We start from the raw sequence: 288,358 nt of genomic DNA, 5'->3' as shown, positions 1-288,358 counted from the left end.
GTACATGTGGCAAGTACTTGATTATACTCAGGAGGAAATGATCCCCTTCCACAGGTGATACCAAAAGCTTTGGGTCTCTTGGGGGTCCCCAAAGGTGTATCATTCAGTATAAAGGACTCACACTACTCTGAGGGAAGCCATGTGTGCTGAGTTGTATAGCTACAAGACACTGAAGAGAGTAGAAGAGTTGGCTCTGCTTGGCAATGTGTGTTTTGAGGTGGTAAAGCTTGTTCATATTTCATTTCAGATGTAAGTGATTAAGGGAGTAAGACTTAATAACAATTAAGAAAGCAAGTAAGACTGGAGGGTAGATGGGAAGAGATTATTCAGTGCCTGCTGGCTTCTGGGCTAAGTAGTTTTATGCTCATTATTTGTTAACAATTTCAGGTGGATGATGGGAGATGTCATTCTGTAAATTTCTCATACTGGTTAATGAATAAAGCACTGTTGGCCAATAGGAAAGCAAGATAGGCGGGACTAGGAGACAATGAGAGAGGAAGTAGTAGGGAGGAGATTCAAGATGGAAGACAGAAGGAGTAGAATGCTGGACCCTCTCTCTGGTAAAATGAGACCACGTGGAAATATTTAGATTAGTAGAAATGGGTTAATATTTAAGACAAATTTAGCCGATAAGAAACTAGTAACTGGCCAACAGAATTATATCTAATACAGCATCTCTGTTTGTTATATGGGGCTGGCATGGCAGAGGGACAAGACCAGAGGGAAAAACTACTCCTAAGAGGTGGAGATTCAAATTTCTACCAGATGACACCTGGAATTCAAAGTCTTGGCAGTGAGCTTCAGACTGGGACAAGAACTCATCTTTTTGTTACTGCTGTCGAGGAGCTGTGAATGATATTAGTGTCTGATTTTTCCTTCTAACAAAAGCAAGAGATAGGATTTTTGCCCAGCAAGATTTTGAGTTAACGCAAAGCAACTGGGTATTTCCCCCTTCTTTATTGTGACAAGAACGGAGGAGATGAGTCATTATAAACCACATCTGTACAGCATTCTTACCTGGCCAGAGGTGCAATTGCAGTCACGTCTCCAGTTTAACGTATTAGTCAACTATTGTTAAAGTAGGCATGAGCTTTTACTCTCATAAATATCAATGTTCTGAGAAGTTTAATCCTTCCATTGAATACTGAAAACAATCAACATTGATAGTGCTTATGTGTTTTAAATTAGACTTATGTAAGTCATCAGTGATTAGCATGTTTAAACATGTGAGTGTCTGATTTACAGTTACCAAGTTCAGAATCAGGAATTTAGAAACTATAATCAAGAATTCAAGCTTATAAAAATAAATCTCAAATAGCAAAATCAACATAGGTGTTATAAATATAACCCTACACGTGGATGAATGACTAGAATATTGGTGCTTGAGTTAGCTTATTAAATATGGAAGTATTCACGATCTGATTTTACTATAAAGATCTAGTTTCTCTTCATGTATAATCTATTCATTGGGAGTCAAGGGCACATGGATATACTGTTTCCTGCATTCACTTCTCTCTTTGTCAAACATTCCCCATGAGCCCTCAAACTGTTACAAGGGGTCTGCGAGTGTTTAGAAAGAATGGGTTTTGCTTTATTTTTTATTTTCAGAAATGCTGTGTGGCATACCTTGGATACTTTGTAGCTCGTGATTCCAGGATCATCACTTTTAATGGGCCAAGTCAAGCCAGAAGCAGTCTATCTCTTATTCAGAACAGTGCGGCATGCTGTTGGAAGTCATAAAACCCGGTTCTCCGCATATATTCCATAGGAAGACTTGAGGCACAAGGATCTAAGAGATATTTTCTAGAATTGTTCGTCGAGGCAGAACAACCTCTTGCTATCCCCCAGTTTCCCTTGCAGCAAGAGCCGGGGCACGTGGCATTCTACACGCTCCGTTAGTTCCGGTATCATTAGACTGCCGCAACTCTGCTGTGGCACAACATGCTACTATGGCACCGGGAAATTGGCTTAGGAAGAAAACACTCTAGAAAGGAAAATGGACTAGGGCTGCTGGTGTTCATGAGTCAGCGTCCTTCTGCCCTGAATCAGTGTTGCCATTGGCTCTGATTCGTCTTTGCCCCTGCTGTATAACCTCCTGTTTTCCTTCATACCTAGAAAATCCTCAGGCTGGCTGTCTGGCTGTGTTGGACACATTCTTCCTTTCAAATCCAACTTTGCTGAGGACCCTGTTTGGAGCAGATCCTGTTCAGCAGCAGGGAAAACCTTAATGAATAATCCATTAAGTTTCTGCTGAGTATTGATTTCTAAAAGGCTACACCACTTCCTTTAGATGATAAGAATGTGAATAAGTGATTAAAGCTAATGCAACACGAGCTTGCTTGTACATGTTTATAAATGAACCATTACGCTACAAATTGCCTTGCAAACACCATGGCACCAGGTCAGGGTGTTAGTATCTCTGTGGAGGCTGTCACCAATTACCTGTACAGATTACAGACTGGACAAAGATCACTCCTGCTCACCAATTCTGCTAGATTACTGTCAGGCAGGAGAGATACTTTCAAATGCAGACTAGTCGAAGAAAAGGACATTCTCTTAGGGATTCATTCATCTCTGAGGTGGGAACTATTTGCATTAACGTATTTATTTATTCATGGCTTTTCCAAAGAGCTGAGAAAGTGATTGAAATTCTCCTTCTTAAGAATGCATGAATTTAGCTTTATTAGTCATTATCTGCACTTCAATTTTTAGTTGGAATAACCCAGACAGTCTTGATAACTTGGTCTGAGGAAACAGGTTTTGGAGTTATCTGCCAAAGGCAATTAATTAACTGCCTTTGAGGCGTTTGGAGGCAGAAGGTCAGGGTACCAATTCTCACCACAGCATCGCTCTGCTGATATCATCTCTACCTTCAGTGATGGAATTGTATTTATAGCTCTTCATAAATTAAGTTATTTGTTAAAATTAACTTGGATGAGGGAGGAAGTCATTATACAGGAGAACAACACTGAGGAAAAATAATAACAGAAACAAAGAACTGTCTCTTAAGGTCAGGATGGTAGGCGATGCTCAGTTCTAGATGAGGATGTAGGAATTTGTTTGGTTGTAGAGGACACAAGATACATTATTGCAGGCAATGTCAGAGCACTGAGCTTAGATATGGAGGTCTCCTTGGCGACCCTGAGAGAAGGAATGAGCCAGATGTTTTGGTCTGAACAGATAAAGAACCTTGTACTTCCAAAGAAAGAATCAGCCAGCTGAGGCAGAAAACAGTTTGGGTTAAGAGGGTGGTTTCTCAACAGCCTTGAGTGGATTGGAGGAGTCAGGCATAGCTAGGACATACATATCTTAGAAGACTCAGGAAGAAGTGACCCTTCAAGGTGAAGACAAAACCTGCAGAGTCAAAGAAATCGCTGCAGTCAGAAAACGCTGAGATCTGGAGGTACGCTGCCTACTTTTATTACAATCTTGAGAAGCAGGGTACCTAAGTGCTATGGTTCCTGGATTCTTCCTTAGGAGTACTGCTATGCTGTGTTTATTTGTCATGTGAGGCTAACTGAACATGGAAAGAGGGGGGATTTTTGTTTGTTTGTTTGTTTTCCTTTTTAAATGTACATTTGAAACATGGCTGTTTTACATGTCCATCCCAGTTCCCTCACCCTCCCATCCTCTCCTAATACCCCAACCAACCAGACCTCATCCCATACCCTTTCTGCTCCCGGAGGGGGGAGGTGTTGTTAAGGAAGAACTCTCTTATTTTCTTTCTTTTGTTCCAAAAGTTTTTAAGCAAAAGAAAACTAGGGACTCCTCTTTTCAAAATGGCCTAAGGCTGGATGGATAATTTTGGTGCTGGTCTGAGCAGCTGCTGGCTTCACAAGCATGAGTAAGAGCCTCCTGTCCATTGCAGATGCTAGGAGCAACTAAGAGGCTATGTGCTTCTGAGCATATGACAGCTATGCCAGTACCCTGTGGGCTTTGTAGAGACCACTAAAAGGGAGGGCAGTGACTCGAATTTCTCTCACATGCTTCAGTTCTAACTTCTGAATTACTTCCCTTTTCACAGAGCCTAGTGTTTGAGGTCTGGACGTTTCAAGTCCTGTCCCTGTGTGACTCTGAGGATTGTGTAAATACTTGTCTATTCATGAAGTGATGTGCTCAGCACATCCTTGAATCAGACGATACTTTGTCATTATGAAAGTGTGTCATCATTGACTGAAACCTAGTCAGATGAAGCATCAACACAAAGGCATTCTACATCTATTTCATTATTACAAAGTAAGGATAATTCTAATTCACAATTTAGTTTCTGAGCAGAATGAATTTGAGTTTTGGATTTAGTGTCAGCCACACAGTCTGCACTGAGTCAGGTTTGCCTCATATTTTAGTGTTCAGAAACAAATTCCCAAATGGCATCATGTTCTTTTTCTTCCTTCCTTCCTTCCTTCCTTCCTTCCTTCCTTTCTTCCTTCCTTCTTTCCTTCCTTCCTTCCTTCCTTCTTCCTCCCTCTTTCTCTTTTTACTTTCCTTTCTTCCTTTCTTTGTTTCTCTATTTCTACCTTTCTTTTGTTCTCTCTCACCCCCCACCTCTCTCTCCTTTCAATTAAACGGATCTATAGGGAAAGATATGACTATTTTCCATCTCCCTTGGTTTCTCCAGTTTGGCATAGAGACACTGATTCTTACTGCTGTATAGATTAGAGGAATTCAGCCTGTACCTGTTTTCTGGAGGTGGAAACAGTTTTGAAGAGGAAGTGTGTCCTATTTCCCAGAAGTCCTCAGGATCGCATGATCACGGGCTTAAAGGAAGTGTGGGTAGATATATCGGAGAAAGACTGAAACAGAAGGAAATACTACTAAAAGGACATGAGCACTAAAGAGCCCAAAGACAAAGAAAACAGATAGGAGCTTCTGAAATTATTCAGGAGAGAGTTCCGGAGGCCCCACTTAGAAGACACAGAGTAGAGATGAAAACAGGAGGAATAGTTGAGAAGTGTATTAAAGGCAGCTTCCCAACAGTCATGCCCATTAAAAGTTGTACTTTGTATTCTTTTTTAGTTGGGGCATCCTTTGGGATGATAGTGAGAAGACTCCAGATGGATGCCCAAGAATGAAGGCAACCATTTCTAGTCACACAGCTTGTAGGTGACAATCCCTACCTTGACTGCCACCAGCACAGTTATTTCTCCCAGATGTTCATATTCATCTATCTTCTGCTATGATCTCTTCAGTCCCACATTCCCAAGTAAGTCTTGTGTCCCAGTTTGAACCATCAAACTTTATAAACAAGTGTGATTCACTGGATCATGGTGTGATTAATTTCTTTTCTTCTTTCCTTTTTGTTTGGCATTTGAATCAACTCCTCTCCCCCTAGGAGTTACAGCAATGGCAGAAAACAAATGAAACCTGTGTTTATTACAACTCACTCTACATAAATCATCTTGCCCTTGGTGAATAGATAAGCCACTATTTGTGAAGCTGTAAATGGAATGTGCTCAGCATATACAGGAACAGATGCCAGTGAGTATGGAATCGAGTAGCATTTCATGAAAGCTTGCTCTTACAAAGTGTAAGGCCCCCTGCCAATTGCTCCAAAATCGTGTGGAGCTGAATATGAACATTCAACTTGTCTAGGAACAAGGAAGGATAGCTTCCACAGACTGAATGTGAACCCGCCATCTATCAGAAGGATGTTCAGTGGACCCTGAGCGTATTCCTCAGGACCAAGGGAAATGTGCTGATGGTCATTCCAGGCTGAACCTGAGTGGAGAAAAGGAGGGGAAACATCTCTAGAGGGAATCGTTTCCCTTAGAAGCTCATAGGAAGTTTCCATTAGGACATGACCATGTTCCCCAGGATTCTGAGAATAATCTCAGGAGTCATGCCCGGGAATTTACATATTAAGTAGACAGAGTTTATGGTTGACTGTGACATTAGTATAAGGATTCCAAAGTCTTTCTTCCCCAGAAATCCTTCCATACCAACTTGATCTAGGAGTCAGACATTTCTTCTTTATGGGAGAAGGTTATGGTGAGAGCTCTTCAGTGGCAAATAGATCCCTATTAAAAGTTGTTAAGCTACATAGCAAATTAATGGTTTTAAATAAATAAATCATATTTATATTTTAGCATTTTAAATCCCCTTTCTGGGCCAGGTGTTGGTGGCACACACCTTTAATCCCAGCACTCAGGAGGCAGAGGCAAGCAGATCTCTGTGAGTTCGGGGCCAGCCTGGTCTACAGAGTGAATGCCAGGACAGGCTCCAAAACAATACAGAGAAACCCTGTCTTGAAAAACCAAAAAGAAAAAAAAAATCCCTTTCTTTTATAATATCTGTGAGCAGTTATGTCCAAATATACCTCTCCTTTGCATAACTATTATTAAGGAAATTACAAAGCATAACCCTAAATATACTTATTCATGTTCCTAGGAAAGGATCCCAGAATTCAAGCAGTCAGATTGAAATTATTAGTACAATAACATCTTCAAGTTTACTAAAAATAAAAGTATACTTAAGTTTCCAAATTTATTTGAGTAAGATATTCATTATGGGGAGTTTCCTGGTTGTGATTTTATTATCATTCTAGGTTATAACAAGATACTACAAACTGACTATGTTTAAAAAACAAAATAAAACATAAATGAATTGCCTCACATGTTGGAAGCTAGGGAGTTTGAAATCAAGATGTTGGCAGAGTTTGTTCCCAAGACATTGAGTGAAGAACTGGTTCCATTCTTCTTTCTTTGACATATGGATGACTGGCTTCTTTTGTTTATTAACATTGTCTCTACACAAATAGATTTGTATTTTTGTTTAGATTTCCTATTTTCATAAGAATATATCATATTCTGTTAGTGTCTTCTCTAATGACCTCATGTTAACACAATCATCTACAAAGACTTATTTCCAAATAAGTTACAGGTGTTGAAAGCTAGGACTTAATTGCTTTTGAGGAGAACCCTTTAGCCTATTATGGTGAGCCTCCATGCTGGAATGCAGTGGAGAATAACCAGTGAATCCAGTGAATTAATTCAATAGGTGGGTCATGGTATTACTTTTAGAAAATTAATTAAATGTTAGTTTTGTTTTTTTTTTTTTTTTTTTGTTTTGCATAAGTAGGAAAGACAGAAGAGTCAGCAAGAAGGGCCAAGGCAGGACTGTCTCAAACTAAAAGAACTTGCGCTACCAACACAAGTAGTTGGTAGTGAGTGACTTGAAGAAGTGTAGCTACAAAGACATTAGATGCCAACTTAGCCTTCTTTATCAGATGGCAGGATATTGATCCCACAGGTAAGTGTCTGGTAGATAAGGTTATTAGAGATGATTTTGGAGTGAGAGCTTTTTTGTATCTGTTCTTCTGAGATTTTGGTAATGAAAATACCATTATTTATTTATTTCAATGTAATAAAAATATAATTAAATCATTTACCACATCCTCTTGTACTTGTTAACCTTACAACTATCAGCCTTCCTCAATTTACAATCTCCTCTTTAGCCATTGCTGTTATGTGTGCATATAGATGAATAAACTTACAAATGCAAGTTGTTGAGTCTGTTTAGTGTTGCCTGCATGTATGTTTCTAGAGATGACCACTTGTCAATAGATAATCAATCAAGGTACTCAACCTTGGGCGAGATTAAATAACTTGATTGCTTTATAATTAAAATATCAGTAACATGAGTACTTTATTACAAACTTGGTAGTTTTCTATTGGTAAATATTTATGTTGTATACTTTTATAAATGTATAGAATGTTTGTTGTATGCTGTTGTACATATTGAAATTAAATCAGGAAATTCATTGGAATATAGTCATGTTTGGTAATAAAAATTAGTATGGCTAAGAAAAAAATTCTGGAGCCTGCCTTCTAACAAAGGCAAAAACAAGAAAGAATTGTGTTCTCTGCCTCTTAACTCCATGATTTATGCTGGTATCATAGAATTAGTCATGGTGAGAGACATATGACAATTGGCCAACAATGCAAATGGAATTATTAGGTTATTTTTTTGTTGTTGTTTTGTTTTGGAGTTCTGGCTCTGACAAGTTCAGTGCATCTCGAGAGCACTGCAGATACATAACACTTGTTAACGAATTGATGTACTTTGATTTGGGGACCGTTTACAAGAAAAATTGTCCCCCTTGATGAACAGAAAAAGCTGAATTTTTAGTGTCATACTTCAGAATAGTTTATGATGATAAACTGTAGAGCCAGCTTGGGAAACAGATGACAGGAATCTGAACTGCAATTTGCTAACAGCTTCTAAAGCTGTGGGGTAAATTGCTGAGGTAATTTTGAAGGGTGAAATACATTTGTTCAGAAGAATTAAAATTCAACCACCCTTCTTCCCTGACAGCAGGATGATTAATGGCAGGGCCAGAAGGATCAGCAAAGCCATGGGAAACTCTGAAAATCATGAGTCCCCAAGCTGTCATTTGTGGAGCTTTAACATTTTAAAGGGGGAGAAACAATGGCTAATGAAACAGTTGTTGATTCAAGCTGCATGCTTTATGCGTTGTGCTGTATGACTTAAGAAAGTAAATCAAGCCCAGGAGATCTGTCTTCTGTGCAGCAACCTCCGCAAAGTGATTTGAGTTTTCCTACTTGAAATGCCAGAGTACTACAGATTTCATTGTGTTTATGGATTTACTGGGAGTCTACAGCCATACCACCCTGAATGTGCTGGATCTTGTCTGATTTCAGAAGCTAAGTTGGGTTAAGCCTGGTTAGTACTTGGATGGGAGACAGATTTACCTTGAAAGCGTTTTGAGGGCTTATTTCTCATTCAGTAATGGATGCTGTTAGTGTAGATAAGGAGGTTGGGGACAACATTGAATAGAAAGGACCTAAAAGTCCTTCAGAAGAAACAGGGATGGAGATATCCCATGATTCTCTTCCATTTTCCATGTTCATCTAAATAGAAATAATAACGAACATAACAATTGAAAATAGCTTCCTTTCAATACACTTTCAATTTGTTTCTTTAGTGGTTGTGGCAAATTCCTCATCTGTCACTGCTTCTTAACGTTTAAACCTGCTTTGTTATTTATATATTTATACATTTTGTTTTGATTTTCTCCTTCCCTAACTCATTACCTGAGATCTCTGTAATTCTGTGGAACTTCCAGTAGAGGTCATTGCCTTGTTACAGAAATAACTTTTCTTTCCTTTGCTGAGAGAGGGCTCTGTGTCTGGGGTGACTGCACTATGGAAGGAGTAATGTCAAGGGACCACTCATCTCCAGCTGTGCTGATTTGTACAATAGCATCCTCATTACAAAGTAGGAGGTCTCTTACTTTCTTACAATGAGTTAATTCTGCAGCTTTTCAACTATTCACATACAGTAGGCTTTTCCACTCACCGTGAATGGGTGAAGCTGACTGAAGCATGGATGATATACCACTAAGATGTTGGGTAGCATGCTAGAGGACCATCAAAAATTGCCACACGGATGGAATGGATCAAATAGTGGATATTGCTGTTTTACAATTATGGAGCCTAGAAGATTAAGACAAGAGCAAGTTGGATTAATTCAGGGGTCTTAGGGAAGTCCTTACCAGGCCTCCTTTGGCTTGTATTTGTTGTTTCCTGTGTTTTCACATTTGTTTTCCTCTTGAAGGGGCCTTAATGTCACTCTATAATCACACCAGTTAGTGGACTATGACCTACCCTAAAATCTCTTTTCTGTTTAACTACTTTTTGGAAGACCCATTTGTTAAATACAATTATATTTAAGGTATGGCAGGTTAGGGCTCTCACTAACAGATTCTGAAGGAATATAATTGAGCCCATTGCATGTAATCAACAAATTATATCAAATTATATATCAAGACTTTGTTGATGAATTTACCTAATATATATCAGACTTTGATGATGAATTTAGCTACAACTTGTAAATGAGAGCAAATGTTTTAACTTTACCTCCTTGAACTGAATTCAAGTTCAAACAAAAAAATGAATTTCTTTCACTTTAGCAATTGCTGTTTCTAGCCTGAGCTGATCTCAGATCGAAGACATACAGGCAGAAGGCTCTGCAGGCATATGCAAAATTTTCCTCTTCTGCTCTAGACTATGGTATTTTTTTTCTTTTTCCTCCCACACCATGTGTTCTGTCACAAATACTTTTTTCAGGTTTGCTGAGTTTGCCTTTTCCTTGAAATATTTCTGGGTCACATAAACTGAAAGTTCCCGTTCTCTGAGTTCATTAACTCATTCCAAAAATATGTACCAAAGCACCCAGTATATTTGGAATGCCCTGGGAATACTGTTTGTGATATCTATGTCAGTGTCTTCTCTCTGCTAACTTAGTGTAGTGGAATAGAAATGTCGGTCAGCAATGTGTGGCCTCCTGCTTTTGCAGAACAGCTTGAGGAGAGATTCCCTGGAGGATGAGAGGGTGTTTGATATCTTGTTCATTTTATATTTATGCACACATGCTGGTAACTCTCATGAATTATTGAACTGTTATCTCTGTGTGTTTCATAAATCAGTGCCTGTTGAATGGATGCTGTCCTTTGCAGACGTGGGTTGGGGGGCTGTTTTATAAGGTGGGACTCCATGTATAAATTGCCTGTGGTCCAACAGGGTTCACACAGCTCTATCCTGGTGGGTTCATGTGACAACACAAAGATCTGCAAATGGCTGAACTCAAGTTATAGCCTTCAGAAATATACAGAATTTGCTTGTTATTTTAAAATACAGCAAATAAACAATAGAGTACGTGTTTCAAATTAACATTTTAGCCACCTCTTTCTAAGAAAATAGTATAAACCTTGGCCAGTTCTGACTAAGAATTCCTGTTCTACTATTTTTTCAGATGTTGGGAATTTTTTACTGATTTTCTTCCAATTCTTCTCACCTGTTTTATACCACCATTAATTGACGTTAAAATGGTCCCTTACAGTAGAGTCCTTCCTAACTTTGCTTGGGTCTGTTCTAAACGTAATATCTTCATTAGTTTAAGCCAGAAGGCTACCATCCTAAGAGCTTTTCTTTTTAATTCGATTATAAGATCTTGCAGTTTTACTTTTTTCCCCTTGAACATTTTGGTAGCTACATTAACAGAATTCAGTTTACTTTAGTGGTTGAAGAGTCTTTCAATTTGATCCAAAATCAATATTGCCCTCACAGTGAAGAACCATGAATATTATAAGATCTCATCTGACTTTTGTCATTTGAGGAAATTATTATTTAACTACACATTGAAGTGGCTAAATAAATCTATAAGTCCTTCCCCCCTGCCCCCCGTTATTGACTTAATTTGTTTTTTAGAGTAGTTGTCAAATTTTGAATGAAGGCGAATGAAAAGAGAGACTTTAGGCTCCTCTCCATCCGTGTTCTGCTGTCCTTCATGGCTGGCTGTCTTCCTTTTCTTAACTGACTCCCACTGAGGTAAATGGGCTTATTTGCCTGCTCTGATTCTTTTCATTGTGTCCTCTCAGCTTTGAGATGGTGTGACAAAGTGAATGTCATATCTGAAAGCAGCTGTCAAACAGAATATAGTGCAAGCAAAACAAAACAGCCCAATCAGTTCCAGGCATCCTTTCCTTACAAGCTAGTTGGCATTGCATTTAATGTTTGTGCAAACCAACTCTTGCACATACTCCTTAATCTAAAGTATTAGAAACCTATGTGAGGGACTCCAGTCACTGGATTCTCTCTCTGCACGGTTTGTGTTGTGTTCTGGAAGTTGTCATTTGCACAAGGTAAAAGTTTGGATAAAAATGGGTGCTCTGTGTAGGAGCTGCTCATGAAGTATATTTGCCAGTTTAATACAAACTGCATCTTGTCTCCTTAGGGACAATACATTCTCTGTTTCCTTTAATCTTTTTTTTTTTGTAAGAGATGACAGTATATATTAATGGAGGGCAAGAATAAATCATTGGGTTTAAGTGTTAATGATCATCTAATAATAAGATGTGATAGGATTATATTAGAATTGCAGAATTGGGCTATTTATTAAGAGTGGCATGCTATCAAATTATACGCCCCAGAGGATGTAGGGATAATTATAGCCATCCAGATATGAAAGAAGTTAAAATCTTTTTGAAAGTCTACTTTATTATTTTGCTGTAAGTTATATCCAAATAAGGTTAACTTAGAAAATGTCTGCTGTGTGAGAAAAATAGTGTTTATTAGCATTTAATTGAAATCCCTTCTTCTAATAGTTTCTGGTAACTTTTAGAGGAATTTTACATTTGATGTCTTTGTTATGTATAAAATACTAAAGTCTGGTTGATAACAGAAAGTAATGTGCTTTTGGCGTAGAAGATTACTAGCTGCAATTACAGTTCCTTTCCTAATAGCTCACTACAAAGCATGTTGTGAAGTAAGTTCTCTAAAGAAGTTTGTATTTAGTACATTACCTGCAGGGTGATCAACAGACTGAATATAGGAACTCAAAAGTGAGTTCAAATTCAAATCTTACCTCAGCCTTTTGGCTGACTCCCTACAGAAGTTCCTTTACCAACAGAAACAATCACTTGGACAATCATATTAAGTAGCTTATTTTCTTTGAGCCTTTTCACTGACCTTGATCTACTTCATCGCCTTCTGTCACCTCCAATTTTGCCCAGTCTTCCATTGCTCCAGTGTTTTCGATTTCTTTTTTTTTTTTTTTTTTTTTTTGGCTTCTTTATCAGAGTGCCTCATTCCTTCCTTAAAAAAATTCTCAAGGCTTATTCAGCCCTAATTAGTCTAATTCATTTGTAATCTTTCCAACTCATTGCATCTTGGCATTAGTTCCTACCTTTGAAGCAAAATTGTCCTTAATTACTAAATGCAGAAGTCATTTGTCTTCCTGTCATTGTCTTTGTAGATATGTGGATGTGATGCAGTGAATACCTGTTTTTGCTAAAATGCTGTTGCATTCTGATCTGTGGTATTAATTATTAGGGGTATTCCATGTCTTACTTTAGATTGCAGGGTGACACTTCCTTTGCTTTAGTCACAGTTCTAGGACCACAGAGGAATGCCTATGATGTATACAAATATTTATGTATGTTTTCCAAATTTATAATTATTGTTACTAGTCTGTTTTCTTTTTTCTTTTATTGAAAATAGTTTTTTTCCCCACATACTATATTCTCCTTATGGCTTCCCCTCCCTCCCAGTTCCTCCCCAACTCCCCTTCTGTCTGGATCCATTTCCTTTCATTCTCCACTTAGAAAATAAACAGGCATCGGAGGGATTATAATATGATCTAATCTAATCTAATATGACAAACAAAATTGGAATTAAAGAAAACAAACAAACAGAAGGGAAGAGCTCAAGAAAAGACATAAGAGGCGGAGACCCACTCATTCATACATTCGGGAATGCCCCCACCCTGCCCCAATACTAACTAGAAGCCATAATACATATGTAAAAGACCTGGAGCAGATCTGTGAAGGTTCTGTGCCTGGGGTAAGTCTCTGTGAGTTCATGTGAGCTGTCATCATGTCGATTTAGAAAGCCTTGTTTTCTTAGAGTCTTCCCTTATCTCTCATGCTCTTTAACAATGAATGTCCAAGGCTCTCTCATTCTCTGCATAATATTGGTGGTGGGTCTTTGTATTTGTTCCTACTTTCTGCGGGAAGAAATTCTGTGATGATAACTGAACAAGCAGAATGTCATTAGGAGTCATTTTATTGCTCCTTTCCCTACAGTGACAGCTGTAGTGAGGTAGTCCTTCTGTAGCACTGACCACGCCCATTGGGGGTGGAGCGATGGGCGGAGGTGACCTGAGGAAGGAGATCGGAGGGGGCCAGGAAGGCGCTCTCTTTCTGGTGTGACTCGGACAGGAGAGGATCGGGTTGAATTTTCTGGTGTTCATCTGTCTAGGTTGTAAGTTATTTCTCCCTGATTAAACATCTATTCGGCCTATTTGTTTATCCTGATCCTTATTTACTGCAATAGACAGCTTTGCTTCCCTCTCAGGTAAAATATATTATTTGAATCAAAGATTACAAGGCACATGTATGTTGGTTGTAAGAACGTTGTGCCAAACCTACAGCTCTGATGAACTATGACAAACTCTGTATGTGTTTCAGGATGGAAGAAGTACTAGTTACATAACTGTTATTCTCTCTCTCTCTCTCTCTCTCTCTCTCTCTCTCTTTCTCTGTCTCTCTCTCTCTCTCCTCTCTCTTATGAGAGTATAATGTTATAATTGTTAAATACTGAAAACACTACAGAAATCATATTTGAGTATGCTGATGGGAGAGTAAACACTGATTGATGTTTTTGTAGGGACAGCCCTATTTTTATGATCATGGTGGAGTATGCTCAAAGTGCTTTTCTGAGCCTTAGGAACTCTAAGAATATGACACATGGTTTTAAAATAGGTATCATTTGATGTGGCTTTTCTGAATCTTGGGTGTGGATGTGAGCATATAATAGTGTCAGATGGATGAAGATACTTGATCTTTGGAGTGTCTTAGGTAACAAGGCCCTAAAGAGAATCTTAAGAGAAGTGGAAAAAAAAAAAAAAAAAAAAAAAGAATACAGATGTTCATCACTCTCCTGTCTAGTCTGGTAAGGGTATTTGAAGACATTGTATCTCTGGGGCTTGGCATGGGAAAGACCTGTGGAGAATCCCTGGGATGGTGTCTCTCAGAGCTGGAAGGTCTTTGTGGAGCATCAAGAGGGAGAAAGTAAAGAAAGAGACAAGATTCCTAAAGGATGAATGCACAAAAAGAGTCCACAGTGGCCCTCTCAGAAAAGCTACTTCAGCATGGGTAACTATGGTAGGCCTGAGGAAGTGAGGTTTAGAAATAAACTTTGTTGGAAAACTTATTGCATATATTGACACCAATTTTTATTCATTCCTGATTAACATACAAAAATAAGACTTTATTACTGAAGATGACAGAAAATTGATGAATTTGGGCTAAGCTATCACTAAAGAAACTTACATAATGGGGGGAAATGATCCTATCAGAGAACATCTGGTGTCAGTGATTGGAAAAATACCTGGTAAACGTTTACTCCTTAAAATCCTTAGATGCCTTAGTAAACCCATTTGAAGCATCTTGATTCTTTTAAAAGCTACACTTGTTCCTATTATTGACTGTAATACTAGCTGCATAGCTTCCTTTCCCTATCTAAAATAATATTATCTTGGTTTTTAGGAGATTTGGGCTTTAAGTTGTCTATAGGTAGACTTAGGTAGTCACTAGACATATAAAATATTAATACATTTTGACATTTCCACTTGTCAGTTAAAAGTTGGATAAATGGAAATGTTAGCTTTGAGAAAACCATACAAGTGGAGAAATCACACATATAACATTAACATAAATACTACATAGCAATGCCCAGGACCTCAAGAATGTAGGGGTATAAAACCTTTATTTAGAAGCAAAAACTGTTCAGCTGACCTTCATTTTCAAGCATCTGTCTTTCTTGCTGCTCTCAATGAAGTAAAGAACCAACAGCTTGAATTATGGATCCCTGTTCCTTCCACTACCAAGTATCAGTCTCCACCGATTGATTGATTTTCTGAGGTGGAAATGAATTGAACAGGCCTTCTCTTTAGGGCACTCCTGTAAGTTGGTATCCTGCTTATGTGGTTACTGGTTTTGTTTGAAATCTTGTAATATCCTTGTTATTAATGAGATTTTCAGATATAGAAAAATGCCATCTGGGGTAACTGGGGCTCTGGAGAGAAATCTTTTGTCCTTGACCTCTTAGGTAAATTTCTTTTCCTCTATTTTACTAACCAAAGGGGGTTATACAATGGGTCTGTACTTGCCTTTTAAAGCTCCCCTGAAACTCTATGCTATGCCTACAATGAGCCCTTTATTGAATATACTATAATCAAACATATTTCCCATTTGCAATTTACAAACTAGAAAATATTAGGAAGATTGTTTTTAGAATTTTGAGAGAATCCTGGTGTTAGTTAATAATATTGGGTCAATATCATTTTTTTTTGATAAGTGTACCCGGGAGGTATGATAATAGTAAAGGTAAAATATTTTTACAAGGGTTATAGAAACTCTGTCTGATTTCTGTAACTGTGTTCAATATAAATCTAAAATTTCTGCAAATAAGAACTTCAAAAAACATTCTAAGGAGGTTTCCAGTCAGTCAAGCTATAAAATAAGTATGGAGAAAGTGAATATAATTTAAGGGTTCACTCATGCATTGATCAAGATTTCCTGAGTATCTGTAACAATGTTCAAGTAGTGTGGTAACCAGTATGATGCTGGTGGCTAAACAAAAGCTCCTGATCTCACAGCACTGAAACTCTAGTGTAAGAATTGTGTCGGGGGGTTGGGGGGATGGAAACAGAAACAAAAGATATAGCATGGCAGAAGTGCTGTGGAAGAAAACAAAGCAGGATCGGGATGTTAGTGGGTTACAGCTGTTATATGGAAGATTGTTTGTGTTTAATTAAGTTGACATTTCATAACGACAATAAGAGAAGACAATAGGAGAACTCTGCAGCTATTTGGGGAAAAGAATCCCAGGCAAGAAGAACAGTTAGTCCAAGTGCACTGAGATCACAACTGTGTTTGGAGTATTCAAGAAGGAGCATATGCCAAAGTGGCTAAGGAGAATGAGATATGTAGAAAAGACAAAATCATGGAGACAACGTTGAAAGAAATTCACTTAGGGTCTCATGATTCTCTGTAAGGATTTTGACTTTCATTTTGAAGTATAAGTCCTTGACACAATGCCGAAGGATGAGTTATAGGAGGGAAAATTGGTAAGTTCGACCTTATCAAAATTACTCCCTCATCCTAGACACGGGGGAGGACCTGGCCCTGCTACATATGATATGACAGACTTTGACGTCTCCCCATGGAAGCTTCACCCTCCCTGGATAGGAGGAAGGGGATGGGATGGGGGTTGGTGGGAGGAACAGGGGAGGACTGGAGGGTGTGGCAACTGGGACTTATTTCTAGTTTAAATAAAAAAAATATTTAAAAAAAAAGAACTTCTGACCCTAACTGACAAGTTAATAGATTGCTATAATGGCTCAATAAAGGACCATAGATTTGCAAATCATATATGTAATGGTGAATTTGTACTCATAATTTATAATGAACTCTAGAATTTCAATAATAACAAAAACAAACTACACAGTAAAGCATAACACTTCAGCAGATACCACTACATACCCATAAAAGTGCATCAAACTGGAAAAGACAGACTGAAGTGTTTAAAACCTTATACCATTGGAGTTCTCATACACCTTCTGAGACCGTAAGGGAGAACAAATAGGAAGGACTATGGAGAGGAACAATAACACTAAAGAACATTAGAAAAACTGCATAGAAACCTGCTACCGTGTCATAAATTCCTTAAACATATAGATGTATGAAAGGAGTCTAAGAGGACACCAAATAATGAAGGAGGCAAAGGCCCATACTACACATTTTGTACCAGAAACAGGACCTCCGAAACATCACAGGCTATTGCTGTTGGTTGCTTTCCATAATCTTATGGTAAGGCCCCATCGCTGAAGACAATACTTACTTATATCATCAAACTCGGAGAAGTCAAACTAGTGCCTAACTAGAATTTTCACCCCTACTGAAAGGTACCCTTCATACCATTGGAGGAGAAAGTTATTATCAATATCAGCTAGCTACAAACTCTCTGATCTACAGCAGTGACCTGCTTGAAAGGTATATTGGTGTCATAGTGGTACAAATGTGGCGGTTATCAATCACTCTCTGGTTGACCCTGAGACCAGATAGTTTATGGACCTAAAGGAAAACCTAATTCTATGATTCTGTTAAGGTTCATAGCAATAAACTAACTCCTAATGGCATACTGCTACACCCATAGATTAGTGCTTCACTCCATCCTCATCAGAGAGAAGCTTCTTTTTGCAGTAGATTGGAACATGGAGACCTATAACGCAACGTCCAGAGAGTGAGAGACTTGGAGCACTCAGTCCTAAATGTCCTCCTCTCAAGGCCCAGGGATCTACGTGAAGAGGAAGTAGGAAGACTGTAAAGGCAGAGGTAATGGATGACTCAAAGGAAAACATTGTCCTCCAGACACAGCAAGAACGGTGCACATATGAACTCATAGACTGGAAGCACAGGCAAGACCTGTACAGTTTCAAGCCAGAGGGAGTCAGTCCTTGCACTGAGGGCAGGAAGGAGACACAGGGTCCCACCCTTAATGAAGAAGTTATCTGCAATCCGTACTGACTAGCAAAGGGAAAATCTACCTCCTCTAATGGAGCGTTACTGGGTACATCCAGGGAGGACCTCATACCCAGGAGTACCTGGCCAACACAAAGTGAACTCAATGGTATTTTTGTGGTCCTTTTCTTGACATTTTTGTCTTACTTGTTTTGATTTTCATTTTTGTGGTGTTTTTGTTGTTGTTGCTTGTTTGTTTCTTTTTTATGTTTTGTTTCTAAAGAGAGAAAAGAATAAGGAGGGAGAGAGAACATAAATTTGAATAGGTAGGGCAGTAAGGATGATCAGGGAAGGGTTGGAGGAGGGAACAACATGATCAGAATACATTGTATGGAAATTTTTAAATCACAAAATAATTAGCAAAACAATTTGTCATTGCTGCCGAGAGTCACTCAGACAAGACAAGCTTTACAGAAAAGCACAGCCCAACGAAGCAGAGATTAGAAGAGCTACCTGGAGGAGGCAAAGTCCAACCGAGCCACGCGGAAAGGATGCTCTCCACTGCCTGCAGGCTGTGCAGTGCGCTACAGGTTCCCAACTTTGGTGTACCGTCAACCGTGCCAGGGTGGACTTTGGTGATCCAGCTGTCTTTGTCTGTCATTTCTGCTTCTGTAAATAACCCCGCATCCTTATTCCTGTTTGTTCACCAAGTTGGACTTTTGTGGTGTTCTTACTTTGGTCTGGCCATTGTTTCCTGTCTGGGGTAAGTAGAAGTTTATTTATATCCCTCCAGGAATAGTGTCTGGCAACAACTTTAAAGCTGTAAAGTTGTGTCCAGACACAAGAAGAATGATGTTTGGAACAGAATCGAGTGAGGGCTGTTGAGGCAGTTACACTCTATTTTCGTTCTTTTATCATTGCTGCAGTGTCTATTATTCTGAGCAATAGAGAAGACACCACACTTCATTAAATTCTTGGTAATTAGCTCTTAAGTAGGTTTAAATGACCTACTGTTAATCTCCCTTGGGCACTTTTGCACTGTCCACTTTTGGTACCTTTAGCATAGTATTTTTTAAAGTCAGGTTCTAACCTCCTTCTGTGGCGGTAACTGGGGCTCCATTCAGAATTGAGTTTGCATTATTCATCTCATTTTCTCAGGTAAACATTTCCCCTGAACCCATTTCCCCTCAGGCATAAACCAGTCACTAGGAGATTTTCCCGATTGCCTCCCCAGTCACAGCTGTTGAAGGCATCACAGGGCCACACAGAGCTAACTTGGTTTCTGCAAGGCAAAATCAGAGGGAATAGAATTTGGTATAGGTGGGATAGTGCTGGATCTGCGCAACAAATCTTGGCTACTTGTCAATTTATGATTGGTAAATGGCAGGAAAATGGAATTGTAGCGTTGTAGATGTTTTTCCCCCTTATCATTGGGTATGTAATTCTTAAAACCAACAACGGACTGCTCGGGTCCAGTTGTTTTTCTAGCTCTTTATTTCAGAATCCTCAGAATCCTTGTGTGTATGTGTGTGTGTGTGTGTGTGTGTGTGTGTGTGTGTGTGTGTGAGAGTGTTCCTCTCTGTTTTGTTATTACTTTTCTTTTGAATACAACTCTCTGCAGTTTCTCTTAGAATGCTTCTCATATCTGCTGCACACTGGTGTGCCATGGTGCCTAAGGCGGTTTTCATTTGCATGGCTCACCTCCTGGGAGTAAGATGTCCTATATTTTCTCAGGGTGTTCTGTAAATCTTTGATCACTCTTGGCCACCTTTGCTTACAGGCAATAGTCGGTAGGTTTTTTCTTTGTGTTTTTTTTTTTTTGTTTGTTTGTTTTTTTAACTTCAATACTTTTTATATTTTCTTTATTTCCAAATCTTCTAACTCCATGGCATTTCAATTATATATCAATTATATATGGTGACTGTAGATCAATTCCTTTGATGTCATTTCTTTCTAGTTCAAAGATTTTAGCATTACCCGCCCTGGCCCATATCTAGCTAGATTTCTATGTTTGCTATATAAATTGGAAATAAATATCATTTTTATCAGCTTAAGATAACTCTTGCCTTTTCCTACTTCTTTTTCTCCTTCCTTCCTTCTTTCCTTCCTTTCTTCCTTCTCCCCCCCCCTCTCTCTCTCTTTCTCTCCCCAACTGGATTGCTGATGTATTTCTGGCTGGCTTATCTTCATTTTGCTTGATTTTGAAGCTGTGTTGAGTTTGCCTTCAGTTTGTCTATTTTCAAACTTTATTTTTATTCGTCTGCTTGTTTGTCTCTCAGCCTTCACTTGCCTGTTGGTATATAGTTATGAAAGCCTTGTAAATAATTTCAGAAATCAGATTCTTAGTTTTCTATTTTCCATTAACTTATTTTACTATATCTGGATCTAGAGTTTTTCTTTGTGAAAGTTCAAGAGGTTCCTATTTCTCCTTTGGCCAGTTTTTGAAAGTTAAAAAATTGTTCTGTTTTTTTTTTTCTTAAGTTTATTCTTTATCTAAATTTTGCTTTATTGTAAAGATCCCTTTAAGAATTTTATTTTATAATTTGCCACCATTTTGTTTTACAATGTACTGATATACGCTTTACTCTTTTTCTTGATGTACCTTATCAGTTTAATCCATTATTAGTTTTTTATAGTACTAATACTCACCCTTAAAAGATCTCTCTTTATATATCTTTGTTTCTTTAATTAATGATTTTTTATTTAAATTAGAAACAACCTTATTTTACATATCAATCCAAGTTCCCTCTCCCTCCCGTCCTCCCACGCCCCCCACTGATACCCCCATCACATCCCCCAGGGAGGGTGAGGCCTTCCGTGAGGGATCATCAAAATCTGTCAAGTCATTTGGAGTATGGCCTAGGCCCAACCCTGTACTCTAAGCTAAGGGAGTATCCCTCCATGGGAAATGGGCTCCTGGAGTTTGTCCCTGCACTGGGGATACATCCTGGTTCCACTGCCAGAGGCCCCATAGACTGCCCAGTCATCTTAGCTGACATCCACATATAGGGGGCCTGGGTTTGGTCCTATGTTGGTTGGTTCCCCAGCAGTCAGATTGGGGTCCATGAGCTCCCTCTTGCTCAGGGCAGCTGTTTCTGTGGTTTTCCCAGCATGGTCTAGACCCCTTTGCTCATCACTTCTCCCTCTCTACAACTGGATTCCAGGAGTTTGGCTCAGTGGTTAGTAGTGGATCTCTGCTTCTGTTTCCATCAGCTACTGGATGAAGGCTCTAGGATGGCAGTTAAGGTAGTCATCAGTTTCATTATTGGGGAAGGGTGTTTAAGGTAGCCTCTCCCATATTGCTTAGATTGTTAGTTGGGGTCTTCCTTGTGGATCTGTTTACATTTCCCTAGTGCCAGATTTCTCTTTAAACCTATAATGGCTCCCTCTACTGATGTGTCTCTTTTCTTGCTCTCCTCTATTCATCTCCCCATTCAGTCTTCCTGATCCCTCATGTTCTCCTCCCCCTCCATCTTTGTTTTATATTATAATAATAGTAATTTTGTTTGTTATTATTTTTGCAGTACATTTTAAAACTTGTCCTTTCATTATTTTCACACCACTGCACCTATTTGCTTATCATTTATGTCTACCTTTACTTAAATTTTAAGTCTATTGGCTTTTGTTTGCTCATTTTTCACACTCTGTTTTCTCCTACTTGCCCTGCTTTTCCTAGTGGATTCCTTGCTATTTAGTTTTTGCTTCCAAAATGATCCTCCCCCCCTTTGTTTGTTTAGTTTTAGTTTGTTTCCTATGTAAAAGGTTTTACCTTTTCACATTAATGTTTCCCAGTGCTATAGCGGTCTTGTCAACCTCACAAGTCAATTTTGTTGTTTTATTTTTTTTTCCTTGAGTACAAATATTTTTTCTTTAAAGGTGATTTTGCTTTTTTTCAACATTCACATCTGTGTCAAACCACACCTAATTTTGTGTTCAAATAAACTTTTGATTTCAGAATTGCTTTTGATTCATTAAAAAGCATCAAAGACAGTACAGACATGTTTGTGCATCTTGTACCTGTTTCCCTGATTCTTGCTATCCTTCATTATTCTGTATAGTATGGTTAATCAACCAATCATAAGGCATCGTCAGTAAATAAACCCTATTTCATGTAGATTTATTTCATTTTTTCTAGTACTTTTCTTTCCAAGAATCCTATCTAGAGTGCCATACTTTGTCCAGTCAGCATGTCTGTGTAGGCTCTTCTGGACTAAGACAGTTTCTCATTGTAATGGTAGTTTCCTGTGCCTATTTTTCATGTTATATCTGATTAGTAATTACTAATGTGATTAACATATACAATTATTATTATACTTGATATAACAAAACGTTTTTCAAACACAGAATAGACTAAAAAGGGGGCATGGATGGACATTGTGTAACTCCATGTAGTAATGGAAGTACTTCAAACGCTGAAATAAGTCATGCTTTTTTAAAAATAATATTTATTTATTTAATGTGTTTGTGTGTGAATCTGAGTATGTGTATATGCACCATGGGCTTGCAGGAACCCACAGAGGTTTAGGAACGTGTTGGGCCCTCTTGGAGCTGGAGTTACAGGTGGTTGTGAACCACCTCCTCTGAAAGTGCTCTTAATCCCTGGGCCATCTTTCCAGCCCCTGGCTCTCTTTACTTTTTTTTTTCCTTATACTATGCTGAGAATCAAACCCAGAATGTTGTATACACTAGACAAGTGCTCCACCACCGAGGTCCATTTCCAGCTCTTTGCTGTCTGTGAATGAGTACATTAAGTAAGATAGTGGTTTTCCTGGGCTGAAACAGGCTAGGGTAGTGACAGACAAGGAGATTAAAAGTAGCTTCTGGAATGATGTGACATTCTGTTTCCTGTTTTCTCTGATATATACTTGAGTTGATTTTGTTTTAAAAATTCATGAACTGGTGCTAATAATAACATGTGTACTTTATTATGGTAGTCTCTGTAAAAACTTCCCAACAATATTTTGTATTACTCCACAGCAATATCTGTTGCTTGAATCAGGTAGGCTTTTCAAACCATCTCCTCTGCTGTATCACCAAAATGTGCACCTCACTGTATGTCCCACTTCCCATGTTTCCTCAATATAGGGTGTGCATAAACCACTGACTTAGGCACATGATCACACATCAGAGAATGCTGGAGAATTTTAATGAAATATGGATTTACACTCTTTGGCACAACCCAGGAATCTATACATTAACACATTTCTCTGAATAAATTTCATAGACAGACAGGTTTGAGAACTTTCAGATTAAATGACTCAAAAGTCCCAGAGACATTCATTAGGCAAAATGTTAATTTATAATTACACGATTAAAGTCAGTTTTTATAAAAGTCTGACCTTGGTTATTTATGCTTTTGTACTGATTGGATTGAGTAGAATCCATACTAAGTAGATAAAACAGCTTGTTTTGATGGCATGATGCTAATGACTCAGAACCTTCTTTTAGAAAATTGTTCAAATTGCAATCAAATTAAATTGCTAAATCTCTTTAAATCATGGCTCCCACACATGTAATTGGAAGATAATACTTGTCACATATGGTTGTTTTAAGATTTAAATGCATGCTATCGTAAAGTACTTACCACAGTGTAATGTCAGATGCAGAGACAATTTGATGAATGAATTTCAAAGCTCTCTGCAAGAGGAAAAGTGTTATTTTCTAGTATATTTGGGAGTTTGCTCTTTTAGAACAGGACTGTGATTGGAATTCCAAGGTGATACAATTCCTCACTGGCATCAGACAGTTTTTGGGCGGTGAATTTCAGCAATGGTAGTGGCTTTGCACACACCAGCCATGATCTCTCCAAGTTCCCAGCTTTTATTATTACTGTTCTATTGTAAAAACACTGGGCAGAGTTTGGAGAGAATCTAGAGCACTCTGTGACCACAAGTAAACTAGCTCTTTAAGTACAGCATAAAATCTCTTCTGTTTTCTTAGCATCATGATTTAGCCAATGAGCCAACCAACCACAGGTAATTGAACAAAAACTAGGTAATTGACATGAAATGCTCTACTACCTTAGAAGACCAATTTGGTCACATCTCTTTAATTTTTCAATTAATCAGTTTGGTGCCCAACTTCCTTATGCATCAGAAAGCTTCTTGAGATTTCTCTTATCCTCAGTTGGTCCAAGAACATTAGCATCTCACACAGTCCCATAGAAGTTTCCATTTTCAAACCAATGAGAAAGAATTATGGGCTGGACTACTCTATTTTCTTTTCTTTTTCATTATTTAAAAATACTTTTTTGGTTTTATTTATTATGTTTTTGCCTTTTTAATTTAAATTTGAAACAAGGTTGTTTTTCTTGTCAATCCCAGTTCCCTCACCCTCCCATCCTCCCCTATCACCCCTACCAAGCCAAGCCCATCCCCTTTCTGCTCCCCAGAGAGGGTGAGGCCTTCCATGGGGAGTCTTCAAAGTCTGTCGTATCATTTGGGGCAGGGCCTAGGCTCCCCCATGTGTCTAGGCTGAGAGAGTATCCCTCTATGTGGGATGGGCTGCCCAAGTCCATTCATATACTAGGGATACTGATCCATTACTAGAGGCCCCATAAACTGCCCAGTCCTCCTAAATAACACCCACATTTAGGGGCTTTGGGTAAGTCCTATGCTGGTTCCCAATTATGAGACTAGGGTTCATGAGCTCCCTTGTTCAGGTCAGTTGATTCTGTGGGTTTCTCCAGCCTTGTCTTGACCCCTTTGCTCATCACTCCTCCCTCTCTATAACTGGATTCCAGGAGTTTGGCTCAGTGTTTAGCTGTGGGTGTCGGCTTCTGCTTCATCAGCTACTGGATGAAGGCTCTAGGATGGCATATAAGGTAATTAATAATCTCATTATCATGGAAGGGCATTAAAGGTAGCCTCTGTCTATTTTCACATCTATCATCACATGCCATGACTTTTGGGTTTTGCTGTTGCCTTTTATTATTTCTCTTTTGTCAACTTGATATAAGTTATGGTGATTTAAGAAGAGGGAGCCACAGTTGAGAAAATATCTCTATGAGATTAGTTTGTACTCAAGCCTGTGCAATATTTTCTTATTTTATGATTGATATAAATGAACTCAGGCCATAAAGAGCAGTGCCACCTTCGGCCTGGCGGTCCTAAGGTGTCTGAAAAAGCAGGCCAAACAAGCCATGAGAAACAAGCCAGTAAGTAGCATTCCTCCACGGCTTCCACTGCAGTTCCTGCTTCCAGGATCCTGCCTTGTGTTCTTGTCCTGACTTACCTTGACGATGAACTGCAAACTGTAGAGTGAAACAAACCCTTCCTTTCCAAGTTGCTTTCTGGTCATGGTGTTTTATCACAGCATAGTTACACATGATTTAATTCTATTATGTCAGAGAAGTAGGATTGAATCACCTGTGTTATGAGGTCAAGATGACACAGAAAATCAATTGTGTTTGTATTGTGTGTATATGTGAAGTGATGCGTCTGTGTGTGTGTGTGTGTGTGTGGGTGTGTGTGGGTGTGTGTGTGTGAGTGTGTGTGTTTGTGTGTGGTGTAGGCCAGAAGTTGACATCAGGATGCCTTTCTCAATGGCTTATTTTTGAGACAGTGTCTTTCATTGAACTGAGATTCTGTCATTTCTGCCAGATTGGCTGGTCAATGAGTCCCATGTTCCATCTGTCTCTATCTACGGGTGTGCCAAGTCCTACCTGTTTTTACATGGTGTTAAAGATTCAGGGAGGGGAGGGTGGTCCGGTTGCATGTGAGGGGGCAGAGAGGGTAAGAAGGAGGGAGGAAGGAAGGGAGGGAGAGGGAACTGGGATCCACATGTGAAATAATAATAATAATAATAAAACCTGAAGAAAAATAAAAAAGATCCAGATTCAAGTCTTCATACTTGCCCAGCAAGTACTTTACCTACGGCACCATCTTCTCGGTCTCACTGTGATTCTTTTAGTGAAGAGACTCTGCCAATGCTAGGGCTGGTTTATAGGAGTTTTAGTGTCCAAGTATTTTGGTGTCTTTATATTGGTACATCCCATAGTTCCAGGTAACTGATGAGTGCTGAGGCAAAATCAGTCATGGAAAACCTGGTCTCATTTTTAGATCCAAACCATTGTCATCTTTTCCTGTTTATGGATCTAACTCCAGGATATCCCTTTCCTTGGGAGATTGTGCTATTCAACTTTCTATAAGGGACAAAGTTCCATGGCAGTGGGAGTTCATCTGTGTACTTCCTGCCTAACCCAGGGAACCTAAGGGGAACTGTCACCACATTTCAGCACACTTAGTGCTTGTCTGCTCTGTGTCCATTTGCTGCTCTCAAATGTACCTGGAAACATGATAGACATGGGGATTCTGCACGCTGTCTCCTCTTTCCAGGTAAGTCACAATGTTCTCAAGGATCATGCGTCTCTCTGTAGTACAACAGATAGAATTCACCATTATCATTACATTAATGCCTGAGATTTTAGGTTGAAATTAGACCACCTGTGGGACAAAATCAGTATCATACTTAGGATGACAATTATGTGGTTTCGACAGGAGTGTATTACATGTTTCTATACATGTTCTCTGAGGAAGTTTTACATGACTGCATAAGTCTATGAGACAGAGATACAAACCAAACATTCACTGAAAGTAAATATTAAATAAATTTGTTTAAAAACAAATCCTTGTTTTTATATATGTATGCATATATAAGCTTATGATTTGTTAAAGGCAGAAACAATTTTATACTAATGAGATGGATGTGTCTTTTATTTTTATATAGAAGTTGAATCTTGGCTGGGTATTTGATACTGCAGAGTATGGAGCATCTTCAACGTTTTACAGAGTTGATGAATATTTTGATTTTTATGATTTTCATAAATATGTAGCACAAAATGACCACATCGTATTTTAGTACTGTTTTTATAAATATTGTTAAGTTCTGTCCTAATTCCAACCTAAAATTTATTGCATGACTTTAAAAAAAGTAAAACTTAAAGGATTCAAGAAGTAAATTTTATGATGAAACATTAAAATCAATTCAATCCAACCCTATCCAGTGATATACAGTATTAAATACATATTCAATGAATTCGGAGGAGTGACAGCTGCGAAAAACTAAAAGACTTTGTTTTCCATTCTTAGCTATGGAGAAATTCAAACTAAAGCTGCTGTGAGCATCATCTCACCCCAGATGTAATATTGTCACACACACAGAAAGACGGAAAGAATGGCAGCAAATGCGGACAATGGGGAACTGGGAACTCTTATTTACTGCTGGTGAAAATATAAATTTGTGCAGCCTGTGTGGAAATCAGCAGGGAGGTTCCTCACAAAACTGAAAATAGGACTAGAGCTTGAGCCAGCTCTGGTATTCATAAGCACCTACCCAGAGAACTATGTCTCGCAGACATACTCACACAGCTGTGTTTATACCTTAATTGTCCACAGCAGCTGAGTACTGAACCAACCAAGATGATTATCAACAGGTGAATGGGTAAAGGGAAACGTGGAACATGTCTTTGGAGATGCCTCAGTGGTTAAGTACTTTCCATGCAAAGCCGAGAAGCAGAGTGTGGATCTCTGGAACCTGTGAAAGTGTTTATTGGTTGTCGTGGCCCCTTGTGGGAACAGAGCCAGCTGGCTAATGAGACTAGCATGTCAGTGAACTTTGGGTTTTATTAGAAGGTCCAGACTCATCCAGTAAGATGCAAGAGTGATTGAGGATGATTCTTAACATTAATATCAGGGGCTATCACATGCATCCATACACATGTACATGCTCAAGTATGTAAACATGAATACACACATAAGTGTTCATCAGGCACATGGGGAAATGGGAAAAGAAAAAAAATGCGGCCCATATACACAGAGGAATTTTATACAGTCATAAAGAAAAATGAAATCATGGCCTTTACTGTGAAAATGATGGAAGAAGAAATCACTATGCTAAGTAAAATAAGGCACATACAGTAAAACAAATACTATGTGTTCTCTCTCACATCTGGAACCTAGATTAACAGTTTACCATTTCTGGCTGGTGCAATAGTTCAGTACCTAAAAGTGCTCATGGGCAAGCCCAAGGGATGGAGTGAGAGCACCGGGACCCACAAGTGAAGGAGAAATTGCAAGTTGTCCTTTGGCTTCCCCATATTTGCCATAGCATGTGCTTACTCAAGTATACAACTGTGCTCACAATGCTTAAACACACACACACACACACACACACACACACACACACACGCACGCACGCACGCACACACACTTTAAAAATGAAATGGCATGTGTTTATTTACATGCATAGGTGAAGAGATCATGGAACCAGAAGGAGAACTCTGAGAGGTGAGAAAGATCGTAAGTGTAGTGTGACTTAGGGTAATAAAATACATGTGACAAGAAAGCAGAAGAGACGACTAACTTAAAGGAACCAGCTAGAGTAGGGAGGGGACATGGGAGAGGGCAGTATGAGTATGAGTGATCAAAATGAGAACAAAATTCAGTGGTCCACATATGAAGATACCATGATAAAATAACTACATTGTATGCTAACCTAAAAGTAAAGAAAAAAGGAAAATATAACTTATTAAATACACTGTAGAGTGATGTGTTAAATACTGCAAAAACTTTAGGAGTCAATGATAGAAGAGGTCTTTGTTTTCTGTAATTAGTCTAGCGTGTTTCTCTAAAAGCAGCCCGTTTTTGCAAGCACAGTAAGAGCACCACAGCTCTTGCAGTCCCAGTGTATTCCAGGCAGTAACTCTTTGCTGAGATGAAGACAGGTGCAGTCTAAAGTGCTTACATGGTGTTTGCACAGCCAAGGGTGAAGTGGAGTTACACAGTGCAGCACAGGCCAGTGCGTCACCAAGTTTGTCACAGGTTCCGTTCCAGATCTGCTGAATTAACTGTGTGAAGGTGGATCTGAATTTTAGAAGGTGGATCCCAACAGTCTTTACATGGGTCCGCTGGAGAGTGTGTTCTTTATTTATTTATTTATTTTTTTCTGTAAATTTTGCAATCACTGTTCTTGACAGGAACATACCAAGTGTTTCTGCAGTGGGAGAATAGAGGACATGTCCATCCTTGCAGCTGCCATCTAAATGCCAGTAACTCTTCAAGTACACACACACACACACACACACACACACACACACACACACACGAGGCATGTGCACGTGCACACTCACACTTGTACTCCCACATGCACGCATGCATGCATGCACGTACAAAGATACTCACAGATACACACTTACAGACACACACGCACACACACACACACACGTCTCATTTATAATAAACAACAGTTTGTGGGAAACCAGTGTTTTCCTGGGCTTTTCTTATTTGTGCCTCCTGGCTGTTCTGAGTGAGAGGTTCTGAGTGTCCTGCCTGAAAGCATGTAGGGGCGGAAAGGTACTGGGAGAGCTCCAGGTTGTCCTGGCTTCTTCATTCCCTGGGCATCTTCTTAGGCTTGTTTCTTTTGTTATGCATGAGGTCTGCTTTTGTTGCAGCAGTCCTGATAGGAATGGAGCTTCTGCATCTGCCTTTAGAAGTGGGAGTCACAGTCACGTCAATCTCTTTATTACCAGGTTCCCACAAATTTGTGCAATTTGCTATTGCAGTTTGTTTTTGTATTAGATGTATTCTTGTTAAGAAAAAAAAATAATGGAATTAGAAATGGAAACCTGACCCAGATAGAGTTGGCAATATTACTGAGCAGTGAAAGTATTACATTGAGAACTGTTACTACTCTCTGCATGACCTATTGTCAAAGAATACAGCACTCCTGCAGAGACAAGTCCTGGGTGTAGGAGGGAAGAGACAGCAACATTGTATCACTTCATTTCCTCATAGCGAGGTTACACTGTATGTCCCTATTTATCACAGAACAGGATAGTGAGTCCTGGGGAGCCCCTGCAGTCTGTTTACTACATTTTTTTCATAAAATGGTGGAGGAAGTCCTTGTGCACATCCCTGCTCCCAGGTCTCTGTCTCACCATAACTGCATAGTTAGCTCCCATAACTGCATAGTTAGCTCTAGCTTGCATTCCGTGAGCAAGAGATTTACCTGCAAGTGAGCACTACCAAAAATAATACCAGTCGCTTTCAGCTACTATGCTAAAGTTTCATGGGTAATTATAATTTTGCTGTCCACCCATCACATTTTAGGTAGTAGCAGATATGTGGACAATAAAAATTTGTCATGACTAGTTTGATCTTTATTTATAAGTAAAGAAAGACCCAGGGTCTGGGAAGATGGCTCTGTGGTTCACAACATTTGTTCATCTTTCCGAACCTGGGCGTGGTTCCAGCACGCCTGTGATGGCTTCTGACTTCCATAATGCTACATGTACACTCAAAATACAAAATAAAATATTTTTAGAAAGGGAAAAAACCTGCATACAGTTTTCATTTTACAGGGGTGTTTTACAATGCTGATTTGCAATACCTTTTAAAGAAGGAGCAGCAGCTATAATTACTATCAATTAGTACCTTAGCTTACCCTCCTCCCTTCCTTCTTTTCTCCTTCTTCCCTCCTCCTTCTCCTACTTTGAAAGGGTTTTCTTGCTTCCACTTTCCAAGTTCTTGGTTTACAGAAGTCTTGGCTCCTATGTATTTAATGTCATTAAAGTCTTTATAGTATTATAGTTGACATTTCTAAGATCGTTCACTGATTTATTTAGAAGTACTTGCATAACTCAGAAAAGCTGTAGTGTTCATGAGTTATTATATTCAGGGTTTATTATGCTAAAAGGGTGCTATTATATAAGTAATAGGAAAGTGATATTTAGGGCATAGTCAAAGAGGTACCAACTACAGGTTTCCAATTATTGTATCCCATTGAAAGCATACAGACAACACGTAATTTTTCCAGCTATGAAGTTGGGTAAAATTCACAAAATATTGCCAGCCAATAATGCTTAGCTCAGGCTTTTTATACAGGTTTCTATGGAAGCAAGTAGCATAGCTAAGGTTGACTATACCTACAAAATGCTCCTGTGCTCAGCCTTTTCAGAACTCATATGGACATTGTACAATCCAAAACCTCATCATAATCACATCGCTAGTATATGTTGTCTGACCTCAATGTCCTCAGGTAAATTGAAATAGTGAATGCATAAAATTTTCAACCCTTATCTGTTTCATCAAGGAGCACTTGTAGTACAATTTAATTATATATGTTAATATTAAATTTTCTGTGGCAAGATTTTAAAATAATAGTAATGATCACAATATCACTTCATATTACTTTTAAGTTTTAAAATTTATTGCCACAGAAAATAAGCTCCAATTACTAATAAAGATGATAGTCATTAAGAAAATATTTTCATGCATCATTATAAGAATTAAATTCTTAGATTGTTAGTTGGGGTTATCCTTGTAGATAATCTGGACATTTCCCTAATGCCAGATTTCTCTTTAAACCTATGATATCTTCCTCTATTATAGCATGTCCTTTCTTGCTCTTCTCTATTCTTTCCCTGACTCAATCCTCCTGCTCCCTCATGTCCACCTCTTCCCTCCTCTTCCTCCTAACTCCCTCTACTCTCCCCCCCCCATTTGCTTGGGAGATCTTGTTCCTTTCCTCTTCTCCAGGTAACCACATATGTCTCTCTTAGGGTTCTCCTTGTTTCCTAGCTTTCCTGGCAGGTGGATTGTAGGCTGGTAATTCTTTGGTCTATGTCTAAAAACCATATATGAGTGAGTGCATAACATGTTTGTCTTTTTGTGACTGGATTAACTCACTCAGGAAGGTTTCTTCTAGTTCCATCCATTTGCCTGAGAATCTCAAGATTCCAATTTTTTTTCCTGCTGAGTAGTACTCCATTGTGTAAATGTACCACATTTTCTCCATCCATTCTTCAGTTGATGGGTATTTAGGTTGTTTCCAGGTTCTGGCTATTACAAATAATGCTGCTATGAACTTGGTTGAACAGGTGTCCTTGTTGTATGAATGTGCATCTTTTGGGATGTGCCTAAGAGTGGAATTACTGGATCTTGAGGTAGGCTGATTTCCATTTTCCTGAGGAACCACCATACTGATTTCCAAAGCAGCTATACGAGTTTGCACTCCCACCAGCAGTGGAGGAGTGTTCCCCTTTCTCCACATCCTCTCTAACATAAATTGTCTTTGGTGTTTTTTATTTTAGCCATTCTGACAGGAGTAAGATGGTATTTCAGAGTTGTTTTGATGTGCATTTCCCAGATGGCTAAAGATGTTGAGCACTTTCTTAAGTGTCTTTCAGCCATTTTATTTATTGAGAATTCTCTATTTAATTCTATACCCTGCTTTTTATTGGATTATTTGTTGTTTTGGTAACTAGCTTCTTGAGTTCTTTGTATATTTTGGAAATCAGCCCTCTGTCAGATGTGGGGTTAGTGAATATCTTTTCCCATTCTGTGGGCTGCCATTTTGTCTTGTTGAGTATGTCCTTTGCCTTACAGAAGCTTTTCAATAGTAAGAGGCTATCTTAAATGTCCTTCCCTAATAATGAGATTGATAACTATCTTATATGCCATTCCTAGAGCCTTCATCTAGTTGATTATGGAAACAGAGGCAGACACCCACAGCTAAACACTGAGCCAAACTTCTGGAAACCAGTTTCAGACAGGGAGGAGTGATGAGCAAAGGAGTCAAGACCAGACTTGAGAAACCCACAGAAACTGCTGACCAGAACAAAGGGGAACTCATGGACTCCAGTCTGATAGCTGGGAAACTAGCATAGACCAACACATTTTCCCTGAATGTGGGTGTTAGTTAGGAGGCCTGGACAGTTTTTGGGGCCTCTGGTAGTGGGTCAGTATTTACCTCCAGTATATGAATGGACTTTGAGAGCCCATTCCACATAGAAGGATACTCTCCCAGCCTAGACACATGGGGGAGGTCTTGGTCCAAATGATATGACAGGCTTTGAAGACTCCCCATGGAAGGTCTCACCCTCCTTGGGGAGCAGAAAGAGGATGGGAATGGGGGTTTGTGGGGGGGAACAGGGGAGGACAGGAGTGTTTGAGAACTAGGTTTGACTTGTAAAACAAGCTTGTTTCAAATTTAAATTTAAAAAATTATAAAAAAGGAATTAAATTCTATGTTGGATGCAAATACTTATTCAAGAAAGAGAACCCTAAGAGAGATATAACATGGTCACCTGGAGAAGAGGAAATGGAGAACAGTGGATGCTATTCATATAGTTTTGAATGAGTCCTAGTAGGTATTAAATTCCAATGATTTTTTACTTAGATGCATTTACAAGGCATAAGACACATTTAACTTTAAATATAAACAGTTAAGATATTCTTTATACAACAGCCTAGATGCTAGCCCATATAAACATATAGGCCTTATTAGCCAGCTGCCTATCTGTTTTTAGAAATGTTTTCACTTTTGCAGCTAGTTGGCCTCAGCATGATGGAGACAGTCTATTCTCTTAAGAGAATATTTGCCCACCTTTCTGGCATTGAATCCATCCTCCTTTGCCTAGAGAGATTTTTTTTATATATTTCAGGATAATGGAGACAAGTGCCCTTTTACAGAGGAATGTGTGAGGTAGAGTCTTCAGTTGCCTTTATGGAAGATCAGAAATTCTTCAGCAGGGTTACTCTAAATTGTGTGTGGAGTCAAGGCAGCCTTCTCTGAATCACCCTCAGGACTTGGTCATCAGAACCATGGTGGTATTAATGCTGAAACTTAAAGCTGTCTAAATCCATTTGCACTTACCCTCTCCTTATCAAATGAACCCACAGAAGGATGGCTTTGGAGATGCTAAGTGTGCAGCTTGGGTTCCATTTTACACAAACACACACACACACATACACACACACACACACACACACACACACACACACACCCCTCTTACATTTTTTAAATATATGAAACAATTTAAATGTGAATTTAAAAAAACCCAGAACAAATATATTTCTCTATATTTTTAGTACTTAAAATGTCATCTGGAAGATGTTAGTAATTAACAGATATTTGTTTAAAGATAAATGGCAGAATAAATGATTGGAGTATGGACATGAGTTTTACAATCCATTTTTTGCTACTAGACTTCTATAGACTAAGTAGCATACTAAACAGATTGATTGCATCTTATAGAACGAGGGAATTTAAGAATGGAGATCAACTCACTTATTTATTCCTTTAAAACATTTATTAAATATCTGCTCTATATTGATTATTTACTATGGAAAATAGTCCACAGAAGTAGTTGTTTCCTTCAAGAAGCCCAATAGAACATGCACACCTATGAAGGAACAGTAATTCTCAAAATGGAAAAAGATGCAGACTGTTGGTGATCACAATGTCCCCTGTGCCTGAGGGACTAACGAAAGTCTCCTGGAGTGGCTCTCATTTTCCATTCGTGACTATGCCAGAGTGTGAATGTTGGTGACACAGAGAAAAGGCACAGACATTGTGAGTTATAAATAAGATACAGCATAGTATTATTAAGTCAATTTTAAATAGATCATCTTCAATGCATGCAAGTAACTGACAGCTCCCATCACCATCATCATGATTAAAATATGATAAAAATTGACTTAAGTCTTCAATTTTCAAACTTAGACTTTTCCAGTAGCTAATTTTAAAAACAAACCATCAAAGAGATCAGCTTTCAGATTTGATGTCTAATGTTTCACAAACTGGACATGTTAATGGGATTCCAATTGTCACTTTTTTTTGCCTCTGGTGAACTGCTGTAGGGATCTTCACTAGAAAGAGCTTATAGTTAGCAAAAGCAATCAAGGGGAATATGTAACGAGTACAGGTTTTTCCGCCTGCCGCCGCCTGGTCTTGTCCCGCTGCCGTGCCAGCCCCAAATAACATACAGAGACTCTGTATTTGATATTATGTTATTGGCCAGGTACTAGTTTCTTATCGGCTAGCTCTGCCTTAGTTATTAACCCATTTGTGCTAATCTATGTATGTCCACGTGTTCTTCTTACCGGGAGCCGGCTGCTGCATATTGCTCTCTCCAGACCCTCCATCTTGACTCCTCCTTCCTATTTTCTCTTTCCTCCTTGTCTCCTAGTCCTTCCTATCTTCCTTTCCTATTGTCTAACAGTGCTTTATTATTAACCAGTATGAGAAACATATATACATAATGGCATCTCCCATCAGGAATACACAAGCCAGAGCCAGATATTGGGTAAGGCCAAAGTAGGGGAGGAGCTGTAAGCTAAATGGTCACTGCTGCCAGTCTACTCAGATCCTCACACTATCCCTTTGAGCTGTTTTGACTCTGAAGAACCAGTGTAAGTCAGGCTTTTAACTCCATGGAAATTGTTTAAGTACAGAAAACTCTAGAGTCAAGAAATATATTCCATTGTTTATTTGTTAAAGTAGTTCACATTTTCTCTCACATAAAGCCTGGCAGTAAAGAGAGTTATCTTTGGTGAGGATACCCAATGATGGTTTCTTAGTAAAACATTAGAATTTTACTGTACTTTATTGACTTTGAGACTCTGGATGGGGTTGTATTTTGTCAGAAAGCCATATTTTCGTAACAGTTTTAAAATGTTAATGCCAGTTTGTCTACATTTAACTCTAATTTTTCCACAAAGAATTTAAAGTTACCCCCCAAAAATATGTTTATATGTTTAGCCCAATAGTTAAGTTGCATTCTATATCCAGACACTTAAAGAAACATGGTATTTCATTATATTTCAGGTATGTAAGTGATGTGTTCTTTAATACATTTTGTTCAAGGGATGACTTGTTACAGGGACAAAAGCTAGCTAGAGCTCAGATCCCCTAATCTCTAATATCCTCCTTCTCAAATACACTAGGTCTGTCTCAAGAGAGAAGGCTTCTATTTCTGGGCATCTGATATAATTCTGTATGCTGTTAGACACGGTAGGGGCAAAAATAAACCACTTACTGTGCAAGAACAGACTAGTCAGCTAGGAGTAACTTCATCCGGTCCCTTCGTTTCCCTTACTTTTTCCTCCTCACATGTGCTTCTTATGGCCGCTTCCATTTTTGACCCATGCAGGTCATCTTCATGGTGTGCTCTGTCACTTCATCTATCATACCATGTCCTGAAATAGCCACAAACATTTTACAGGCAGGGTTCCCGGCTTTGCTAGCTATACGCTTTGTGGAAAAAACAAAAACAAAAAAATGGTTCTGCCTTCTATATTTTCTTTCCTCTCTGGCTCTGAATAGAGTTTTCAGCACATGCATTTTAGTTTGATGAAGTAGGCACTAGGGAAATGCCCAGAAATCTACAAGGACGACCTCAACAAAGAATCTAAGCAACAGTGGAGAGGCTACCTTAAATGCCCTTCCCAAATAATGAGTTTGATGACTACCTTATATGTCACCCTAGAACCTCCATCCAGCAGCTGATGGAAGCAGAAGCAGACACCCACAGATAAACACTGAGCCGAACCTTTGGAATCCAGTGGCATTGTGGGAGGAGTGATGAGCAAAGGAGTCAAGACCAGGCTGGAGAAACCCACAGTGACAGCTGATCTGAACAAGGGGGAGCTCATGGACCCCAGTCTGACAGCTGGGAAACCAGCATAGGACCAGCCCACGTTCCCTGAACATGGTGTTAGTTGGGAGGATCGGGATGTGTCAATTTCTTTTCATCAGTTCTTTGTGGCAGCAGTTTTCAGTTCTGAACTTTTCTTTCCCTTCCTTTCTCCCTCCCTCCCTTCCTCCCTCCCTTCCTTTTTTCCCTCTCCCCTCCCTCCCTTCCTCCCTCCATTCCTTCCTTCCTTCCCTCTCACCCTTCTCTGTCATTGAAAGTGCTAGGCAAGTGTTCTACCACTGAACCATATCCTCAACTCCTCAGTGCTTAATTGTTTTGTTTTTCCTTTTGAGCCAGGGTATTGCTGTGTAGCATAGGCTGACCTTGAGACTGCTATGTAGCCTAGGCTGTCTTCAAACAGGCTACACAACAGTCCTAGGGCCAGCCCAAATGTTGGGATTTAAGAGATGTTCATCCATAAGGGGCTAGACCCACCCCTCCCCATCTCTGTCCAGCTGTTCTGTGACTATTTGTTGAAGACTACAATCTTTATTTTGAACTGCATTTGTTCTTTGTTATATGTCAACTGACAACATCTGTGTGGATCTATTCTTGGGCTCTCTATCTCTTTTTTTATTATATACTTTTTAAAATTTAAATTAGAAACAAACTTGTTTTACATATCAATCCCAGTTTCTGCACCTTCTGTCTGCCCCTGTTCCCCCTACCAACCACCATCCCATCCCCTTTCTGCTCCCCAGGGAGGGTGAGGCCTTCCATGGGGAGTCTTCAAAGTGTCACATCATTTGGAGCAGGGCCCAGGACCCCCCCCCTCATGCATCTAGGCTGAGAGAGTGTCCCTCTATGTGGGATGGGCTCCCAAAGTTCATTCCTATACTAAAGATAAATACTGATCCATTACTAGAGGCCCCATAGACTGCCCAGTCCTCCCAACTAACACCACAATCAGGGAATCTGGGTCAGTCCTATGGTGGCTTCCCAGCTATCAGACTGGAGTCTGTGGGGCTATTTCTTGACCTGTCCCTTGGCTATAACTTATTTTGGTTATTACTAGAGCTTTATAGCAATATTGAAGTCAAGCAGAGCTAATTCTTCTATTTAGATATCATGGCCATTTTTCTGGTTTTTTTTTTTTTTTTTTTTTTTTTTTTTTTTTTTGCCTTTCATATAAGCCTAAGAGTTAGCTTGTTGATGTTCTAAAATGATTTACTGGGATTTTGTCTGATACTGTCTTGATCCTGCAGATCAAGTTAGTAAGATCTGATATCTTAACATATCATGTTTTTTTGACCTCAATTATGGAATGCCTTAATTTTCTTTGTTTTCTTTCTTCAAAAATTTGAAATAGATCTTGTACATATCTTTTAAAAAAGATTTACACATCTCTTTATTGATGACAATATAAGTGATTTGTTGTAAATTTTAATTATTCCTTGCTGGCATATAGGGAAATAATTACTGAATTCATTTTTGTAAAAATTAACTATATTTTCTACATATTTGGTGCCCAAAAATTATTGATTTTTTTCTAACCAGAACATGAATACCCAGTATTCAAAGATTTAAAGGTAACTGAAACACAAATTGACTACTTGTGAGTATCTTAAAAAAATTCTACATCTGGTAGCTCTAAGTCAGGCCAGCTTTTCATATCTCTATTATCTGCCCTGATAATAAAAATCTTATTATAAACTCCAAACTAAGCCTGACTGGGTTCTGCTTATAATATATTCCAATTAATTCTTGACAATTCAGTTATTTAATTATGCTTTTGAAAACCACCAAGTTAGTGACAGTGCATTTCTGAAGGCCACTCAGCCAGAAAGACTGCTTAACTTAAGCGACTCGAGCACAGATAAGTTAGAGATGCTTCCAGGTCTAGGTCATGCCCATCTCTGAACCCTATGTTTTCCAAATCCCTGTACGATGGTAGTAATTGTTAAAGATCAATTCTATTCCACTGTCACAGTCCACGGGGGCTGCTATAACAGAATTTGTGGAGCCCGATTGCCAGATTCAGTTGCCTCATTCTATCTTTTGGGTCTCAGGGATCAAATTCAGGGGATGAGGCTTATCGGAAAATTCCTTTCCCTGCTGAGCCATTTCTCCAGCCCTGAACTGGACAGTTTTTGGGAAGCTGTTTCTTTGTTGTTGTTGTTGTTGTTTTTGTTTGGTTTTTTTTCTCCTTACAGTTCTACAGGTTAAAATTTCAAGAACAAGATAAGCTATCAGGAAGTTTTGTGTGTAATGATTGCTCCCTGTTCTGCTCATTGATTGTATACTCTTCTGTGTCCTCCAATGGAAGAAGGCACCTAAATTCCCCTAGGACTCCTTTCCTTGGCCACTGATGCCTCCACTCACAACCCAGTCTCCTCACAAAGTTACCCTTTTATATTGGGGACTATGTCTAAATATGTGAAGACACACACACCCTTAATGCTCAGATGCTCTGGTGATACAGCAGGTGTCTCATGCGTTCAAGCAATCTATTCAGGCTTTTGTTTCAAACACTGAGTGGTGGCCGCTCTGAGAGCTTTTACTCCTCTCATCGACTTGGTCATCAGAAATAGCACATATAGGTTGTTATCCCAGCAAAGAAATGAAAGAAATGTGACTTTGTCATTACCATGCATTTCTTGTTGCTATAGATATGTAAAGATCCCAAACATGTGAATGTAGTTTCTGTCTTAATTTGTTGTTCAATAGCTAGTGAAATTATGTATGTATGTATGTATGTATGTATGTATGTATGTATGAATTCTTCTTAGAATTAAGTGTTATGAAATATTGTTCTTCCCAAGAAAATGTTTTTTTTTTCCATTTACTGTAATAAATCTCAGTGCTGTATCTTATATTGTTTCAGTATTTATTTTAACTTTAAGGTATACATTTAGCTGCCATGCCACATAAGTTTCATTTAATTTCCAGTGATTTGTTATTATAATCCATATTTTGAAGGTTTCATTAGATATGACTTTTGTTTAATCTGCCATAAAATCCATTTTGTGGACTAGGTATGAAAATAATTTATGAGAAACATCAGGTATAGTTCCTTGGTATCTGCATGCTTATTAATCTTTCTAGTCATTTTAAACTTTAAAAATAAAATATTTTCATTTTTTCCATAAGCCCTGGAATTTGCCAGCCAGCTATGTTTTAATAAAACCAATAGGTATTTTCATAAATAATTTGTAACATTGTTCTATTTGGGGTAATACAATGTGTGATCACACTAATTATCAGTATAACTGGTAGGAGGTCAAGATACGCACAGCAGTTAATTGGCCAACTCTACAGTCACGTTTGATGATATCACAATTTTAATAGTAATATTGTACACAATGAAAGAAAGCATGCCTGCCACTAGCTGAAGGAATCAAAACAGGTTTCTAATGATTTTTTCACCTCTATCCAAAACAATACCAAATTAACCAACGTTATTGTCATTCTTGCATGGAAAAATAATTTCACTACATGTATGATGAGTAGCATATTCTAAATCTTAGGCTCATTCTGAATCTAGTATAAAACAAGTTTCATTTATTTCTAATGTAAACTATCTAGCTATCTATCTGTCTATAAACTGTGCATTGGGAGAGCTTGAGCTAATTAGTTTGTCTTGAATTATACTTGTGGATGTAATTATGAATTGTCTTTTCCTTCCCGTTACCAATGCTGGACCTATTAAGAGGCAGGGTAAGTAGTAGTCCCTAAGGTAGTTTGAAGAGGTGATGAGAAGGGCTCCTTTTAATTTAGACTCCTTCCCCAGATGCCATTGTGTTTGATATTCTATTCTTAGAGTGGCTGTGGAGAGGAATGCAATGGAAGGAATATTTGGACTCATTCTTCTAAATACTAATTAAATAGAATAAGAGATGAGGCCAAACCTACATCATTAAGGCCAATTACCTTTTATCCAGGGGGCTTAGTAGATATTCTTGGGAGAGATAACTTAATAAATTCTTATTTCTGAGGATGAATAGATTTAATAGATCTTCTCTGAATCGCAAGATGAGTAACCTGGGTGCTTAATGGTGAGGGGGCCATTACATTTCGGTCTTAGGAGATCTGCCGTCAGGGGCATGGCCAGAAACAAAACAGCACGAAGAAGCAGGAAGATCCAGGTGTGGCAATGCACACCTGTATTCTTAGCACTGGGTAAGTGGAGGCGAGAGGGTCAGGAGTTCAAGATAGGCCTTAGCTATATAGTGACTTCAAAGCTACCTTGGGCCTCATGAGAACAGAAAGAAAAGAAGACAGCAATGTTGACAGCACATGCTAGCCCTGGCTTGCTCTCATTTAGTAGTGACTGATGCCTTTTGTAGTTCCAACAACTTGAAATCTCAGGCAGCAAGGAGAGAAGTAGGATATGTGTGTGTGTGTGTGTGTGTGTGTGTGTGTGTGAATATATATATATATATATATATATATATGTGTGTGTGTGTGTGTGTGTGTATGTGTATATATATATATATGTAAATATATATATATATATATATATATATATTGCATAATTCCCAATTCTAGTCTCAAGTGACATTGCTTTAAAGAATATAAAGTTCCAGTCTTTAATTTGCCATTGTGACAAGAAATAAAATGCTGGAGGAGAAACCAGTTTTCAAGGAGAGGAAAGTTATTATAGAGTAAGTTGGCTCTGACATTCAGTAATGGTTCCATCTATCCCTGAAGCCACTGAACCATGGGGTTGGAGGCATGTGTGTTAGTTTTGTATTCTCTATTGATTCTTGTAGTTCAGGACACATTATACATGCTCTTTACATCTCATATCCAGAGGTCATCTTAGGATAAGTTCACAAATGGCCAACATCCCAGGCTTGCTTTAGAGAGCTCAAACAAGCATCATGGAAGCTACCACAGATATTGCAGTGACTAGACTAGTTTCAAGATGCCCCAAACTGTTATTGTAGCTTAAAAAATATCAATTAAATTATAAATTAAAGAAAAGAAAATATAACAAATGCCAAATAAAATTCATTGCTGTTTTATGGGACTGCATTGACTCTACAGATCCATGTGGGGGAATTACCATCATAATTCCTAGACTCTGATCACAAGTGTGAATCTATTCTTCCTTTGCTCATGCCTAGTTTCTATCGGTAATGTTATAATTTCTTAAGTATGAGTCTCAGTTCTTTTGTGAAAATTTTAAATATCTGGTTTTGGTTTTGTAAAAAAAATGTCTATACAATCTATTCATCTTCCTAATGAAAAACTCAGGTAAGCCAGGCAATGTTCTTACTCATCCAAGAAGATCCATTTCTGTCTTCTGGTGGTTTATTTTCTTATCTAAACAATTCCTAATCATATTATTACCTGAAATACACAGGCACTCAAACCCATAGTGTATCTAATGACATTCATTGAAGACAAGCAATGAGCCACTTGACCCAAGTTATCACAGTATCATCACCAGCAATGATAGCACTGACAGCAGCAACCAATTCATTCAATAATATGCATTGGGCCCAAGGCTGAAGGCATTAACTAATTTTATTCCATTCAACCATTAAACAGCCTATGATGAGCAATGCTCTCCTTGTTTCACAGGTTAGGAAGAACAAGCAGACAGTCTTAATAACCTTTACTCTGTAACACAAGTGACAAGAATGCAATCATGTCATGTCATGACAGTTTACAAATTAAAGCCACCAAGGTCAAGAAAGGCCAGAAACGAGTTTACCCACTTAGTGACAAATTTGAAGCCAAGACCATCTGACTTCTCAACACATGTTGCTTTTATATTTGGCACTGTTTCTCTACCCCTTCTAAAGCAGAGGAAAAGAAAATAAGGTTTGTGGATAAAGGGTTTTGAATGATTATGGAAGATTCCTATTTTGTAGACATAATTGTATCAAATCACATTTTTAGGAGAGTCTTGGATGTGCTGCTGATTTGGCCAAAACATTCACTTAAGTCGCGGTGATGAGGTGAGTCACTGGCACACAAGCCAGCATAAAGCTCCTCTCACTTAGGTAGGACAGAGGCAGCTAACCGAAGCCTGTCTTCGCAATCAATGTTATTGACAAAATGAGAAACTGAAATGTGTTTCAATGGGAAGTGTCGAAGGGGCTCTCTTTGGCTATCTCCTAAGCTCATATTGGAGCCAAGTCCTAGAGGTTTTGGAAAGAACACAAAGGAAAATGGTAGACAGTGGGAAGGCTACTTTACTTCTGTTGCTTTCAGCCCAAACCAGGCTAGTGTCTACCCAAGTAAAGGCTGTGCACAGAGCTGTGCCCAAGGCTGTGCCAGAGCCCGAGTACAATTATGTTCTGCAGTGTGGCCTTGCAGGTTTGCATGCTTTCCCCTCAATGGCTTTCATATCTAAGCTGCTTTGTTTTCAATTTCACGTAATGGGACTTCAACCTAATTCTTTGCCAAGCTCTCATTGACCCTTGGTGTGGAATAAATGTTAACACTGCCTCATTAATCCTCTCTATGGTCCTTGGAGGGATGTGCCAAGCAATAGCCCATCATTTTGAAGTGGAAGAAAGGTAAATTGCTCAGTCTGCATCTGGACTTCTGCTTCTGGACATTTCCATCTGGATATCCTGCTGGTCTGTCAGTCAACTTATCCCAAATGGAATCCATTTTCTACTTACTTTCAAAATGCACACCTCTTTTGGGGGGATATACCTGTGTTAATGGTGCTACTGTTTTTTTTTTTTTTAAATCATTTCCAGTGTTTAATCTATTATGAAGTGTATTTCCCTTTTCCTCTGAAACAGTTCTTTAACTCATTCTTGCCTTTAACTTCCAATCTCACTTCTTTCTCCATGTTTGTTCGTTTCATCCCTCTGTCAGAGTAGTATAAACTAAATGTCTTTGGTACCCCATATTTGGTTCTCCATTTGTCTTTTAGCCTTTCACACTAAGTACATCCTCCTGAAATTGAAGTATGTTATTTTCCCACTGCTCAAAAACACTGATTACCTCCCATGACCAACAAAATATCATCTCAGCTCAGTGTCAGCAAGATCATTCCTGTTGTTAATAAATAACCTCAGACTCAAGATGCTCCCTGCATCCCACAATGTAGCCACACAGCTGTTAACTTTTTCTAAAGTGGTTTCTTTCTCTGTCCAGTTTATTCTGTTCACCTTTATCTCAGATTATTTGTTACATAAATTTCTCATATGTGTTCAGAGTATAAATTCAATGTTTGTTCATTTTTTGACTCATTAATCAAATTCCCCTCTTTGGAGCTTTCATAGAAATTTGCTATCATTTTTATATTCTTTGTAGTTAGTCACCAGTTTTCCCTAGAATAACCTGTAAATTCATTGAGACCAAAATAAATATTTTATTCATCTTTGAACTATCAGCAACATGCTGTATTGGCTGCTCCCCCCCCTTGTTATGAATAACCAAAAGAAACAATTTCTGGGAAACTGATTTATTTTGTATCATAGTTTAAAGAGACACAGTCTATCATAACAGGGAAGGCATTGCATCTGAGGCTCTGTATCAGTTACTTTTCTGATGCTGTGATAAACTAGAACAACCAAAGCAAGTCAAAGAAGAAAGAGTTCATTCTGCTTTATGGTTCTGGAGGGGTAAGAACTCATCATGGTGGGGGCAGGCAAGTAGGCATGGCAACTGGCATGGAGCAAGTTTGGCATGTGTGTCCTCAACCACACGAAACATGAAACACACACACACACACACACACACACACACACACACACACACAGAGAGAGAGAGAGAGAGAGAGAGAGAGAGAGAGAGAGAGAGAGAGAACAAAATGGAAGAGGCATTTAGTCTCAATGTCCACCTCCAGTGATGTATTTCCTCTAGCAAGGGTGCAACACCCTAAGATCCCCAGATAGTGCTACTGTCTGAGGAGCAAGTGTTCAAATGTCCAAGACTATAGGAAACATCTTGTTTTTAATTTAAACCTCAACAGGCTCCATCTGTGGAGGTGAAAACCAGGCATGTGGCTTGTTACAAGATGCTGACTAGGAAAGAGAGAGTCTGAGCTGACAACAGAAAAGAGCATCACTTTCAAGGCTTTCCCTTACTTCAAAAGTGACTCATTCTTTCTGCTAGCCCTCATCTCCCACAGGTTTCATAACTCTCAAAATAGCTCAGCTAATAATCAAATATTGAAACACATGAGCGTATAGTAGACATCTCACCTTGAAACCATAGTACACAATATGGGCTTTGGAGTATATATGTGTTGCTAAACAAATGACATTTGTTTTTCTAGCCTACATTAAATGCCCTTCCCTGATAATAGATTGATGACTATCTTATATGCTATGCTAAAGCCTTCATCTAGTAGCTGATGGAAGCAGAAGCTGACACACACTGAACAGAACTGGAATCCAGTTACAGAGAGGGAGGAATGATGAGCAAAGGGGTCAAGACCAGGCTGGAGAAACCAACAGAGACAGCTGATATGAACAAGGGGGACCTCAGGGACCACAGTCTGAAAACAGAAATGTTAAAAAGATTGTACTTTCATTTTTAATGCTCATAATAATCCTATAAGGTAAATATTATTACTGACCCCTGAACCCTAAAGAAGTTACCATGACTTCACAGCAAACCAGAACTAAGCTTAGAATTATTTACTGTAACCCAAATGTTATCTCACTGTATATAAACAACAGCAAGTCTGAAACCTGACCCTCAAACAGTACTGATTTTCATAAAGCAAATGCTTTTGGTTAGTAAAACAAGAAGGGCATGTTCATGGTGAGGCATTGTTGATATTCACCTATTGTCCCTACTATTTTCTGTACCTGCAGGTAAGAACACAAGCTCTCATGGGCAAGGGATCCATCATGTTCACATTTGGAGTAACTGTAGCCTGTGTTTGTTTTGATAGTAAAAGATAATCATGAATTTATTGTCTACATCAGATAAACCAATCAAAAGAATTTCAGAATTCTTGAGCATTTGATCTTCTGTCTCAACCTTCACACTATATTGACAAATTCTTACCACAAACACATACAGTGTTTTGATTCCCAGATTAATCTGTCCATCCTGTGATTGAAGGATGCCTCTCTTCAGATTCTCTTTCCCGTTGGTCAGAAATCCCTCACAGTCACTAACTTCAGACTACAAACATGCATATCTTTCAGGAAGTTAAAAAGTAGACTTCTTTGCATGGTTCATATTTGCTTTTTCAGTCTCAGTATCTCTGTTCTAGATGCAGCTAGTTCAGGCTGTTTTTCTAATTATTCACTCTGGATTAACCTAGATCAGTTAGAGACTATTTGCAGCTTCATTGTTTTCTGAATACTTTGCATTCTGAGTCTAGGTACTCAGAAGGATAATGGACATGTTGGCAAGTTAGAACTCCTCTCTAATTTGGTAAAGATGCTTAAAGACCTCTCAAGCAAATAGATCCTATTTAAGGCCATGTTTAGCTTTCCCCCTGTTTATTTTTAACTGTATCATCCAGGAGTGCCACTGGACAATAGTCAACCTTCCTAATTAATCACTCAATCCAAATTTTCCATGTTTTTCACTTCCAATGCCCTCTTACAAAACTTTGTCTCATATGATTTCAAGAGCTCTGGTTCATATGCATTCTATGATTTACTTGGTTCATACTTGCTGAAATTTGAGGAGAAAATGATCAACATATTACTTTATATTCTTTCAGATTTATTTATTTGAGACAGAATTTCAGGGTTTCTATGAGGCTATGGAGGCTGTCCTGGAACTAGCTCTTGTAGATCAGGGTGGTCTTGAACTCACAAAGATCTGCCTGCCTCTGCCACCACACAGTGCTGGGATTAAAAGCATGTGCCACTACTGCCCAGCTCAGATTTAATTTATTTTACTTCAAAGTGTGTGTGTGTGTGTGTGTGTGTGTGTGTGTGTGTGTGTGTGTGTGTACAGATGTACATTTGAGTGCAGGTACCTGTGCAGGAAAGAAGAGGGAGTTGAATATTCTAGAGTTGGAGTTAACAGTTTAAGTTGCCTGACATTGAGCTCTCTGAAAGAACAGTATATACTCAGCTGCTATGCCATATCTCTAGCCCCTTAATTTCTTTAAAGAATGTAGCAGTTCAGTTGAAGGAGAAGAATAAGAAGAAAAAAAGAAGCCTTCTTTCTTAATGCTTGCCTCCTTACTCAACCTCTCCAAGGACCAACACACATTCATGAACCAAGCAGTAAAGTTTATTTAGCATCCTTTGAGTACAAACGGAACACATGTTTTACTCTGATCAATGTAATGTGGGGAAGCTGCTAGCTTTGTGTTAAGAGCACTTGCATGCCTTTGCTGCCTATCTTGGAATTCCTACATTGTGGTGTTAAGTCTTCTAGAGGATAAAATATATTTGGGAGAGGGGCGATTTGTCTTTGAGACACTATAGCTAGTCTATAGTAGCTGACCTCCAAATGTTCATGATGGTTGCTTATTCAGTTTATAATTGGTTTAAGGTACAAGAGTAGAATGACATGAGACAAAAACTCAAACCCCCACACCCTACAGGTTGATACAGTAACAGGTAGTTACTGTTTTAAGCCATTATATTTATGTGGTTTAATTCAAAACAGTAATTAACTCATACAATATGTTACTTCATTTAAACCCTTTTAAACAACAATATAAACATCAACAATATACTTACTTCATGACTAAAGGTATTTAGGATTAGCAAGATTAGATTATTCAGGTTTCTGTAATGAAAAAGTAATAGGGCCCCAAAATTTGAGCCTAGATGTTTTAACTACAGAATTTAAATGTATAATTATTATGGTTTATAGTTCTCCTTCAGGCGCATATAATTAGTAGACTAAATTTTTAGAATATTTAAGTATACAAGAGAAATAATTTAGCTTACTCATCTTGGTTTTTGCCTCAAGAGATGGAGACCCAGAGTTTATGGACATCTCATGACTATGAAGTGACACATCAAGGAGCTATGGTTGACTCTTAGGACTCTGTACTTCATTGTCTGAGTCAAGAGCTTTTAGTTCTCCATGATATGACTGTAAGTTTATTGTAGGTATTGGGGCTTAGTATCACCTCTCCGTATTCTTTGAAGGCTAGCACAGGGCTTAGTGTTTGAAGAGGTTAGCCTGTATTTGCTAATGAGTTATTTGTTGCTGGAATCTGTTTATTGTTGAAGTCATGTTCACTCAGGCAGAAGGCCAGGTTAGCCATACTAGCAACGACACAATGGAAGTCTGCCAGAAAGACTTCAGAGCCAAGTGAGATCTAGCACCTCAGGTCTAGGCCAAGATGGAAATCCCTCCTGGAAATAGCGTGTCACAGAATGATTCAGTAGTGACTTTTGTTTGCCGTTTGATGAAGGAAACAAGAGACTTACTTGCAAGAAGACAAAACTTTTCTGTCTATGAGAAAAGACCTATGTTATAAACTTTGCTTTCATACAGTCTGCTGCCAGATTGCTATGTAAGTACTGGAACAAATTTGAGGCCAACAATGATTTGAGCAAGGGCTGGCAAGCAGCATCAAATTCAATGTGGACTCTTAAATTTTGGCTGGTTTGGAGGGTATAGCTCAGTGGTAGATCATTTGACTGCAACTTTTGGCTGATTTTGAACGTTTTGTAAGGCAGGGGACTCAGATTTACAACAGGATCAGTTAAACTCATGACACAAGAGGGAGATGTGCTCTGGGGAAACGAACCTTTCCTCTTTCATTTCCATATTTTTTTTATGGGAAGCGTATAGCAATGCAAGGTTCATGCTTTTCCCCATTATTCAACACAGCCTCTCTGAAGGCACTTTTAATCATTGCCATAACACAACTGAAGATTTTTGTAGTGATACAAAAGAAAGAGCAAAAGAAATTGTTCTTCTTTCATGTTGGCTTCTTTCTCTTGGCTTGCCTCTTTTTGATCCTGTGTGAAACAATTGGCTTATGGTTAACTTTCTAGGGATTAGAGACTGGGTTTGAGTCATGCCATGATTTTGAGCATCAAAAATACACATATTGTATTTAATTTGTGTATAGGAAGATTTTAGCAGCCTCAAAATTCCCTCAATTGTCAGGAAATCTATATTCACTTTTGAAAAACAAAGCAGTGTTGAATCATTGAAATGTCCAATTTCTAAGTTTTATATTGATAATGTTTCATAACTGGCTAAAAGAAAGGATGAGCTAAACATTGAGGACAATAAATTATTTTCTTCTCTCATCTTTTTCTTTCCCTAAAATCTTGTGCCTTCTAAGATGGGCAGCCCTCTCTCTCTTGTGTTACAGTCTTGCCAAGGTTCAGGCCATGGCAGTGATTAGCAATCACATACTTGCTGACATCAAGAAACAAAACAGAAGCCTTTAAAAATTGTTCTCAGTAAAGAACAAATAGTCTGGGTGTGGTGCCACTGTCACTGTTTGGGTAAATAAATAAGAAAGTGCTACAAGCAATTCTTTTAAAGGTAAAAAGGGGATTATGATATAGATATGAATCCTCTGTTTTGGAATGGATTTTCATTTATTGATACAAATTTAAGGTCAATTTTGTGATATGTATATTTCTCCTCTTGTTTAAGTATTGTGTTCATTTAGCTCACTTAAAAATATGATGCTTGGAATGTATTTAGGACAGTCAATGGTGTTGTGTCAGGTGAGGTGGAAACTGTGCATGCTGGGTGCAAAACCAATCATGCAGCATTTTTGTGTGCTGCAACATGGGCGGATTGTCCTGAATCAGCTCCTATTCACTTAAAACCTGATTTGGAATTAATTTTTGGTCTCTTTGTTTCCCCAAAGTTGTCAAGACTACTGTATGCAGTTACTGTATGAGACCAATAGTCTATCCCAAGTCTACAAAGTTACATGAGGGAGTAGTGCTTTGTAGGATGAGAGGGGTGGATCTTCAGATGTTCTGATGTAATTTTGAAGATTTAGTTATTTATGTGTTTTTTCTTAATGTATGAGTACTTTGCATGTACCATGGCCCATCAGAAGAAAGCACTGGATCCCATTGTAGATGGCTGCGAGTCACCGTGTGGTTTCTGGAATTTGAACTCAGAAACCCTGGGAGAGCAACCAGTGCTCTTAACCACAGAACCATCTCTCCATCCCTCATGGGTCTATAGGATTTAAAACTGTATCCATGTGAAAGTGTCTCTAAATAAAACTTCGTGTAGATTAAAAAAATGTGATGCTTAATTTAGTACAGGCTATATTTATCTATAATAGTCAAAACTTGCAGTCAGTTTTTCTAGATATACAGAGATATATTTCAAATAGATAGGCATTTTTCAAACCTTTCAAAGGCCTACAAAATATGGCATTTTAAATGGTTTAAGTTTTTTTTTTTTTTAACAGTGAGGCACAACTGCTCCTGGAAATACCACTTGCATCAGAAAGGAAGATGGACATCGAAGAACCTCATTATGGAGTTTGCCTCCAATATGGCAAGACTAGCCATTTGGGCAAGGTACTGCTCTTGTCTGAACTTTTGACTTTATGCTGTAAAACTGGACATGCAAGACCCACAGGAAAGTGACTGCTGATACGAGGTGGATATTGCTACAGGGTTCCTGCTTCTTGGAAGAGTCTGCCAGACATTCTACAGGACACAGAGAAAAGTGACTGACAAACTCCCAACACATGTGGACAGTTTAAAGTTTCTTGCTTTGTTGAGGAGTCTGCCAGACACACTATGGCCTACAGGCTGAAGATAGAATATTACAGAAAAAACTTCGGATGATTGACCAGGCAGTGAATGTCTCTGTCATTTCTAGAGTATATATATTATCCTTCTGTGGACTTTGATGGAGTTAAAGACAGATAGTTATGGTTATACTTTTCCTTAGGATTAAAAATAAGTTACATATAAGACTTTAGACTCACAAAGATAGGATAGATGATAAAATATTTTCTTTAATCTTGCTAAATGTTAATGAACTAAATATTGTTAAGTATAGTTCTTATTTGATAACTGTTTTGTTATATACTTTAATATGTTAAAGTTAAAACCCTTCTTTTTATTAAGACAGAAAAACGGAGATGATAGAAAATATCATTCTGTAAATATGTTTCTCTTATTAGCTAATGAATGAAGCACTGTTGGCAAATAGGAAGGGAAGATTTAGGTAGGAATAAGAGACAAGAGGATTCTGGGAGATGTAGTAGGAGATTCAACATGTAGATACTTGAGGGAGAAGAAGGTCCAGACCCTTTCTCCGGTTAGGTAAGGCCACATGGAAATACTTCGAGGAATAGAAATGGGTTAATATTTAAGACAAAGATAGCCAATAAGAAACACTAGTAACAGGCCAACAGCTTTATATCTAATACAGCATCTCTGTGTCTTATTTGGTGCTGACATGGCACTGGGACCAGGCTGGAGGTAAAACAACTCATAACAGGTAATCTCCAGACCCTACCCCTTTATGAAGAGACCTTGGCAATAGATCGCTCCCAAGGTGGTGGAGAAAATCATTTTTTTTTTTTTAACGGATGTGGCACATGGTTTAATACTCATGTAATATGTGGGCAGAACAAACCAGGATGAGGCTTAATGGTTTGTCAAAATGAAACAAAACCAAATATACAAACATACAAACAAAATATAGCCATGATATTGGAGAGGACATGTTAGGAAGATAAAGTGGAATTTGGAGGTAGGAAATGGATTGGAGTAGCTATAATCATATTTGAGTATACATATATGTAAAATTCTCAAAAAATAAAGAATAAAATTAAAGATATTCAAGTAGATTTCAAAGGCAACATAGAAAACAATCAAGTAAGTGAGAACAATGGGTTGAACCAAACTGGTCTAGAAAGAGAAAACAAGCTGAATGCCAGCATCATTCTCTCTCTGGACTTCATGCTTAACATGACTGCTACATCAGGCTCCTATCAACACGCCTGTCCACAAATATTCTACATTCACCCTTAGGTAACTATACTCATTCTCTTCCCCACCCCAGAACATCTGTTGCATATACCTAATGAAAAATGTGTATGTTATAATAAAATATTGGAAATCCACAAGTCTTCACTGACTATTGTCTAGAGACAAATTAAGCAGAGACATTCCACATATGGATATCTTCTTTTAGATGGAGGAAAGACAGGATGAGAAAGCCAAACACTCAAGTTGCCAGAACTCTTTATGACCCAAATTTTGTATATATATAATTAGTATACTCTAATATATTTATTTCTTTCACATCTAAATAAATATTTGTCAAGGAGAAAAATAACTTGATTGAATAAAAAAATATATATGCATATGTATATATAATGATAAACTGTCATGAGGAAAGTACAACTTCTTTCGATATTATATATATATATATATATATATATATATATATATATATAATATAATTCTGATCAGCCTGAAAATATAGTTTAATTTTGGAACAGGATAAATTTAAAGTTTTAATTGGAATAACAATATTTAATGATAGCTAAGAATATTGTTAATAATTAGACTAATTAATATAGATTGGTTTTACGAAACATTAAGATAGAATACCAAGACACTAAAATAAAACAGTATGCTTTAGGTACAGAATTAATTAGAAAAATAAGCTATAGGCAAAAATTAAAAGTAAGTTAAAGAATATTTGGCACTTTAATCCAAAATAGTGACATCCCCTCAATAAAGCAAAATCATAAAAATTTATTTAACAGGTGGTAAACACAAACTTTGCTATTCATCAAGGAGAGATTAAATTTGAATCACTACTGCTTATCATTTATAGACACATGTCACACCAGCTTAAATTTCTAAATATAAAATAAGAAAATTAAAGTATAATTGAGTAGCTTGTTTTTAAAATCATGGGTAGAAAAGACCCACAGCTAGAAAGTCAAGATGAAGATTTTTCACAGTGTAAACATTTGAAAAATTTGTATGATGCAAAATGCAGCAAGGGAGTAAAACTGAAAATGTTAGGCAGTTAGATGAAAGAATAATGTTTGTATTCCTAATATATAATGTGGTTCTCTCATTGATAAAGTCAAATGAGAAATAGAACTAGAAAATAGATAAAAGTTCCACAGAATCAGAAACTCATAAATAGCCAAACATTGACTTATGAGTGATTGCCAAATAAATTTCTAACAAACATGGTCCCATATAAGTCCAAAAAATGAAAAGCTCTATGTATTATTGTGTAGGAAAAGGATTCCAGTGACCTTTTGTTGACAGGAGCATGAGTCTTTTGTGAATGCTATAGAATTACTGACACAATATCTACTATATGTCATCTTTCCATTTGTCACAGAGCTTTAAGTAGTATAGGAAAATAGCAGAAAATACTAATGAATGCTAGGTTGCTATTAAAAGCATTGAATGAGTTATGGATTGATCTCATATGATGACTGTAATATAACATGAAGGAGAGCTTTAACAATGAAGAGATCTTGCCTATGTTGTACATAACTTTATTTCCATTGTCTGAAACACACAAGGAAATTAGTTAATAATTTCTTAATGAGTTTGTTGAATTATATGCTTGGTTATCATTTTTTCACTCAGCTTAGAGAAAAGGAGAAATTGTGTGTGATGTATGGTGTGTTTATGTGTGTGCATGTGAATGTGTATATTACATTCAATTAAATATCTGTAAATTAACAAAGATCAATTCATGAAAGTGATAGCCAATATGGTTAAGCTGAGGAAGACTGTTACATTTTTATTATATTTAATCACAGTTTTTATTTTCCTACAAGATAAGAATATTTTGTTTTCGTAGTTTCTAATCACAGATACAACGTAAAGAATAATTATTAATAATTTTTGAGACAGGTATCTGCTACATAACCTTGGTTAACCTGGGACTTAGTTTGTAAAATACATCTTGAACTTGCAGTGATCTCTGACCTCTGCAGCTTGAGTGTAGCCACTGCAGGCAGATACCACGACACTCAGCCCAAACAAATTCTAGTGATATGAGAAAATACTTAATATATACAATTTCTGGTGGAATGAGTCCTGTCTTATAAGAGAAAATATATCATCTTGAATGAGAAATGACTAAAATATTGGCAATAATTACTATGAGGCATCCTTGTCCTGCCTAATGTTTCTTACTTTGCTTATTTTTGAAATTATAATATAATCATGTCGTTTCCCCCTCCATTTCCTTCTCCATACCCTCACATATAACCCTTCTTTGCTCTCTTTCTGATTCATGGAATCTTAATAAACTTGTCAACAGCCATACTCTTTTCTTCCCCAGAGAAAGTCATTATTGTTCAGGATTATTATTATAATATGTATACTTAATTTCACCATGTATATCTAAATGTATCACACTTTCATGTGTATCAAAGACAATATTTTATATGTGTCAGTCAAATTGCATTTATAATCAGAAGGTGACACAACTGAACTACCAGCCATTGTTTCAGCAGGTTTCTTTCCTGACATTTAGGCATGCTGTCCTTCGTTTTGACTGATCCCATTTGTAAGTGATTGCTAGAGCGTCTATGATTGTGGTGACTAGTAATTAGGCTGCACAGTCAGATAGATGTCTTTGTAGTATTAAGTTTTGAATAAAGGTTGAGATCTACTAAGAATTTCTGTCACCATACTATTTGACATCTGCTTTATGTCCTTAAAGTCATTATCCAAAGATATGCATGTAAGTTTTTCTCCCAAAATATGTGGAGCAGTTCATAAGAGATACCATCAGTCATCAGCAAATGTTCGTTCTTTAACACAAATGGAAAGGCATTCTAGTTGTCTATCTCTTCTCTAAGGAGTGGTATGTGCTATTAGAATCCACAAATAGAGGTAACATAATTATTCTCCAGACAGACAACAGAGGATCTGAGATCGTAGACTTTTCATCTTCCCAAATGTTAGCTCCTAGCTTTAGGCATGTGGCATTGAGCTTGGTTGTGAACTCTTTGTAAGTGACAATCACACAGGGTTACAAGGACTCCATTTGTGCTTCTCTGTCCCACATTCTCACGATATCCTCTAGCTTTTGCCTAAACAGCTTTAATAAAAGAAACTCATTATGTCCTAAGACTGCTTGTTCTGTTTCAGGACAGCTCATTTTATTATAGGATAAAAGGATCACCAGGTATATTTCCAAGGGTTATAAGAACAAAATGACTTTTGGGTGGGGAGTGAGCATTGGTATTGGAGTACAGATTTAGGATTACTGATTTAGTTATAGGACACATGATCCAATGGAAAATTATGTGTTATTGTGGGTGATATGCAAGGTCAAGTATTATAACATTCACCACAGGGCTGAAGCCAAAAACAATTTTCCACTAAGATCCCACTGCATAATAATTTATAATGTTCTAGGTTCTGTCAGATTGTGTTGGAGAGAATAACTGCGATGAAAGATGACAACAAATACTATTTCAAAGAAATGTTTTAATAGTGTTTGTTTGGATCTAGATAAACATCAAAGGGAAGCAATGATGGTGTTTTGGTTAGGTTCAGAACTTTTTAATCATGTCTCTCCCTAAAGTACTGAAGAAAAAAATTACAAGTTTTCTGTAGCTCATTTAGTAGCAAAACTCTAACTGGAACTCAGCCCAACTGTTTTACTGCAGAAATACTAATGTATTTTATTATAGAGTGATTCTCTAGAACCTGTGGGAAGCATTGGGTAATATAAACTATACATGTTGAAACTGATCATTCCTCAAGGATTACAGATATAGTCAATCATTTCTATATCTGGTCTTTGTGAGTACAATCGTCTATCTACTACATCCCCTTACTTTTAAAACATACATTTGAAATATGTTGCAAATGGTAATTGTTAAAGCAAACAGCAATCAGAAATTCACAGGGAAATGAAGATAGTACCCAAATGAGAAAAAGATCATTTACTTCCACAAATAAATCAAGAAGCAACTGCATGGGAATAAAGGAAACAAGGGCTTGGTGGGGTATTTCCAAAGCGGTAATTCTTTTAAAAGAACCACTTTTTAGATTTTTGTACAGAATTATGTGGTTTGGTTATTACAGTTTCATATATATTATGTCTTGTATTGTCCATATTTACCTATCTGTTTCCTTTTTTTAGATATCCTTACTCAAAAAGCCCTCATTCTTTTTCCAATAATGTCCTTTCTACTTTTATCTCATGTATCCATTTGATAGATATATTTTGATAATCCTATATCTATCTATCCATCAATCTTTTTGTCTATTAACTAATCTATCAATGCATTTATTATCTACATCTTCCTATCTATCTATCTATCTATCTATCTATCTATCTATCTATCTAAAATCTGTAACAGTGGAATATTTGCTTTGTTGTTTTTTGAAACAATCATGTTGTCTAGACTTCTTGTAAATTTACTGTATAGCCAAGAGTGACCTTGCATTCCAGATCCTCTTGTATTTACCTTTCAAGTGCTATGATATAGACATGAACCTTCACATTCACCAGAACGGGAGTTCTTACCCAGTGCTGGTCAATGAAAGTGATCCTATGGCTTGTTTTAAGAAAACATATAAATTGATGTAATATTATACATACACATTCATAATACATTCAGGGATTGCATAAATTTTCTCTAATTGCAGATGTATGGTATAGACTGTGGATGGATATAGGCTCAATAAAAGAAAACTTAAATGTCCAGTGGTGTTCTGGGGATAAAGTCATGAAAGAGAGAATGCAGAGCACTAAGTAGAGCTCCTTCCGTGATCTTAACCAATACATACTGTGATTTTCATGTCTATGAGCACCAGTGAGGATTGGTCCCATTTTTTTTGCAGAGTAAAATCCTTCCTGTGTATGCAAACATGAGAAATGGGATGAATTATCGATAATAACAGAGCACGTGGCCATTTTTGAGTTTCAGCCCAGGATAGCCATAGCCAGCCAGCAAAGCACAACACACTGAAGAGCATAGCACACTACAATGTTTACACACTAAACATTTAAATTGAGGCTGTGGGTCTTACAGGCCGGAGGAAGAGGAGAGCGTCTTGTAAAATGCTACTTGCCAACTGTGGGTAGGTAAGAATTATATTAGACTAAAAGTCAGAGAGATGTGATGTTTGGACTTTGGTTTCTCATTTCCCACAGGGTCTGTTGTTACCTTACAGGAGTTAGAAGGAGATGTGATGTTTGGACTTTATTTCTCTTTTCCCACAGGGTCTGTGGTTACCTTACAGGAATTGGAAAGAATTTCAGCAAAGGCCTTCAAGCATTCATTTGTTTTGTATGGAATGAATGAAGACTACCTCCAAAGAGCTGCAGGCAGCCTAAATTCCATCAGTTTCAACTAAGGGACAAGCTGGAAGCTACATGTTTGGTTTCTCTTGTATTTTTAAATCTGTTACTTACATTTCCATGTTTTATTCCCCATAAAAGCTTCCATAAATAAGGTTTAACTGCATGATTTGTATTCTGTAACCAATTCCAAGTTCATATAATTGTTGAAAGTTTCTAGTGCTGTGTATCACTTATTTGTAAGCTGGTGATATATTTTTACAAACACTTATACAGACGGATTCCAACACTCAAAACATATAGTGATCCCTTAAGTCACTTAGTACCTGTCATTCCTTTACTGATTGTTACCCACTTTGTGGTAGGGTGTGACTACAACTAATTTATTTCTGGATATTAACATAGTTTCCAGCAATTTTGCATCAATAACCTGTGTTTTATACACAGGTATATTCTCTGTGAGTTAGCACTCTTTTTCCTTAGGATTATGGAAATTAAATTTCTAGATTCAAAGGCTATGCTATCTCTTTGTTACTATTTATGGTTTTTTAATTATATTTGTAAATGATTTATGTTGCTATTAACATAAAGCTTAATTATAAATGCCTTCATAAATATTTGTATAGGAAAACATACTGAAAATGCGATTGATCTGCCCCTTTCCTATTTTGATACTTGGTTTAGTTTGGTGATATTAACATCTTTAGCAACCAATTTCTTCTCATCTATATCTTCGGGCATGTTCCTTCTCTGGCCAAATTACATATTTTTCTAGTCATCCTGATTTGCTTTTTATAAAAAATTTTGTGCAATACATTGAAGAGCAAGCAATATCCATGCCCCTGTCTGGACTTGTGCTACTTTCAGAATTATGTTGCTAGACAAATTAGCCCATTTCTTTTCATTTCAGCCTCACCCAAAATTGCAGGTTATTGACAAGCTCTGGATAAAATGCAAGGTGAAGAACTTCTAATCCCGTTCTCAACACGTGTGATCACAGTTGCTGCTGTGGCATCCTGGACTTTTGAGTCCATACCAGCTTTTCTTACATAGTTCTGCTTGTGTCTTTCCACAATATTTCTGTTTGTGGATTCAAACTTTTCCAAATTCTTTTTAAAACCCAATTCTAACCACCTTTCAACACACCATCAGGTGTATTATAGCAATAGCCTCATTTCTTAGTACCAGTTTCCTCCTGTTAGTGACTTTGACCGCTGTGACAAAATATCTGAGGAATCAACTCAAAAGGGGAAAGACTTATTTGGATCATAATTTTAGAGGTTTAAGTTTATGGTTGCTCTGGGACTCATGGTAAGTCAGAACAGCATGGTGGAGGGAATTTGGTGGGAAGTTAATTTTCTTGATGGCAGAAACTCGGGAAGGAGGAAGGAGACACAAGGAGTTTTAAATGAGATAAAACTCCCCAATGGAAAATTCGTAAGAATTCACTTTCATTAACTAGGTCGCACTTCCTAATAATTCTAATAGTCCAACAAATTATGACTGTACCTATGTATTAATCCATTGACAAAATTCAAATGCTCATCTTGTCATCTTCCAAAGTCCCCACCTCTGAACACTGTATATTGAGGCTATGTGAAGCCTTTAACAAACTAGCTTTGAGGGGAACACTTAACATATAACTCAGCAATTACTTAACATTTCTAAGTACTTATTGTCTTTTTATAAATAGGACCAGGATGTTCCACACATACTTTTTGGCAAAACTTAAGCGATATAAAATAAGTAGAATGTCTCCTACATACAAACCATTCAAAAATCGTCTTTGTTGTGAAAATAAAACACATTTGAGAGTGAATAAAGTATATATACTCTTAAAACTATTATTTATATTTTAGGTATCAAATTGAAAAGTATACAACAGTGGCCACGTTAGTTATTATTTTCATTGCGTTGTTGACCCCAGAATCAAGGTCAAATGGCAGGACTTAGACACAGCAACACCTCCTTTCCTTGACAGTGGTCACACTGACTACAGATTGCGTCTATAGTTTGGGCTCTGTGTGAATGCTTTTCAGCCTCCATCCTGCCACAGAAAAACACATAAAAAATAGAATCTTTTATATACTGTGTGGCTTTGCAGAGTTCATGTTCAAGAATGACAGAAAGATGGTTTGCACGTATATATTGCACATGCACTTTGTCAGTGGCCACATTCAGCTGTAAAAGTAAACCTCTGTCCCCACAAGCATGGCATTAGTGATCGCTCACTGACGGGGAATACTGCTTACTTTGTGTTATAGCTACAGTATCGGTGAAAATCAAACTCATCGCTTTTTTGTGTTTTCTGTCTGTACTTTGTACCCATTAATATTGTGTTGTAGGACTACCTTGTCAGTGGGATAACTTAAATGTGTATTTTGAGAGTGGATACAGCTTTGAATGATAACTTAAATGTGTATTTTGAGAGTGGATACAGCTTTGAATGATAACTTAAATGTGTATTTTGAGAGTGGATACAGCTTTGAATGATGCTTCTGTTTTTCCAGCCATTTTATGTTTGTCACAAAATTAATGAATTTGATCTTGGTAACGTTTTTACTGTCTTGGAAATGAGCGATTTGCTGACTAGGGAGGGCACTGGATTTTGTCTTGAAATGGTATCTAAACTTCAGTGGCTCATGCAGCTGCGTGGTGATGCTTCATATAGACATAGTCAAATTGAAAGAGTGAAAGATGGATTCCTTATCTAAACTCAGGCTTTCTGACGTCCATCACTTCAGTTTTATAACTGCACTATCTCCTTTTCCCTGTTTTTGAAGCTTTCTGGAAAAAAATGAAACAATAACACCATGAGTTACGGTATATTTGCATATTTAAATTTATTTATTTATCTCTGACCAATAGTAACAATGCTAAAGACTTAGTCTTGTAAAGTTTTGGAGTATAATATCATGGAATGGTAAGAGTGGAGCATGTGAGTCAAAGAACAAAGTAATTGACATGCAGCTTATATGGAAATATGTTTTAGGCAAGTGGAATCTCAGCTCTGTACATCCTGCCACACCTGGCGAAGTGCTCAGATGTGAACATTACTGTAAATGGAGTCCTTAATTGGCCTAAATAATAGAAACCTAGAGCCCGAGATAGAGGAAAAAGCTGAGAGATCAGAGGGAAGAAGGAGCAAACCAAAGCCCAGTCTACCTCATTTGCTCCCCAGTGGAAAAGAGAGCGAGTTCCTGTTTCCTCCAGCTTATGTCCTCTTTCCGCTCAGCCATCTCACTTCCTGTCTGTCTGTAAAACCCTCCAGACCTCTATAGCTAGTGGCAAGCTCCATCCTCTGATTTTCAGAAAAGCATCATTTGTACAAGCAAGATGTTACCATACATTACAAATAACTTAGTGTGCTTACTGTAAAAAAAAAAATATGCTTATTGAAAGGAGCTTTTTTTCCTCTGCCCCCCTTCATTTAAAAAAATCCCCATTCTACCTAAGGATTCCTTGATAGCACAGAGTTCATGATCTCATCTGGGGAACATGGTCCCATGGTAGTGTTTAATAGCCAAATGCTAGGAGAGAACTCTGTGATAGTTCCTACCTTGTAATTTATGATGAGTAATTAGGAAATATATTAATGGCTGCTGCCTTTTACACATTCTTTTTCATTTCCGTTAAATTGGGGCTTGTTTTTTAATAGCTTTCTTGAGAGTATACACTTACTCTTTATGTATGCATGAACTAAGAAATCATTAAAAGGGAAAAGATAAAAATTAAAGTTAATGTATAGAGCTACATATGACAAATCTACAAACCTACTATACGTAAACACACACACATGTGTATAAAATCAAGAAATGTTTAAAATGCCATCATCTGACTCGTGATGTTGGGACTCTTGTCCCTTGTATGAGAAAATAGGAATACACAAACCACTTCTTAATTCCTCACTATTATACTATATAGACATTTTAACTGTACTAGTGAAAAGCATTTATTACAGTCTCCACGTATAAGTCACTCAGTTATTTTAGCCCATCTTCTATTCCTTTTCCACAATAAGTAATTTCCGTGGCACTTGTTTCTTCCAGGGAAGCCATCATTTTTTGGATGGATTTGTATTATTTCTTTTCTTTCCTGACTTCATCTCCTCTTTGTGTGCTATTATGTCTTTGAGTTAGTGACTCTACTTGGAAGCCCACCTACTTATGTTTGCCAGAAGAACTTCATTACCATGCCAGTTGCTTTCTGGGTGTTTTTATTGTTCATTCTTACTTAATGTTTGCAAGGACTTATTTATTAAAGAAAGGCATTTCACTATTAAAATGTCATTTTTAATTGATAAAAGTATAAAGAAATACAGCTTCTGTCAGTCAGTAGGCAAACGTCTTATTACCAAGGCACCCAGGGTCATTACTTAGTAGTACTCCTCAGAACAGACCTACTGAGTGGAAAAGAGAAGACGAACTTCCCAAGTTTCTCATTTAATCTTCCATTCTATCCATCTGTTTAAGTTATTCTTCAGAGTTCCTCTGCATTGAAATACATGGATGTGTCTATATAGAGGCAAGAGTGTCACCTATTCCAAACAGAGAAATTCAGGAGCAGAGGGGAAATGCTTCCTCCTTCCAAGCACAACGATTGACAGCTCTTCTTCATTCTGTTCCCTCATGGGTTTTTATAAAATTACACTTCTTTCTCTATTTGTTGCTTGTCATTGAATGAGGAGAGTTGTTTCTGAGACTAGCCATTTGATAGCAGAGACAGTGAGGAGAAGATAAGCATAGGACTAAGAGAAATCTCTCTGGCCCACTAGGACGCACCCTGGCGAGCGTCTTGTCATTGCTGTTTCTACTATCAAATTAGTCTCTTTCCTCATGTTAATGTAGTTGTTTACTTTAGGATCGCTTTTGGTTTCTACTTCTATTATTTTGTTGAAGGGACATCATATCAACCTGCTTTCTTAATACTTAGCCCTTTATCCAGAGATTGGCGCTGTTCTCAGGGCTCATCAGAGAAGATTCTTCACACAATCAAAAGCAGTTAATACAGCTGGTCCGAATGGAGTGAAGAACTGCTCAGTGACAACCTGAACATCTGTATTACATCCTCTCTCCCAAAAGGCCCAGAGAGCATCATTGTAAGAGCCAGAAGTCAGGGAAGACTGATACAAAATATTATCATTGGACATGATAGGGCTGTTACTTTCATGAATTCAGAGCATCTGGGTTTCCTGTCGAAGACAGGCACAAGATCGAGCCAGTCAACACTACAACATGGGTTGGGAGTGCTTTTAAGTCCCTGCCCCTGTGATGGAGTTTTGGCAGGTAATAACTATAGAAAGAGAGTCATTTTTCTTCCTCGGTGTGACCGGTATTCCATGCATGCCCTATACTCTTACAGATATGGGAAGAATTTATTGGACTCATTGGGTTATAATGATGGTCATGATGATAACGGGGATTAAACAAAAATGAAACTGGAGGGAGGATGGAGTGGGGCTTCAGGAGGCCATAGTAGGGAGGAGGGTAAACATGACCTGACTACATTGTATAAATATATGAAATTACCCAACTCTACTACTATTCTACTGCTACTATTGCTATTGCTGCTGCTACTACTATTAGTAAAGATTACCTCTCATTCTGATTCTCCTCTGCCTGTTTAATGATTATAAATGTTCTGTGTGACCTCCTGTGGCATTTGGTCTTGTTTTACAATAAGCGGAAAGATTCTACAGCAGACTTTATGCTCTGATTTGGTTATAGATAAGGGCCATTTAATTAGTCAGTTCTGGATTTCATCTCACACTTTGTCAACACCTAGTTCTAGAAGTTCAGCAGGGCAGCTCCAGCTACAGCGTTGCCATCCATAACACAGCAAGCTCTGGCAAGTAGATCCTGCCCCTGGGTGTGATTTACATAGGGTCAAGGAATTAGCTTTTATTTCACCAAAAATACAGATTCTTTTCTGTGTCCTACTCAAACGGTCACTGCCCCTCCCCTTCTTTTGCCTTTTGAGCTTTTCAAGACGAGGAAGAGTGGAAAATACATCTCATTTTTTACTTCCAAAATTCAAATATTTTATTTTCTCTGGATTAAAAATATATGTACAGGAGTACTCTGGCTAACACCCAAATGTAGAACTTTGTTCATATTTAATAGCCACAAGGCTCCAGTGAGGCTTTATATTTTCTATTTGATATCAGATTTACTATCGTAAATATACATATATATAATATTAGATATATACATATAGATCTTAGTATATATACATATACTAAGTATGTATATATACTTAGTATAAAGAGTATTCTGAAAGACAGTAGGGAAATAGAAGAAGACAGAAGAAATATAAACTTTCTTTACTGATGCGTTATCATTTCACTTGGCCACAACAACTCTATCTAGTAGTCATAACATAAAATTTCAAATTATTTTTTCTTAAACATATTAACTGTCTAAAAACACTTTCCTGAAATTGTGGGATAAAATGTTTGTCTTACAATCAGAAGCTTGAGCCAACAAATTTTGCATGGCATGGTTTTGGGTGGGATGGCATGGCATGGCTATTCTGTGACATGTTCTAGATGACACTACACATGATTACAAAGCTACAATAGTGGATTAATACTGCTGCCACCAGAGGAACTATCAGAAGATACCACTCTGAAGTGTTTTAAACACACCAATGTCAGTGGAGGCAATCTGTAGTATTTTATACTGAGTCTTTTGTGTTTTCCAGAAGAAGAGAAAAGAGGTGGGAAAATCCTCAATATAATCATATTTGCAAAGGTTCAGAAGATTTCCTGTATTTTTAGTGAAATCTCAAAGATTTGTGATGATTTGATGAAAGAGAAACTACTTGCTGAGGTAGCTGACAATGATGCTATGTTGATAGAGGTAGTCGTGGTCCAGCAAACATCTGTTTTCCTGTTCCGTAGTGTGGAGCCGATGCTCACAAATTGACCTCCAGTGAAGAGCAATCTCCATGCAAGTTTTAAATTATATTAGTAAATTATTGAATGGTACTTTGGATATAGTGTTAAGGGAGAGGTGACTCACCTCTCCTCTCTCTGTCTCTCTCTCTCTCTCTCTGTCTCTCTGTCTCTCTCTCTCTGTCTCATCTCCTCTGCCTGCCAGATAGGTATCTGAGCACAGCAACTTTTAAATCTAAGTGCTAAGTAAAAATGAAACCTCCTCTGAAGCTTGTCCTCTGCATCAATAGCAAACACACATCTATAATGTAGAGGCACTGAACTTCTGGGGTTCTTGTTACATAGTTGATTTTTTTTAAGATATGAAGATCATGTCTATGTCTGATTTAACAGGATTGAAAGTAAGGATCAACTCCCTGAAGTTGTTTTCTGATCTCCATCCATGCATCATGGTTTGTACATGCTTACACACACACACACACACACACACACACACACACACACACACACAGACAATTTTACAAGTGTTGTTCCCATTCACAGACATACTTGGAAGATTCCAAAGACTTCTTAAGGATTAGTTTGAAACTTAGGGAAGCATGGACTTTAAGTCACTTATGAAGGGAAAGCCACCAAAGGGAGCTGTAAATTACAAGCTTCATCAGAGCTAATTTATGAATAAGAATGTTTAATAGGCTGAGACACTGAGATTTCAGGGTGTGACTTTTGTAGCTGCTAAAGGTACTATCCTGACACACAGTTACAAAAAAAATTCCAAATACAATGTGGAGAGCATATCAAACTCAAATTCAGCAGCAAAACTTCATCTCTGACTTTCTCTTGGGAGCTTATTAATTGCACTAAGAACAGATTTATGCTTCAGACAGGGAAAGAAGAACCATTGCACCATTTTTCAGTTCTTTTCATATTGTCTTCAAGCAGAATAACCAAATTGCACTTGAAAAGCACATAAATGGAGTCAATGAAACTGTCTGGCGTGTAGATGAACAGCACAATCAGTCAGTGGAATAGTTCCCTTGGTGCCCCTATCTATTGGGTATCAAGATAAATAGCACCCCATTTCCTTGTATTTATATGCAAGTTATCCCACAGAAATACTTATCTTTAATACAATAATTATGCAAGACCCACAGGAGCCTCACATTCACTACTAGAGGTAAAGGATATGAACATAAAGTATGAATGTATTTATTTGTCTGTTCCTTTGGAAGATTGCTTGTTGATAGTCTGTAACGGTAAGGTGAGTCTTTCATGATCACTCCAGGGAAGAGCTGCTGTACTCAGCCCTGTTAGAACATAAATGTTTTGTAAAGTTGATATATGAAAGAACATGTGAAAAGCCCATTTACTATTAATGGATCTCGGGGAAATATTCAGTGTCACTGATGGGATTAAAAAGTTTTCCTGAAAGCAAAATGTCATGCTCACGTTTGTGAGATGCTGAAGTCAGTTTTCCTAAAGATATAAGGTAATTATTTAGGAGAGTCAGGGTATGTGATTGTACACAAGAAACTGATTTAGACAGATCAGATAAGAGCTCAGCCATTGAAAACTATGTATATTTTTTAAATTGGGCTTATCGAATTACCCCACCTGTCATTTCCTAATATACAGTTTTGAGTTAGTCATTTGTATTTATTACACAAACTATAATTTCAATCTGTTTATGTTAAAGTACTCATTTTCTTTAAGGCCTATTGCGATTAAATAAGGATCAGGATAAACAAATAGGCCAAATAGATGTTTATTTAGGGAGAAATAACTTACAACCTAGACAGATGAACACCAGCAAGTTCCACCGGATGCTCTCCTGTCCGAGTATGCCAGCAAGAGAGCATGCCCCAGCTCTTCCTCAAACCTCCTTCCACAGGTCACTTCCGTCCATGGCTCCACCCCTCAATGGGCGTGGTCAGTGCCACAGAAGGAGACATAGTAAATATCTCACTACAAAGGCCCTATCTAGTATTAGGTAGAATTACTCTTACCCATTGTACTATATAAGTCCTGCTGAACTTTATAAATGAATGCATCTTGGTCATACAGAGGTAGATGCTTAGCTTTCTCTTTGGCCAGTGTCAAGGGATATGTTCTCATGGCAACAACCCAGACATAGCACTTCCTACTGTACAGGGTTTCAAGTTCTGGCTTCAGTCCTGTCAATCACAATTTCATTGACCAAATCAAATTTCACAGCAAACTTCAAATTAAAGACAGAGGAAAAGAATACAAGACCATATAGCAAACTCATGGGTAAAATAAAACTGAAAATAATATAATATATTGTGATTTTCATTCATCTCAATAACTTATTTTCTTCACTCATGCAAAGAACATTCACCCCCCCCTCACCCAAAACTTCCAAAAATTCTTGTTCAGTAATAAAGTTAGGCTTAAAACATAGGCTCTCATACCACTCCTAATATAGAGATATATGAACTGAAAATCTAACTAACTAAACTTTATTGTCCAATCAATATACAGTAATGGAACAATAAGGAAAGGATATAATGAGTCAACTGAGTTGAAGTAGGGTAAGAATGGAAGTTATAGTTTGCCTTTGTCCATGATGATTTTGGAATTTGTTGGTAAAGTACTGGTAGGTGCTGCTATACTTTGATTGTGCCCATTTCATCTCCCTGGGAATAGTCTCTTCTATCCATTGCTGTTTCCCATGTGGTGGATCTCAGAGTCATCATTCTGGAGTCATCATTCCTTTCCTATTGATCTTCATCCACTGATTCTAAAAATACCAGTTGAAGAATATATTTGTTTTAACTGTAATTTTTTCCTAGACAGCTTCATACCTGCATAGCCTATTGGTCTTTTTCTATTTTGAAATATCTCATATCCTTTTCATTTACTGGCTATTGCTTTTATAAACACACATTTCTATAATGCATATATATTTGACTTCAACCAATACACACAATTATTCCCAACCTAGCAAATGTGGGGCTGTATTTCATGATTAATTCTGCATAACAAGCTCAAATGTCTAGTTCCAAGGTCTGGGTGATCAACCTTTGATAAAGCGGTCTCCCAGGGGGTTGGGAGGATTTGGAAAGCTGTGACTTGTCTTTCTACCTTTTCATTAGACTCAATTTAGCTCTCAGGGAGTAGCCCCCCTCTGCCCAATATTTATTTTCTATGCTTTATTTGAAGGATTTCCACTTGGAGTGTTTCCTGTGATTGCCCTATAGGGATTTAAACACTATGACACATTGTATATTAGAACATTTGATTAAATTTTAATTTCTTCTAGTAAAATTTTAAACTGTCATTCATTAAGAATCTCACTGACTTGTCTCATGTTTATCATTTGATTTTTTTTATTTTGACTTTGTTTAATATTAAAAATGGAAGCAGGATTTCTGCCAGAATTATAGTAGACTTATTTTTTCCCCTATCTCTTCAGGTAAATACAGACAAAAGGCTCTAGACACCCTATCAGAGAATTTCAAATATTAGAAAGCTTTAAGTCAGTCAGAAGCCTGATTGGTTAGGGAAGCCACAACCTGAAGAATTACACAGCAGTACCTTACTAGGTTTCCTTTCCACTTTACTTACTGAACGGTAGAGAGGTCAGCAGCACAAGAACTGCAGACAATAGTCTTAATAAAAACCTGCTCTTTTGCCAACGGAACAAAAGCTGCAACTTAACAAAACAGGAAAAAATTGTACTAAGTACCACAGAAGAAAGATGGGTGCCTTTCTTCTTTCTCTCCCAGTAGGGGCCGATTAGAAGCTGGCTCCTTCCCTTCCCAAGCTCAGTGAAGTCTTCTTACTGCTCCTTTACCTGATGCAGAGAAATGCAGAGAAAGCCAAGTGTGCACCTGAGGGGAGTTCCGGGTAAGCAACAAGAGGTGTATTTCTCTACTCCACACGTTTCCAGGGTCGGCTAGTACCTAGTGAGGAAGCTGGTTTCACATCCTTATCTCGGTTTTGATGAAGATGCTTCTTCTTTATGTGTGAAGTTAGTTAGCAGCACTCTACCATGACTGCCTATCCCATGAAAAGCCAGTGGTGTCCAGCATCAAGGCACTACTATGTCCACCTGTGATGCTAGTGGGATCGGCTTGGGCTCATATTCTCATTCCATAGCAACAAGTACCCTGTCCAATGGCACCAGGGCTTAGAGAGAATAAGATCTAAAATCTGATGAGACCAAAAGCTTCAGTAGAAAGTTACTTGCTGTCCAAGACATAGGAAGATTTCAAATTGTTGATCCGTAGCACATGAATCAAGATGAAATAAATGTTAAAGATATGGCACAAAAAATATAAAACAAACATAAAATGTTTAATGAGCAGTTATAAGCTGCTTGAAAACGATAAATAGAAAGTCCTAGCAGAAAGATGAAAACAAGAAAACCCAGTGGAAGTTTTAGAATTGATAAACAGAATAACTGAAGTAAACTCAATAGGCAAGTTTAAAAAAAAAAAAAAAAAAAAAAAAAAAAAAAAAAAACCAGAATGGAGCAAATAGGCAGGCAACCGTGAACTAGAAAGTTCAGCAGTGGGATTTGCCCAACCTGAGCGGTAATGAGAGATGAACAGTGTCCCAGAGACCAGGGGTGTAATGCTGTAGTAAGGTAAATTACATCTGTGTCATCAGAATTTCAGGAAGTGATTAGAAAGTATAAAAGGCCACAAAGCATTGGAGAAATGTGACCTTAAAAAATCATGAAGTTAGCAAACGGTACAAACCTACAATTATAAAAAGCTAAGGAAGTTGTAAATATTTACATTTATAATTATTAAAAAGTAGTTGCTGCAAATCCATCAAATCATGAAAAACTTACATTTGGATATTTATAAAGAAATGGAGGTAAATCCTGTGTTTATTAAAATTCTTTTCTAGATAGATATCTCAAAATGACTTCTATACTTGATGCAATTCTAGTGTGATCTAACAAGATTTTTGTGACTATTTGGAGAAGTGGCAAAAAAAAAAAAAAATCTAGGACAAAAAAACAATTTTGAAAGAGAACAGGTAAGAGAAATGAGTTTATGCAATTTAACTGCCTGATAGTCCCTGTGGAAGAGTGATATTGACAGAGAAAACAAATGCATCTAACAGAGCAGAAAGCCAAAAGATAACAAAAACAAACTAGGACTTACAACTTTTGGTAAAGGTCAAGGGGAATTCAATGTGAGGTAGTCTAATAAATAAATTGTGCTATAGGACTTAAATACCCATAGAGAAGTTGAAGAATTTTTTGAACTAATTTAACTTTCAAATAAAAATGAAGAGGAAATATATTCCAAGTTTAAAAGTACATGTAAGATCTTTTCAATTTTAAGTTTTAGATCTTTTGAGATATCTCATACTAATCAGTCGCCTTAGGCAGGCAAGGTAACACAAACGTAACACCTCTTTACATAGTAAAACAATTATTCTGCAACATAAGCAAATGCAACTCATCTTTACTTACTTAAACACATATTCTATTCTACAACAAATTGCCTCTTCATCCTACTCATATAATCTGATAGTATTAAAAATAATCTATACCTGAAGAAATTTGTCAGGATGCTGAAAAAATTTCAAAATATGCATGTTATTATAACATATTTAAGCAACCCAAATATGATTGGATTATTTCTAGATGGCATATATGCAAAATAGAATTATATTTACCCTTAAAAATGTATTCTGCCCCTTGCAATATCATAGATAAATCTATTGATATGGATACAAAATTATAGTTAGGCAGATGGAATCAATCTTGATATTCTATTGCCAGTCATGGCAGCTACAGTTAATTTATATTTCAAAATTACTAAATAAAAGATTTTGAATGTTCCTAACACAAAGAAATAACAAACACCAGAAGTGTGAATATGTTGCTTAGCTTGATTTGATCATTTTACAATGTTTTTATATGTCTAAAGCATTGTTTTCCATGAATATATGTAATATATTCAGTAATATATTTAGTTAATTAACATTAACTAAATGTTAATAATAAAATAACAGGCAAAACTATTAAGATTGTATGAGAAAACATAAAGGAGTATCTTTTTGACTGAGGTCTTACTGGATGTAGAGTTTATTACTATGATACAAATATATTACACATATTATCTTCATGCTGGAGAATTAAATTTAGCTTTAATCAATTAATATGTGTATTTGAATAGGAGGAATAAACTCTGCTCTATAGCAAAGTAAGCAACCATAATTAACATCAAATACTTAATTCAAATTAATTGAATGTTTCCATGTAAGTCTTAGTCTTTTTAATGTTAATGGAATGCTAAATAAATGTCAAGGTGATTGACATGCTAATTACCCTGATCTAATTCTTACATTGTATAAATGTATTAAAATATCCCCTATATCCAAATATATATGAAATTACCATGTCAATTAAAAATATCAAATATTTATAATAATAGATTAAAGACAACAACATAAGACTACATTAATAAAACTTCTAGAAGCAAATATAGGGTAAATTTCCAGGAAATTAATCTTGTCAATGATTTCTTGAAACCAATTTCCAAAACTTGGACAGAAAAGCAAAATAGACAATCAGGATGGCTTCAAAGCTAAGTGCTTTGATATGACCTAAGATACAGTAAGAAGAGGCTTGTGTCTGTCTATGGGGAATCATTCATTCTGTTGACACCCTCTATTAAATACTAGTGGCTATTTGATTTGAATTTGTTTTCACATTTAGGGCAGAATCATAGGGCAATGTTCTGTGGCTGAGTCGTGCTCATCTGGCTTTTAGACAGAAACCTAACTGCATAAGCTTTTGGAGGAGTTCACCATTACCAATGAATGGGACACAGGCTTTCTATTTTACTGTGGTTGTTACACTCTGGTTCAATATTTTTTTTTACCCATTAGCTTGCCCAAGGACTTGAACACCATAGACACCATTCATATTAATGAAGTAAAAAATTAGTGCCAGGCTAGTGGTCTAGCTAAACTCTTGTGACTCTTTTTCCTGTTCTCCCTCCGGTGGAGAACAATGACATGAGATACTTAAATATGTACTTGTCATAAGTTAGGTCTGACTGCCTAAAAGTCACTGTTGTAGAGATCTTGTTTTCAGAAAGTCTAGATTTGTACACTAAACGCTTTCTGCTATTTGTTTTAGTTTCCTTTGCAAATATCAGCTAACCTTCCTCCCTACTTCATTATGTCTGTCTCTTCATCCCAAAGCATTTGCCTGTTTTTTCTTGAATTAACTTGCTTGTCTTTCTTTCTTTCTCTTCTTAATTATATTGGAAAATGTTTTACATGAAGAAAGAAATATAATATTGGGTGTTATGTGATATATTATTGGGTATATTAATACATAATAATTACATTTCTATTTAATACAATATTGGGTGTGTGAATATGTAAAATGGGCAGCTTCATGACTTTTGAAAAGCATTTTTATTGCCAATGATTTAAAAGCTCAGGTGTCAAAAAAGTAATAGGAATTTAAATTTGCTATATGTCTAGAATTCAGTCTTATAAAATGTTCTCTCTTGAAAATTGGGAAGAGGTAGAAATCTCTATTCAATAGTCATTCATTCAGCCAAGCATCCCAAACTCCCCTCTGCCTACTCCTGAGCATTTGTCCCTGACTCCTACCACTTTTGATAGAGAGCTCTAGAACTGATTGACAGGCTTACTAAGGTGAGATATCGGTCTTCAGTGGTTGTGAGAGGGATATCTTGCTAACTAGATAGATAGGACAGGTGTCAAATAAAAAACACCTCATACAGTTGTTGCTGCTATCCTGGCAGGGTCACCAAGCACCCAGCCTAGGACTGTGACAATGTCTCTGTGAACAAAGCTAGTGCTCTGCTACCCTTTCAGAGTCCTGCACCCCTTTCAGGACATGCTCTTCTATTGTGGAAATGCTTATTTCAAATGTAGAATATTGACAGTGGCTTTCCTATTTCACTTGCTGAATTATTTGTTGTTTTAAGTTGTGTTGGGTTTGACCTACTTTCAATGCATGCATTTCGCACATTCAGATACTTAACTGATTGTAATAAAGTTTGTCCTGTTCTAATACCCATGCTACAGTCTCTTTGCCTCTTACTGTAATCCAGGTGGACTGAATTTATGGCCATTTGCATACTCTCTCCCACTGATTACTACTGTTAAGCCAAGACTAGTGTATACTGCGTTGAAACTCTTTCTTGCAGATTGCCACCTTCTTGCTTCATTCTGCCTCTCATTTTTAGATTCTGATTTTCCTGTTACTTTGCTAATTTTGGTTTACTTTTTGTCATTTTTTACTTTTGTCTTTCATCATAGAAACAAAGAATTTGTGAGAACACAGAGAGATTTCTATTTCACAGTGCACTGCAAAAACAAAATCTAACTTTCCATGTTGGCCTCATTACGATAGAGGAATGCTGATGGGAAGGGGTGGCTCCAGGAGGTAAGGAAATGTGGCTGTGAAAAAAGGTCAAAGCATCATTACCAGAAGCTGTTACAAGAAAGTTCCAGTGGTGTGGCTTAAATAACAGAACTGTATTTTCTAGGGGCTGGGAAGATGCCTCAGTAGGTAAGAACATTTGCTGGCTGAGGATAAGGACCTTCATGTGAATTCTCAGCCTTCATAAAGGAGCCAAGCATGGTTATAAGCCACTGTAGCTCTCTCCATCCTTGGGAAATGGAGACCGGCAGGTCTCAGCAGCATGCTGGTTAGTCAGCATAGCTGTCATAGCAAGTTCCCAGTTCAGTAAGAGATTTGATGTTCTCCCCTGATCTCTGCATGTGCATGTACAGGTATTCACACCAAACACTTCTGTGCACACATCATACACCACACACACACACACACACACACACACACACCTTCAAAGTGGATCATCAACCTAAACTCAAGATGGGAAATAAAACAACAAAAGATGTGTTTCAATTTTGGATCTGCAAGGTCAAGATGCTTGTTTTTCCTGATGCTGCTTTAGCCTGTAGATAGCTGCTCTGTCTCTGTGTGCCACATGGTCACCTTCATTGTGTCCTGTTGGATGTACTTGTCCAACTGTATTAGGACCTATTCCAATGGCTTCATTTACTTTTTAATTAATGCTTTAAGCAAGATTTCCAGAGTCACATTTTAGGATATTGAGGGCTAGTACTTCAAAATGTGAATTTGACTTGATACAAAGTAGATTTTAACAAAACTCAATTTGTATTGCATATGTAAAACATGTTACTGCTCCTACATGTTTATGAAGCCATGTATATGTATATGTGTTTGTGTGTGTGCATATGTGAGAGACAGTGTGTGTGTGTGTGTGTGTGTGTTTGTGTGTGTGTGTGTACTTTTAATATCATCTTAGAATTGATTTTGAGTTTCCAAAAATTAGCAAACATTGGTGGTGGAGAGAAATTGCGATGGGACTGTGTGTACAGATTTGTTTACTTCTCTGGGAATTGGAATTGTATATAGAGCCTATGATTAAACAGAACAACAGCATTGTCAAAATGTGTCTCCAGATGATTTTGAAATACAACTGTGAAGACTGATTTGGCACCTTGTAATCCCACAGTTTAGATCCTGGCTCCCCAGCAGGCAAATACATGTCCTTGAGAGAGGGGAAGGGGCAAAGGACAGATTTCCATGTTGGGAAGGTTCTTTCCTGTGGAGAATTCTAAGAACTTGGAAGAAAAAGGGGGTGGCATTTGGCAAGATGGAACATTCTCCCTTCAAAACAGTCACATTCGTGGAGGTTGTTCTGAGTGTGGGCTGCATTTAGCATCCGGGAAGCTTTCTGTGCTTTGAACTGTGAGTCCAATCCTCAATTTAAAATATTCCAGTCGTCAACTGTCTATGCACCAACCACCACTCCAGCCCACAGTTATAATAGACTTGATGCTTTGCCTGGACCATAGACACATTTATAAAGGCTTAAACTTGAAGCGTGGTGGTGGAGAGCCTAGTGGTCGTGGTTATATCCATCATCTCATGTCAGTCTGTGTCTAATGAGTCTTGAAATGTGAAAAGTAGTTGAGGTAGTGTTCTGAAGAGGAGTCTGGGCACTTATCATCAGAAGTGTTCAGATTTTTTTCTTTGTGCTACATTTGGATTATTTAACTTTGAAGTAGCAATGGTTTTAAAGAACACTCTACATATTAGGAAGAGGTACATACACACGTGTCTGTGCTTGAATGCACATGTGTATTTTCATTGCATGTTAGGCAGGAAATCCTGAAATTCAAACATTATCCCAAACTTCTTACATCAAAATTCCTCACAGTGTGCTCTGGTCATTGATAGATTAGATAACTGGGATGGGTGAGTCAGAGTGCACCAACTTGTCAAGACATTGCAATTTGGAGGAAGACAGCTGGGCATGAGATGGAAGTGGGTGCAACAGTTTGCTGGAGGCATCAGATGTGTCACCACACGTGAAGGTGCAGACTACAAATTTCTTAAACTGACAGGCAAATTTCTCATACAGTGGTGAGCATAATATTGGTTGACACTTTGTGTTTGCAGATAGCTTAAAGAACCTGCAGTTATTTCATATAGGGGACTCATTCAGGCCAATCATTCTCAAAGGGACTGTGCATTTGAACCTCCAGATTCTGGGCTCTGCCCCCAGGTTTCTGATTCAGAAGGTCTGAGCAAATTCTGGGATTTACATTTTTTACCAATTCCCAGGGATACTTATGCTCCAGGTTGGGAACTCCGCTTAAAGAGAAGCTGCTTTTAGGAAACACTTAAGTAAGGATGGCCTTTCAACTACATTTTGTTGTTAAATGGCTTAGTGAGACTCATCCCTAAAATTCCTCTTCCCAGTAGTTACAGGTTATTAGTGGAATAGGCAGGTAAATACACAGAAGTGAGGGTTGAGGATTCAAGAAGCATTAGTGATCAAAAGGGACCTGAGTATTCTTTTCCCAGTGTGTAAGTCTGCAGCTGGTCATAGCATGAAATGTTTTTGTCTCCCAGAAGAATGGCACCTTTGGTATTTACAGCTAACATGTGGTCTATTGATTTAGTTGGTAGAATTGGTGATGAGCAGTTCTCAAGCCAGTTCAATAAGCCAGTTTTATACATGGTTCTTCAGTTTTACAATGTAAAAATGAAATGCTCACACAGATTGTTGGTGACTTCCTAGAAACAATGATCGAGTCCAAGCTGTCTAGAGCTACTTGCAAAGATACTTCAAGTCAACACAAAGTTGGAAATTCTTTGTGTTTTCAGTTAGAAGCAATTAACTTTTAAGTGTGCTCATATCACAATGGAGAACTTACTGGCTGTTCCCATTTTTCTTTGCTTTCAAGGCTAAGCAAAAGAATAATATTTGTTTAGGTTTAAGTACCAAATATAAATATCACCGATGTTGCAAAGACTGTGGAGAGAAAGTTTCTATTGTTATTATATTACAATATATGTAAAGTTTGTTAGTTATTTATGTTTTCTAGTTCTCATTTGAACCCCAGTTGGTTTTTTGTAATTGTTTAGTAATTTATACATTTCATCTTGGTCTGTCACTTATGATTGGCTATAATATCTCATTTTTAATTAATTTGTCTTTTGCCATTTTCTTTTCATAGTAAATTTTGTTCATATCTAGTCTCTTTCTGTCATTAGCATACTGTAGCAGAAGCTAAATGATTTTTATTTCCATTGTTATTTTCACAGATAAGTTTGATTTTTGAAAAGTGTCACAAATTTAGGGGCTTCCTGTAGTCTTACTTATGTACTGTTTTTATACTGTGACTGAAGACCATTGTTTAGTATCTGCTGCATTTAATGAGATTTGCTATGGGGTCTCATAGTGGGAGGATATATCTTTACATGTATTTAAGGAGGTTGTGTATTCTCTAATTAGGAAACTAGTGATTTTTGTGTGAGAATAACTCTGCTAGTCCTATTATTTAATATCAGACAAGTATTCCCATCTTATTTGCTATGATTCACTATTTTTCAAGTACTCCTTTAATCCAATTAAAAATGTTGAAAATGTATTTTAAGGTTCTATTTTTTTTTCTCTGCTAACTACAGTTTATTATGGTACCTGTGAATGGTAGATTGCCAACCAATATTATTTCCTACAGAGTGCCGGAACTTACCTGTCATTTTAAGAAATTTGTAGTCTGAAACTTCATGTGAGTTGACATTTTTATGCCTCCAGCAAATTGTCAGAGGATGCCGTTCGTTGAGCTTTTCCCAGCATGCTCAGCAGCTGTTCTCCAAATGTTGATGACTTGACAGATTTGAATGCCCCTGCTTTCTCAATCTCCAGGTAATAATGTAACCCTGTTTTAAGAATACAGTCTATACAATCTGGATCTTGAATAAACCTGGATGTCAATTATTTCTTTTCTTTTTTCTTTTTTTTTTTTTTTAAATTGTAATACTGGGCTAACATGGAATTACCACTGAAACATAGGGCCATAATGCATGTTGTGTGAAATCCAGATAGACCTGTGCCCTGATGATGGGAGATGCCATTATGTATATATGTTTCTCATACTGGTTAATAATAAAGCACTGTTGGCCAATAGGAAAGGAAGATAGGAGAGACTAGGAGACAAGGAGGAAATAGGAAGTAGTAAGGAGGAATCAAGATGGAGAGTCTGGAGAAAGCAGTATGCAGCCGGCTCCCCGGTAAGAGAAATACATAGATCAGCAGAAATGGGTTAATAATTAAGGCAGAGCTAGCCGATAAGAAACAAGTAACCGGGCCAACAGTATTGTATCAAATACAGAGTCTCTGTGTATTATTTGGGGCTGGCGTGGCGGCGGAACAAGAGCAGGCGGCGGGCAGAAAAACCGTACTCGTTACACTCTGACATGTGAAAGTCCACTTTGAGGCCTGTTTTCCTACGGAAAACAACAGACCCAGAACCCTTGGATACACAATTTTTGGAGGGATTGAATTGTATTTGGTATCCCCAATAGCTTCATTATCACTAAAAACTGCAAAGAAAAATATCCACAGCAGCTTAAGCTCCCAAAGTGAGCTCCTCTGGTACCCCCAACTGCTGAACTTTGATACTTCGGTCCTTTTGAATAACTACTAAGTTTTAGAAATTGTACTATCTATACGGAGGAATACAAAGTAAGTAATATATGAGATTTCTTTTCTGTTAAAAATAAAAAACGAAAAAAAAAAAAAACCCTCTTTTTCTCCTTAGATCATTTACATCATAATCCTGTGTTGCAAATCTTTCCGTGTACTTGAAGTGTGTATGAATCTGAAAAATCTAATAAGCCTCCCACAACTTTAAGGTCAAGAGTTTCCTTCTTAAGGACACGGACAATATCTTTGAAGTATAATTATCACTGAACTTAGCAGTTATCCTGTTAGAAGGCAGGAGCCTAACTTCTTTTTGTAAATTTCTGGAGATAGGGACTCACTGTGTAGGTCAGTCAGGCCTTAAATTCATGATTCTCTTGCCTCAGCCTCTCCAACACTGGAGCAACAGCCTACTCCACCAAATCTGGCTAGCTACTATCTTGTATGGCCTATTGTTCCAAATTGTAAATATAGCTCTTGTCATCAACATATGAGGTTATTTTTCCTTTGGCTAAAGCAGTCACAGATGGTCCCAACTGTGAATTTAGGAGACATCCTTTAATAGATGTTGCTATTATCTTCTCTTATCCTGGGTTATTGTTTACCTTGAGGGTGCATGCACAGTGGGTTGTTTCTGTATGGCTATTGGAGGACTTTTACTACTTTCTGCTGCTTCATGGATTGCCTTTGATGTTCAGTGCATCACGCTGCAGTACTCTGCAGCAAAACCTGCCTATTCAATGTTTTTCCAAACATTTCTGGAGGGGTCTGAGCTTTCCTTTCCTTTTTTGAGACAGGGTCTTGGTATCTAAAACAAGCTGTCCTCAAACTTGGACTCCTATTGTCTTGGATTCCTGAATTTTGGGCTTACATCTAGGTGTGTGCAAACACCGGTTGGAAGGTTTTATTTTAAGTATATTTTTCTGATACATATTTGCTTGCTATATTTGTAGTTAATATATAGTTTAACACTCTGAACATTTTTATGCGTGTGTATGGGAGAGTAGCTTGAGTTGAGAGAAACTGGCTTGCCAAAGTTTACTCAGCTTATAATTGCAGAACAGGATTTGAATGTAACATCCTCAGCTTCCATAGCCTATTAATTTCATTCTGCAACATTTATTGTAAATTGACATAACACTAATTTATTTACCTGTTACCACATTGCATTCATAAACATTAGCTTGTTATTGTTCAAGCAGATTTGCTTGCTAGATTAACTCAGTTAACTCAGGGACCAGATCTTTGAGTGATGGCTTTTTTTTTTTTTCTTTTATTTTTTACTTCTTTTCTTTCCAAGCTTTTAGATTTTTTTAATTTAATTTTTTTATTCAATTTATTATTTTACACGTCTATCCCAGTTCCCGAAACCTTTCTCCCTCCCTCCCTTTTACCCTCTCTGCCCCCTCACATGCACCCTGACCACCCTTCCCTCCCACCCCCCCCACCCCAATTCCACATGTAGGGCAATGCCATCCAGGTGGGGTCATGTAAATCTGTCAGGTCATTTGAAATAGGGACTAGGGCTTCTCTCCTGTCTCTAGGTTAAGGCAGCATCCCTCCATGGGGGATGTGTCTGCAAGGTCCTTTTGTGCACCTGGGATACATCCTGGCTCCACTGTCTGAGGTCCCTTAGACTGCTCAGTCCTTCTGGCTGAGACCCATATTCAGGGGCCCTGAATCAGTCCCATGCTGGATTCCCAGCTATCAGTTTGGGGGCCCGTTAGCTCAGGTCAGCTGTCTCTATGTGTTTCATCAACCTGGTCTTGTCCTCTCCATCTGCATCTGGATTCTACTTCGACTCAGTGTTTAGGTATGGGTGTTTGCTTCTGTTTCCAACAGGTGTCAGATGAGGGCTCCATGGTTAAGTTAGTTGTTGATCTCTCTATCCAGGAAGGGCATTTATGGTAGCCTTTCCATGGTTGCTCAAATTGTTAGTTGGCAGCAGTCTTGTAGGTCTCTAGACCTTTCTTTAGGTTCAGTTTTCTCTTCAAACCAATAATGGCTCCCTCTTTTATGTTCTCTCTCTCTCTCTTATGTCTTCTATTCCTACCCTGACTCAATCTTCCTAGTCTTGTGTGCTTTCCTCTCCTCCCCCCCTCTTTCTCCTACTTCTCTCTTCATTCACTTCCCCCTCCCTGCTTCTCCTGTGCTCTGGGGGACTTGTTCCTTCCCGGTTCTGTGAGGGACTTTATATGAATCTCTTAGAATATACCTTGTATCCTAGTTCCTCTGGTGATGTGAATTATAGGCTGGTGATCCTTTGCTCTATGTCTAAAATCCATATATGAGCGAGTACATACCATGTTCCTCTTTTTGTGACTGGGTTACCTCATTCAGGAGGATTTCTTCAAGTGCCATCCACTTGACTGCAAATTTTAAGACTCCATTATTTTTTTCTGCAGAGTAATATTCCATTGTGCAGATGTGCCACATCTTTATCCATTCTTCATTTGAGGGGCATCTAGGTGGCTTCCAGGTTCTTGCTATTACAAATAGTGCTGCTATGAACATAGTTGAACAGATGTCTTTGTTGCATGGATGTGAATCCTTTGGGTATATGCCTAAGAGGGGGATTGCCAGGTCCTGTGGTAAACTAATTCCCATTTTCCTGAGGAACCGCCATACTGATCTCCAAAATGGCTGTACGAGTTTGCACTCCCACCGACAGTGGAGAAGTGTTCCCCTTTCTCCACATCCTCTGCAGCATAAGTTGTCATTGATGTTTCTAATTTTAGCCATTCTGGCAGCAGTAAGATGGTATCTCAAAGTTGTTTTGATTTGCATTTCCCTGATAGCTAAGGATGTGGTACACATTCTTAAGTGTCTTTCAGCCTTTTTGATTTCCTCTATTGAGAATTCTTTCTTCAGTTCTGTACCCCATTTTTTAATAGGGTTATTTGGTGTTTTGTTGACTAGTTTCTTGAGTTCTTTGTATATTTGTAACCAAAACTCTTAGCCAACATTTCATAATGTTGTATACACAGTAATAATGAATGTTCTGATTTCTGGAAAGATGGACTTACATTCCTTATTTAAAGTATTTTGCAGAACCCAAAGCAGTCATAAACAGCTAGAATATTACCTGTTAAATGATCATCTTTCCTTCTTTTCATTGCTTTAGCAATATTAACAGATTCAAATTAACTGACTGATGTTTTCACCCTCTCTTATATTGCCTTAAATTTTGTACTCAAATATCAGTATCTACTGGGAGAACTCAAAAAAAAAAAAAAAATCAAATAGCATTTTCTGTCTGAAATTCCAGTGCAAAATGAATGCTGAGGTTTATAAAGACATAAACTTCCTTGAATTGTATAAATCTGACTTAAATTATTATGTTATTACTTTTATCTTTTATGCTCTTTTTTATGTTCTTTTTTCTCCATGAGACAACTAAAACCTCTTTCCAAAAGTCTATGCTCCCAGAGTCATATAAATCTACAATGTTGGCATATTTATGTCTTTTTATAGCTTTCAATAATGTTCAAAAATGACAAATTCAAGTTATAGTTAGCTATTAGGCTGTTAGAAATAGAAATGGCATCACCATATGAAATATCTTTTTCAGGTAAAGCTTTCACAGGATTTTAGGCAAGAGGAAATCCCAGTTAAGAAAGCAAGAAGGGATTTCTTGTTATTGCCTTGGTGGTCCACACATTTTTCTGTGTTTTCCATCCAAACAAACTATCTGTGCTAGATCCCTGGTTTTGGTGTTGGTAGAGGAAGAGAGTTCAGCTTCTGCGTAAATTGCTGGCCCTCACCACCACTACCTTATCCTCATTGTGCCACAGCATACCTGAAATAGTTCAAGAAGCCTGCCCTTCTCTTCAAGATTGTAAAGAGCAATTATCGAAAGACAGCTGTTTCTGCAAACCTTATAGTTATCCCCGACCAGGTCTTTCAAAGTCTCCTTACTTTACTAACCAATGATTCACTTACCCCTGCCAACCATACCAGGCTGCTAGTGGATCAAACAATAGCAGTGTGTAACCCTGTTCTGTAAGTAGTACCGGTTTTTTTCCGCCTGCCGCCTTTCTGGTCCCGTTGCTGCGCCAGCCCCAAATAACGCACAGAGACTCTGTATTAGATATAATTCTGTTGGCCCGGTTACTTGTTTCTTATCGGCTAGCTCTGCCTTAATTATTAACCCATTTCTGTTGATCTATGTATTTTCACATGGCCTTCTCTTACCAGGGAGGCGGCTGGCGTCCAGCTCTCTCCAGACTCTCCATCCTGACTCCTCCTTACTACTTCCTCTTCCTCCTTGTCTCCTAGTCCCTCCTATCTTCCTTTCCTATTGGCCAACAGTGCTTTATTATTAACCAGTATGAGAAACATATACAGAATGACATCTCCCATCACTGTTCTTTAAGTCAGACACCTCACATAGACCCTCGCTTTTATTCTAGGCCAGGGCCTTGAGGATGTGTAAGCTCTTTACTTACAAACTGGATGTTCCCTCCCCTACTCCTCACATGGGGAAGCCGTAGTCCAGTCATTAATGGCATCATCTCTTCTCTGGAGAATGTAGGAGAATATTATTTTCTTACTCTTTCTGACTGGCAGAAGTCAGTTCTTGACTTTGAGGATTCCTGGAATATATATTGAGGATTTGCCCATGGTATCTCTGTGGCTCAGCTATGGTATTTGTAACCCTTCATAGTTTTCTCTGGTCTTAAAATACCGTTAACTCACCCCCATTTTGGAAAGAAAATATCCTGAGCATTTGGGATTCAGATTTTCTACAATCCTTGTTTAAGTTTAAAAAAATACATTTTAATGTTATGTTCTCTAGCTACAGTTTCTTTTCTTTCTTTCTTTCTTTCTTTCTTTTTTGAGAGACAGGGTTCTCGTTTTCTGTGCCCACTTTTCTGTGTTTCACTGATATTCATATTAGATGAATTGATATCATGTCATTCCTATCCTCAGCTACCATTTCCCAACATTTTATTTCTCTGTCTTTCGCTTCAGATATTTTCATACTTATTTTTTTATATTTATAGAAAAAAATGTTTCATTTTAATCAATTGAGGATAAGTATAAAGACTCCATTATTGTATTTCTATTCTGACTCCAGTTTTTTTATTTTTTTATTTTTTCAGATAACTTATCCTATTTCCTTGTTTTTTTTTTTTTTTCCAGTAGATTTAGACTATATTGGTGAGATGAGACTGTTAATTTGTAGAGACTCTGCATTCTGTTGCTTTTCTTTATGAAGGTTGCTTCTATTTGTCATGTCAGTAGACAATGTCTTGCCTGTGCTTGTACTACAAGCTTCCTTGCTTGAGAGTTAAATATTGTTTCTATTTAAATCTTCCTTCCTTCCATCCATCCAAGCACCGGCTTGAGCAAACTACACTCAGCTGCTAAGGGCTACACCTAATTCTACAATTGGTTAGGAAGGTCAGATGTTATCTGGCAGAAGGACTGGGAGAGAGCAAGGAGAAGCTAGGTTACATTTGAATTTCTGTATGTCATTTACTACAACAAAACACCTATCTTCAGATGGTAGTAAGACACTTCTGCCTTTCAAATCTTTAAACAAGTTTCTCTCCTTGACCAGTCCTGTCCATAATGACACAGCAAAGGTGGCTCTAGGAAATGTGGTTCTAGCTCAACCAGACAGACACTGCAATTCATAAAGGCAGATGGTATAAACAAGATTACAGTTCTATTAGTGCCTTGCTCAGTCATTATCAGAGATGCAGTCTCCTGGAGTAGATGGGAACAAACACAGACACCCACACACAATGTACAAAGTGAAAGAACTTAGAACACACAACTCCAAATAAGCTGCTTCCATCAAATCTCTCCCCTCAGGGCTCAGAGGAGCTTGTTGAAAAGGAGGCAGAAAGATTTCAAGGGGAAGGAGGACACCAAGGCCTTCTGAACACAGCAGAACCATCACACATGTGAACTCAAAGCAGCATGCTCAACTGAGAGGAGAGGTGGACACCACACATCCCCATCCCTAACCCAGGAGTTATCTCCAACTGATATCTAATTACAAAAGGAACTCAATGGCATCCTTGGCTGTTTGTTTATTTTTATTTAAATTTGAAACGCGCTTGTTTCACATGTCAATCCAAGTTCCTTCACCCTCCCAACTCCCATCCCATCCCCTTTTTGCTCCTCAGGGAGGGTGAGGCCTTCCAAGGGGAATTCTCAAAGTCTATCATATCATTTAGAGCAGGGCCTAGGCCCTCCCCTATGTGTCTAGGCTGAGAGAGTATCCCTCTATGTGTGATGGGCTCCCAAAGTCCATTCATATACTAGGGATAAATACTGATCCACTACCAGAGACCCCATAGGCTGCCCAGGCCTCCCAACTAACACCCACATTCAGGGGGTCTGGGTCAGTCCTATGCTACTTTCCCAGCTGTCACACTAGGGTTCATGAGCTCTGACTTATTTTTCTCATGTTTTTTTTTTTCAGCATGTTTTTTAAACTACAAATTCTTTGTGCATATATTGTAGCTTATGGTTTTGTGTTTCTTAAGGGACTCCCGTGTTTGTGAATGTTTCTGCATTTATTTCTTGTGCTTTTATTTGGTTCTTTATTCTGCCTGCTTTTTGCTGATGTTTTTCTATTCTAATTTGTTTGGTTTTGTTGCATTTTATTTTGTTGTTATTCTTCTGTTCATTTTCCAACAAGAGGCAGAAAGGGGTGAATCCTGATGGTAAGGGAGGTGGGGAGGATCTTGAATAGAAGAAACAGTAATCAGAAAATGTATGAAAATGTACTTTAAATAAAAGATACATAGAAAAAAATTAATGTGGATCTCAAATATGATCATGTCCCTTATATAGCTGAACATACCAATTAAAACTAGATGCATAATTTCACATCTCATATAAATCTAGTTGTGTCAAAAAAGAGAGACAACTACAATTCTAGCAAAGTACATGTAACATACCCTTAGTCCTTAAATCTCCAATAGAAAATCTAAACCTGGCCAATAGAAAATTGAAACCTGGATAATTCTTTTGGTCAGATGTCAAGTAGTTTTTTTTTTTCTATTGTCTCTTTCAAAGTAATGCTTATATAACCCATGAACATGAATCATTTCGAACAGAGGGGAGCTTCCTTAATCACTATTTTTTAAACATGAAGCCTATTGCAAATCTTCATGAAGTGGGAAACCTAAATCTGCAATGAAAAGTGAGCAGTAATGTCCTTGTTTAGATCTCTACCACTTCTTGCAGTGAAGCTTACATGAAAGTCTGAGGGAAATAAAATACAAAACAAAACATGATTTTGATACACAAAAATAAATCCATTGCCTGTTCAATATTGGCTCAACTATCATCTAATTTATCAGTGGGAAGCATGTGAAAGCCTGTGAGGACTGGGGTTTTGAACTGATGTGGGAACTGTGTTCCTGCCATTAAAAGCATCCTGGGACCCACTTCAACACTTTACATGTTGCAATCCCCAGCATTACATGCTTTATTTCAATTTAAATATCCTGATTTAGTGGGTCTAGGCAGAAACATCTTTAGCTTTACTCCCCGGCATATTTCAGATGGAAATTGTGGAAGCTCTCATGTTGCATTTAGATATTGCTCAACAATTTGGATCTAAAGAAAATCTTGAGAAAACAATGTTGGAGCTGAAGAGACAGCCAGCCCTAAACTTTGCTCTCGAGGTGTTTAACGAAACATTCGCAGGGGAACATGTCACTACATTTAGATCAAAGAGCCTTCCTTTATTGCTAAAACTTCAACACCAAATCTTGTATATTCAGGCAGTATGTGATATGCATTCTGGCATACAGGTAGCTAGAGAAAATTGGCAATAAATACCAGATTCTAAAAACAGCACTTAGGTATTACCCTTCTCTTGCCCACTTTGAATTTTTCTGTTGACATTTAATGAATCTGGAAGCTTGCTGGTCTTTTCATCAACCTGGAATTCAATCACACAGAGCTGAAATCTTTAAATATGCCAGAAATGAATGTGAATGGATGCAGCGGATGGGCTGAGGGCAATCTTCATTTTGGAATAAGTGAGGTTATTGTGGAGTATTAATATCATAACTAGAGGACTTTGGGGAGTTGCTCCAGTTTCGTTTGCAATTCTGGTATAAATATATAAAATTTCCCATTTGGAAGAATTGCTAACAAAACAGATAGCCCTGAAGCAATGGGTGTTTGTGACTTGCAGAGAGACCTCTGGTGCTGCAGAGGCTGCGAGAAGACATAAACACCCTGATACCATCTTTTGAGTCAGGTTTTGAGCTGCAAAGGCTTGAGGTAGTGGAGAGTTAGTGTTTACTCCCAGTTTCCTGCCAAGGAAGCCATGGCCCACCATGTTCACAGTGTCACTGGCTAGGACTATTCACCTCCTTAGAACACTGGTCATATCAAAATGATTTATTAGAACATGTAGATTTTCAAGTGAGAATTACTGACAAATCTACAAACTGATAGTTTGTGGGAAGGATGTGATGGCAAACAGAAACTATATTTTAATTGTATAAGTGAAGGTTTTTATGAGCAGTCACTTGGTATTGAACTCTGTTACAACTCATTTCTGAATTAACATTTGTAGACTATCTTAGGTTATAGAATTAACTTTTCTACAGAGTAGTGCATATGTATGTCTAGCTCAGTATGCTACTTGAGGTTAAAAGATGAACACCAGCTGTGAAGTATTTGGTTCACTGTCAAAATTGTTCTAAAACATTATTCTAAAACAGTCCCTCTTTCTTGTCTGTGTCCTTAATAAAAATATCAATAAAGGAGTACTATATAACACAGAGCACCAATGGAAACTGTCAGGAGGGGAGAATGGATGTCTTCTTCTCATATTATCTGCCAGGCATGGCAAGCCATGTTAATGACCCACTTCTGATGGCAAAGGGGGCAGTAACCTGTCTGGCGAATAACAGGAAGCAACACTTTAAGCCCATACTATTCCATATATATGAATATGTCTGTTGCTCCTGCTTGTCCCTTAAATGACTCCCTTACATGTAGAGACAGGCAGACCAGTCGCCTGAACTGTGTCTAGATGCCAGAAGCAGCTCAGTGTTGAAAGCTGTTGACAGACAGGAATATTAGCAAGTTCTAAAGTATGCCTTGTTTTATTTTTCCAACTGCGTCAGCTAAGTGAGGAACATAGCTTCTTTAAACTCAGAACGTTTTCATACATACACAAAACCGTCAAAATTATGCTAGTATCCTGAAGTTTCACCTCTGGCTTGACACCATGCTACATCAGTTTTAGAAAGTTCAATCATCCCTTTAGAGATACAGGGGAGGTTGCCTCACTATGCAGAAGAACACCACCAAGGCTGATGCAGGGTCTGGGAGCATGTTTTCTGGAAAGATTTGATTGGTCTGCAGCTGACAATAATACAAATTAAAAGTCCTGCAGAGACTTAAAACATCGTCTGGCATACTATTATGTCTAATTTGCTTATGTGAAGGAAATAAAGAAAAAGTACATTCTAAGCGAATAGGAATAGCTATTATCAGCTTCATTAATTTTTTTTTGTGGCATTTTGCAAATTAGTAGTCCTGTGTGGATAGAATTGGCTAATGAGGTCATGTGGTCATTCCAGAGTTGTCCTTGTTTTTAATGCAGTTCTTTGTTAATGTGTAACTCCAGAGAAAGCCTTGCTTGGTGGTCATACAAAAGGCCATGCATTCATTTTACTGTTAGCGTTTTCTTTCTCCCTAAGTACTCCTATGTACATGGTATTCCTATTTATGTTCTTCTCAGTTTGGGAACTGTGCTTTATTGTAGTAGCTACATGGTTTATCAGCTCCCTACTCAGGGTCCTTGCTCAATCATCCTGTTAGCAAATATACCCCAAGTTAATTAGGTTGCTTCTGGTATTAATGACCAGTCATACTTCATATAGTGCCAGCTATTTAAATACTGTCAGCCCTCTATGTATCTGGGTTTCATATACATGATTTTAGCCAACCATGGAACACTGGATCAAAAATATTAAAAAGAAAATCATTGCATCTGTACTAAACAAATATGGCTGGTTTTTTTCCTGTCATTATTCAACCATTTGCATTTGCATTAGATAGTACATGAAATATAGAATTTGAAAATACACAGAAAGGTATGTACAGGATATATACAAATACTCTATTTATATGAAGGAGCCTTGAGCACTCATGGATTTTTGAGACAAGTAGTGACCTTGAAACCAATCGTGTATAGATACTAGGTTTGTATTCTGTGTTCTTCAAGTTTTAAGGCATCTATTGAAAATGGCTCATGTATATTGCCTTCTCTTTGTGCATATTTGAGATTGATCCAGTTACCTCCAAATTTTGATTATCTATATGATTTTTCACATGTGAGTTTCTCAGTATAAAATACACTATTAAGTAGTTCTAGGACATGTTGGAAAAATATGCATGTCAAGTCACTTCAGATATTTTGGCCAGTATTACTAGCTGTGGAAGAGATCTCTGTTTTCTGCTGATAAGTGTTTTGAAGACCCTTATAGGAACTCTGAAAAGATGAGTAGAGCATAATAGATTCTTCTTTAACATACATAGAAGTGGAAATCCTGTATCATGAATAGTATATGCCATGACTCTTTTCTATGCTTCAGACCCCAAATCGAGGACATATTGCAACTTCAAACAACAGGTCAAGGCAAAATGATGTCAACATGGAAATATAATCTCAAACACTTTAAAGACTAGGTATAAATACATAGTTTCAGTAAGAGATGGAACCACGTTTACATTCTAATCTCCTTTTTTAGTATATTATAGACATCCAAAGCTATTGGATAGACTGAGTGCAAGTGGAATTGTCTATGCTTTAACCATGTCTCCCAGGTTATAATCCAAAGTTCTTTAAGAAACAGGAAATCTCTTCAAGAATCATTTTCTTGGTTAGATAATAATATTATTCTTTAACATAGAATACATGTAAGGGATTGTTGAAAGATTTAAATAAAGATCCTATTCTATAACTCTTCGAACAAAATCTGTTCTCAGGATCTTATATTTGAGATTGTTTTTCTACTACCTGTAGGTAACTTTCTGTGATGAATAAAATAAATAACTTGCTAATTCCAAAGGCAGAAACACATGCATCTCTTCTTAAATTCTCCCATTTCCCTAGTATCATCATGCTAAATAGAACAAGCCAAACTCAGACAGGCAAATATCACATTTCTTTTTGGGGGGATATAGTTAACATATCTATCTATCTGTCTATCTATCTACATATGTATATGTATGTATACACACATATGAATAACATGAAAGTAGAAAGGGAGTTATTTGGTGGCATAAGAGGAAATAAGCAGTAAGAAGCAACCTGAGGGATAAAGGATATTGGTCACAAATGAGAAAAGCATGGTAATAAGCATACCAAATATTACAATGAAATATCTAATGTCACAATAAAACTCATTATTCTATGATAACCTTAAGAAAGTAAGAGTAATATCATATACAGTCTAAACAAATCAATTTTGGAAGTCATAATACTAATAATTAGGAATGGGTAGTAACCACAGATATTTCTAATGTGCTTATAGAATGCAAGAAATATTATGTATTTGCTATTCAAATTTCTTGAATCATAGAAAGTTCATGCAGCAAGCAAAGTTTTTCTTTTACTTCTACTGACATATTACAACTCTTTTATTACCATTAATTTTTCTTTATGACATCTCTTCTAGTCTGGGTTTTAGGTGAATCTATATGAAGGTGTGTTCTCTCTCTGATGACATATCAACAGAATAACGATGAAAGAACTCCATAGAGAGCTTATTGGCAAACTTTTATGTATAAGCACATTCTCAAAAGGAAGTACTAAAATAATCTGACTGCAGAATGAATAAATTAATTAAATTCATCGTTTATTTAGTAAGTACTGATGAGTGCCTTCCATTGGCTATTGATCAGTTCATATTAATAAGATGCTCAATATAGCTTGAGTATAACATGATTTTTTGATTAAATATCATGTATAGATCATCATTATCTCTGAACATAATCCCTATGCAGGGGCTCAAACAGTATGATTTATAAATTGAATGTTCCACAGCTATATGTATTAGAGTAGTCTACAGCATTGCTTCTCAGAAAATGCCAGGGAAAAATTGTAAACAATAAATATGTTCATGTAAAATACTATACAATGTATCCATTAACAGCCATAAATGTAGAAAGTGCTAACTTATGTATTTCTACATTTTTTTCAGTGTACCAAGAATTTATATAAATGGAATGCTTTTACTTTAATGATCTATATTTCTTGTTTCAAGGTCTCAACCTTTTTTAATGGATATAATTAAAGGGTGAGGACCAAGTCAACACATGTAACTAAAAATTACAGTGCTTTAAAATGCATTAAAAATCTTTGAGACTTAAGTTGAAAACATTACTGTCTTGCTACTTCAAATGTGAGCTGTTTAAAAAAGATCCTATTGAAACAGTTTTTAAGTTATTATCACAAATCTTTTGCTTATCTTTTGCTCAACTTGGGTGTGATATCAAGTTTGGGCTAGTTCTTTCAAGTTATTAAAATGTAGAAAATGATCCAGATCTTGGGTTATATGAAATAAGCCTATGTTTCATTTTGCTAGGATTGAGATTTACATCAGTTAAAACACTGGAAGAGGTTATTCTGATTAGGCCCCAAGAGAAACACTTCAGCATCTGTGCATTTATTCTCACATTTACATTTTCATTTATGTTTACATTAAAATTCACAGGCTTCTTCTGACTCTCTACAGTGTAAGGGATTTAATAATTGTGGAGGTTTTTTTTTTTTTTATAAACAGATCAGAAACAAATAGGGAGAGGAAATTGTGGTTGGGATGTACTGTATGAGAGAAGAATCTATTTTCAATGTATTAATTAATTTAAGAAAAAAGAAACAAATAATAAAGGAAAACATTAAATTAAGCAATTTAAAAAACTAAAATACTACTTATGATGAATATACCAGAAGGAGAAATAAAATATTATAACCCCAAGACACACACAGTACTATATGTTTGCTGATACCTGATACCCAAAAGATCATTCAAGTTGTCAAAGACATGCTATAACTAATGAAAGTCATTTCCCTGTCCCATATCAGTTGGAGATCTGATTATATTTGTAATCAACAATTATGTTCTTCAATGAGAAAAATAGCTGATTAAAATAATTACCAACTGAATTGAACATTTAATCAAATAACTAATATACAGAAGGTCCTAGATTAAGACATGAGCCTTTCAGAGTTGGGGAGACAGCTCAGTAATTAAAACTCTTGTAATGCACACACATGAACATGTACAGGTGCATATACATACATGTACACTCACAATGAATCTCTCAGCTCACAGAGCTTACCACTTGGCTATGATAAGATTTGTATGTTTCTACTAAGTTCAAGTATTGTCCATATATTAAATAGTATGAAGATAGATGGATTCTAAATATGACTGCACCTGGAGGTGTCAGGGGATGTTGTCTATCTGATTTTTAAATGTAGATTTTACTTAAAAAAATGGCAACTGATCCAAAGAGTTTGTTGTGTAAAAGCAAGATGCCTGTGATGACCTACCAATTTTACAATCACTAGCCTATAACACTGCACAGTTTAAGAAAGACTAAGATAAAGTGGTTAGAAAAAATATCTTCTGGAAAGTAACATTTGAAATGCCCCCACAAAGTATATATTCATGTAGCTAAACAGGAAGAAATAGAAAGATTATTGTGGGGTATGGCAGAGGAAGATTGAAAGTCTCAAAAACAAAGGGCTGAGAGCTAGAGCTTGTGTAACAGGAGCACAGACCTCTATCTATATAGTGCAGTTTAAAACTAAAAGATAGATGCAATATGATTTTTGATTTGGACAAGTTCAGAAGTTTTCTATTTATTTTTTTTGTAAGACATCACCCTTTATTTGTACCTCCCCTGCTATGCTGGCATGTTACAAAAATATTTTCATCATTGACTTTTCTTGAGTTATAGTTTGAACAAGTGGCAAATTTTACCAAACATTTCAAATAATTGATATGCCAAAGACTTTGTGGAATTTACATTCTAAAATGTGAATGTATGATAAAAAGTCAAAGACAAACTTGCGGTGCTTTTGGTTAAATATTGTATCTTCAAAAGCCTTGGTTTAAATAAAAATAGCTTGAAACTGGAGAGGATGATGCTTATTTATTCCTGTCCCCCCCACCACATTCAACATCTCCACCCAGCTAAACTCTACATGTTCTTCTTTAGGGTCTAGCAACTGTGAGTTTGTCTGATTACCCCTCCATGTACCTCTTCTTACCTGTAAGTTCTAGCCTGGCCCCCATCCCCAGTACTCTGTCTTAGTTTGGCCAGTCTGTATGAACTTTAACTATTCTGTAGGATTTCACCAAAACCCACTCCTCTTATATGGCATTTGATCTCTTCATCCACCCATATATATCTCCAACACCCCAATTGGATCACAATGCAGTTATACACAGCAGCCCAGTCCCCTCCATTTACCTGATTTGATTCCACCCAAACAATTTCCAACCCTTAGGTCCACCCCACACATACATCCTCTCTTTTTCCCCAACTTGCTCTGTTCATATTGGGTATAGTTCTAAGAAAAGAAATCCACATGCTCAGATCTCATCATACAAATACAAACGACATTGTAATGGTTTGAATAGGAATATCTCCCATAGTTTCATAGATTTGAGTGCTTGGTCAACAGGGTGTGACACTATTAGGAGGCGTGGTCTTGTTAGAGTAGGTGTGGTCTTATTGGAAGAAGTGTGTCACTGGAGGTGGTCTTCCAAATACTCAAGCTAGGCCCAGTGTCTTTCTCTTCTTCCTGCCAGCTGATGATCCAGATGTAGAACTCTTGGCTTCTTCTCCAGCACCATGTCTGTCTACATGCTGTCATGCTTCACACAATGACAGTAATAAACTAAATTTCTGAACATGTAAACCAGCCCAAATGAAATGTTTCCTTTATGAGAGTTGTTGTGGTCATGGTGTCTCTTCACAGCAATCAAAACCCTAATTAAAACAAATATGGAAACTCAAGCCAGTATTTTACCTCTAAAACCTGCCATTCCTGTAAAAATGTTTGTCAATAAGAGTTGCCTAGAAGAACCCAGACATCAAATTTAAAGGAACAATCATCAACTTAATCAAAGAATTCAAGGAAATTGAAGAAGACACAAGACAAAGCTCTATGTAATTAAGTAGAAAGAACTCAAAGAGAATAAATGGCTGAATGATGTCAGCAGTCTTATGGAATCAGCAAAGATGATCCAGGGTTTGAAAATAGAATTTTTGAAAGACATAGAAACATTAAAGAGGACTCAAGCTGAAATGAAGTTGAAATTTAAAACCTAAAACCAAAGGCTTCAAGTTGAATGAATCAAGTAGAAGATATAATATTAAACCTTAAAGACATACTTTGTTGAGAAGTAGGCTTTACAAAGAAAGAACAAAATAAAGAAATCAAGTTTAACTTCAGTTTAGAAATATTACTCATAACTGTCTTTTCTTTGTTACATTTTTTACTTTGTTACATATTCATGAATTCTTTTTAAATTTTCAGATAGACAATCTACAAAATATTTACAACCTGATCTGTTTTACTAGTTTATTGTTGTTATATCACTTTTACTTAAGGTTGTTATCAATACTTCAAGGCTTCCTGGCATGCACACTACTCAAACTGTGCAAGAGACTATTTTACACGCTGTGTTCTGCATCCCAGTTGGTGTTGCTAAGGCATATATGGAATTCTCGCTTACATTTTATTTGCTTTTCGTGTCTTCTAAAACAGGCACTATCTTGTGTATCTTGTGTACAATATACCTAAATTGAGGTAACTCAGATGTTCATTGAAAATAATTGTTGGTGCAGGTGGGATGGAGAGCATTAATTGCATGTATAGATTCGTATCGGAAGATATCCAAGAAATGTGAGAAAGGGATGCGTAAGGAATAAATTCAAACCTTATCATCAAAGTGCAGAGCACAGTTACCCCATGAGCATGGAAACCATGTTTAAGTGTCTTTGTGTCCTTGAAAACAATGGACATGTTAGATATTTGGTAATTATTGTATTGATGAATGAATAAAGTATAAGTGAGAGCCTTCCCAGAACTCAGCCGTATGGAACTGAAAGGGGCTAAGAATGATCATTTAAATTCCATCTCAGCATAAGGTATACAGCTATGACTCCAAACATCTTAGCTTATTCCGCAAGGACCTCTTGTCCTTATTCATGATCTGTAAGAACAGTTTTTCTTGCAGCATTAGTCATTTTCTTCCCCTTCATTTGTAGCCAAGCTCCAATAATTTCCTCAAATGAGACATTTTCACATTGTCTACAGTGTCTGGCCAACATCCATTTATACATTAAAATGAAAAGCATTCTAAGTGATAGATGGATTAGGATACAATTAAAATATGCATTAGAAAGGTCATCTGTTTTATTCATTACAGCTTGCTATTATCCTTGTAGTTTACTAAGGCTGTTTAGTGATTCTTGTACCCCAAGGCTATTTAAATGAAGTACACATTTTAGAAATTGAAGAAAAAAAAGCAATCTAATAAATTGTCTTTGCATAGTTCTTCATCAGAATAAATGTTCATTGCTAGAGGTTCAATTCTAGCAGGAAGCAAATAGAATGTTCTTATTGCCATTCACACAAAGCAAGGGTGGCATGTGTATTGTAAGACTATGGGAATCAGAACAGCTGTTTCTTCTATGCAACTCTTAGCGGTTTTGTTTTTGTTTTGAAATAGTATTCATTTATTTGTGAAAGAATGATATGGCATGATGGCAGACTTTATTCAGCACAATTAGAATAAGTTTAGACACCCACTGCATTGGATTTTTCAGTAAAGGGAGGAGATTGGGTTCAATTGCAAATACAACAATGACAAGTGGAGATTTATACTAAAAAATCAAGTTAGTATGGATAGTGGTGGAAAATTACAATGTGTGTGTAAAAGTGAAGGATTCTGGTGAAACAGAACTAATAGAAACCTTCCTGCAGAAGGCAGGTAAGTCTGGTATGACAGCGTTTGGAGCATGGGAAAAGGAGGGGATCCCAATTCAATAAATACTGGTAGGCACATACCAGAGGTGAGAATTTGGATTGAATTGACTTGTCAGTGGTCATACAAATATTGGATAATTCACAAACTAATACAAAAGGGCAGAAGTCAGGAGCTAGTTGAGAAGAGAGTTGACTGAAGGGCAAAGGGAGTTGTTTTTAATCAGTGCCTATTTTTGGAAGTCAAAATTACAAAATTTTATTCCTGCAAAATTCTTCTATTTTACTACCTAAAGCATATGGGATTATTTTTGATTAACAGAATTGATGCATTATTTACAATAACTTCATTTATACTTTCTCCTCTATCCTTTTGCTTGAAACCAGATCAGTAGCCTTGCTTAATCAAACAGGAATGCCAATGACTCAGAAATTGCCCATCCTGATGCTTTCCCACCTAGAAGAATTAAAGTAGAAGATGTGCCTCTTTACAAATACTTTATCAAATTTTAATTTAATGAGCTAAGTTAGATGAGTAAAAATGAACTGGAGGGAAAACATTGTCTGTGAAAATTCCTGAAGCAACCCTGAGACAATACATCCCATGGCATCAGTCTGTGGGCATATCTAGCTCCACCCTTCATTTCTGTGGTTTTATCATCCCTATGTGGCCTTCAAGTTGAATGCCACATTCACAGGTTTTCACATTGTTCTCTATTTTAAGTCTGAGTTAGTCACGCTGTGACATTCTGATATAGCAGAACAAAACTTTCTTGTGTCTACATAGTTAAGTCAGGCATAAGATGAAGTTTTAGCCCAAACAGAGAAGATTCTGTATTCAGACAGACAGATGGGCTCTATGTATATTTGTATAGAAACCAATTAAGGTGAGAAGTTCTGAGTCTGCTTCAGATTCTTGAAAGCTTTGCTTAGAGCTATAATTGCCTTCCTTGTGGTTCTTTCTCATTTCCCTCAGTTTGGATTGTACACTGAAAGCAGTTCTAAATCTCTAATTCCACTTAATAATCAAAGACCTTTCCTTGCAGATCATAGCTACTATTTCCTTTAAAATTATTTACTTTTCCAAGTAGTGATGGATTCCTTAAATAATTCAGAGATATATAGAATCATCTGATTGTGCCTAGGTTGCTAAGGGCAAGTATTGAAACCCTGCCCAGAACAGAATACTTGGCTTGAATTCACGGACATCAAAATGTAAGGCCAAGGACATTGCTGTACAGTCTTTATGCTAGCAGTTTGATTACAATATCAAATAAGGGTGTTCATCTTAAATGTTCCTTCTACAAAGAGTGCGAAGACAAGAGCACATCAAGACTCTCTCTGTAAAGTTGAAAACTGTGTTTTAAAACATAGCATCAAAGATCATGCTTTCTGTGTCTACAGAAGGCAGGGGTATCCTCTACATTGATTTGTTTTGGAATAGGAACATGGGCTTTGCTACCCCTGGCTGTGCCTCTGAGATATGCTTCTGAAACATATTGACAATCAGTAATTAGATGTGTGACCTTCTGATCTTATAGGATGGCCACATTCCAATTTTGAATCAAGAAATAAATGGAATTCTCACTCTGCAGCTCTCTTTGCTCTTTTGGTTTCTTGGGATAACCTTGCAGGAGAAGTAAAAGGCACCGTGAAGTCTTCATCTCGTTATAGAAGAGTAAAGATGGAACACAACAGAGCAGGCATTGTTTGAGGACATTTCTCTTGTTTATAATCTTGCCACTTTGAAGTGGTTATTCCTGCAGAGATAGCATGGTTACACTCAGTTTTATCCCCATGATTTACGTTGTGTACAGTAATTTCTCAGTAAATATTTACTGAATGGAGAAGACAATGATTATGATGATTACACAGATTCTACCTGTGAAGACTAATCTTTGTTAAGGATCCTATTGTTTTCTTCCAGGCTGGGAAGGCAGAGAGAATGACAAGTTCCAGGAAAGCTTGAGCAGCATGTGGAGACCTTGTTTCTGAAACAAAAACAAGTTCCTAAATGAACATAGCATTAAATGGCCCCTTGGGTACTTACAGTTATACCCCCAAATTAATCTATCTACTCTCAGTAGAAAAACTTCTTTTTCAGTAGATAGTCATTAATACAGAGACTTACAACTGGTCAACCTGAAGATAATAGGAGACTGGGGATTGACAAGCCCTGAATGGCACAGCTATATCACACCCCTGCCTCCCAAAGGCTCAAGCATCAGTATGGAAAGGGGAGGCAGCCAGGAAGAATTTGAGAACCAGAGATACTGGGTGACTGGGTGTTTTTTGGACTTGAAAGATATGAACATACAATAGCTGTGAGTTCATGTTCATCACATGTACAAAACCAAGTCAGAGAAATTTCAAGGATAGGGAAGGAAGTCATGTCCCACTCCTAGCTGAGAAGTTATTGGCAATCAATGGCTACAGGCGAAGGGGTCCTCAGTATTGTTCAAGGATGTAGTTGCTGAGAATCTACTTTTCTCTAGTAGATCATACAGGTGTGGAAACAGTGGGTTTAAAAGAACTGAATATGAAATGGGAAGGGAAAAGTAGAGAGGGGAGGACAGGGAAGATTGAATGGATAAGAATATGAAATGGGGGTAGTTAGATAATTTGCTGAGGTGGAGGACTCCTCCTAAGGCAATCATCTCGAGGGCGACGGCCCCAAGAGGGCGGTGGGCCATGATTGCGACTTCTTTTTTCACCATTCGACAATTCTACTCTCACATGGCAGCCACAGAGTGTTCTTCCATCTAGCTCTAGGACAGCATCAGCGGCCTCTCGGAGATCCTCAAATTCAACAAAAGCAAAGCCCACACACTTTGAAGTGGTCCATAATAGCCAAAAACCCACTCTAGTTCAGTCTTGTTCCCATTGTTTCCAAGATTACCCACATACACTTTATAATCTAGTGGACAGGAATCACGATGTGTTTCGTGATCCTGGGTTCAAACACCGAGGCTCAAACCCCAAAACTCCCACAGGCCCACCCGCGCACTTCGGGATCTCCTTCAGCAGATGCTCTCGGTTTCCTGGTGTCCACGAAATGGCCTATTGATCATGTTCTTATGCTGGCTCTGGGCATCATCTGGTTTTGGAGTGATTATAGGTCGAAGTGTTGATTTCTGGGGTTGCCTTAAGTTTTTATGGATTGTTGGTGTAATGGAATCAGTGTTGTGGTGTCTGTAGTACAGACTATCTTCATCCTATTTCCTTGCATATGGACCCCTACAGAATAGCACAAAAATAGTAACAATGTACTTCATAATTTTTTTAAAATAGTCATCAAGGAATAAGCTAACAATAGGAGATTGCAATTCTAAGAAATATGATCTTGGGAACAACATCCCCTTCTTTATATTCTATTTGTTAGAAGCAATTCACATGCTATGCCAACTGTTATGTGAGCTGATAACAAAGATATGAGTCCTTAGAGGTGGGCATTATTGAGAGCTATGTGGGAATTTATCTGCAGTACTCTCAAGCTGATAATGAAGGGTACTGTAATATTTAGGAATGGTATCAATGAAGCATGGGGTCCCAATTTCTCTTTATCTTATTCACATTTAGTCTAACATGTCTTTTTACAATCATGACAATTCTAGTAAATGTAAAGACCTTTGTTATTTTATTTTAATTTTCTTTAATTGCTAGTAATGTTGGCTTCTTTTTAAGTGCTTATTGTCAATTATCATATTTTGATGAAATAGTTATTCATGTTGCCACCAAATTTTTAATTGGCTTGTGTGCTAATAATTTAGCTGTAAGTTATTTATGAAATCTGGATACAAGTTTTTTTTATTAAATGTATTTTGTAAGTGATGTTTCCTAGTCATTGGTCTGTTTTTTATAGTTCCTAAATGTATTTAAGTGTAAATTTTTAGATTTTGATGAAAGTCATTTATCAGTATTTCATGATTTGGTGTTTCATCTAAAAACTCTGTTCAATAATGCCAATTACTTTTTCCTAATATTCTAAGATATTTTTGTTTTGTTTTTTTGAGACAGGGTTTCTGTGTAACTTTGGAGCCTGTCCTGGAACTAGCTCTACAGAACAGGCTGGCCTCAAACTCAGATAAATCCCCTTGTTTCTGCCTCCTGAGTGATTCCTCAACTGTTCTTAAATATTTTATACATATTGGTATAATAGTTTCACATTTTACCTTATGTTTCAGCATATGTCATTTTATGTTATTTTTACGGATGGGGCAATTTCTTCATGGTATTAACAGCTTATGATCTGTCTCTAATACTTTTTTAAGTCATCAAAGATTATCTTTTGAGAGTCTTGATCTCTAATTGTTTTTCTTATTTATTTGTTATTTATTATACTTGGCCCTATTGTGGTTTAATAAGGATCAGGAGTAACGAATAGGCTGAATAGACAGATGTTTATTCAGGGAGAAATAACTTACAATAGGGAGATGAACACCAGCAGGTTCCTGGTCTCAAGAATGCTTCGGGATGTTCTTCTGTCTCCTTGCTGCAAACAAGAGAGAGCTCCAGGCCCCTTCCTTGGACTTAGTTCCCCCAGGTAAAGCCTGCTCCTGTCCCCATCCCCCAATAGGCGTGGTCTGTGCCACAGGTGAGGACAAAGTGATTATCTCACTACATGGGCCCCAGTCTCTACTCTATCTTTCTGCTTAGTTTTTTATTTATTTTAGTTTCTTGTGGTGTATTTTAGATTACTGGCCTAATATTATTCTCTTTTTCTAATATAGGGGTTTAAGTCTATGAACCCCTAAGTGTTCCTTTACTTGCATCTTACAAATTATCAGTTTTGTTTCCATATTAAATTAACTTAAAAAATATTTGCTAACAGTACCTGTGATTTATTTGATGTAAATGGTTCCAACCAGTTGTATATTACTCAGACTTGTTTTATTTCATTTAAATATTTACCTAGTTTATTACTAGTACTTATTTTTACTTAGTTCTTTTGTGGTTGGAGAATGTATTTCAAAACAGTTTGTAAAGTTTGAAGTGTGTGCTTTATTGTGGTAAAAGGGTCATTTTCATTTAAGCAGAATGTGTGTTTTGTCTTTGTTGTAAAACATAGTCTATGGATTTTGTTTTATAGTATTTATTCAGTTCTTTTATTTATTTTCTTACTTGTGTTATATCAATAATTGGGCATCGGGTGTTAAGAAAAAAAGTATTGTTGAAAAATATCTGGTTTTCACCAGTTCATCTTGTCAATTTGTATTCTTGTGTTTTGTTGTTGTATTTTGTTACATGTGATAGTATTAGTGTATAATTTACTCTGACAAAATAGCCCCATGTCACTGTGAACATTCTTGTTTGTCTTTGGTTTCATTTGCTACAAATTAGGGACTATTATATTTAACATTCTCATTTTTATGGTTACAATTTGTGTAGCTTTTCTCATCCTTCCATTTTCAAACTACTTGACAAATTCTAACACCTACTCATGATAAAAAATACTTGATAAACTAGAAATAGTGTGAAACTTCCTCAAGCTGCTAGAGAATATCTACCAAAGCTCATAACTCACATCACGATTTGTGATGAAATGCTGGATGCTTCTCCCAAGATGCTTATTTTTTTTTTTTTCACTTCTGTTCAAGACCATACCCGAAAGTTTCCAGTAAGGGCAAGAAAAGACATCAAGCAGGGAGATAGAAGCATAATTATAGTATGGTCGATGTGATTTTCTCATCTCTTGAAACAGGGTGCTGTCTCTAGCCTAGGCTAACTTTGAACTCACTATGTAGCCTAGGCTGTTATTGAACATGTGGCAAGCCTCCTGTTGGAATTGCATGTGTGAGCTACCATGATAAATGATGCTGTTGTATCCTAAGTTGAAAGTATTAGTCTACAATGGATAGAACTAGAAGAAACCATCCTGAGTGAAGTAACCCAGTCACAAAAAGACGAACATAGTATGTACTCACTCATATATATGGATTTTAGATATAGTGCAGAGGATCACAAGCCGACAGCTCATACAGCTAGAGAAGCTAGGAAACAAGGAAGACCCTAAGAGAGACATATATGGACCCCACAGAAGGGGAAAAGGACAAGACCTCCTGAGCATATTGGGAGCTGTGCTGGGGTGAATGGAGAGAGAGAGAGTTAGAAGAAAGAGAAGGGGAGAAGAGGAGAAGAAAACATGAGGGAGTAAGGAGAGTGAGTCAGGGGAAGAAAAGAGGAGAGCAAGAAAAGAGATACCATAATAGAGGGAGCCATTATAGGTTTTAAAAGAAATTTGGCACTAGGGAAATGTTCAGAGACCTACAAGGATGACCCCAACTAACAACCCGAGCAATAATGGAGAGGCTACCTTTAATGCCATTTCATGATAATGAGATTGATGACTACTGTATATGCCATCTTAGAGCCACCATCCTAGAGCCAGCCAATAGCTGATGGAAACAGAAGCAGACTTCCACAGCTAAACACTGAGCTGAACTCCTGGAATTCAGTTGCAGAGAGGGAGAAATGATGAGCAAAGGGGTCAAGACCAGGCTACGGAAACCCACAGAAACAGCTAACCTGAACACAGGGGAGCATATGGACCCCAGACTGATAGGTGGGAAACCAGCATAGGACAGACCCAAACCCACTGACATGGGTCATTTAGGGGGCATGGGCAGTCTATGGGAACTCAGACAGTGGAACCAAGAAGTATCCCTGGTGCAGGAAAGGACTTTGGGAGCACATTTCCCATGGAGTGATACTCCCTTAGCCTAGAGACAGGAGGGAGGGTCTAGACCCTACCCCAAATGACTTGACAGATTTTGATGATCTCTCCTGCAAGGCCTCACACTCTCTGGGTAGTGGATGGGGAATGGGACTGGAGAGGGGGATGAGGGAGCATGGGAAGATAGGAGGGAGAGGGAACTGGGGTCAATATGTAAAATAAGAAAAATATATATGTATATGCATAATATATATATGTATGTATATATATATATATATATAAGTTTTGGGATGAGTCTTAATAAAATGTAGCAAGTTTTAATGCTATCTATATTTTTTAAGTAAACATAGTAATTTAGTAATTTTATGGCATTTTTAGGAACATTACAAAAGTGAAGTTGAGAGTGTAACTTAGATTTAGTTATCACTAATATAAAAACAGTAGGAATGAATGCACTTGACAAGATGATTGCAAAATTCATACTCTTCCTTTTATTTATTTTTCAATTAATTAATTTTTCCATATGATTTTTTAAATTTAAAATTGAAACAAGCTTGTTTTACATATTAATCCCAGTTCCTGCACCATCCCTTCCTCTCCTGTTCCTCCCACCAACCCCCATTCCATCCTCTTTCTGCTCCCCAGGGAGGGTGAGGCCTTCCATGGGGAGTCTTCAAAGTCTGTCACCTCATTTGGGGATTTGGGGCAGGGCCTAGGCCCTCCCCTATGTATCTAGGCTGAGAGAGTGTCCCTCCATGGGGAATGAGCTCCCAAAGCACATTTGTGAACTAGGGATAAAAAGGGTTCTACTGTGGGGGGGCACACTTGCTCAGACCAGCTGTTTCTGTGGGTTTCTCCAGCATTGACTGGACCCCTTTGCTCATCACTCCTCCCTCTCTACAACTGCACTCCAGGGGTTTAGCTCAGTGCTTAGCTGTGGATCTCTGTTTCTGCTTCCATCAGCTACCAGATAAAGGCTCTAGGATGGCATTTAAGGTAGTCATCAATCTCATTATAAGGGGAAAGCATTCAAGGTACCTTTTCCACTATTGCTTATATTCTTAGTAGTGGGTTTAAGTCCTTTTGGCTATATTTATAATGAATAGATTTTTCATGCCTATTGATTGTATTGGTTTTTTTGTTTTTGAAGTTGTCAATATTTTTGGGCATAAAATGTGTTCTTCAACTAGCATTTAACCTATTTTAGTATCTTTGGATTAAATAATTGAGAAGTTATGACCTTTTGTGTGAATTGGGTGGCAGTGGATATTTCAAGTCTCTTGTTATTTGTTCCCAGATATTTCTTCCAGTTTTATTTGGGAGTGTAGGTAATCCCCTATCTGAAGAAGTATGAATTCAACAGCAAAGTGGAACAGTGCTGGGACAGACTAGATACAGAAACACACTTTAGATTGATTAAACCATCTACTTTTTCAATGAGTATAGAAAAGAGAATGAAAATAAAATAAAATAAAAACTACTCTAAACGTGAAACTAATAGCAGACTAAAATAAAGAAAAATGCTTGGGAATATAAAAAATAAAGGACAACCTGGGTTAAATTAGGACAGTTTCAAGCAGAAGATCAGAGAGAACGTAAGGGAGCTGGAGAGAAAAGAAGACAAGGTACACCAAAGAGCAAAAAAAAAAAAAAAAAAAAAAAAAAAAGGCAAACACAAAACACAAAGTAACCTTGATCGTAAGGACAAAAAGGATGTAAACAAAATTATTTAAAATTATTTAAGCATTATAAAATGAATATAAATTAAAATCTATAATGGTGGCTTTTAAAATATAATATAAATAATAGAGTGGAGTCGATAGTAAAGCAGAAGGTACCATACCCACAAATGCACATACAAAACCACTGAAACAATATATTGAAGCCATCTAGCTTCTTTCTTATTTCCCCACAGAGTCTAATGGGTTTTAGCTGGAGGTTATTCAATTTTATGCTGTTTAAGCAAGTGTTGCATCTGGAGTAGCTGAGGATCATTTGTTCCTAGACCTCAGACATACAGATCCCTGTAGGCCCTACCTTTTATGTACCAGGAGCTGTTTCTAGCCTATATTAGCTTGGCAACCTCTATTGGTTACTTTCGTATTGTGTGATAAAAGAGCATGTGCAAGGAAACAAAAGTTTAATTTGACTTATGGTTCAGAAGGGTAAAGTCCCTGATGGCAGAGTAAAGAAACAGCTCGTATCTTGATCTCCAGCCACCAAACAGAGCTCCGAGAATGACAGAAGTCTTTGGAAATCTTGAAGTCTGCCCCTGGTGACACATTTCCTCTATAGAAGCCACACCTCCTAAACCTTCCCAAACAATTTCATAAAAGGGGGACAAATAGTTAAATACGAGCCTATAAGGGGCTATTGTCATTCAAACTTCCATGCAATCTAAGCCTCTACTCCTGGATTTTTATCCAAATAACCTGAAACTGGGGACTTAACTCAGTTTTTCTCTTGGATATGTTTTAGATTATTTTATCTACTGTCAATAGCATTACTGTTAACATCTAGATAGTGGCAGTGAACTTAAGTAAAAAGACAAACCTAAATGCATTACTGTGTTTTCCCTTGTGCTTATTACACCTGTTTCCCATAGTCTTAGAGGAGAGTGATAGTACAGAGATTTGGTTTGAATATGAACTAATGTATTGAAATGGAAGAAGCTTTTAGATTTCATTTCCCATTCTAGTCTTATACTATTATCCAGGAAAGAAGCCACAGTAAAGTTTTTTTTCATAACAAATTTTACTCTGTTGGGAAAATATCATATCATGTTATCATAAAACCATGTCCTTACTAATTACCAAGAACATATTTAACCATTTTTGCTAATATCTTCAATTATGTTATGACAAAATTAGAAATTGGACCCTCAGGTTAGAGCTAGACATTTTAAATCATTAAATAAGATACATAAAACTTTCAGCTGGCCAGGAAGTTCTCTTTTAGAATACATACACACACAGCCATCAAAATAGAAATAAAACAAATAAATAAAAAGCAGATTCAATTTATAAACATTCATCTTTTTTCACATGTGATGAATCCCCAGCTCCAAGTTAAGACACTTAACTTCTCCTGCACTGGTTCTCATAAATGTACCACGTAGGCTGACATAGTCTAATATTATAAAGGATGGATTGTTGTCCAAATCTAGGACAATTTAAACAGTAGAAGGTCATATATTTCATCATCTAGGAGACTCACTTGACTAATTTAAAAAGCACATAGTCATGTAGAAGTGTCACAGCTCTTTTAAAGTTTGGACTCGCAACTGAGTGGTTAATTTGTGGATATTGAACTACCCCAAGCAAGTCAGAAGGTAGCCCAGAATCTAAAAATTCAAATATTGTATCTACAATGATCCATGCCAAATGTGGTAGCTATAAAGTGGGGAATAATTTTGCTTGAACCATTCACAAATAAACATCACAAACAGAGATAAAGTCATTATTTGTTAACACAACCCCCTCCCCTCTTTTGGTGGACACATCTAGTCAAGTAAGTAACCTTCAAATCTTTGTCATCTAGTTTCTTATATTATCCAATTTTTTATTTTTAATGAGTTGGACTGTGTCAAATTTGCATAAAGCATGCTGCAGATACTTTGGAAGAAACTTATTCCTGTGAGTAATGGCTAATGATTCCAATATTAATTATTTTCAGGAACTTTCTCCAATCAGTATTAATTAGTAATATGTCTGCGTTGGTTGATGTTTCTTGAAAGAGAGTCAAGTGTGCTTTTCCCCTTCCATATTTCTTCATTGTGTTTGAGGTCTGAACCAGCTAGACTGCCTCATTCTGGAAAATGGGAGTCTTGATAAATTCCTAGCAAAAACAGAAGCACAAAATAGAGGCATTCAACCCAGATTTTGGTCTCAAGAGAGACTCCTAGAAACCCCTAATCTTTCAGTTATTGATACTACCTTTGGCTCCTGAATATCACCAGTGAAATGATTTTGTCTTAGATTACACTTACTTTTTCCCCCCAAAACAAAACAAAAACAATTTTACATCTACCTTTTGGATAGTTCATTTAAATATTCACCGAACTAGTAGTACCAGTTGATAAATCAAGGTACACTGGTTTGAGACAATCAAAATAACTTCCAGTACTCTTGGAATTATAGGTAAGATTTCTGGAGAGCTGGGATGCATAGATTCTTTATAAAATGTTGCAAAATCTTTAGAATTTTGTTTTTTACATTGTTGCTATTGTCATTGCTCTTTTTGCTCTGCATAAGATTAATGACATCTAAATTTGATGATCTTCTGCTGTCCTACAATGAGCCTTTGACATGTTTAGGAAATGTATATATCCGAGTGTCCAAAACAAAGGATGTCTTGAAACTTGGTTCCTATTTTTGTAAAATAATAGCAATTTCAGTATACGTTAGTCAATTTTTAAGGGATGAATTTAGCACCAACTTAACATTACCCAAAGTCCCTCAAAATCTTTTGTCTAAAGCCATCAATTTGCCAACACCTCCTCACTCATTAGCAATTCAATATTTCCTATTTGTGCTTCCTAAGTAGATTCTATAGGTTTTTTTTTAACCATTCAAACAAACAATGGATAATAACTAAAAATATCCTCAAAATGTATCAAACAGCTTATTTTATGTCTTTTCTTTAAAGCAGAGGGAAAACTGGTAATTATTATTGATGTGAACAGAGATAATTTTTCTTCTATAAATTATACAACATAAAATTAAGCTTAAAAGTTCTCAGTTCCAAAACCAAAGTTTGTAATTATTAACAATATACTAGGAACACATGTAGATATTTTTGAAAAGCATTTGTCTAGAGAAAAGTTGGAAGCTAAAAATAGAAAAGAGTACAGGTAAGAGAAACGTGTCTGCTAGCACAGAAACTTCTAGCGTCAGAAGCAGCCATTACACTCCCTCTCATTGTCTGCACAGGGTCATTTTAACTTCCAAATGCTTTTCGTTCACTCCTTCATTTCTCACCATGCAACTGGTAAACAGAAATAAGGTTAAAAGTTTCAAGGTAAATACTATAATAATATAAAATATTTTTAAAATTTAAGTAGATATTTCTGTTGTGATATTTGATATATCAGTTACATATAAAATTATAAAATTTCATACCATATTTTAGCTTGATATAGCCTAGGGCTTGCCTTTTCTTCCAATTTGTATAATCCAAATTAGAAAGAAATCTAATAATAATCTCTATTCTAAGATATATGTATGTCAACGAGGAAGGAAAAATATTTTACTCCAGAGCCTGGAAATAAATAGGGAAAGCTTAAATGACTAGATCTTTAAAATGTACATTAGCAATGTATACTTATTTCCTTATTAGGGACTCTAGATTTATGTAAATGATTTCTCATGTCTCAAATGAATAAGGATAGGTGCCATTCAATTTTTTTTTCATCCAAGAGAGGTTGGTTTCCTTTTGTTGCTGTTCTGATGTCTCTGTATTGATTTACTTCTTAAATTACTCAGGCAGTAACACAAGTGAAGTGATATAAAGACAACGGAAACAGGATTAAACCTCAAAGCTGCTTTAGCAAGAGGCGACAGATGCTTAAAATGACCAGACCGTCATGCGTAGCACAGTTTAGAGTAGTGTCAGCGAAAGACAGTGGAGTTGTTGGTCAGGGTGAATATCAGGATTGAGGTAAGGAGGCTTCCATGGGCAAGTATGAAATAAATATTTTGATAATGTAATTCCCCACTTCTCAGTTGTGGAAACAATGTTATGTTTTGTTTTGAAAAGATTCATTTATTTAACTTAGGTGTATATGTATAGGTGTTTAGTCTGGCAATAAAACAATAAAAATTGAAAAAAAAAGATTGCTTGTGGCATGATTTCTAATAGGACTTAATAATAAAAACACAGAGTTAGATATCAGGGTGAATGTTGAAAGGTCAGAGAAGTAAAGGAGCAGCCAAAGGAGAGATGCCTTACCTCTGCTGAGTCCTCAGACCAAAGGGTCAATCTTGTCCCTACAAATCCTCAGACTATCTCCTGCCTTATATTCTTCTCTCTTCCTTACACATCAGTCCTGTCTCCATCTCCCTAGTGATGGGAACAAATGTGTGAGCTCTGTTTCTCTTTGAGACTGGATCAATCTAGTGTAGTCCAGGATGGCTTTGAACTCCCAGAGATCAGTCTGCCTCTGCCTCCCAAGTGCTGGGATTAAAAGTGTGTGTCACCACTGCCTGGCCTCTATGGCTAACTAGCTTCAGGCAAGCTTTATTTGTTAGATCAGAAACAAAATAGCACCAATTACTATATAAAGTTACCATACGAAGCCCAAGATTTCACTGTGGTATTTTCATACATTTATGCCACTTCAATGTATTCTTCTTTGTTCTTGCACCTTATTGCCCTCCTTTACCTGCCCTTCCTCTCAGTGGCTTATTTTCTTTTCTCCAAGTAGCTCTTCTTCTGCTTTTGTGTCTCCCATCCCTTTCTACTTCTTTAAGGTCTTTTCCTACTCTGATGGTTCTCTTTCTACTCTCACAACACACCATGCGTGCACACATATGTATTTACATGCATATGCACACATATCTAATATACATATACATATGTATGCATGTATAAATTTAAGCCTGGAATTTGCAGATGAGAGAGACCAAACAGTAATTTGGTCAGCCTGGGTCTGGCTTCTTTTGGCTGAGCTTAATGATCTCCAATTACACTGCTTTCCTGCAAATGTCATTGTTTCATTCTTTACGGCTGAAACAAAACACGTCATCTTAACCCGTTCTTGTGTTGATAGATCTCCAGGCCATTTCTGTATCCTAGTAACCGTAACTAGTTCAGCAGCTTACATGGATGTATAAGTAGCTCTGTGGTATGCTGACTTAGAATACCCAGGAGTAATATAGCAGTGTCGTATAGTAGTAGAAGTTTTTTATTTTTGAGGAATCTGTACACTAACTTCCATAGACTGGAGCAGTTTGCTTTGTAGGAGCATGGTAGAAGGTTCTTTCTTTTGTCAAATCTTTGTCAGCATTTATTACCTATTTTTCTTTATGACAGTCATTCTGATTGGTATGAGATGTATGTGTTTTTTCCCTTTTATAGCAGTTCAACTCTTCTTCAGATAAAACTGGTCATTTGTGTCTCCTCTTCTGAGAACTTTCTATTCAATTCACTAATCCATGTGTTGGTTGGATGGTCTTGTTTGTTTTGGCCGATGTTTATTCCTGAAGTTCTTTATTGAATATATCACCCCCACTTGAAGTATAAGTTAGCAAATTTCTCTTGTTTTGTACACTGGCTTTTTAACATTGGTTATTTTTTTTTCAATGTAAGGGTATCAAATCATGGTTGCTAATAGAGAAGAAATTTTTTCTCAGAAGAGGGCTTCTCATACCTATATTAAGGGTTTTGTTAGGTTTTGCTTGGCTCTTGGATGGAGCCAGGTGGGAAATTCTCATTTAAACTGTATATTTATATTTATATACTAAATTACATGTATTGTAGGTGTTTTAGGTAGTTAGGAGTATGATTGCTTGTGGCATTTTTTCCCCCAGACATCCTTACTGTTATTTTAGCCTCTTAAATCTTTCTGTATTTATTGTCCTTTCCTCCACTCTAACTAGAGTACTCCTTTTCCTCATTTACCTCCTTAGATCACCTGTACTCTGATATTTCTCTCTTCGTTGCTCCCCAACTCCTGCAATAGTCCCTTTTATAATCCCTGGCTTCTGCAGTTCCCTTGGATTATGTACTCGCATCTGAAGATTTGGAGCTAGATTAGGAGTCAAAGATGAGAGAAGACATGCAGCAATTGTTGTTATGGATATATTACCTCGCTCAATAATCTTTTCTAGTCCTATCGATTTGCCTTCAAACGTCATCCTGAAATCCATGAAATCAAACACTACTTAACTCCAAGGTCATTACAGGGATATTTTATTATTAGGTACCAGCAGATGTAGAGAAAGGGATGCTCAAGTGAGAAAACACAGGGCCCCACAAAATAAGTACAATACAACTCATCTCATCTTGGTTCTTACAAACACTGAAAAGACTTTATGTTCTGGACCAGCATATAGTCTCATGGCTAGTTTACATCCAGGAGTGGTCAAAATGAATTGTGTGAACAGGGACATGGGAGACTTGTGACCCATGGGGTTTCTTGCAGTACCATTATCATTTGTTATTACTGAACCCCACTTTTCAGTGTTAAGTATATTTTGCCCCACATACTATGTGAAATAAGTGCAAACATCCAAGGGTTTCTGTGTATGTACCTAAATAAGTAGATTAAAATCAGTAGTGGTGAGGAATGTGGATTGTGGGTAGGGAGCTTGGAGAGATGGTTAAGTGGTTAAGAGTACATTCTGCTTTCTAGAGGACCCAAGCTTGTGTCCCAGCACTCATGCTAGATGGCTCATACATTTCTGTGACTCTATACCCAGGGCACTTGCATACACATATATTCCCCATCTCAAAACATATAAATAAAATAATAAAAGTAAATCTTTAAACACAGTGAGAAGATTAAAATATAGAAAGGAATCAATGGCAGTATACATTTGAAACCTTCTCCACACTTTTCTAACTCTGTCAGAGTTAACAGACTGTACGAGTCCAGTGGCTTCAAGCTTCTTTAGATAGTTATCTTTTCGAAGGCTATATGCTTACCATCCTTTTAAACCACATTTCTGAACCTTATGAATTCAGTAAATTGAAATCAATAGTAGCCAGAAAGAATCACACTGTGGTAGATCTATAAACATCTCTCCACTGCAAAGAGATATGAACCAAAGATGGTAAGAAATTATATTCTTTGTGGGTAGATATACTCTACAAATTCTCTTACTCTGTAATGTGTGCTATGTTCTTTAGCAGAAATTTATTCAGGCCTTCTGGAATATTGGTTGTGTTTTACTTATTAAGTGAACTACCGGGATAAAGCCTGTATTTTTTGTATGTAATAACCATGGACTGGCAGAAAGATATTTTGCAATAAAGTAGAGTTCTAATTACAATAAGAGATATTTAGGATGAAGGTCCATCTAATATATTCATCTAGAAAATTGCAGTTGACAAACCAGGTGACAAATTCAGATCTTCTTATGTGAAACCTAAGTGTTGGCTCAAGCTCCACATGTTTTCTATAGTCACAATCTAAAGCAAAGACTGTTTAAATATTAAGTGAACGATGAATTCAAACCACTATATACAGTGTTGTAACAGACACTACACAGATTTTCAAAGAAATGTGTCTCCTAACGTCAAGAAGCTTCTAACTTAAATAATCCTAACTACTATTGAAACTACTTAGAAAGACAGCAAAATGAATTAAACTCATCCAGAATGGCCACTGAGGATATTTAGTTAACTTCATAGTTTTTTTTAATGTACTAGGTGACCAGAAAGGGATAGAGAAAAGCATGAAGAAAATGAAGAATGGACAAAAAGCTTATGCAAACTTAATGTCTCAATTCAGAGGAAGTAGGAATATAAACAGAGAATAGAGCCCAGAAAAATTTATGGCATCTGAAGTTATCAAATAAATAGTAGGAAGCCACTGAAAGCCGAAGGAAGAATGTTGGTTTGCATGGTGAAAGGAATAATGGTGACCTGGTAAACCATCACCACAATCTAGGGAGGACACACACAGTACTCACAGAATGTACCAGAAAATGTGTACTGGACAGAGGTAGGGAAGGTTCAGCAAACAGTTTTTCTTACATCCCCTGGATTCAGTGAGAGATCCTGACTAAATATACATGATAAAGAGTGGTAGAGAAAGGTGTTTGATATCAACTTTCAGCTCACACACACATATACTGGCACACCTGAACACACATACACACTCTCTCTCTCTCTCTCTCTCTCTCTCTCTCTCTCTCTCTCTCTCACACACACACACACACACACACCTCTGTATAAATGTGCAGGTACACTTGCATATATATGAGTCTGCATGCCTGCAGTTATGCAAATACATGTGCACACCACAGGAAAGTGTATGTGTACCTCTATCCCAAATATTAACAGAAGGGTATTTGTGAAGAAGAAAGTGTATTCCAGTTTATATTGCCAGTTAGCACCTGAAAACTAGACTTTGTTTGTCTAATTTAGGGTTCAGGGATACTCCTTCTGAACAGTGTCCTCTTAAGTTTCTGATGCCAGTCCTTGAAAGAGAATCTTAGTTTAACCTTTCAGGAAGTGACAGGTAGTGAACTGCAGTGTTGCCTAAAAGACTGAAAAAGACTCATAGGATAACCAGGGGAAGTTAATTTGGGGGAAAGAAATATCTCTCTCAGAAAATTCTTTCAATGATTTATTATTCAATTTACAATAAACTCATATAAAATAAGTAAAATATTCCTAACTTGACATAATTCCATTTATAGACACTTATAAGAAAGTAATATGCTGTGAAGTAAATATTTTATTTAAACATTATTTCTAGAACACTCAGCAGTAGGCACAAATCCTTAAGTTTCATTATGCCTTCAGGTAGAATAAAAATAATGAATCCAGATGTACATTTTAAATGTATGTCATTTTTGGAACTAAGACTTGAGGGAATGCTATGTAGTAGAAAGACAGATTGGAATTTTTTTGTTGTTTTTTACAGGAATTTAATGAATAAATCAAATAAAAGCCAGGAAGACTGGCACTTAATGCCAAATGTCCAAATTTCCTCTACCTGTTTCTAACTATTCCCTTTGCTTCTCTGAAACTATGGTACAATTAAAGTAGTGATAAAACTGAACTACATTGGATGAATATTCATTGGATGGAAAACACAATGGTGGACCCAAATGATGATATGATATTAATCAGGTATGGATAATAAATGGAGAAATGATTTATACTACACATGATGAACCTTAAAACCATTATGCCAAGAGTCTGAAGCGAGGCATGATGGGCCACATATGATGGTTCTGCCTTTCTGTGATTTCCAAATCAGGCAACTCCACAGAGATGGAAAAGAGAAGTTTCCAGGAATAGATGGGAAGTGTGATAGATAAGGTTGTTGACAAACAGGTTTTTTCTTTTTTTGAGGTTGTTACAAATGTTCCAGAGTTAGACAATGGTACAGTGGTAATGGACAGAGAACTTGGGTGTTCCAATAGATTATACAATTTGAAAACTGTTTACTCTTAAAGTATTGAGGGAAATTTTATGAAATGTAGTAAATTATTTTGCTGTTAGGATTTAAGTCTTGTATATTCATGTTAATTACTTATTTTATAAATTTATTAGATTATTCTTATCTTCATGAATAATATATTTTTGAAAACTCAGCTGGATATATGTTGTTTTTTTTGGCTTATGTATATTTTTCTGCATATATTTTGATGCTGTCTTTTTAGGTGTACACACATTTAGGGCATTTTTTATTCCCTCCCTTCCTCCTCTCTCTCTCTCTGCACCTCCAAAGCAAATTATACTTTAACACATCCTAATAGAATTATGTAGAAACGAGTGACAAAGAAAATATTAAAATATTGAGGGAAGCCAGGCATTGTGGTATGTACCTGTATCTCAGTTCTCAGAAGCTGAAGGCAGATGGATCAAAAGCTTAAGGCCAGCTGTGACTATACAGTAAGTCGATGCCAGTTTGAGACCTGGTCTCCTAACCACAGGGCACACACTGATAAACAACAATGGGATTGCCCACAGAAGTGAGGTTTTTCTTAATTTGTCATAACCCTCGGAGCCCACCCTGGCTGGGAATCTTTGTTGTCTATTTCTCTTGCTCTACAATTTGCATAGACATTTCTGCTTTAATTCGGTTTATATGTTACATTTTAGGCATATTTTTATTTTACTGTTCATTTGTGCTTGTATTATATTTAAAATCTACTTCTCTTCTAACACACACTCACACACCACTTAACATTGATCCAATCTGCCAATCTGTTTTTAGTTGCTGAATTTAGGCCACTTGCATTTTTTATATAATTAATATTGTATAGAATTTTAAATACATATGGATTATGCAATTTTTTTCTATGCTTTGTGTTATGGTTGTTATTGCATTGTATAGTTTTCTTCCTCCTCTTAAAAGGCTTTCTTTAGAGTTAATTGAACATGTTTAAAGGTTGTGTTCAAGTACCAGACTTGACTTAATAATTTTACACATTCTGCTTTATTAAAATTACACTAAATAAGGACACCTTAATAGTTTTAATTTTTAAAGGAACAATCATAAATAATAAATAATTTAAAACAAAAACAACATTGCAGATCTCAAGGTATTTATGTTTTCATACATCATTCTTCTGTGTAATTGAATATAACCTGTCACCTGTTTATCTAAATCATTGCCCTGTCTGCTAATTTCATTATCTCTATGACTCCTAGGATTATTACTAATATTATTTTAAGAGGAAAAATACAGACATTAGAATTTTTATTTTTAATTGATCCTCTTACTGAATGTGAGAGAGAGAAGGTAGGGGTTGGAGGAGTGGAGGGAAGGGAAACTGTGGTTGGGATGTATTGTACGAGTGAAGAATAAATTAAAAAAGTAAAGTTTTTCTCATGCATTAATCCTGGTTACTGTTTTCCCACCCTCTTCTCCTCACAGCTCACCCTCCCCTCCTATCTGATCCACCCTGTTTCTGTCTTTCATTAGAAAACAAACAGTATTCAAAGGAATAATATCAAAATAAAATTAAATAAGAAGATAAAACAAGCCAGGCGTTGGTGATGGATGCCTTTAATCCCAGCCTGGTTTACAGAGCAAGTTCCAGGACAGCAACACAGAGAAACCCTGTCTCGGGGGAAAAAAAACGGAAGATAAAGCAAAAGCTAAGCACAATAGAACAGGACAAACAAGCAGAAGGAAAAGAGCCCAAGAAAAGCTACAGCAAACAAACACAGACACAGAGACCCACATTTCTGCACTCTAAAGAACACTAACCTAGAAGCCATAATATATAAACAAAGGACCTGTAGGGTAAAAAGAGAGAGAAAACCCCGTGCAAATAATATAAAATGAAATAAAACAAACAATGGTGAATCAAGAAAAAGAAAACAGAAGTCCTGACACATTATTATAAGACAAGAAACCATTGAGTTTGTTACTTGTTGGCTATCTATTATTGGACAGTCAGCCTACCCTTAAGAGTAGCTTGTTTCCCCAGTGAGACTTTCTTGGAGAAAGCTAAACTTTCATTTGCAAATGATTACCAACTGGAGACAGCTTCTAGATTAGGGGGAGGAACATGTGTCCTCTTCTGTCAGCCCTGGTGAAGAACTGTGAAGGGCTTGTGCCTGCTTCCTCAGTCGCTGTGTTCATGAATGTATGAACCTGTTTATTTAGAAGGCCTTATTTCCTTGGTGTCCTCCATTCCCTCTGTCTCTTAAATTCTTCGGCCTCCTCTTCCTCCACGGGGTTTCCTGAGTCCTTAGGGAAAAGATTCGATGGAAACTGAGGATGCCAAGATGTCTCATTCTCTGCAAAATGTCTGGCTGTGGGTCTCTGTATTTGTGTCCATCTGCTACAGGAGGGAGCTTTTCTGACGATGACTGAGCAAGCCACTGATTTCATATTATAGCAGAATGTAATTAGGAATGTTTTATTCTCTTACTGGAAGCAGCTACATATTCCCACTCTTGGGGGGCCTTATCTAATAATTATTGAGTAGATCTCAGACATTGTAAATATTCTGGTTCCAGTGACTAGTATGTGCTATATTCTCACTCATTTGTCTTCTATTTTTTTCAGTTATTATTTAATAATCTTGGTGACTTTTGTTTGAAAGCTGGGCATTTATATGAAAACTTCCAGTATAATGTGACTCTCAAAGCCATCTATAGAATATTTACCACTGTTTCTGGCAGATGTTCAAGGAAGAGGTAAGACACCAATTAAGTCAGAGATTGGGCTTCAATTCTTATTTGCATATTGACCTATTTCTTAGTTTAGTATTTCTATAGCATGGCATGCACCACCACCACCCGGCTAAGGCAGGATTCTTATATCTCTGCCTCCACAAATTTTACAAGGCTCTTCTCACTTGCTTGGCCATTCTTGGGAGCCCTTACATCTGTAAACCCCTCCTCAGGAACAAATGAACTGAACTTTAGTAGCTTTTATTTATTTTCTCTTCAGTATTTCAACCACTCAAATTCTTGTTGCCATCCTAGTTGTTGATTTGCTTGGACAGATGTTTATAAATTTTGTCCTAGCATTTTAGTTTTTTGTTTTCTCTCCAGGAGGCTTAGCTTGAAAGAAGTTTGTCTGTAGATTGCAGAAGCATCCATTGGGAATTTCAACTTTATTGTTAAGATTTTCTTTGGCATATATGTATATTTTGTGTGGTGCATGAAAGTGTCACCTGGTCAGCCTTAGTAGTTTCATGCACATCTCTCTACTAAACTTTTTTAAAATTTCTCATTGGTGCACCTATGTTTACATTCTCTATGTGTTGATTTTGATGTCTGGTACCATTGTTTACACCTTTTCTATATTGTTATTTATGATAAGTTGCTTTTTCTTTTGTGTGTTTTGAAATTGTGATCTGGCTTGTGCTTTTAGCAGTTCTGCATATGTTAATCCACTGGGTCTTGTTTTGGACACTTTTCAGTATGTTTTCAAATGTGACAACTAATTCCCCTCAGCATATGTTTAAAGGCCTGCACATACATCATCAAAGGCCTCAGCAAGACCTTGTTTTCTATTTCCCCTTCTATCCATCTTTAAACAAAGCTGGGATATAGAAGCCTGCTTTTAGCATTGTTTTTATGGTGTGCCATTCCTGTAGTAGCTCTACTCTTACATGTGTCTGCTGTCATTGTCAGTCACGCTATCACTCATTCCCTAAGATAGACCACAGTGGATCTCAAACATTCCGAGGGACCCTGAAGCTCAGATCTTCCATGACCCTCCATGAAGTTCTAAACTTCTATTCTTCCTAACTTCCCGCTTTTCTACTTAAAATGGCATGGTGTCCTTTATGTTTTTGTTCATTTTTATGCTCATGATAGTTTTTCTGCATTAATTATGAAATATTTCTAAATATGTGCACTTTAGTACTGTCTAATTGATTCCCGTAAATTCCAAGTTGGATTGCTAGGTGTGTTTCTTGAAAAGCCAATGTGCTCTTGTGGAGAACCATCTAAAAACCACATAGTCTTCATCTTGGCAAGTAAATTGAGCATATTAAATAAAATAAAGGAGGTGTACATTTAGCTAGAGTGTCTCAACATTAAGTATCGAGGGGTTGAAGAGGGTAATTCAGATCCAAAACGCTGATATAGATTAATCATGTAGATACTGACAACAATGCAGATGAAACACACAGTTATCTAACAGATGATAGGTGGGCACTTGAGATATAGAGGGAAGAAAATTTGTTCCAAATTCTATACAAAGTAGTCACTCTAAATTCTGCTCTTGAGTTTTATTTGGCAATCCCAGATCAAATCCAACTGGTACTTCCTGTCTATGTCAGTTCTTCAAAGGTGTGTGAATATATAACTGACACATTATGCAGAAAATAGTGGATAAACAAGATTTCTGTTATTTAAAAAGTCATTTAGACTAGCACTTAAATTATATCTTGCCCAACATAAAATAAGAGAATTTTTTCTCCAGGAAACCTGTAATTTAGAAATGCAACTGTGTTCAGTTTTCTTAAAAAGCCTCTTCAAAGCTAGATACTGATAAATATTAATAAAAATTTTAAGATAAAAAATGTATCCTGAGTGTTATGTCCATTGCTACATTTTGATAGAATCTATGGAATAAAGCATATATGCACAGTTCACACCTGTACATAGACTTTACAAAAGGTATTTAAGGAAGGAAATCTTATTTTGGCTTATAGTTGCAGAGGATGCTACCCATCATGGCTGGGAATGTGTGATGGCAGATACAACAGATGATTGGTTACACTATCTTCAGGGAAGTGGAGATGCCTGCTAGTACTTTGTTCCTTTCTTTCCAACCCAAAGTATCTGTGTTGCCCATATTTAGGGTGGCTCTTCCTACCTCAAATAATGTAATATAGAAAAGCATTCCCAGATGTACTCAGGGATGATTTCCATAGTGATCCCAAATGTTACCAAGTTAATGATTGAGATTAACCATGAAAAGGCAGGACAGCAGGGCCTCCTGTCATTAATAAGCTGTCACCATGGGAACTGTGATAAACTCTCTATCTCTACCTTACTTTGAAGTGAATTAGCAGCTGTAGTCCAAATCATTTGTAGTCCAAATTATTTGCATGCTCTCAAATTGCTCCTTTAATGGTACTCTTAAACACAAACTCATAATATTTTGAAAAATCACGTTTTCAGACAGCAACAGTTTCGCCATTTTGAGTATTAAGGGATGTAATTAAGTTGGTTCTTTAATTGAGTTCACCTAGAAAAATTAACAGTGCCGAGGGCCAAATAATAAGAATGTAAATGATTCCAAAGCATAACTTACTGACATCCCAAATTTAAAAATAAAGAATGTGTAAAATAATCCTGATCTTTAGTGGCAAATGCTGCTCCTTGATACACTACAGCTTGTGCCCGAGTCTCCAGTCATATTGCTCATAGGATAATTATATGTCACATGTAAAGAGAGTTTCCAAAGTGTGGCAGATACTGCTGTGACATAGGCTGAACACAGTTCCAAAGCTCTCTTATTATTTAAGAGGAGCAGAAGCCACTCTTACACAGACCCCTTTATGTAACAAACATGGTAACTTCAAAAAGGGATGACAACCTGTTTTTCTTCAAGTGACTTAAAATCACCAGTGCCTGTTTGGAACTGGCCGAATACATGAATGTATTCCAACTACCCACAGCACTTGCTTCCTGTTCCATGATTTGGTGGAAATAAGTACATGGTGAATATTTGAAATGAAAAGCCTGTTCAAGGTTATACAGCAGTTAAAGAAATTCAAACTGTGTATTAAAAAACACTCTTTATTCTCTAGTGTTTTTTTTTTTTTTGTAAAATACTAAGCAGATTTGTTCAAAGGTTTCAGCTGAAGCATGTCTCTCTAAGGCTAGCTGATTACTTTTTCACATAGAAAAAGTAAGCCCAAAAGGCTACATACCAGGAAAGCTATGTATCATAGTGAGTAAACCTTGCTTAAGGACAGTGTCAATAGTGTTGTTCATTCTCCATGTGCGATGACGTTGTATGTGTGTGTTAATTACCTAGAATTACATACACACAGAAATATTGCAGCCAGCAAAGTCAAGTTTTTTGTTTTTTAAATTTCATTTTACTTTATATGATTAGTGAAAAAAGTTATTCTAATAAAATGTTAATATAGTACCAGGAAGAATGTATGAAAAATACAGTGAATTTCTAATTTAGTTCTATGCAGTATGTAAAGGGACATTTTTGAAGCGCCTGTAGAGTGGCATAAGTATTTGAGACATTAAAGGTGGTGACAAGGGAAAAAAATCTATCATATAGGCACCTAGCTGGGTTCATGTAGAAGAAGGCTTGAATTATGATGAACATTCTGAGATCTCATTTACAGATAAAACAAAAAGAGCTTGTGCCCAGGGCTGCATGTGGGCACACTCTGTTCTTATCCTTAACTATTTCAAAGTATGTGTTTGAATGTTTTGGTATCATTTACTTATTTTCATTTTTTTCTCAGCTTTGAAAAGAAAATCACACTAGTGATGCTTTGATGTAAAAGAAATTCAGAGGAATACTAAGAGAACATAAGGAAGATAGACAAATGAAAGGGGCTTGAAAGGGGGTAACAGAAATGGGAGAAGGTAATTACCTGACTCAATACTTCATAGGTCCTCTTCAGAGCAAACACAGGAATCTTAGGAAGAAAAGGAAGGAAGGAGGGAAGAAAGGAAGGAAGGGAAGGAGAGAGGTGGGGGGGGGGATGGAGAGGGAGGGAGACAGGTAGGAAAGGAGGAAGGAAGAATAAGAGAGGGGAGAGGAAGGAAGGAATGAATGAGGCAATTCCTCTGGAAGCTCAACAATATTTCTTCTGTCAGTGTTCTATTCATCAATCAGAGTCTAGGCCAACTGACTACAGATGGACTAATACATTCTTTTTAATGGGTAGGGTTTCAAAGACATTCAGCAAAGGACTAGATACAGAAAAGAGTGAGAAAATGGACCACACTATTGGGCTGAGCAGTGCAGTTAAATGGTGAATAATGCATAGAACCTGTGATGTGGGTCAGAGGTCATTGTCTGAACGCTTGTTTCTCAGTGCAGATGTTATCTTTGAAGGTCTGGCGGTATTAGCAGGTGGTGTCTCCCTGATGGAAATAGATCTTTAGGTGATATCTGAAAGTGAGACCTGGCCCCTGTTCCTGCCATGTTCTTCCTCCTCCTCTGCTCCACATACCATGGTGAATCAAACTCTCTCACACTATGAGTTAGCACAAACCTTCATTTGTTTCTGTCAGGCACTATAGTCATTACAATGTGCAAGGATCAAATACAGCCACTGTGTTTTAAAAATCACTGCTTGGTGGCTGTTGTTCCACGGCTCACGAATTTAAGAGATTGCTTTGTCTTTAAAGTTATCTGTCCTCTCCTCCCCCCCTTTTTTTTTTTTTTTTTTTTTTTTTTTTTTTTTTTTTTTTTTGCTTTTGTGTGGTGTCTAGAATAACACATCTTTCTTCTTTTACAAATCCTGCTCAGATCACACGGAACATCTTGAATAGTTGGCAGTGATTATTTTGTCATTTCTGTAATTGTTTTGAGACAGTCCTGTTAACATTCTCTTACAACTGTTTCATTTTCTGCATAGATTACTCTTTGTACTGATAAATTACTTTTTTGGCTGCTGTGAAATTACAAAATTGTTTTATTTTCGAAGATCATCACTTGTTTTTCAGTTGTACATCTGTCTACTTAGCATGGTTTATCCATGAAGGTGACTGCTTAGTCTTCATTGTAGTTATTTTCTATTTCTTTTAATTACAAAAAAAGCTGAGGTGGATCAGCCTATTGACTCAATAGGCTAAAACCTAACATAAATATCAATAATATACACAGTAATATGTTTCTTTGATAAGTCCGTTCCAGATAGTCCCCAGTAGCAGTTCTGTGGCACATTGTTATGCTGTGTTAGAAGTAAAATTAGAAACAGAGGTCTGTGAATTCCAGAGAACCCATCTGAAGTCAACTGAGAGTCAAGCAAAGGAGAACGAGAGTAAATCTGTCACTCTTCTGCATACTCAAGTTACTGCTGCTACAGAGCTCAGAAACTGCCTCGGACTAGGTTGAAGTTTTCCAATTATATTCAAGTGTGGGACCACCCTCAGAAAGCAGGGTTCCACCTCTGCAGCAGACCCAAGCAAACAGACAAAAGAAACTGCAGCTCAGAGGAGTACAGCTTCGAGTGAGATCAGTGTCACCCAATGAAGTCTAAGCTCCATCCACAGCACATTAAGGACACATGTAAATTAAGAATGCAGAAATGTATGGAAGGTCAGTTTCTCAAGAGTGGGCTCACTATGTTGGCAAATATCTACTTTCTTCAACTTCAAGCTCTGAGAATAGCTGTGGACATGAATGTCTTCACCATTCAGGTTTAATTCATTGTACTGAAACAAACATCTTGCTAAAAGGCTTTTACTTGGCTTTAAAAGCACAATTATGGGTTCTAAAAAAGGGATGCAGATTGATCAGCATCCAAGGGAACTGAAGCCAGGATTCTTCTCTGTTGCTCTGTTCCACTGAAAAGCCAGTGTTTCTGTGATGGTCTAGCAACAATACTGGCTTCTTCTGGATATGATCTCAAGACAATGTCTCTTAATGGTGAATAGTATTTTCACTGTGGTGAGTGGAGCTCAGTGCCTTGGTAATGTTTATGTACACTTGAACTCCTGGAATCCCAAAGGTCTGATAGAAAACCACTGTAATTAAGACATGACCTTAATAAATTGGGTAAATAATACACATATAAATGAAAGTCAGCTTAAGCTACTGTTTCTTGAAGAACACTAAGAATTCTTCTAAAATGTAATTAACATAAGATCTTGGGAGGAATAATTTTGAATTTCAACATTTTATAATTTCAAATTTTATACTCTAACTTAAAAACAGATTTAACTTTTGAAAATTAATTTCTGGGAATCTGATGGGGGAAAACATTCAGCCTTGGGGCTTGATATTTTCACACTTTAAATCTGAATTTATTGGAATTTCATCCTTTTGTTGGCTCTATTGGCAAAACATGGCTAGTATAGACTGAAATTGGAAGAAAGAGTATTGACCTCTAATTAAGAATGTCTTGGGATGGATTTAACTAATACTTTGTGTCCTACAATAACAAAATATGCATGTGTTGTTAGCAAGTGGCTCTTGAATATAAATCAAGGGCTATAGTAGATATTGGTGATATGACATCAGAAAGTATGTGTGTGTGTATGAGTTTGTGTGTGTATATGTGTGTTTGAATACTTCATAATTCTTATAAAACAGATGTATCTCTGGTTGAGTGAAATGAACAACACAAATTACACTGAATGTTTGGAAATCTGAGGACACAGATGAATCAGTAGGGAAAGGACCATAAATGTGAGAGGATCTGGGGATGGTGAATATGACGAGAATACAATGTATTAAATTTTCAAGGAATTAATAAGAATATTTTGTTGTCATTTTTAGAAAATAGATTTTTTCATACAATATATTCTGATTAAAAATTTTTCTCACCCCTCCTTCAACAAATCACCTTGATTTGAATGAATTCCACTTTTTTGTTTCTGCCTTTACCTAGAGACAGGAGAGAAGTCCTAGTCCCTACTTCAAATGACCTGTGAGATCCACATGACCCCACCTGGATGGCATTACCCTACATGTGGAATTGGGGTGGGGGGATGGGAGGGGAGGGTGGTCAGGGTGCATGTGAGGGGGCAGAGAGGGTAAAAGTGAGGGAGGGAGGAAGAGGGAACTGGGATCGACATGTAAAATAATAATTTAAATTAAATAAAAGAAAATAAATGGACATCTAAACAGAAATAATAAAAAAACTAAATAATATAAAATAAAAATAAACAAATTAGAATAGAACAAACCAAAACAAACAAACAAAAAAAGAAGAAATTGAGCCAAATAAAACACATAAGAAACACATTTAGACATGGAGAAATATAGACATGTTCATATACACAGAAATGTCAATAAATGCAAAACTGAAAGCCATAATATATATACAAAGGTCCTGCAAGGTAAAAATAAAGAATAAATAAATAAATGCCCTTACTAAACTTTATGGGACAAAGATGTTTGTTTTCATTTAAATGGGGTTGTTTATAAATTGTTAGTGATCACAAACAATTCTTTTAAAGGCAAAAAGGGGATTATAGTATAGATATGAATACTTTGTTTTGGAATGGATTTTCATTTGTTGATACATATTTAAGGTCAATTTTGTGATATGTATATTTCTCCTCTTGTTTAGATATTGTGTTTATATATCTCATTTAGATATGTAATATATTATTTAGTACAGATTTTAGATAGTTATCTAAAATAGTCAAAACTTACAGTTAAGTTAGTTAGGATTTCTAGATATACAAAGATGCATTTGAGAAGAATAGGCATTCTTCAAACATTTCAAAGACCTACAGAACATGGCATTTAAAATGGTTTAGGATTTTTCTTGACAAGAGGCACAACTGCTCCTAGAAACACCACTTGTGTCAGAAAGGAAGATGGACCTTGAAGAAATGCGTTATAAAGTTTGCTTCCAATATGGCAATACTAGATATTTAGACAAGATACTGCTCTTGTCTAGACTGTTTGACTTTATGCTGTATAAACTAAACATGCAGGACCCACAGGAAAGTGACTGCTGATACAAAATGAACAGTGTTGCGGGGTTCCTGCTTCATAGAAGTGTTTGCCAGACAGTCTGCAGGACACAGAGAAAAGTGACTGACAAACTGCCAATACAGGTGGAGAGTTTAAATTTTCCTGCTTTGCTGAGGAGTCTTCCAGACACACTATGGCCTATAGGCTGAAGATGGAACATTACAGAAGTACTTCAGATGACCGACCAGGCAGTGAGTTGTCTCTGTCATTTCTAGAGTTTATATATTATCCTTTGGTGGTCTTTGAAGGAGTTGAAGACAGATAGTTATGGTTATAGTTTTCCTTAGTTAGGATTATAGATAAGTTACATATAGGATTTTAGACTCACAAGGATAGAATAGATGATGGAATATTTTCTTCAAATCTTACTAAATATTAATGGACTAAATATTGTTAACTGTGATTCTTATTTGATAACTGTTGTGTTATATATTTTGCTATGTTAAAGTTAAAACCCTTCTTTTTATATATACAGAAAAGAGGAGATGATGGGAGATATCATTCTGTAAAGATGCTTCTCTTATTGGTTAATAAATAAAGCGCTGTTGGCCAATAGGAAAGCAAGATAGGTGAGACTAGGAGACAAGGAGGATTCGAGGAAGTAGTAGGGAGGAGTCAGCATGGAGAGACTGGAGATACTGGAGAGAACAGAACGCTGGCCCCTCTCTCCGGTAAGGTGAGACCACATGGAAATACTTGGATTAATAGAAATGGGTTAATCATTAAGACAGAGCTAGCTGATAAGAAATTAGTACCTGGCCAACAGCTTTATGTCTAATACAGAGTCTCTGTGGGTTATTGGGGGCTGGCAAGGTGGTGGGACCAGACCATTGGGGAAACCTACTCTAGTAGGTATTTAATTTGTTTTGTGTTGGCTGGCCACCTAATGCTGGGCATAAAAATATTTTTAGGAGCTTAGTTAAATCCAATATGTCATCAAAATAAAAGCCGGAGGAATATTTTGCAGGAATTTGCCTTCTAGCTCATCTTTTCTCCTTCTTTGAAGTCAAGCCCCGGTTCATGTAACACTTTGATCATTTCCCTGTCACTCATTTGTGCCCCTTGACTCAGAGGGAGCAGTGTCATACTGGGTGATTCGAGAAAGAGATGACAGGGTTGCATGGTCAGGACATCTCCTTTGGGAACTAGTGTGCTTGCAGAGAATGTGTGTTCCTCTCTTTTACTTTAATTCTTGACTGTCTGTCTCTTCAGTAGGTATATTTTCATCCTTTTATTTGTCTATATCCTACTTTATGCTCTAAGAGGTTGAGCTATTGGAATTGACAGTTGGCCAACATTTATTGCTATTGTCCAGGTAGATCTGGTCAAAGGGAGAGGCTACTTTACAGGAACTTGCTGGAATATCTAAGAGAATGAGGTCAAGGAAAATATTTCTTGAGATCAATCCTCATTAGACTATATGGAACCATGTGATCCCCATGAGAAAATCTTGCCAAAGGAGCTGTTTCAGCAGGGACCTTTCATACCTGTGCTGATTTTCAGCTGTCCTGTCTCCTTCTGGTTCCAGGATGGTTTGCATATACTCTAACATGTTCCAGATTGTGGTCTTATTTCTTGTTTGTTTGCCAACATAGTAACCATATTCACATATTCTGCAGGTCCTTGACTGACAAATTTTATTCTTAAAATTATGAAATTTAGAGAAAGCCTGTTTAGTTACATTTTCTGATATTTATTCTAAACTAAGCTTTAAAAAGTCACTGTTATATTGATCTACTTATATAGACATGAAGAGGGGAACTAAAAATCCTAATTTTTGGTATTGAAGCTCACATTCTAATTACTAAGAAAGAAATGTATGAGAAAAATGGGAGCATCTTCATATACACTGTGCCCTTGTGTTACCTGGATGTCCCACCCCCTTCTCATAGAAGGAGTGAGGATAGTCTGCACTGTTGTGCTGTGAATGCCAACTGCACTGTGTTCACCCATGTACTTCACAGGTGAAGATGGAGTGCAAGGCAGCAGGAGGGGTGTGGCTCCTCCAGGTCACTCTTTTAAGTGACATCTGCTTTTGATGCTGGCAAAGAGTCTTCCTTTTGTCAGTCATAAGTATGTCCACTAGTTAAAAATAAACAATGTTTTCCAGCAACTTTTATTGCTTGAGAATCATATACATTGGTTTAATGTGGTCTGATCAAATCCATTCACCATTTTCTCTTTTCAAATTCATTGCCTATATTTTTATTAGTTCTTATTTTTAAATTGGGGTGGAGCTCTTCCTACCATTATTACTCTTCTTCAGCCTCAGAAGGCTCAGCTGTCTACAGAAAATATAAAGAGCTGCACATGTACTTTGAGAAAGGCATTATTAGGAATGAAAATCAACCGGTTTAGCAATGGTACCAAAATTTTCAGAAGATCTAGTGTTTGAATGGAGGAGCCTGGGCATTTGGTGACATCTAGGACTCCCCACTTGGAAAGTCCCATGCCGTGGCTCTCACTCCTTTGAGCATGCTTCTCTGTTCCTCATTTGTGCTGGTCTTCCTTAACTGTTGCCAGGAGCTGGGACCTCATATCCAGGTGGTGATGTACATTTATACATAACATTTCACTTTGTTCCTAGCATGAGACTTCTATTTCTGATTTCAAATCCTTATTTACATTATTAATGGGTTATCTTGCCTCCTAAGTGTGTCTACCTTGCTTCTTACCTGAGTGTCCACCATATTCCCAGCAATTGTCCCTAAGACAATTTTCTGACTATGGTCTATGTTTCTGTAGCTGTGGCTCCTCTGCTCTGCAAAACAACACTCTTGTGGGTATCAGGAAGTGTGGAGGGAATTCTTAGTCTGAGTGGATTGGAAGAATACTTATTGAGGATTGATGGAATGAACACACTGGTATGTGGGCACTGGGATCACTCTCCAGTCCTAAAATTTGCAGGGGTAAAGAAGTTTGAAGATGTAACTATAGTGAGTCAGAACATGCTGTTGCCATCCATGGAAACTGCATATGTTGTATGCTATATTGTGTGAAATTAACTCATGTACAATGTCTCTGGTGCCTTCACTGTGTCCCTTGATTTCCTCCATGGAGAGATGGAGATGTTTTGTCCCAATGCAATGTGGGAAACAAGCAGTAACAGTAACAGACCTATCTTCTTGCAAACACCATTGACTAAGTCTTCAGGCACTGACTTCATCTTCAATGCACAGGCATGTATATGCCACATTATAAGAATCTCAAGTCTCCCTAGAAGTTCTATGTGAGATATCTATTAATATTTTTACTAAATACAATTACATCATTTCCTCTATACATTTCCCCTCCAACCCTTCCTTCCCACAATCCTCTTCTCTCTCTCTCTCTCTCTCTCTCTCTCTTTCTTTCTCTCCTTTTATTTCTCTTTCTAATGGCCTCTGTTTCTTTAGTTGTTATTACACACACACGCACACACACACCCACACATAGGGAACATGTGGTGCCTAGCCCAAACTGGTATGTCTACAACACAGCTGCAGTATATTAAGTTCAGATGGCATGTAGAAGGGGAGGGAACTGTTAAGGGCCAAAGAACAGGAAATTTGCTGTGAGATTTCTCTCCTAGAAATGTCAGAGAAGCTACACTCATGAAGTTTAATCCGCATGGCTGCTGATCAAGACTAAACAAGGAATAAAAATAAAATAAAATAAAAATAAACAATGAGATGGTGACACATTAAATGGGCCAACTTTAATCAGAACAAATTAACTCATTAAGCACTTATTCACTTTCAATAAAATAGTTATAATAGCTACTGTTATATCCTTATTATATGCAAATATGGTTTAATAATTAATAATTAAAAAGTCTCCATGTCATTATTTTGGAGCTGGCTAGCAATACAGAGAAAGACTTCTTACAGATGGTACATGCCTCTATGGAGGTTGCATGCTAACAAACCTTGGAGTAGTATATGCCCTTCCCTGAAAACATCATGTACTTGTATAATTTTTTAAAAAAAATTACGCAGTTAATAGCTTCCTTTTTTGCCTCTGTTACTTAAATTGTGCCTTTATCTTGGCCTTTAGCTTAGCCTTGTTACCAACTAGCTCTTATAACTTAAACTAACCCACATTTTTTATTAATATATGTTTGACCACATGTCTTTTAACTCTATCCATTTGTGTGCCTGACTTGTTGCACATCTGCCTGGCATCTCCTGCTTGGCTAGATTCCTCCCACTTTTCTATTTTCCCTAGAAATTGCACCTATCTCTTCTGCCTAGCTATTGATCATTTAGTTTTTTATTATACCAATCACAACAACACATCTTCACACAGTGTACAAATAACCCACAACATTTCCCCTTTTTGTCTAAATACAAAGGTAAGGTTTTAACTCTAACACAATAAAACTATATACAATAAGAACAATTACCAGGAAAGAATTACATTCACAATGTCCAGTCCATTTGTATTTGGCAAACTCAAAGAAAGTACTGTGTTATCTTTCCTATCTTAGTGAGTACAAAGTTTTATACCTAAATCACTTTTATCCTAACTTGTATTACCATTCTAAAAAAGTCTTTTTAGATCTTAAAATACCTTTTTAAATAAGTAACTTAAGCTTTTATATTTTTCAACCTTACAAACTTTACATCTCTTACTAAGTTTCTTTTCTGTAATAAGGAAAACTGTAAAAGTATAACTATCTAGTCTTCAACCACATCGACGACCTGAGAAGGTTATAATATTACCCAAGTAAACAGGAAATATAGAGCAAACAACTTCCAAACTATTTTTAAAAATGACAGAGACATCTGACTGTCTGGACAGTCATCCCAACCCCAAGGTTCCTCTGTGATATTGGGGCATCTATATTTGGCCTACAGGCCTAGAATATTTGACAGACTTTTTTTGTGAAGCAGGAATTTTGAATTACTGTCCTACCTTTTCCTGGCAAAGTTCAGGATTCACTTTCTTTTGTGTCCTACTCATCCAGTTTGGACATCATGCTGTTGGCAGTCAAGGCAAGGGCAGTTTCTCACTGATTTGCCACAATGAAACCAAACTCCGTAGTGGGGGTTCTTCGATGTCCACTACCATTTTTTTTAAGTAAACTGGTAATGCCAGGAGCACATATGTTTCACTGTGCCAGTTATTATCACTCAGCAAGTTTTGAAAATCATTAAGACTCCACAATTTTTCCCTCCTGATTTGTACTTTTTACGTTTGATTTTTTTTTATAAAGCTATCTTATATCCTAGGTAATTAATAGAATCCCCCTTTTATATTTTTTTCAGGACCAATTTGTAATCCCCAAGAAGGAAAATATTCTTTACCTCTCCAAACATTTTTCCTAAGTTACTGACTCTGAATCAGCTAGTAAGATATCATCCATAAAATGGTAAATGGCCACATCTGCATATTCCAGAAGACTGGGAACTTATGTTTGGATCTCTCTAGAAAAAAAATTGTTGTTCCTAGGAATGCCTTGCCTAAAATCCCTTTTCAGATGACTTGTTTTTTTTTTTTTACCACAAATAAACCATCTGGTCTTTTTACTTTTATTAATATTTTTAGAAATCAGTTCTCCTATCCAAGTATTATCATTAGTATGAGGTCCAATACCAGTTTTATTTCTAATCCATTCATTCACAACAACTTTCATCTGTTCAGGAACTGCAAGACTGTACACTTTTAGAGATCACTGAGAGTTTATGCTGCCACCTGAATTATTTGCAGTGAATTAGTTTGTAATAAACACTCTTGAGATCATGTACTTCCTGAATGTGACTGTCATTCACTCACATATTACCATCTGAAGTTGCACAGCTCAAGCTTGATGGAGATTTTAGTATAATGGACATCTACACTTCTAGTTTTTTTAAAAAAAAACTTTCAGATGACTCAATGTTGATTCATTCAAGTGAAAGTAGATTCTGCTGGTGGTCTCTGACAAGTAGCATCTATCAATACAATTATCACAAGCTCTTAATTTATTATTAGATAAAACTCTAAACTGGTGGCACAGTTAACTATTTTCAAATTTCACTTAATGAGCTATAAGACATATATAATGCACATGTTGTACCATATATTTTGGATTTTAGAATAGACTTTTATTTTCACAAAACCATGCCAGGCTCTTTCTGAAACATTGGCATTGTAAATTACATTTAACTTATTGTTATCTACTGATGTTTGAGGCTCATTTGCCTCTTCCTTCATGGCTAAATCCCAACCACAAGACTTATTTTAAAATGCCTGATAAGAATACAAAAAAAAAATTGAAACTTTATCCACAAAGAAACTATATTTTATTCATGAATTTAACTTGGTTTTGCTTTTTTTTTTTTTTTTTTTTTTTTTTGCCTTTTGGGGATCCCTGATGATTTTCTTACCTTTTTGGGAAACTAGCTATATGATTAGATGTATTTGAATATTTGAGTTTTGCAGCTTAACAATTAAGAGGCTGGACAAATAGGTTTCCAGTTATACACATATAGGCACAAACTCACACACACACACACACACACACACACACACACACACACACACACACACACAACGTTTTAGAAATGTTCTGAAAATCCAATCTTTTCCTGACTTTTCTGGTGATGAGCTGAGGTTGCAGGAAAAAGTACCAGTCTGGTCTCTAAAGGAAGACATTTCTCTAAGGACAGAAAAGAGAAGATTGTTATCACCTGGAGCCATTTCCAGACACTAACTCACAGGGGATTTTAGAAATATGTTAGCTAAATTTATTAAACTCTTAGTTAAATTACATTTTTGAAATAATTGTAGGCCTATATAAAAGTTGCACATAATCATGTGTACATCCCAATGTCCCTCATCTTTCATTTTTCCTGTTTACATCTTAGATAAACATTGCACTATTTTTCTATCACCAAGGACAAGCAAACAGTGTTGTCATAATTGCTAGCTGAGATATAGACTTTATTTAGATTCCATCAGTTTCTCCTACACATCCCTTTTGTTTCATTGCATAGTACATTTAGTTTTATATTTCTTTAATTACATTTTATTTTTAGTTTCTCAGTCTTTCTTATTTTTTCATGGTTTATAATATGATGAAGAGTAATGTCATTTAGGAAAATGTCCATCAGCTGATCACATTCTGACAAGTGGAAGAGATTTTGTCAAGAACCAGGGAAAATTGTATATATATGTAATTTTTAATATTCGTGAGTTCACAAGGTCAGTAGCCTTATGAGGTCATTTCTGAAGCACCCCTTTGATTGTTTATACCTGACTTAAATAAATACCTGCTTTAAATAAAAGAAGTATTTGAGTGTCTTGGAGGAAGTGTTTAGAGATTTTGCTATTTATTTATTCCGAATTTTGCTTGTGGACTTTAGTAATCATTGGAGATCACAGAGGCAGAGATTATATTTGGTATCTGACCAATGGTGATATTTATTTTACTCTTCCTTTCTGAGTTTAATTTGACTATTATTCCAAAGGATAACTATTTTTATTCATCCATCCAATAATATATATTCAAAGCTATTTAACTTATAGATAAATAATTTACTACAAATATTTAATTTTATATATATCCATATCCATATCCTCTTATAGTGCCTTACTCTAAACCTAACCTTGTTCTGTGGTTCTACAGATTGTAACTCGGTTATAATTACTTAATAGCTAATACCTACACATCAGTGAATACATATAATATTTATCTGTCTGTGTCTGGGTTGCCTCTCTCAGATGTTTTTTTTTCTAGTTCCATCCACTTATATGAGAATTTTATGATTTCATATTCTTTAATAGCTTAGTAATATTCTATTGTTTAAATGTCCATTTTTATTTACTCATTCATCTCTTGAGAGACATCTAGGTTATTTCCATTACTGACTATTATAAACAGAGCATCAGAAAACATGATTAATCAAGTGTCTCTATGGGAGAATGAAGCATCCTTTGGCTATGCTTAAATATGTTATAGCTGGATCTTGAGATAATTTCTCATATTCTAGAGGAACCATCACACTGATTTTAGAAATTGCTCTACAAGTTTGCAGTTGCACCAGCAATGGATGAGTTCTCCTCTTCTCCATACATGAAAGTGATTTAAATAAAATCATCACTAACTAATGAGGGGAATAGAGACCCAACTGGACATTTCTTGTCCAGTACTTGCGTTGGGTTATATCTAATTGAGTTACTGGTCAAAGGTGTCTCATAGGAAGCCTCAAGCAACCCAGGCTGTTGCTAAGAAAAAAGGTATTTCCCCACAAACTAACAGCAAGGACTCATTGCTGAAGGCAACATCTACACAAGTTATTAAAAATGGAGATTTGCATTAGTGTCTGGTATAGGAGGTACTACACATGCTAGCTAAAGAGAAACATAAGCACCAAACCAGCCACAATGGTGTCATGCTTGAAGGATACACTAGTGTATTCGTGGCACAAAACTTATGGGAGTAACCTGTACCTGACACTGCTTGGGTGACAAAGACCGTGAGACTAGATAGCCCAGGGACCTGGGGTAAAGCCCAATAGTACTGTTATCAAAAAATATGGTAGCAATAAAATGACTCCCAACGACATTCTATTAAACTCAGATAGGGCCTTGCTTAGCCCTCTTCAGAAAAGCTTCCTCCTACAACAAATGGGAACAAATACAGAGAACCACAGCCAGACCTTATGCAAAGTCACAGCCCTTGGAACACTGAGCCCTAAAGAGGATGTCTCCATTAACACCCCCACCCTAGCCCCATTCAGAGCTTAAAGAATCCAGTGGAAGAAGATATAGAAAGAGGGTGAGAGCCAGAGGGGATGGAGAACACCAAGGAAATAAGGCCTTCTAAATCAACAGGATCAATGTACAGATTAACTCCCATAGAGACTGAGACAGCAGACATAAGACCAGCCCAGGTCTGTACCAGGTGGTGTTCTAGAGATGAAACATGTAGACAAAGGCCCCCACCCTTAACACAGAAGCTATCTTCAATCGACAACCACTTGCAAATGAAAATTTAGATTTATTTTTTCTCCCAAGGTACTTTCACTGGAGAACAAACTACTCTTACGGGTAGACTAATATGCCTAGCAGTAGATGGCCAACATAAACTGAACTCAGTAGCATCTTTGGAGGTTTCCTGTTGCATAATGTAATGTAAGGACTTCCTTCCCTTCCCTTTCTTTCCATCCCTTCTCTCCTCTCCCTTCCTTTCCTTTCTTCCCTTCCCCTTCCCCTCCCATCTTCCCTCCCCATTCCTTCCTTTAAATTCTATTTTATGTATATTGAAATCTTTTATTTTTCTTAATATATTATGGCTTCCTTTTTAGTGATTTTAAGAGATTCATGAGTGTGTTATCAAGTGTGTTGCTCTATTTGAATCTGTTCCTTGTGCTTTTTCTTGGGCCCCTTTCCTTCTGTTTGTTTGTTTTGTCCTATTCTGATGTGCTCGTTTTTATTTTATTATTATCACATAGAAGCCTATTTATCTCCTAATGAAAGACAGGAAGTGGGTTGATCCAGATGGAAGGGGAGATAGGGCTAACCTGGGAGAGGTAGAGGGAGGGGAAATTCTAATCAGGATGTTTTGTGAGAAAAAAAATACATTTAATAAAAGGGAAAAAGAAATAAAGACAAAAATATTATATATATATATATATATATATATAAACACATATGTATTATTTCTGTTTATGACTCTGTGTATGTATTCATGTGAGTGTGTATGTGTGTGTGCGTGTGTGCATGCACATGCATGCGCACAGACGTGCACATACACATTATGGAGGCAAGAGCAGCTAGTCTTCTTAACTGCTGAAACATCTTTCCAGTCCCAATATAAAATATTTAAAATACTTAATAATGGCTTTTCTTGTCTTTTTAAATGCCTATTATTAGCATCGTTCTTATTATTATTAATTATTTTATATCCTTATTCTTTGTACAGTGAAGATGTTTAGGACACACTTTGTATTTTCCTTGCCCCAGTCCTTGGATCACCAGCTTCTCTGAGGATCCTTGCTTCAGTTTCTTTCCTTTGTTAAATGGTATTTAGGGCACTGGGGCACACACAGGCTCTGGGTCATGGCTTCTAGGTCATCATGGCAAATAAGACAGAGGACATGTGCACTGATGCACCTCCCCTGCATCTTCTCTTTACTGGTACCCCATTCTAAAAGCTCCAAGTTGGTACCTATACTCAGATTCATTTCTGACACCACAGGTACTTTTTCCCTTCCATGGTTTGATTCCTAACATCTTTCTCCCACAATATGAATGTAGAATCTCATTATTAATACCACATCTCTTATAGGACCCTGTATTCAGAGGGGAAACACTTTAAACACTATTATATATTTAAGTTGAAACATTTAAGTTGCAATATTCATCTATTTAGCCAAGGTACTGTTTAACAATTACTCATGGTTATTTGTTTCTCTTGTCGTTTCGAGTATGGTGATGCTACTCAGCCTGAATAATCTAATTTGAGCCTCCTCTCTAGGTCTGCATGCCTCCCTTTTGGACACGAAGGTCTGAGAAATATCACAATGCTTTTTAAGTTTAAGTAAAAAGACAGATACTGTGGGAACAGATAGTCTAGTATTTTCTTTCTTTTATCCATCAATTACCCACCTGCTGTACATAGTACAGCAGTCTCATTCCTAGCCCTCTTCCTCAACTTTCTAATGTGCAAATGCACTGAGTTTGCACAGCCTAATCTGCTTTGTGTATCTCCATACTTGGTTTATAATAGTTGTGTAAGCTGTGATTCCTCACATAAATGATAAGACTCCCATTCTTTCAAATAATATTCCATGGTGTGTTATGCATAGTTAATTCTAACAGGCTATATATGGGCATGTAGTTAATTTGTAATATATTCTGCAGTTGTAAATAGTATTACATAATTAACTTTGTTTTCATGGGTTATAAACTTGGAAGCATATTTACAGGACTGATTCTTATGACTTGTGGACTGGGATAAAAATAAATGAATATGTAACTTTATTATTAGGCATCACTAAATTTCTACCCGAGTATACTAAATTGTCTTCCTACTAATAGTATTTCAGTGTTTACTTCTATGGCCTCAGAAAGAGAATGTTTTTCACATTTTTTTTTAGTTTTCTAGCTTTATGGTTTTTTTTTATTAATTTCAAAATTTATGTGCCTGTGATCGGATAGTTTTTCAATATTTGAGGACTATCTAAATCTCTAAAGAATTAACTCTCCCTGTGTTTTTCATATTCTTCTATCAGGTGTTCAGTTATTTGTTGCTTATTTATAAAAATTCCTAAGCTCAAAGTGATTTTAATAATTATGTGGCATTTTGTGCAAATATTTCCTACTGTGTTGCCAGTTTTATACATTGAAACAAAAATAATTTGTCAGCATAAAAATCACACAGTTAAATTCTATTGATCTTTTTTTGGTTTTTAAAATGTAAATTCTTGTTAAGAAGACTTATATATAGTTTAAAAAGAAACTCCAGTTTCCTTCTATAAATCATATGACTTCAAAGTTTTACATTTTTATCACTAATCCATTTTGAGTACAGTCTGTGAGATAGTGATCTAATTTTGTATTTTCCAGATGGCTACCTAGTTTCATGAATATCACTTATTACAAGTTCCCTGCCTTGTGTTTTGTGATGCTGTTTTCACCACACGTGAAATTTACACATGAATTTAAGTCTACTTTTGGGTTCCAGTCAGTAGATTCCTTTGTTCGTTTATATGTCAGTGCAATGCTGTTATTTGGCTTTTTCAGTAGAACTTGCAAACTTTGCTTTTTGAAATGTTTTCACAGCTATTCTTGAATATTGATGTTCATTTATGGAATTTAAAATAGCTTCTGTATCCATAGCATGGTTTTCTTATATTTATATTGAGATTCCTTTGACTATGACTTAAAGATACCTAACACATTGCATTAAATTGTCCTCTGTAAGAAAGAATGTCTTCTACTTTGCATAATTCTATCATTTCCCTTATACTGATATTGAAATTCAATTTTCTTGTCAAATTTACTGCTAGCACATGATCTTAAGTACAGTTTTTTTTTAAAGTATGGTTTAAAATGACAAATGCCAATTGTATGTGAGTCTATCAAGATATTCATATGTAGAATTTTTACTGAACAATTATTGTATTGTTGAATGTCTTAGGGTTTCTGTTTCTGTGATAAAATACTATGACCAAAATCAGCATTAGAGGAAAAGGTTTATTTCATCTTCCTTCTTGTAGTCCACTATCTAGGGAAATCAGGCCAGAAACTCAAGGCAGGTACCTGGAGATAAGAACTGATGCAGAGGCCATGGAAGAGTGATGTTTATTGGCTTGCTCATCATGGGTTCCTCAGCCCCTCTTCACTCACCCAGGGGCAGCACCATCCTCAGTGATCTGGGCTCTTCCATATCAATCATTAATCAATAAAATGCTCTACAGATTTGCCTACAAGCAAATGTCATGGAGATGAGACATTTTCTCAATAGGAGTTCCTCTTCCCCAAATGACTCTGGCTTGTGTCAGTTAAACAAAACTAGCCAGCACATTAACATTTATTTGTTATAACCTTTTCTTGAAATTTCTGGTAGATTATCATACTGCTCTCAAACACATGTAATTATACTAATTTTTTGTTAGCTAATTTTTAGTCTGTTGGGATGTTTGATTTAAATGATCTTTTATCAATATTTGTAAAACTGGAAATACCTGATGTTAATGAATACCTGATGTTAATGAATGTCCATAGCAATAGGCATGTTTAGTTCTGCTGCTGTGAATATAATATTTTAGGAGATATTTTTAAAAATAATGTGTACTTGGGAATATATATATATATATATATATGTATGTATGTATGTATGTATGTAATATGTAATATGTTTGGGAGTAGCCAAATAAACAGTGCTCTGTACAAATAATGGAATACTTTATAGTTATTCAAGTATTGTTTAAACTAGAGAATTAATGTAAAAATGTAAAATAATACATTAGAAAGAAAAGGGTTGTGGTTAATAGTTAAGTACTACCCTATGTGACACTCCTTGTGGTGGCTTGAATGAGATTGGCACCCTTATGGTTATTTGTTTCCATTTTGGTCTCCAGATAATGGAACTGTTTGGAAAGATTTAGAACCTTTGGTCTTGTCAGAGGACGTGTGTCATAGGGGTCATCTTTGAGGTTTCAAAAGTCTATCCCATTCCAAGTTAGCTCAATCTCTCTCTGCCTCATTGTTACTGTCTCAAGACATAAGTTCTCAGTTACTGTCCCCATAAGTTCTCACTTACTGTCTCCATAAGTTCTCACTTACTGTCTCCATAAGTTCTCACTTACTGTCCCCATAAGTTCTCACTTACTGTCTCCATAAGTTCTCACTTACTGTCTCCATAAGTTCTTAGTTACTGTCTCCATAAGTTCTCACTTACTGTCTCCATAAGTTCTTAGTTACTGTCCCCATAAGTTCTCACTTACTGTCTCCATAAGTTCTCACTTACTGTCTCCATAAGTTCTTAGTTACTGTCTCCATAAGTTCTCACTTACTGTCTCCATAAGTTCTTAGTTACTGTCTCCATAAGTTCTCACTTACTGTCCCCATAAGTTCTTAGTTACTGTCTCCATAAGTTCTCAGTTACTGTCTCCATAAGTTCTTAGTTACTGCCCCCATAAGTTCTCACTTACTGTCTCCATAAGTTCTCAGTTACTGTCCCCATAAGTTCTCACTTACTGTCTCCATAAGTTCTCACTTACTGTCTCCATAAGTTCTCACTTACTGTCCCCATAAGTTCTCACTTACTGTCTCCATAAGTTCTCACTTACTGTCTCCATAAGTTCTCACTTACTGTCTCCATAAGTTCTTAGTTACTGTCCCCATAAGTTCTCACTTACTGTCTCCATAAGTTCTTAGTTACTGTCTCCATAAGTTCTCACTTACTGTCTCCATAAGTTCTTAGTTACTGTCCCCATAAGTTCTCACTTACTGTCTCCATAAGTTCTTAGTTACTGTCTCCATAAGTTCTCAGTTACTGTCTCCATAAGTTCTCAGTTACTGTCTCATTACCATCCTTGCCTGCTTTCATGGTTCCCATTATGATAGGCATGGACTTTTCTCTAAAACAGTAGGCCCAATAATCACCTTTTTCTTTAAGTCTCCTTGGCCAGGTATCTTCACATAGAAGTAAAAACGTGTCTAAGACATTTCCTATCAATACTTAGTTTCTGCATTAGTTATTTCTTTATATTTTACTTTACATGAAGGCAAGACCCCAGTAGAACTACTGTCTGACAGAAAAGTAGTCCAAAGAGATTTGTAGAATTTATAGTATTTTATTTCATGCCAAAGCTCTTATAAGAAGGAACACTCGAGAAGAGAGTGAGTGATAAAAAAATAACAGAACTGTGGTGGTAGTACTCTTCAAAGACTTGTAAAAATTAGATAAATGTTGCTTATTTAATGATATTTTGGTGTACGCTTCTGTTATAGGTTGGTCAAAGGATTAGTAATTTTTTTTTTCTCACAGAAGCCAAGGTACAAATTAACATTTAGTCGGTACTCTAGCATCTGCCACAACACAATCAATCATAAGGTGTCATGAAGCCCTAACTCATTTTCTTGCCTTAAATTTGGACTCTCTGATCTTTAGCCTGTCATGGTCATCCATCCATTCTTTTGTCCTGAGGACACTTTCTGCTGGATTCCTCTCAGAATATTGTTTCTATTATAATGTGATGTTTCTAGCTCAATTATTCATTGATCTCAAACCTTACAGACTATAGCTCCCTATTCAGTCAACTTCTATTCCTTAGGACTCTCTATACTAGTTATCATAAGTTAAAAGAGAACATTTTATCCATGAAGGCAATAAAGGGTAACACTCACTTTAAGGCTAAGTGTGTCCAAGGAGTTCCAGTGGTCAGAGCTCTGTCTTACCTCCACTTCTCTCTGTATTCTTTTCATATTCTGTTTAGGAGATTACAATGTAAGGTAATGAGCATGATGATGATAGGTTCCTCCATAATCATATTCTGCCCATTCTAATTAGACAATATTTAACTGATGTGCTTTTGTCAAGAAACATTCTCTGGGGGAAACAATCATGGTCGGAGGGATGGAATACTAGATTTGGGGCTTCCGTTAGAACTACACAGTGAATTAGGACCAGTAGAAATAAATATAGAAGTATAGTATAGAGACATACAACAGCAACAAATGTTTCTCTCTCTAGTCTTCAAATCACATGCTTTAAAGATATTTTCAGCCCTATGTTCCCCATATACAATCTGACTTGTCTTTTGCCAAAGGTTATGTCCGTTGTCTTCTCTTACTCCTGTCAATTAGTTAATTTGGGGGGTTTAATTCAAGCTTTCCAAAGTATTAGGTCAATTTAATGTCTGTAACTTTCAATTGTTATCCAAAACCTTGGGATGTGTATTAGATAAAATAAACCCAGAAAATGTAAGAAGCACAAGATAGGGCTTATTGCAGAATGGAACTTAGTAATAGTGGAAAGATAATGGATCAATGAAAATTATAGGAAATCTGAAACATATTTCTAACTTTCAATTGTCGTGTTTCCTTGGATAAGTCTTCCCTGCTGGAAGTCTCTTGATATTCAATGTCAACAAGTTTCAAGATTTGGCTCAATTGTGTTTATCAGACACTGACTATAATTTATATTGCTTTATTTTGCCCTTATTTTCTAAACATCTTACTGAGAGACTTTTCTGTTATGTAAGCAAAAGTAGTGTAACAACATTGGTTACATTTGTTTGTTGATATGAATGACAAAAGCTGGGCAGGTAGGTTATAGAGTAGTCTGGGAGGTGCTGGAGGAAGGAATTTGGTAGAATAAAAATGCATAGTTTAATATCTTAATAATTAATAAAACAATTTTAAGTTAAAAACAACAAAAGAATGATGCTTCTTTTATGGTTGAGGATAAGATTTAGTACTTAATGTATCTCCACATTTTAGTTCACATTTATTGTTTTCTGGTATGATTATTTATAGCCTGTAAACTTCACATTGCATTCAAAACACAAATTACGTAGTTTAACCTGATATTGTCCTTCTTGAAGAGTGTGAATAAAAGAAGACAATAGTCAAACAAACAAAGAGAAAAACAATGCACCAAAATAACCAAATACATTGTTAAGTTCTTTAATAGAAGTTTTGGAAAATATTCCTTTTTCTATGTCTTCACATTTGCTCAGAAAGCAACTACTCTGTTTTTCTTGATAGTAGCCTCTGGGTAGTCAAAAAATATCAGAGCTTTGGCATAAAACTTCTTAGAAATTTCCTAATGTATTACATAGGATCTATTAACAACATTCTGATTTTTTAGGTATAGTATTTAAAGACTTCATAAAAGTCACTGTTCTCTTAAAGTGAAATTAAGAGTCGTTAGGTTGATCCAGTTATACCGCTTATGTGTAGTCAGTTAACAACCTAAGGAGCCTTTGTTTCTGATTAACAATCAAACATGCAGTGGACATGGGTGACTCAGTAGCGTAGAGTTAGATCAGAGATCTATAGTGGTGGTAGTTACATAAGTAGAGTACAGATGAGGAGTGGGAATTTCAAGTTCTTGAATAGGATTTAAAAGTTCAAATGTTATATTACATATCATTTGAGAAGATTTTCTTCAACTAGCATACTGCAAAGTTCCATTAACCTGTTTGGGGAAAGGCTTGAAATAGTTACTTAAAATAGCCAGGTAGAAGACAAAGGAGGCAGAGGGCTTTAGGGAAACATAACAGGAATTCCACTTGCTCTTTGGTCCTTTAAGTTTTCCTTCATGAATTTATTTGACATCTCTTTCTGTGTTTGGAAGCTGTGACTCCTGGCATTTTCCACTTAAAGTTGTACTGTCTGATATTTCAAGTTTATAACATTTACATGTGTGATGAGCATAATTTTTAGATTGCCTCCAACATCATTGTTGCTTGGCAATCTTGCTCAGCATAATTTCAGAGCCTTTGATGTTGATGGGCTCATTTAAGTAGCTGAGAAATACCATGTGACCAAAGTGATGATGCAATTACTAAGATAACACTGTTCCATTAGATTTCTTAGGAGGCACTAGAGTCTCTTTAACAGCTTTAAATAATAGGCTTGCCTGTTGCTAGAGGACCATGTTGTGAGATCTTCAGGGAAGCCTCTTGATCCTGACTGAAGCCTCAAAACCTCCTAATCCCTAGATAGCACAGAATAGAAACTGTAGTTCCTTAAATACTGAATTATGTCACAACCTAAATGAGTTAGAGAGGAATCTGAGTTCTCACTATTCATGGAACCCAAGAAAAGTTTTGTTTCACCTTCCTTGAGTCTGAGCATAGAAATGTTTATGCTAGACCAAGACTCTCACAGAAGCCACAACATAAAATATCTGTTATTTTAAGCTCTTTTGTGGTAATTTGTTATGTAACATTAAAACTAACACATTTCCCCTAAGATATTAATTTAGAATTAGGTATTTTGCTATATTTAGTATCTTGAACAAAGCAAGCACAAAATTAAGATTTTTTGGTACATTAATTTTCTGACCAATATAATCATTTTGAAAATGTTCTCTTAATATTTCCTTTCGTTAACTAAAATCTTTAATTTTTCCCGTATTTTACATTGTTTTGTTTACTTTCTTGAAAATCCATTCATGCTGGCCTAAGATAAGCAAGCAATCAACACATATCTAAAATTAATGAGGGGAGGATGGGTTATGATATTTTAGAGGAACTGAATTATGTTACCATAATCAAATTTTTATTTACTTGTAAGTATTATATCAGGGAATTATGCCATGTGGAGTTGTTAAAAATGAGCTAGAACATTAAATGGTTTTACATGCTGTTTCCCAATTATATTACACAAAACAAAAAAGATTCAGTCAAATCACTCCATCTAGTCATTTTTGGTTTTTTTTTTTTCTGATTTAATACTGGCTCTGAAGGTCCTCCTCTACTTTCATTTGTCAGAATAACATTTCCCCCTACATTTCACCTGCTATTTTCCCCACGAAGGCTTTCTTCAATTCTGTAATTACACATGATGTTTATTTAACTTTGCAAATATTTTATAGACCATATCATATTTAATTTTACATTATAGTCTTTACCCATACTTCTATTGACTCTCTTACTTCATAGGGAAAACATTATTCATGTGGAAATTACATATATTTAAATATTTGTTATATGAGTGAATTTGCTATAAATTTCTTTCTGAAATTTTTGATGAAAAATGAGTGAATATTTTTTTTTCAGATTTGAGCACCCCTTTCTCCATTTTTCTTAGATGTCCAAGAGAATGGTGCTTTGTAAATAAATGAATTATCAGATTTTTGTTGGGATAAGGCAATTTCTATTATTGAGTCTTTCTAAGTGACAGACATGAACAGTGAACACAGTAATAAGAGTTAGGGCAGGGCAATGCTAATTGTTATTATGAAGACAGATCAATTTTTATATACAAGGTAGGCTATATTAAGCTATATTAATAAAAAGATTAAAGAGATAATATTTATTTTAAAAATACAATATTTGAGTAGGAATTGCTGTCCTAAAATGTTTCTTCAGTCCATGAATGTCATTTACACATTTTGAAGAACAAGCAATAATTTCTCTATCAATAATGAAGCAACCTTTTTAAAACTTTAATTGGGCATACTAACAAATTATTTGACATATTTGACATTCCTAGTCACAATACACACACACACACACACACACACACATATATAATTAGATAGTAAATACCCTTTGAAATGTTAATACAATCCTAACTCCTAGTAACTATATATTGAGAGAAAACATTCAAAAAATAAATGAGATTAACTGAGGTTTGAGAATATGCTCTACTGAATTATGACTGATGCCCTTATGAGGGAATGAGGACATTGACCACATACAGTTCATGTAAGGACACAGCAAGAAGACAGAATGAAAAAGTCAAAACTGCCAACTAATTGTTGTATTTGAAGCCTCAAAAACTTTAAGAAAACACAATTTTATTTTTCTAGCCACTTAGCTTAGGATATTTTGTTATTGAATCCTGAACAGACTTAAACCATGGTTATATACAAGTTGAAAAAAGGTCATAACATTCTTGCAAAGATAGAATCAGCAATCAAGATCAAATATGAGGTTTAGTTTGTTCTTTGATACATGCCTGGAAGTTGACAAGGAAATTGTACTGGGTATGTTATCTGTCCTTCAAGCTGAACCCCAATGATGTATAGTTCTTGTTACTTATGTTTTATATAGATTTTAATTTTTCAAGTTCTAGGCTTCAGGTTGTGCTGAACTAGGTCTAGGGAAAAGTCTTCAATGAAGCTGCCTGCCAACAGCCAGCAACCTCTTTACCTACCACATGGATGAATTATTCTGGCAGTAAGTTCTCCAACTCCATTCAAGCTTTCAGATGACACAGATCTGAATAGTATGTTGACCCAAATCTCACCAGGAATGCCTAGCCAGAGCTCTCAGGTCTATATGCACTCCTAAATATCTTACCCATACTTACTGATGTTTTAATTTACCAATGTGTGTCTGGGGTGTATGTGTTTAGTGGTAGGTATCAATCATGAGGCCTTACACATGCCATGTGGGTGCTTTACAATTAAACTATATGCAAAACTCTTAATTTATGTACTTTGAAGTTATTTGTTGTACTGAAACAGACAGCTAATAGAACCCTTGTGATCATTTTCTTCTGAAGAGAATATTCTTATGAATTAATTTCATAAGAATTCACTTGTAAATATCTGTGTGTATGATCCAGCCATTGCTATTAATACTCTATTCTTACATATATACCAAAATGGTCCTTCATATGTACATAAAAATTCATCTATGGTTATTTGACATTATAAATATGTATATAACTCCCACATTGAATAATGTCCTTGCATCTCTGGTTGAAACTTGAATTATATAAAGTTATTTCCTAAAACAAACACTTTTCCTAAAACTTTACAAATTATAACTTGAGCAGATGGACAAATCACATTTCATCAATTACAATACATTTCCTAAGAGTTAATTTGTTACACACACACACACGTATATGTGTGTATATCAGTCAACAGTTTCATAAAATTTAAATCAGCTAACATTAATGAGTAATACATTTCCAGAATGTTAAACACATTGGCAGAGAAGGATTCTATGAAGATTCAAAATGTTTTTCTCAAAAAGAATGAATTGTAATCCTAAGGCCTAACATTTTTTAAAAATAATTTTTTTATTCAACACCTTTCTCTCTCATACAAATAGGCTTACATCCTCCAAGTTTCTTCAAACACTATCTCATATCTTTTCCTTTTTTCCAGATCTACACTGTAACCTTTCCATGCTGTATCCATTCTTTGGCCACTAATACTCATCTTCCATTCTACCAGTTGTACCAGAATAGTACTGCAATCACTCATGTTTGTGTGTAGTGATCACACCTTTCTCCGACTCCTTCCTGGCTCTTTGGCTTTTGGCAATACGTTAGCCTATTCAACCCTAGGGTTTTAGGGTTTCTGTATTCTCTCTTATATAATATTACCTCTTGAAAGTGGCTTCAGAGTGCAGCAGGAAGCCAGTGACTCTCAAATCATTGTGTGTGGTTTCCTTTTCAACTGCTCCTTCAAAATGTCTCTGCAGGTATGTAGGAAGGACCTCCAAAGCAGAATCTGTAACAAGTAATTTATCCCTGAAATTTTCCATATTCCCCACATTAGCAAGGAATGTAATTATTAATTTGCATTAAAGCTCTAAGAATATTCTTTAGATAACTATTTGCTTCACAGTCTTATACATAGCAACTCAATGCACCACAAGCAGAGAGGAAAATATTCTGTCTTTGCTTTGTGTGACTCATAGTTAGAGCTATAGTTTACAGAATTGCCTGCCAGCTTTTAAAGTGATCTATGTTTCAAGTTGTTTTTGTTCAAGTGAATATCTGAGGAAAGTAAGTCAATAATTGCTAGTTAACTTATATTCTAAAATACAATCTTAAATATATATTTCTACTCTCATTGTTCAGGACTTTTAAAATAATGTGCTAATAAGAAAAAGATAAAAACTGACAGTGACTTGTTATGCATAAGAGAAATCTCTTTAGAACAATAGAATTTGAAGCTTAATGAAAAAAAATATTTGATTCTTCATTTAATTTTCAGTTTCTTAAAATCTGAAACACCAACCGGTTATTTCTTAAATGTATCATGTATATATAAATGATATATAATATATTACTTATTGTTTATAATAATATTAAAACAATGAATACATAAAATCGTATATTGAAGGAATAACCAGGTGATGTCTCAAATGTTATATATGTAATAGATATAGTTGGATTATTATATATTCATATTTAGACTAATCTTCAGAAATTCTATATATTTATATAATATCACAGTTTCATAGCATCAAAATATTATGAGGATATTCTACACCTGAGCTTTTATGTCATTGTAACTTCATTCTGATTCTAAGCACAAGAGCCCAATAACCTTCCCTTTATCAACTTTACACCTCTCTCTCCTGTCTCTGATACTGTGCACGATTTTGGGAAAACTATGTCTTAGGTAGTCTGATGGTACCTTATGTACCTAACACATGAGTCTGATTTTTAAAGTATTGAGAGTTATAGCTTTATATGTTTCTCTACAGTAAAATTCTGGAAGGGACTGAGGTATTTTCGTAGGATTGGACAGTATATCATGGACCGAATTCTCTGTCTCTCTATGTCTCTATTTATCTTTTTCCTCTTTTTAGCTCTGTGAGACAAAAAGAGGGAGAGGGGGAGGGGAAACAAGAGCAGTAATATGTCCAAGCATCTAGTCTCTGTCATGAGAATAAGCTGGCTGTAGGTGTCCTTTTAGATGACTTGCATGGTGGGAGTCAGAAAGGAAAACAGGGAGTTTATGAAACTGTAAATTTGACTTATAGATTCAGAACTGTCTTTTTATGGCTGAGAGTGCTCATCAGTTTCTAGCTCTGTAACTCCATTAAACTGAAGGCTTTTATCCCTCCAGAATGCTGACTTTTAGTACCAGGAAGCTCACTGCATTGTTGGTAGCTGAAGACATGGCTTTATAAAAACAGATGTATGCAGGAAATGAACAAATTCCTTACTGAAGAGATCATGGGTGAAGAAGACTGAAAACTTAGGCATTAAGGCCTATAGTTAATGAAAAGAAATTTATATAAAGATTAGAAGAAATGATAAGGAAAGTATGGTCCTTGATTCTGAAAGAGCTACAGTGGCATTTACTACAGTGACATGTACTAAGGAAGGGGAGTATCACCATCTCAGGAACCATACATAGATAGAGGACCTCAGCAATTACTGTAGTTTGCCTAAAATTCTCTTTATAATCCTAGATATTGTAAAAATGCTCTAGGTTTATTCACAAATGACATAATTTTTTTCATTTTCTGATTTTATTTTTTAATTTTTATCTATTTTTTTATAAATATTTTGGTCATATTCTTTACTCCTCCCAGATACCCCCACCTTCTTCCCTACTCAACTCCATGTTATTTCTCTTTTTCTCTCTCCAAAAAAAGTAATAGGCTCAACAACAACAGAATAAAACAAAACAAATAGAAATAACTGCATTAAAAGCAAACAAAATAGAAAATAAATATGACAAAACAAAAAAAACAAAAGAAGACAAAAAATAACATTGAGCCCATTTTCTATTGGCTAACTTCTGGTATAGGGCCTGCCCTGGAGTGAGTTTGTTATAGCCTTGGAGTGAGTTTGATAGAGCCTATGACACTCCATTGGAAAAAGCAGATTTTCTCTTCTTAGCAGATATCAATTTCTAAAATCGTTTTGGTTAGGAGCGGAGCCTATATCCACGTCCCCTTCTCAGTGCTGGGATTTTGGCAGTTTTGAAACTAAGTAGTCTTGTTTGTGTTGTCATAGCACCTGTGAGTTCTTATGTGTACCAATCAGCCCTATTATGTCTGGAACACTGTGTTTCCTTGGAGTGATCCATCACTTCTGGCACTTACATTATTTCTTCCTCTTCTTACCTTAGATTCCTGGGCCTTGGGGCAAGGACTTTGATGAAGACATTCCATTTAGGACTGAGTGCTCCAAAGTCTCTCACTCTCCCTATTGTCCAGTTGTGAGTCTGTTTGTTAATTGCCATCTTCTTCAAGAAGCTTCTCTGAGCAAGGCTAAGAGAACAGCTGATCTATGGGTATAGCTGTATGTCGCCTTAAGTCATTTTTATTATCTATGTCCCTTTAACAGAACAATTAGTAGTAGATTTTCCCCTAGGCTCAGGACTTATCTAGTCTCTAGCTCTTGGTCACTTTTGTAGTGGCATGTAAAAGTTCTGTTTCATAGAGTATGCCTTAAATTGTATCATGAAGTGGTGGTTATTCCAATAGCATTTGTCCAATCATTTATTGCCTCTTACCCACAATCATTTTCAATCAGGCTTTCACTTTTTTTAAATAGTAATTTCCATGTAATATATTATACACTTCTCCTGCCCTGAGCTGAGAATATTATCTTGATTCATTGGCATGAAGGACAGAGACTGGACTGCTATATGGTAACCAATAGATTAAAAGTGTGAATACGGAATTGGTACCAAAGGTGTCACTGTATTTTAGTAATTCATTGGAATGAATCTCATATATTAATTAGAATAATTTTAATGCCTAAATAAAAAATGAATCAAAATATGCAGGCTAATAACTGCTCAAGTGATCACTTTGAGTATTGATCACTATCTGTATCATTGTGTGTTGACACCATTTAAATGATATGAAATTCAAAGCTTCTGACTTCTGCTTCCGGTCAAATCAGAATCACAATGTATTTGAGTTGAGACTGGCATGTCAGTACTTATTTTGGGATCCTTGACCACATGCTGAAGAAACTTAATTATCTTTACATTTCTGAGTTTGTTCCATGCGTTAAAGTAGTTTTGTTTGCTTTATGCCACACTCTGCCTTTACAGGACATGGGTTTTTATTACAGTTTCCCCAGGAATGTTAGAACCAGCAGTTTTAGGAAGGCTGACTAAGCCAAGAGAAAAATTGACAGTGTGAAATCACCTCATGCAAGAGAGGAAGATGAATTCCATGGGGGAATAGATTCAGATTCATTGAATACAAATGAATTTCTCACTGACATACCTTTTTTTGCCATTCTTGGTGCACTTGGGTGACTTCATTTTCTCTTTGGTAGAATGGTCTTTGAGTAAATACTGAACCGAGATTTTCCATTCCACTCTCACATGGCAAAGCTTTAAATGTTAAGCATGTACATATACATAGAACTCTCTTTGGCTAGGAAATAGTAGGGGAACTATAGCAAACTTCTGGGTTCAGTTCTGAGGCAGAATTTATGGCCAGCATCTGCTCTAATTGTGTCCTTTCTAACCTGTTGTTGGTAGGAGGAATTAATTGTATATCACTGAGAATTTAGCTGCTTATGGATACATTATTCATAGTTTGTTCACCATATCAGTACTAGTATTTTGCAACCTAGTACTGGGTACTTTGTGGGATATGTTATACATGTAAAACAGGATTACTGATCTAGAAGGTTATCATGTCTATATAAAGCTATGAAGCAATTTAATAAATGTTAAGTACTGGGAGAAAATGGAAATAAAATGCCAAATTCATTTCATGCTAGTTTTTTTTTTTTGAAATAACAACTAGACTTGTTTTTACAAACAACTCTCCATTTCATCCTACATTTACATAATTCATGTTCTTTAAAGCTGGTTTGTTGGAGAATGTTATCCCAAGGTATTGTGTGTATCGTCAAGGGTATTTTTGTATAGACACCATCTGAAGGATATTAGATTGCAAGTAAGGAGACCACTTATGTGACCCGTCATATCCTATCAGCATGTACAAGTATATGGCCACTTATTCTCTCTTCAAAATATGGTTTAAGCCAGAGACTTTACTGATGTAATTCCATTCACTGTGGATTGTTGAATCAGCTTGATTGAGTTTCTTGTTCATCAATGCAAAATGTAAATAGACTGTGTGTGTGTTTGAGAATGGCTCTTGTCTGTGACTCTAATGTAAAGTTATGCATTACACTTTAATTCCTTGTTTTTAAGCCTTTGGTGAAGATAAAGGGTATTTTTCAACCCACTAATAAATTGAAACTTTAGTTTTCATCTGGTACCTTGTGTCATGCTCAACTAGTTACCAGGAAATAGAAATAGTAATTAATTAGTTCATACTTCCATCTCTAATATATTAATTCAGTTAAATACATTTCTTTCTTCCAAAGAATTTTGTGTATAATGTTACAGTAATATATATTAGAGCTGTGTTTATGAATGAAGTAGACACTATATATTTGTTCCAAGAAAATTCTAGACACTAGCAAGTTATTCTAGGGCTAGCTAAAGTTGTAGTTACCATCTGGTAAGCAGGAATTTGGTGCCAGAAACCTTGTTAAACTTTGCTGGTTCATAGTTGTGGTAAAGTGGTTTAGGGTATGGGCTAGAGAATTCCTTATCTTTGTTTATACTTATTACCTCATAGGATAGGCCATGTTATGCTGAGAAACTAAATGACTTGCTTAATGTAAAAGACCAAAAAAGTGTCAGAGTGGAAAACCAAATATCTATCTTTTATACCTCAAAGGTTCTGTTCTGAAACTATTATAATAAGAAACATATTTGGAAAAAATTGTATATAAAGATGTATATCTTTTCTAGGTCATCTTTAAATTACAGGATATTTTTGTTTAGACTTTACTACTGGAGGAAATGAAGAACTTTGCCATGAATTCCTTAGCTTTGAAGTGTACTAAAACAAAAGTAAAACTCACCCTCAAAAATACAAGCTTGGTGATGACAAAGACTATCTCTTCCTCCTGGAATTATTGATATGATAGATACTACCTACTTAATATCACAGGCAAGAATACAAATAGAGGAGAATGTTTCATCTTTTATTTTCAAGCTCTTGTCAAGATCTAGATATAGCCAGGAACAGAAACAAATAGTTCTTCTAAAAGACAATTTCAAAGATATAATGATGTGTACCCAGAAAATATGACATAAAATACACACCTGTAACACTGACATATGACTCCACTTTTTGATACTGACTTGTATTTTGAAAATCACTTGTTCCTGCTCTAATATTTCTGAAGGATGGAATGGTTTTCCCCCTTGCAAATACTGTGGGCAGATAATTGAACTAACCCAGCTGTGACAATGAGAGCAGTTACCTTTGTTCTGCCTCACTAAACATCAAGGACAGCAGGTATTGTACCTGGGAAGACAAAGGGAATGGGAACAGCACAATCACCACTCATGTGGGATCTCTCAGATTCTCACAGCTCTCCACATTAGAAAGAGGTTACATTACAGCAGAATGATTAACATAGAATAGTTAATAAGGTAGTGCCCAAATTAAAAATACCTACTTCCTCAAATTGCTCTGCAGTTATGGTTACTATATAAATAATTGTAACATTATATAATATAACTTGGATGATGATATAAGTTGAGAGCTTTCAGAAGGTTTGAGCTTTCTCCATTAGGGTATTGCTCTTCCCATATTTTATTCTCTTCATTTACACACTGGAGTAATATTCAGCAGAAAAAAAAAAAAAACAATGGAATCTTGAAATTCTTGGGCAAATGGACGGAACTAGAAGAAACCATCCTGAGTGAGGTAAACCAGTCCCAAAATACAAACACAGTATGTACTCACTCATATATGGATTTTAGACGTACAGCAAAGGGTTACCAACTCTCAATTCACACCTCCAGAAAAGCTAGGAAACAAGGAGAACCCTAAGAGAGACATCCATGGTCTCCTGGAGAAGGGGAAAGGGAACAAAATCTCCCAATGAAATTGGGAGCATGGGGGGCATAGTTAGGAGGAAGAGGAGAGGAGAGGTGGTCATGAGGGAGCAAGAAAATTGAGTCAGGGAAAGAATAGAGGAGAGCAAGAAAAAAGATACCATTACAGGGAGAGCAATTATAGGCTTTAAGAGAAATCTGTCACTAGGGAGATGTCCAGAGATCTACAAGATGACCCCAACTAACAATCTAAGCAATAATGGACAGGCTACCTTAAATGCCCTTCCTTGATAATGAGATTGACAACTACCTTATATGCCATCCTAGAACCTTCATCCAGTAGCTGATGGAAGCAGAAGCAGACACCCATAGTTAAATACTGAACCAAATTCCTGGAATCCATTTGCAGAGAGGGAGGAGTGATGAGCAAAGGATGAAGACAAGGCTGGAGAAACCCACAGAATCAGCTGACCTGAACAAGGGGGAGCTCATGGACTCCAGTCTGATAGCTGGGAAACCAGCACAGGACCAACTCAGACTCCCTGAATGTGGCTGTTATTTAGGAGGACCAGGAAGTAAATGGGGCTTCTGGTAATGGATCAGTATTTATCCCTAGAATATTAATGGACTTTGGGGGTCCATTCCACATAGAGAGTTAAAGATAAAAGCCCAGAGGCAAATAGTAGATGGGATAATTGAAATTAAGAAAAGCTAGCTAGAAATAAGCCAATCTAAGGCCAGACATTTATGAGTAAGAATAAGCCTCCATGTGATTTATTTGGGAGGTCAGTAATGGGCCTGCAAAGAGCCAAAAGAGAAAAAAGAAAACAAAACATGAACTAGTGAGGTATTATAATAAGTTCCAAGCCACTCACCTCTGGACAATGTTGTATAGGCACAGGCAAGGAAATGAATGCATTACCATCTAGTTTAGCCATCATTACTTAGCCTTTCTGTTACTTGTAACTGATTTCTAACTTGTACCTGCTCTGGAATAATTTTCATGTTTTACATCTGTTGTAAGTAGGACAGTAACTTCTTTGCTTTCAAATATCTTATTAAAATTCTTTTATGCTAAATAGCATTGGTACATAAGCATATTTTTTCTAGGACAAATGTTTATTCCTTTTATTTTCAGCTGCTGAGTACAAGTTAGCATTTCTTTCTAGAGCACAATTTCAATATATCTATTGTCCACCATGAAAAATTCATATTTCATAAACTTGAAGTTCATTTTCCATGGTCTGTACAGGGATTTCCTGAATCTATATTTTCTATAGGGATTAAGGTTGGGAAACATATTGAAAATATTAATACCTTAACTGACAAGAACCAAGAAGACTTTCATAGCTGAGAGTCTCAATTCTTTACTCAAGGTCATTAAAAGCACAGAACGGAGCCCTCAGCATTCCATCTTGTTTGTGCAAGGAGCTCATGAGGTCCCATTCCAACCTGAGGAGTCACTGGCATTAGTGGTTGCAAGATGAGGGTTAATCGTTTTCTTTCCAGTGGTGTAGTCACTGTAAAATGTCCATGCTCCAGTAAATTCTTTTCAGAGTCATACAACAAACCACAATTAAACTCAGTTGGTGACAAAAAAGAAAAAAAGACAAGAAAAACAAAATAGAAAAGAAAGTAGGAAAGATACTTATTGGGAATAAAGAGGTTCAATTGAAACTGATGATAGGTAAGAGAAATAATAGGGGTGGATATGTCTTGAAACACCCAAACAATTTATGTCTCAGGATGAACAAAAAGGTTGTTCAAAGTTGACAGTGATGATAAAATATTGAAATAGAAGACTATGATATTGTCAAAGAATTTCTATTGTTGTGAAGAGACCCCATGACCATAGCAACTCAAAGGAAAGTTTATTTAATTGGAGTTGACTTACAATTTCAGAAGTTTATTCCATTATGTTCAAGGTGTCCTAAAGGTAGGCATAGCCCTGGAGAAGGATCTGTGAGATCTAAAACATGATCCACAGGCAGCAGAGACAAGTGTGACACTGAGTATAGCATGAGACATGACACCTCAAAGCCCAACCCCCACAGTGATACTCTTCTCCTGATAGGGCTCACTACTCCATCAAGGCTACGCCTCCTAATAGTGGCACTCCTTATGGGGGCCATTTGTTTACAAACCACCACAGATATGAATGTCAAAATGATCAATGAACTGTAAGAAGAGAAAAACAAAAGATCTAACAATCAGTAATACCCGAGAAATGTCTGTAGATCAAAAGCACAGTAGCCACACAATACCTAAGGGGAAAAAAAATTCTTTCCAGTTGGAAAAGAAATCAGGCTCCATTCTGTGACATCATCTATCTACATGACATTCTGGATCCAGCAAAACCATGGGAATTCAAAATAGTCTGTGAGGGCTGTGGTTTAGGAGAGAGGGGGAAGAGCCCAAGGAGAATGGGGAAGATCTTGAAGCTGTGAGCCTGTTCTTAAGACACCATCACAGTAGACACATGCCACCACATGTTTGTTAATGCTACAGAGGATACAATCATAGTAGGGATTCCTGCTGCACACTGTGGACTGATGTGATTGTGATGAACCACTGGAGAGTCATCCATTGCATGAAATGTACTGTTCAGGAAAGGATGTTGGTGATGTGGAAAGTTCTGCATGTGTCCAGGTGAGCTGTGAATGGAAATTCCATATTTTAATTCTGCAGTGAAAATAGAATTGTCATAAATACAACATGGTTTTAAAAAAAATAATTCAGACTATTCTTGGCTGTTTTTCTCACAATACTGAATGTCAGAATATCATGGAGAGAAAAAGCCTTAATTGTTCTTGATTAAGAAGTTATTTTATATCATACAGATAAAACACCTTTTCTATTTTATAGCAATATATAATACTAGTATAATAATATGGACAGCTAGGCCCTCCTCCATTTCGCTGGACTGAGAGAGAGTATCCCTCTATGAGGGATGGGCTCTCAAAGCCCATTTGTGCACTAGGGATAAATACTGATTCCACTGTCAGAGGTTCCAAATCTGGCATTTCTATTAGACTTTCTCATTTGCTGTTTTGTTTGTAAACAGTATAGTGCAGACATACAACAGTAGACACAAACAAAAGAGATTTACAATATTAAAATATAAGTGAAAGTATGAAGCTTTAAATAGCATTACAAGTATTTTAAATGTGAAGTATCCATTCTATTCTATTAATTATATTTAAAACCAAAGTAATTTTGATTTTCAATGTTTCCCTGCTTCCATTTGATGAAGACTTTTTGAGGCTCTAGATGTATCATTATTTTTCTTCTTACTAACATTATATAGCTCATTAGTGGCACAGATCACATTAGCCTCTCTCCTGTTATTTTCCCTTTATGTAATCTATGTTCTATTATCTACCCATCATTATTTCTTCCCTCCTCCCCAGTGTCCCTTTCCCAGTTTCCTGGCTTCTACAGGCACTCTACATTTGCATTATTGTCTTTCTAGATACATGTCACCCCACTCAGCATAATGTTTTCTTCAGTTCCATCCATATACCTGAAAATCTCATACTTTCAGATTTTTTTGCACCTGGATATAATTCTGTTGTTCACAAGGACATTTTTAAAAAACTCCTGAACTGTTTTTGAATTGCCAAGAAGATGTTGCATTAAAATGTGTTCCTGGGTTTACAGCAGAATAAGAGCCTTTTGTATTCTACATTACATCATTGACATGCATATTATCATATATATGTGGGGAAATGATGCAGTCATACATACCCACAGCTTAGAAGACAGGAAGGCCTATTTCAACCATTCAATCTGAAAAAGTAAAATGACTCATTAATATATATATTTTTAAAAGTATTGGAATATTTAGTAATATATACAACATGATATCCATTGCCTTTCCTAAGAGATAGTAAATATTTCATAAGTGTTCGGTAAATGGTTTATTTCTCAAAGTCTTGTTCATCACTTACCATGCATAGTTAAGTGGATACCAGTAACATGTTTACTTCATGATCACAACATGTTTGGGTAAAGTTTCTGGAAGTAGGTAGATATTAATTAATATATTCATAAATTCTGATTGAGATTAATTTCATGGCACTGAGTTTCTGATAATGATCATGGTGTGCTCAGGCTCAAGTAGGGAAAGCATTCTGTTTAGTTACTGGTATGTGTCTTGTGTGAAGGACAGGAAGGACATCATCTATGTCTAAAATCTTGCACTTGGAGTTAATCAAAGACACACCTGTCTATTTCATGCATGGGCAAGTTTTTTCTTTCAGAAGAGACTTCTGTCAATAGCTCCAACAGATTTTCTTTTTGTCTTTTTGAGATTATAATTACAATTCTCCCTTCCCTTTCTTCCCTTCAAACCCTCCCATATAACTCTCTTTTCTCTCCTTCAAATTCGTTTATAGTTTTTTTTCAGTAAATGTTATTGCATGCGCACACACACACACACACACACACACACACACACACACACACACACACACACACAATACATTCCTAAATAGAGCCAGCTCAGTCCATATAATGTTCCTTGTATGTATGTTTCCAGGGCTGACTGTTTGGCAGTGGACAACCAATGGCTATGCTATTCCTTGGGGAAGACTACCTCTCCCACTGCCAGCTTTCCTCAATCGCCTAGTTTCTCTCTGTGGCTGTTCCGTTCACTCATTACATCTGGCTGAAATATTCTGTGTAAAGATTAGCCTCTGTTCATCTTGTGACGAAATTAGAAAGTAAAAAGTAGTCTCAGGGGTATTCAGAAAGAAAAGAAGACATGTAGGACAGATTCTTAGTTCACCAGTGCTCAAAATTTCCCGCCCACTAAGTATTATAAATTCAAAATAAAAGGAAAAAAAATAAAAGGCTTAAGATCTAGTCCTTAGTGTTTGCTAGGATCCTCAGTGGCTCAGAGAAATAACATATTATTCAAGTTCAATAGACAGTGTATTGTACATTCACTAGCCATGCATGTGACTATATGGGCCATAATTTTACTTCATTTGATATGATTCAGTTAGGAATAGGACATTCCTAAAATGCCTTACAGCATTTTAGAGTTTATTGGGATTTAAAATGCCTAATTTAAGCGATGCCATATTTCCATCCACTGAGGATGATGATCACATGCTATTTTTAAAATTACTCTATTTTGCATATTTTTCAATGCTTAGCCCAATGCTGGAAATTAAGAGTCAAAAACAAAATCAAAAACAAAAACAAACAAAGAAAAACCCCAAACAACCACAAACAAACAAAAAAATAACAAATACAGTTAAATAAAACTACTCTTTAATGATTGTACCAGGAAGGCTTTTAGTCAGTTTCCACTGTACTTCAAATATGAAAATAGAGCTCCATTAATCAGAAGAGGATAACATGGTACTGCAACTTCCATTGTCTTATGCTTTTCCTTCCATGTTCAGTTACTGATTGGATTGAAAACTGTCCCTTACTTCTAAGTAAAACTAAGAGACACTTCTGTTTTTGGACATTCCTTAATAAACCCGAGGCAATAACAGACTACCTCTACAATCGCTTTACATTTCCCTTGTCCTCTATCCCAAGATGACTCTATGCACCAGCAGCATGTGTTTATAAACTCCTACTTGAAATATTAAATTAATCAATGGCAAGAATTATCATCCCTTTTCATTTTTTAGAAAAATATCGAGAGAGTACTGTTTGTCGATAGATGAGGAGACACAAAGCACAGCTTTGATCTGATCAGGATTATCTTAAGACTGAGCAAACATGGCAGGAGGAGATGAGGTGTCTGCAGGGCAAAGCTGTGGCAAGGAAGCCACTTTTCTCTCACAGATGTTGAAGAAGCTTCATCTTAGTAACAAAATCAAGGGTGAAAGCCAATGCACTTGACATCTTGTTCAGATTCTCACTTCTGGAAAGAAGGTATGGATTGTTCTTATGACTGACCTAATGAAAAATAGATACTGTTGAACTTTAAATTATATACTGACACTTAAAATGATTAAATACCAGTTCCAACAGTAAGCATACAGAGTGATTGGATATTAAAGTCAAAATGGACTCTGGAGACCATCTGAGTCAATTTAGTGATTTTTTTTTTTTTTGTAAGTGGAAAACAATGTCCTTAAAGGTTTAAGATTTGATTGAAAAGAGAAATTAATAGCTATCTATTTATGAGAAGTAGACTTGCATACTCTTGGGAAGGGTTATTTTTTTAAGTTAGATGTTCTTAGAAATGATGGACAAGTTTAACTTTTTCTAAGAGGAAAAATTATGTTAAATACATCTAAGTGATTTAAACACACAGGTGCAAACACTCTGGGATGAATTAAAATGTGTTTTGAAAATACTGATTTGGCTTGAAAATGAGAAACTACCCCAGGAGAAGGAACCTCTTGTGATGTGGCCCCAAAGAGAAGATGGGTTCCAGAGGACAAGGTAGTGTCCACGTTGTTTCCTTGGGGCAGGAAGACTCCTTCAGTGTATGTGAGCACAGACTGACATTAAAACATGAACTCTAATGTTTCCTGGATACTCACTGTGTTCTGATTCTCTTGCTTTCCTTTCCTTTACAACAGCTATAAAGAAGTGCAAAAGCATACCTTTCAAACCACATGAATGGTTTTAAATTACGCATCTTTTAAAACTACTTCAGTATGTTTTTAATGGAATAGAATTACATCACTTTACTCTCTCAGAGCTCTCCCATCTGTTGTCCATCAAAACCCCTCCTATCTTCCCAATTCTCAACTTGATAGCCCCTATGTCATTAATTATTGCTGCTACTAGCATGTGCATATGTGAATATACATGCATGAATATTTATATAGATATTGATGGCTACAATCTGCTGAGTATATTTCTCTTGTTGGTGTGTACATCATTTCAAGGCTGACCACTCTGCACTGTACAACTCATAAGGGGATTCATCTCTGGAAGTGGCTGGTTCTCTTCATACCAGCCATTAACTGCCTGTAATTCTTCCCAAGTGAAAAAGTGAGAGAAACAATTGCCCAATATTTTTTTTTTCCTTAAGAATGTTTGAGTTAAGGTTCCTTTAACTTTAATATGTTTTTTCCTTCTGTGTGTCAGAGCACTGGCAACTGAAATTCTTCAAATGTTTTTTTTTTTTTTTTAAATAGAGCAGCTATATGATTAATTGAATTCCTGTAAAGCTGAATACCCAGTTTTGTATCATTTATTGGGACCTTGTGATAAATTGCCTAAACGGGACAGAAATCTAGGAGTTAGAAAGTTTGCAGAGATAATCTGGTCCTGAACTCACAGAATGTGACTGTCTCCCCAGTGGATGAGGCTTCCACCAGAAATTGTTAGCTCTGGGCCTGCAGTGCATTGGATTCCTTCTAAAGAGCTTTATCTTTTGAGAAACAGGAACAGCCTCAATAATAGACTTCATCACTTATAACAAGCTCTTTGGTTTGATTTCACTCTATCCTCACAGCTTTGTGCTATCTTCTTTAGGGACCAAACATTAAAAGGAAGTGTGAAATTTGTCATTGTTGGTACTCTTTTTAATTCTATTATATATCACAGTGAGATTGTTCCATGGTAAATCTGTGTTTTCGCAGTGTGGGTTGAAAGATGAGTTTGAGGATTTTCCCTAGTTGCATTTTAACTGTCAGTTAAATATTTTTCTAGACTAAATAATTCAGAAGTCAGATTATCTTCTGCCTTAAATATGGCTTATTTCAGGGTTGTATACCCTGCTGGTATTCATTGCTTATTTTATAATTGCATTTCTTGTGAAAGTTAGGAGTTTGAATCATGGCCATATATAAATTTGTTTACAGGGAAAATGAAGATAGAGGAGGAGAGTTTAATCATCTGAGCAGAAAGACTGGTAATTAGGCCTTGGAAAAGCTGGAATTATTTGTAGAGGAATAAGAACTAAACACTATTTATCTTTAAGTTTTCACTTGTTTTAAAAAGAGAGAAGTAAAGTACAACCAAGAACACAGACTCTTCATGGATATATGCTGTTCCTATAACATATTTTATGGAGTTCTAATAATGTTTGTAGAATGTGCTGGCTGTATTGCTGTATTGAATTAAACTGTATATATAATGATAAAGAAATCACCTCATATTAGGTTTTTGAGTCAGCAAGGGTAAAAGAAACAATAAAAGAGAAAATACTATATTTTAAATAAGGCACAAAATATTTCTTCTATGAACCATTGTCCATACTGAGACTTAAGACAAAAACAACAGTTCTCTGGAGAATATGCCATGCTGAGAAATAGTTAAATAAATTAATGGAATATCTATTGTTTTCTTAGTACTAAACAAGCAAAGAGTAAGTGGTTTTAGGTCTAACATTGACCATTGGATAACACATTGGAAAGATTATCAAGTAATAAAATAATAAGCAACACACAGAGATTTGGTAGTTACAGATGAAGTTATCAGAAATTGAAGTCGGTCCTTATGTAGGAGGACTTGATAACCAGGTTTCCCAGGCATGAATAATGCTGAGCCATTGGGCTCACAAGAGAGATTATTTTTCTTCCTTTTCTGTGGCCTAATGTCATCCTTGTGTAGGAGGCATCTGGGGAAATGAGCCACACAAAGCTCCCTATTACCATAATTTCTTCCTAATTTACTCTAATATGAGATCGTTTTGAAGGAAAACAAATGATTGACAGCATCCAGTTGTTTGTTTTTCCTTTATGTTACCTCCTTTATTTTGTAATTTCTATCATTTTTCTGTTTAATTCCTGAATGTTCAATGGACTATAAGTTAACTGTATATTTGTTGCTGGATGATACTATATTAACAGAGCAAATAGACAGTGTAGTGACAGTGTAAGTAGGATCACCATAGATATTAATAATGTATCATATATGTTATAAGTGTAGAATAACAGTTTGGGAGGGTTTTGCCAGGAAGAAGTGAAAAAATGAAATATGTTTGAAGAGATAGATTGGTTTAATTTGATTTAAACATTAGACACAATTCACATGCATTTAATCCTGTTACTAAATTTATATGGAAAAATACCCATATTAGTTAAAATTAATTTAAGAATATTACTCTTTTGTAAGAATTATTTCCCTGACATAAAAATAATATTTAAGCAAATTCTGAGCACCTTAGATTCAGGCATGTTGACACATAAATGTAAGTAGCACAACAGCTTTATGTGTAAGAACAGAAGGAAATGACTAAGATCCTGTTGAGTTCTATCTTTTTTTTAAGAACATATTTTGGTCTCAGTTAGAAGGCCTGGGCAGTTGAACCTTTGACAGTGGAATCAGGATGTATCCCTGTTTCACAAAAGTACTTTGAGAGCACATTTCCCATGGAGGGATGCTCCCTTAGCCTAGAGACAGGAGGGAGAGCCTAGTCCCTACTCCAAATGACTTGACAGGTTTTGATGATCCCTCCAGGAAGGCCTCACCCTCCATGTGGAATGGGTGGGGAATGGGATGGGATGGGTTTGGGGGACAGCTGAGAATGGGAGGGAGATGGAACTAGGATCCATATGCAAAATAAGAAAAATAATAATAATAATAAAAAATGAAAAAAGAACATAATTTTTCAGTTTTGAAATGGAGTTGGACCCTTTAGTGCCAGTGAACAAGAATGCTGTAAAATATTGATAAGTAAAGTGTGGCAATCCAGGCAACTAACATTTTTATAGCTGTCAAATAGGAAAGGCGGTATTTCATGATGGAGCCAGCCTGCAAGTAATGAGAAAGATTTAACTTATAAAAGGTTGCGTTTAATATTTTCAGATAATTTGGCAATATAAGCCCATAGTTCATAATTTTTAAATTTATGGAGTTTATACAGCAATGATTAGGATAGAAAAAAAAGACATGGCTTTATTATTTCAAAGAATTGAGATGCTTTAAAGAGTTTTATAACTTAATTACATTTAGATGATGTGTTCCCATTCAAAAGAAAAAGTACCCAACTAAACATCACAATGCTGGTATTGTTCCCAGAAAGTGAGTAAATTATACAAGAAAATATTCCTATTCCTATCTATTTAATATTTTGTCTCATTTATAAGGCAAGTAAAATTTCTCTTTGTAATTTCTTTTGCTTGTCTTGATTACTTTTGGGTGTTTCCTGATCTAAAATTCACCAACAAAGTTGGCTTATATAACATGAAAACAATGGACTAGAGCTTTAAAGGCAATCTAAGAGAAGAGTGTGAAGACATTGTTGGAGCGTGAGCACCCATGAGACAGTTTCTGGCCCTTTAACACATCCCTGGCAGCATCAAGTTGAAGGAAACACTGCCTGGGAATCTGAAAATGTTATTGCCAATTGTGGCACCAGTTTCCTGGCAGCATGGATGACAACCCCCAGACCTGTGCCACACACAGACCTTTTATATTCAATAGATTGGCACTATTGTGATTTAAGTTGAATCAACTTACCCCTAGCTCTAAGAAATACTCAAATTATTTAGATGATTCCAACTTCTCTTGTCAAACAATATCATTTAAAGGATTGATAACTTAAGACTATACAGCCAACGAGTGCAAAAGCTATTTTGGGCACTTCAGTCTACCTAACTAAAAAGAGGAATAGTCATTTCAAACCTTGGGAGACATGTCCTCCATCATGACTTTACCCTATTTCAAATCTGAATAAGGAGGTTCAATTGCCACACTGAGACTGGCCCATGGTACAGAGTAAAAAAAAATAAATGTAAATGGCTAGGAACTTCTATCATGGGGGAAAAATCCCATTTCAATATAGTAGGACTAGCTTTTGCCAAGAAAATAAGTTGTGGAAAGTCCTGTCAAGGGTGTGAGGAAAGGAGACCCATCATGTATTTGCTCCCTCTCATATGGGGATCTTAGGCTTGGAGTTAGATATCAAGTTTTCAGTTAGAGTATCAGTAGAAGGCTGGTAGCAAGAAAAATGTCATGAGAGATGAAGGGATGAGGTAAATAAAAGCTGAAGGGGAAATAGGATAGTAAATATATGCTGTATGGAAGTACCAGGGAAAGGTTTAGGAAAGGGAAAGTTTGGAAAGGCATGCAGGTAGGAGATACAGGAAAGGTAACTGTGTGAGGTTTAGTCGATATAAACTAAAAGGGAAAGAAAAATCCACCTAGGAACCCTTTTAAGCTAACTAAAATATAAATTCAAATAAAGGAGCTTGAATTGAAGTACTCTGCGTGTGTGGTGAGCATCGCTCCCCAAAGTCATAGGCTTTCAACTAAAACTCCTAGTCACAGATGTGGGAAACCTATGAGCTCCCAAATGGTTCTAGAACAATACATGCATTACCCTTGCACTTGGGAGACTAACAGTACTAGACAGTAAGACCCTATTGTTAAAGATACCACGCACCCTGGATATAGGACATATAGTAACCAAGCAGACACAGGGCTAGATCTGTCTTTCCTCTGGCTAGCTTTCATGGAACTAGAATGCACTAAGTATAACAATATCAAGCCATTACCAGATATGCTCAGTGTTACAATAGTGACATGAATGTTCTGGGATAACCAACTGATTTAATGACTGAATTTGAGGCTTTGTCCAAGGGAAGTAATACATGTCTTGCACTGCAAAAGTGGTCAAAAGTTTATGTTTAGGGAGGTCCCAGGTATTCTACTACTGATGTTATATCAAAGGAGTGGGAAGTTGAACTGCCATCTAGATACACATGTTTATGACCATAGACTAGTACAACTCTCAGCCTTAGTGTGATAAGTAGTTTTCAGCAGCAGGTTATGGTGAAAGTTGGGATCCACAATAGATCACTGTGCTGAGAATATATGGCTGTCGAGGGCTTGGCCCCAAAGAGAATTACTATGTCACTCACTCTGAAGTCCATCATGACAGAAGATGAGAAAGGACTATGGGACCTTAGTGATGGAGAACACCCACTTCTGGGAATGCAATGCTATTACAGTCATGAACACATCCAGATGTAACTGCCTGCATGAACTCTGAAAAACACATGATTCAAAGAGGTGCAGTAGAGTATGGGAAGAGTTAACTGGGAAGAAGAAAAAGATCGGCATGAGTGGAAATTGGGGTGAGGGAACGTTGTGGGGGAATGTAATCACAGTGTGTCATATGTACTTATATTGTCGGCAACATTAGTAAAACAAAATAAGTACCTAAGGTAATTAATTTCCAAAGAGAAAATGCGCATTCTGTCTCAGAATTTTAGAGATTTTGTCTGATGACCAGTTGGCTCCATCGCTTTGTGTGTTCAGCAAGGCAGCACAGAATGACAGGATTGTGCAAGAGCAAAACCGTATTTCTTTGCTAGGAAGCAAAAGGAAGAGGAAAGACGATAAGCGCATGAGCAGATGCTTATATAATTGTGTGGAACAGGAACTTCAAATTGAAAAGCAGCAAGTGTAGGTAATTGTTTCCTTTTGAACTTCCAGAAGTCTCTAAGAGTGTAAAAGTTTAAGAAGTAACTCAGATGAAATGTTATCTGGGGCTGCTTCAGATGAGCTCACGGCAAGCTCGGTTTGCTGGAACTTAAAAGCCAGCTTTGAACAGAGTAGTCACGGGGAGATAATAAAGCATGCCATCCTGCTGTAAACAGAACTCTGTTGCTCACTCACTGTCTTAAGAATAGATTTCCAGGTTTGAGCACAGCTGCAAGTTAATTATCATTTTGTTGTATGTAAGCCATCATGATTTATACTCCACATTTCTAGAAAATAGAATAGAAATCCTGGGTGTTGCCTTTTGGTTAACCTCAGGGATGCGGTTTTATTAAGTACATATAACGACAATAATGAACTTTAATGTCTGCATAACCACAGTTGTTTCAGGATTTAGAAGAAGGAGATTAATACCTGACAGTTGCCTGTTACTATACAGTTATGGGTGAGAAAATATCTGCATTCACTGTTGAAGAAAGCTTAGGATTTGAATGGGCAATGATAAAGATGTGTGGCTCGTCAATCAAGAGTAGGTAAATGTGACATGAACAGGTGGAAATGCTAATGAATCTGAAAATGCATAAGACACAAAATTATCTTTAGTAAAATTTTGTAGTAGGACTGCATTGTGTGGCTCTGTTAACTAATATTTTCATTTTAAAATTATAATAATCATGTATTATTCCTATAAGCAGAGAATAGATAGCAATGACAATTCTCTTTACACCAGGTTCAGCCAACAGCAATACCTAAGAACAAGTAAGAAACCAAAAAATTAATTCTACTGAATCAGTCTCTCTGGGCATGGATGCCAACAGTTGTGTTTGTTAAGATTTTGATACAACCCATGTATTATACGAGAAACTTTAGTGGGAAGTTTCATTTTGAGAATGAAGTAAATTAAATTCAGACTGTCCTATTTATTTTTTATGTAGAAACCAAAAGGACAAGATATTCCATTCTGGCAAGATTTTATGTGTGAATAAAATGTTAATCCTTCTGATCCACCTCCCAAGTGCTGGGATCACATATTGAGTTGGCCAAAGACCAAGGACTTAAACCAAGTTGAATCTGGGGAAATGCCACTAGAGTAAGCTATTATGATGCCACAGATATCACAAAACTCTTAGATTAAAGCTTTATTGGAAGAATCCAGATGTGGTTTTAAAATCGGTGGGTGAAGCTGCAAGAGTCCCATAAAGAATCATCTTGTAGTGGCAAAATTTTTAAATCAAGTCTTCCAGAGCAGATAGAAAACCAAGCATATGAAGTTACTTTTAATAATAGAACATAAAAAACAATGTATATATAAAATATTTAAAATGTTTCATTTTGGAGTTTAATGTCATTATTGTGATACTTCTCAAAATATATTGCAAAATATATTCCAAATCACCAATATATTGCATTTAGACATTTCTTAGTTACAGCAGAGAACTTTTTCTATATAAAATACAAACCGTGATTTGCTGATGTCTATCATCACTCCAGTATTAATTAACATGCCAGAATGCCTTGTTCATATGCAACACTAAGTTGTTTATTGAATGTCTTGGTAGTAAGTCTCTTCTCTGCATAGACACCCTTCTTATACACCGTGTTTTAGGCTGATAACTGCAGGAGTGGGAGGATGTGTGTGTTGATATTGCTCTGAGATATTGCTTAAGGGTATTCACTCTTCAGCCTTTGTGGGAACTATGCTCTTTTTCACAAACTTCCTTTTTTTTTAATTTAACATAATTTCTTTGTTGAATCCTTAAGAATTTCATATTATGCACTGCAATTCTGCTCACCTTTCAGTCCCTCATATCCTTCCCTCATCACTGCAGCACTACCAAAAGAAAATTTTTAAAAATTAAGCCAAATCAAAATAAAATAAACAACACCAATAATAATAATAATAATAATAATAATAATAATAATAATAATAAAAACAGCTTCTTCGCGCCTCCACTTCTCCATCTTTACCCACTTTCCAACACACCTTAATTCTTCCTGGTGGCATTAATAGCCACAGTGTGTCACACACACTGAACATCTGTATGACCTTTGATGTCAACATGGGCCCTTGGCTATGGTAGGACTAGTGACTCGGACTTCTTGGCAGTAGCCCAGCCTTGGACATCACCGTGGCCCCTATTTCCACAGCATATGCACCATTCAGTAACTTTCTGTCCCATTTCTCCACTACATAGTTGTTCATCATAATGGGATACACCAGGCACCCGTGCATGTCTGTCTTCCTGCCATCTTCGGTCTTGAGGACCCAGATGGCCTATGGGTAACTTGCACCTCCTCTGCCGAGGGGCTTCAGATGACCTGCGGATGTTTTCCCATCAGCCCCAGTCTTGAAGACCCAGGGTTGCCTATGGATAGCAAAGAATGATTAAGATCATAGTGACCTATGCACTAGTTATAGTTACTTTACCTGACTTATTTTAATAAAGATATCACCTATCATTAATGATAGTCTTTTATTTGCTTTGTCTTTAACTCTATGACTGATGCCTGGTATAAATATGGTGTGAGAAACCTTCTCCTGTAGAAGACTGTTCCATGCAGCCCAGGTAAATAGTCAAGTTCAAAGGCAAGGTCAGAAGACATGCTGAATTCATATAACAGGAATGGACAGCACTGTGTCCTGCATGGCCTCTGTTAAAGTTTTATTATTGTAGTGCACATTCTTCTTTGCAGAGACTGGGAATGTAAATGCTGTTCTCATCTATGCTGAAATCAAAACATTTCAACAATTTCAGTGGACAACAGTTGCTTTCTCTAACTACAAGTAATTCTTATAAAACATCATTGTTAGAAAGTATATTTTTTGTTTGTTTAAAGCTTATATTCCTTAAGGAGAGTTATGTTCTCTCTCTCTCTTCCCCTTTCTCTCAATCTCTCAGACACTACCTACCTAATGTTTCATCTACCCCATTCTCTCTTAATAGTTTGTCTTTCTTTTTGAGAAAAGAAAAAAGAGCAAAAGTAGTATGATTCATTTATTCAAGTATTTTCTACAAAATAAAAACCTATAATTGTGTGTAAACTTAGCAGTCAGGTAAAGTATGAACATTTATGAAATGCTACACTAACATTTTTGTATGGGCTATTGTTATTGAGGGTTGATATCTACATTAAAATAAGTCAGGTAACATACCTCTCTCAGAATATTATATATGGTTCTAATCATTGTTTCATTATGAAAAGACTCAAGTCTAAATCTTTAACGTTTCGTTGCTTAGTTTTAATGGCTTCTCTTTAAAATTTCCAGAAAGCGGTCTCCTATACCAATTTGTTCAAGGGTACCTCCTACTTTCTCTTCTAAGAGGTTCAATGTGGCTGGATTGATGTTGAGGTCTTTGATCCATTTGGACTTGAGTTTTGTGCATGGCGATAGACATGGGTCTATCTGCAGTCTTCTACACACCATCATCCAATTGTGCCAGCACCATTTGTTGAAGATGCTTTCCTCCCACCATTGTATTCTTGTTTTGTCCCAAATATTGTGTATAAATGTTTGTTTTCATTTAATTGGACTTTGTTATATAAAATTAAATTAAAAAAATAAAAAAATAATACACAAAAAAAATAAAAAAATAAATAAATAAAATTTCCAGAAAGGAAAGAAGATGACTGTTTTCAAAGAAATTTGTATAATCTTTGTGTAACACAATATTGTTTTTTATTCTCAGCTAGATTACCTACATGTATAGGCATTACAGAATGTATTTGTACTTCTGTTCTGGCTATAAACTGTTTAAACTAGTAGTGATTAATACCTTGCCAGCTGCAAACATATTTTTGTGGAATCCTTATTTTATAGATGTAAGCAAGATGAAATTCATAATGCTTACAGTATAATCACATTTTACTTTATTTGAGGACCCATAATACTCAACAATGTCGGACCTTATACTGTAAAATCAAGAGTACAAATAGTTATATTTCCTGTCTACTTTATAACTAGTGGTTTGGCATACTTTATTTAGTTTTTATGTCATGTTATTCTAGGAATTCATGGATTACTGTAGAATCATTCGTTTGATTAAAAATCTAAGAATAAAATAATTTCATTTGAGAATAGTCCTAACATGAAGGTTCAGTATCTCTGAAATAAATTTATTTCCAATTTCCCACAAACTGAAGAAAGTCTTTTAAAGGACCTTTGTAGGCAGAGTTTTCCATGTAGATCACTGATCAGCACTTTCCTGCCAGCTGTTTCCTAAATAACCCAAATATTAATTATAAATGCTCAGCCAATAGCTCAGACCTGTCTCTAGCCAGCTCTTAAAAATCATATTACCCTATTTCTATTAATCTATGTGTTGCACGAAGACTTGTTTGCCTCATCTATGAACTTCTCTTGTTGCTTCTTCAACATCTGTCTTGTGACTGAGATTCTGCCATTCCTCTTCACACCATCCTCTTAGTTTGGTTCTCCTGCCTAACTATGAGCCAACCATCTCTTTATTCAACTTAGAGTAACATATTTTCACAGTGTACAAAAGGATTATAGCACTGCATACCCCAAATAACAGAGTATCCCAGAACCCCTCCCGCAATGTCTTTAGTTGCATTCTCTGGTGACATCTTTTGTGTTTGCAATTTCAGCATCTTATACAGAGGTGGCCAAGGTTGGTATGATGTCTAGTCTTGATTGTCAACTGTAATATATCAGGAATCAACTAAAATCCAAAGAACTGGGGATACCAGTGAAGGGTTTTCATGAGTGACCATTTGGGGTGGGAAAACTAACCCTAAATCTGGGCCACACCTTCTTGTGGCAGCCCACATTATTTAGAAATATATATAAATATCTAAGTACCAAAAACTAATGAAAAAACAGGTCAAGAATTTGAAAGAGAGCAATGAGAGGTACATAGGAGAATTTAGAGAGAGAAGAGAGCAGTGGAAATTAATGAAATTATAATCTTAAAAATAAAAGAAATGAATAAAAGAAACATAACAAAACCCATGGAGCAATGAAACATGGTGATATGAAGGGAGATAGAGGAAGGAGCTTTCATCTTCGGCCTACTTGCCCTTGCTCTTACTGGCAAGTTTATCAATCTGTTGCTGAGGCATCATCTGATGCCTTTGCTGGCATCAGAACCCATTCCCTCAAGATTCCAAAGTATATTGAAGACCAGCAACACTCTAGAATTATCTAGGACTCTAGCACCAGACTGGGACTCTTAATATGTCCAGTCTGTGGATTGAACAATTACCAGACTCAACCTTTCTACAAAGAGCTAGCCACTGTTGTACTATCTGGACCACAGCCTGTATGGTCAACTCCAATAATCCAACTAGCACACACACATAAAATTTTTGTCCATTCTGTTCCTTCAGAGAATGCCTAATACAGCAGGACTGGGAATGTATTTCCTGAAAGTAGCAATCAACTTGGACTTTCCATATGTTTTAACAAAAATTGATAAACATTCAGTAATCAGCCAAGGTAATCTATGTTCCAGTAATGGGTTCCACTGTGTATTGTATCTACTTGTCCCACATGTGTTGGTTCAGTGTACCTTTTTGTTGGTTGTGTTTCATAAAACAAAATGATATTAACAAGGTTGAAATTCTATGTTTCCCTATACATGCAATTTCTCTGCACATTCTGTCAAAGGAACTATCATTAATTTTAGAAAACTGTTAAATTCCTACCTTTTGTGGTGAAATGTAGTGTTAATTCATTATTCTTCATCTTCCATTGATGTGAAATACCATTGTTTGGATAATTCTTGTGCTGCTAATTTTCTAGTGTATTCAGACTGCCCTCTGTGTGGACTTGGACAACCACAACTTAAGAATCTTTTGAAGAAAAGGGGCCAGGGGATATTTCACACATAGCACATTATTTCCTGGGCTCTCCTGGGAATGTTTGTGATCTTTACACCAGAACACATCAGCTATTGCAAAATTTTCCATCTTCAAACTTCTGCCTTATATGTTGGCTTTATTGGATACCACCAATAGTTAGTTCTTATGGCTATCTTGCTGGGATCCTAGAGACAATGGAATCAAAAATTTTCTGAATAGGTGAATTCTTTAATAAAAGACCACTTTAAAGGATGAAATGCGATGAGAGGAACCCATATAGGCAAGAAGGTTAAAAAATATATACAGATCAAAAACATTTCTCTGGAACCACCCAAATACTACAAAGACTTCAGTGAGAATATTTTTTATCAGTACACTCACCCCTTTTCTTCTGTACTTCATGTTGAAATGACTTCACTTGTAACTATGTCAAGAGAGACTTCTATAGGAAAATCACTATGTCGTCCCCATGACTTCCCTTCTCTTTGATGATTATTTTTTATAGAACCGGTTTTGTTTGACTGAAGGACGATGTTCTCCTCAGGCTGATGGCAGAGATCAGGCTGTGCCCACTCTAAGTTACACCACATTGTTTAAAACAGTGGCTATCAGGCTGTTATTTGCTTTGGTAATTTCATTTTATGAGCACTATGTAGCTCCTCTTTGAGTACAAATACAGGGATGATTTTGCAACTTAACTGTGTGCATATAGATAACAACTTCCATGCAGCATCACTCATGAAATATAAATTCATAAATAACGTATTTCTTATCTGGCACTAGAGAAATGTCCAGGGATCCACAAGGATGACCCAACTAACAATCTAAGCAATAGTGGAGAGGCTGCCTTAAATGCTCTTCCTCTATAATGAGATTGATGCCTGCCTTATAAATGCCATCCTAGAGCCTTCAAGCAGTAGCTGATGGAAGCAGAAGCAGAGATTCACTGATAAACACTGGGCTGAACTCCTGGAATCCAGGAGGGATGAGCGAAGTGGTCAAGGCCATGCTGGAGCAACCCATAGAAATAGCTGACCTGAGCAAGTGGGAGCACACAGATCCCACTCTGACAGCCAAGGGACCAGCACAGAACCGAACCAGGCCCCTTGAATGTGGTCGTCAGTTGGGAGGCCTGGGAAGTCTATGGGACCTCTGGCAGTAGAACCATTTTTTATCCCTAGCACACAAATGTGCTTTAGGAGCCCATTCCCCAAGCAGGGATACTCTCTCATCTTAGATACATGGGCGAGCACCTAGGCCCTGCCCCAAATGATGTGACAGACTTTGGTGATCCCCCATTGGAGGCCTCACCCTCCCTGTCAAGTGAATGGAGAATGGAATGGGGGGGGGGTTGTTGGGGGAACTGGAGGTTGGGAGGGAGAGAGAACTGGGATTGATATGTAAAATAAGATTGTTTTATATTTAAAGAAGAGAAAAAAGAAAGCATCATTTAAAAACAGCTTAAATTAAAATAAAAATAAAAGTATAAGCAATTCAACCTCGAGAAAATAACTTATTTCCAACCATAAACAGGAAAGATACTATAAACTTTCCAAAGTACATTCTGAACATATGATCTAGTAGGTATGAAACTATATTAGAAATAAAGCAGGCTCAGGAACTTATCAAATAGACTAAGTCAATAAAGGGTTTACCACTCTCCTCTCCACTCCATAAGGAGGAGAGCAACTAACCCTGATTCCAGTGGTCTCAGCGGCCTGTTCTCTGACCACCTAGTGTTTCTGTCAAGGCGGACAGGCAGAGGATACCTGACCGTTCCCAGCGTTTCAGCTTAGCTCTATCCCCACTTTAACTGTCTCCATCCATCTCAACTATTCAGCCACCAATCTATCCATCTGTCATACACCTCACCTTTATGATTCTGCTCCTCTCGAGCTTGACTCAACTCTGCAGGTTCAATTCTCCCTCTAAGTAGAGCTCATGAGTTCTCTAGCTGCATTCATTGTTATCTTATGTAACCAAGTTCACTTACCCCTCTTTTTACCCATATTTACTCTTTGTCTGCAGGAGTACCTCTTTGAATGCTGCTGTGGTCTCCTTAACCCATTTGAAGCTATTCTTCTCCTACATACATGAATAGAATCAATCCTTGTGTGATTTCTAAGGTATAATGTGAGGAGTTAACATTTATTTGTAATTAATATTGGCATAAGAGAACCTGTTTGGCAATGGCTAGCTATCAAAGGAAATTCAGATACTTAGCAGGTTATTGCCATTGAAACTGACTTAGCTTGTAAATTTGTTATTATTCAGCAAGCTCTGACATTGTGAAAATATGCAAATGTGTTCATATGTGTTTCTGGTATGAGTATTTTTCTGTCAATGCCTTCTGTTCCTCATGGCTTCTTCATCTCATTTGTCTTTGAGGACTTACCTCCCCCACCTAGTATCCAAGCCAGAGGTTGACATGTTAAGGCAGCAGCCTCTGCCATAACTACTCCTCCAAGTGTGTCCTTCCAGTTACTGTTCCATAGAACTGATTTCCTGTAATAACACAGAGTTTCGCTTCTTTTCTCAAGCAGCCCTAGTTATTCAGCCAGATTTATTGGAGCACTTACTAAATGATTATATCCCTGAGCACAATGATAAAATTGTGTTCTTAACTCACAGGGAGATAACCCATGCCAAATTGATTCAACTTTAATACGTTTGGCTTTCTCTTTTCATCCGGGCCCTCCTACAGAAATCCAATTGAATTTTTGTATTCACCTCAAAAGCAATAGAACACAAAAATAGAAAAATAACACTTGGTCACTCATCAAAGAAAAGTAAGCAAAGCGTATGGCCCATTTTCAGCTCAGTGTACTGCATTTTTATGGAATAAAAGCCAGTTGTAATGGCCTTTTCATGGTGCTTCCATGGTGGGCACCGAGGAGTACTTAGTTTTCCATCATTTTCCTCTGCACTGACTAGGATTCCACTTCCCCCATGTGAACACTGAAGGTTCCTTTCCCCTTCACAATTATGCAAATGATATTTCATATTTTTTTGAACGCATTGCTTCCCATTGTTCTTATTATTGAGCACTAAACACCTGGTACAAAGTTGAACCTTAAAGATTCCTCTCCTACCTGAGGATCCAGCTTCCAGAGTTCCAGTTTATGTTTGTACCATTCCAGAATTCTTTTGGAATTGGAATTGTATAAAGTAGGGTAGCATTTCATATCTATAGTTACTTCAAGTAAAATATCTTTATTTTAACTTTCTTTAAATAACAAGGTTTCAGATAAAATTAATTTTAAAATTTTGAAAGTTAATCACAAAAATCTTCACATGAATGCAGAGAGCATATCATAATTCTGTGAAATTTCCTCTTAAAATTGCCTCCATCTCTTTGATTCCAACCATCAAAATACGCCTTCCATGTCCCTGCTTTGCTTCCTGGATTGCAGAATTAGATGGTTGTTAGTCACGTGACTAATAGCAAACCTAATGATTGCACTAGAATCTTGGTAATAAAAGAAATGAAATTTCCAGACAGGCATGGTGACGCACTCCTTTAATCCCAGCACTTGAGAGGCAGAGGCAGGCGGATCTCTGCGAGTTTGAGACCATCAAGGTCTGCAAGAGCTTGTTCCAGGACAGGCTCCAAAGAGAAACCCTGTCTCAAAAAAAACAAAAAAAGAAAAAAAAAAAAAGGAAGAAATTTTCATTTGTTCACCGCAACTGCAATGCTGAGCAATTTATCCACTTTATAAGCTGTGTTTCTCAGCTGTGAATTGGAAACGGTAGCAGTACTTTTGTCCAAGGGTTGCTTTAAGAATTAAATAAGCTTGAAGCTGATGGTTTTCCCTTGTGCTAAATAATTGATAACTGTTGTTTACAATGACAACTCTCTGCTGCCTCTATCACTTAAATTGTAGTGTCATCTTCAATAATACCCAATGCCTCTTCTAATACATGAAGGGGAAGCCATCCTCAGAAACTTCTGCATATCTGCTTCAGGTATTATTAGTAGCTTTACTCTCTAGTCAAATGATGTATATTTTGTAGACAATGACTCAGGAAATGATGTTTCCTGAATTTTTATTTGTATGTACTTCTCACATAATACAGGGTTTATTCTCTGTTTTTATATATGAGCTCCTTTATGTCATCACAATGTATTAATAAGCTAAATATATATATATATATATATATATATATTGTGTGTGTGTGTGTGTGTGTGTGTGTGTGTGTGTGTGTGTGTGTGTGTGTGTTAGTCTAGCAATGTCTTCAAGCTATATTTAACTTCTAGAGCAGTGGACATATATCCCTGTAATAAAATTGGTGTATGGACTTCATAGCAATGGCTCTGTCTTTGTTTTTAGCCTTATTTTTTTTCTAGTCACCTTTTCTAGGCACCTTCTCTTGGAAATAGGGGCCTCCACACAATGATGTATTAGAAATGGCTCATAACGGACTCAAATTATCAGCAATTCCGTGGAAGTTCTCTCCCCAGGAGAACAGCTCATTGATGGCTTAGCCATCATCCACTATGATCTCAAGGTGGTTTTTGCCTTGGAAAAGAGGGAAGGTTTCTTTCTTTCTTTTTTTTAATGTTTTGGTATTTTTGTAGCATTCTAAAAAACTCTGTTTTCTTGTATTTTTCAGGTTTGTTATGGTTGACTTCTGTATAAAAATAATGAACTTCACAGAAATACTCAGTTTGCTTCTTGCTTCTAAGTATTATGTCAAACTGATGGAAACAAATTATGGTAATTTTTCCATGTTATCAAGTCGACAGGGGAAAACAAAGATTGTTTTCCTTACAGAGGAGCATGTTTCCTAGGCTGACCTAGAATTCATCATATAGTTGAGCATGGACATCATTGCCTGATGTTCCCGCCTCTAACTTCTGGGTTACAGAAGTGCTAGTCATCTAAAATGAAGTTTTGCCAAGAAAATATTTATGACTACTGAATATTTGTCTTTGAATAACACATGTATTTCTAGAAATTACTGAATTAATGTATCTTATCATTTCACTATAGTTCCTCTGATTTACCTTTATGAAAACATACTTTTACTTTTGAAGCCTTAACACTGATCATTCATGCTAGGATATCATTACTATTTTACATGTCAAACTACTGGCACAAATTCACTTGGACCCTGTTCCCCTGATTCTTTCATAAATACAGTGTTGTTGGTGTGGTATAATTATATCTTCCCTTATGGGCAATGTTAGTATGCACTGGAACAATATTTTTTCAAACAGTAATGGAAAATTCAATAGAAAAGAGTGCATTGTCTACCCTACCCCAGGGACAGAACATAGTCTTAATCAAGAAATTGTACATTGTATGCTATGGAGGCAAAGCACAGATGGAAAAAGAACGATGTTTAACATGAATATAAGAGAAACCAAAAATAGAATGTGTCACAAAGTACATCATTTCAGGTATGTCAGGGACAGTTCAAAAGCCAAAATTCATGAAAATACCTGAAATTGGACAACAGAACATGATTACCTACCAGGAAGTACTTTTTTAGTCTGAAGTGAAAGGCAGATCATTATGGTATGTATAGTAAGTTTCCTGTTTCTCTAGGGACAATTCAATTCACTTTTAGCTGATTGCTGTGGTACTAACCAGCCATGTCTTGAGTACACCTGGGTCTCTGGTACAGAGTGATAGTTCCTCATATTTATTTAAGACTGGTATCTTTCACTGATTCTTCCATTATCTGGTATTGGTCAAGTATATTCAGAAATGATGACATTTGTCCATGTAATACCACAGTTCCCTTTTCCTTATACTGAATCCAGCAATGGAGAAGGGAGAAGGGACTTCTGGTAGCACTACAGCACATGTAAAGCTTTAGTTTACTTTTTCCTGGCATTAAGATTTGCTTTCTGTGGAGCAGTGGTGTAGATGGCCACAGCAAATCTGGAGAGCCATTGACTATATTACTCTCATGGCAAAGTCAATGACAAGCAATGCCTTTTAGCCTATGCTTGCATGAATAATTCGTAAATGTTTTCAACACATAGTGAAGATAACACTGGAAATATGTTTTGAAATTATTATGTCTACAATGAAAGGTGATTTTATAATCACATGACGTCCACTTAAATGATTGATGTAAATTCTCAGAGAACTTGTATATCACCATCCTGCCCATATTCCATTCTCAATGCAAATGTTGAAGGCAAAATACATTGGTTGTTTTAGCAAACCTGATAAAATTTAGTAAAACCATTTAAAAAAATTCTACCATCCACAGGGTCATGTGGCTTTGGACATTTGGATCACATTATCACTTTTTTTTCAGAATTAAGTAAATGCTAAGGCAAAAGCTTTGACTTAAATCACCAGCCACTGTAATTAATGTCACAAATATTCCTTTGGAATAGGATTAAGACAAAACAAATTAAATGATGTGACATTTGAGTCCATAGTCTGAATGTAGGGATAGCAAAAAGAGACCTCTGATTGGCCTGGACCATGTCTCTAATTTATGCTACTATCATAAAATATTTTCAATTGGGTATTAGAAATATTAGATAAATAATAATAATAATAATTATTATTATTATTATTATTATTATTATTATTTTTGTATTTTGGAAGCAGGGAAGTCCATAGTTGTTGGACCCTCATACGGTAAGAGTCTGCTTGCTACAGGAAAAGATCAGAGACACCAAAGTGGTCAAAAGAAAGCTGAATTCACTCATGTTTTTACTACAACAAACTCACTCTCAAGGTAACAACACTAATCCATTGATAGGTTTTGTTGCTGGATTTTCTCTCCTGCCTGGTTCCACAGCTGCTTTAGTTCCAAATAAACACACGGATGCTATATTAATTATTAAACTGTTGGTTGATGGCTATGGCTTCTTATTGGCTAGCCTTCTCCTAATCATTAACCCATTTATATAAATGTTATGTATTTCCACATGGTCTTGGCTTACCAGAGAATGCCCAGACCTTTGACAGCTACCTGGAGTCTTTTCCCAAGGTGCCTCTCTGTGTCTTCCCCCTGCATTTTGCCCATATCCTAGCCTTGCCAATCTTCTTGCCCTTACTGTCCAAACAGAGTTTTATTCACCAACCAAAAAAGAGAAACATATATACAGAAGGGCATCCTCCATCAGATACGTGCAGAGCCCTCCTGTACAAGTCATAAAATCTACAGATTTCAGCAGTCAACATTTAACTGAGCATTAAGTTTCTAGTTTATGCTTTGGAGTCACACACATTCAAGTCAGAGTAAATGAAACAGAGTTGTCTCTCCTCTGAGATGAGAAGGCAGTAAGTGAACTAGGCTGTGAAAATGGAACAGGGCCATCTACACAAACAGGAAATGTCTAAGAAGACAGTCACACATACACAAGAAAGATAAGATAAAAGGTACAGACACTGGAAAAATCTAGAAGCTGTTGAATCTAAAAGCAAATACAGTGATAATGTGTCAGAGGTAGGGATGGGGAAGATAACTTATTCTTTTATATAAACTTTTACAAGTTGAACTTTAACATTAGGGAAATGGAAAGCCAAAGTATGCTTCCAATCTGCTGTTTAACAGAATTCTGATTGAGTTTATGAAAGAATTTAAGGAAATGAATAAGAACGAGTCACTTCAGGAGGCTCCTAAACTCATCCTTATGGGAAAGAAGGTGGAAGGGAGCAGACAAAAGATATGAGGACTTAATGTCAACAAGATTTGAAGGCCAATTTATATGTATGCTAACGTCATGAAAAAAACAAGAAATATATATATATCTATATATATCTCTCTATATATATTTATATATATAGTCTCCTACTTAATTGAATACATAGCTTGGTATGCTATCTACTCAACTAACAATTTACAGAGATACTTATATTAGAAATCTAAAATGTTTGTTTTGGTTATGTACTTTTTCAAAATACCATGGAATTTTCTTTTCTTTTAAGACTATTTCATTTTATATGTACATATGTGTGTGTGTGTGTGTTGTGTATCTGTGAATGTATGTCATGTGTATGTAGGTGTCTAGGTCATTCACGTTCTCTCATTTCCACTAAAGATTATTATTACTAAGGTAGCTTATAATCAAAATACGATAGTAAAATTAGACAGTAGTTTACATACAACAGGAAGTCATCAGCTGACTTATATACTGGTACCACATTTCCAGAACACTCTTTATTGGACAATTTTCACAAATGATAATATTTTTCACACATCTTAAACTGAGGACTGTAGGAAGCTTTAACTTTATTTCTTGTTTTATATAGTAAATGTGTGAAGGCTGTGAAATTTTATGTGAATTAGAAAAAGATATCAGTTATATTAAAATAGAATTACATTTTAATTCGTCATTTTCCAAGTTTCCCTCAGGTGATGAAGAGTATCCATAAATTGCCATCAATAATGAAAATGAGTTGATTCTACAATAAAAAACAAATATTTCTGCCTAGAAAAAAAATGTAAGAATCATCTTCTTAAATACTTAGGGAGAAACCTCAAGAGCCACAGAAATCCTGAACTAAGGGGCTTCAGATAAAATGTAAGTGGACTTCAGTTTATTTTAGTACCATTTTCAAAATTAAAAAAGTTTTTTGCTACCCAAGGAAAGGCCATAAGAATGTATCATCTAGTATGGTAAGCCCGGACATATTTTATCATTTTAGAATCACACTTAAATATCTTTGCACGTGTTTATGTATATGGTATGTATGTGTTCACTTATGTATGTATGCATTGATATATGTCAATGGACATGCATATGTTTGTATGGTTAATGTAGGGTGTACTCCTCCATTGTCCATTTTATTTATTGGTGCAATTTTATTTAATCTCTTCTGTTTGGGTGAAATAATTAGGAGATATGTATTAGGTCCATTTGGTTCATGTTAGCTCCATTATTTCTCTGTTTAGTTTTTGTCTTGACCTGCCCATTGGTGAGAGTGGGGTATTGAAATCTCCCACCATCATTGTGTGATTTAAGCTTTAGTAGTATTTACTTTACAAATGTGGGTGACATTGTGTTTTAGGCATAGATGTCAAATTATCTATGTGGATTTTTCATTTGATGAGTATGAAGTATCCCTTCCCATCTCTTTTGATTAATTTTGTTCTAAAAGCCTATTTTATTAGGCTCATTTGAAAAAAAACTTTTTCTAATTATTTTACTCTGTGTTAATGATTATCTTTGATGATGAGGTATGTTTCTTCTATGCAGCAGAAAGGTGGATCTTATTTCTGCATCAATTCTGGTAGTCTAAACCTTTTTACTGGTAAATTTAGTCCACTGATATTGAGAGACATCAATGACCAATGATTTTTATTTCCATTTATTGTTGTTAGTGGTGTGTGTGTGTCTCTCTCTCTCTCTCTCTCTCTCTGTGTGTTTGTGTGTGTGTGTACTTTTCTTCTTTTGGCTTTTCTGGTGTGATATTATTTATAGCCTGTGTTTTCCTGGGTATAGTTAACCTCCTTGGTTGGAGTTTTTCTTCTAGTACCTCCCATAGGACTGTATTTGTGGATAGAGATTTAAATTTGGCTTTATCATGTAATATCTTATTTTCTTTTTCAATGGTTATTCAAACTTTTGCTGGGCACAATATTCTAGACTAAAGTTTGTGGTCTATTAGAGTCTGCAGTACATCTGTGAAGACCCTTCTCTATTTTAGAGTCTCCATTGTGAAGTCAGGTATAATTCTAATAGGGCTACCTTTATATGTTACTTGCTCTTTTACTTCGCAGGTTTTAGTATTCATTTTTTTTTAATTTTTTGTTCTAATTGTTTAGTGTTTTGATTATTATGTGGCAAGGGGGTATTTTTCCTGGTCCCATCTATTTGGTATTCTGTAAGCTTCTTGTACCTTTATAGATATCTCCTTCTTTAGATTAGGAAAATTTTCTTCTATGATATTGTTGAAAATATTTTTGGGCCTTTGAGCTGGGTTACTTCTCCTTTCTCTATTCATAGTATTAGTAAGGATTTTTGTTTGTTTGTTTTTCATTTTGTTTTGTTTTGTTTTCACAGGGTCCCAGATTTTCTGGATGTTTTGTGTTAAGAACTTTTTAGATTTAACATTTTCTTTGAAGGATGTATTTATTTTTCTATCATATCTTCAATGTCTGAGTGTCTTTCTTCCGTGTCTTGTATTCTGTTGGGGGTATTTACATCTGTGGGTACTGTTTGCTTTCCTAGATTTTTCATTTCCATAATTCCTTCAGTTTGCATTTTCTTTAAGCTTCTATTTCCATTTTCAGGTCTTGAACTGTTTTATTTGTTTCCTTCAATTGTTTGTTTTTACTACATTTCTTTAAGGAATGTATTAATTTCATCCTTAAGGATCTCACTCTTCTTCATAAAGTTGATTTTAAGGTCTTTTTCTTATGCTTCTGTCATGTCCCAGTATTCAGGGCTTGTTGCATTCTGGTGGTGACATATTGCCTTGGTTGTTGTTTCTTGTGTTCTTATGCTGGACTCAAGGCATCTGGGTTTGGAGTAATTGTAGGTTCAGGTGTCAATTTCTGAGTTAATCTTTGTTGCATGAGTGTTTTGTTTCTTGCTTTCTGTTTCCTCTTTAGTCTTCTGGTCTGTGTAGCCTTGGTTTTCCACAGTCTATGTGCTCTCTGGTAGTCTCTGTCCCAGTTAGAGGCTGGGGCAAGGCAATAAGGAGGGCCCAACACTGGGAATATGGTGGGGGGGTCCATGATAGTGAGATAGCTGGGAAGTATGGCAGGTGGGAAGCCTACCTGGATTTCTTGCATCTGTGATCTCTGGTAGAGTGGGGAGCCTTATTCACCTCTCAGGGAATATGGCTAACCAATTCCAGCTTGTGCTATGGGTCATTTGTCTCTGACTCTCAAGTACTGGAACCAGAGGCCCGTACTACACATGCCCCACTCACTGTGGGTTTGTGGATTCTGAGAATTCAAACTCCATCTTCCACATTGGCACTACAAAAGATTTTTTTCCACTGAGACTCTCACTTGAATATTAAATATTAGAAGTTATGAGAATTTTTGCTAAAGTATATTCAACCTTAGATTTTTAATACCTTTCTGCTTCAAATTGAAAAATGTTCTGTGGTAGTTTCCAAGGACAGGAATATAAAAATAGATAATTCATACAGCTTTCCATTAATGAACTTAAAGAAGCATGCACAATAACAATAATGTAAAATATCCAGAAATAAAGTAGTGAGGAAAATAGTAACTGTTACTTAGAAATGTGCAAAAGCTCAATTAAAAGAGGTGGTATTAATAAAACATTTGGGGAGTTTGAATTCTATGGGTTGGGATCAAAACACATTTTAGTTTCTAAACAGGGCTTTTAAGGCTGAGTTGTACATTGTTTTCATGTCAGATAGCCATACAGTACATAAATCACGTCATACAGGCCTATTCTCTAAAATCAAAGAGAAATAACAGATATAAGGACAGTAAATTTAATCACCAATGACCCAATATATGAGGCCCCTCTGTATAGCTCAGAGCTAAAATTTTATTTTCATTTTCAGATGAATAAAGGGAAGCAGAAAAATGTGGCAAAATTAGGTTTGTAGCTTAAGTTAATAATTTCTTACATTAAAGACTATCTAATAGTATAAAAACTATTGAAAAATAAGGCTATTAAATGTTTCCCTCCAGCTGGCCTCTATCAAGCTTCACATTAGAGTACTATCTGGCATATCAATGGACTATTTTTGAATCCCTAAAGATTTTAGCCTTGAGACAAATAGCCTCATAGCTTCAACAACTTTGAGAAACTTCATGTAAAATAATGTACATTAAAATATATTTACTAATAGTCATGATCAATAATTAGAAGCCAAATTTCATTTTAAAACTTTTGAATAAACATGAAATTGTCATACCACATAGAGAGAACATTCCTAAATATTTATGAATTTCATTATTTTCTCATACACAATAGTTTTATGAAAAATAAAATCACTATTTTCTGTACATTGAAAATAGCTTTGTCAGACTATGGATTATGATACAGCTTGAAAAGACAAAATAACCTAATGTTTCATTGCACTGTGCTTATGCATACTAACTGTGCAGCACATTCATAGATGTTAATATCCAATAATGAGCATGGTTGATATTTGTGGATAACTCCATAAATGCTCTATAGCAGTGACTATCAATATGTGGTTCATAACCCCTTTGAGTGTTGTGTAGTGAGGTAGTATTGTAGTCAGGTAGTCCTTCTGTAGCACTGACCACGCCCATTGGGGGGTGGAGCCATGGACGGAGGTGACCTGAGGAAGGAGGTCGGAGGGGGCCAGGAAGGCGCTCTCTTTTCTGGCGTGACTCGGACAGGAGAGGATCGGGTTGAATTTCCTGGTGTTCATCTGTCTAGGTTGTAAGTTATTTCTCCCTGAATAAACATCTATTCGGCCTATTTGTTTATCCTGATCCTTATTTACCGCAATAGTGTTGAATGATTTTTTCACAGGAATTGCCTAAGACCTTCAAAAAGCACAGATATTTGCATCACAGTTCACAACAGTAGCAAACCCTTACCTTATGAAGTAGCAATGAAAATAATTATATAGTTGGGTGTCAGCACAGCATGAGGGACCGTATTAAAGGATCACAGTGGTAGGAAGGTTGGGGATCATTGCTCTATAGCGCTCCACTTTCATGGTCTTGAACTGTTTGGGAGGTAATAACATCTATTGATGCTCCTTTATCTTGATGCTCCTTTATTCATGGTATGGTGTATTTTCTAAGCTATTCAAATGTAAAATTTGGTTCAGAAGTCAAACATAACCATTCTGCCCATGGAGGAAGTCTACAATTTGGATATCGATGGAGTTCCTTCACTTACTGTTAGAAGGTCAAACAACACCATGATAAAATTTTTCTCAGAGAAACTGAACCCAAAGAAAGGTCTAGAGACCTACAAGACTGCCACCAACTAACAATTTGAGCAACTGTGGAAAGGATACCATAAATGTCCTTCCCGGATAGTGAGATCAACAACTAACTTATCCATGGAGCCCTCATTTAATACCTGTTGGAAACAGGAGCAAACACTCATACATAAACACTGAGTTGAACTAGAATCCAGATGCAGATGGAGAGGACAAGACCAGGTTGAGGAAACGCATAGAGACAGCTGACCTGAACAAGGAGGAGCTAACGGGCTCCCAGACTGATAGCTGGGAATCCAGCATGGGACTGACTCAGGCCCCCCCTGAATATGGGTCTCAGCCAGAAGGACTGAGCAGTCTAAGGAACCTCAGACAGTGGAGCCAAGATGTATCCCTGGTGCAAAAAAGGACCTTGCGAACACATCCCCCATAGAGGGATAACTGCCTTAACCTAGAGACAGGAGAGAAGCCCTAGTCACTACTTCAAATGACCTGACAGATCTACATGACCCCACCTGGATGGCATTGCCCTACATGTGGAATTGGGGTGGGGAGATGAGGGGGGGAGGGTGTTTAGAGTGCATGTGAGAGGGCAGAGAGGGTAAAAGGGAGGGGGGAGGGAGGGAGAGGAAACTGGGATCGACATGTAAAATAATAAATTAAATAAAAAAAAAAAGAAAAGAAAAAAATTTTCTCAGAGGATTTTCATTTAATTACGTTTTACTTTAATGTAACTCTACATTTTAGAGTAGATTTTAGGACCACAGTAAAACTGAGTGGAAAGTACAGACATTTATCATATATTTTCTGTCTTGCCCCATGCTTAACCTGTCTCATTTTCATCACTGCTCCAGAACAGATATTGATTTTAACTGATGAATCTACATTGAGGTATCACTATTATCCAAAGGCCATGGTTACATTTGAGTTTTAAATTCTGTAGATTTGGACAAAACAAAAACAAAAAACAAAAAACAAAAAAAAAAAAAAAACACAGTAATATTTATTCACCATTGCAGCATCCTAAGGAGTAGTTTTATTGCCATAAGAATATTCCATTATCCATCTATTAATTCTTCCATCTCCATAAAGCCTGATAACTATGAATATATTTCCTCTACTGCTTTACCTTTTTCAGTATCATAACCTGTAATTACATAGTATATAGCCTTTTTATATTGCTTGCTTTCACTTACATAATATGAAACAGATTTTCCTACACATTATGAGTTCATTTTTTTTTAACCTCTCTTATTCTACTGTCTAGATGGAACATATTTGGTTATGTACCTAATAAGGACATCTTTGTTACTTTTGAAGGTATTTTTGTGATTACAACATAATCACAAAATTTCTTCCTTCTATGTCCTCCCTCAAAATCGTTCCATACACAACCCCCAGATTTCTTTCAAATTTGTGTTCTCCTTTCTCATTGGGTAAAGGTGATGTCAACATGTATGTGCATGTAAGTGAATTTACACCTTTTATTGTCTACTTTGGGAAAGTGCCAGAGTATAATAACTAGTAAGTGTATATTCCAAGATGGATATACAACTTTTCAATTCCACCATCAATGGAAACATTTGCTAGCTTTCTAGGTTTTAGTTATTCTAATACCTCACTCATTGTTGGTTTAATTTGCAAGTTTGGTAAGTGATGGGTAGCATATTTGCATGTTATGGATTGACATTTATGTATCTTCTTCAGTGAGGAATCTCTAAAGCTCTTTGCCACAGTTTTTAAATTGAATTTGATCCTTAACTTTGAATGTTAAGTATTCTCTGAATACTTTTAGTGTTCTTTGCATTTCATTTATTCCTTCTCCAATGCTCCTCTGTTGTTTTTGGAGATTTGATTTCCTAACCTTATTGCTTTCCTTCTCTCTTTAACATTACTTCTCAGTCATAATATTAGGAACAAATGACTTCCATTTTGTTTATCCATGGATGTTTATTTTCTTTCACTTTTGAAGGATGACTTTGGATTATAGACATTTTGTTAAGCTCTTTGTCTTTCCCAAAGCCTAATTATTTTACTTGAGGAGATGCAGTTTTACTTATTTGCTTCTTACTCTGTTGCAGATATTTTGGTATTTGACATTAACTTGAGATTGAATTTTGTTATTATTCTATCAAATGTTCTATTCTATCTTCTTCATATCATATGCTGTGCCTTCCTACTTGACTCACAGATAGTCTCCTCATTTCTGCATTGTTTTCCTCTCTAAATTTCAGGGGTTGTAGAGAACTTACCTGATCTGCACAAGGCCCTGAATCATATCCCTTCCTCAGTGCAACAAAAAAAAAATATAATTTTTGAGAAAAATATAACTTTGCCCATGAAGTTTAGAATTCACTGATTCCTATAAACATTTCCCCCAGGATTTTGATTGGGATTGCAGTTAACATCTCAATTTTGAGTATACTGTGACCTATAAAATTGATCCTTTTGGGATATGGATTGCTTGTATTCTCACAAAGGACTCAGACTTCTCTAGCAGGCGGTGTACCATTCCCTAGAGAATGACACAGTCCCAGTGTATGTGAGAGCACATTGGTACCAAGAATTAGGATTCCGTGAATGACTTTTGTAAAATTAACTTGATATAAACTTTGTTTTCTCATGTGTAAAACAGACCAACGATTACTTCTTTACAAAGTTCCTGTGAATGTCAAGAGATGAGGATAAAATTGTTTGTTAGAATTGAGTTTTAAAGGAATATTACAGATACGCCTTCCAACATAGTGCTCAAATTGTGTCATCTTTAACTAGGGTCTTCATGGTGTTAGGTTGATGGTGATTTAAATATTTTATTAACAGTAATTATTACAGTATACACACATAATTACTTATCACATGCAAATATTTATATAATAATTATATTACTATATGAATATATAAATTTTAAAGAATAAAAACAAAAATTCAGCTGGTGGATTTTAATAGATATACAACTCTATTTCAAAGTTTAAAACCAGTTAAGGAATGTAGGACCAAAGACAACATCTCCTTGTGGCATTATTTATTTTTCTTATAGAGAGAATGGGCAATGAGTGCCTGAAGGTTTATTGGTGATGTCTCTAGAGCAGAAATCAATTTCTAATCCCTTCATTCCTGGCCAAAGCTTGCCCAAAAGGAAAGCAGATTTTTTCTGTATATTCACATGTTTATTTATGTGAACCTGTAATACTATTTGCATAAGAATCAGAAGAGATTGAAATCAGCAGGAGGCTTCGTGATAGATATCTTTAGTGGGAGGAGGCTTTTGTTTCTCCTAATTTTTATTTTCTATAGTACCCCATTGATTTCTTTTCCTTGATGTTTTCCACTGTTATTGTGTATATGTTATATAAGCCCCCACAACATACATATATAAATATGTATGTTAATATGCATCTTCAATGTTTGTGTTATATAGCCTAACACATATCTTGTTTACTTGGGAAAATAAAGTTTTTTTCAAGTAATAAAGAAATAATAACTTCATTGATGGATAGATAAGAGCATAAAATATTCAGGTAAAATTTTAGCCAGTTTAAAGAGAAAAAATAATTTGAAATTTTCATTGTAGGATAAATATGTTTTATATTAATATTTTAAATATATGTTATATATTTATACATTTGTATTATAAATATATACATTTACATTTTATCATTAATATTTATGCATAGAAGTATACTTTCTTAAAGAAAGATTAAAACCTCCATTTCTAAAACTACACAATAGCATTCAAATTCTTGAGCATCTGCTGTAGCCACAGTCATCTGTTAAATACTGACAGAAGCAGATGTATAAACAGTGCTAGTCTTTTAGGTATGCTATTCCAGGACAGGTCCTAGAACTGCTGTATATATAAACATCTGATTTTCAAAATAATAAAGAGTTAAATTTAACTTGGGCTGCTGTTTTAACAAGCTTTCTTTGAACTCACACCCATCATGACTTCTTATCTTTATGGAACTTCTAATGACATTATCGTAGTCAACTTGTAATTATGGAACTAGTTCATGAGTCTGAATACAAACTACCAAGAATAAAAATAAAATGACTTTTCCTATACCCTCTCCTACAGATGACTGAATTTGGGGGCATTTCTGGAGATTATTTGGAAGCCTAGTGCAGAGGAAACTCTCTGGATTTAATGAGGATGGTCCCAGTGAAGATTCCTAGTTATGGAGGAATGGAGCATGAATCATCCATCTTCTCTAAACAGGAAAAGATCATAGTGATAGGACTGGAATGCGAACCCAGCCCCAAAACCTTCAACCTACACCTACAATTTGTCCTATCTGCAAGATATGCAGGGGTAATGGTGGTGCACTACTTGTGGTAGTGGCTAACCAATGGCTAGTCCAACTTGAAGCCCATGCCAAGAGAGTGAGCTCATGTCTGATACTTCCTGGATGTCCAGGAATCAGAGGCTGGATAGATCCAGAATAGAAACAAACTTGACTGGCAAATAAATAAATAAATAAATAAATAAATAAATAAATAAATACAAATAAATAAATAAAAAGTCAATGGTCAATGAAATGATACCTAATGATTCTTTTCTAAACTTGTAGATTTGAGCCTAGCATAATTGTCATCAAAGAGTCTTAAAGAGTCTTCACCCAGCAACTGATAGGAGCATATTCAAAGACTACAGCCAAACATTATATGAAGTCAGGGAATCCTCACAGAAGAGGGGGAGAAAGGGCTATAGGAACCAGAGGGTGGAGAAGGCCACAAAAACATGGCCCAGAGTATCAACTGAGCAGGGCTCATAAAACTCAAAGACTGAAGCAGCAATTGCAGGGCCTGTGTGGATCTATGCTAGGTCCCCTGCATGTATGTTATGGCTGTGTACCTTGGTGTACCTGTTGGACTCCTAACAGTAGGAGCTGTGGCTGTCTCTGACTCTTTGCTCTGCTCTTGGAACCCTTTTCCTCCTACATGGTTGCCCCATGCAGCCTTGATATGAGGGTCTGTGCCTTGTCGTCTTGTAACATTTTATGCTGTGTTCAGTTGATATCCCTGGGAGGCCTGTTATTTTCTGACGGTAAGTGGAGAGAGAGTGCATCTGGGGGAGAAAAGGAGATTGTGAGGAGGAACTGGGAGGAGTGGATGGAAGGAAAACTGTGACTGGGACATAATGCATGACTGAAGTATAAATTTAAAAAAAGGAACTTAGCCTTTTTATTATGCACATACTGCTGAATTCAATGCAAAAATGTGATTGTCATAGGTAAATTATGCTGTTGTATTGTCTCCCACTCTGGGTAGATGATCTCTGAATAGTTGTAGATTAGAACATGGTTTATTAGGAGTTGATAAGACAGATAGCTGTAGGTTAGAACATGGTTTATTAGATAGATACTCCATAGTTTTCTATAGAGACAATGGATCATAATGGATTAATATAAAGAAATTTGAAACACAGACATATATCATCTCAAAATCTTTCCTGTTATAAAGTAAAACACTATTTGAGAAGGCAAGTAAATGTTTGCAAAACAATGAATCCAATAAGCTGGTGGTAAGCAAGTCAGCATGACCCTTTCAGAGCAAATATTTTAAAAAGTGAACCAATATTTAACACCCTCCTATATATTCTGCCCTCTCGTGTGTGTGTGTGTGTGTGTGTGTGTGTGTGCCCTTCTCTCTCTCACACACATACACCATGAAAAATTGTAAGGTATGAAATCGGCATAAGAAAGTGGATGGATGAGGATATAATAAAATCACCTTGGTACTTGAGGGTCTGTAAAATATGAATTTGTGCCCTGATTTCACCACTTACTTGCCCCTAGCCTTTTGATTTGAAATCCCTAAGCTTCATCTATTTATAATGGTGTAACATTGTTCCCTGTACACTATCTCATAATGTTACTGCAAGATCAAAGGTAGAAATTGGATATGATTGGGTTCTGGGAAACTGCAGAACAAACTATTATATCTACTTTCAAGAAATTTTGCATTAATCAGAAAGTAAAAGCAGGGACATCAGTTCAAAGGATGGAAAGACTACTTAGGAAGGGATTACAGGTTGAATTGTGTCCTTTCAAAATTCCTATATTAGAGCTGTTAAATTAAATTATAGAGATTTCTCCAAAATATAAAGGTCAATTGAGGCTCAACCAATCAAGTCAGAAATAAAGGACCAGTGCTGGGGGCAAAGGTCTTGAGCCAACAGAAGTATGAGCAAGTTGCAGTTATAAACATTTCAGAAAAATCTTAGCATTTTATAATAAGGATGTACAGAGAAAATAATAAGTTACTTACTAGAATTTATTGGCATTAGAGAATAGTGAAAGAAGCAACATGGACGAATATTTTCAGAATAAGAGTTCAGTCCCTAACACAGGTACTTCTTGTTGCTGACTGGCTGGAGTTGTAAGAAGCAAGCCAAGACACCAGACCTGGGCTTCAAGGTTATGGGCTCTATGCAGTCTTAGGAAGATAGAACTGTCTCTGTGTTTAGTTGTTTGGTTTGTCCCAAGTACTTGGCTAAAATTTTTCATTTCCTTCATTATTGTCCTAAATTGAAAATTAAGGCATCACATTTTTTTCACTTTGTTTTTAAGATAGCATTTCACTATGTAGCCTAGGCTGGTCTTAAAAGTTCAGCCTTACTGATTCAGCATCCTGAGTTCTGGCAGACTAGTCATGAGCCCCCATCCTCAGCTTCAGAACTTTTTCTTACCAAAATCCTAAAATCCAGTACTTTAAAATGTGATGTGATTTTCAAATAAGGTCATTGAGTTTTCTAGCACATCTAGGTCCTGCCACCACTTCAGCCTCAAATGAACACACAAAGACTTATATTAATTATGAAATTGTTGGTCAATGACTAGGGCTTCTTATTGGCTGGGTCTGTCTTAACTATTAATCCATTTCTATCAGTCTGCCTATTGCCACGAGGCTGTGGTTTACCTGGTAATGCCTCAGCAACTTGTTACTCTTTCAGCAGCATCACAACTCTGTTCTCCTACACTTCCCAGTATGCTCCTCATCTCCTAACCCCACCTATCTCCTGCCCGAACAATCAGTGTTTTATTCATCAACCAATAAGAGAAACATATATATGGAAGAAATCCCCATCAATGAAGCTCTTCTGAAGTACTGTAATGTTATTCCAATGTGGCAAGTGTCCCTAATAGAGGACATGTGAACACAGAAATAGACACACAGAGGATAGACAGTATGAGGGCACTACTCTGCAAGCCAAGGAAGGAGTTCTAGACCAGGCCCTACTCACAGTGGACAGAAAGAACCAACCATATTGATGCTGTGATTTAAGGTTTTACCTTCCAGAACTGAGAGATAATAATAATATTGCAATTCATTGTAATAACAACCTAAGGAACAAAGTATTTAAGAGAAGAGAGACCAAGCCAGTCTGTAGGGTAAGAAAGTAGACAAGGGATTAAAAGAAATTGAAGACGGTATGTGTGTGTGTGTGTGTGTGTGTGTGTGTGTGTGTGTGTGTGTGTGTTCTGAAACAGCAGATTCCTAATGTCATTGGAAACAAAATACAGAGACTCACAGATAGACATTACATACAAAGAAACACAGACCTTGGTATACATAGCTCTTAAAGAGAGGTCTCCATCAAATTCTCATCCTCAGAGCTCAGGGAACCAATAGAAATAAAGCAGAAGGAGTGGGAAGGAAGTGGAGATGGAGGGAACCAGGAGAACAAGGCCCTCTAAAATAACTGAGCAAAGATCATATGAACTCACAGAGACTGAAGCAGTGTGCACCGGGCTTCCACAGGTCTGCACCAGGTCCTTTGCATGTGCATTATATCTTTCAGTTTAGTACTCTTATGATACTCCTGAATGTGTGAATTAAAGGTGTCTGAGTCTTGTGCTGATGGGAGAGGTATTTTCTAAATATGTTTCTCTTATTGGTTAATGAATAAAGCACTGTTTGCCAATAGGAAAGCAAGATAGGTGGGACCAGGAGACCAGGAGACTAGGAGGAAAAAGGCAGAAGTAGGGAGGCGATTCAAGATGTAGGACAGAGAGAGAAGAATGCCAGGCCCTCTCTCTGGTAAGAAAAGACCATGTGGAAACATTTAGATTAACAGAAATGGGTTAATATTTAAGACAGTGCTAGCCAATAAGAAATGCTAGTAACAGGTTAACAGCTTTATATCTAATACAGTGTCTCTGTGTTATTTGAGGCTGGTGCGACTCTGGGATCAGGCCGGCAGGGAAACTGTAACATTTGTACATTCCCTTAGGGCTCTTTACTGTTGGCTTGGCTTATCCAACTTTGATATGGTGGTTTTGTTTTGTCTTACATTTTATTTTATTAAGTTTTGTTGTTATCTCTTAGAAGGCTGTTCATTTCTAGTGAGAGACAGAAAGGGGGTAGATCTGGATGAGCGAGGAGTTGTGGAGGAACTAGGAGGAGTAAGGGAGAGAATGGAGGGAATGGAGAAAAAACTTTATTCAGATAACATTATATGATAAAAGAATCTGTATTTAATAAAGGGGAGAAACTGAAAATGGGAGTTCAGTTTAAACTTCTTTGTTCTTGTGAATTTCACATATGTGTACAATAAAATAATATATTTACAATTTCCCCATATATATTCCTCTCAACACACTCCTTTCCTAACTTTATGTCCCTTATAAAACAATCCATTAAATCTAGTTAGTACAGGGTGTGGCTCCATCCACTAAAGCATGGGAAACATACCAATGGCAACCTGGTGTGAAAATAGTGATTCTCCATCCCCAGTACAGCTATCAATTGACATTAGTTCCTCAATAGTAAGTGGAGCCAATGAGTGGTTGGTCTTCTGCAAATCTTGTTTGGGTAACCATTGCTGCTGTGACTTTGTGAGAGTGATAAACATATTCAGATGACAGTGTTTCATAGTACTCCTCCCTGTCCTCCAGCTCTGCTTATTTCCTGCCTCCTATTCTGAAGCACTTCTTGTGCCTCTGTGGTGGTGGAAATTGCATACTCAGAGTCTCATGGTCAGCACTGACCAGTTACATATATTGCTATTAACTGCTTCACATTGTAAAATGCCACTATGTGAACAAGGTTTACATAGACCTAGCAGCACAGGTTTACATAAACACAAATATCTAGGATGCATACTGACAGCATGATTATTCAGCAAAATAACAATACCAAGTTCTAGCCTTCCATCTCCGACTTCTCCAGTCAAGCACTTTTGGCCAGAAATACAATAACAGGCATAGGTTTCAAGGGCCATTAGAAAATCATGTTATCCAGCAGCACAAAGTTTAGGATTTGACATATTTACATACCGTATAAGAGAAAAAAAATCTCCTCCTACAATTGAAGTTGAAGACTATGAGGTACCAAGTAATTATGCAAGAGTCAAAACTATACTACTTTTATGCCAATCTTTTCCCATCTCCTTTAAATGATAAATATTTTCAGGAAAATGTGTCCACCTTTATTTTATATTCTTAGCATTTTTCATTTTCATATGATAACTGAATAAGAGGCATATGATTAATTTTGACTGAATACAGTATTTTGGATATGACACGTTGAAAGAAATTCAGAGTAACTTTGTTCTTAAAGTATGTAATGACTGTGCTCAAATCCAAAAGTGACAAAAAGAATTGGCTATAATGTTATGATAATAATATAGGAAGACAAATACAGAAAATATGGAGGATTTTAATTTTCATATACACTGGCATAGTTAATAGAAAAATAATGACTTTATATTATGAGTATTGTTTATGGCTAAAATTAGTTCCTGTGATCAGCTAATGTACGATGTCTTCCATGCTACTTTAATTGTCTCTACGTCTTCCTACGTCTCTCTATTCCCTTATTTATTTACTTCTGTGGAATTGGGAATTGTACCCTAGGGTTCAACTGTGCATGTGGGGTCATCCCTTTCAAGCACTAAGCTGTAGAGAATTGAATTATACCCTGTCCCCCCTTTTAATTTACTGTCTGCTTTGAGACAAGGTCACACTAAATTTCTCAGATTGGTTTTGAACTTGCTTTGTAACCCGAGCTGACCTTGACATTGTAATCCTTCTACTTTAGCTGCATGAGTATCTGGGAATACATTTCTATACCACCAGAGAAAGTAACTAAGAAATAAATCTATATATTCCAACACATTATTATTATTTTAAAAGATGATTACCTCTAGCAGATGCATAGAATGGCCACAGTAGCTAATGATTGCTGATTCATTCCAATTTCTTTTTTATGAACTATAATAAACAGAATCCCAAGGACCATCTTTTTTCTATGAGGACATTTGCCCCACTGATTAGAGGCACATCTCAACACTTTCTGGCTGTCATCAGTAATGAAAAGTAACTGTCCTGGTTGTGTATAGTAATTTCAACCCAAGTAGTTTATTGAAACACACATTTGCTTCCCATCAAGGCAGCTGGCACAGCATTACAGGAAGTTAGAGTCAGTTATTCCCTCATAGATCAAAGTCTGCTTGCCAGTGTTATATATATTGACCTGTCCAACTCCCTTTTCATGATTGATCACTTTGCTACCCAGAGGATTTCCCTGTCACTCTGTCACTCTGTCCTAAGAGTCCATAAGACTTTAGATAATTAAAGGCCTTATTTATTTTTGCCTTGGAAAATCCTTAATTTTCCAGGGACAAGGAAGTTCCTACACTCTGGGGGTTGTTACTTTTGCTAAAGAATATTGATTTTCCCCCTTTATTACCAAAGGAGGTCCTTATATTGCAGAGGATTTGCAAGTTGTCTACTTTCACATTTAGCCTCCATTTACCTTTGTAGATTGACTGACAAAAATAAAATCAGCAGTCCTTTATTGACTAGAGCATATGGAGAACTGTTATTGTTTTAAAGGATGGGACAAATCATTGAGTATTTCACTCTGCCTGCCATGAGCTGTGGTAAATTCCTGGCATGTACACATAACATAAGACAATGGAACTGGAACAATTATATGAAGAGGAAGGAGAAAGGGCCCTGTGGTAATTTTATACGCCAAATTTCCATATGACTCTCTTAAATGAAATTGTCTATAGTTACATTTATATTGCCAGTATTTAGGCAAACAAACTAACTAACTAACTAACAAAACAAACAAACAAACAAACAAAAAGATTAATGCAATACTAAATGGCTTCATAAATCCAGATTGTAGGTTCAGCCATTCCAGAATAGTTTTGCAATGGTATCTCTAGTATGAAGGGCAGTAACTTTTTCTATTATTAAATTTCAGTATTTATACACTGTATTTTAAAACACATTTTACTGGCTTTTGTTTGTTGAAAATTGTGTGTGAGGGTAAAGAAATGAGATTTACTTTTCTCATTCTCTTTGAGATTCAATACATCATAGAAATATGACATCTTAATCTTGACGACACTGATACTTTTAGGACATGTTTCTTTCAACATCATACTAACTCAGCTAGTTTATTTGAGTTCTTTTCTCTCCAGTCCCTAACTCTCTCTTGGAGAGAAAACCATCTTAATGAATTACAGAATCTTAAGAGAAGAGACTGGGGGTCATAAGAAGGAAGAATCAAGAAGTAGACTATTGACCAGTTTCAATAGAGGAAGTGAATTATTCTCAAAAACACAAGGAATGAACAAAGTTATTTTCCTCATGATGAGGAAATCATATTCATTTTATGATTGAATTACATCCATGAAAGTAAATACTAGTGGGGATCATTTGTGTATAATCCAAGGACAGCCATCTTCAGTGAAATTTTTAAAAGAATAATGATAAAATGCCTTTAATATAAAGAGAGTACTTTACCCAAAAAGGTACTAGAAAATGATAGATATATTAATACTAAGGAAGTACATATAAACAAATAATCAAGCCTCATTATTTGAACATCTCCTGGGACTGATACTTACAGGAGGACATGATCACATACAAACTAACCTCTCACTTATTGTTGATTAACTACAGGCACCCAAATAGATGCAAGAAAAATAATTCATAAGATATATTATGATGGGAGCATAAAACTATATGATCTGCAGTAAAATATTCTGTTGATCCTTATTATGTCTGTCTAAAAGTTTGGTTTTATTATTACTATTAAATATGATGCACACTGTGGACAAAATTACCAGGTAGGGAAATTTGCATTATGTTGTTACTTGCTTTTCTTCCATTTGATACTCTAAAGTCATTTTCTGCCTCCTCACTTATTCACAGCCTGTGGTCCAGTGTGTCTAAAATTCATTGCTAGTACCTCCACTCATGTCCTTTTTCCAGTTAAGGTAAAAATCCATTGATAGTATCAAGGGCTACTTGAGTTTAATGATGACAAAAATGAGGCGTTAATTAAAAAAAGAAACTCTAGCCAAGGACAGATTTCAATAATCAATTTCAATATGAAAATGATAACAAAGGACAACTGTATCTTTTGCCAAATATGTATACATATTTAATTCTGAGAGGAATCAAGATAGATTTTTACTTGACCTCCAAAGCAAGCATTTGTCACCAGTCCCAGGTATTTATTGTTGTTGAGGAAACTGCTTTCCAACGAAGGGTTTCAAAGTAAAAGAATTCCTTAAGCTTCTGTACTGTGGACTGCGATATGTGTTTTCTAAATTGTGACTGGGTCCTTAGATGGAGACTGGGATGTATGTCGGAAGGGGTCACTAAGCTTAGCACTCATTGATGCTGGCTGCACACTGGGAGCCCAGGTCAGGGTGCTGAATGGAGAACCCATATTCATTCTCTCTGACTGTCAGCTTCCCCAGCAGGGTGGCTTAGCGCCTGATAAAGGAGCCTAAGAATGAATATTCCAGGAAATTGAAAGTTGTGCAGCTTCTTAGGACTTCTTCCCAGTAGCCACTGAGTACCACTTCTGTCACATTCAATTGATCTAATAGCTGATACACAAGACAGGAAATTAGACTCTATCTTGTGATGTAGAGGTAGAAAGTGACTTTAAAAATAACATAAAAGGACCGCTACTTAAGGCCACTTTAAAACCAGTCTTCCTTCAGATTTTATGAAATGTTCAGTTTTATAGTATGCATGCTCTTATTGTTTTAAATATTACATTTTCAGAGTTCTTACTAGTTCTATAGCTCATTCACCAGAAAATGACTTATTTAGCATTCTATCATTCATTCATTCCTTTCTTTTTTCTTTTTTTTCTCTTTCTTTTCCTTCCTTTCTTTCTTCTTTCTTCCTGTTTTCTACACTGCCTTTCTTTTTATTTCTCCCTATCCATCTCCTTTCCTTTTTAGTGTTCTTTGGTTAATTGTGGTCATAAGGCAAAGTTCCTTCAAGAAATATGAGTGGAAGTAACATACCTTCCAGACACCTTTATCTCCTCTTGTTTTCATCATCTCAGAAACTATCTGGATCAGTAGAACTTGATAGCAGCATTATTGCCCTTAAAAGTCTCAAAAGGTATACCTTAAAATTGTTTCATAAGAGAAAATATGTTAATTTAATTCTCTACTATGCATATGATATGCCCCCTAATTTGCTCTTCTCACAAAGGTTATTTATATTGATTGAATCATTGTATTTATTGACCTCTTCATTGTACACATTTCTGACATATTTATGTAGCATACTTTGATTTACAATTCAACTTCTAATGTAAATTATTCATTTTCATTGGATAAATAAACCTTTTAGAGGGTAAGCTAAGCAGCAGCAAACTTTAAGTCTAGAATTGTGACTACATAATATAGGTGTACTCTGTAGCTACAGTGAAGTTTTTCATGTGTAAGAGCTGGTAAAATATTCAACTTTTAAAGTTATGATAGAATGTAAGAATCAACTTGATTGAAACATCTCCTCTATAGGACAGCAGGGACTAGTTGATGGTAGACATGTGTATAATGCTGCTAATGTAAACTTTTCCAGTCCTGTGCATTTTCTTTATCAGAAACCAGAAAAAAAGAAGACAATGATTTTTTTTTCAAAGAAGCAGTCTATAGTATTGGAAAAGATTTTACCAACTCCACATTTGATAGAGGACTGAATATCAAGAAACTAAATATCAAAAAACCAAAACAATTCATTTAAAATAAAATCTAAACAAAGAGTTTTCAATATAAGAATCTCAAATGGATGAGAAACCCTTAAAGAAATGTTCAACATCCTTAGCAATCAGGGAAATGCAAATATAAATTACTCCAAGATTCCATCTTACACCTGTCAAAATGGCTAAGATCAATAACATAAGTAAGGATATGGTAAGTAAGGATATGCTGGTAAGGATATGGAGCAAGGGAAATACTCCTCCACTGATGGTGGGAGTGCAAACTTATACACCCACTATGGAAATAAGTATGATGGTTTCTCAGAAAATATGAAATAGATCTACCTCAAGAGAGATCGACCTGGTATGTACATGGAATCTTCACCCTTACATTCTAGTCTTTAGTGGAGGAAGGTACTATGCAGGCTAGCAGAAGAAAAATGTGGACATAAACCCAGCTACAGAATTTTTGACCTGCAATCTTTCCTCTCTGAAAGACGTGCTGGGGTGATGTTGATGCAAAACTCATGGGAGTGACCAACCAATGGCTTATTTAACTTAAAACCTACTCCATGAGTGCTTTCCCAATGCCTGCACTGCTGGATGGCCAGGACCTGGAGATTGAATAGCCCAGAGACCCAGGGTAACAGAAAACATTGCTGTTCTAAAAGAGAAAGTGATTATCAACAATGATAGCTAAGAAAGATAAAGGGAAATAAACATATTTTTCTCAAAACTTTTGTAAAAATTCAATAATAAGTAACATAAAGAGTCAAATTTTATAAAAATCACAACATGAAATTCAATTAATTGATGATCAAAAAAAAAAAGTTAAAAGTAAAACTTCAATCAAAGAGAATTGGATTTTCATGGTAAGGTGAGAGGACATCTCTTACATTCCTGTGTAGGTAGTGGCCTCTACAGATAGTTACAGATTGTTGGACCTGCAGACCCAAGAAAATACTGTGAAGGAAGGAAGTCGTCATCAGAAGACACAGTAGTTCTCAGAAATAGTTGTGACTGGAAGCAAGCAATTATTCTTTCCTCTTTCTCTTTAAGATGCTACAAAACTCCAATTTTCCAAAGAGGTCTTGTGATAGTGGCAGTAGAAAAGGGAGAGGTCTATCCTCTGAGAATTAACTTCAGTGCTTCTCAAAGTAGTGCACAAACAAGAAAAGACAGAGTGCTGTCAAACTGTTTTCACAAAGTCAGTTTTATCTTGATGCTCAAACCAGACAAAGGCACAACAAGCAAGGGATAAGCCATTCAAGACCAATCTTCCCGATGAGTATAGATGCAAAAATTTTCAACAAAATAGTTGCAAACCGAATACAGAAAGACTTCATAAAAGTCTTTCACTATGAAAAGTTTAAATTATTTTGGAGATTTGGAAATTAAGCTGGGATTAGGTTAGAAGCTTTTTCTCTGCTAGTTAGATTTCATGGTGAAAGTAGATGCTATGTAGGTTTCCAGAAGAAAAAATACATCAATAACCTTACCTAGCTGTGGATTCTGAATGCTACAATCACATGTGCCCACTGGTGTAGTGGTGATAGAACTATTGGGTAAACAAAAGTTTTCTGATTAAATTTGTTTTCACAGGAGGTGATTCATACCATGAACTATTAATCTGCCCAAAAACATATGGTATGTTGTATGTACCATAAGCCCTAAAGGGAATCTACTATTGATAATTTGGTAACGAGCATGCTGTCCAACCACACTCTAAATATTTATGTTTTATCATGCCCATAAAATATTCTGTATTCAATGGGCACTGGTGAATGTAGACATTCATAATATATCAAAATAATAAGAATAAATGAATATGGAGTACTCACCCCTAATTGAGACATCTGAATTACTTCTGACAAGGTCCTGGGAATATTCTATAAAAGCATGTGAAAAGAATGTAAGAGCCAGAGGAAAAAGAGAATACTGTCAATTTCACATAACATGGCTGTTACACCCATATACATGAAGCAAGACCCAAGACCCATACAAACTGGGGCCAATCAATGTTCCTCATGGATGAAAGAGGGGTTCATGAGGCACCAACCTTCCCTGAGGCAATATTAGTAATCAATGGTTACTAAGGTGAGGTGGTCATATTCCTCACTGCCATCATCACTGGTGAGTTGCCCTTACTTAAGGAAATAACACCCCATCAAACCCTGTAACCAATAAGAGTCAGATACAATGGGCCACCAAAAAAAAATATATATATATATATATATATATATATATATATATATATATATATATATATATATATATATATATATATATATATATATATGAAAACAGAAGTATTTTATGGGCAGAAGGTGTTCAGCAGGAGTATGAATGAGGTAAGAAAGAATAATGGGGGCATGCAATCAAAACACATTTTGTATAATCATATTTTAGTAAAATGCATTATTTATAACCATGAAAGAATACATTTAAAAAATGAAAAGAAGACATGATTTTAAAAGCAATTCTGGTTCCTATGACACCTTCATTTAAACTGGGACAGCAGTGGGACAGAAAGGAACACTGAGGTGATCCAGGGCTTTGGGTGGCTTCCCAATCTGTCAGTGTTATTTCTTTTTGAAGTGGGAAGCTACAAATTTCCATTCTAAACGCTCTAAAAAAAATCACTCCATAAAGAAATTAATTTAAAATTGGGGGAATAAATCTCTGATATTGGGTATATTTAATTAAAAACTAACTAAAGTGATGACTTCCACTGATATTTAAAGTATTTTTTGATAATGAGTAGAAATTAATTGCTCTGGTATAACCCTTCTGTATGCTGTGAATGTTTTTTTCCATTGGTGAATAAAATAGCTGCTTTGGCCTATATCAAGGCAGGATAAAGCCGGGCAGAAAATCCAAGCAAGATGCCATGGCCATGTGGCAAAATATAGAATAATAGATGTGGCTTAATTTAAGTTGTAAGAGCTAGTTAGTAATAAGCCTAAGCAACAGGCCAAAAAGTATATAATTAATTTAAGCCACTGAATGATTTTTAAAACCATCTGCAGGACCAGGTGGGGACAACAAAGCATCCGTTTACATAGAATTTCTTCATTTACCCTCTAATTCCACTGTCCAGCATCTACAAATTCTGGCTCTGTGATAGGATGAAGTGGATAGATACACTGTACTTGCTCCAAGGTTTCTTGTAACTCTCCACAGCTTGTGCCTTGACCTGGAATACTCAATACTAGAAGAACCATGTGGAAGTAGCATATAGACTGATTAAAAATGAATATTTCTTTATCTAGCATGTCTGAATGCTAGAAAATCATAGGGAATTACCTATGGACAAGGAAGCTTTTTTTGCAGTGGTATCACTAACTGCACATCCAGATCTGAGAATGAAAGACATTGAAGGCTTCTGTGACAACCTTATCCCCCTGTCCCTCACCCCCCAAAACTAAAATGGGACAGACAGGAAGCTACTGGAGAGTCTTTAAAACCTGACAAACATGTTCTTCACAGTTGATGGCTTCAGGTAGGGGTGGGGGTGGAGGATAACTCAGGTATCTTTAAGAGCTGTCCACTGGGATTTTGACCAGACTCCACTGAGTATATTGGCAATGTAAATTGGACTTGGTGTTTATTTGTTGTTGATATGACATAAAGTTGGAAGGGTAGACCCGGGAGGAATGAGGAATGTGAGTAGGGTGCATTCAACAAAATTACCAAATAATTAATAAAGCTGTTTATTGGAGAAAAAGAAAACTATGTCCTCCATAAAATTTATTACAAAATGAATACACTTTCCATACACCTTTCACCCATCTTGACAGAATTAACAAAGGACCTTGATGACACCAGAAATAAAGCCATTTGTTTTTGTTGCTGTGACAGACCACTTAACAAAAGAAATTTAAAGCAGGAAGGGTTTATTTTGATTCACAGTTTGAAGATAAAGTATACTACCACTACCAGCTAGTCATAGCAGCAAGAGTATGAGGCAGCTGGTAAAATGGCATTCGCATTAAGAGCAGAAAGGAATTCCTTTCTGATGCCAATCTCACTCTCCCTTTTTCTTCCCAGCCCATGGGACGATGTTGCCCCGTTTGTAGTAGATCTTCTCACCTCACTTAAACCTTTGTAGAAAATCTCTCATAGACACAGAGTGGAGTTTCTTTGCTGATTCTAAATTTTGCAAAATGAAACTCTATAGTATACTCACATTGTAGTTGGGTCATTCATGTCTGCTCCAAATTGGAATCAGCAGTATTATATGCCAAAAGGATCTAATAATTTAATGTGTTTGTGCAGAGATGGGAAAATAGGCATAGAGACAGAAAGTCAGGCAGAAAGGAAGGTAGATAAAATAGATGAATGAGGAGACACACAGTCAAGTTAGAGTACCCTAGTGTGGAATATCTGCAACTTTCTTTCCTTATCTTGTTATGTGTACTTAAAAGTCCCTTGGAATGCTCTGTTTTTAATTCTAATTTTAAAATGACATATTAACAGTATACAACCCACATTAAAATCTATACTTCGAGTCCTGTATGCACAGGCACTTACTTACTGAACCAAGATCTCCTAATACGGCCATTTCGTTTGCAGAGGATACAAAGCAGGCTCAGGCTAGAGAATCTCAGCAGTATGTGCTGAGACCAGTTTATTGAAAGCAATCCAACTTCCTTATACCCTTATCAGAACCAGAATGCAATGATCATTGCCAGGGAGAATTGTTATGGGTAGATTTTCCTGCCTGCCTGGTCCCACCACTGCACCAGCCCCAAATAACACACATGGTCTCTGTATTAGATATAATTCTATTGGCCAGTTACTAGTTTCTTATCGGCTGGCTCTGTCTTAAATATTAACCCATTTCTATTAATCTAAGTACTTCCACGTGGTCTCATCTTACTGAAGAGAGGGGCCGGTGGTTCTGCCCTCTTTCTGTCTTCCATGTTGACTCTCCTCCCTACTACTTCCTCTATCCTCCTTGTCTCCTAGTCCTGCCTATCTTGCTTTCCTATTGGCCAACAATGCCTAATTATTAACCAATAGAAGAAACATATTTACAGAATGACATCTCCCATCAGAGAATACAATTGTACCTGTCAGGATACAATGGTGTTTGCGAGCTGTACAGGTTACACAAGATTAAAGTCTAAGATCAATTTTTCACCCAAGCTTCTACACACTTCACTAACTTCTAGGGAATGCATGATGATACACAGGTATGCTCCATTATCCTACCAGAGGGAGTGTCCCAGTTTCTCGGTAACTGAAAGCCAGGAGGCAGGACTCTAACATGAAAAAAAAAATCTATGAGAGTCCTCTCAAGGTAGCTAGACTCTGACATCTTCATGACTCCCTGCAGTTCCTCCTCTTTTAGTTTTTTTTTTTAATTTCTAATTATGCAAGTCAGTCTTCAGAGCAGAAATGGAGTAGCAAATTATTCTAAAGCCTCTTAATGCTTCCAAGCTTAACCAATATCAAAATTCTCAGGGTAATTCCTATGGACCACATCTTCGAAGTAAAATTACAGATAGAAAAATAATGACCACGAGTCTATACCAGGTTTTAGACAACAATGGAAGAGGGCAATTAATTTCAATTTGAGTGCTGAATAGTTAATATTTCATTATGTCAGGTGACCATATTTCTGTAAAATGATTATGAATCTGACTCCAGTTAAACTGAGGATCTTTAACATAAACAGGGATGCTATTCTTTTCTCAGTTAACAAAGTGAAGCACGGGAGGATCAGGCACTTATGTCCAATACGTCTCAGCAGTAACAGATGCAGTCAGCAAAGACAACACAACTATCTACAGTCACACTCTTCCCCTGAGAATTCTCTCAATCCCTTTCCCTCAGTCATGAGTTTCTTCATCTAAGTCATTGTTGGTAGGACGATTCTGTTTTCAGTTCAATGACTCCATCAGCCTATTCTCTTGCTTTCCTAGGGTGTAGCCATTGCAGACACTTTAGAACCTCTTTATACATCTTCTCCAGATCAAGTCAGTGTTTCAGGCATCTACACTAGCTTTTTACCATCCTGAGGACAAACACAGATGTAGTCTTGGCTCCAGTGAGGTACTGAATAGAGGCAGCCTGCTTTTTAGTTAGGGCGAAATGTTTTTACAATGCTGAAGCATTTGCAAATGACCTAAGAATGATTTGAATGTGACCTAATACTGCTAAAATGAACTGGATTTTTCCCATGTCTGCAATTCTTGTTGAATTGTAGTTAATCGTGAACTGAGGTGCCTGAGTAGGTGCTCCACACTGTTTCTAGATACTACCCTGCCAGCTCTGCTTCTTGTGAATCAGAATAAATGCTTAGATGTTGAGGGCAATGTTGTAAGGTGATGGAAATCATGCATACTCCCATCTGTTGTACAGAAGCATCCGGGTAAGTAAAAATGAGCAAAGCATCACTAGAAACCAGGCCACCTATGCAATCTTTTGTGACATCTACAAACTGTTTGTACTGAGGGTATCAGATGAAGGCTGGTAATATTAGGAAATAAAATAGCATGTTTTGAAAAAAATAGTAAGTTTGCTTGAAGGAAAATAATTATTAATTTGAAAGGCACAGCAAAAGCCATTGCCAAATCATCCAAAGTACTTAACAAAAATTCCAACTGTTTTTTATCATTAGGAATATAAATCTTTGCTGGGTCTTGTCCAAATAATTACTTTGTGCTAGACCTGTACAGAATAGAATTGCTAATCAGCAACCATAAGACAGTATGGAGTTATAATCCTTTTTGGACTGGTAGAAAGATTTATCCATTCAGTTGGCATCGCATCCCATCCTGTGGGAATGTTGGGAGGAGGGATAACTAATAATGCAGGAACAGCATAGGGATTTGAGATGAGCATTTTAAAGCCCATTCCCACCCACTATCATGCTATATGTGTAAGTTCAGTCCCTTTTCTAGGAGAAGGATCAAGATTCCCCTTTAAGGACATCAACTGAAGGTTGCACTTGAGTGGGAATTTCTAATATAGGTCTAACCCAATTCAAGTGCCCAGTAGTTTTTGAAAATCATGTAGTTTTTAAAATGTCCTTCCTAATTTCCACCCTTTGGGGAACCAGCTGAAGACTTTACCACCATTTCTAAATATAAGACTGGAGTCACACACTGTATTTTCCTCAGTTGCTGTACCAATCCATAAATGACTAATCCAGTTTTCACTTCAGTGAAAAGATCTTCCAGCATTTTATCATTTGCAGCAGAAAGCAGACTATCGTCCATATAACATACAATAAAAGCAAAAGGAAACGGCTCTCTAGTTCTCTTTAAAGCAGTAGCAACAATTTTTTGCCAATTTTCATCATTCTTCAAGACAAAACTTTCCAATGATATATTTCATGGGTTCAGATAAGTTAAAGGAAGTAACAGTGAAGTCAAATCTTTTATAATCTTTATGATGAAAAGATACAGTATGGAAACACCCGCCACTATAATAGGCTCCACCCTAGGAATGGTAACAGGTGTTGAAAGACCTAGTTGTAAAGGTCCCATTAATCCCATTTGGGCATTTATTCAAATCAAGTCCTACAACAGATGCCATTTTTCATGACCTCTTCTTTGTTGGATACCTGCCAGTAATTGAGGCACCATTGGCCCTTGGAAGGTCTTAGCCAGAGATAACCTTTGGGGTATATGAAGGCCCACGGTCAGAACAAAAGTTGATGTAGTATTGATATCTCTGTTCTTTTGAATGGAATATATGGCAATCTGGCATGCAGCATTAGGATTCTCATATGCCATCTGACTGACAATAATCACCTCTGGCTCTCCACCAACCATTAAGTGACTGACCATTTGCAAAAGACAAGGAACAAAAATCTTGATATGGCTCATCATGCTCTTGTCTAACTTTAGAATGCTCTTCTGTCTTCCTTCTAGAACTTGGCAATTTATGCGATATGCCTCAGAAGGATATGCAATATGTCACTGAACATCACAATACACGCCTTCTCCTGCTAACATGTCAAAAGTTATAGGCACATTGCTTTGCTGATTTCTGTTGCCTTGGTCCTGATATTTTTCTGAAGAATCAGTCCTCCACAGTAAATATTCACCCCCAGTAAGACAAGCTTTTGCTAAGATCTTCCAATCAGAGTGAACAAAAACATCTCCAGAGTTGGAATCAAGGGAGAAATCAGAAATCAAATTAGAAGCAGTCGACCCATATTGAGCAAAAGCCTGATTAAGATTCTTAAGAGCCTTAAATGAAATGGGTATATAATTTCTAAGTTGTTGTCATGAGTTATGAGGAGCAGGTGTTTCACTCACTGAGACAGAGAAAATCCTTCCATATCTTTGCCTATCTCTCTGGTTTGATATAGAGCCTCTCATCAGAGACCTGGCCATGATATAAAAGAAGTTCTTTTATGGGGGGTGGGGTCTCCTTAATATCCTCATTAAGAGAGGAAATAAATTAGTGGGAGGAACTGTAATTGATGGATAGAGTTAAAAGTGTATAAGGTTGAGATAAATAAATTCAGAGAAAGAAGGCTGAAATGGGGGGAGTGCTGTGGAAACCTAGCAATGTGGGAATTTCTTGGGATCTATGAAGGTGATCCTAATGAGGACTCCAATAATAGGGATATGGAATCTCAATTGAACACATCTTGTAGCCAGTTAAGGCTTCAAGTGGCAGGAGTAGGTTGCATTCAGTAGAGTTGTTGACCAACAGGGCCCCATGGAAATCCTCAAACAACCTGGTGTGTTGCTAAGAGAAAAAGTTACTTTCTGTAAATTTTGGGATCATATTGCAGAGACAACACTCACACAACTCATTGAACACGGAGAAGTCAAGCTTGTGCCTTCATGGAGAGTTTCTCTTCTGGCTCCTAAAAGAGAAATGTGGGCACCAACTCAGGCTTAAAACCTTAAGTTACAACCTGTCTTGTCTGCAAAATATGGTAGAGCAACTGTGGCCCAGAACTGTGGCATTAGTAAACAATTGTCTGATTTAACTTAAGGCTCTCTCCATGAGAAGGAACCCATATCCAACACTACTTGGATCGCCAACAACCAGAGGCTAGATGTCCCAGAATCTTAGGGTAAACTCAAACACTGCTCATTAAAAAAAATTAAGTAAAATGATTCCTAATGCTATCTTTTGTGGCTTCCTCCGACAGCACATAGGAATAGATACGGAGATGCAGAGCTAGACACTATGCAGAGGAGAGAGGGACTATGAATTGGAGGCCTTTATAAAATATCTCCCCTTGGATCTCAGGGAATCCCACCGAAGAGGAGGCAGAAAGATTGTAAGTAACATTTACAATCAGAGAGGATAGGGCACATTGGTAGAACAAGGGACTCTGAAGAAACTAAGATCACAGAGATTCAAACAACAAGCACAGGGCTCACACAGGTCTCTACTGGCCTCTTGTGAATATAGTGTACCTATTAGCTTAGTGTTTTTAATGGGCCTCCTGATTGTGAGAACCTGTGGGTCTCTGACTCTCATGCCTGCTTTTGGGACTTTTCTGCGCCTGTTGAGTTCCCATGTCCAACTTAATATTATAGTTTTTGTTTCGTCTTAATATTTTTTATTTTGTCACATTTGGCTGTCTCTTAGAAGTCTGTTCTTTTATAATGAGAGATAAAAAGGGGATGTATCTGAAAAGAAGGAGAGATGGGAAAGAAAGGGAAGGAATAGAGGGAGGGGAAACAGTAACCAGGATATATTATATGAGCAAAGAATCTATTTCCAATAAAAGAAAAAACAAACCTGAAAATATAAAAAGAAAAAAGATACAGCAGCAACAATAGCTTTCAGTTAAAACACAGAAAGGAAGAAAAGAAAGGAAGGAAAAGGAAAGAAAGAAGCCAACAAACAAAGCACTGCTTTGAATTCATAAGGTGACACTGCTTTCAAATTTAAAGACTATTATGTGGGAAAGTATCCCACTTTTCTCTTACCACGTCCAATTCCCTAAGTATACACCAGCCATATACTCCTGAATTCCACTAGGAAAATCTATGTAAGTAATATAATTTTAAAATTATTAATGATGGATTAAAAAGAAAGATTAATAGTGATTCAACAACTATGAATAGGTATAAATGTTACTAATTTACAGTCTCATTAGCACATTTTCTTTCTACTGTATCAGTATCTCCTACACTGCTGGATTACAAAACAAAAAAATCAGAGAAATTGTCATAAGAAAACAATTCATTTAGTAGTTTTTGGAAGGAATTTGAGTATTTTATCAACTTTTACACAGGAAAAACGTCATTGTAGCTGCATAATGTGTATATATATATATATATATATATATATATATATATATATTATGATCACTGATCTAGACCAAGTGTACTACTGTTTAGCCCACCCTCTATCTTAGAAGGTTTATTTATCCTAATAAACATAGGATGCCTTATATTTTAGAAGAATCATTTTTAGCAAATTACAAACAAAATTAGAATGTGTTCACTCAAAATTAACATTTCTATCTTTGATGAGTTTTAAAGCTAGTTTATTTTCCTTGCATGGACATTTCTTATGGAATTGTTAATTATAACTAATTTTTACATTTATTTTGTGTGTGTGTGTGTGTGTGTGTGTGTGTGTGTGAGTGTGTGTGAACATGTGCAATACACAATCATATACCAGGGGGCAACTATTGTAAGCCAGTTTTCTCCTTTCACAATGTAGCTTCTTGTGATTAAACATCAGAATTTGTGGCAAGCTCCCTTAACTACTGAACCATCTCACAGCCCTGTTATGAGTAGTTTTTTCATGCTGACCTGGGCCCAGAGCCGTACCAGCCCCAAATAACACACAGAGACTCTGTATTTGATATAATGTTGTTGGCCAGATACTCATTTCTTATCAGCTAGCTCTATCTTAATGATTAACCCATTTCTATTAATCTAAGTATTTCCATGTGGTCTCATCTTACCGGAGAGAGGGACTGGCGTTCTGCTCTCTCCACTCTCTCCATGTTGACTCCTCCCTACTACTTCCTGGAATCCCCCTTGACTCCTAGTCCCACCTATCTTGCTTTTCTATTGGCGAACAGTGCTTCATTCATTAACCATTAAGAGAAACATATTTACAGAATGACATCTCCCATCACAGACCCTTAAGATTGTTATTATTAACAGAAACACATTGGAGTGCCTTATACTACATATAAGATATATGTAGTAATATAGTTATAAGTTATATGACCTCTAGGTACATTCTTAAGCATTCATCTTACAATTGCAAAGTGAATGTTTTTAACTCAATGTGACAAAACATAGAAATGTGTATCATTGTGAAAAACAAATCTCTTAAAAACTACTATGAATCTTGGGCAGATAGACAGTGATTTGAGATGGATTATGTCTCATTTGCAAGCCCCACTGTCTGGAATTTCAATTATAGTCTATGAGATAATTACCTATGCCCTGTTTTTAGGAGTCAGTCTGATGAGTTTCTTGTGCTATTGTTAAAAGACAAATCTCATACTCCCATCCGTTCCCGGTGGTGAGGAAAGTTCAACTCAGTACTGTGCAGTGAAGTGGGAAATGTTCTCTGTAATTGCAGCAGTGGATAGATTACTTTCTCACAAGGCTGAAAGAAGAGCAGCAATAATAAAGTATCATGTTGCATTATTACCTATTATTCCCAGCACAAGTGAAAAAGCTAGGCATTTTCTTGCCAATTATTCTCAGGCAGGAGCTGAAAATTCAGCTTCCATTTCTGATAGGCCAGAGCCTCTTATTTTATCTCTTTACATCTCCTCTCATAATGAAGGATCTTGGAATGTCAAATGGTAGTTTCAAGCATGGAAGACAAGCAAGATCCAAGAAAAGAAGCAAGATCCAGGCATTTGGATATGCAGTTTTCTGTCTGTTACCTGTTGAGAGAGTTCTTCTACCAACTCATACAGACAGTAAAATCTGTGTAAATCTAAGTTTTTATGTAAAATGCATTGCACTTATATATAACCTATGCATATCACTTGTAGACTTTGAGTCATTTCTAAATTGCTTATAATGCATAATACAATTTAAAAAGTAAGTGAGCTCCTGCCACAGTGCATACTATAGAAAAAAAACAAAAGGGAGAAGGCTCACCATATGTGTTCAGTACAGATGCAGTTTTTTTTTTCCAAATAGTTTTGATTTGGCTTTGTATTCTCTCACAAAGAAAAAGTAACTGTGTTTATGACAGTATTACATTCAGCTTAGCAAATAACCAATGTCTATTCAGGAAAGGAACTCTGAAGCATGGGTCTCATATCATATGTATACTAGTCTTTGAAAGCTAAACATGTACCCAGACATATAAGTGTTTGCTAGAAACATTTGTAAATGGTGGCAAAAACTGATATTTCTTTACAATAAAGTATGATATGGGCAGTATTACAAAAGACTACACTATTATAAGTAAATGTCAGAGAAAGAATACTATTTCACAGTCTTCCAGGACAACATAATTTAATATAGCTATAGTTTGTTCCAGCAACAGGCAGATATTAAAACTGTGATTGTAGATATATTATTTAGTTGTAGCATCCAATCAAATAAATTAATTTTAAAAATTGGTGACAATCCTGAAATATTTTTAAGCTATCATATTTGTTAGGCAAAAGGAAATTTGGCCTTGAGATGTCTGAATATCATTGAATTTTATGTGCCAAAACAGTGTTTTGGAATGGGGAAATAGGTAAAACTTAATAGCCAGCTTTAATTGGGGATCTTTAGGGGGAAGTCAATACAAAATGGATGGGGGGTGAGGATGGTAATATAACACTAATGAAGTCAGAAAAGCCACAGAAAATCATTATTTATTAAACTAAACTGCAGTATATTTCAAACAAAGTCAAATGAAGTTATCCCACTTGGGCTGACAATACTACCCCCAAGAATTGTCTAATAAAAACTCTAATATCAGGAATGAAAAACCCTGTGAGTTATTGATCAGGAGATCTAAGAGACTCTCCCCCACCCCACCCCCCAAAAAAAGGAATGGGCTATTGCTATTCCCTTCGGTTGCCTCCTAGAGATTGAAGGAAAGTCCCTATTGCTGAATACACTGAATTTTGGACACAAGACCCAGAGGCTCTGAACTAGATTTGACCTGGAAACCTCCCTGGTGAGGGCTTTCTTTCATAGTATTGTAAGAGTGGTATGGTATGCAAGCTTTCAATTGTCCTACACAGCTGCAATGCCCTCAAGACACAATAATGGCCAGCAGAGCATAATAAACAGAAGGGCACAACAGTGGCATTCACAGTGGCATTCCTATCTTGGTTGGAATCTACAGTTCATGGTGTGGTTGGGAGGAGGAAAGGATCAGAAAAGCAATATAATTTAATTTTCATTAAAAAAAAACTCAAAAGAAAATTAACCCCAAACTGGAAACCTCAATAAACTTTTCACAGAGAAAATTCTCAATTCACAGTTGAAAAATATTTTGTAATCTCTTCCTAATTAGATTATTTAATTTCGTCTTCTTCATCAGTGGCAGAAGGTATCAGATATGTCTACAGTTTCCCTGGCAATAGCTCACATATAGATTTATATACAAGTTAAAAAAACAAAACAAAACACAAACAAAAAAGCAAAAAACTTTCATGTGGTATGACTCCAGAACCTATATAATAGCATTCTAACCAAAAGCTAAAGAATGGTCATGATACCTTAGCTGTTTTTTAACAAGAGTAGAACACTAATTATAAAATTACAGTACATTTGGGTACTGGGGTTTAATAAGGATCAGGAGAAACAGAAAGGCCAAATAGATGTTTATTCAGGGAGATATGACTTACAACATAGACTGATGAACACCAGCAGGTTCCTGGTCCCAAGGATGCCTCCGGATGTACTCCTGTCCCTGTGCTACAAGCAAGAGAGCTCCTGGAACCCCGATGTGGTCTCTGCCACAGGTGTGGACAAAGTGAATATCTCACTACATTTGGGGAAGCATTTATGGTTCAGTTTAACATGAGTATCTGATTTAAAACAGTTTTGGACATATTACTGTAATATAGGAATTGGCAATTTGCCAGAAATAAATGAATTCAATCACATACTGACTTATTTGTATCCTCTGTTTCTTTATTCTTTGTGACAAATTCTTCGCTGTTACTACCCAAGTTCTAAGCATAAAACAGAGTGAAAGAAATCATGGGCAAAGGAATGAGAGAAAACAATCAAAAGACAACAAAACATCATTAATAATTTCCAATAGAGATAAATGTAATATATAAAATATGACAATGTGGTGAAATATATATATCACGTTCAAAACAATACTTGGTAGATGATAAGGAATCAATTATTTAACAATATGAGGGAGCTGTGTTCTATGCAGAGGCCACCACAAATACAATGTATACAGTGGAAAGATACATTTTACTTTAAAATTGTTTTCAATACACACACACACACACACACACACACACACACACACACACACACACACCACCAAATGGCTAAGACTCTGGGAATTAATCTGGTTTCTACTTAACCAGCATTATGTCAGGGCCATGAAAACAATTTCCTTATTTCCTTAGTTGGTTCACAGACTTTGATTTCAGAGTGTTGGTAGAATAGTCCCATTGCTTTTAGGATTTTGTTCTCTAGTTATCTTTCCAAATCTACCATTGTCTGCCTTTTAAAATGGAAACTCTGGAGGACCCAACACCAGTACTATATCATTGAGCAAACACAGTATTTCTTTTAGGTATAAGATCTATGTTAGTGTGGAAGAATTCTCCTGTACTGCCCACGTTGTATGAATTCATCTACCATTTAACAAAGCAATCCTTGATTGATGCATGCCTTTTGTCATCTTTGGATGCAAGACCAAAATAATTAATAATGATAGTAAGTAATAATAATACAACTATGAAGTTGTACAGATATAATTACATATTATGGCAGTAGATGATACATATTCAAATATTCTCCTAGGATTCTGAGAGTCAAATGCCTGTTTTCTGGATTTACTGAAACTATTGTAGTCAAAAGTATTTGAATCCACAAGAGGGATAAAATGGAAGTTTAGGATAACTTTCAGCTTCATAAATCAGCTCTTTGCTGAGGATATTCTTTCAAACTTGCATATTAGTGTTTGGCCAAGATAAAACTCCCAGTGGCATATGTGGGTGTTTCTAAACTGGGTTTCTGGATGCATTTAGAAAAGATGGCTATAAGCATTATGATTGCATTGTTAAAAAGAAGGCTAAAAACCACTCTGAAAACAATGAAAATAATACTAGGTTTCCTTATATAATATATGACACATTGGGGGAAATTGATGGTACCGGATATTTAAAGTAAAAGTCTTTTAGGCTGTAGACATAGGTCAGGCATGTGTGTGGCTCCGAGTTCAACTCTATTGAGAAAAAAAAAAAAACCTAACATTTTTACCTATGCCCACAAAATATGGGGTTAGTTTTGAAATATTTCCTTTATAATCATATGAAAATATAATTTCTTCTTTTTTTAAATTATTTATACAGGGAAGTTTTTGAAATAATATTTTCTTTCTGTACTTCTCATGAATTCCAGTTACACCATTAAATTCTGTGGAACCAATGTGAAATTTACTCCATCTCCTTAAAATGTCAAATATCTCAAGCCAGAGGGAAAGAAATCTGCTCAAAGGAGAGCCGTAAATACAGAAGACAATTAGGGCAATGTTATAAGGTTTTCCAAAATTTAAGTTACTTTCCAACATTAAAAGGGTAAGAAGACAAAGTCAAATATTCTGCTCTTAAATACCATTATAATTAGCTATGACTTCAATGTGCAAATTTTAAGTTAAGGTGAATTTATTTAAATTTATTTCCAATAGGAGAAAATTTGGCTAGGTTCTAGAGATAAATCTGACTCTCAGAACTGAGTTAGAAACAAGTCTATTTAGTAGCTTAACAAGGAACCAGATAAGATTGGACACTATAAAAAATACGTCCACTCTATCTCAGCAGAATTGTGGGGTAGTAGGCTATGGAAGCTGAATGTTGATAGAGAAAGTTTTCATTTCAATGTCACTAATAATATTTTAACATTGGAGTCAAGTGATTTTGTTTGTAAAATTCAAACGAGGTTTCTATGTTATATATAGTTACATACTTATTCCACAGTAAAAGGTACCTTTTTTCCTGAGAATGTAACTGAGCATAAGTCTGACTTATGTGTATGTATGTATGTAAAAAATATGTGTGGTCTGTAAAAAGTACTCATGCATTCAAAAACACCCTTTGTTCTTCATTGTTTCCTCACAGTAGTAATGAAATTGGCCCCAAGGTACAGTGGAACTCAGTCCTGAGGTCCATGCCTGCCTCCGATTCTCAGTATTTCAATTACTGCTGTGGTGTATTTTTTTTCCTGGAATACGGAATAGCTAACTTTGTGATGAAGAAACAAATATCCACTTGATATTGTATTAAATTTTTATTTCTAAGTATTTAGGAAAGCTTTGTTACCAGCATGTGGATACACTTCTTTTTATGAGAAACTGGACTTTAAGTGGGCTCATATGGAATACTACTAATACCTTACCCAAGCTGGATGTGAGAAATGGGTAGATGAGCGCTAGGTGTGTAGCTCAGTGATAGATCACTTCCCTTACAGGTATGTACAAAGATTTGAGTTTATTCTTCACTATTGTAGGTTTGGCCTTAAATTGAACTTGGAACATTACATCAGCCTCCTGAGTCTTAAAAACTATATCTAAAACAGTTTTTTTTTCTGCTTTGATTTCTGAACAGGTAATTAGAATAATCTGTGAGGATTTTGCTTGTCTCATCTTGCTTTCATTCAAAAATATATGATACAGGTGAGCCAAAGAAATACATCAGGATTTTTCCCAGAAAGAGAACAGAGAAAGGTAGGAACTGGACATGAAATATGAATGGAGTGCAGCTTGTTTCACTTACTTTCTCATTCTACAGATTCTTGCAGAGATTTAATGACAGAGTCCAAAATGCAAACACCAAGACTCAACATCTTAATATCCCAGATATATTGATGCTTCCTCATTATGAGATACTGCTCTATTTGTATTAGATGCTACCTCAGTAGATAAAGCCATCCACACACCCTCTTAAGTAGGAAACTTCTCAAGTTTTTACAAACAGTAACATGAGTTTTTAATGAAGCCTGCCAGGGACACCTCGTTTAAAGTTACAAGCTACTTGTCTTTATCTAGAGACATTTTTTTCAGAGTATTTAACTTTATTCAGTAAGTCGTGAAACTCCTTTATTATGTTATTATGTATTATTCTGTCCTTTGGAATATCAGCAATACCATGACTGAAGCTGTTGTCAATTTTGTGTCCTGATATGCCTGCGTCATATCGTGTTCATATGGAAGGAATACTGAACTAATCCAATAATCCATAGAAAGAAGGAACAGTCAGTAAAATGCTCAAATACCAAATTATTGCTATCACTTCATAATCAACCATAGGATGACTCTCAAATTCAAACAGTAAGTGAAAAAAGAACAACATTTACATGTAGAAGACACATATTTTTAATGTCTTCTACTTATTTGTATACTTTTGTTAAGGATTTACTCAGTGTTCACACTAAAGAAACTAGCAGAGAACAGGCTTTGTAGTTTTGAGTTTGATGGGAGGAGCACATATTTCTTTGAACCAGATTTTGTTAGAAATTTTAATAAATTAATCATAGCGTAGACTCTTGTACACTGTGGATTCAGAATGTTATTCATTTGGCTGGTATATCATTGATTCATTTTTATCCCTTGTAAATCCTTGTCAGTCCAACACACAGCCATAGGACATTCATCAGACAAAGAATTTCAGATATGACAATCTCCCTGTTAGAGAAATAATTCTACAGGGTAACACATTTTAGAGCTCTAAATGTCTTGGTAAATGGCCCAATGGCAAGAAGTGATGCTTGTTTTGTTTTAGATGGATGCTTTCCAGGAGAAAGTCACATAAAATAAAGGTGGCTATCAATAAGCTTCAGAATTGTAATTTGAATTTTAGATTATTGGCTTTAGTTTAGTGATTTAAGCTCATGTTTTGTTGTAATAAAAATGACAAAGGTGATTAAGGGACACAAGGTAGGAATCTAGGTTTAAGAGGAAGAAAATCGCCTATTCATGTATTTAATTTTTCATTAAACTGAACACAAATTGTGCAAGTGAAAGGGTTATATTCTGTCACTAGCTCACAGCTTTCTTAAGAAGAGAAGATGAAATAACTCTAATGTAGACACAACACTGGTATGTACCAAGGTCAAATAAATTAAATAACTGAGGCAGAAAATGTATGCGGCTATGAAGTATGATTAGCCGGGGACTTATGGATAATGTATTCCAAGACAATGGTTCAGACATTCATGGATAGTATTGGTGTTTCGGTTCAGCTTATGTATTGTCAGTGTTTTTGCCCATCTTTTTTGGTCAAAAGAGATAAACAGAGTTTCCTCACTCAGGATAAAGGACACCTCAACAGACTTTGGTATTTTCCTCCTATCTAGAATACGGACATGAAGTAAATTTTTAGTTTTATGTTTCCTCAGCATCCTTTCTGAATCTGAGTTTATGTTTTTAGATCATAAGTTGCACTGTTATTTTTCATGCAGTTTTCAGTTCTCCAGACTCTCCCCTTTTTGCTCTCTGGTTGTGTTTGATGACATTCCTGGTGTTACTCTCCGACCAGGCCTTAGAGACATGATTAAAGTGTGACCCATGGAGGTTGTTTTGCATCCAATAAAAGCATAGCCCTCCTTGTTAAATGCTTTGTTGCTGTGACTTTCTCATTCACCTTCCAAACCAATATTATATTTTCTACTAGGGGTTACATCACACTTCTATCACTATGTGATCCTTTGTGTTTTGTTTTGCTTTGTTTTGTTTTTGTTTTTTTTTTTTTTTTTGCTTTCTCTGTATGTCAGGAGACTGGACTTAATGCCCTTTCTAGGTTTGGTCTTAAGTAGTGGTTACTCAGCAGGAGTAAACAGAACAAACAAGCAGAAGTACAACAACACAGCCAGAACAATTAAGCTTCCAATGAGAGCTATGCCTTGTTGATGGCTGAACCTTTAGTTATTAAGCAATCTATCAAGATAAAGAAGAGTCTCGTGGAAAACAACTGGTAAGCAACTGATTACATCTTTAAAAGTTCTGCTAGGGCACAAGTGGATTTAATCTCTGCTGTCTAGGGAGAACTGATGCAAAATCCATAGCTCCCATCTTCAAAGGAATAAAAGAGAGTTTATTCTGAAGCTATTTTAAGTAACCATAGTCTGGGAACAAAGATTTAAGTGACCCCCAATTCCACATTCCAGCATGGAAGTCATTTCATGGTTTTGAAGAACAAAGTAATAAGTCTGTGTAAGTTTAAAATACAGTTGGTGGCTATAGCAGAATGGCAGATTAAGTGAGATGGGGAGGCCTTTCTATATGTCCAAGATGTTATCTGAGCTTTTGGGAAGGTGGAAGCCAGTGGTTTGATAAGTTAATAGATGTATTAGTCACAGTCACAGAGGTGCCTGTCCTCAGGGCTAAAACTAGCCCTAGATAAGGTAACTAGCCTTTGAACTTGCAAGATTCCAATATCTACAAAACATAGAAATTCTAATTAGTCATTCAGTCTCCAGTGACAATTTCTTTTCAGAAGTCTTTATTCACAAAAGAGAAAACTAGACCAAAGCAGAAAAACTATATGTTGGAAGACCTAAAATGATACTGTTTCAAGTTAAACAAATCTAAGATATATTTTCTGTGGTATATGAGTATACAACTGTATGTACTTATAAATGACAAACTTTTTATTATTTGAGTATTGAATATAAAATTATATTTACTGTCATGCTATAATTATGCATATAATTAATTATTATATCATATGGCTCTTACAATAGCTAATTTCCTATAGCATAATTTTAGGAGTTACTGTTTAAACCTACAACACTCTTTATGCTCTCTTTAGGGTAAATGTAAAATAATGGTCTCTAGAATGAATTAGACCCATAGTAAAATCACTCATTAGAATAAACTACTTATTTGTGTTAATTTAAATTGACATGAGATTACACAAAAATATTTCATCTACTGTTACCCAACTTCCAATAGTCAATTGTAGCACAACACTAATAGAGCCTGTTGTAGCAATCCATTATCAAATCTACAGACCTGTTTTTACCACATAATTTTAACTCACATAGTAAAATAAATCTTAATAATAATTAGTAGTTATATGTAAGTACAGTTTGTATATTAATGTAGACTTCTAACTGGAAAAAAAATGAACAAACAAACAACATTGACAAACACAGGGCCTGTGTAAGAATGGAACTGAACCTAAACTCTCCAATACTCCATGCATTGCCTTTGTCATTCATGTTCCTTGCTATATTGTTTCTCCTGAACAGCTAGCCTAGTTCATATATTGCTTGCTTCTGACCACCCTTCCTGAACCTGTTTGGGATGATTTCTCTGATGTTTTCTTGGATTCAATTTGCCAGTATTTTATAGAGTATTTTTGCAACAATGTTCATGAGGGATATCTATCTGTAGTTCTCTTTCTTAGTTGTGTCTTTGTGTGGCTTGGGTAATTGTAGCCTCATAAAAAGAGTTTGGGAAATCTCTACTTTTAACACATCTACACCTCAGCCTACTAAGTCCTACCCACCAGAGGGCATTCCATCCCTGCCTCTGTTCAATAGAAACTTGGGTGCCTGGAGACGTCAACAGGACCTCTAAAAGGTAACCAACTGGAATCCAGAGACAAACAAACCAAGTATTTCTAAAACAGAACGGTATCATCAGGTGGCAGCAAATGGAATTATGGAATACCAAATTAATACAGCTTTGTTTTCAGTCATAATTTTTCCCCTGTGGTCCAATCCATAGTCTATTAGCAATTTGACACTTCCACTTGGAGAGTGTGTACATTCAGAACTTCCTAAACCATGTTCTCTTACAATCCCCATCTCAGTAAAATGTTCCATCAAGAAGCAGTTACTTAGTGAACAAACTGGAAATAGCCCTTGATTCATCGCTGTACCTCAAACAACCTTCTCCTGCCCCATCAAATCCATCTATCCTGTTGGTTACACCCTCAAAGTGTTACTTTAAGCTACTTAACATCAAAGACAAACCACCAGGATGTCACAGCTTGAATCAAGCATCAGCTTCCTAGGTGACTAGTGCATTTGTTTCCATTTTTGTCCCTTAGGATTCATTGTATATATTAGGTAGGCAGCAATTCTAAAAGCACAAACCACAGGCTAAATAGCTTTATGCAATTTAGCACATGCTTATCTCTCCAGCACTATTTTTAAAATTCATTTACACTTAACTCCAGTCTGCTTCATTTTTCATGTGTCACAAAAGCAGTAGAGCTATTTTTTTTTGCCTTGAAAATGTTTTTCTTGATCATTCTTTCCTTGGTTATTAAATAAGCTCACATATGGTGTTTCAGTTCTCAAGTCCTCATTACAGAAGCCTTGTTTTTTTCAGCATACTAGATAAAGTGGTATCCTCTCCTTATCCAAGCTACTTCTATTACTGAGTTGCATATATCACTATAAGATTTTGTCAAATTTCTGTGATACCAATACCTCACAGATAGAATATACTATTCAAGAGATCAGAGATTTGATATTTGTTTATATTTACATTCCCTAAATATACATTGTTGAAGAAACCATCTACATTATTTAAATATTCATGTAATTGCTTAAAGAAGAAATTTTAAATGATGCCTGTTTTGAAAATATTATGACAGCCTTATGTAATTTCTTCAGTATTCACTTACTTTAAAAAATTAAACCAAATCAGCATTGTGATTACATAATCATTTATAATAATAACATACCAGAATTTCTACTTCTAGCTGTGAGAGAATAACAACATAGTTTGCCCTCCTAGGTAGAAGAATAAACAACTAGAGAAATATGTAAAAGTGATGCTTTGTCAGAGGTTATAAAATAATCAGACTAAGATAGTGACAGGCAAAAGAAGAAAATCTAATTACCTAGTAAGAAAATCCTTACCAGGATGGTAAGGATCACTACCAAGCTTATAATATCAAATCAGTATTAATGTAATATAAAAACTGGATAAAGACATATGAAATAAGAAAACCATTTCCCATGACCAACACATATGTAAAAATTTGTAATAATAACCTGACAAGAAGAATTCAAAGTCTTGTTAAGAAGATCATACATGATACTGATTGGTTGTATTCCAAACACTCAAAAGTCTGATTTAACTTATGCAGGAGTTCATTGCACCAATATAAATAATAGCCAAGAAATGGAAAGATCTCGGGTGCAAAGAAACAGATGTGCACATTAAAAGGGGGCAACAAAGACCACAGACATCAATATGGTCTCCAGCAGTAAGACAGTCCATGAACATCAATATGGGCTCCTCTAAGTGGCAGTACACAATATAGACATCAACATGGTGTCTGTAAAGACTCATTTATCTTTAAAGGACTGGCCACTGAAATTTTGACCATGCTCCAGTAGTAATATGGGAAACACAAATTGGACTTGGTGTATTGTTTTCCAGGGAAAAGGTGCAAGAATGGGCGTTTGGATCTTGGAGTAATGAGAAATGGTTCTTTTATGGAATTCCAAATAATTAAGAAAAATCGAATGCTTGGGAGAAGAGTTAAAGGGCAACAGATTATATGGGGTAGAAAGTGTCAAATGGGAGGTAGCTGGGGGTTAATAGGAGAAGATGGACAGAGACAAATGTTAAGTTTTTCTATAGAAAAACTAGAAATGTTCACAAGAAATTACCTTAACCTTTAATTTAACAACCAAGGACGTGAAGCATAGATTAAATCTAAAGCAACCAGGAACAATCAGTAGCAAATTACCTTCCAAAAAGAGGGAGTAACAAAGAGGGCAGATAAACAATAGAGACGATCAATGAAACCAAAATCTGCTCCTCCTGAACAATCTATAAATATGATTATCCTGTACATAGGACTATGGGGGGGGGAGAAATATATCAATATAGAAACATGAAAAAAATCCCTGCAGATTTTACAGACTTTGTATTGGTAATGAGATGATTTTACTACTAAAACTTGCCAACCAAAATCTAAAGACTTAAGTCATATGGAAAAAGTCCTTGAAAGACAGAAACTATCAGTGCTAAGCAGATGTATATGTATTGAAAATAGAACATTAACTGGAAAATGTGCCTACAAGAAAACACTTGCCACCCAAAGTTTTACTAAAATATTCAATGAAATATTTAAGGTGGGAAATAAATATGACCTCATACTGATCTGTCCAGAAAACAGAAGAGAATGGAGTAATTTCCAAGTAACGTTATGAAACCAGTATTACACTGATTAAAAACTCCAGAAATCAGTTTTAATAAAGAAAACTAAAACTTATTTCTGTACATGAACTAAGTAGGAAAAGTAACAAAATTTTAACAAGTCTCATGTAGCAATAATGAACTAGTAACATATCCTCACCCTGGGAAATTCATCCCACCAAAATTGAGTTTTGATTAAAAAATTACAATTCTTTATATTTTATCACACCCATAGAATTAAAAATAAATATGAGTATCTTAACAGATTCAGAAAGATTTGATATTATATAGAAACTCAGCTAATGCATAGAAAGGCAATAAACCCAACACAAAAAATTGAAACAATTATGTGTATTTCCATGTGTGTAAAAGAAATGTAAAAATAATAAAATATGCAAATCCTGAAGGTGTATGCTTTCTAGTCTCAACATTTGAGAGGACTAAATGAAAAACTTCAAGAGTTCAAAGCTAGTCTGAGTCACATAGTAAGACCCTGTTTATAAAGCAACACAAGTAATTCCCCCTAAAGTATGAATTAAAAACCACACTATTCTCTGTTGTAGATACTGTAAAATAGCTAGGAATGAACATGGTTAAGTTTTTTCCAAAAAACTATAAAACATTGCTTAGGGGAAAAAAATAAACAGAAATATTGAGATATATGATGATCATTAATTAGAAGACTCAAGATTGTATGTTGTATATTCTCACCATTTTGACTTCTAGATTCAAAATAAACTCAAGAAAAATGACAGGATGTTCTTTCTGTAGATACTGATAAACTAATTCTAATATTGGCATAAAAATTAGGGTCTATAACATGCAAGTATACCTTCATATATTAAAATAAAGTCAGCTTTCCCACTCTAATTTCAAGGCTTACCCATGAACCTCAATAATGAATATATCACACTTGATTTGGCATGAAGACAGAAAAATAGAAGAGATTTGATCACACACATACATGAACAGTTTATTTATTTATTTAATTTTTGCAGAATTTCTAAAGACAATCAATGAAAAAGTAGTATTTTCAATGAAGCCAAACACACATACACACAAACACAATACTGGGAAAATATCAAAAACAAATCAAGCCAAAACGCTTAACATTTACTTCACAATTTACTCAAAATAATCAAAACAGTAAGAGAGTAAAACACTTGAGAAGGAAATTAGTCAAGAGTCATAGAAACCATTGGTTTGAAATCATAATCTTTACAAAAACCATGCTTCCAACAGTTAAATTAGAAATATTTGTTTCCACAATATAGTGTTTTTTCTCTTTTGGGGGGATAATGAAAATGCAAGGCAGGGACTAGGGAAATATTTGTAAAACACAGTGACAAAGTACTCATACCACATTATCTTAAAACCCCTCATACCCAGTAATAATTAAATAATAATGAAACAAATCTACATCAAGATACTAAGACATATGGATACAATTGACAGAATTATAAATCCTGCTCATACTAAACACTGGAGAGCTGGTGGTTAACTCTAATTCTCACATTTCTGATGGGATTGAACACAGTATAGCCTTGGAATTTTGTTATTTACAAAGTTAAATATCCACATGTTGTACAACATGTCTGTCTAACCCTTATGAAGTTGTTTAACCAACAACAGCAAAAGAATATGTTCATATAGAGAAATATGAATGAAGAAAAGCAAGTACCATTTTATTCCATAAAATTCTAGGAAATGCTAATTGATATATGTGAGTCTAACTGTGGTTGGTACAGACTGAGGACAAGGGCAGTGGCTGTTCCAAGGAGAACTGTATTACAAAGGAGAAAAGCAATGCCTTTTGAAGTCATAGAGAAGCTTACTTCCTTAATAAGAGTGAAAAGTAAGAGCTGAATGCATATGAAAAATGTATGGATTTCACATTTGATTTTCATTGTTATTTCATTAATTTCTTATTTAAATTTTTATACAATATATTCTGATTGTGTTTCCCTTCTCCTAACCATTATCAGAGCCCTCCTACTTCTCCACATATCCTATTTCATGTTCTTCCTCTCTCTTTAAAAAATAACACAGGAAAAGAAGGAAGGACGGACGGACAGAAAGAAGGAAGGAAGAAGGAAAGAAAGAATGAAAGAAAGAAAGCAAAGGTTCATTGTGTATGTGTGTTGGCCAATTATTCCTGAGCATGAGGCCAGTTCTGGCATGTGTTTAATATACCCAATGACACTCCATTGGAAAAAAATGATTTCCCCTTTGCCCACAGGCTTTAGTTGCATGGTATTTTGTTTTGTTTTGTTTGTCTGTTTTGTTCTTTCTTTTTCTTTCTGTCTTTTTTTTTTTTTTTTTTTTTTTTTTTTTTTTGTAAAACCACCATTCTGGTTATCCTCCTACTTCATCTATCTCTTTACTAGAGATGAAAGGTTCCTCATTCCCATTCCTACCCCCCATTTATTTATTTTCTGGATACATGTTTATTTCTTTGAATTTAATTCCTACTGTTTTACAGAGCATTTATTCTCTCCCCTAGCCCACCCACAGTCCACTCCTTCTCATAAGTAAAGTTCATTTGAATGAGATTGCCCTCCATATGCTCATATATTTGAATACATGGCCCCTAGTTGGTGAAAGTGTTTGGGAATGGTTAAAAGGTGCGGCCTTTTCAGAAGAGTTAAATACTGAGAGTACGCTTTGAGGTTTCACGATTCACTAATTCCATCTGCAATTATGTCTTTCTATCTCTTGTTTGTAGATAAGGATGTAATATCTCAGCGACTCTTCCAGTACATTCATCCTTGCCTGCTGCCATGTTCCCTCTATGACAGTCATGGACTCAGCCTCTGTAACTGTAAGCCCCCAATAAACTCTTCTATAAATTACCTGGTCATAGTCTCTCTTTAGTGCAATAGAAAAGCTCTTGTGGCCATGCCAGAGGAGTAGCAAGTAGCAATTGAAGTTCAAGGTGTCAGCCTACGAGGAGGAAAACCCCTTATGGGGGAATCTCAGTTAAGTAAGGCCCAGAGACCACAGATCCTGGAATGTTTCTGCTTCTGCTGTGACTTTACATGTGTGCCACTGCTATCTTTCCCTGATTTTTGATGGGGTTGAATGGGTATAGGGGGATTCCCCACTGCCTGTGTTGTAATGTGTTTATCTCATAGAAACATCCCATTCTATCGGGGATTTTTACCTGTGGATTATTATGAAGATCATTATTATCATGATATATAAGTTAACATTACTATTATTGTATACAGAGTTATGATGAATAAAAGTAAATACAAGGAAATGTTGCATAGTCAGGGACTATGAATTCCACTCAAGTAGCTGCATAGATCATAACTCAAGAAACAATGGAGTTCCAGGAGTTAGATTGGCTCAAATTCCTTTAATCTTAATTCTAAAAGATGAAGTCACAGGTTTCCATGTGCATCAATAGCTGAAACAAAGCCTTATAATAACTTCAGGTTAAATCAGATGGTTTGGTAAATGCCTTAAAATAAAAAAAAAAAAGAGACAAACGAACAAAAAACCAGAAAACAATCTAAATTTTACATGGACACATAGCTAATGTCAATAATACAAAGCAGCCAAAATGTTGCTAGTAGATATATTTTCTTGCTGGGGTTGGTTGATGATCAAAGGTGAAGATTAATACCTTTTACCCAGTTTTGCCCTCAATCTCCTGATAAAAAAAAAATCTATTGATGAATGGATATGCACCCAAAAGATCTAAAGTACAGCTGACTGGTTTTTTTTTTTTTTTTTTTTTTTTTTGTGTGTGTGTGTGTGTGTGAAAGTTTAGGTTTGTGTTTCCTTTAAGACTCCTTATAAGATTAACTTTCAAGATAAATGGTAAAATGATTGATTCTTTATAACTGCTATATGCAGCTTGCCAACAAAAGAGTTGGCTGGAAAAAAGTACTTTCTGCTTGCTCATATTCTGTTAATCTTTAACAAGCTACTTAGATGTAAATGAATCTGGGTTATCGGGTTGACTTTGTTTTTGATCATGTAAGGGAGATGAAAAACATGATTTTATCTGTATGCTGTAGTACATAATGGAATCACTGTGTGGGGTAGATATTAAAATGAGCTGCTATTTTTTTAAAGTACTTTCACCTTAAAGTATCCTTGTGGAAAACAGTGATTGTTTAACTGAAGGACATTTGCAGCCATCCCATGACATTGATGTCTCAGGCACACCTTAGGCTCTTGTATTTTTGTGTATTTTACACAATACTTATGACTAGAGACATAAAGGGATGTGATACTCTTCTTCAGTAAGACATAGAAATTAAGAGTAGGGACCTTGATATGAGGAAACATTTGTGTAACCGTCAATAAATATGCCTCTCTATGGCTGTTTAGGGTACAGTTATGTCTATTAGAAGAGGCTGGACCTTCATGTTGTCACAATAACCTTACAAGTTCATCTTGGAGTGCCTTCTTTCTTTAACAGACAATGAGAGAACAAAGAAAGAACATGGAGGAATAGAAAATAAAGAAGGACACTATCAAGAGAATGTGGATGTCTTATTCCCCTTATACCCTCAGATAAAAAAATCTAGTAAGCACCTACTCTATGATTTCGCATTTGGGCCTGTGCTGGTGGAAGCTGCCACCTCCCTCAAGGCATTGATAGAAAAGCAAGTAAGACAAATTGCATATGGCATCTTGGTAAGGGACAGGAGCCACATCTACTTACCTTTCTCAGTGCTGGAGGTCAACCCTGACTTAATCCTGTGAGGTTTTGTGTATGCTAGCACAGTCTATGGGTTTTTTATCTTCACCTGCTCTGTCTGGAAGACACTGTTTCCTTAGAATCATGCATCATCTGTGGAAGATTTTTACTACCAGATTGTACTGCAATCTGGACTTTATATTTTAAATATATGTGCAATGATATTTGTCCTTTTTCAAATAAAGATATTCAATATAGTAAACCATGGATGGATATATGAAACAAATGGTCTTGCTCTTAAATTTCATCTTCTTCAAATATTATGCCATCAGGCAACCAAATATAAGAGATATCCTGTCTAGTTAGCATCTTTTTATTATCAAGTACTTTTGCTAGGTCTTCATAACACTGATAAGGTAAATTCTGTCATGAACAACTTTCATGTTATTTTTAAACTTGACCATTAAGCTCAACATTATTTGTAAGAACCTGTTCAAAGCTGTGCATATGATTGGAAAACGATTTGGCATTTAATACAGGCATCTATATAGGCATACTCCTCAATAGCAATATTTTACTGCCTTGCATGGGGAAGGAAATACTAGGCTCCAAATGATGAATTGGGATAGGCAGCATGCTGCAACATTGCTGTCATATCAGCAGCCTTTAAAAGAGCAGGAGACAATAATTCTGTTGAATGAAAAAAAAGAATTACTTTACAAGGATGACAGCTCTGGAGCCACAGAGAGGTGGTGGCCAGATTCTGTATCCTGCCAGCAAGAAATGATGAACAAGCAAAGCTGACTCTTTTTAGAAATTGCTAATAGAGCCACAGCTGTAGACATGAGGTCTTTCTTGCCAATCATTATGTCAGTACAGTTCAGAGCAAGAAGCAAAATGAAACAGGTTAAAGTTTGACATCTAAAGAGATGTCCTGGCAAACATTATATAGCTTCAAATAGTTCTTATGACATGAAGAGGCATGGAGGAAAGGTAGAAATTGGAAACAGATCTACCTTTACTTTAATTGAACTCATGTTTGCTGTCACACTGTAAATCTGTGAGTTTAATAAAAGGCAAAGTCCACAGGTTTGTTAATATCCTCCTCAGCTTTTCAATTGTTCAAGATAAGGGATTCTTACACAGTATGATCTGGTAAAATCACACAAAAATGTTTACTTCTAATCACACTGCCTGCAAAGTAATTTGGACTTAATACTTTCTGGAAATTGTGAACTTCTTTGTAAATTAATTAATAAAGTGTTCCACAGGGTGTGTATGCAGGTATTACTTACCACAATGGACTAATTTGTTGACCTACAGATTGAAAATAGGAATAAACATTGCCATATCCATTTTTAAAATAATATACTTTATTAATTTGTAGATAACTTCAATATTTCTTGGTTGTATTCACTCCCAAGCCCTCCCAGATACATAATGCACACCTTCATACCTTGTTTCCTCTTTATTTTAGTTTAGTTTTGGATAAAGACTGTCTTTTCTACTTCCTCTTATGTAATGTTCCTTAAACATCAAGTGTAGGAGTTGTGTTGTAAATGTATTAATTGGTCAGTTATTCTCTGAAATTTGACCAGTTGTGAATTTCTTTTTAAGAGACTTTATTTTATTACCCTGTTTTAGGAAAACTCACATTAGAAAGACAAATGAATTAGCAGCACTCAATGCAGACTGGATGGAGCTAATTTTTGTCAGTTTCTTCAACTCCTTTCTTTTTTGCTGTTGGCTTCCTTTGTATTTTTATTCATAGTTATTTACTTGTCCATTTTCAAAATTTCACTGATGATTACTTCATCATTTACCTCTTGACAGCTAGGAATGCCCAATCAGATGGGTGTTGTTGTTTCTTGATAGGGTTGTCATCTGACTTCCAGCCTTCCAGATCAATGAACACTGGAGGAACACTGGGCCAAGTCAGGTTGAAGCTCAACATGGTTTAGTGAAGCCATCCTGCACCCTCAGTTCTGTGAGACAGGCATAGTCCTCTAGGATAGGCATGCACTAAAAATTGAGTGCTAGGATTCCTTGGGGGCACCTCAGGCCTCCATCTGCTTGTATGAGAATGTGCTGATGATGATTCCCAATGTTTTTCTTCACTCCAGTCCTGACGGAGTGACCATTTCAATAGTAAGAAACTTGACAGCATATGCATTGGCAGTAGCATCATGTAGGCACATTACAGCAAAACAAGGGAACTGCTACAGCCCTCAAGTGGCTTGATCTTAGCTTTTGTGTGGGTAGAAGCTTGACATCTGATAAGCAAATATAGTCCCACCCAAAAGATTTAGGTAACTGTCACAGGATATTAGGTCAGATATAGTAGTTCTTAATGAATGACCAGTAAAAGGCTAAGGATAGCCCTAGGAAGTTTGGCCCTGGACCTGCAACATTCCAGTCCTCCACAATCACTGAAATACCTGTCCATCTGCTTTTGTAGATTGCTCAATACAGGCGTGTCTTCTTCCCAGGAACTTTAGCTCACAAAGTTCAGAGGTTGCAGAGGCAGGATTCACTGTCCCTTGTCAACCTGAAGAATACATTTTATTCTTAGGAAGTTCAGAGGAGGGAAGAACTGCTGGATTTTTGCTTGTATAGACTCAGATGTTCTTAGTAGACCTATCAGTTATGCAAGCAACACCACCGATTTGAGAATGTTGTACTCAATCAAAACTGAACGACGCCCTGTAGCAGTCACTCCTGGGTGACCTCTCCCAATCTCTAACGAGCAATAATCTACATTCTACTTCTATGACTTTGTCAGCTCTTCATGTTTCATATAAATAGAATCAAACAGTTTATGATGTTGGTATTTTCATGTTTGAATCTATCAGAATAATACGAGTTTTATTTGTGGTCTGGCAAGTATCATTTCATGTAACATGTATTCATTTGTATGAATAAACCATACGTACTGGTGGATGTTGCACATATTCATTCTTGAATTAATAGATTTTGTTTTCCATCTATTTTAGGGAATCTTTGAAATGGTGCTGCCATAACCATGAAATACCAAATTTTGCATATACAAATGTTTTCGGTGCTATCTATTATGTAGCAAAGAATTAAATTCTGGGTCACAGTTAGCTCTGTGTTTAATGGTTTGAGGGATTGGTAATCTATTTTTCAAGGCAGCATTATCATTTACAAGCTCCAGCAGTGTATAATATTGCAGTTAAATAAGGATCAGGATAAACAAATAGGCCGAATAGATGTTTATTCAGGGAGAAATAACTTACAACCTAGACAGATGAACACCAGGAAATTCCACCCGATGCTCTCCTGTCCAGTCACGCCAGCAAGAGAGCTTTTTCTGGCTCTCTCTCCGCCCTCCTTCCACAGGTCACTTCCGCCTATGGCTCCACCCCCAATGGGCGTGGTTAGTGCCCCAGAAGGACTACCTCACTACATATAAGGCTAAGAATCTCCTTGCATCCTCGCTACCAAGACAGTACATGCTGTCTTGTTGATGATAGGTATCTCAGTGAACATGAAGTTGCATGTCACTGAAGGGTTTGAGTAGCATTATCCTAAGTAACTAATGTGTTTGAATATCTTTTACTTTTTTGAGTAATTGTCCATATATGCTGTTTGAGAAAGTGCCCTAAATCTTTAGTTTTTTCTTTCTTTTTTTAAATATCATGATTTTAATATTCCTTCATGTACAATAATTGATTTTAGCTTCTTTCATAGTAACTCTCGAACTGTGATTATGAGGCCACTGGAGGTTTCTGTGTCTCGTTCAGGAAATCACATGGATGAAACTATCTTTACTATTCCAGGTGTGCAGTGAATTTTCCCATTATTGTAATATATATGCATGATATCATAACACATTAAATGCATAGGCAGACATGAGAATCCTTTGTGTTTGGCTACGGTCAGCATTAGATTTTCCTAAACATATCAAAAGGAACTATGTTTTCTCTCTAGTAAAAATTATTGTTTTGGGCGGTGTTACCTTTCAAAAAAAAAAAAAAGCATGCAATGAGTTTGTTACTGTACAATGAGCTAATGTATATTTAGTTCTGTTGTATTTTGTAAGGAAATAAGTCCACACAAACAATGGTTCTCTGTGGTTTTCAGTAACTTCAAAGCATATCATAGGGTTTGACTTTAGTAACAGTGATATTTGTGAGAATGGGCACAGAGTAGTCCACAGAGTTGTCACATTTCCCTTTTATACAGTGTCGTCATCCAGCACCGGAGAAAGATTTCCCATTAGTCCTTTCAGATATGCTCTTTTCCTGGCACCAGTCCAGTTAGTAGAAATGCAAAGAAGAGGTAAAGTATTTCAGAAATGAGCTGTGAGAACTTAGAGGGGATTACTATGCTTTTCCATCTAGTGTTGGTATTTCTATTTTTGCTGAACTACAGATGGGTTGTGATAGCATTCTTACTGAACTGATATTCCCAGTTTAATGCCCCTGAGTTTCTCACATATGATCATCAGTTCTATAGATGCTATTTCGCCTAAGCATTTGTGATAGGGTAGTCATTAAGAACATTATCTGTGGAAATAACTTACATGAGTATTGAGTGTTGCTGATGCCTGTGTGGCAACCAGATGAACAGATGTTTCTGAGAGATGGTTTGTATATCTGTATGGAGATGGTGGTAAAATCCTGGCTCAAAGACAGACTGCATTGTAAAAATCCCATGCCTGACACCTACTATATAACCTTAGTAACTCTTTTTAACATCCAAGTACCTTCATTTCCTCATCTGCAAAGCGAGAGCGATTCTCTTAATTGTTTACTTGTGTCTACACAGTGTTGTGAAGATTTTTATACATGTATGTAGGTGTATGTATATGTAAGGGCTTGAATATGAAAGATCATAGTTGAAAGCTTTGTCACTGATGCATTATTTAGAAGTGGAACTTTTTGGAAATTATTTTCTCAAGGGTGCTTTGACCTAATCAAAGGATTCATTTGTTGATTAATTTCTAATTTAATGATATTGAGAGATGGCAGAAAAAAGGAGGAAGTGAGTCATTTCAGTCTTTTACTTAGAATAATGCCTGAGTTTAACTCACATTCTAGTAGGTAATAGTCCCTGTGGTTTGCATTAACTTCCATGAAACACTAACATTATATTTGTTAGATAGTACACAATTCTCATCAATAAGCTCATGGATATCTGTGTCATTTCTTTTGGGGGATTCTCAAAAACAGTGCTTTCATGACCATGGTTGTACCTTTGAAAGGAGTATCTTATCTTTGCCACCTTTGTGCTTCTCTCTCTCCTCCCCCTCTCTCTGTCTCTGTCTCTCTGTGTCTCTCTCCCCCTCTCTCTCTGTCTCTGTCTCTCTCTTAATAGATGCTAAAATTTGAGCCTTGAGTTCCTTTCCTTAGCCGTGTTCTTCAACCATGATGCTCTGTCTCAGATCCACTGTAATGGAGTTAGCTATGAACTAAAAATCCTGAAATGGTGAGCTCTAAGAAACTTGCAGTCATTGATTTTTTTCAAGTAGTGCATGCCAGTAAAGAAAGGCTGACTAGTTGGTCCCCAAACCATTTTTTCTATTAAAATAGTATTAGAAATGTAGAATAATACCCGACACAAAGTAACAGATGTGTGCTTAGTATTTTATCATTTTTGTACCTCAATTTTCTTATCTCTAAAATGAAATGACTAATAGTTTCTACTTCTTTACAGGATTACAATAGAGAGTGTACAGAAACACATGGAGGTATTTGTCAGAATATTGGTTATAGAATATATCCTTGGAAAAACGTTAAGTATAGTTTTTACTGATACTTGATGAGGACAATAATTAATCTGTGGCTTTGTTCTAATGGAAGAATTGTGTCCTTTAATTTTATTCTGGAAAAAGTGCTGGAGTGCCACTTATCTAGTTTAGTTATTCACAGTTTAATATTAAATTAATTTGAATGGTTCACACTCTACCCTGGTTTTAATGAATTGTAATTTCCATTGTTGAGGTTTTAACATTTGTGTGTTCAAAAACCTTGCAGGTGCTTTTTGTGTACAACTCAGTTTTGGAATCACTTAGATAGCTTTACATATTATAGATTTTAAGGAAGAGACATTCAAAAGAGCAAAAAAGGTTGGTGAGTCATCTTAAAGTGAGGTGAAAAGTATCAAAATACAACAAACCTGTCAGATGTTCAGACTTATGTGTGAAGGAGCTTTGGAGCCTTCCCCACAACAGTGTTTTCTGTAGAGACGGTATGGAGTTTCTGAAAGCCGGAGCTACACAAGTTATTCCCCTACACAAACCTCCTGAGTTAGACCATTTCCTTAAGGACTGGCCTCATCTTGATTGGTGGTTCATAGACATACTCCAAATGTACCTGCCTTGTGTGATCTGATTAGTAGCAGTAGAAACTAGTCTGGTGCTCTTCAACTGGAGAGATGTATTTCATACTGCAGAGACAGTCACTTAGATCAGTAAGGAAGAAAGGGACTTGGTACTGATGTGTCCTTTGAACCTCAATTTATCAGCATGGATTTTGTTTTCTGTCTTGGTGACTGTTCTAATTTCATTTTATTTTTTTTATTGCTGTGATAAAATAGCCTGAAAGAGAACATCTTAGGAGAGAAAAGTTTTTATTTTGGTTTACAGTTCCAGGTTACAGCTTATGCTTGTAGGGAAGTCAGGCTAGATATTTCTAGCACCTCATCATACCACATGCATAGCTGAGACAGAGAATTGAATGCATACATACTCATTTGCTTGGGCTCAGCTTGGTCTGGGTTTCCTGTTCTTATACATCCAAGACTTCTTGCCTAGGGAATGATGCTGTTCAGGGTGGGCTGAATATTCCCACGTCAAATAATTTAATTATGACAACACCCTACAGACATTCTCAGAAGCCAACACAATAAAGGCAATCTATTATTGAGACTGTTTTCCAAGGTTAATCTAGACTGTGTCACATTGACAATTAAAGCTATGACTAAGGCAAAAATCTCCAACAAAGGTAGACATTATTTAAAAACAAAAAAAAAAAAAGAAAAAAAGAAAGGAAGGAAGGAAGGAAGGGACTGACTAGTGGCTGCTTCCTACAGAGAAACTACTGTCTGGAACCTTTCAATCAAGTGCATGGTGTCTCTCTGACATTCTGCAACCTGTAACTGCATCAGATGCTGTAATTGGCACTTGGCAATGTTAGCACTATTTTTGACAAGGCATACCTCTTCATTATTTTAAAGCAACAGTAATAATTCCATAATGTGTAAAGTATTTTACAAACATTACCCAAATTACTTATATAATTATCTTTTTATAGTCAAGTATATTATAAAACGAGGAGATGAAAGTTATTTGCCATTAATTATATGTGTTAATTGGCTATGTCAATGCTTTATTTGCTGTGGTTTTAAAATAAAAATCTTAAACTTACTTTCAAATCCCTTCCTCTTTCTCAAATGTCAGTGCTCTAATTCCATATTTATTCTACAGTATTAACTTCTGAAATTGCTTTTTATGTTTTCATTTCCAGTGCGTTAGGTAGTAAGTGACCTGCTTCAAGAGCTATCCCTGAGTAAGTCATATATTTTCATTGTTTCCTTTCACGGATCATTATTAGCCTTAATCACCATTTGGCAATGCATTTTGTTCATTTACAAACATATGTACTATTTCCTTCTTCTACTAAATTCCTTGAAAACTTGGATCTCTTCCTACCTCCCTCAGCACTTCATCTATAAAAACCACCCCAGTGCTGCTAGTCCTAGTTCTATGGACTCTCATAGTTACTTCACCAAATGCACTGCTCTAAGTAGGCAGTGCAAAAAGATGGAGAGCCTGGATTGGGAAGCATCCTTCATGTCTTTGAAGAATGATGGTGCTTTCAAAGATGCTGTAAAAGGTTGGTGATTTTGGTGTGGTTTCCTAGCTTCATGTCACCAGTCATATTGATCCCCCAGGCACTTTGACTCACCAGGCCTTGAAAACCAATATTCTGAGTTGTGTCAGATGATTTTTTCATTATTAAATTTCATCACCCAAAAAGAGCACTCAAATTCAGGATTTTGCTGAGCTGTGTTATTCCCCCACTCTTTCAAAAATAGAATCATAATTGAATTATTTGTTCGTAGTGTTGGCTTTGTGCTTATGAAGAGGCATGACACATTTTCAGAAATCACATTCTTTCTGGAATATTGCTAAATATCGTACAGTATCTAGCTATACATTCTAGATATGAAAAGGGTTTGCCAATTATGCAGAGGCTTATGAGCTTGCCTCTTTCTGTTTTTCAATCTGTCCCATTGACTCTAACATAATAAATAGGGACAGAAATGTAAAGTCACTAAGGTTAAAAGTCATTTTCTACTCCTACTTTACAACTCATAAAACTAAGTGGGATCAGATTCAGATTCTAGTAATGTTGGGCCTTTGCTGAAGTGGTCAATATCAGCCATAGAGTAAATATTATCAAAGGCAGTGTCTAATGGCAATACTAATGTAGATGGTAAATGAGCTTCAGCACACTAGTTGGTTCAGGATTTATTTATAGGAGCTAAGAATCAATAGACAATAGTATCTACATATAATAATCAAATGAGCTGGTGTCCTACTTTATTTAAAAAAGGACTGGAAGTAATTTTTTTTAATAGAAAGAGCCCAAACAGTCAGAGGAATGGAGATCAGCTCCCAACAACCCACAATGTTGGACAGGACCAGGTCCAGTTCCAAGGGCATATGCACACACACACACACACACACTGATATTCAAGAGCTAAGAAAAAATATGTAAGTGCCATTAACTATGATCCAAAGTTAAGCCCTAACTGAAAGCTCAGGCAGTCATGGGTATCAGGTGAGAGAAAACTACTTTCAAGTGAAAAGGAGTATGCTGTCCCCTTAATCCATAATTGAGGGATGGACATGTGAGCACTTGGCTGGAACGTTACGATTAAATAAAATTGAGAACTAGGTGATGTTTATATTTTCAGTTTTATTTTTGTTTGTGACCAATTAGATATTGTAAGAGGAGGGCACAAAGGTCTTTATTTCAAAGCCACCAATGCTTATATTTTGAACAGTTGCATCATAGGGAGAACAATTCACATTTTGTCATAATGGTTACAACAAAGAGAGTTCAATTCTGACATGGCAGGTATGAACTTGGATTGTTACAGGTAGCTTAATCTGGGCCTCAGAATATTGAAAAATACAAAGTGAGACCAACCTGATAGAAAATTTCAGTTTCAAAGTCAGTGGAAAGAACAAGATAAATGTTTCCCTGAAATGTCTGAAATAGGAAGCTCAGTCTATGTAAGAAAAGACAATGATTTCCATAAGAAGTTGAGACTAAACTTAGAAAATCCATAGAAAATCATGTCACAGACAGTTTAGATTTTCAAGAAAGTAAGCATAAAATACTCATTTGTGGAATAATTTTAGTTCATTGGCAGGTAAAAGAAATAAATAATAAAGTATACTTAGAAAGAATTTATCCTTGGGCTAACAAGGTGGCTCTGAGTGTTGTATGATTGCACACAATTCCTGTGATAAATACCGTGTGTGAAGTTGGAAGACAACGAATTCCACAAAGGTGTCCTCTGATCTCCACTCGAGTTCTATGGCATCCATGCACCCACACTCACACATCATACACCACATGTCATCCATGTATTCAAAATATAATTCATTCAAAGAAACTGTAACCATGCCATGGTTAGTTCAGATGATAGCAAATCCAGATCTGTAGTGACATGTAAGGCAAACTGAAACTAATATGGACTTCTGGTTTCCAGTAAGAAGTTGCCTTAAAATATTTTTGAAGGTGACACATGCTTATATAAGAAAATTTTATTTCATGTTGTGTTATTAGTAGTACTATTATTTTAAAACATTGGGGTTATATCATTCTCCCCTCCCTTTCCCTCTGTCCCAAATCCTCACAAGAAATCCACCTTGCTCTCCTTTATATTCATAGCCTTCTTTCAATATAGTTCAAATTCATTGCCTCCTTATTGATGTGGACATAGATATAGGTAGATAGATGATAGATTATTAAATACCTAAATACAGTCTGCACAGTGTTACTTGTATTTGTATGTTTTCAGGGCTGACCATTTGTCATTGGATAACCCCTTGGTGTGTTCTTCCCTAGAGGAGACTATTTCCCACACTCTTAGCATTTCTTAGTTGCCTTTAGTTCTGTCTAGGGTTGAGGTCTTGTGAGCTTCCTCCCTTCCATATTATCTTGTCTGTTGGTAGTGTCCTTGCTTAGATCATGTTTAGGTTGTCATGTTGGTGAAACTTCAGGAGTGTAGCTTCAGACAGTTTAAATGAATGTGGCCATAAATTTAGATTTTAACTTAGTTTTATGAATGCTCCAAAAAATTCAATGCTGAAATTAAATAGGAATATTTTCTTTTAAACATTCTTTTAAGTCATTAATATCAGTGACTTTTTTCTTATATAATCATTTTGAATTCTTCTAAGAGAATCATTAAGATTATTTTATATATCTTTGTATTTTAATTATTCAAAATAATCTATTCCTGCAATTGTAATTAAGATTATAAAGTATACAATTTCATTTAAACAGATGGTTGTTTTGGTGTTTTACTTTTCAGCTATGAATTTGGGAGCAGTTTTGGAACTGTTTTATGTCCTGTATGCATGTTTAAATGTATTTGTTCTAACTCTTTATTTAATATTTGTGTGCCTTGCATTTATGTTAGGTAAGAAAGGGATGCAGAGTCACTCTCAATGTAATGGAATTAAAGCTTGATGATACTGAATCTTTGTAGGAATAGGGTCCAGCGACCATCCTTGGCATGGCTGTACAAATTTAAGAGCATTCTAAAAGGTATTCACTGCCTCGTTGGAGAAAAATATGCAAAAGAAATGGTATGGGTATCTATGGAAAGTGATGGCTCTTCATGAAGTTCACATTGAATTCTCAGTGAAAGAGTATTTGTATGGCTGAGCCATATATTTCTATTAATTAATTAATTAATTAACTAATTAATTAATTAATTTGTACAATTAACCGGGGCAGAGAGTAAAAGGAAAGTCAGAACAATTAGAAGTCATGATACTCCTTTGATGTCTGCCCTAGGTCTCCTCTACTAGGTTATAAGTGATTGGTTAGTTAACTTCAATCTAAAACTATTAACTCTTTAACTCATTACTTCATGCCATATAAGCTTCCAATCAAAGGTCATCTCCTCATAGAGACCTTCTATGGTTACTAAATATGACAAAAACCTTTACAGTGGTCAGAATGTGGGTCTCTGATAGAAAGGTGTTTGTGTAGGAAATACCACTTACAGATATTAAAGTTCACAATTAAAATGAAAACACTGTGTTAACTGAAGCAATCATGTTTGAGTGTTAAATTTGACCATAGTATATTAATACTATTGTGTGATAGGAGATTTTAAAGTATAGGAACAACAGTGGTCCTTTTTAGCATAGTAAGTGCTAACGGTGTTGCTTATTTCATAAATATAAGATGAATTTAGTCTTAAAACTATCCTATTCACATTAAGCTATTTGAAAATGGATATTTAAAATATTTGCCATATTTTGCTGATACTCATGTGAGACCTGACCTTTTCTAAACAGAAATGGAAGGGGAGTGGATTCGGGGATTGGAACAGAGTGGGTGGTGAGGGGAAGAGACTGAGAGAGTAGGAGGGAGGAAAAACTGAAGCCTGGATGTAAAATTAATCAAATTATTTATTTATTTAATAAAAATGTTTCCCTACAATCTAGGATCAGTAGAAAAAAGTGAAAATAAGATTCCAATCCTGAACTGTCCGGGAATGCATATTTATCTTTGTATCACCTAGGACAGTGAAATCGGAAGCCACATATTTTAAAACCAGGGGGAGATATACCTATAAATAAAATTTAAAAGAGCAGCTCATAAATATGAATGCTATGTTTCTAGCATAAAGCCAATCTTCAAGATCATTGCATCAACTTCTATTTTTAAGAAGAGTATAAAATAGCTGATCATATTATTTCTTCATTTGCTCTTTACGTAAATCATAACTGGATCATGATTACCAATAATAATGGTTATAGACATAGGAGCAGTAAGAGAAAATGCACAGGGCATGGAAATGCCTTAGTACTCTGAGCCTCAGGGAGAGAACCGGCCAGAACATCTTAAGAAGCAGTGAGAGATGACACTGAGCATCAGTCTGAGCTTCACTTTCCTCAGCATTTTACAGCATGACCCTTGGTGTATGTGCAAGTCTTTCTAAGAAGGGGAAATGTGAGTTACTCCTTCATAAAATTTCTATTTTCTGAAAACCCAAGATATCTAACTCATTTATAAGAATTATAACTATTCATCAATAAATTCCACATATCATATCTTCCCTCTAAAATATATAAAAATAGCAAGTAATGCATTTTCCTAAAAAAAATTTAGTGAAATTTAGAGAGCAAAGAGAATGAGCAATGATGCTAAAGAAGAGAGGAAAATGGGTCACACAAAAGAGATGGGTGAAAAGTCTAAATATAAGAGCACACAGTATTGCTTTAGAGAAATCTGTCAGGTCAATGTTGTTTTGAATTGTCTTGAAGATCACCATTTCCAGGGAGCCGAATGATAACAGAGATAAAGATGAGTGCATTCAGTTCCTGCTGAGTGGCAGAATCTTGTAGGCCAGCATTATGTTGTTACCAGAGCATATTTGGAAGAAATAACATGCCGAAAGGTTGTTATTTGAGTTGGAGAGTGTTCAACCTCTTAAAAATTTCATACTTGCTTCTTGTTCAGAAAAGGGCCAAAGAGAAGAGATTTGTAGGCAGTCAGAAATTGTAGTTTAAGGAGCGAGCTAAAATAATTGGACAAGCTGCACACATAGCACTTGGGGAGGCAAGTGTAACAGAGTCCCCATGGACAAAATACATAAAATTAAAGTAGCTCGGCAAAATTTTTAAGCTGTGTTTGATGCAGGGGAGCAGTTTTGTGGGTTAAGTATGGCCCATTTTTTACAGGATTTTCCTATCAGAAATGCTGAAAGATGTGACTACATGTCAAGCAGTCATTGGTTCATGTTAGGAAGTACATGTTACAAACAGGTACCCTTAGGGTCGTGAAAACACTTGCAAATAATCTCCATAATTAGCCATCATCATTTTGGAAGGTCTGTTGGATTACTTATAATGATCAAAACATAGGGCACAGAAGTTAGCAAATAGACATGTTTACTTTCCACCCCATAAACCATCCTATTCGCACACTGATTCTGGAAGGATCAGTGGTCACATGAGTAAGGGGTAGATAAAAACCCAATGAGAAGAAGAAAATGTTTCTCTGTTTCTACTAGAGTATTCTAGCCTAGAGACAGAACTCTATCTGAGAAATGCAGATGCGTCAATTTCATTTAAGGTTTTGAAATTTTCAGCTAGACTGGTTTGAGCAACTAAACACTCAAAGGAGAAACAGAAGAAAACTTTGCTTGATCCATGTAAGTACAGATAGAGGAGTATAATATGTCTGAGAAATAGTCAAAGATTGGGAAGAATATTGCTATATTTAAAGACAGAGAGGCAGACAAGTTTACTGTTTTAAACTCTAATAGAGATATTAATCACTGGAGAGGCTACCTTAAATGCCCTTCCCCAATAATAAGATTGATAACTACTTTATGCCATCCTAGAGTCTTCATCTAGTCAGTGATGGAAGCAGAAGAAGACAGCTAAACACTGAGCTACCTCCTGGAATCCAGTTGCAGAAAGGGAAAAGTGATGAGCAAAGGAGTCAAGACCAGGCTGGGGAAACCCACAGAAACTGCTGAGCTGAACAAAGGGGGAGCTCATGAACTCTAGTCTGATAGCTGAGAAACCAGCATGGGACCAAACCAGACCCCTTGAATGCGGGTGTTAATTGGAAGGACTGGGCAGTCTATAGGGCCTCTGGTAGTGGATCAGTATTTATCCCTATAAGAATGGACTTTGGGAGCCCATCTCACATAGAGGATACACTCTCAGCCTAGACATGTAGGAGAGGACCAGGGCCCTGCTCCAAATGATATGACAGACTTTGAAGATTCCCCATGGAAGACATCACCGTTCCTGAGGAGCAGAAAGGGGATGGAATGGGGGTTGGGGGTCAGGGAACGAAAGGACGGTGTAGGAACTGGGATTGACATGTAAAACAAGCTTGTTTCAAATTTAAATACAAAAATTATCAAACCCCCCAAAAAATTAAAAAACCATAAAGATATAGGGGCAGACGAATTTTACTGTTTTAAACTCTAAGAGATATTAATCTCCCTAGTCTCTGGTAGATTAAAAGTATCAGTGGCCTAGTCCCTGGAATTTGCATATATGTGACCTTATATGCTAAGAGATTTTGTGAATAGGATTAGGTTAAGAAACCAGATATAAGGAGTATTTTGGGTAGGAGGACCCAATGTAGTCGATCAAGAAGGTCCTTATATGAGGGAGGCAGAAAGATCACAATCTTTAGAGGACAAAATATACAACTCTAAGTCAAAGTGGCAAGAAAATACAGGGAATAAATAGGCATTGTGTAGAAGTGTGAAAAGACAGGGAGAATTACAGAGATCCCAGAGGAGCACTGGCCCATCTATACTTTGATTATAGTACATTAATACATCTTTAAAACATTTTAAGGCAAAGATTTTAGACTGTATTGAAGCAGTAATGGAAATAGAGACTTGATAGTATACTCATTATTGAGTATTTCTATAACAAATATTTTAAAGTGTAAATTGACTCAATGTGGATAATGAAACGAAAAAACTTCTCAACTTCCAAAACATGCCAAACTTTATAAAAAATAGGACCATAACATGGTTAAGCTGAATACCAGAGACCAGAGAGAGCCCTTAGATCAGAAAATGGAACCAGAACCAAAAGGGATTGCTCCAATGCTTTGTAGCCATTCCAAATGGGTTTCTGAATTGCTTTAGACTGTTGAGTTAATTTTAAGTGAGCTATTTTATATAGAACTTCAGGCTGGTAACAATACTGAGCAGAGGATAGTTTTCTCATAAATCTTCAGGCACAGTCTCTTCCATTATCAATGCTTGTGTTATAGTCAGCATCAACAGTTTACACTAGTATTTACTCTTGCTCTTACCTTTTGTGAGTTCAGATAAATGTGAGATAAGGTGTGTTATCACAGTTTTACACAATGGCCTCACCTCTCTGGAGGTCCTCTGTGCCCCATGTGTTCATGCTGTTATCTCTTACACCCTGCAAAGCCTAGCACTTTACCCTTCCCATAGTGTTATCTTCCCCATAAAGTTACATAGTTATATTCACATACTATATAGGCCTTTCACATTAGTTTTCATAACATGCATCATTTACCAATGTTAATCTCATGGTAATTTATCACCTTTCGGTCTAAACACCATCCCTTTGTGATGGGAGATGTCATTCTGTAAGTATGTTTCTCATACTGGTTAATGAATGAAGCACTGTTGGCCAATAGGAAAGCAAGATCAAGATAGGTGACTAGGAGACAAGGAGGAAAGAGGAAGTGGTAAGGAGGAGTCAACATGGAGAGACTGGGAAGACAAGACACCTGCCCCATTCACCGGTAAGATAAAAGCACATGGAAATATTAGATTAACAGAAATGGGTTAATACTTAAGACAGAGCTAGCCGATAAGAAACTACCTGGCCAACAGCATTATCTGTATCAAATACAGAGTTTCGGTGTGTTATTTGGCGCTGGCGCGGTGGCGGGACAAGACCGGCAAAAACGTACTCCTTATACCTTTGCTTGGATGTCACCATTTACTTATTAACTATCTGATTATAGGATATTGTGTTTACAGTTTTAATGACTATCACCAGAAACTTGTACAAACAGCAGGAGATGAGAATTTTATAGACTTTTTTCAGCTCTTTGGGTAATATCAAGGAGCATGATTGCTGTATCATAAAGCAAGACTATGTTCAATGTTGTAGGAAACGCCATCATTTTCTTCAGAAGTTACTGTATCATTCTGCCTTCGGGCTATGGTATTTCCTTTAAGTTTCCATTCCCATGCTCTTTGAATGGAACATTCTACTACTGTGCCCTAAGCCTATCTCATCTTTGCATTTAGAAATAGATATTTTTTTCCGTGTCTTACAGACCCATAGATGGAGAGAAATTTGACACAGGATTCATTATACCCAGAGACTAACATGTATCTAACTTAAGATAGATCATTAGATTTAAATAGTTTGAGTTACTGAAACTGGGACACCATTTATTTACTATTAAAAAAGAATAAGGTTTAGGGATTTGGGTATGGCGTGAACATATTTGCATGAGTGACAGAGTTGAGCCCTTGGTGTTCATAGCATTGGCGGAGTAGGGAGAATAATGGTTTTCTGCAGATATTCATATTTTCACTTATGAAATCTGTGAGCATGTAATCTATGTGAATAAGAAAGTTTTGAGGTTATGGTCAAGTAAGAATACTAATTTGACATTGGGAGAATATTATGCATTATCTCGATTAGACAACTTGAATCAAATGACCTCTTATGCCAGTTGTTTTCAAATAAAGAGAAATAAGATCCTAGTAATATGTATGCAGGAGACAAGGAGTGTAGATGTCTTCTGTAAGCTAAATATCACTAGGTATTTATCTCCATATATCTATAAAGATTATATTATTGCTGACACCCAAATTATGAACTTGTGACTTCCAATCTCTCAAGATAACTTTGTCCCGTAAAAACCACTAAATCCATGATAATGTAATCTGGAATTATATAATTTAATTAACACAGGAAACTAATAAATAACCTGCTCAGTTGTGACGTCAGTATTCTGGTAGCTTTGCACTAGAAGTTTTTAAATATTTTAAAAAGACAGGTGCAAATATCTAGAAAGAAATTTAAAATGATGATTTATAAGAGGCTAGACTTTATTAAGGACTCACTGAAAAAAAAAACAAAACAAGAATATATATTTATGGAAAGCAAAATATGTTCACCTAGTCTGGACAATTCAGTAAAAAAAAAAAAAATAGATAACATCTTTGCCTGAAATCGTATTTCTCAAAGTATTCAGACACTTGATTTAAACAAACAGCTGATGTGAGTAACAAATCCCAAGGTAATTTATAATATGTATTATTTATTTGATGATTAGTATATTACTTATTATATCTCCATACAAGTTCACAATAGTAAGTCACAATTTCCCATTTAATGTCAAACATAACACTGTGGCAAGATGTTCTTTTAAATGAAACAAATAGACAAGAAAATAAGCATTGTTGTCAATAGCTGCAAGATATTTAGGATGAAGAAGAATATGAAAGAAAGTAGTCGTGGTGATATCAGGTTCCCAAGCATTTTTAGCAGAGCGGTGGGAATGACTGTTCAATTGCAGGGTTTGAGTGGTGATAAGTTGTAAGGAAATGAATGTGGATGGCTGTCTTTCTGAGGAGGCTGAAGGAGTACTAATTTCAGCAGGTTCTTGAGATGATCCTGGCTTAAGTAGTTGCACTTGACCTCTTGTTTTACTATTCAGCCATATAACCTGTTATTACTGGTGTTTGCAAATGGACATTCCAGCCTTAGAAATATGCAGCAAGCTGCTGTTATTTACTAAGAGAATTGATGTTTTTAATTCTTTCTACCCCACATACCACTTCATTAAACATAACCTAAACAAATCAACTATAATAAGAGCCAGACATTCTATGCAAATAGTTCCCAAAGAAAGGTTTCATTATGTAAGCATTATAAATTAGTGTGGAGAGAAGTTGGAAGATAGAGTAAATAGAAAGTGTCTCTGACAACGTTGAGGTGAACTGAAATCTAAGTGGACAAAGCTGTGAGGGAGAACTGGCAAGCTGGGAATAATTGAGCAATGCAGAGAACATATAGAGGCGCAGCCTGTGTCCTTCAGTAGCGTGACCAGAACATGTGCCTTCCTGGGTCATGTAATCTTCTGGGATATTTTCTTATGAAATTCACATACATGCTGTAGAAATAATGGACATGCACAATTAATAATATGTCACTGTTCTCTAAGACTATCTCTATCTGCCTTATATAACATGTTATTTCAGTCAATATGTCCTTGACATAATTGTAGAATGAAGGTCTTAGGGATATCCAGGTTATTATGTTAATTTTTCCCTTCTATCTTCAGGGATATTCTGAGTCTCTTAGCAACAAGAGCATGGCAGAACATTTTGATGTAACTTAAAGGAAAAATACTCTCATGGTATCTTATTTCATGTATCCTGCATTTTTTCCTCCACTCCCCAACGTCCATATAAGCTAATCAAAGTCAAATATGTCTTATAGCTTCTTTGTCTTTCACCAAAATTCATAAAAGATAACCTCCTTGCAAAAATTGACTATTGCCAATGTAGGAAGAGATTAGTATTCATTTTCACATTACAGAAATAGTACAGAAAAGAAGTTCTTTTGGCGGAGCTCTGATTTGAAAATTCCATCAGCAATGGAATATAAATGTTCAGCATCCTCTTTCTCAAATTACAAGGCTTAAGTTTTTGTTTTGGTTCACACCATTGGTCAATGTCTAGGAAGCAGTTGCCATGTAAACATCCCCCTTAGCTCATTAACTTTTATATCATGTGTTGCAACAGGCATACCTTCTTCTATCAAAACCATCTTCATGGTTTAAAATTTGGAAAACAAATGAGCCCATTCAGTGACCTTTGCCAAACAGATCAATGTTTTGAAGGAATTTATTATCTTGTTGTAGATGGAAATCCCAAATCTGTTAACACCTAAAGAAAATTGAACTTTTTTATATACATTTTTGCTTCTTTCATAGTTGAGCAAAACAACCTAAACTGTTCTGGCCACTAATTTATGACTAAGTTCCTGTTACCCTCACTAATTTTACCTGAAGCTCTTTTGCGAATATAGGGAAATAACTAACTGTGTCATATAGTGGTCTTGAAACTCAAACTCACATAGAAAACTGTATGTATACAGGTGTGCACATGTGTGTGTAATTATTCATTTCTAAGTTACATGTTTATATAAATTCTACACATATGTTGGTTTTGTCTAACTATTGTCATATTCTTTTAACTAATTGCCAAATAGTTATTTATTTTTTAATTTTTATTTATTACAGTCTTGTTTCACATGTCAATCCCAATTTCCTTTCCCTGCTCTGTCCCCCACCAACCCCAGTCTCATCTCCTTTCTGCTCCCCAAGGAGGGTGAGGCCTTCCATGGGGGAATCTTCAAAGTCTGTCACATAATTTAAGCAGACCTTAGGCCCTCCTTCGTGTGTCTAGGGTGACAGAGGATCCCTCTACGTGAAATGGACTCCATTTGAATACTTGGGATAAATGTTGATCCACTACCAGAGGCCCCATAGACTGTCCAATCCTCCTTACTAACACCCATGTTTAGGGAGTCTGAGTCTGTCTTATGCTGGTTTCCCAGGTATCAGTCTGGGGTCCATGAGTTCCCCTTGTTCAGGTCAGCAGTTTCTGTGAGTTTCTCCAGCCTGGTCTTGACTTGATGACCCTTTGCTCATCACTCCTCCCTGTCTGCAACTGGATTCCAGGAGTTTGGCTCAGTATTTAGCTCTGGGTGTCTACTTCTGCTTCCATCAGCTACTAGATGAAGGTTCTAGGATGGAATATAAGGTAGTCATCAATCTCATTATAGGAAGTACATTTAAGGTAGCCTCTCCATTATTGCTCAGATTGTTGTTGGAATCATCCTAGACCTCTGGGCGTTTCCCTAGTGCCAGTTTTCTCTTCAGACCTGTAACGGCTCCCTCTATTATGCCACCTCCCTTCTTGCTCTCCTGTATTTTCCCGCTGACTCAATCTTTCTGCTCCCTCATGTCCTCTTCTCCCCTCCTCTTCTCTTCTCTTTCTTTAATTCCCTTTCTCCTCCTCCTATGCTCCGAATTTGCACAGGAGATCTTGTCCCTTTCCGCTTCTCTGGGGGACCATGTGTGTCTCTCTTAGAGTCCTCATTGCTTCCTGGCTTCTCTGATGGTATGGATTTTAGGCTGGTGATCCTTTGCTCCATGTCTAATATCCATATATGAGTGAGTACATACCATGTTTGTCCTTTTGAGACTGGGTGACCTCACTCAGGATGGTTTCTTCTAGTTCTATCCATTTGCCTACGAAATTCAAAACTCCATTGTTTCAAAATTGACTCATAACATATTCAAATATAAACTGGAATTTCCATGTTCTTATCTAGCTGCTAGTGTGACTATAAGAAATCATGTTGTAATTTTATTTTTATACCTAGAGATTGTGCTTATTTCTAAAATGTGATGCAACACAAAATTCATAGGAGGAAACATTGTAATAAAGAAAACAATGCATCAAAGTGACAATCATAGAAAATAATTTTTGGATCATAACACCAGTTATTTTCATTGTCAACAACCAACAACCTCAATATGAAAAGATGCTTGCTACCTGTACCTCAATATGTATGTACATATGCACACACATTGAAGCACAAAATAAAAATAAATAAATAAATGGATAAATATTCTCTTTAAAAATAATATTAATGATTGTCTATTTTTATAGACAAGTTATATTCTATACCATTGTAATTTTTGTATGTACATCTGTGACTGACAAAATTTTACTACAGAATATTTTGTGATGGAATAGGAACAGAAATTTCTAAAAGGTCAATCATGATATGAATCATGAATAGCATTTTTTGCTATAGTCACACAATGAAATACTTACAGTCTTGAAAAAAAAACACATTTATTTCCAAAAATATCAAATGGCAAGTGGAAAAAAAATCCAATTATAAAATAGTTGACATGTGTTATGGAATATTAGTTGAGATGTGTTATATTCATTTATGCTGCAGAATATTTGTTTCATGATGCAAAGATGTGTTGCATTTTTTATGTTGCATTTGTTTAACTCTGTAAAGCTGTGTTAATTTGCCTGTTTAAAACACCTGATTGGTCTAGTACAGATCTGAATGGCAAATAGCTAAACAGGAGAGGGCTAGGTGAGGCTGCTAGGCAGAGAGAGTAAATAGAAAAAGAAACAGAGAAGATGGAGGATCCAGAAAAGGAAAGGAGAGGAAGAAGCTGGGGGCCAGCCACACAGCCAGACATGGAATATGAAAGAAACAAAAAATCCATAGAAAAAGAGAAAGGTAAAAGCCCAGAGGCAAATGGTAAACAGAATAAATTAAATTAAGAAAAGCTGGCTAGAAACAAACCAAGCTAATCGTAAGAAAGAAAGAAAAAAAAATTCTCTGTGATTATTTGGGAGCTGGGTGGCTAGTTCCCCAGAGTAAAGAGAAAAAACAAAAACCAAACCAAAAAAAAAATAAAAAATAAAAAAATAATAAAAAAACAGACATATTTTAAACTAAAATGTGATTATGTTTAATCACAACAGCTATCTTCCTTTATTCCTTAAAAAATCTTTGCCATGACCATGTACGTTACCAAACTTTTAATAATTTTTTTTTCTTCCTGATTAATGCTTCTCTGCTCATGATTGACTATCAGCCTAGATGGTCTCTCAGAGCTTCCAGAGAGTCCATGCTTTTTTGGATTACCAATGCAACACAGAAAAAGTTTGCAAATTAAAATTGCTTTTAGTTTAAAATAAAGAGAAAATAAAATATTATGTACTAAGTCAAAGTGTTTTGGAAAATGCAAATTTGATCATGTAACCTTATACTAAAGTAAAAAGATATAAACTGTTCCATACATGCCTAGTATGTTGTAGGCACTTTACATCAGTCAAGCAAAAAGGTTCCATTATCCACAATACGAATGGTGTATTTAATATATAATAGAGTTTAAACATACCGTTAGTTAAAGTGATCAAAATCAAGTTTAAACACTGATTTCAAACTTGGTTTAATAATAAATGCAATATATAAGATTCAACCAAAAAGATACCAAACCATTTGCCCCTGGTACAAGTTTTGTTACTGGAAACATCCTGATTTCTCTCAGAGTGTAGTGACCATTCTCATATCTACCTTTCATTTTCCCCATCTAATGCTTAATTTCATCACTTAGTTTTTGCTTTCCTGCAATTTCTCATTGTTCCTCTATTGATCTTAATTTCAGAATAGAAGCATATAAGGAGTATTTTCTGTAGTCCATATAGTTGCAAATAGTCTGTTATCTCGAATAAAATCTTGGCACAAAATTTGTCAAGCACTAAGATGGTGCTTTGCCTTCCTCCTCCTTTGTTCCTCTCTTTCTAAGTGGCTGTATCCAAAGTCATTTGTTAAGACTCAGGGAAGTAATCAGAAATTCAGTTGCGATGTGGAAGCTGTGACATCCAGGAAAAACAGTTAATATAACTGTGCTGAGGTTGAGGGGTCTGGATCTGTTTCTCTCTATATAGATGTAGTTAGTGAAATGTTGTTACATGGTGTGGGAGCCCAAGAATCATGAGGGTGGTCAGTCTGGTGAAGGGACCTGGAACCCAAGTGTGATCAAGCAAATGCCTATCCAGGGTGGGTTGTGGTAAGACAGCATTTGTCCAAGTATTCTATGTAGCAGCAAATATTATAGTGAGGTATAAAGACGGGGAGCCCCAGCCTGGAAATAGGAAACATCAAGAAGGATTAACAGACAGACATCCATGTAGAAATGGGGATGTGAGAGCAGCTGTCTCGGCAGTGTTGGAAGTGTACTGACAAGGGTGTTCTTCTGCTGGACAACAGCTATTCAGAGGACTGGCTCACAGAAGGTTTGTATCTCACACGATCAGACGTGGTACCATCAGCACAGTAACATTTGTAGTAAGGATCAAGAGGATCATTTTATAATGATAAAATATTTTTTTGTTTCAGTTAAGGGATGTAACAACCACAAATGTTTATGCCACTAATAAAAGAGCTGCTAAGTACATGAATTGCACTGAGAGATCCTAATGCTATACTCTGAATAACTGACAAAAGAAATGTTGAAGAAATCAGGAAGTCCGTAGACAATGACAAAAATACCACTTGTCAAAACTAGTTGGCAACTATAGACATTAGCAGAATACATACTATTTTCAAATGTACATGAGTTATTTACCAGTTTAGTGCGTGTTCTAGCTGTCAAACAAGTTTGCATAACTGGGAATTATTCAATTCATGAAATAACTCTCTTCGATTAACAGGTCATTAGATTAGAAATTCACTTTTGAGAAAAGGGTAACTGAGAAGTCTTCAAATATTTGGAAATAAAATAATCATATCCAAATAAATACGTAGAAAATATTAAACAAAGACAAAATAATGTTTAGTTGAAAGAGAAAAAGGAAGCACCTTAACTGTCTATATTATGAATTACAAAGCTCTTTGTGATAGTTAATTTTGGTTGTAAGCCTGATCCGATCTGAAATTGAGTAAGAGACATACCTATATCAATGGGCAAGTCTATGAGAGTAATGTCCTGACAAGATCAACTGGAAATAAAAGCCCTTTCTCAGAATGGGTGGCACTTACTGCACTTACTGATGGCTCAGACACAAGAAAGGTCCAAGGGAAACAGAATGGTCTTGTCCTGGTTAAAAATCAATAAAACAAACAATCCCAAGAGAAAAACAACAAAACTAAATATGGTTTTTGAAAGTATCAATAAAATGGATATATTTCCAGCAAGACTGACAAGAAAAAAGACAAATTACTAAAGGATAATAAAATGCTACAGTTAAGACTATGATGATAGATTCAATATTAGATGAAATGCATTCCCTGACAAATAGTAACACATTTCAGTAAAGGAGAAATAGTTAGAGATACTGAAACCTGCTATTTCCAAATTGATATGTGCTAAAAAGAGAAATAGTCAAGATGGATATGCAACTATAAAAAATAGCTTAAACTGTGGGAGAAGTTGAAATTTTAGGTAAAACTTTCCAAAAAGTAAACTACAGATAAAGAAAGCATCAGTGAATTTTAATAGCTTCTTAATTAAATAAATATGGAAATACTGAGCATTTCAGAAAACTGAAGAGAATTGCTGACTTCTCAGGAATATCAGGAGGCCAATAACATGCTTCTATAAAAAACAAAAAGCTATTACAAGAACTAATAGCTGTAAAACCATGTCTCCAATGAATATGGGCAAACATCATAATTATATTTTAAATGTTAGATCCAATAATATATAACACATCTTTGTCATTTGGGAGTATTAATTATAGAACCATATAGAAAGAGTATAAATTTACTATTTGAATATCATTCATTATAATGTAAGAAAATTAAAAATAAACATATAATTATCTGAATGCAAATCAAAAATGAAATGACAAACTGCAAATGCATTTCAGTAGTTCAGTAGTTGCCTGAGGAGGAGAGAATATTTATTTACAAGTGGAGAGATGGGACATGACAGAGTTTATGAAGTAACTTTCAAGCACTGTGTACATGTTCACACTCTTGATTTTGATGGTGGCCTCATAGACTTGTGTATATACATCTGGATACAAGGAGGAACCTAAGAGATTTATACCAGGTCCCTCACAGAAGGGGAAAGGAACGAGATCTCCTGAGCATATTGGGAGTGTGGGGGGGCAGTGAGTGGAGAAGAGGAAGAGAGGAGGGCAGGTAGGACTAGGAAGATTGAGTTGGGGGAGGAATAGATGAGAGAGAGAGAGAGAGAGAGAGAGAGAGATACCATAAGAGAGGGAGCCATGATAGGTTTGAAGAGAAAATTGACTCTAGAGAAATGTCCAGAGACCTCCAAGGATGGGATGACCCCAACTAACAATCTGAGCAACAGTGGAAAGGCTACATTAAATGCCCTTCCTTGATAATGAGACCAATGGCTAACTTATCTGCCATCCTCAAGCCCTCATCTAGTAGCAGACACCCACAGCTAAATACTGAGCCAAACTCCTGGAATCCAGTTGCAGAGAGGGAGGAGTGATAAGAAAATGGGGTCAAGATCAGGCAACAGAAACCCACTGAGACTACTGACCTGAACAAGGGGTGGGAGGAGCTAATGGACCCCAGACTGATAGCTGAGAAAGCAGCATTGGACTGACTCAGACCCCCTGAACATGGGTCTCAGTTAGAAGGCCTGGGCAGTCTAAGGGACCTCTGACAGTGGAAACAGGATGTATCCCTGGTGCACAAAAGGACTTTGGGAGCACATTCCCCATGGAGGAATACTCCCTTAACCTAGAGGCAGGAGTGAGGGCCTAGTCCCTACTCCAAATGACTTGACAGATTTTTGTTGATTCCTCCTGGAAGGCATCAACTTCCTTGTGGAGTGGGGGTGGGGATTGGTTGTTAGGAGGGTCAGGGGGCATGGGAGGGAGGAGGGAGAGAGCAGGAACTGGGATTGATATATAATTGAAATAATAATAATAATAAAAGACATACCAGATCATACAATTGCTATCATAAGCAGTGTTTTATATGCCAACTATACTGAAATTAATGCTAATAATTTTTAGGATGCTTAGTAAAAAATTGTATGTTATCTATAGGTTAGGTGACAGTAATATATTAACAATATCGTTCCAGTACTGATGATTGTTGAGTGTTTTGAAACACTGTGTGTATACTAGAATTATCTCTATAAGACTGCATTTTCATGTCTGCTTATTATCAAAGACTTAGACATTTTACATTATCCACTTAATTGCCACAGAGATTTGTCTTCTCATTAAAACTTTTCTTTCAATTCATTTACAACTTTCAGAAGGGTCATATGAGCTCAAGGGCAAGTTATCTCCTACTAAGCAAAGCAGAAGCAAATTGAAAACTGGGATTACTTAGAAAAATAATATAGAGTCTTTGCATGCAATGCTGACACATTTTCTGTAATAGTCACCACAGGTCATCCTGGAAAATGTTCATTTATGTTGTATAGGGAATGTATTTTTCATTTAACTTCTCTTTGGCAGTGGGTGTTTTATAAGCATAATACCAATGAAAAAGCATAACAAACTAAGGGCATAGCTGTTTTACATTTAATTTGCAGGGTAAGAAAATGTGATTATGGGAGGGATGAATTTTGCTCAAGGCTACAAAATTATTAAACAAAAACTCAAGGTGCAAACCGAGATGTCCTTTTTCAAGGCCAAGATGCTTGTAAGGAAATTTCCATAGCATTGCTTCAAAACCAGAAGAACAGTGTGCTGTGGTTTTTAAAGAATGAAATTAATCTCAGTAGATTTAAGTCAGTTCACTTTTTCACATTTAGGACATTGCTACAATAAACTAAGATGTCTTCTAGTTTGACCCTCACCTTTGGAAGGATATGACCAGGTGTTTTGAAGGAAAAGGAAGAAAAATGCCTTATGTTTTGAAAATGTTCCTTATTTTTGAAAATTTTCATTCATGCATATAGTGAAATATGATATATATCCTCAATTTTGTCTACTCTAACTCCTACAATAGCCTCCTCCAACATGTTATGCCAACTTCATGTCTTTTTTTTTCCTTCTGGGAACTAATTAATCCAGTGGGCAATGCCCATATACCCACAGGTATGACATCCACCATTATATCAAGAAATTTACCAATGGTCACATTTTCAAAAACAGTGTACCTCTCATAAGCAACTATTAACTGGAGAGAGATTTTCTGTCCTCAGTTAGGTTCTGGAAATCATCTCTGCTGGGACAGTTTGTGTTGATCTAATCTTGTTCAGTTCTTCTGCAGGTGACAACTGATTGTGAGTTCATGATTTCAAAGACCATGTCATTCCCATAAGAGAATATGCCATGCCACAGTAGTATTCCACATCTCCATGTGTTATTTGAATGAGATGTTTGATTATTTAGTCTTCAGTTGTTTGCACCATTACTGTAGCTTTAGAAGGTGAAGTAGGGGGAAATACGTTAGGGTGAAGGCCTTTGGTTTTATAGTCTCATACCCTTCTCAATATACTCTGCCCACTCCATGCTTGCACTTCAAGTTATGAACTAATGTCTTATCTTCCAGTTCCAGTTGCTGTGTTTGCTACAAGAGGCCATCCCTCTCTACCATTTTGGACCCTAAGCCTCTGGAACCATAATCCCAAATGAATACTTACTGCTATAAGTTGTCTTGGCCATGGCACTGTGATAATTTCTACCATTATCACAGTGGTAGAAATATAACTAATACATTCCAACCCTTACATTTTATTCCTGCCTCATCTTCCATAGTGTTCCCTAAGTATTGTTGGCAGTAGTGGGGTTAATATAAATGTTCCATTTAGGGCAGACCACTCAGTTTCTTATTCTTAGCATTTTGATCAATTATGCATCTCTCTATTAACTACCATAAATTGCAGAAAAAAATTCTCTAACTGTGAAAGCAGCTCAGGTTTATGGGTTTAAACACGAGTATTTATAAGGCAATTTAACAGCATGACTATATACTAAAATAAAAATATCAGATTTGACCTTTGGTCCTATGAACTCACCTGCAATGAGCTTCTCTGAATAAAAAGAAACCAAACTTAGTTCAAGACAATCATCACTCTCTGGTTCCTAAATGTGGATATAATATGACTTGGTCCCTTAAGTTCCTGCCATTTTAACTTCTCAACATTACTTATTATGCCCTCAAACTACTGTGCTAAAAAGACAAATACCAATAATAGAAATTTGGCATGCACAAATAGGTCCATAGCTATGAAAAACATGCCTATGTCATTCATAGGACTTTAGAACAGGTTTATGAGAGGAATGTGGATGATTTTAATACTTATGGATTAAAAACCCTAGCCATTGTAAGAAGAATTTAGTGGGCAATTCTGCTGGGATCGTTGATGATAAGATACATAGCACGGGCCTGAATTATATAATTTCAGAGGGTAGCAAGAACTTTAAGAACCAGGTTACAGTTCATTTAAGTTCTGTTCATTAACTCTTTTTTTGCCTTTTTTATTTAATTTATTATTTTACATGTCAATCCCAGTTCTCCCTCCCTCCTTTTTACCCTCTCTGCCCTCTCACATGAACCCTAACCACCCTCCCCTCCCATCCCCCCACCCCAATTCTATATACAGGGAAATGCCATCCAGTTGGGGTCATGTAAATCTGTCAAGTCATGTGAAGTAGGGACTAGGGCTTCTCTCCTGTCTCTAGGTTAAGGCAGTTATCCATCCATGGGGGATGTATTTGCAAGGTCCTTTTGTGCTCCAGGAATACATCTTGGCTCCACTGTCTCAGGTCCCTTAGACTGCTCAGTCCTTCTAGCTGAGACCCATATTCAGGGGGGCCTGAATCAGTCCCATGCTGGCTTCCCAGCTATCAGTCTGGGGGTCCGTTAGCTCTCCTTGTTCAGGTAAGCTATCTCTGTGTGTTTCTGCATCCTGGTCTTGTCCTCTCTGTCTGCATCTGGGTTCTAGTTCGACTCAGTGTTTATGTATGGGTGTTTGCTCCTGTTTCCAACAGGTATTAGATGAAGGTCCATGGATAAGTTAGTTGTTGATCTCACTCTCCGGGAAGGGCATTTATGGTAGCCTTTCCATGGTTGCTCAAATTGTTAGTTGGTGGCAGTCTTGTCGGTCTCTAGACCTTTCTTTGTGTTCAATTTTATTTTCAAACCAATATTGGCTCCCTCTTTTATATTCTCTCTCTCTCTCTCTCTCTCTCTCTCTCTCTCTCTCTCTCTCTCTCTCTGTCCCCTGTCTTCTATAAACTCATTAACTCTTTTATAAATAATGTAACAACCAAGTATCATTAGTTATGCATAGCCTTAAATACTTTGACAAATGATCAAAATGTCCATAAAACAGATAACCTCAAGACTAAAAGTCATCATAGAAAATCAACATATCATCATTTAGAGAGAGGGATTCCATGATAAAAACAAGAAAATCCCTAGTATTTTCAGATATGTTCTAATACATACAGAGATGAATGATCCCACCCCTCAAGTTCCAAACCATCACCATGCTTTAATTATCCAAGCATCTCTCACTCAGACTTTCCAATACTTTCCAAGAAGCTGCTCATTCAACTTTGCCTTCCTGTTTGTAGTTTCTGTGATTAGAGTTCCTTACCAACTCTATGTTCTCTGCGTTACTTTTGTTATATGGTATTTTAATTTCCCCAGTTTACAAACATATTTTTTCTACTTCTACTTTAGGTTATTCCATAAATATTGTTACTTTCCAACTACATGAAGACTCTCAAAATATTGCTTTGTTATTGACTTAATTTGACATACTGTTCTCTGAGAATATAGTTTGCATGATAAATTTTTAAAATTAATTAAGTGGAGTTGAATGGAATGCTGCCTGGTTGAAAATTTACAACATGTTTGGTACTAGGACAATAGATTATATTAAAACCAAAAAAGAGTGACCCATGCCATACACTGTTTAACTAGATGGACAATTTTACCCATTAAAGTTTAGAACAGTAAAAGATATTAAGGAAACGCTGTTCTTAGTGTGGGCTTGTTAACACTGCGCGCATTGCAAGTTTTCCCAAGAAAGCAATAAACGAATGAATAATTCTTGATTCTAACCAATTTGTAAAGAGAATACTGTTATCCAGGAATTTTTACAAGTGAAGAAGAAGAGGAAGAAGGAGAAGGAGGAGGAGGACATCAAGAACTTTTGCACACAACACAAATGTGTCTGTTAAAATACAACCTTAGACCAAATCAAAGATAAGACTATCATGTCTTCGTCTTCTTTTAATAAACACCTCTCAAAGGACCAAGAGGACACCTTGAACATAGGTATTTATAAAGATTATGGACAAGTTCTACCATATATATGTAGTGTTCTAAATATTCAAAGTAAATCTAGTAGAGTCCAGTGATTGGAGTTGCACAAATTAAAGCTCTGTAGCTAGAAATCAGAGGAGGTAGCTTTCTACAAGGAATCAAGAACTCTTTCTCACTATTCACAAGTAGGAAGAGAGAGAAGGGAAAGGAAGGGTTGGAGGCTGGAAAACAGCAAAGGGTCATGAGAAGTGACTAACAAAGTAAGAAGCTAAGCTTTACTGTAAACCCCCACTAGAAAAACAAAAAACAAACAAAAAACATTTAGTCCTAAGAGAAATCAGATGCATTAAAACTATAGTAGTAAGATAGTCACATAAAAATTATTTGAAAATATTTTTATACTATATTTTTTAAGAATGTTGGAATACTGCTCACAGTTTGAATTTTTACTTAGCTTACATTTCAAATAAATTTGTATATTTAAAAAATTGTTCCTATTCCATTGATGTGTACTTGTAGAATGGCTAAAATGCATCCCACATTCAAGATGCTAAAATTTGCTTTTTTTATACTGTTTTTATGAACTAAGTTTTAAAAAATTCATGAGAAAAATAATGTGAATAGACTAAATATAAATTGTTACATTTGTAAAATATAGAAAATTATGTAAACATTAATTTTATTTTGTTTTCAGAGTTGTAGCCTAAACTGTAATAATGTTAAGGAGTTTAAGTTTTTTTAGTTATATTTTATAACAATTTATTCTAATGAATACACAGAGAAAATTGGCACAGGAATATTGGTATTTGCTTATTATTATGGTATGTATTGATATATTTCCTATACAAAGATCTATTTTTCTGGATGTTTAATATACATTAGCTAAAATTATAAATTAAAATAAAATGAAGAGGTAATATTGTGCCATGATAAAAACTTTAAATCATTAGAAGTCAGTGTTTGTTTAATAGAATTTTACTGAATATGCAAATAGAAGGTACTTCAATATGAAGAAATAACACGGGAAAATAAACTATTTATATAAGGAGAATCTCTGAATATTTTATTTCTAAGTCTTTTAATATGTAGCAACCATATGGGACTTAAGCCAGAAGCCTCTGTTACAGTTAACACTATCATTTATTATGAATAGGACAGGGGAGGGGTGGCATTCAACACACTTGATAGAACTATACAGTGTTCTTATCAACCAATGGAGGAAATTAATCACAAATTTAAGGATGATTCCAGACCTAACTAGTAAGTGAAATAAGGAAGTAACTATGTACATATAACATGTGTTTCCTTTGGAAATAAAATATATGGCTAAGGGCATGTAATACATTAATTCAATTTACACTAGTTTAAAATCTCTTAAGATATTTTTAGGCTGGCAATTAAACAAGATCATACTACTTGTGTCAAGTTGACATCAAAAAGAAATCAGCACAATTGAGCCCATGGTGATTGGGTAAAGCAAATAAGCACATTAGTATTGAACCCTAACCTCTCCTTTCTTGCTTATGTGCAAGAACCCATATTTATTTCAATATGACAATATGAAACATTCAATACTGTAAATTCCCACAGCCTTTAGAAATTCAAACACTTGATAAGTTCACTCTCTTTAAAACATCTAGCATGTCTCTAAAATTCCAAAATATCTGCAAAATTCACATCTATCTAAAACTCCAGTCTCTTGCAAAGTTCAAAGTGACTTCATGATACTATATATACTCTCTCTCCCTCCCTCTCTCTCTCCCTCCCTCTCTCTCTCCCTCCCTCTCTCTCTCCCTCCCTCTCTCTCTCTCTCTTCTCTCTCTCTCTCTCTCTCTCTCTCTCTCTCTCTCACACACACACACACACACACACACACAGAGACTTTCTTACACTAAGAAGAAAGAACAGGGCCTAGACATGATCTAATCAAAGGAAAACAAAACTTAAGTGTAAAACAATCAGTGCTTGAAGTATGAAATCCATTCATTATCCTGTGGGTTCCAAAGGGTTGTATCCCCTGAGATCTGAAGTTCACCTTGCATGGAGCTTATCAACAGTCTCAGGACAACTTCACACCCCGTATCTGCTGCTGTTCTTGTCTGCTATTCATTGCTACTGGCAGCTCAAAAATGTTGAAGTTTCTTTTTTTTTTTTTTTTTTTTTTTTTCTATGTTGATCCTACCTATCCAACAGCAGGGGAAAAGGAGATCTTTTCATTTTCTGGTATCTTCTTTAATTTCTTTCTTTAAATATACAAAGTTCTTGCAAAATAGGTCTTTCACTTGTTTGGTTAGCATTACCCCAAGATACTTTTGTTGTTTGTGGCTACAGGTTCATTGCAATTCCTATCAAAATTCAAGCAGAAATCTTCACAGACATTGGCAGGACAATATTCAACTTTATATGGAAAAACAAAAGTCCCAGGATAGCTAAAACAATCCTGTACAATAAAGGAACTTCCAGAGACATCACCATCTCTGACTTCAAGCCTTACTATAGAGCTATAGTCCTGAAAACAGCATGGTAGTGGCACAAAAACAGACAGGTAGACCAATGGAATCTGATTGAAAACACTGATATTAACCCACACCCTTATGGACACCTGAGTTTTGACAAAGCAGCTAAAATTATATAATGGAAAAAAAGAAAGCATATTCAGCAAATGGTGCTGGCATAACTGGATGCTGGTATGTAGAAGACTGCAGATAGGTCCATATCTATGGCCATGCACAAAACCTAAGTCCAAAAGGATCAAAGACATCAACATAAACCCAGCCACACTGAACCTCTTAGAAGAGAAAGTTCAAGGTACCCTTGAACAAATTGGTACAGGAAACTGCTTCCTAAACAGAACACCAGTAGCACAGACACTGAGATCAACAATTAATAAATGTGACCTCCTGAAACAGAGAAACTTCTGTAAGGCCAAGGACACAGTCAACAAGACAAAATGACAGCACACAGAATGGGAAAAGATCTATACCAACCCACATCTGACAGAGGTCGGATCTCTAAAATATACAAAGAAATCAAGAAGCTAGTAACGAAAACACCAAATAATCAAATTAAAAAGTGGGTACAGAACTAAGTTGAGAATTCTCAATAGAGTAATCCAAAGTGGCTGAAAGACACCTAAGAAAGTGCTCAACATCCTTAGCAACCAGGGAAATTCAAATCGAAACAACTCTGAGATACCATCTTACTCCTGTCAGAATGGCTAAAATCAAAAATGCCAGTGAAAGTTTATGCTGGAGAGGATGTGGACAAAGGAAAACACTCCTCCATTGCTGGTGGGAATGCAAACTTGCACAGCCATTTTGGAAATCAGTATGGCAGTTCCTCAGGAAAATGGGAATCAGTATACCTCAAGATCCAGGATTACCACTTTTACACATATACCCAAAAGATGCACATTAATACAAGGACATCTGTTCAACTACGTTCATAGCAACATTATTTGTAATAGCCAGAATCTGGAAGCCACCGAAATGCCCCCCTCAACTGAAGAATGGATAGAGAAAATGTGGTACATTTTCATAATAGAGTACTACTCAGTGGGAAAAAAAATGGAATCATGAAATTCATAGGCAAATGTATAGAACTAGAGAAAAAAAAAACATCCAGAGTGAGGTAACCCAATCACAAAAAGAGGAACATGGTATGTACTCACTCATATATGTATTTTAGACATAGAGCAAAGGATCACCAGCCTATAATTCACAACACCAGTGTAACTAAGATACAAGGAGGACCCTAAGACAGACAGACACAGTCCCCCGGAGAAGGGGAAAGACACAGGATCTTCTGAGCAAATTGGGAGCAAGGGGTGCAGTGAGGGGAAAGGGAGTTAGGAGAAAGAGACAGGAGGAAGAGAGGAAAGGAGAAGAGAACATGAGGAGGCAGGAAGATTGAGTCGGGAGGGGGGAAGAAATAAAGGAGGGCAAGAAAAGAGACACCATAATAGAGGGAGGCATTATAGGTTTTAAGAGAAATCTGGCACTAGGAAATGTCCAGAGACCTGCAATGATGATCCCAACTAACAATCTAAGCAATAGTGGAGAGGCTGCCTTAAATGCCCTTCCGGATAATGAGACTGATGACTGCGGTATATGCCATCCTAGAGCCTTGATCTTCTGGAAGCAGAAGAAGATACCCACAGCTAAACATCGAGCCAAACTCCTGGAATTCTGTTGCAGACAGGGAGGAGTGATGAGCAAAGGGGTCAAGACCAGGCTGGAGAAACCCTTGGAGACATCTGACCCAAACAAAGGGGAGCTCATGGACCCTAGTCTGGGAAACCAGCATAGGACTGACCCAGACCCCCTGAACATGGGTCTCAGTTAGAAGGCCTGGGCAGTCTAAGGGACCTCTGACAGTGGAACCAGGATGTATCCCTGGTGCATGAAAGGACATTGGGAGCACATTTCCCATGGAGGGATACTGCCTAGAGGCAGGAGTGAGGGCCTAGTCCCTACTCCAAATGACTTAACAGCTTTTGATGATCCCTCCTGGAAGGCATCACCCTCCCTGGGGAGTGCGTGGGGGATGAGTCTAGGAGGGGTTGGGAGGGAAAATGGAGGATGAGAGGGAGAGAAATATATATATGTATATATATATATGTATACATATATATATTTCTTATAACAACTGGGCTCTATCTTCATCAATAGCCCCTGTGGACCTCTCTTTATGGTCTCTGACCCTGTCACATATTTCCAAGCCTCAACTTCTTTCCATGATCTCTTCATGCTTTCTAAATTATGCTACTTGAGAAACTTTCCAGTGTGGTTGATATCACAAAGTAAAACGTTGGGCCTCTCTGGACTGCAGCTTCTGTGTCTTTATTCTCAGGAAATCCTTCCCAGAAGCGTTCACCTCAGCAATCTTGGTCTCTTCTTAATCATCACTTTTTTCTCCCCCCCCCACAGCTGAATAGCATCCATTGTCCCAGCAAAGCAAAGGTTTCACTTTAGTAGTTCTAGACTCTTGTAGACTACTACTAATTATTCAGCTCCAACTGACCAGGACTACATATTATTCTTGACTTAAAATACCACATACATGGCTCTTATAGTCTTTGCTTCCCTCTGAAATGTGACTAGCCAGGCCTTCACCATCTACATCTCTTTCAGCATCCCTATTTTGAAGCTCCCACAGGACAGTCCATTAATCTCTGATTATTCAATAGCTTTTCCAGTAAATACTAGTAAACAGACACCTCCACAATCCTCCCCTAAACAATATGGTTGAGTCTGTGTGGTGATATATTATTTATCATTAAATAAAGCCACTGGAGACTAAAATGAAAATCTAGGTACCGCCATAGAGCCTGACAGTGGGGATACACACATTTAATCCTGGGACTTGGGAGACGGAGACAGACAGATCTCTGTTAGTTCATGGCCACAATGAGGTACACATAATTGATCCAGTTTAAAAGAGAAACAGTTCACACAAAGGTGGTCTCAGAATTTGGGATCATACTCCTTTAACCCCAGCACTTGGAGACTGAGTCCAAGACCATCCTGGACTATGTGAGAGTGAATCAGAGCTCACACCTTTAATCCTAGGATTTGAGAGTTCTAAAAAGAAGAAGTGAACGGTTCATGTGAGACTTAGTTTTCAGATAGGGAAGGCATAGGATTGCAGTCTGAGGTTTGGTGGAGAGCAGTCATCTTTGCACTCTGAGGATTCCTGACGACAGGCCTTTTCAGCCTGAGGCAGAGGTAAAAGTTAGAAGCCCCCTGCTTTGCTTTTCTGATCGTCAGCTTGAAACCAGTTTCTGTCTCTGGGTTTTTATTATTCCTGTTACAGTTCTGTCTGTCACAGCATTGTCCCACAGTTGCTTTTGTATTGCTGTGATAAAATATCATGGTCAAAATTAACTTGGGAAGCAAATGGTTTATTTCAGTTGCCAATTCCCCACTATAGTCCATCATCAGAGGAAGGCAGGAAATGAATTCAAGGCATGAACTTGTAGACAGGAACTGATCCACAGGCCACATAGGATCACTGATTACTGGCTTTTCCCAGATTCTATATATGGGGAAATTCCATTTGGGTACTTGTCATTGTTTTCATATGCCTAAGTATATTTTATTTAATCTAGTTTGTGGAAACAACACCAAACTTGTATGCTTATGGTCAGGATTTAAAGTAATAGCTTGATAAATGTCACTAATTTTCTGTGTGATGATTTGGAGAAATGCAGCTATCACTAACTGACATTTTTTTTATTAAGATGTTTCATCTTTCCAATTAAAGTTCCTCTCCTAAAAAAAATTAAAAAGACAGGTATAAGTTATCTACATACTATAGTTCAAAGAATTTAACAAAAATTCAATAAATTTAATTTGTTTATGGAAACATACTCCTCTAGGCCCTCTACTGATGAGAATTACTGAAGGGAAGACTCTTAGAGGATTATCTACTGCTGTACACTAGGAAAACTCTACATATAAGCCTCAAGGATTCTATGAGAGCATATCCCAGACCTGAAGCTTTTAAAACAAAAATCAGCCATTGCTTCATTAATTCATATGAAAATATTACTACTTATAAGTATTAATTTAATATCATATTGAAAAGAATCTGTCAAAATTTAAATGAGTACACTGAAATGCTGTTAAACAATAGTCAAGGACCTTTCTAGTTCTCAGTGTAGGAAAGCACTCAGCTAGCTGAATCCTTTTGCGTATCATTAAATTCACAGTAAGAAATCTTACAATAAAGGAGTTATTATCATCTTATGGAAATTATTTTGTTACAATATATTATCTTACAAGCTAACTTTTGATGAAAGACCTAGTGCAACTTTTTATAATTTAATAACATCATTAATGGCAGCATCACATAATATAATAAGAGTTTGCCTTCATAATATGTAGGGTCTCTAAGTGTTTTCTTTCTCTGTGATTTTAATAAGACATGGTGTCTTAGTCACTGTTCTATTGCTGTAAAGAAGCACCATGACCAAGGAAACTCTCATTCAAGAAAGTATTAAATTGGGAGGGAGGGAGGGAGGGAGGGAGAAAGAGAGAGAAAGGAAGGGAGGGAGGGAGAGAGTTTGTCTGGGTCTGATGGGAGTTTCACCCAGAGTGAAACACTTTCTCACTTTCTCCAACAAGGCCATACCCCCTAATCCTTCTAATACTTTTAAACAGTTCCACTCCCTAGGAGACTGAGTACATGCAAACATACAAGCCTATGGGGTAATTATTAATCAAACCACCAAACATGCCATATGGGCATATGATAATTTTTGCTTCCTAATTACTCAGCTTTTAAAATTATACTGCCAGGTTCCTGTCTTTTATCTGTGGGGATACATGGAGTAAGACACTAAGTTTAGGCTGCTGCAATAGTAAGAAAAACTTTCTGATACTGAATGAGTCTCATGCTTAGACTCTTGGTCTACATTACTTTTATGTCTACATTAGTCAAGCAAAGATGATAATTATCTTCTTGGTATAGAGAAAATGAAAGCTTGGGCACATTTTCTTTTTCCAACTGATTAATAAGTAGTTGCATACAAAAGGAAACCAGTTTTTGTTTAAATTGATTTTATATAACTTTCATGCAGTTTTTATGATCTCACACAATTGCAATAAAACAACAACTTAAAAGCAGATGTAGAGTCTTTCTAGAGGTTGCATAGGTTTGAGAAAGTAGAATGAACAGGCTTCTTATAAAAATTTACCCTTGGGATTCTGATCAGTTTTTCACTTGGTCTGTTTTAACCCTGTATTTTCATTGGTGTCTAAATGTGCATGGGCCATTCTAAATAATGTTTCCTATTTAAACACAAATCAGACTTAAAGGAATAGTGAAGCAAAGGAAGGCATACTGAACCCTAGGTAATATATTGAACTTTATCCTTAAGCAACAAACACAGGGCTGTCTTTTTGGATCCTGGTAAGATAAATGTTTTTTTGTCCTTGTATCATCTTTATCTCCTCCCTAGGAACAGTGACAATCAGGGAATATGCTTGACAGTCTGTATCTCTGACATCTGTCACCCAGTTCCTGTCAGCTTTCTCTCTGCACAACCTCCCAAGGATGAAGGAGGTAGGACTTCTTTTCATCTTCAATCTCTTGCCTGCCCAGCATTTCATTTATCCCAAACTGACTTATTATGGATTCAATCTATTAAATGAGAGTTAAAACTTAAGAAAATTTATTGTCTTTGAAAGTTGCCTTATTTTTAAAGCCTACAAAGTCTATATAGAAAAGTGATATTTTTAATATGAAGATTTTTCATTCTTTTCGCATTTCTTCTGCAAAATCCCCTATCTACTTCCATTTCCTTAGGTCTCCACAGAGATATATCTCCACAAAGACACACTGGGGTAAGGAGAAAGTTACTTACACAAATGTATAGTATAATATGCTTAACACACACCTGTACTGTTTCTGAAAATACCAGTTTTGTTAATTAACACATAGCATTATGCTGTAGACACAAAAATACTTGATTTTCTTCCCCCCTACCTATATAAATGGGTGTGGAAGGATTGCTATCCAAATCAGTAGTGTTATGGCTCCATGAGTTCCATACATATTTCATAACTTTTATGTTTCACTATTGCATATCAGTTACTAAAGTTTATTCGTTTTTCTACACATTTCAAGGTCCTTCTAATAAGCAGATTTTGAGAAATGGGAAAAGCAAATCATGTGTAGCAACTAACTCCAAGATGAATCAGTTCACTAAAGATGAATGAGTTGAAAATCTTTCATTTTGGACTTGCACAATTTTACTGTTTTCTTTGTCATCTGTAAGACTTAATGGGGACAAGGGAGGTATCTTTCAACAAATTCGTCCCTAAATGTCTTTAATGCTAGAACTAGACTTCTGTTAAACACAGTCTTGGATTTTGAAGCTCTGACAGCAAAGCATTGAGAACAGGTGTTCATGACTCTTCATAATTCTTTTGAAGTTTCTGGTAAGGAACATCTGGTTTGTTTGATAGGCGTTTATGTACACATATTTGTTTGATGAGAGAATGAGACAGGTGCGGGTCTGAAGGACTGAGCACATTCACAGCTAATGGGCTTAATTTTCCACTATCCATAACACCACTCTTTCATAAAAAGTGATGAAAGGAACACTCTTTCAGAAGGCCTAGTTTGAGGGAAAAATAATGATTGTCTCCAAGATGGATTGACTGAGCTATTAAAATGTTCATCATTATGCAAAATGCTAATTTGGCTTTAGCATGCGAGTTGATCTCCCATTTTGATTAGGCTTATAGTTGCCGTCTTGACAAGGGTTCTCAAACATTCCCACTCTTTGGTATGTGACTTTAGAGTTAGGGACAGTATTTTGCATTGAGAGATGTTCATTTCTTCTTGAGGTAAAACACAGGAGTTAACTCTTTAGGAGCTTTGAAACAGTTGGTCACAGGATAATAGTCTGAGAAGTCTAATTTCCCCTAAACTGATTGCTTCAGTGCAATCTCAAATGCAAAACTTTAAAATTTCAAGTGATAAAAGATAACAAAGGTGAATTTCTACATTGGTTCTTCCCATAAATACAAACAGCACAAAAAGAAAAGAAGGAATTTTATTCACAGGAACATATAAACCAAGTGAAGAACCTTTTCTGTCTAACCCCACACATCTGAATTTCTCTTTCTGAGTTCTAGGCATTGTACTGTGTCCATCTACAAATGCATACTAAATGTGTAACTCTCACTGCCACTGTATTTTCAAGAAAAGATAATTAGTGCCAAGTGAGTCATTGACTGAGGTCACAATGAGAGGGGGTCCTTTTTCTCTCTGTGAATATATACATAAGAGAATAGGACATGGAAGGAGATGAAAGTTATCTACCAGCCTGAAAGACTGTCCTTGCCAGAAACTAACTAAGGTAGTTTACTGATTATCTACTCCTTGCTTTTTGAATTACAAAACTGAAGATGAATTAATTTTAAAGACTTAGAAACTATTACATTTAGCTGTGATACTGCATCATAAACAACATCATTTTGCTTTGGTTGTTGCTTCAGAAAATATAATGGCATGTGGTCAGAAATTTACAAAAATTCCTTTAAAATGTATATTTTTGTTTTTATTTATTTATATGTAAGTGTGTGTGTTCCTCTGTGTGTGCAGTATGTGTGAGGAAGGTGTCAGATCCCCCCCCAGGTGGAGTTATAGGAAGTTGTGAGTCACCCAAAGTGGGTAGTGGGGACTGGAAGAGCAGTCTGCACTCTTCACCACTGAGCCATCTCTCCAGTCCTAGCAGATCCGTAATGCATAGAAGTTTTTTTAATAAATGAAAAATATGAATGAAGTTATCTTCTGAGTAAAAGCTAGAAGGCATGTCCACTGTGCTCTGTATTCATGTGCACCTCAAAATAATTTGAATGAAACTTAGAACAAAATTGTAGCATGAAAATAAATAACCCAGAGGTAGATACTGGCATTCATACTTCAAGCTGAAGATCAGAAAAGCAAAGAAGACAGACACTAGCTCTTACTCTAGCTCTGACTGAACAGGTTGACCAAGCCTCAGACTTCTGCCTCTCTTCAGCTTGGCTGGAGAACTCTGAATCATTAATGTCTTACTATCCTCAGTGTGGCTGGAAAATGAATGCCAACTGAGACCCTGTTCCTGTCTTAAATACCTCTCATGAGTCCTAGGATTGAAGGCATTTGATTCCAAGTGCTGAGACAGGTGAAATCAATAAAATAGAAACAAAGAACAATACAAAGAATCAATAAAACAAACTAGACAAACCCTCATCCAAACAAACAGCAGAGAGAGAAAATAACCAAATTAACTAACAAAATCAAAAATGAAAAGGGGGACTTAACAGACGCTGAGGAAATCCAGGAAATTGTTAGGTTATACTTCAAAAATTTGTACTCCACAAAATTGAAAAATCTAAACTAAATGGGCAAATGTCTTGATAGATACCACATACCAAATTAAATCAAGATCAGATAAACAGTTTAAATAGACCTACGACCCCTGAGGAATAGAAGCAGACATTAAAAGTCTGGAAACCAAAACAACCCCAGGGCCAGATAACTTTAGCACAAAATTCTATTAAACTGTCAAAGAAGAGCTAATACCAATATTTCACAAAATAGAAACAGAAGAAACATTGATAAATTCTTTTGATGAGGTCATATTGTTTTCAGGATTTTAGAAATTAGCAAAGGCCTTTTTTTTTTTTGTAGAAGTAATGTCTGATTCTGGTGAAATTCTGCATTTTGTAGAATTTGCAACATGCTCACATAAATGTTATTCTCTCCCTCCATGGGGACTTTAAATGGAACAGCACCAGTATGCTGTTAGCTGTTTAAAACCTAACAAACACCAAAGCAAAATGAGTTTGGAGCTTCTGAAGAGACTTGTTTGCATTGTTATGTTGAAATCCCTTTCAGGCATTTCATTTGGAACACTTGTCTAGTACCACACTTGCCTTGCTCCAATAGCTAGATGAAAAGCTTAATTCTCCTTTCTGTTTGATAATAGCTTGGGTTTGTGATGCTGTTTGAATGGGAAATGTCCCTTGTAGACTAATATATTTCAATATTGGGCTCTAGTTTGTGGCTATGTTTGGAAGGATATAGAACTTTGAGACTAGTAATCTTGCTGAAGGCAGGGTATCACTGGGAGTCTATAGCCTCATCTACTTTCAATCCATGCTGTCTGTCTTCTGGGTAGAGTTGAGATGTGATTTCTTGGCTGTCTGTTGTCATGCCCGCCTCATCCTTATTGGCATCTAGCTCCCTGGAACAATAAGCCAAAATAAACTCTTACTTAAACTTCCTTTTGTCATAGTATTTTCACACACACAAACACACACACACACACACACACACACACACACACACACAAAGTATAACCAATGCATGGCCTTTATTATATTTTAGTACACTCATTCTATATCCACGTGAAGGGTTTTGTTTATTTAAGATTTTAATTATGTAATGATATGGAAGTTTGTCAGTTTCTTCTAGATATATTGCAAAGATTGTAATTCTTATCTTCTATTATGTTAAAGCTACAAATGCCATTTACTTGTTTAAATAATTTGAACCATCTTCAGCATTGCTTCTCATATTGATATTTCTACCAATAATCTGCTTTTTATATTCTGGTATTTTCAGATAGGGTCCTAGAGTCGATAAAAGAAGGAGACACATGCCCTTATCCAAAATCCAGAAAGAAGACATCAACAATGACAGAATGTTGTATTATTCATTTACATTAAATGTCATTAAGGTACAAATTCATAGAAGCAGTAAAGAGTTCAATGGTAGCCAAAACTCTGAAGAAATTGGTAGTAACTATCAATGAACTGTCAGCTGTTCCTAAAGTTAGTTACTTTTGTAAAAAAAAAATTCTGGGAATATAATAAAGCCACTACATACTTTAAAAAGGTAATTTCATAAAAGAATTATCCAACTTATCTCAAAAGACATGTTATGAAGAAAGTGAATGTTTTAAATTCATGTCAGTCTTCTTTTTTTCCCTAGATTTTTGAAGTATATCTGGATTTCTGGTAAATGTTATGAAATTACAGACAAGACTGAAGATCTCTGTCATCGTGTAAAATCATAAACAAACAAACAAACAAACAAACAAAAAGAATGGCCCAAAAGTGGCGACATATACCTTTAATCCTACTACTCACAAGGCAGAGACAGGTGGATCTCTGTGGGTTCAAAGCCAGCCTGGTCTACAAAGCAAGTTTCAGGACAGACTCTAAAGCAGATATCATTGCCAAGGCAACTTACAGAAACAAACAAACAAACAAACAAACAAAAAGAATGGCCCAAAAGTGGTGACATATACCTTTAATCCTACTACTCAGAAGGCAGAGACAGGTGGATCTCTGTGGGTTCAAGGCCAGCCTGGTCTACAAAGCAAGTTTCAGGACAGACTCTAAAGCAGATATCATTGCCAAGGCAACTTACAGAAAATTTGACTGGGTCTTGAAGTTTCAGATGTCCACGATCATAATGACAGAAAGAATGGCTACAGGAAGACCTAGTTCCGAAACGGTAGATGCAAGCTTACATTTTGATCTGCAAGTGGGAGGCAGAGAGAGCTAACTAGGAAATTCATAAGTTTCTGAAACCTCAACTCCCACTCCCAGTGACACATACCTCCTTCAACAAGGCCAATTTTCTAACCCTTCCCAATGAGTTCCAACTGAGAACCAATGAGTCAAATATATGAACCTGTATGAACCATTCTCATTCAAATCATTCTAACTTGGGGTGTTGGTTTTTCATTTCACAGATGATGCTATATGGTTTTAATATTGAAGTAATGAAACATTTTTATTTTTATGAATGCTTTCTCACAGGAATCCCTAAAATTAGAAATTCTGAGACCAAGACTAATGACTATAATAACTAAAGTCATATATTTTTGTAGCTTTGTCTTTTCTTTATTTTACTTCCTTAATATAGTAATCCTCTTTGTTAGCAGAATAATTAAGCCATCATATCCATGTGAAATTTATATTTTATCAGTTTTGATCTATATCATGAGCAATAAATTATCTTTTTGTCATTATTTGTTTGTTTTACTGTAGATCCAGCCCAGAGTCTTGTACATTCTACCCCAGCTCTTCAAAGTACTTACCTGATTGTTTAACTGATTGTTGAATACATGTTAAACAGTCTTGTGATGCTGGAAACTCACTTACATAGTGGGTTTATGCTTTCATCTAGCTATGTTTACTATCCAAACTTCCTTCATCTCCTTATTATATATTTACTTTTTTCACTGTTACTTATTTTCTTTTGCATTTGAGCTGGTATTGGAATGAAAAAGTAGATTATTTTTACTTTAAATAAGAAAGAAATTAGAAAAGCAAAAAGAAAAGGAATTTATCCTCCAGCCTTTAACAAGCTAAATACATCCTTTGCCATCTCTAATATGACATGGCATGGCATGTTTACAGATTTAGGAATATATTCATTGTGTGTGAGTGTGTGTGTATTTGTGTGTGTAAAACATCAATTATTGAGAAAAAGAGGTCATGATTTAAAAGAGAGCAAAAAGGCTTACATATAGGGGGATTTGGAGGAGGGAAGAAAAAATACACACACAAAAAGAATATCGGTCTTGGAAAAATCATCATGAAAGAACATATGGACTGTGCTTTCCAAAGCTGGCAGTCACAACTACCATCACACAATCTGTATTTCTAAGTTTCCAGACAAATCAGACTTGAAGAAAATGTACCTTCACATGTCTTGTGAATGTATGTTTCTAAAAATGTCGTGTGCAACATAAAAACAAGTATCATTATTTGAACTGAGCAGATGATATTTAATATATATATATATATATATATATATTTGCAATATATATAATGAGGTTATATATTTTCATATATTATATAATGTATATATTTACATATAATTGCATGCAATAACAACTAATGAAAAATTGGCCATGAATTTGAAGTATTGGGTGGTTATAATGGTGAAGTTGGAGGAAAGGGAAGGGAAAAATGTTATTATATTATTATCTCTAAAATCAAATTGAGAGAAAAAAGTAGCTATACACTATAAAAGTGTGTATTTGGGTCCTGGGATGGCTAATGGTGTCAAGTATATATCTACTATCACTGTGAAACAATCTTTCTCTGAGCATTTCTTAAAGCATTTTGTAGATTGTATTGAGATGGGAAGGATTCACGTTAAGTGGGAAGGAGCAGCTCCCCAGTGCCTGGGGTCTTCTGAGTCGTATTAAAGAGAACATAAGCTGAGTACCATTGTTCATTGTTTTGGTTTCTCACCATGGAAGCGATGTAGCCAGCTGTTTCAAGCTCCTGTCAGCATGTCTTCTCTGCCATGATGAACTGAACCCTCAAATAGTCATCCAAAATAAACCCTGCCTTCCTACATTGCCTCTGTGAGGTGTTCTTGTTGTAGCAATAAAAACTGGAGCTACTACAGGGCAAGAATGGTGCTGTGGGCGAAAATCACTCTGATGCAGGATTATATAAGCAAAAGGAAAGGGAAATTGAAGACCTATTAAATCTATTTGTGCTGACAAAATGAATATAACAGACATATAGATGTGTGTGTGTGTGTGTGTGTGTGTGTGTGTGTGTGTGTGAGTGTGTGTGTGTCCCTGCACACGCGTGTGTGATGCATTTATTTTTATTTTCAGTTATGGTCTCATTTGTGTTTTCAGAAATATTGATTTAAGGAAATAGGTTTTAAAATCTCAAACATAAAATTAAGCCTTATATTAGCCTTTACTGAGAAGGAGAAATCCTAGGAATTATAGATGACTATGCAGAAAAATGAAAATGTGTCTTATGTAGTTCTGACAAACATGTCTACCTCACCTAGTTCTACAATTTCTACAAATATGCCTGTCTGACATTTTGCTGCAATGATTTTGTTGTTTTACATCTGTCACCTATGGTGAAATACTGTTTATGATCTAATAAAGCCACTAGAGATCAAAATGTAAAGCTAGCCACAGCCACAGAGCCTGGCAAAGGTGATGCACACCTTTAATCTGAGTAGTCATACTAGCTAGGCATAGAGGCCAGGTGGTGGTGGTACACACCTTTAATCTCAGGACTCAGGATTAAGAGAGTGACAGATACCTGTTAGTTCAAGGCCACACTGACTGCACGAAATTGATCTAGTCCTAAAAGAGAGCTGGCACAAAGGTGAGCTCAGCACTTGGGATCACATTCCTTTACTCCTGTTACTAGGGAAGTGGAAACAGGGAGTGATGTGGCAGGGCAGAGAGAAGATAAGGCAGGAGGAGCTATAACTCAGAGAATCGCAGTCTGAGGCTTGGTGGAGTACAGTGCAGTCTGCGTTACCTCTGAAGATTCAGGGAGACAGGATCATCCATTTTGGTCTGAGGTAGAGGTAAAAGCTACTGGCTGGCTGTTTTCCTTCTCTTATTGTTAGCTTGAACCCCAGTATCTGTTTCTGGGGTTTTATTATTCATGTTACAGACAACTTACTTTTAAGTCAAATTTTCATATTATTGAAAGTATTAAAATAATAACTTTTGGCAAAGTTAAATATTTCTTTAATTACTCGGATTTTTATTTTGTTTTATTTATTTTGGACAGGCTTTCATGCTGTAGCCCAAATTCTGTAGCCTATAATTCATTCGTTCTATAGTCTATGTTGACTTCAAACTCTTGTCAAACTTCCTGTTTCAACTTCCATAGTTTCAGGAACCTAGGTATGTGCCATCATTGTCAATTTTGGTTATTGAACTTTAGGACTTTTCCTTTCAACTTGATGATTAGAAGATGTAAATGACCATTTGATGCTAAAATTCTTGTAAATTTTAGAGAAATCCTTGTGAGTTTCTTTCATATATAAACCACAAGTTTTAGGATAGTTATTTATTCAATAAGTAGTCTTAAATGCATTTTCCAATTTGAATATTTATCAACTTGCTTTATCTCATGATCCTCTCTAGAGTGCAATGTTATGAGTTTTAGATAATGAAGATAAAATCACCTTTCACTAAACAAGGTTTAGTAATAATTAGATTGTGATTCCTCCTCACAAGCCAGTGTGAAGTCTTGGAAGTAAGAGTTCTCCAGTCACTCATTAGAATGAGTTTGCTTCCTTAACTGTAAAAATTGTATCTTTGATTATTGTTTCCTTTCTTTCTTTTTATTATACTATTTGATTTAAAAACTAAATTTCTTTCTTTTGTAAGACAAGTGAAATTGACAGAAACTTTAAGAAGCTGAAATGAATTATCAGCTCCCTGACCTCAATATCATCACAGTTAACTGGTACTTTTAGTTAGGAAAAGGGCAAATTTTTGTCTTGTCTTTTCCCTACTTCCAAACCAGCTCTCTTTAAGCATAAGTCCCTGCTGACCAAATCAAACCAAATGTTACATATTTTATTGCTAGCTGAGAGCAGAAATAATCCTGAGGATCCAATAGGTGCCCATCAACCTCAAGTCAGACCCCTTAAAAATCCCTTGCACACTGATCCACGTGCTTGATTTTCATGTTAGTTCATCTGTGTCTAAGAAGGGCAGGTGTCTTCTCTATCCCTCTATGTTTAGACCTTTAGTTACAATCGCTAAAATGCATCCAGATTTTTTAAAAACCCTACAATATAGGTCTTATTCCATGACATCGAGTTGTTCAACCATTATTTAACAATTGATATCTCTTAATACACAAATTAATCAAACAGTATCTCGCATAAACATAGGACAAAATATAGCTAAGTATAGCTTCTTCTTCATTTGGAACTGTATCATTTTGCAATCAGATTACTCTTATGTAACAGTCTTTGACTTGTTGACGAGTAGGTGTAGGACTTTTGTTCCTGAACCCCCCTGTGACACGGAAAGAAATTAGTGGCATAAATACTTGGGAATTTCATTAGGAAATTTCAGAGCCTGTCAAAAAGGGATGTATTGAATTTGCTTAGATTCAGTCCACATAAAGCACACCAACCCTGTGCATACAGATACACTGACTTTACAGATTGTTACTGTACTCTTTATACAGGAAGTGGTCATAACTATTTTACATAAGTATTAACAATGATTGGGAAAACACTAGTGTATTTACATTCGTGTCACTGTGCAAATATATAAAATATTCCTGTTAAGACACCATATATATGTTGACTGACTCAATGGGAATTTTCTCAGTTTTATGCTGCCAACCATTGAAGAAATTTCCATGTGCTTGGATCACACAATTAATGTATTCTACATTTTATTTTGCTTTGTGTATATGTGTCTGCCTCCTTTCCCTTCATCTTTCTGTCCAGAGAGTCAGCATTCTGGTGTATAAGGAGCATCATATGAAGCCATACTAGTGCTAGCAAGGTCAACTATGCTTCACTAGGTCTGCAGGTAACTGTGAATCGCTCTAAATACACATGGCAAACTGATATGCCTATCTCAACATCTAGTTATAATGGCATTAAAATATAATAATGTTATCATATGCTTAACTGTTCCCCATTGTGTTCAGTAGATCTTACATTTCTTGCTTTTGATGTCTACTACATTAGTGCACATAAAAAGTTATCTAGGCACCTCTGTCTTTACTGAGGAAGGATGGTTCTATATGATTTTCACTGTAGTGTAATACAATCTTTTCCATCTAGCATTCATGCCATCTCTTAAAGGACTACTTCTCATGTGGGATTCTCAGTTCTTGCTCCCCACATCTGACTGACGAATGGGAATCTTCCTCTATTCCAGATTGAATATTCTCATTGGCTAAGAGTATAATCATTAAGACCAATCATAGCATCACAAAACAGTGGTAGTAGATTCACTATTGCTTTGAACTGGCTTCTACAGTAATTGGCTGTCTAGTTTCTCATACTAGTTAATTTTACTTTCTGTTTAAACTGAATCATGTATTGATTTTTATTGAAATATTATTTATGTAATATTGCTGTGAAGTTGACTGAAAAAAAATGTCCAGGGAATCTAAGTCAGTTATTAGACCAGAGACTCCCAGTTTCAATGTATGTACATGTATGTCAATTGGCTGGATACAAATGGTACTGTACTATACCAGGTGCTATCCAGGACAGCCACTGTGAAATTAGTGTTTCCAAGAATACTTTGTACAAAATTGACCTTCAATAAGTGCACACTGGAAAGTGTTTCTGGAGGATCAATAGGAGCAGTTAATTAAATGCTGGAGGTCTGGGTTAAATACATCTCAGGACAGTGAGGCAAGGTCAAGATACTAATTGAATGCACACCCCAGAAGATTTAGCCAGGGAATTTCACATCCAGAAGTTAAAAAGAATCATAATCTAAGACTGACCCACCAAATCATCTTCTGGATTTCTAGGTTATGAGTTTTGTTTCAAGGCAGGAAAGAACTACTGGTAAATTTTAAATCAAGTAGGATGGATAAATGATTGCCTACAATGTAAAGAAAATTGGAAGAAAGGAACTTAGGTTCTAAGATATTAGTACAGAGGCCCCTCATAACTCTGATCCAAATTCCTTAAGTCAAAACCCACTTCTTTAGAGATACACTTATGTCTCTGGAGCTTACTGAACACAAAACAGCGAATTTAACTTGATTTAAGACTAATGGTTGTATTGTCAACAGACAAAATAAACTGGTCAATACTGATAATACAGAGCAGAGCATATGTTTGGGATTTTTCAAACTTGATTTTCTTTAGGCTAGAGGAGAAATGTGTACATTTTACTGACTTAGTACATTATAGGTTTCATATGACTTTTAGTGTACTCAAGACTGAAATAATCAGTGTCCGCTCATTCTCTGCCTCAGTATCTTTGTCCAGGAACCTAATAAAAAGTACATGTTTTCATCAAATGTTGAAATAAAAAATAGCTCAACAAACAAATCATCAAAACAATCCTACAAAATATAAAATGTTTACTTGAAGGTAGTAGCCTATTGGTGAGGAACCTGTGCACTTCAGACTTGGTGCACTTAAGCTGGACCTGACCTGGCAACCCCGACCCTAAGGATCACCTCTCATAATATCCAAAGTTTCTATGCCAGTTGTCAAGAGAGAAAAAACAGACAATACTCATCCATATCTATAACACCTGTGAACCATCAGTCATCAAGAGAGTCCCAAGGATACAACAGTGTCCCTTATAGCTCAGAGTAACCAAGAGCCCTCTAATAAAACATAATGTCCAGTATATATGAGGGAATTCTTGCCTGATACTGTAAAACTACCTCTGGTTGATAAGATCATGGATCCTAGAGACCAAATCACTGCCACTTTTTTTTTTTTTTTTTTTTTTTTTTAGTCAGTGTAAATCTTAACTATAGTGTGCATGCTTATCCTTAGTCACAGATAAGTGTAACTCTCATTTCTAATTAAAGAAACTTATTTTTGTAGTAGACAGAGACCATTACAGAAAGACATAACTACTCAAAATGCAGATAACCACTGATTGTAGGGTGCCCGATACTATTTAATACATCAACAGCATAAACCCTATACTTAAGGCTCAGCAAACATCACAGAATGGAAGACAGAAAGAATGTATGAGGAAGAGGACCATGGCACCTGCTTGTAGTTACTGCCTTCTAATGGGACAATTTTAGAGATTCAGTCCATTATCATAATGGTGGGCAGCGTGGAAGGATGCTGGCAGAGGTGATACTGGAGATGTAGCTGAAAGTGCTAAATCTTATAAACAACAGGAAGTCAACTGAGATATTGGGTGGCATCCTGAGCAAAGAAACCTTAAAGCCTACCCCCCCACACAGTGACACACCCACTCCAAGAAGCCACAGCTCCCAATAATGCCACTCTCTCTGAGATTATGATGGTCAATTACATTCAAAATACACATACCAATAATTAAAGAAGAAGTCATAAATATGATGGGGGGGAAGTTATGTGTTGGAGGAAGTGAATGAGGAAAGGAAAGGCAAAAACATGTAAATACAATATTTTACCAAATTCTGAGGAAAAAAAATAAAAGTACATACAAGTTCTGAATGTTACTGGAGTATCATATTTTACTGGAAATCAATATTGACTTTTTAAATAAATTGCAAGCCAATGTCACAGTTCATAGCTTATTGTTAAATCATGGTTATAGGTACAGACATCCTGAGTTAAGTCTAGTCTTCAGATGTTCTTTAAGGCCAGATTTTCTCTTTCTTACTAAGTGATTCCAAGGAACACTATTAGTTGATATCCTAAACTAAAGAACACCATATGGGTTAAGAAGAAATGGTGTGAGTGAATGTTCCAGGGTGATGGAAGTGTTTCATCTTTGGGTGTTGGTAATATGAATATATGAGACTATGAAAGCTGAACAAACTAGAAATTTGATAAATTTATATGGTATTATAAATATATTTTTTAAAGTTGTAGATGGGCATGGCGGCTGAACCAAGGATTAGTAATACTGAAGCTGCATTATCATTATTTTGAGGCCATCCTAACCTATGCAGTTGAGAGCCTTTCTAAAAACAAGCAAACAAAAAGAAACTCAAGAGAAAAGAGAGAATAAGAATACTTTCTAAATGGATTGCTTTGACCAATTAGGCCTTATTCCACAGCACTGAATGTCATCAAGCAAACACTAAGAGGTACTAAGAAACTGGCCTAAGTATGTAACTATGGAACTTAGAGCACATTGGAAAGAGATATTTTGTTACTGTACAGAAAGGAAGAGTGTCCTACACTCAGTAATTCATGAAAGACATGCAAGACTGGGCCTGACCCCTGCTGAAATAATCCCAAAGAAGACTGATGGGCTATTCACTACAATTGGTGAAGCATTTAGACAGTTAGTAATAACTGCCATTTACAATGCCCAATGTTGTTTTCAGATGAATGCTATGTTGGAAAATGTTGAATGGTATATTTCATGAAAGGACAGATTTCAGTAGATTATTATGAAAACATGAGGTAAGTATATTTTCTTCATTTTCACATCAAATCTATTTAACATTCTCATGCCTATTTATTGAATAAATAAATTCTTATCATTTATTCTTAACTAAAGGAAATCACTGCCAGTTCCTGAAGAAACAAGATGCTGGATACATTTTCAGTTTATTTAGGAAATATTGACTTCTACATATATACCTTTCTAATATCTCCCAGGGTCTAGACTATTGCGTCACAGTAATTGTCCTAATTAATGAGTACTCTCTGAACTGTTAAAAGCACAAAGCCAGGGCCTGGGTAATTGGTTCAGCAAGTAAATTCACTTGCTGCCAAGTCTAATGACCTGAATTTGAAACCCGGGACTCACACCATGGAGAAAGAGAATTGATTCCAGCATATTGTCTTTTGCCCAAATTTTCTATACCCATGTACACCTGACATACACATGGCATACACATATCACACACACACACATATTTCCAAAGGAATGTTCAAGGTTAAAGCAATAATTAAGCCATATGAGATAAGAGCAATCTCATGAAACCCTGAGCAGAATGATGGATAAAAGTTGCTGTAAAGTTCCAGAACTTTAATTCTGTGATTGGCTTTTCATAATTGCCATAGACTACAATTTAACTTAAAAGATTCATACTTAGTAAAGGTTTTAAAAGCAGCTAAATATGCCCCACATTTTTTTTCACATAAAGGCTGATAATATTTAATATTTAGCAACTAGTAATGTCTGCTACCTTTTTTGAGATTAAGGACACTGCTTTTAAATTTTAAACAATATTCTTTGAAACTATGATTAAGCAAAATTGTCTTCTAGAATAATTATTTTGTGCTTTTGCAAGTCAGTCAAGAATTAAGGACAAAAAAAATACCTAGAAAAATCATAATTATTGGAGATTAGCAGTTTGAAGAAAATGCTGATTTTAATTGCAGTGGTTCAAATACTGTTAACAGAATATATTATTATTTTTATAATTATTATAAGTGCATAGTCATGCTTTTCACTAAATAATATGGGACAGTCGTTTTTGAAATTTGTAGTTAATTCAGAGTCATATCTGAAACAGTATCACTTTGCCATGATGCATGGCGGGATGGGAGTTGCTGAAATTGACTCCAGCTCTCCAGAGGTGAAAGTCTATTGAGCAAGTTTGGATGCATCTACTCAAACCACCCATGAACTCGCCATTCAAAATAACTTAATCATCTGTATAACCTGGTGCCAAGGCACCAACATCAATGAAATCCGTGAGATGTCCAGGGCCCAGATCAAAATTGCCAACCCAGTGGAAGGCTCTTCTGGGAGGCAGGTCACTATTACTGGCTTGGCTGCTGGCCATTAGCCTGGTCCAGTATCTAATCAATGCCAGGCTTTCCTCTGAGAAGGGCATGGTGTACAGCTAGAACAGTGTATGTTGACTAATAACTCAATTCTGCTGTTTTCCCATGATACTACTGTGTCATTTCTGGTCAGTGATTGCAGGTTTTAAATAATTTATAAGTGTTTAGTTTCTACACTTTATCATCTGCTAAGACTTTAAAAGGAAAATCACATTCTCTGTTCAGCTATTAATGTTGGGATCCATATTTAGTTTTATAAGCTTTTTCTCTGTTTTTAGTTTTGTTTGAGTATTTTGGCTCATGGATTTATTTCTGTTTATCGATAAGAAATGTAAGAGTAGAATGTTAATAAATTTCAGTATAGTTCTATAATATCAAGAATTTAAAAATTTAAAAAAATGGATTGGTCAAAAAAAAAAAAGAAATGATCTTTAGAATTTTAAAATAGACAAAAGAAAATATTCAAAGCAAATTGCCTTATGCAAATTATTCAAATTAGTTTTTTGTGTCATGAAAAAAGGCATCAGCAATTCTAGAGTTCTGGAGTCTGGGCTCCCTTCTTTTGACATGCAGGGGTACTTAGCCACAGCATTCCTGGGCAAAGTATCAGATGTAGAACTAGGGAATGAAGGCTATTCACATTCTTTTTACATGCTGGGCTACTTAGCCACAACACTCCTAGACAGAGTGTTAGATGTAGAACTGAAAGCAGGTGAATTCCAAGCACAAAAAATGAGGGAGTACTAAGCAGATACCAATGATAAGACAGAGAAAATTGAATATTAGCCCTTATTATGCATAACAAGCTCTCTGATTTGCTACTTAACAGCTGCTGGAAACCTCAGTTTTCTCTGACTTTAATGTGGTAACAAGGTGGAGATGGTATGCTGTTATGTACATGATCTAAATGTTTGAATATTTTTTTGAGGAAATAAAACACAACCTAATATTCCTAGTATTCTAGAATTTATATCTTTTCAGAGTTCAGTTTTAGAGCCATGTTTAGTTATGCTTAGAAAAGTTTAGCTACTCTGAAAATAATTTTTAAAAATTGACATAGTACAATGCATATTTTTCCTTTTCTTTTTTTCTTTTGTTTTGTTTTGTTTTGTTTTGTTTTTTCTTCAACTTATATACCAACCCCAGATCTGCCTCCCTTCCACAGAGGTGGAAAGTCCTTCCTTGAGGAGTCAACAAAGTCTGGCATACCAAGTTGAGACATGACCAAGCCCGTCCTCTCCGTATCAAGACTGAGCAATTTATCCCACCATAAGGAATGGGCTCCAAAAAGCCAGTTCATTCACACAGGATAGGTTCTGGTTCCACTGCCAGTTCCCCACCACAACAAATCAATCTGTATAATTGTCATGCACATCCAGAGGGACTAACTAGGTCCCATGAAAGTTCACCAGCTATCAGTCCATGTCCATGAGCTTCTAGTAGCTCATACATGCCGTCTTCGTGGTTAACCCCATCATACTCTTGTCCCCTCTTGTTTGTATGATATCTCCTCCCTGTCTTCAACTGAACTCCAGGAGCTCAGTTAAGTGTTTAGCTGTTGGTCACTGTATCTGCTTCCATCAGTTACTGGGTATATGTTCTATGATAACATATAGGGTTGTCACTAATCTGATTAAAGTGGAAGCCCCACTCAGGGATGGACATGCTCTACTATTGCTAGGAATCTTAGCTAGGGTCATCTTGCGGATTCCTGGGAAATTTCCTAGCACCATGTTTCTCCCTAACTCCATAGCAGCAAATATAGCAAAAAAAAAAAAAAAAAAAAAAAAAAAAAAAAAACCAAATAATCCAATTTTTAAAACTGGGGTACAGATCTAAACATAGAAAACCTCAAGTGGCTGAAAGACATTTAAGAAATTTCTCAGTATCCTTAGCCATCAGGGAATTGCAATCCAAAATGATTCTAAGATACCATCTTACACAGAATGGTTAAGGTAAAAAACACTGAAGACAGCTTATGCTGGAGAGAATGTGGAGTAAAGGGAACACTCCTGAATTGCTGGTAGGAGTGCAAACTTGTACAGCCACTTTGAAAATCAGTATGGTGATTTCTCAGAAAATTGGGAATTAATTTACCTAAAGATCCAGCAATACCATCCTTTGGCATATACCCAATGGATTCTTAGTCATACCACAAAGATGTCTGCTCACTTATATTCACAGCAGCATTATTTGCAACAAACAGAACTTGGAACCAACCTAGATACCCCTCAACTAAAGAACTGAAAAAAGAAAATTTGGTAGATTTACACAGTGGAGTATTATGCAGTGGCTAAAAGAAAAGAAAAGAAAACAAACAAACAAACTAACTAATGACATCTTGAAATTTGCAGGCAAATGATTAGAACTAGAAAAAAATCTTCCGGAGTGAGGTAACCCAGACCCAGAAAGACAGACATGGAATATTCTCACTCATAAGTATATATTAGAAATAAAGCAAAGGATAACCAAGCTACAATCTGCAACTTATAGTCCAAAGTCATTTAGTGGTATTTAAGTGTGAATAGTGATGCCCTCTGTGCTGTTCAATAAATATAGGGCAAAAGCATTTTGTTAGGAACATACAAACACAGGGACAGGGACAAATTTACAAGATATCTTAATGGAGGCACAGACTAACAAAAGAGTAATGATTAAAGATCCATTAAGATAAAAAATTCAAAGTAGAGAATTCAAATATGGACTAGCATTTGTTTGAATTGTTCTAAGGGAAAGTGTGTTTTATTTCTTTTACTTAAAGCAGTAATATAATGCATGCATTATAGGCAAAGCTTAGTTTATTACCAATGCATTCAAACCAACACAGTTTTTTTTTAAAAAACATTTTCATACATTCTTAAGTTATCCCTTACTCTATCTAGTCTCCTTTCTACTCCAAATTAAGCTCAAGCCCATTATTTTCATACCTATTTTCTGCTGCCTTTCAAACTAGTTTTTATTGTTGTTGCTTTTGAGACTCACTAAATTTAACCAGGATAATCTGTGAACATGGTTTTGGAACTGTTCTTTGGGACTAGTAGACATTTCAGTGCATATACAACTCTAACCTATTACTGAATCTATCAGTTTCTTAGATAGGGTAGGGTCTTATGGATACTCTATATTCAGAATTGACTGTTGACATGTCTAGAGACTTGTTTCACAGAGATGTAGTTTTGTGAAGTCATAACTGCATGACAGTATTAACTGTCATATCCAGAAGACAGTATTTAATAGTTCTCTCTGCCTTCCCACTCTTCCATTATTTCTGCACCCTCTCCATGATGATCCCTGAGCCATATGAGGAGGGTGAGGTATAATGTCCTATTTAGGACTGAGCACTCCATCTTTGTCATCATCCTCAGGACCTTAATCCCCTACTGTCAGCATTCACTAATATTCATTGCAAAAAGAAGTACATTTGATTCAGTCCAGAAGTAATATTTGTCTAAGGGTATAAGCAAATTTTTAGAGGCCAACATGGAACCATGAAACTTTACCTGAATAATGGTACTAATTTCTCCTGTTCTAATACTAAATTTTCCTTGTAGTGTCAAAGACCTCCTTAACCATAGGTTTTGAGCGAGTTTTCTGTACCATGTATTAACTTATTCTGTGGCACAAGTGTTCCTCAAATCCAATCAGAGATCAGTTTGGTAGCCACATGACAGTCACACCATGTCTTTTAGGTAGGCATGTCATGTCTCATCATAGTTTCATGGCCCAGTAAGGCCATTGATTTGTTTATTCCCTCAGCAGCCTGTGCAATAATTTTAGGCACTATAAAGGCTAGTCATAAAGGAGGAAACTTTCAAACTATTTCTAATTTAGTTTCTCTGTTTCTTGAAGCCAAGGTGCATGTGCAATAGGGACATTCCAACTAGTTCAAGAATGGTGGTGAAGACTCATTTGGGGACTTGTGAACTCCCTGTCCAACAACTGGTATGGAAAACTCTCACACCTGGATCTGGGATTGCATTATGCTACTCCTGGCTTTTAAGAGCAGTGTTATCTATGTATACAGGACCTCTTCTCATAAATAGATTTAAAAATTTACATTTTTAATTGGCTTGCAAAATAATAAGATTCCATGTTTTTATTTGATATATCCTTAATTTTGGTTAATCATCCTTCCCACTTTGATTCCCCTATTCCTCTACTCCAATCGCTGCTTAAATTTTCCATCACTCCAAATTACCTCTCTTTGTTTACCAAATTGTTTGTATTTGATTTGCTTTTAAATATTCAGTTTAGAATCATCTTGCAACTTTCATTCTTTCATTGTGAGCCTTACCATTTGACAGCTAAGTCATCTCTCAAATCCTCATCTTATGACTTTTTTAAAGTTTGTATGATTGATATGGGTTAAATTTAGAGATTTAACATTTTAATAATAAGCACCATTTAATTTATTAGCGTGGAATAACTTTCCATTTTTCTCACAAGAATTTTAGGGGAATTCAGTATGAAGATCCTCTGTGGGTCCTGCTATATTTACATTGAGGATTTAATAGATAGGGATCTATTTATAATCTGTCTTTCTTTGGTATCTCCTGTTTTGGTGTAGTGATGAGAATAATGGTTTTTAAGATCTCTATTATTGGAAGTCCATCGGGCTTTTGAAGAAAAACTATTTCATTGCTGGATAGCTTTAAGTATGGTATATAATTAAAAATTATACATTACTGTGGAACATTCCTTTTCCCTGTATGTGAATATATGTCCCTGTGATTAGTTTAATAAAGCTGGGCAGTAGCTTAACAGATAAGCTTATGCAGGAGAGCCAAATTGAAAATGCTGGGAGGAAGGACAGAGCCAGGAGTCCCAAGAAGATGCAGAGATAAACATGATGGGCATACCATGCTGCAAAAAGACATGTGGCAAAACAAAGATAAGAAATATGGGTTAATGCAAATGTGTTACCTATTAACAAGCCAGGATTATTACCCAAGCATTAATTAATAATAAGTATCTGTGTGGTTATTTGTGGGTGAATACCAGGGCACAGAAAACTTCATCCTACTCATTACACTATTTATCTTGGTTTCGATGAGTATATCATACTCTTAGGCATTTGAATACTTTGTTCCTAGTTGGTGGTGCTGTTGGGGTAGATTTAGAAGGTATGGTTTTATTGGAGGAGGTATATCACTTGGGTGGATTGAGGGTCTTAGCACTATTCCCAGTTCATGTTTTGCTTCCTGCTTGCTGTTTAAGATGTGAGCCCTCATATTTTCTCCAGCCACATTGTCTACTACTTGCTGCACAGTTTTCTGAAGGGAAGACTCTTGAACTGGAATCCCACTGTGACCATTAGACAAACAATCCCATCCTTTTATATGTTGCCTTGGTTATTCTGTTTGATAATAGCAGTAGAAAACTAACTAAACCAACATTTCTCTTTTATTTAGATATTTTCTGTTGAGATTTGTTATGGAACATTTAATGACTTTTATATATAAGTGATAAGTTCTTCGAACATTTGAAGATATTTTATGCCTTGTACATCAGATTGCATCCTCATGCAAGAATTAAATACTACTCTCAAGATTAATTTTCATAAAAGGGTCATTTCATAATGCCCAAATTTTATCATCAATATTAAAAGTTACCTAAGCTATATTACCTTTCCCATTCCCCCTCCCAGTCACACACGCATTAAATTGTTTCTCAGTCTTTCATTTTCTTTGACATATAATCAGTGCTATCTTAGTGCCACACTCTTCACTATAATTTTACTTTATGATGAGCAATAAAATAAATTGCTACTTATAAGTCCAGGTGTTACCAGTATAGAGAAAAAGTGGTAATTTTCTAAACCTTGATTTCTGCAAGTATCCATCCAGTTTGAACAGTTCCTTTTCTTAAAGGTGTTGGTCTTTTCTCCAATGTGTATTGTTGCACTATTTGTCAAAATGATAAAGTACCTTTAGGAGTGTGGAATTATATGTGGGTCCTTAATTCTATTCCGTTGATCAGTTTATCTCTTTTATGCCACTTCCATACTGTTTTTATTACTATAATTGTAGTATGACTAAATCTGGGATGATGTTATCTACAGCTGTTTTTTTATTGTTCTGTATTTTTTTTTTTGCTATCCACATCTTTTATATTTACATATTAAGCTTAAGATTTTTTTTTTGTAAATTTCTGTGAAGAACTGGGATGAAATTATCATGGACATTGCACTGAATCTATATATTGCTTTTGGTAGGATGGCCATTTCACATATACAAGCATAGGAGCATGGAATGCCTTTCCATCTTATGGTACCTTCATCTTATGGTATCTTCCTCTACTTTCTTTTCAATGCTTTAAAGTTTCAATGCTTTAAAGCATTCCCCTCGCTTGTGCAGAATTATAATAAGATGTTTCTGAGGTTATTGTTAATAGAATCATTTTCCTGATTTATTTATTGCTATGGTTGTCATTGTGTATAGGAAACATTAATTTGTATGTGTTCTTTCAGAAACTAAACAAATTGAGAATAAATACAATTTGACTATTCAAAGGAACTAGGATATGTAGCAAAACACTGACTTCTAAATGATGTGCAACTACTGCCAAAACTGAACAAAGAGACAATATGAATTTTCTCTTACTTTGTCATAGTATTCATGGTGCAATCATTTCATTCAAAATATTAGAAATAGCAGTATTTGGGAAGGACTGCAACATGTTTGGCCAAAAGATTTCAGCACTTAAATCTTAAAATTTTATTTAGGAATAATGGAATAAAATTTATGTTGATGAGTGATAGTAAGAAAGTAGAAAATTGAAAAATTTAAAATTAATAGTTGCAAATACTTTTCTTATAATTATAGCACAAATATCAGAACCTTGGAAGATATTTTTCATAGAAAACATTTGAAAATGTTGTTGGTAACTAGTATGATTTGGTATTATTGAGAAATGGAAATTTGATGGGAGATATCATTCTGTAAATATGTTTCTCATACTGGTTAATGAATAAAGCACTGGTGGACAATAGGAAAGTAAGACAGGTGTGACTAGGAGACAAAGAAGAAAGAAGAAGTAGTAAGGAGGAGTCAAGATGGAGAGACCAGGGAGAGAACAACGCCAGCCCATTCCCTGGTAAGATGAATCCACGTGGAAATACATAGATTAATAGAAATGGGTTAATACTTAAGACAGAGCTAGCCGATAAGAAACAAGTAACTGGCCAACAGCGTTACATCAATACAGAATCTCTATGTGTTATTTGGGGCTTGTGCGGCAGTGGGACAAGACCGGCAGCGGGACAAGACCAGCAGCAGGTGGAAAAACCTACTCCTTACAGAAATTAATTTAATAGATGGTTTTAAATTGCAATATACACTATACAAAGACACAACCAATCTTTTAAGCATTGAATTTTAATATACTATTGTGGAGAATTATTCTTCTTTTGTTAGGAGTAAGAGTTTCATTAATATTCTCTTCTATCAAACATTCTCCACTATACACCACATAAAATTAAAGAATAATGTGAGGAAAAAAATAACAGAAAACAATTTGACCTTTTGTGGGCAGTAAAGGGTTTTGTAAGGCTTCCTTGAATCTGATGCAAATAAGAGGATACATTAGGATGGAGAAAGACAGAACTGCTCATAAAGCTTAACCATGTGGAATACACTTCCAACCTTGGTCTCATCTAACTCTCTGTCTAGAGAAAGCACTGGAAAGATAGAAAAATCATAAAATGTTGTCCCTCATTTCACCCAGCCAATCAAAAAAGTCAGAAAAGCATAGAGTCATAGGACACAGCTTTGAAGCAGAATAATCTGTGTTCAAAAAGGATTCCTTGACACACTTGTGTTAAATTGTTTAGAAATTCCAGTAAAACCATGTCTCTGGGGAAGCCAGGGGTGACTTGAGGTTTTTGAATTTCAGAAAAATCTTTAAGGCAATTTGTTCTTTTGGGGCAGTAAAAGCATTTCAAGCATGCTCTCTCACACTATTTTCTCTTTAAAAAAAAAAAAAATCAGGATCCCATCACTTAGCCTGACCTTAATTCACAGTCCTTCAGCCTTGAAGCCATTACAGGTAATGGAGGACAGCACCAGGAATTGTTCCACCAAGTGGTATAAACAAATAATTAATACAGGTACCACTAACAGCAAACCTTTGTACTTTAAGTATGACCTACTGGCCACTCCTATTAGAAATTTATTTATCTGAGCACTTCTAAACTCACCCAAAGCTCTGAGAGAGAGAAAAAAATGTACTTCATTTCCATTTTAAAGATGAGAACACTGGTGTAAAGAGGGTAAACAGCTTTCCCTAAGAAAAGCAAATGTGGAGTTTGCAGCTAGGCTCTCAAACTGCAAAGCACTTGCAGGAAATTAGGGTGGAACCTTGTGCCATAAGCACAGCCAGCTGTGTCAACCATGCATAGATATTCCTTACTTTATTTTCAGCACAGTTAAGGAGAGGTACAAGAGGCTTCACTTCACTGTTGATTTGGATAAGTAGAGACAGAAGAGCTCTTCTGTGAAGGGTGTAGAAACAAGAGGTTGATCCCCCTCCAAAGTAGACATCCCACAGAAACAGCTTTCATTGCTTATCAGAATGTGACACTTAAGAGCACAAGACTGGGTTAAGCAATTAACATTAACTCTCTTAGATTGAAGAACACCTCATTTTTAGTCTAAAACTGACTCCACGTATCTCACAATCTTTTCAAATTCAAATTTTCTTGGGACCAAATCAAGCCCCATAAACCTTGATTGGCTCTATTTGCCAGTGAATTTAACTACATGCATAAGGAGGCCACTTAACAGCATCAGGGCAGGTATGCAGCTAAGTAACCTTGTAAGTCACTAGCAAGAATGTGACTTGCAGAAGGAGAGGCAAGGTGTGGAGCTCTGTCAATAGGAAGCATCTACTCTGAGACCTGTGGCTTCATCCAGTATGGTGTCAAAGTCACAAGCCTCTGAATATTTATTTGAAATATTTTAAGGCCACTTCAAAGTTTATTGTTTTGTCTTTTATGTCGAAGGAGTATAAGGCATTGCTTAATTCTTTCAATACAAGCGAAAAATGGCCAAAATTTATATAAGGCTATTGGAAAATGGGACGATGTTTATGCATGGGGAACCTCTGTGGGTACCAGCTTTGTGCAAGATCATAGTCTAGTCACTTATCCCATATGCATGCCAATTTGGGGGAAATGTATAAAGCTATATGTACTTTTAGGTGTGTACAATCCTGGAGAAGGGCAAAGGGACAAGATCTCCTGAGCAAAGAGGGAAGGAAGATGGAGTTAGGAGAAAGAGAAGGGAAGGGAGGAGAGGGGGAAGAAGACATAAGGGACCAGGAAGATTGAGTCAGGGAAAGAATAGAGGAGAACAGGAAAAGAGATACCTTAGTAGAGGAAGCCATGATAGGTTTAGAGAGAAATCTGGTGCTAGGAAAATGTCCAGAGATCCACAAGAATGACCTCAACTAAGAATGTAAGCAATAGGGGAGAGGCTACCTTAAATGCCTTTCCCCTATAATGAGAGTGATGACTACCTTATATGTGATCGTATAGCCTTCCTCCAGTAGCAGATAGAAGTGGAAGCAGATACTCACAGCTAAGCACTGAACTGAACTCCTGGAATCCAGTTGAACAGAGGGAGGAGTGATGAGCAAAGGGGTTAAGACCAGGCTGGGGAAACTCACAAAAACAGCTGACCTGAGCAAGTGGGAGCTCATGGAACCCAGACTGGTAGATTGGAAATCAGCATAGGATGGAACTATGCCCCCTGAATGTAGTGACCTTAGGAGGCCTGAGCAGTCTGTGGCCCCCGCCCCTGGTAATAGAACAGCATTTATATCTAGTGTACAAAGGGACATTGGAACCCCACTCCCCATATAAGGATACTCTCTCAACCTAGACACATGACCCTGATCTTTTAGATCAGTTACTGTAACTGGAAAAATAAAAGCACATACCTAGGAAACTCTATGTAATAATTTAGTTAAGATAGGAATAAAACTTTACTTAGGCTTGTGAAGTTCAATGAGATATTTCAATTCTCTAGTGTTCAGTGGTTGTGTTTGCATACCAGTTAATTACCAACTGAATTGGGATTGATCATTATTCTAATTTAAATACTACCTATTAAAACTGCAATTAAATTTTTAAAAAGACAAAAGTGCTCCTAAATTAATATGAGGACATCAGCATAAGACTCTTCTAGACAGCTCTGAAACTAGTGGGAATAAAGGAGGAATTTCTCATCAAATACTAAATTGCAAGTATGAATGATACCCTATATTAACAATACAGGAAGAGACTGGTAAAGTGGAAGTAGAAAACAGAAAGTTCAAAAGTTGATTAGAATATCTTGAATCTGGGGATTACTTAATATGTGTGTTAAATGACATTATAAACATGTCAAAAACTAACTACCCAGAGCGATGACTTTTTATTACAATGTTTAGAAGTTTACTGTGTATTAAGGATGATAACATTATACTTACCTCTGTGTAGAATATAAAATTTAGGTAATTGGTTGAATTTTAAAGTGATATACTTCTCGGGGACAATTTTTGAAAATGATTTTCTTACTTCTTAAAAGTTATTTACTTATTTTATATCCTGACCACAGTATCAGCCCCATTCCCTCCCCCCATCCTGATATTAGTGGAATTGCTTTGGGTTTCTATCTGTTTAATTTGATGTTGGCTGCTGGCTTGCTGTTGTTGTTTTCATTATGCTTAGGTATATTTCTTGGATACAAAGTCTGTCCAAAACTTTTATCATGAAGGGGTGTTAAATTTTGTCAAAGGCTTTTTCCCATCTAATGGGATGATCATGTTTTTTTCCCCACTTTGTTTATATGGTAGATTACTATGACTAATTTCATGTGTTGATCCATCCCTACTCCTCCAGGATGAAGTCTACTTGATAATGTTGGATGATCTTTTTGTTTTCTGATTTGGTTTGTGAGTTTTTTATTGAGTCTTTTTGTGTATATATTCATGAGGGAAGTTAGTCTGTAATTCTATTATTTATGTATTTATTTATTTTGCTTTCAGTGTGTTTGTGTGTGTGTGTGTGTGTGTGTGTGTGTGTGTGTGTGTGTGTGTGTGTGTGTTTGGGTGACTGTGACCTCATAAAAAGAATTTGGCAATGTTCCTTTTATTTCAATGTTGTAGAATAATCTGAGGAGTACTGGTATCACTCTGATAAAATTCTGCATTAAATCTGTTTAGCCCTGGACTTTTATTGACTAGAAGACTTTTTTTCTTTTTGTGGTATTTTATTTTCAGTTTTTCAAGACAGGGTTTCTCTGTATATCCCTATCTTCTCTAGAACTTAATCTGTAGACCAGGCTGGCCTCAAACTCACAGGGATCCACCAGCATCTGCCTTCTGAGTATTGGGATTAAAGGTATACGCCACCATGCCCTGCTTGGAGAGTTTTAATAACTGTTTCTATTTCCTTTGCGTTATAGGTCCACTTTACGTGTTTATCTAATCTTGGAAAGGGACACCTGCTCATTCTATTGAGAGAAATCATCTTTGGACTTTCTAGTCTAAGCTACTGATATCTCCCCACTCTACATCATTTTTAGTTTTCCATATAGGATGCATTGTTTAGAAAAGAGAGTGTAGTTTTGCTCATCAAGATTGAGTTAGTATTTAAACTTTGTCATTTTCCTTTTTCTCCACCCTGCATTTCTTTCTTAAGTTTGTTTTGCCTTGTGAATATTGTAAGAGTTGGTTTGGAAACTTGTTCCTCTAGATTTTTCACGCTAAGGAAATTTAGGAAAACTGTACTTAATGGAGAAAACAATCCAATAGGGAGAAGAGGAGGAGGGAAAGGAGAAAGCAAAGTATCCTTAGATTTGATCATAATCTTATTTGATAAGCTCCTAGCCTTGGAAAGTGATACACACACACACACACACACACACACACACACACACACACACACACACACACATCCTTGTCCTCTTCAAAGCCAGTCTTCTTAGGAACCCATCAGTTAGGTTTGAATGTTAAGTGGCTTCCAAAAGCAAATATGTTAACATTTTAGTTCCAAGATGATGGTACTACAATTATGTAGTTGAAATTTTAAGAGCTGTGGCATAGTAGAAGCAAGCAAGACTCTAGGGCATGTGCTCTGCATGTGTTTATGGGGACCTGAAGGCTTCCTCTTTCTGTCTTGTTCTTAGTAGCATGTGTTCCCCCCCCCATATTCTGCCTTGCTATAAGTCCAAAAACAGTGGAGTAGCGGATCATGAACTAAAACTTCTTAAACTGTGAACTCAATTAATTCTTTCCTTTTAAAATGTCTTTTGATTTAGATATTCTCAAAGGCATAGATGTCACACTAAAACAATCATTTGCATCAGGGATTAAAATTCAGATCTCTAATCTCCCACGCATTATAAATATGTGCAATAAGAAATCAGGGTTTCTGTGGGTCTAGTAACTGACATATAATGCATAACTAATATTAACTCCAGGAATTATAAATCTTCATGAGAACTAAAAACACATAATTTGTTAAAGAAGAACTATATTGTCTGCATGTAATTGAGTAAAGTGAATTGGCAAGAAAAGTATTATATTAGCAATGATTCTCCAACACAGGAGGAACACGTTGAAATCACATGACAAGGTTGTTAAAAGAATATCAAATCACTGATTCTATAGGTGGGGGATTAAGATGGAACTAATTGTCTTAATTTCTAAGATACCTATTATTTCTAGTTTGATAAAAACATTTTGAGAACACCATTCTAAAGTGAAAAATGACACAAACTTGGAATTGGAAAGGAATGTGGCTTTTTCAAGGAATCGAAAAGGATTTAGTATTTTGGAGTGGAGAAGTAAAGATACACAAAAGATAAGACACAAGGCAGTACATTTACACAATGAAATACTACTCATTGGAGAAAAACAATGGAATTGTGAAATTTGTAGGCAATAGATGGAACTAGAAGAAACAATCCTGAGTGAGGTAACCCAGTCACAAAAAGATAAACATGGTATATACTCACTCATATATGGATATTAGAAATAGAACAAAGGATCACCAACCTACAAACCACACCACCAGAAAAACGAGGAAACAAGGAGGACCCTAAGAGAGGCACAGATAGTCCCCCATGGAAGGGGAAAGGGACAAGATCTCCTGAGCAAATTGGGAGCATGAGGGGAAGGGAGAGAGCGTTAGGAGAAAGAGAAGGGGAAAGAGGAAGAGAAAGGGGGCATGAGGGGGCAGGAAGATAGAGTCATGGGGGGAATAGAGGAGAACAACAAAAGATACCATAATAGAGGGAGCTATTGTATATTTAAAGAAAAATCTGGCACTAGGAAAATGTCCAAGGATGACCCCAACTAACAATTTAAGCAACAGAGGAGAAGCTACCTTATTGCCTTTCCCCTATAGTAAGATTGATGACTACCTTATATGCCATTCTAGAACCTTCATCTAGTAGCTGATAGAAGCAGAAGCAGACATCCACAGCTAAACACTGAACTCCTACAACCCAGTTGTAAAGAGGGAGAAGTGATAAGCAAAGGGGTAAAGACCAGGCTAGAGAAACCCACAGAAACAGATGACCTGAACAAGGCAGAGCTCATGGACCTCAGTCTCATAGCTGGGAAACCAGCATAGGACCAACCTAGTCCCCCTGAACGTGGATGTTTGTTAGGAGGCCTGGGAAGTCTATGGAGCCTCTCGTAGTGGATCGGTATTTATCCCTAGTACATGAATGGACTTTGGGAACCTATTCCACATAGAGGGATACTCTGTCAGCCTAGACACATGGGAGAGGGCACATTTCCTGTTCCAAATGATATGACAGACTTTGAAGATCCCTCATGGAAGGCCTCACACTTCCTGGGGAGTAGAAATGGAATGGACTCAGGTTAGAATATGGTCCAGCTTCACTACCACTGGGTTATTCTTCACTTAATTATTTGTTAGACAGAAACTATGATAAAGAAGACTAAATATTTAGTATTCTATTATGACCAATTAAAAATGTTTTTACTGAATTATTCAGCAGCACAGACCAACACTTTAATATTAAGTCTACGTTGCTTTCTCTTTATTTATTTTTCTATTTTTTGTGCTTCCTTAATCTTGTTTCATTAATTACTACTGCTGCCTGGAGTATTCATTAAATAAGCAATACATTTTCATTTCATTCTAAACTTAAAGTGATGATGTGAAATGGTTTCTATATAGCTCTTGGGCAAAGCTAATTGACCCACGCAGGACTATTAATCTGTTTATATTGTTGGCAAATAGATTGCTTCCTGCCCTCAGGGTTACTAAGCCCCAATAGATTTTATATATATATATATACATATATACATATATACATATATATG

This window comes from Phodopus roborovskii, unplaced genomic scaffold (genome assembly GCF_943737965.1).
Source record: "Phodopus roborovskii unplaced genomic scaffold, PHOROB, whole genome shotgun sequence".
Taxonomy (NCBI): Eukaryota; Metazoa; Chordata; class Mammalia; order Rodentia; family Cricetidae; genus Phodopus; species Phodopus roborovskii.
The sequence above is the reverse complement of the archived record's forward strand: the minus strand, read 5'-3'. Positions refer to the sequence as shown.